Source organism: Phascolarctos cinereus, unplaced genomic scaffold (assembly GCF_003287225.1).
Source record: "Phascolarctos cinereus isolate Bilbo 61053 unplaced genomic scaffold, phaCin_HiC Scaffold_3;HRSCAF=262, whole genome shotgun sequence".
Classification (NCBI taxonomy): Eukaryota; Metazoa; Chordata; class Mammalia; order Diprotodontia; family Phascolarctidae; genus Phascolarctos; species Phascolarctos cinereus.
Window position 1 is genome coordinate 111,715,837 of NW_027555736.1, and position 243,793 is coordinate 111,959,629.

Below are 243,793 nucleotides of genomic sequence, written 5' to 3' on the forward strand. Positions count from 1 at the left end.
ATTATAATTATACAACACTCATTTTAGTTTCATTCTTTTCATTTACATAGTTGTAGCCATGGTGTATATTATTTTTCCAGTTTTGCTTTCTTCACTGCAAAATTTACATGCCATAATAATCTGCTTTCTTCCTATTTGTAGTTTCTTATAGTGCAATAATAATATTCCATCACAAGGACTTTAACATGGGCTCTGTGACAGACTGAATCTACCATTCAAGGACTAACCTAATAAAATATACAGAGGTCTATCACCCTTAGGATGCTATTATATAACTAATTATTTGGCCATGATAACCATGAAATAAATTAAAACATAAAATAGCCCTCCATTGTGTGGACCCTCTCCTATTCCTACAATGAGTGGTAAAATGACAAAAAGATACGTACATATGAACTTTAATATTTATTTGGATGAGTCTTCCTAGTAGATTGTCCCTGAAAAGGAGAAGAGATGACATTTTGATAGGATGGCAGAATCAGGTGAAAGTTTTTAAGGAAATCTTTCCCAGGGGAAATTTAAGAATGTGTGTAGGTGGCAGGGAAAGAGACAATGCTAGAGAGAAGCAGTCCAGGCTAGGGAAACCTGCCCAGCAGAGATATGGATGCTCTACACAGCAGTAAGAGTGTAGAGATACCATGAGAAAACCCAGTGGGGCCCTATAATGTCAGCGTTTTGAGCTCTTTTATGTTTCCCATGAGTTCTCCCACTTTTCGCACTGATGATGTATATATATCCATGGAAGATATACCCCAGGTTACTATTTGCTAAACATTGTTTTAAGAGCTGGGGCTACAAAGAAAAAGCCAGAACAGTCTTTGATGTCAGGGAATTTACATTCCAACGGGGGTGATAACTTGGACTTATGTAAATAAATAGGCAAATACAAGATACACACAGAGTAGATACAAATTAACTTTAAAGGGGAAGGCATATGAAGCGTGGGTGGGGAGGAACCTGGGAAAAGCCAGCTGTAGAAGGGTGTGTTTGGGTGAGCCTTGAAGAAAGTTATGCATTTTAAGAAGGGGAACTGGGGGTGGGGGGATGGGGGAGAGGAGTCAAAGCCCCTGCAAAGGTGTAGACACACAAGATGGAGAAGTACTGTGGGGAAAAATAAAAAGGCTTATTACTTCATGGTGCATTGGAAAGAGTGCTAGAGCCGTGTGACCCAGGGCAAGTCACTTAACCCAGTTTGCCTCAGTTTCCTCACCTGTAAAATAAGCTGGAGAAGAAAGTAGCAAACCACTCCAGTATCTTTGCTAAGAAAACTCCAAATGGGGTTATGGAGAGTTGTTCACAACTGAAATGACTGAATAACAACAAAAATGTGTCACTGTGCTAGGTGCTGGATGTAAAAATGCAAGATATTTTTTAAAAAAATAATGCCAGATTGGGAGTCAAACAACCTGGGTTCAAATCTTGGTTTCATTACTTATCTCACGTGTGACCTTGTGTAAGTGATTTGACCTGTTTGGGCTTTAATATCCTTGAAGGTCTCATCCATCTAAATTCATGATCTTTTGATGCTATCATTAGAGGGTGATTTCTGAGTATACTTAAGACAAATGATTTTCAAAATTTGCGTATGATATTCTAATGATAAGTGGTAGCTGTGGTCCCCTGTGCAATCAGTCCTCATGAAGAGGCCACAGAAAACACAAGTCAGGTGTATGAAGTTGGTTCAAAGTAGGGCCCTCTTCAGTCACCAGATGCAGATGGGGGGTTGGAAAGGATGCTGATCCAGTGTCACAGGACATGCCGACCATGCCATTTTGCTACCTTCTTGACCTTGGCCACGACATTTAACTTTTGGGAGCCTAATCCTCCTTACTTGTGAATCGAGGGGCTAGAACAAGAAGATCCGTCAGGCTCCTTCTGGCTCCAAATCGATGCTCCTCCAGTGTGTCACATGCAATCCATGTTCATTTACACACTCTAGCCACTAGATGGTTCCCATGAAGGCAAATCACTCCTTCAGGGGTCCCCAGTCATTTTCTTAGCCAGATATTTTTATGTCTCTAGACCTAGACATCACTGGAGTGGGGAGCAAGAGATGGTAACAGTATCATCTAAACTAGGAAGAGCACGCCATCTAGGGTCCAAACTCAGGAAATGCTCTTCAAGTAGAGCAGAGCCCCAATTAGTTGATTAGGATTTATCTGTAGATCCAGATTGTCTTCCCTGGTGGATCTCCATGACAGTTAATAGTCAGTCCTATACCATCTTCTCTGCTGTAATCCCTTCTCCATGAATTTCTGAGATTCCAAAATGGGATGGGGCAGGGGAGAAAGGAGGTATTCTAGTGCTGTCCTGGAATGGACAAGGGGGCCTATCTCACTACTATTACTATTGCTGCTGCTGCTACCACCACTACTACAACAACTACTACTACTGCCACTACCACCACCACCACCAAGACTACTAACATTACTACTCTCACTACTGCAACCAGCACTACTATTACTACTACTACCATCACCACCACCATTACTACTATTACTTTTATTCATTATTACTACCACTACTACTACCACTAATATTATAACCACAGCTTCTACTACTATTACTGCTGTTATTGCTACTACCACCACCATTACTACCATTATGACTACTCACTATGATGATGATGGCTACCAAAACTATAGCCACCACTACTACCACCATCATCACCACCACTATTACTACCACTACTACTGTTACTACTACTCACTAATATTACCCCTACTACTACAACCACCATCACATTTATAAACTTACAGCTTAAAAAACAGGAAGCAATAACTTCCAATGTTTATTAGTATTATTTTTGTCTATTAAATAACATACAGGCAGAGAGTCAGATGAATGTTTTGCATTATGGATTCTTTGAATATACACAGTCCTCAGGCCAGTACCACAGCCCCTTCTCATGCCTATCCACAAGCAATATGGGATTGGAGATTGTTTGAGAACTCTGTCTGTTCTCTTTTATAATTTAGACCATTAGGCAAATCTCTTATGATCTGTGTCTCCATTTTACTAATTATTAGTGGAGATGATATTTTCTACTTGATAATAAGCTCAGTTTTAATTCTCTGTGGCCATGATAATTACTATGCTGTTATTTCCACCCAAAAAAGGACCTTACAAAAATAAGAGATGCATTTTGGATTTATATAATTGTATTCATCAAGAATGTTTACAAATATTTCTATCTTGGACAGTTCCTTGGCTCTGCATTTAACATGCTCAGATGGCTTCTTGGCATAAGGCACTGAGTTAATATAATCTAGTCTTAACTATTAACAGCATATCCTATTCTATGCTGTCTACCAGCTACTAACTACATTCATTTTTTAAAAAATATGCCATAATTTAAAGAGTGACCATATGTTTAAATTTCATAGTGAGAACAAACGACTGGAAATAATGTGATAACTAAGGCTACTGTGAACTTGGACAGTACTTTCCTTCAGAAGACCCTAGAATGCTAATTATACATGGAAGAGAATCCCATCAGCATTTAATGAAATAAGGAATTTGTGCATTTCTCCGGCATCTGACCATTTATGACATATAGTTCAATACATGCTGACTGCAGACATTCACAATTGTTTTTAGTCCTCCTGAAGACTGGTAATGTTACCCAAAGCCATAAGAATAAGTAGAGTTGAGGGCAGGTGACTAATGGCTGAAGCCCTCTTACTCATACACTGGGGATAGAATATTCCCTAAAAAAGGAAACATTCTAGAATGGAAAGTGAAATTCTGCCAGCAGGACTAATTGAAACAAGTTATCAATGTAGCTGGTTTGCAAAGACAACTTTAACGTACAACATCATCGTCACTCAGCAGTATAAAGAGGAAAACTGAGCCAATAAATCAATGCCTACCCATTCATCTCTTGGAAGACAGGATTCCAAAGATGGATAACTTACACTACTTTGGTGATGAGGTAAAAGGCAGTGTTTAAAAACACACATGTACACTGAATATAGTGGAAAGAACAATGACCATAGTAAAAGGACCTAGAACAAATCCTGCCTCTGAGCCTTATTGTATTCCCTATGTGACTTTAGGCAAGTCATTTGACTTCACTGGTCCTCAGTTTCTTCATCTATAAAAGGAAGGGATTGACCTCAGGGCCTTGGAGCTCCCTTCTGTCTTTAGATCTAGGTTCCTAGGATACTAAAAATAGTAGGGCTCAGCAGAGCAATCAAGAGAGAGCCCTTTCTGGGGCAGCTAGGTAGAACAGTGGATAGAGTACCAGCCCTGGAGTCAGGAGGACCTGAGTTCAAATCCGGCCTCAAACACATAATACTTCCTAGCTATGTGACTCTGTGCAAGTCACTTAACCCCAATTTGCCTCACAAGAGAGAGAGAGAGAGAGAGAGAGAGAGAGAGAGAGAGAGAGAGAGAGCGCACCCTTCCTTTCCTTTCCATTTCCTGTCCCAGTCTACCCATGGCCCAGATCCCATTTGGCACAGAGGACTTATTGGAATAGGTACTTGGGAGTTCTTCCCCTCAAATTTCCTGCCAATAATCCCTTCCCACTTCCCATTCCCAGTTGGACTCTTGAGTCCCATCTTCGCCCCTACAGGAAGGAACCTAGTGCCCCCTACTCCACTCCAACTCTCAAAGTTCCAACCTTTCCACTAAATATTAGTCAATAGAAATTTTGTAATTTATAAAGAAGAAATAATAATGATAGAGGAAGGATTGTTGAATGGAAGATGTATATAATATATATAATATATATACACACACACAAAAATACATATATATACACATGGATACATGTATACACACACAGATACATAGTATACACACATATTTACATGCTACTGTACACACACGTCACTGTTGTAAAGTGACATTAATTTTGTGGGATGTATTTGTCTTCTAAGTGCTTTTGATTATCTTACTATGATGAGAATATTTTATGACCCTATAATATTCATTTAGAAATTTCAAGTTATATAGCTCTTGCTGCACAATATAGTGGATAAGGTAGCTAGACCTTAATTCTAGTTTCACCACTTAACTATATGTATGGCCTCAGGTAAGTCACTTTAATTCTTCAAAGAAGAAATCTTGGCTTCTTCATCTTTTAAATGAGGGTACTGACCTAGATCATTGGTGTCAAATTCAAATAGAAATACAGCCACTAATCCATACATAAGGATCCCGGCAGGCTGCATATTGACATAGTTTTAAAATATATTATCCGTGTTTTATTGTTTTAAATTTTACTTTGTTAAATATTTCTCAATTACATTTTAATTTGGTTTTCACTACACTTGGAAGCACCATGGGCTGCCACCCACGGGCTTAGTGTTTGACACCTCTGTTTTAAGGTCTTTTCTAGCTATAGACTTGTGATCTGAGTTCTCAATCTATTTCTTTCTTTTTTCAAAAATCAAATGAGATAACATAGATAAAACATTTTGAAAGCCTTAAAGCCTTAAAGTGCCATGTAAATACTAGCTATTATTATTGTTGTTGTTTTTGGTCCATAAAGAAAAACAAATGGCATAGAATTAGAATTAGAAGGTACCTTAGAAATCATCTGGTCCAATCCACCAAACCTCCAATGTTACAGAAGAAGAAAGGGAACTCCAGAGAGGGTGACTGACTCTAGATCAAAGAGGTCAGTGATCATATTTGACCCCAAGCCTCCTCACTCCATGTTCAGCACCCTTCCACTACAATGTGATGTGACTCTTTAGCAATGCAATACAATAATCATTTATTAAACACCTGAAGAGGCAAAAAATAGTCCCTGCCCTCAAGGAGCTTAGAATCTAATGGGGGGAGAAAACATGCAAACATATACACACATATGTATGTATGTATGTATGCATGCATGTATGTATGTATACAGACACAGGATAAATAGGAAATAATTAACAGAGGGGAGGCATTAGAATTAAGAAGGGTTGGGGAAGGCTTCCTGTAGGAGGTGGGATTTTAGTTGAGACTTAAAGGAAGCCAGGGAAGTCAGTAGTCTAAGTGGAAGAGTGTTACAGGAATGAGGGACAGTCAGAGAAAAGGATGAAAACCAAGAGTGGAATAAATATAACCTGTTAAAACAAATACTAATACTAATAAATTATGTATCATAAATCAAAATAAATCTTTGTAAGATCACAGGATTGTAGATTTGGGATTAGAAGGTATCTAGATTAGAGATCATCCAGTCTGATCCCTTCATCTTATAAGGGAACTGAGGACAAGAGAGGTGACCAAGGTTAAACAGAGGGCAAATGGCAAAACAGGGATTTGAGCTCAGGTACTCTGACTCCAAATATAGTATTCATTCATTCATTCATTCATTCATTCATTCATTCATTCATTCAATAAATAGTAGGCACTTTGGCAGACAATGAGGATACAAAGACAAATTTTTTTTAAATGCCTTCAAGAATATTACATTCTATTAGGAAGAAGAAAAATGTAAACAGATAATTAAATACAAAGTAAACACAAAATAATTTCTAAGGAAGGTGGCAAGGGCGCTGGAAACTGGAGAGGATCAGACCTCCCATGCAATGTCTCAATTGAGTTGAATCTTGAAGGAAGCTTTGGCTTCTAAGAGTGATAGGTGAGAAGGGAGTGTGTTCTAGGCATGGGGGCCAGCCAGTGCAAGGCACAAAGATGGCTCATGGCACATCACATATGAGGAATAGGAAGTAGGTAGGTTTGGCTGACTAGAACATGGGGAGAGAAAGTTTAGTGGAGTGACGCATTAATGTAAGTAAGAATAAATAAAGGAAGAAGATTATTTTGTTGTTCAGTTGTGTTTGACTCTTCATGATGTCATTTGGGGTTTTCTTGGCAAAGACACTAGAGTGGTTTACCATTTTCTTCTGTAGATCATTTTCCAGATGATGAAACTAAGGCAAACCCAGTTAAGTGACTTGCCCAGAGTTACACAGCTTAGTAAGTGTCTGAGGCCAGATTTGAACTTAGGAAGATGAGTCTTCCTGACTCCAGGCCTGGTGCTCTATCCACTATGCCACCTAGCTTACCAATAGATTTTTATTTGCGTTTGTGGTATACAAATGCCAAATTCTATTTCTACTCACTCTAGTCATACAGCACCATTTTTCAAGAGTGGCACAATTTCTAATTAATAAGTATACTTTAACAATGCTACCAAAACTATATATTTACTTACCTTTGGTATTTATTTTTTCTCATATATCAGTTGAAAAGCAATGAATGAGGCATCTCTATTCACAAAGATGTTGGAAACCTCCAAAGCAATTCCAACCATTTACTGGCTAGAATTTGTAAAGGCCACCAAGGATGTAGGTGTTTAGGAAAGACTTGTTTTTTGATCCAGACCTATGATTTCAACAGTATGGAGAACTCCCAGTATATAAACTCTCCACCAATACAGACATGCAATTCTTTTGTAATTTATCAACTAGATGAGGTACCTTCAATACTGAGTGCTTAAGTGACTTGGCCAAAGTTACAAAGTTAGTATGTGTCAGAGATAGAGATCAAGTTTCTCTGAATCCAAAGGTCACTATCAACTATGTCAACCTGTTTCAGGAGGGATATAGGTACTAAAGATATGCATTGATAAAATGATAACACTTGGCATTGGGTTGCACTAACAATAACACAATAAGAAGATGAAGGAGGAGGAAGAAAGGAGATGGAGGAGAAGGAGAAGAAGAAGCATTTGTATAGTGCTCTAAGGTTTGCAAAGCACTTTATACACGTTATGACATTCAATCCTCAACAACAACCCTGTGAATTAGGAGCTATTATTATCCCCATTTTATAACAGGTTGAAAGATGTTAAATGACTTGTCTAGGGTTACACAGGTAGCCAGTATCTGAGTCATGATTTGAACACAGGTCTTCCTTACTCCAAGGCCAATATTCTAGCAGCAATAAGCGAATAAAATGGAAATGATAAGAGATCCAGAGATAGAGGTCACATCCTGGGTCCAAGCTTCTCCCCCCCCAGTTTAGATAAGATTATTTGGTGGAGACCAACCCTTCTGAAGAGAAATGATGGACGGGGCAGCCATCACACAAGATTCACTTGATGTTACTAGAATCTCCTTTTCTTTGAAGGAAGAATTGGAGCCAGAGCTTAGTCAGACCTTAATCACAGAGTAATTTTACAAGAGCAGTAGCCTGCACTCTGTTCATCTCTGTTCATTCTTCTACCTCTCAACTTGAAGTGAAAACAAATGGGTAGGTTCAGGTTGAGTTGTGTGCATAAGTGGCATTAGCCAGTGGGCAGCTAAGTGATTCAGTGGAAAGAGAGCTGGGCTTGGAGTTAAGAAGACCTGATTTCAAATATGGTCTCAGATAATTAATAGCTATGTGACCCTGAGAAAGTCACTTAACCTCTTTCTGCCTCAGTTTCCTCAACTATAAAATGTGGATGATAATAATAGCACCTACTTTGCAGGGTTATTGTAAGGATCAAATGAGATAATTATTTATAAAGCACTTAGCACAATGCTAGTATTCACTTAATTAATGCTTTTTTCCTTTCTTTTCTTCTTAGCCAGCTTTATTACAACACTAGACAAAGAAATTACTTAAGGAAAACTAAAGGGACTGGCAGTCTGGCCTGATCTCAGAGGAATATGGAATAAGTAGAAACCAACACCTTCCCCAGGGTTCAAATATGGCCTCTGATGGTACCTGTGGGCCTCATTTTCCTCGTCTATAAAATGAGGTTGGACCAGAAGGGTCTCTGAGGTGTCTTCCAACTCAATATCTGTGAATCCTACAAGTTCTCCTGCCCTGCCCTGCAAAGTCTTCCAGCAGTGATCACAATGGACCCATTTTTACAAAAATCTATTTGTGAAGGAGTTATTGCCATCACAAAAAATAATTTACAGAATGTCTGTTGTGGGCTACTGAGAGTCAGGTTGTGTTCAAACTGTGTAAAAATAAAAGGCCAGTGGAGAGTGACACAAAGCTCTAGAGGCCTTGGAGGGAAATGGAAACATGATGAGAGATTTGGTTCTGGTCTAGCTCTGCTACTAATGACTTAGTGCGGCTGTTTTTAATGTTTAGAGCCCTAGCTGTGAACCGTGAATCTGTGAACTTGGCTTGGACTACATGACCTCTGAGGTCTCTGCTGGCGCTAACATTCTGTGTCAGTTGGTCAATCCCAGGAAATGTAACAGCCACAACAGGAGTAGTATTTTAAAAGGCATGAGCTGCTTTTGTTGTTTCAAAAAACTCAAATAATTTTGAGGCCTCTTCCATCCCTTCATAGACCTCCCTTGATCTCCACTGTTAACTTTCTCTTCTTACTATTTGAAAGTTAGATGTATGGTCAAGATGTGTTTATCAGCGTGCAAAAATAGCAAAGCAGTATGTCAACAGGAGTGGGTTACAGGATTTCAGAGAGTCTTGTGCTCATCTGAAGAGTTAAACCTCCTGGAGAAGGTTCTGACCATCAAGACTCACTGAATGACAATTACCAGTGAGACCAGATTTGGACTTTATGAGAGAACTAACAGTAATTTGGGGGTAGAATTGGACTAATCGGCCTGCAAGTTAGGTAGATTTGCTGGTTCTGTAACTTCTTAAGTATGTGAGTTTCCTAACATGTAAAATGGAAGGGGGACAGGGGTGGTCAATGCAATGATATGGCCTAAATGACCCTTAAGGTCCCTTCCAGTTATAAATCCAATGAAATCAATGACTTTGGGGGCAAATCCATTATATATGTTTCAATTGGCCTTTGGGGAACATCTCATTGAATGCGATCAAAATCTCTATTCATGGTTCAGGTAGTTCATGAGGAAACCTTGGAGCTTGCATCTGGTCCTGTGTGATTCTTGTAGGTTAGTCTTATAATTTGAGATGATGAAGAATGCCCTTGTTCACAGTAGAGCTAGAAGAGCTAATGGCTCCAAGGATGACAAAAGAGGGCTACTGACCCCTTTGCTGCTCTCCTTCTTTTCTGCCTGCCAATAGCATTAGAATTCTTTGAAGTGTTTCCCATAGGGAGAAGAGGAAAGGCAGTTTGCCTATAATTCAGATTGCTGGTCTCAATGGAGCCCAAGCACATGAAAGCTAAAGCACAGGTAAGCCTGAACCTGGGATTGGGCTACCTCTTTGTCAACTATTTCTTGATATTAAGGCAAGAAGTACCTATCTTGAGGCATATATATATCTTTTACATTTAGTATACCACTTTTGTGTGTAGAAATAAACTACCTCTCCCACAGCTAAGGCCCTAGAGTAAGGAAGACCCGAGTTAAAAAATCTTGCCTCAAATACTAACTGTGGCTCTGGGCAGGTCATTTAACCTCTCTCAGCCTCAATTTCCTCACCTGTAAAATGAGGATAATAATAACACCCACCTCACAGGATTGTTGTAAAGATCAACTATATTAAATACATGTAAAGTGCTTTGTAAGCCTTAAAATGAAATATAAAGCTAGTGGTTGTCATCATTTTTCATTATCATCATCATATCTGATTTGTATTGTACATTGAATATTTTTCTACCCCACTCTTTTGGGGGGAAACCATGAATGTGAGCCATAATCTGAGCTATAAGTAACTTGTATCTGCTATACCAGGGTGAGAAGTTTAATGAGTTGAAGAATGTGAGAAAAGAGACTCCCCCAGGACAGACTCTGCCTGGGTCTAGAGAAGAGGAAACCCTTAACAGAGGGGTAGAGGGCACAGTACCCCAGATCTTCAGGCCCAGATTGTAGCTGTAATTGTTAGATTAGAATGTAAGTTCTCTACTGGCAAAGGATGTTTTTGCTTTTTTCTGTTTCTCTAGCCCTTTGCCTATAGTGTCTGTTAAATGGGAGTGGGGAGTGTTGGACTTATGGCCTCTGAGGTCCCTGCTGGTTCTAAATCTACAATGCTATAACTTAGATGGCCTTGAAAGTCCTTGTCTGCCTGAAGGTACTCTGCTCCTAAGAAAAGCACTTTCATTTTAGAGAAGATAAGGATGAAATTCTTGTGGCCAACGAGAATGAGAAATCACTAAACTGCCTCTTTCTAAACTTCTCATATAAAAGAATCATCATTATTATTATTATCATCCAAAATCATTTGCTGAGTGTCCACACAGGTGGTATACTGCTACAGGGCTATGCTGTTATCAAATAGCAGGGAGATGCAGATCTGGTCCTTGAGAAGAGAACATCTAAGTGTGAGAAATAAGACTTACCAGGCATCCATATATAGATCCTTACATAGAATGATGCTCAGGGCATTGGTGTGGTCTCAAAGGCCCCATTACAGTAGTGGAGGAAAAAGAAATTGTTGAGCAAAGACACGTATTGTTAGAAGGCTAGCAGTACATGGGGATGATCCCCCTCTGGATCAAGGAAAGGTTTCTGAAGCATGAGATTTGTTTAATCTTAATGAACAAGCGCCTCCAGACTAACTCATTAGGATGACTGAAAAGTTGGAGGAAGGAAAAAAGCAGGAAACCTATAACATTGATCTTAAACCCTACTTCAGCTTCAAGTATGAGTTTGCCAGGTGGATTTTCCAGTTAAAGCTCTTTCCTAATTGTTAGCAAGTCCTTAAGGCAGTATAGTAAGTAGTGGAAAGGGTACTAGGTCTGAGAGGAAGTTAGGATAATGTAGCATTAAGGTGGTTTAGTAAGTAGTGATATGTATGCTAGGTTTGAGAGGAATTTAACATAATACACTGGACTGAAGAGCCAGGAAGTTCTGGGTTTGAATCTTGTCTCAGACACTTACTAGATAAGTGATCCCGGGCAAGTCATTTAATACCCACAAGCCCCCATTTCCTTGTCTGTAAAACAGTGATAATACTAATACCTACCTCACTAGACTTTTAGGAGGATCATATGAAATGATGTACATTATGTAAGGTGCTTTGCAACCTTCCAGTTCTATGTAAATGTGCCCCAGTTCAATGAATGACTTTCCTACTTACTATGTGTGTGACCTTAAATAGGTCACTTCCCCTCTATTGGCCTCAGTTTCTCCACCTATAGAATAAGGGTGTTATATTAGATGATTTCTAAGGCCTCTTCTCTAAATTTTATGAGCCTAAAAGGTCTAAGTTGAATATCTGTAATACCCAGTGGGATCCAGCAGAGGTCTCTATGCCCTAATAATTAGGCTTGTAGGTCAGTATTAATGAGGTCTAGGGAACTTTTTTTTTTTTAAAGAGAGATATTCAGAATTCTATGAAGATTACAAAGAAAGTACACACATCAGTCATAATTAATTTTTTAGTTCCCTGATTACATGATGCTTTTGGATGTGGCTTTTGGATTGGCAGGCATCAATAAGATGGTTGGTTCCTATTATGAAACAGATTACATTAAAACAGACATCAAAAACCAAAGTCAGCAGTAGTCATGACAAACCTGGGTATGTGAATCTTCAAGTTTCTGAATAGTTCCTTTTTTATTTTCCAACAGGTGAGACCAAATTTGTGAGTGATGTAACCAGGAGCTCTAAGAAAGGGTTTAACTTGATATCCCAGAATAAATCAGACTTCTCTGGCTAGTGTCCCAGGGAAGTTTGTAAATTTTGATTTGCCCTGGCTGGATGGTCAGATACATCTCGAAGAGAGCGGACAATACTGTGAGAGGTCTAGAAATCACAACAGGTTCCTCATCTGTAAAATCAGAAGACTGAACTGGATGCTTGCTAAGGTCCCTTCCAGCCTGAAATCTATGTGAGAAAACTGGGCCCATGAAGAGATAGTTGGGGGAAGAGGCGCAAATTGCTCTCTTTAAATAGGTGTGGAGGTAGGAATAGACATTTTGTGTATGGGGTGGGAGGTGGCTGAAGAAGTGGAGCATTGGAGCTGTCCAACAATTAAATGGGCTTGCTTGTGAAAGGGTTTCTGAACTGGCATGGGCTAGACCAAGGGTGGGGAACCTGAGGCCTTGAGGCCATATGTGCCCCTCTAGGTCCTCAAATGTGGTCCAATCAGTTGAAGGGCTGCACTTAAGGACCTAGAGGGACACATGTGGCCTTGAGGCCACAGGTTCCCCACCCCTCGAGATGAAGAGTAACATCCTTTCCAACTCTGATTGTATGACCCAGTGACCCAAGTCTTCAGCTGAATATACAAACTCTTCTGCCAGACCCAAAGCCTAACCGGGGACTTTGTCCCAAGAGGCCCTAATTGACCTTGGGGGCTATGGCTCTGCCCTTGACATTGTACAACTAATACAAATCCTATGAGATTAGTCATTTTAATTGTTTTCCCCCAATTCTGGAGCAGGAGCTGTGCTTACCCAATCAGCAGTTCAGGCTGTGAGCAAAAAACAGATGTTGTGGGAAATGGCAACATTCCCTCTGTAGCTGGGTTCATAGTAACAAGGAAATTTTCTTTACTTTGACTGATTATATAGGATTTCTTGGCCATTTAAACCAATATCACGAGACTGAGTGTAAAGTAAATGTTGTACTGAACAAATTCAAATGTTATTGGAATTAGAAGCTTTAATTCATTAAAAAATAAACATAGCTTACTTTCTCTTAACTCTGTGCCATGGGGCAATGCTTTTATCGGAATGATCTCTAATCTTTACTTCCCATAATTCAGCAGGACACAGGGATCATTTGGGATTCTCATAGTTACTACCATCAGAGAGGCAATGTGATACAGAGGAAAGAATTCTGCTCTGAGCATCAGGTGACCTTGGTTCAAATACTGTTTCTGATATTCTTAGCTATGTGACCATGGGCAACTTTGAGTTCTGGCACAGAAAATTTAGGTGACTTGCCAGAGTTACACAGCTAATAAGTATCTAAGGTGGAAACTGAACCCTGGTCTTCCTAACTCCAGGTCCAACACTTTATTCACTACTCCATACTGTCCCTGATTCATCATCATGACATGGAAAAGACCCTAGTTTTTCAAAGGCTATGCCAACAGAACTCAAGCTCTGGCAGGTCACAGCAAGCTGGAAAGGCTTTGAATATTGGCCCGGTGATGTCTGTTGTCCAAGAACTAGCCTAGGTAAGTTTGGACAGGCTCCCTGCCAGACTGACTGCAAGATGAGAGATTTTTTTTTTTTTGGCTTCATCAGCTCTTCACAACCACTTAATGGAGGGGTTGTGATCTGCAACTGGGGAGAACCTAATCACACCAATGAAACTACAGATCCTTGAAGCATAAGTTGCTCTTATTATTACCAGTGGCATAGCAGAAAAATATATAGAATTAAATCCCAAATTAATATTATTAGTACTGTAAAATCATCAGGTCAAGTTATGTGTAATGTGCTGAGTTTGTTAAGGCCAAATAACATATATATTACTTGGTTCTTGCTTTTCTGGGTTCTACCCTTCCTTGGATATCAGAGTTTTTTCTGCTTATGTAAAAGGAAAGTGTTTAGATTAAGTAGGAAAATTTGCTCCTGGAAATCCAAATGGCAAGTCCTACTTGGTGATACAAAGAGTTGGAACTGGAAGCATAGTTTTTCCAGTGGGGAGTTCAGGTCATAGACATTTCAAATTTTACCCATCCAACAAGAAAGCTCCTCCTAGAAAAGGCTACTGTATTCCTAGCTATTAATTCCCCACTTCTGCAAGGGAAAATTTGCTTCCTGACCCTAAGGTCCTTTTCTGATTATCAAGCCCCTAAGCAATCTTGCCGTAGGACTGGATTAAATGGCCCATCGTTCTGTCTGGGAAACTCTACAGGCTGATTCTACCTTGTGCAAACTGATGTTTTTGTCTAAATGTAGCGATGTAATGGAACCCTGAGGGGAAAGGAAGAAATGTTTCCTTTATTAGTTTGAATGCATTAGTCAAGCTCTTGGCTTTCACTTCCTGCAGTAGCTCACTCAAATTGTTTCCTTGACTTTTTTTCGATGAAATCAGGATGTTTCCTAACATAGCCAGTCTTGCCTTTATGTCAGGGTTTGAATTCTGGGTTAAGATGTTTATGGAAACTGAAATGTCTGCAGGAGCATTCGAGTAGAACGTAAGCTCCATATGGGCAGGAATTATTTTCACTTTTTTGTCTTTGCATATACAACAGCCAGAAGCAGAGTGATATGGCAAACAGAGAGCCTGCCTCTATGTGGATCAGGACCACATAGGTTCCAGTGTCATCTATGACACATACTGGCTTTGTGACCATGGGCAAGGTTGCTTCTTAGTGCCACAGGTAGCAGTCAAAGATGATACGGAACAGTTGTCAATCTGTATTGGTAGAGGGAGTTTTCTTCCTGGGAGTTCCCTACACAGATGAAATAATAGGTCCAGACTTCCTTCCACAAAGAAAAAAAATTTCCCAGTACCTGACACAATACTTATTAAATTGAATGTAGAGGTTAAGTGCTCATCATTACGATGAAAAACATTGAGTTCGCTAGACAGAGAGAAGAGCCAGGGCAGCAGGCTGGCTTGTCAGCAGGCACCAGCACCTCTTCTGAGCCACCAATTAATTTCACCACCAAGACATATTAACTAATAGTTTCATTGATTTGGAACAAGGAGGGATATTAGAGGTTGTCTAATCTAACTCACTAGAAGAAACTAAAGCCCCCAAATCACACCAATAGTACATTGCAGAGTCTAAATTCAATCCCAGGTCCTCTGATTCCCAATTGAGGACTCTTTCTACCTCACAATTCACACCTTCCACCTCTTGAGACCTTTCTAGAGTAGCAGCAAAGGAACCTAATCTCAGATTTCTCAAAAGATTTTGTTAAGGAATCTCATTGCTTATTTCTTCTTCATTCAGTTTTTCACACTTGAGAGGAATTAAAAATGTTTTAGAACTTCAGTACTGGTATAAAAACACTTTTGAAATCTGGTTTATTAATATTGTGGTATAGAACTAATATTATTACAAGTGAAATATAAATATTTCAAATTTTTTTTATTTGCAATAATACCTTTATTTTCAGGATTGGTCAACTATTCTTTGTGGGGAAGAAAAAGGCAATCTGCACAGCATGTGTTGGATGGAGGTTATATGTAAGTAATTCTTTCATTACTTAGCTGTGGGATCAGCCTGAAACTGTGATTTATCTAGTGACTTGCAGGTGTGTAGTCACTATTGTCAATGGAGTAGACATAGTCTCCTAAAGCAGAAATCTCTAAGAATTCCCTGCATGCAACTGGTTGCTCAGAGAGTAACTATCTCTTTTATGGACTTTTTCAATAATAACATTTCTAAGAGAGAATGGGATAGGTTTTCAGAAGGTTTAGAAGCAGGGCTATGCCAAGTGTTATATTTCCAGTGTTAGCATTTACAACTTACAACTGGTAAACTCTACAAATCGAGCCTTGATCTATTGTTTTGTTGATTATCTAGGCCAGTAGCTTCGAGCTCAAATAGAAAAGGTCAATAAACTGAACTAAGGATCCTTACTGGCCAAATATTGATTTAGATTTAAAACATATTATTATCTATGTCTTACTGGCCACAAGAAGCCTGCCACCTCTGCATGCTTGACACCTCTGGTCTAGGCTTAGGAAAATGTTGGAGAAAATATTAACCATACAAAATAAAATTTTAAATGTGTCTTGGATATATTTGGAGAGCTGGTTGTTAAACATTTGCCAGTATAAGAAGATAATCTGTACAATGTTCTTCCTATTTTGTTTTGTTGAAAACATGAAGGGTGTTATGCATTTTTTTTTAAAAAAAGAATTCACAAAGTTGTCTTACTGTATGTAGATAAGTAACTTTATCTCTCCGGGTCTCAGTTTCTTCCTCCGTAAAATGAGGTTAGACTAACTGACATGTAACATTTCTTTTAGCTCTAAATCCCTTGATCATTTGAGAGCAAAATTAGTTAATATTTTAGTTGTAAGTATGTCTTTTGGGGGTCTGAGCAGGGTATGGGCTTTACAAAAGGAAATATAACATACTCCTTTCTGTATACTATATTTCCAGAGTAACATTTTCCAAATGTGGCCTTTGAATTGGAGCATACAGATAGCTGAACAGAAACTCAACATCCAATGAGGTGATTAGTCATTGTCCTCACTGCCTTGCCAAGGCTAATTTCATTCTGGATGAAACAAAAAATGGGTTAAGGTTTGTATTTGGTTGTTTCAGGGATTTCTCTGCTCTCTTTCTCTGGATCTAGGGGATTTAGCTTTTCCCTCACTCCCAATACTTAGCCCTCTGGATCTGTGGAAGACAGGATATGTTCTCTACCTAGACACTAGGTTTTGGAAAACATAATGGAGAAATGGGGCCAAGGTCAGCTGGTTCATCAGTAAGCATTTATTAAGCTCTTAATTAGTTTCAGGCACGTTGTTAAGTGCTGGGGATATAGAGAAGGGTGAAAATACTCCCTGCTTTCAAGTAGCTCACATTCTAAAGGAGAGACTTAACATGAAAATAACTAGGTAGATATAAGATACATACAGAGTCATCTTAGATTAGAAGGCATCAGCAGCTGGGAAAAACAAGAAAGGCCTCCTACAGGTGGGATTAGAGCTAAATCTTGAAGGATGTCAGGGAAATGAAGTCAAAAGTGAGGAGGGAAAGCACTCTAGACATGGGGATCAGCCAGGGCAAAGGCATAGAGATGGGAGATGTCATGTCCAATATGAGGAAGACCAAGTAGGGTTGGATTGTAGAGAAAATTGAATAAGAAGACTAGAACATTAGAAGACTAAGGGGAAAAAATGAAGGCTAGCCAGGTAGGAAGGGGCCAAGTTGTAAAGTACTTTAAATGCCAGATGGCTTTCTACTTGATCTTGGAGGTAATAGGAAGCCATAGGAGTTTATTGAGTAGATGCTGCCATCATCAGACACGTACTTAACAAAAATAATTTTGGCACCTAAGTGAGTAGATCGGAATAGGGAGAGACTTGAGGCAGAGAGATCAATTGGAAAACTACTGCAAAAATCTAGGAGAAAGGTGATTAGGACTTGAACTAGACTGGTGACTCTGACTAGAGAGAATGAGTTGAATGGGAGGTAGGCTGTGAAGGTAGAAAGGACAAGTATTCACTTCTGTGCCTTCTGTAGAGTAACCTGGACTATTCCTGTGGGGGCGATGGGAGCAAGGCTTATCTTTGGAATTTTCAGGCCTGGGGACGACCTGGAAACCAGTCTCTTCTGGCTGAGGCAGTGCTGTTGGGGGTGTATGCCTTGGAGTGCCTCAGGGCCAGACTGATCTCATCCTGACTACTGAATTGGTCTTGGGAAAACAGTCAATTAAATGCTGTTTGACAGGTTTGTTCTTTGACATATTAAAGCTGCCAAAATTCTTTAAAGTTACAGTTAGGGCCAACATTTATTTACCCTGAGCCTTTATTTTTTTTTTCCAAACCAAATTCTTGAGGTGTATGGCCAACACATCCCCTAATGGGGGATGTGAAGTGGGAATCAAAAATTCCTTAACTTGAATTCACTGCTCATAATCAGCTCTTATCAACTTATTGGAATGAAAGCTCCCTGAGGGCAGGGATAGTTTCATTTTTGTCTTTGTATCTCCAGTACCTACCATAGTCTCTTGTACACATAATATATATGTATAATTATTTGCTGGATTGAATCAACCCTTTGGAAGCTCTGCTCCAAATGGAATAACTATGTTGGTCCATGAAAAGTGGGAATTATTTTTTGCTTTGTAAGGACTATGGTCAGAGAGGATAATATTATCTTTTAATCCCTTCCAGTGACTAGCATTTGCAGCTGGAGTTTCCTAATCTCTGCACCACAACATTCCAGACAGCTGTCTGACTTTCTTTTTCTAAAGACCTTTTGAGAATAGAGACTTTTCTAGGGCTGTGCTGGAGCCAGTTCCAATGGGCCAGCCAGAGTAGATTGTTACATATTCAGTGTGAGGATTTACACTTCAGAAATCAGCAAAGTCTACAAACCCAAGTGTGATTAATTGTTTTGTGGATTAACTAGACTTTGTGAGAAAGTGATGGAGAAAATTTCAATAATGCATTTCTCCTTCACCTGGTTGTTAAACATTTATCAGCACACCATTGCTTTTAGCCCTCCAGACCCTCTGCCTCCACTCCCCACCACACACACACACACACACACACACACACACACACACACACACACACACACACACTTTTTTGTAGTTGTTAAAATTGAATCAGTTACTTAAACAAATTATTTGATCTCTATTGGACTTAATTTTTCATCAATATAATTTCTAAGATTTATATAGAACTTCAAGGTTTCTAAAGCACTTGACATATATTATTATCTTATTTGATCTTCACAACAATCCTATAAGGGTAGGTGCTATTATTAGCCCTATTATACAAATGGAAAAACAAATGGAAAAACTGAGCCAAAATAAGTTAAGTGATTTGACCAGGGCCAACTCAACATAGCTAGTAAGTTTCTGAGGCAGGATTCAAACTCAGGTTTTCTTGACTCCAAGTGCTGGCACTCAATCCATTACTTTTCTCACCTACATGTATAAAATGGAGTGAAAGAGAGGTGGACTAAATGATTTCTAATTGCTTTTCCAGATTTAAAATTCTATTATTCTAGATAGCTGTTGAAAAAATCTCATCATACAAAACTCAAACCACTCTGATAATTTGAATTTTATAAGGTTCCATTCATCTATAAACTTGCACTTTTATAGTGGGTCTGTTGTAAAAGTGGTAGGTGAATTCTTACCTTGTTTCTCTCTACCTGGTAGTTTATTACTTCTATCAGTATGCTTTGCAAGCATCAAATCAAAACACTAAGCTTTTTTGTTTGTTAGTTTTGAGAGCACTGTGCTAAGTGGTGGGGGGGGGCGTGGAAGAAGAAGGCTTACAAGTCTGGTAGCCTGATAACCCACATATAATATCATTATAATAAACAAAATTACATAAATGTATTCAAGTGGTGCAAAGTTTAAAGGGAACTTCATCCCTCACAAGACTGTGTAAAGCACAGCAGATGATGATGCCCCCCCAACACAGATTCCTGTTGCATAGAATTTGCAGTATGTCTGATAAGAAGTTGGGCACAGTCTCATCAGAGATGGAATATGTGAGATTCAAATGAAAGCCAGAGGAGAGAGGAGGAAAAGGGAAGTAAGGCTTACCTGGGCTGCATCTAACTCTTTATAGTACTATCAAGAACTGTCCCTATTCATGCTGGCGTTAGATTTCAGCATTGTTTATCTCCTGCTGCTACTAATAAGGGTTCCTCCAGATCGGGCAGGTACTAGACTTTTGGATAATGATATGACAGGCCTATGTAAACATCGAGTCGTTACCCCCTTCTATTCAGGACCTGGCGGGCCTCAACAATCTGGTGACAAAGAACAACGCTGTGCCAGGCATCAATATGTTAGCATTTATCCACTAGGCAAATCATCAGATCCTGTTTCATTGTTCATATTGCTGAGCTAAGAAGTGATGTTTAGGGGTAGGGATACACAGAGCCTCTCAGGGAGAGATAGAGTAGTTTGGGGAATGGCATGTTAAGAGTGTTGGCAGCTTGATTTTAATTCCTTGTGATGTATCTTGCATTTTACTTTATGTAAATATTTTTTGTATTACTATGATGTCTCAGGATTAATCTTGGTTGGTTAGATGGGAGGGTAGAAGAGCACTATAGATAAATGGGGGTGGGTGACCAGTGGTTTAATAGGTGGAAAACTTAAACAAGTTGTAAGAACCTGAATGTAACATTTGAAAACTGCAAAAATGCCATGTGAGATTCATTGGAAAAGGTCATTTCTGACCGGACAATCAGACAATGCTTCCTGGAGGAGGTGGCATTTGAATTTGGCTTTAAATGATGGGTTGGAATTTGATAGGCAAAGAGGAATATGAGCAATGTGAGCTAAAGCTCAGAGGGAGAAAAAAAAGCTGAACTTGTCTGGGGGTCAATAACAATAGACCACATTTATATATTGATTTAAGATTTGCTTAATGCTTTGTATACACTATCTCATTTGACCCTCACAACAAGCTTTTGATCTCCACTTTAGAGATGGAGAAACTGAGACTCAAGGAGGTTAGTGACTTATTGAAGGTTCCATGGCTAGTGTCTGAGGGAGGATTCAGGCAGAGAATATCTAGTTTGTGTAGAGGGGATTAATGTGAGTGAGAAGCTGGAAAGGTGAAGATGCTACCAGATCCTGGTGAATCTTAAACACTAGGCAAAGCCTTTTGAATTTTATCTGGCAGTGAGGAAACATGGAAGATTTTTGAGCAGCAAGGTGACATGACCAAATCTAAATATTAAGAAGGTTAACATGAGGGCAGAATAAAGAATGGATTGGAGATGGGCAGTATAAGCAGGAAGATTCTACTGTCCAACCACATGGTAATAAAGAGCCTATTCTAGGATGTTTGCAGTGAGAACAGACAGGTTGAGAAGGATCAAGAGGTGTTATGGAACTGGAATCCAAAACAGTTGGCAACTGCTTGGACATGAGAGGTGATAGATGGGTCAAAGGTAACCTCAACCTTTCAATATTGGGATAGCGAGCGAATGGTGATACTACTAAGGACAGAAAGATGAGACAGGAGAGCAGGTTTCAGGGAAAATACAATAAGCTTGCCTTTGAATATGTTCAATTAGAGGTGCTAATAGAACACCTAGGTGAAGATGTCTTGTAGGCAGTTGAGGATATGGGTTTGGAACTCAGAATAATAGAATTCAAGACTGGAGATGAGATTTTGAAGTCATCTGAATAGAGACGGTAGTTGAGGGTGTGAGAGTGAATACATTTGTCAAGATAGGATATAGATGAACTGATGCTGATTGAAGTGAGCAGAAGCAGGAGAATATCTACAACCAATGCCATTGATACATCATTACAATACACAGCAACAGCAACACTGTGCAATGATCAACTATGATAGGCTTAGCTCTTCTCAGCAACACAATGATCCAACATAATTCCAGAAGATTCATAATAGAAAATGCTACCCACATCCAGAGGAAGAACTATGGAGTCTGAATGCAGATCAAAGCACACTATTTTCACTTTTTTTTTGTTTTGGGTTTTTTTCCCCATGGTTTTTCTTTTTGTTCTCTTTCTTCTTTCACAATATGACTAATGTGAAATGTGTTTAACATGATTGCACATGTATAACCTCTATCAGATTGCCTGCTGTCTTGGGGAGGCAGGAGGGGAGGGGGGAGAAAAATTTGGAACTCAGAATCTTGTAAAAACGAATGTTGAAAATGATCTTTACATGTAATTGGAAAGAAATACTATTTACAGGAAAAAAAAAAAGACTAACCTAAAAAAAAGTATAGAGAAAGGAGAACTGAGGGCAGAGATTCTTAATGAGCACCCATCTAAAGGGGTAAAGAAATGGATGAAGAGCCAATGGATAGACATAAGAAAGACTAGAGATGACTAGAGAGTTAGAAGGATCAGGAAAGTATTGTATTTCTAAAGCCAAAGGGCAAAAAGAGTATTTGTTTATTTTTATTTATTTTTTTGGCTAGGCAATGGGGTTAAGTGACTTTCCCAGGGTCACACAGGTAGTAAGTGTTATGTGTCTGAGGTCAGATTTGAACTCAGGTCCTCCTGAATCCAGGGCTGGTGCTCTATCCACTGTGCCATCTAGCTGCCCTTTATTATTATTATTATTATTTCTTTTTTAGGCAATTAGGGTTAAGTGACTTGCCCAAGGTCACACAGCTAATAAGTGTCAAGCATTTGGTCTGAGGCTGGATTTGAACTCAGGTCTTTCTGACTTCAGGGCTGGTGCTCTATCTCCTGTACCACCTAGCTGTCCCCTGACAAAAAGAGTATTTAGTAGAATGGGTAGATCAGGGAAGACAAGATAGTAAATTTGTGTAGTGATACAAGGTTTTCTTGTCTCATAATAACCTTGTAGGTAATGCATATATTAATTTTCCCATTTCGTTGATGAAAAAACCATGTCTTAGAGAGGTTCAGTGACTTGCTTATGGTTACACAGCTCATTAATGGCAGAGCCATGAACCCATTAGATTCCCTAATAAATTTGATTGCCTCAAAAAGAGCTGCTACCTGATACCACTAATTATGTCTGTATCCCAAAGAGATGGAAAAAACAAAAAAGGAAAAGGGCCTATATGTATGAAAATAGTTATAGCTGTTCTTTTAGTGTTGGCAAAGAACTGGAAACTCAAAAAACTTTAAAAACAAATGTTAAAAATTGTTTTTACATGTAATTGGGAGAAAAATAAAATATTAAATTATACCAAAAAAAGAACTGCTTTAAGTACTTTTGTACATATAGATTCTTTTCTTCTTTTTTTTATTTCTTTGGGATATAAGCCTAGTAGCAGCAGAACTGGGTTACAAGATATACATAATTTAGTAATTTTATGGGCATAGTTCTGGATTACTTTGCAGAATGGCTAGAACATTTCAAAATCTGACCAACAGTACACAGTGCTACCTGTTTTCCCATAGTCCCTCCAATAGTTGTCATTTTCCTATTTTGTCATCTTTGCTAGTCTGATAATGTGAATAGAACCTTGAAATTGCTTTATTTTGCATTTTTTATTAGTGATTTTGAGCATTTTTTTTTCATATGGCTGTTGACAGTTTGGATTTCTTCCATTAAAAAGTGTCTATTCATGTCCTCTGACCATTAATCTCTTGGGAATGGCTTAGTCTTATAAATTTGAATCAGTTTCTTGTGTATCTTGGAGATGTGGTCTTTATCAAAGAAACTGGCTGCAAATTTTTTTTTCTGCGACCTGTTTCCCTTCTAAAAGTTTTACACCAAATTTGTTTGTGCAAAAACTTTTAAATTTTATATAGCATCCATTTCATCTTGTGTGATCCTCTCTATGGCTTGTTTAATCATGAACTCTAGCCCTAGTCAAAGATCTGGAAGGGAATTTTTTACTTGCCCTTATAATTTGCTTATGATGTAAACTTCGAAGTCATGTATATACATTCTAAACTTATCTTGTCATATTATATGATGGTCTATACCTAGTTCCTGGCAGACTTCCTTCCATTTTTTCCAGGAGTTTTTATCAAATATTGAGTCCTTCCCTTGTTAACTGAGATCTTCTGTTTATTGAACGTTATGCTACAGTTTTTGCTTCTGTATATTGTGTACCTTAACTGTCCCGCTGGTTGGCTATTTTTTTAAGCTACTACCAAATTATTTTTAATGATTACTGCTTAATATTCAGGTTGAGATTTGGTACTGATAGATCCCCTTTATTTGCCACTTTTTTCTTCCATTATTACCATTGAAATTCTTGACCTTTTGTTCCTCCATATGACTCTCATTATTTTTTCCTTGATCTATACAATATTCTTTTGGGAGTTTGGCACAGCACTGAATAAGCAAACTAATGTAGTTAGTATTGTCTTTTTTATTCTATTGACTTAACCTACCAATGTACAACTATTATTTCTCTCATTATTTAGGTCCATCTTTATTTCTACAAAGTTGGATTCATATATTCCCTGAATGAGTCTTGTCGGATATAGTCCTGAATACTGTATAGCTTCTGTAGTTACTTTGGATGGAATCAAAACTCAGTCACTGAACCAAACTGCCAAAGAGGAATGGAGAAAATATACTGCATCACCTTGTTACAAAAAAAAAAATTCAATGTACTGACTTGAATGGGATTCTGTTGATAATACCATTACTAATAATATATGGGGAGTATTTATTGGGAAAAGAGATACAGCTGAATTTTTTGATCATTGTATTACTAAGGCATATGCTATGTAAATTTTTTTAAATCATGTAAAAATGAAATAAAAAATAAAACTTATAGCTCAACCTGTGGAAAATTAAAGCATTATATTTGCCCCCCCCCAAACATTTTAGCAGTAAAGAGGAAAAATAAGATGAAATGGAAGTTGGGTGGAATAGAAAGGTCAAGGAAAAGTACAAAGTCGAAAGGAAGGCTTAAAAAAATATTGGAGACATCCAAAGACTTTTTTTGGTTAGGCAGTTGGGGTTAAGTGACTTGCCCAGGGTCACACAGCTAGTAAGTGTGTCAAGTGTTTAGTCTGAGACTGGATTTGAACTCAGGTACTCCTGACTTCAGGGCTGGTGCTCTATCCATCGTGCCACCTAGCTGCCCCTTAAATGTATTTTTTTTTTTAGGCAATTGGGGTTAAGTGACTTGCCCAGGGTCACACAGCTAGTAAGTGTCAAGTGTTTGGTCCGAGGCCACATTTGAACTCAGGTCCTCCCAACTTTAGGGCCAGTGCTCTCTCCACTGCACCACCTAGCTGCCCCTTGAGGAGAAGCCAGTGTTAAGAAAGACACTGAATATGCCTGAGAGAGATGAGAGAGATGGGTGGGGCAGGGTGGGGGTGGGGTGGAGAATGGTGACTTCTGGAGAAGAAAGAATAGGATCAAGAGACCAAGAATTAACCTTAGTGAGGAGTAGAGATAATGTCTTCTTCTAGGATGAGATGGAAGGAGAGAGCTGATGAAACATTTTGAAGAATGAGAGATGGGGGGGAAGGGAGTTTCTGTCAGAAAACCTCAATGTCATGAGTGAATTGAGGCTGTTATCTTCCGTGGCTGGATGCGATTTCAGCCACTGTGGGAGGAAAAGACAGTGTAGAAGGATTATGGGGCAGTAGTGAGCACCGTCAATATGGAGTGTACAAAAATGAGTTTGCTTTTGTGATTTTGTTCAGCAGCCCAGGAACAGAACCGAAGAGATCAGACGTTGTGAAGGTCGTCCCCAGGAATGAGAATCTGCAGGCTGAGCATGAAAGAGATTTGCAAATAGTAGCTAATGATACATTTAAATCTCAAACTACGGCCTCAAAACTGGGTCTGGAGGCAAAGGAAGTCAGAGTGGGAAAGACAGACTAAGAGAATAAGCATAAGCAAAGAGACTAGAGGTCACTACAAGAATGAAGAGGAGTAGGCTTCATATGAGTGAGAGTAAGTAGCTGGAAGGATAGGAGGTCGTGGTAAGAGAGCGGTCTTTAGAAGCTCTAGAGCACGAAGATCATGGAATTCTGAAAGAGCAAGTCAAAGGGAGAGAGTAACAGTGAGGGGTTAAGGTGGGTAGATGAAGTTGTCAACGTTGAGGAACTTGGAAGAATAGAATAATCAGGTTGTTGGAGGTCTCACTGGTGTGAATAATAAAGTCCCTAAGGATGGTGGCTGGGAATAGTATGGAGAAGACTGTGAGCCAGGTGTTAGTCATAGAGAATGTGGGGAAGTGATTCAGAGGCTCATAAATGGCAACCACAAAGATGAAGAAAAGGGTGGCACAGATTCCATGTATTTCATGTACTACCACTCAAAAGAGCCAAGATTTTTTGTTTGTTTGTTTGTTTTTGAGGCATGGTGGTTGAAGAATTGTCTAGAAATGGCAGGGGATACGCCAATCCTCCTTATAGGGCTTCGAACATTGATGACTTCATATTTGCTGTAGTTAACTTTTCAATAAAATGGTTTAAATTGAAAATGAAATTGGAAAATTCAGTTTTGATCTGGATCACAGATAAAGTCATGTAGTTAGCACATAAATAAACCAAATTATAGTATTCTGGAGCTGCAAGAAACCTTAAAACACCTCATTCCTAGTCTTTCATTTTACAGATGAGGATACTGAGGCTAGATCAAGTAACTAGCTCAAAACTACACAACAGTATTCAAAGAATTGCATGATAGGAAGATGGATTACTGATCAGGCAACAACTAGAGAAGACTTGTGGCACCTCCCTCTCTTAAGGAAGTCCTGTTTAGAGACAAGGAACAGACTTCCATAACTCATCAAGATGAGTGGAATATGCCGACTTCCACAGATAGTCATTACTGCCTATCTTACAAAAACGCAAACCAGCAAGAAGATGCTTGCCCCCATGTGTATATGGTATCATGCTAGATGCTACTTGAAATAAACTAAAAGAACATCACTCTCCTTGCTATTAAAAAACAAGGAAAGCACTAACAGTGGAATAGAAATTGAAAGATGCATTTGCATTATGCAAAAAACTAAAGCATTTACCCTCTATTGATAATGCACTAGTGTGGTTGCGGGTTGGATAGAATCAGAAATGTTTTTTCCACTTATTCAAGAAGACTCTTGGGAAGCGCGTGGGATTTTAGAAGCTGTTTCTATTCCAGGAAGTAAGGGATTTGGTGAGGGCAGTCCAGACCTGGAGTGTGGCATGAGAGAAAGCTCAGAAGAGCAAAGTAGATGAATGATCACTCAATATGCCAAGTATTTGCAGAAGTGGGTGGACTAGGGGGAACAAGTATTTATTAAACACCTACTGTGTTCCAGGCAGTGTGCTAAACCCTTTAAAAAAATCATCTTACTTGATCCTCACAACAATCCTGAGATCTATTATAAGGGATGCTATTATTTCCCCATTTTACAGATGAGGAAATTGAGGCATACAGAGGTTAAGTGACTTGCTCTGGACCACCCAGCTATTAAATGTCTGAGGTCACATTTGACCTAGGCTTTTTGTGACTCCATCCAGGTCCAACACTCTATGTTTTGTGCCATCTAGCTGCTGGATTAGAAAACAGGAAATAAGGGAAATGAGCTAAGCTTAGGAGATCTAGAAAAGGACCTGGAACTTTAGAGTATAGTTCCTGATATTCAGGTTGAAAGGAAGCCACTGGAACATCTCAGAAATTGTGTTGAAAGGGACAGCTAGGTGGCGCAGTACATAGAGCACTGGCCCTGGAGTTAGGAGGACCTGAGTTCAAATGCAGCCTTAGACACTTACTAGCTGTGTGACCCTGGGCAAGTCACTTAACCCCAATTGCCTTGCCAAAAAAAAAAATGGGTTGACGTGATCAAAATAACAGAGACAGAATAAGGCTTTGCCTATGTTGGTCAGGACTGACAAAAAGAATGAAGTACTTAGTAAATGTTTAAGTGATACTACAAAGAGTGGGGCCCAGGAGCTTGGGGTTCCAATTCAAGCTCTACCATTAAATAGATGTCTGAATATGGTGCTTCTGTGGCTTTTTCCTCCTTTGAAAAAAAAAAAAAAGGTCTGGACTGGACCTATCTTGTAAGGTCTTTCCCAGCTCTAAGATTCTCTGCCTCTCTAGATTCATCAGCAAATGACTGAGGCCTGGACTAAGGAATGAGAGTCAGACAGTGTAATTCACTGGAGTGGGGAAAAGTGTTGGATTTGGAATAAGGATCGACCAGCTTGAATCCTACCTCTGAAAGGTACTTACTTTGTGACTGTGGTTCTGAGGTCGGTCCTTTTAAATCTTGTTCCTCCACTTCTCCACCTCAGGTGACCTTTGAGCTAATCACTTAACCTGAGTCTCAGGTTTCACAGGCTTGTGATCAGATAAGCTCATGTAGGTGAAAGTGGTCTCAAAATGGTAAAGTACAACACACATATAAGGATTCCTAATCAAAGGATGTCTTTTGAATTCTTTGCCACCACCATATTCGAGGGCATCTGATTGAGTTTGTGTGCTTCTCTCTCTCTCTCCACACACATACACACACGTGTGGATTATGTATATGTGTATACCTATACCACATATGTATATATCATGTTTTATACACATATGTCCATGCATGTATGTATGTATTTTGTCCTAAATAAAATGATCTCAGCATCAGAAAGACCTGGATTCCAGTTCTGCCTCAGACACACATGGCTGTGTGACTCTGGACAAGTCATTGGGTATCTAAGTGCCCCAGGCAGCCCTCTAAAACTAATCTGCATTGCTGATAAAGTTCCTCACTGTGAGGTCCTATGAGATCTGTTCTCAGACCAGGGACCTCCTCTGTGTAGGGGGTATCCAGTGAGAAAATTCCCTCTACCATGCTTGGGGGCACCAAGAGTTAAGTAGTGCTCCCAGGGTCACCTGGCCAGTGTTCATCATTGATGCCGGGGAATTTCTCTTCCTTAAGTTTAATTTGATCATTGTACCCAAACCAGCAAAATGTATACAGTGGGTGCTTAATACATGTTATGCTCCTTTTCATAACACTGGAAAAGATTTTAATTTGTTAAAAGAAAAACTTTTTTTTTTCAAATCTCTTAAAAATCCTCCTTAGGTGTCTCCAGGTGGCAGGATGGTAACCTTGTGTTCTTGAAGGCTGTCCTAGAAAGGCCAGGTTCTGGCAGGTCCTACTATGCTAAAAAAGCTTCAAGTAGGAGTCAAATAACAAACTGTAGGCTGAGGACTGGTCTAGCTAATTTAGGACGTTCATCACCAGAGTTCCTGTCAGATGATGATTTGTTAAAGTCTTGGCTGGGGTTGTAGTCTGCTTCGGTGAAGGGACCATCCCATGCTGATGAAATCAGTTCTTTGACATTTTCAAGCAAAACTGAGAAGTTGGTCCTTAATATGTTACATGTAAAGGAGGAAAAGCAAATTCCAATCATTTGGATATTTGGGAAGCAAGGATGATCACAATTATACCAGCTTCAAATGAATATTTGTGCTACTCTCTATGTCTATATACCTGGCACATAGTAGGAGCTTAATAAATGCTGATTGATTGATCATTATCTCTGGACCTTAAAGAAGTCTAAAGAATAATGAGTAAAGATAGTTTTATTTTCTTAGACAGCTTATTCCATTAAATGATCTTGTCCACAGAATTAAATGTTAAAATCTTTATTTCAAACACCCTGAAATTATTTTTGATGTATATCATGTATGCAGTAATTTTCAATAATCAGTCTCAATTGATATGGGGGGGGGGGAAATTACATTAATCTTTCCTTAATCCGGAGCTTAGCACAGTGTTACCAGTGCTCAGCACTGTGCAAGGTACATAGCAGGTGGTCAATAAATGCTACTTGACTAAGACAGTGGTACTTAACCTTTGACTGTCACAGACTTTTTGTACTTGGTGGGTTACTACTATCAACCCCTTCTGAGAATAATGTTTTTTAAGTGCATAAAATAAGTGCATAAAAAATTATTTTGAAATGCAGTTTTCAAAATATTTTAAGAGACAGGTTCACAAACCCTAAGTTAACCATCCCTGGTAAGATATTTCTCTCTTTCTTTCTTTTTAAAAATTATGCAAGATAGCTAACATTTGTGAACATCAGAAGTTCAGGTATGTTACTAACTGAATCTGATAAAAGCAAGTCTTATTACTTGGGGCAAGCACTATATGCTTGGGGGAGGAGGTTGGGGGTGGGGTACAAGACAGCTTCAGTTTGGGTAACGGGAGGGTAAGGGGTAGGGGGTGAGGAGTAGGGAAGACAACATCCCAAAGGCTACAATTTAAACACTAAGTGGCAAAGACAGAACAGGTAGGTGCCAGGCTGAGAAGTTCACCTTGCCTGTGTCCACTGGGCTAATTATTCATGCTACCCAGGTGCTAATTTCAGTTGTGAAACAGTCAAAGCACCATCATTATTCTCTAAATTTTGGCACCCTAGGGCAAAGCTCTAGTCACCGTATGCTAGTTATGGGTACGGTAGTGTCAGTTCATGAAGAGCTCGTGAAATGTAGTGGAGAGACCTTTATAGTCAGAGGACCTGGGGTCATGTACTGGCCCTGTTCCTTGCTACCTGGGTGCCCTTGAACAAATCATTCATCTCTCTGGGTTTAATTTCCTTATCTATAAAAAAGGAAGTTGGACCAGATCAGGTACGTGAACTTTATTTTATTTTTTGCTTCTTGGTGAGGCAATCGGGGTTAAGTGACTTGCCCAAGGTCACACTGCTAGTAAATGTAAGTCTCAAGTGTCTGAGGCTGGATTTGAACTCAGGTCCTCCTGACTCCAAGGCCGGAGCTCTATCTACTGCACCACCTAGCTGCCTCCAAGGAACATGAACTTTAAAAAAAAAATTGGTAATGATATAAAAATACTGGTTTCCCTTTGTAATCTTTTGTATTTTATGTATTTAAAAACATTATTCTAAGGGGGCCTTAGGCTTTACCAGACTGCCAAAGAGGTCCATGATCCAAAAAAGATTAAGAACTCTATGCTAAACCACAACTTTGTACGAAAGTACAACTTGTTTGGGTTTGTCTATTTAATAACATAATGTAAACCTAAGAAAGGTAACCTTTATAGCCAATGTGGAAGCAAAAAGAAGTCTCCCATAATTGTTAATGAGATTTTGAGCTGAAAGGGACTTTAGAGATTAGGCAGTCTAATACCCTCATTTTATAGGGAAGGACCTGAAACCAGAGAGGATAAATAATAATAATAGTAAATATTTATATAGTGCTTATTATGTGCCAGGCACTGCCTTTACAATCATTATCTCATTTGATCCTCACAACAACTTTGTGTGCTATTATTATCCCCATTTTACAGATGAGGAAACAGGTTAAACAAAGGTTAAGCAATTTACTCAGGATCACACAGTTAATTCTGGGCCCAGCACTCTATCCACTGTGCTCCCGGGTTGTCTTGAACTGCTCAAGATAACACAGGAGGTAACCAGTAGCACACCCAGCTCCTCTATTCATTACATCTTCTTAACACACAGTAAGAATCTGTTGAATATCATCATATCTGTCACAAGACTTCCATTCTCTTCATTAGAAACAGAATTTTCTATCCAGAAGGTGCTTCAGAGACCACATAACATCACACTCTCACTTAATACATTAAGATACAGAGGCTTGTCCAAGTTCCCAGAGCCAAGGGGAAGCTAGGTGGCACAGTGGACAGACCACCAGGTCTGAAGTCAAGAAGACTCATCTCATCTTCCCGAGTTCAAATCTGGCCTCAGACACCTAGCTGCTTCATGAGATTGGGCAAGTTACTTAACCCTGTTTGCCTCAGTTTCCTCATCTGTAAAACAAGCTGGAGAAGGAAATGGCAAACTACTCCAGTATCTTTACCAAGAAAACCCTAAAGGAGGTCACGAAGAGTTGGACCCGACTGAAGTGACCCAGCAACACCACAGAGCCAGAAAGCAGCTGACCTGGATTAGAACCCCTTGTCTTCTGGCTCCCGCCCCGATGACCTTTTCTAAGTTTAAAAATTACTTCCATTTACAACTCCTAAGTGCCGCTGTGAGTGCTCTAGGTTTTGGAGTCCTCTATTTGCTGCTGGTTCAAAAGGAAGGCATCTTCCTTTTTCTTCATCTTCCTTCCCTTTTTTTTGTCAGCTCTTCCTGTTAACTGGCCCCTTTAGAAATTACATCATACCTAGATTTAAAGTTTAAGCAACCTTAAAGTTCACATCAAAAGTTTAGACTGACATTCTGTCTGAAAATATTAACAGCTCATAGTTTCCACCTTGACATCATCTCTCATACAGATCCTCTTGTCTTGCTTCATTCACATGGCCACGGCCTCAATTCATGTCCTCATCACCCCTCACCTGGACCATTTCAAGAGTCTTCTAAGTAATCTCAAATCTCTCTCCACTCTAAATCATCCTTTACATAGATGCCAAAGTGATTTTCTGAAAGGTTTCCCTCCCGCCGCCCCATCCCTGCTCAATCAACTTGTAGTTTCTCATTACCTTCAGGATGGAATATGAAGTCCTTTATTTAGCATTCAAGGCTCCTCACAGACTGATTCCTTTCTACTCTTCCAGTCTCCTCACACCTTACTTTCCTCTATACATCCTACAGCTTAGTAATACTAGCCTGCTTGCAGTTTCTCACATGTAACATTCTATCCTGGGGGGCCTTTGAAACAGCTATCCGCAATGCCTGGAATATTCTCCTTGCTTGGCTCTATCTTGACATCTTTGGCTTCCTTGAGGACTCAGCTTCCTTCTACAGAAGACCTTCCTGATCCCTCCAGCCACTGGAGTCTTTGCCTCTAAGGCTACTTTCCTTCTCCTCTGTATGTACCTATTTATTAACATACTGATTTCCTTATTAGTATGTAAACTTCTTTTGAGGGAAGGCTCTGTTTTTCTTTTTGATCTTTGTTCTTCTAACCCTGACACTTAACACAGTGCCTAACATATAGTAAGAACTTAATAAATGTCCATCGATAGAAAATTGAATAACTGGCTGGACAATAAAAAAAAATGGGAAGAAATGTGGCACAAGGATCCATCATACTTTTACTTGAGTTCAGTTTTCAATTTTAATTGGGTATTGAGAGACCAAACTTGATAAACTCATTTATTTAGCAGGCAGGAGCAATCCCACGTAGTTAAGTTTGAGACCTGGCTAATTCTAAGTAGGCTGTAGATATTGGTGTACCCACCTACAATATAAGACTGGCAGAGGAAATGTTGAAGCTAGAGATTTTTAGACATTCTATGAACTCTAGGCTTCTCCAAGAGGACTAGCTATAAAAACAAAATGGTAGAGTTAGATTGGATGGGTTATATCTACTCTTATAATCACTTTAACTCTTCTTTATCTCTTGATCCTTCAAAGTAGACATACTCCAAAGTTCTTCCCCCCTTACCCTAATAAGAATATACACTCCTTGAATGCAAACTATCTTATTTTTTATCATTGTATTCCTAGCACCTAAAAATAATTGCTTGCCATAGGGTAGGCACTTGATAAATGCTTGATTTTTTCCCTCCCTTCATCTACTGTTTCTCAACTATCTCACTCAGTTCACTCATATAGTTAACTATCCCCTCTCGGCAGATAACTCTCACCTCTACGTATCTACTCTTGAGCTCTTTGTTAATTCCCAGACCCTGATCTCTCAGAGCCCACAGGGTATCTGCACCCAGATTTCCACTGGCACCTCAAAGCCCATGTGCAAATCTGAGCTTATCATCTTTCCCCTTAAACCCAGCTCTTTCTTCCTTGCAGGACTTCATTATTTGTCAGAGGCAGCATCTTCTAATCCAGTCTCACGTTCAGAATCGAGGTGTTTTCTTTTTTTTCTCCTTGAACACAATCTATTACTAAAACCTGATGGAGTCCTCCTCTGAAATGTTATTCACACCCACCACCTCTCTACTTTCACTGCCATCATCCCAGTACAGCTCCTTACTACCACCTACTGGGCCTGTTAACAATAACTGAATAGGTCTTTCCACTCAAATCCATCCTCTTTATACTTCTGCCACCCCATCTACCAAAAGCATAAATCTGATCACTTCATTTCCCTGTTCAAAAATCTTGAGTGGCTCTTTATTGACTAGGAAGTACATTTCAAATACCTCTGCTTGACATGCAAAACCCATTACAGTCTAGCCCCACCCTACAATTCCAGCTTTAACTAATATTATTCTTTAATTTGTACTCTATGTTCTGATTAAATTGTACTACTCTGTTTTCCAAACTCATCCTGTGCCTACTACCTCTGAGCTTTTGCTAATGCTGTTCCCCGTGCCTGGACAGTTTACTCATTCCATCCTCACCATCTGTTGCACATTTGCCTATTCTTTAAAGCCCAACTCAAAAATCACTTCTTCCAAAACCTCTCCAGAGCCATTCCTTCCCTAGTTGTTCTGGACTCTTTCTTCCTGTTTGGATCTCACAGAGTACTTCATCTGGGCCTAATACATTTACCATGCATTATTCTGTATTATCTATAAGTTCCATGACAACAGGGGATGTGTCTTGGCTAAACTCTTTATCTTATACAGTGCCTACCCTGGCACTCTGCACACAGAAGGTGCTAATGTGTTTGGTTACTTGATAATAGGTTCGTAGATCTAGAATAGAAGTGACATGTTTCAGAGGGCCTCAAGCATCTTCACTTTCTTTTTAATTTTACAAACAATTTATATTCTATGCCTAGAGTTGATACAATATTAAATTAGTAAGAACTAATAAAATAATCTCAGATACTGAGAAAGATTTTATGATATTCTTTTCATTATTGTAACATAAAAAGTTTTTTTTTTTTTTTGGTGAGGCAATCAGGGTTAAGTGACTTGCAGGGTCACACAGCTAGTGAGTATCATGTGTCTCAGGCCACATTTGAACTCAGGTCCTCTTAACTCCATGGGCTGGTGCTCCACCCACTGAGCCATGTAGCTGCCCCTAAAAACAGTTTCTTTTAAGAAAGAAGGTGTCAAGCAGTTTGGGTAAATCTTGAAGAAGGACTTGTGAGAGGCAACCAGCTCTTAGGGCTGATCCAGATCACTGCAAAGGAAGAAAATACTGGCCAATGGGTAGGGCAGGAGGGTAGAAGAACCAAGGGAAAACAGCATTTAAAGAAAAATAGGCAATAAAATTTGGGAATACAAATGAAAAGAAAAGTAAACAACTGTTTCTTTTGTTAGCTGGTAAGCATTTATGATCTTCACTTACATTGGAAAGTAGCACTGACATATTTGTAATCAGAAGACCTGGGGATAAATCCTGGTTTTCGCACTTAGTACCTGTACACCTCGGGCAAATATCACGTAACTAAGGGTCTAGGTCTTAGCTGCCTCATCTGTCAAATAAGGGGATGAACTAAGTGACCTCCAGAATCCCATGGAACTAAACCTGTGGTCTTGTGAGTCTATATAAATGTACTTGGATATTTGTTCACTACAATCTCACCATTTAGTCGCTTGGACAGCAGAAATTTTCAAAGTCCTGTGTTGTTGTAGTTGATACTATACTTAATCTTTGGGACTGACCTAAACCCCAACAATCCTGAAGGCTTTCATTTGGTTACTCTCAGGGTGGAAATAGGACCAGGAGAGACAGGCTTAAGTAGATGTGTTTATCAATTTAAAAACTGGAAGGATGAAGGTGAAGGAATATAGGAAGTTCATGAATTTCCAAAATTCTACAAATACATAAGTCTTCTAAAAAAAAATTCATCTAAAAAATCCTCCACAAAAATAAGCATACTTTTGGTATCTGAAATAAACAAAATGATATCGACATTACTCTGTATTCATTATTTACCATGATAGCATGTAACAGTTGAATCATTTCAGTCCAAATCTTCCCAGGTAAAAAGTCAATATACCAACAGAAAAAATTATTACATTATTTATACTCTAACTCATTAATTTCCATAATTATGTTATTGCTGTGGTAGCAGTAACTATGACAATATCTAATTCACCACAATGCCACAGGGCACATAATGGGATAATATTAATTGAAAAATGTAATTTCTAAAACTAAACTGGCAAAATGAATTTTATTCTAAAAATGTATTCATTTTAAAGCAAAAGATGTGTCATATATTTTTATTAACTCATAAAAAATGCAAAGGGTATACAAATTTTGCTCCTTTTCTGAAAACAGTGAAAAAACAAAATGGTTTTGTATAACAAATATTTGAAAGATACATCACATTTGACTTGTAAACAGAGCCTTAAAGTTTAAGCAATCACACTTATAAAAAAAAAGTTGAAATAGTTGGTAACAAGTTATTGGCTTTTTCAACAACAGGCCAGAGTAATAAGACTCTTCTTTGGACCAAATATTCTCTTAATGGATGTTTAATATTACTTTAGCCTTCTGTAAATATAAAAGATTGGTTCAGTTACACTCTGAATATGAAATTCATTTCTCTCCAGACTTGTACAGTACTGCCAATCCTAAATTTCATAAGGTCTTATTTCATTGGTCTGATTTAGCTTCCTTTCTAAGAATATGAAATGGATAGTGTATGGTATTGAATATATCTTAGAATAAGTTAAGCATTTAAACACACAGAATGGCAATAACTTTGCACTATCTTCCACCAACTAAATTCAAAAAGTTCAACCTAATCTTAATACATTCAAAAAATGTATCAAGATTAAGAGATACAGTTATGGTGAAAATCCAAACAAATCTTCAAAACCACATACTCCAAAACACTTAAATATATACAAACTGTGCCATAAGAATCATGCTTGTATACCACAGGTGACCAAAACAAATTGAAATTCAAAAGTTTACAAAGTGAAAATAAGCAGTGGTTTTGCAAAGTCTAGTTTTTAGCATTTTTCCTGCTCTCCAGGAAGGACTCAGTCAAGTATACTGTTGCACAACATATATACACATACAATATTCATAGAACATAACCACAAATTAAATATTATCAAAATGCTTTTAAATAAAATGCAACACCAGTAAGTGCACAGAACACAATGCAGAATACTGTCGATTACAGTGACCAGAAAGAATAAGGTGAATCACCTCATCAGAACCAAAAATAAGAAATGCAATGTTTTTCTTAGCGATTGTTAAGCAAAATTAACCCATTTCCTACCTGGATAACCAAACTGTAAACATCTACCACTGCTCCGTGAGCACATCTTTTGACTGTCTATATCTTCCACGTGTAGAATTTAAAACTTAAACAACTACCAATTTGGGAGTGCTTTTTTTGGGGGGGGGGGTAGAAAAAGCAGGCAGGAAAAAATGATGATTGCTTCCTAAAAGTAGTTTACAGAAAGTGCACTTTAAAATAGGAATTTTTTTTCCATCCACTTCTAGGATGTATTTTGCTACAAATCAGGAACCCAAAAAGGGAATTTTATATGTCAACACTTTATTCTCTGAGAATGTTTTCTAAAGCAAAATAGGAGACCACTTTAGAACAGAAAAAGACTAATCCACTCCAAATAACATAATAGTCTCATCTAATAGTCTCCAAGTCATTTTCCTAAACCCACATTCCGGCTTTTGGAATTATTAAGGAGTTGTTAAATTCAAAGTAGGGTCTTTAAGGACAGGTCCTCCTGCTCTATGATTCCATTATTCCCCAGGACACATAAATATGGTCCTTAATACTGTAAGTCTACCTTAGTCTATGAATCTCACCCTCTTCACTCCCATTCTCAAGTTCAGGATCCCAATCTGTCCACTGGCCCAGTGCTTCCCCAAGGTAGTATGTAAACAAAACTGGGACCGGCTAGATTATCTGCAGGCTTCTGTATTCTCAATGAGTAATACTTTAGGTTTAAGAGAAGTAATACTAGATAGTACCACCATAACACCATCCTTCCAGATTGCATATTATTATTTTTCACGTCTTTTTGTTTGTTTGTTTTAAACTACCCAGCCTCTAGGAACTTAGAAAGTCAAATGAAATAGTGGTTTAAAGCCAGGAACCCTGCAGGCTTGGCCAAAATGGAGGAAAAGAAAATTAGAGACATTTCATTTTACTATTTTATTATCTGAAATAATTAAAGCTTATCAAAAGAAAACTCAGTCTCCCATCTTGTTACTGGAGATTATTTGGAGATGCGGTTAGACTTTTGTGCAAGTTGGGATTCTGGCTATGCCTATTTCGACTGCGGACTGATGAAAACATGGTGTTGCAACCTGGTACTTTACACTTGTGAAGTTGACGGAGGTGCACAGTTTTGTAGTGGGCCCTGAAGGTTCCTTTATTACTGTAAATCTTTTGGCAGAGGTGACAAGTTATTGGCAAACCAGAGGGAAGGTTTGAAAAGCTGTGATTGGCCTTTTCCATGAGGGCACAAATGGGGTAGCCATCTTCACTGGGGATCAGGCTCGGTCCTTCACAGCTTTCATCACTGTCTTCCAGAGCTACATTGCCCTCTTCACTCCCTCCATCGGAGTCCCAGGAAGAAGGGGTGCTGCTCTCAGACTTCATGCTGGAGGTAGTGCTTAAATCGAGGACAGTGGCCTCACTCGTAGGACCACAGCCGTAGCTCTCTAAACAGGATTCTCGGATTTTGGTGATTGGGTAGACGACACTCCCAGTCCGGTTGGTTCCTTTGAAGATGACAGAAGTGTGGGGGGCGTGCTGTTTGAAAGCTGCATCCTGATAAACCTCCTTAGCCATATCTTTCAAAAGGTAAGTAGCACCCAAAGGGTTATCATTGCTTTCCAGGGTATCTTTGGTGATAACTTTCTGATGAAGACTTAGGTTTGAACTATGTCTAAAATAGCAAAAAGAAGATTAGCAATCAACAAACTGTGGGTTTTAAAACCTTAAATCATCAATATCATTATGAAGTCATAGTTTAGGGGAAAACCCATAGGCTGTGGGTGAAGAAGTTCTCAGGGAAGAAGAACACCAGCCCTTGGCAGACTGGATTAGATTGCACTGACAGGCATGTGGTAAATGCCTAGGCTTGTTAACTGACCTACTATTCTTTTTTTGGGACTCTGGGTTCCTCATCTAACATGAGTAGACTATAAGATCCCCTTCCAGCTTTAAGATTCCACGTGATAGGGACAGCTAGGTGGCGCAGTGGATAGAGCTCTGGCCTTGGAGTCAGGAGGACCTGAGTTCAAATCCAGCCTCAGACACTTGATATTTACTAGCTGCGTGACCCTGGGTGAGTCAATTAACCCTGACTGCCTCACCAAAAAGCAAAAAAAAAAAAAAGATTCTATGTGATAGAAGCCTATGAGGTACTTTGAAGCTTATCACACTACAGGTCTTACTGCATCAGATTTCACCAGAAATAAAATCAATGCTACAGAATTCTAAAAAGTTCAATCTCTCTATTGTACTTATCTATAAATGTTGTTTCTTTCTATGACCACACCAGAAAATAAAAATTACTCACTCATTCTACAAGTACTTCAATTACAATTGTGCTAAATTTTTCCACCAAATTTCTAAGCTGAAAGAACCAGCATATTGCGTTACAAAAATGGACAGTGGTCTTACATGCAGATGAGACTACATATAAGTTGCTCAGCAAGATATCAAGAAAACAACCACCACCTAAAAGGGAATTTAAATATAGATACTCAAGGTAGGACCATTTGGCTTCTGAACATCTTGTACGTATTAATGCTATGCCTACATTGGCTTTTCCCAGCAACCCAAAGATGTTTCCTTCCCCCCCACCCCCTTGACTTCTAAATATCTTGTACATACTGATGCTATACCTATGCTGACCTTTCCCCAGTGACCCCAAAGCGTTCCCTTAGCCGCCGTGTTTCTTTGCTCCAGGGGGCCGTTGTAGCTGAAGTAGAAAGCGAAATAGGTAGAAAACCAGCGGTAGGCTGGAAGGGAAATTCCTTCGCCCTTTTAGGATCCTCAAGCTAGAGCTGGAAAGTCACCTCTAGGCGATGCCCCTCATGTTATAGACAAGGAACTCAGGATCAGAGACATAAAGTGACTTTGCCCAAGGCCACCCAGGTCCCTTGACTCCAGAGCTTGTGGCCCAAGCACAGGTACTACCGAGACTACAGAAATAAAAGTAGGAAGGACGCCAAGCTTTAAAGGTGGGAAAACTTCTGATAATCTAATGTTACAACTTCATTTTATATATGAAGGAACTACTGTATGGTACAGGAGAGAGAACACTGGAGGGAGAGTGAGGAAGACCTGGGTTCAAATCCTATCCCATATACTACCTGTGTTGACCTTGGGCAAACACTTTAATTATTTTAACAGTCTCAGATTCATTATAAGTATAATAGGGTTAAAAATAAGAGAGACTTCAACAGGGTTGTGAGGCTCAACAGAGACCAGGTACATGGAAAATCTAAATGGGCTCCACTGATGTGCATCATTACTCTTTTTGTCGTTAAATTGTTTTTCCTGGGCTAAGGGTGACAGGTGAGTGGGGTGTCACTGCATTCCCTCTTCCAATCCCTGTGGATTTCATTTTCCCACAGAAATAATGCTACATATGGTCATTAGGTTACTAAGCTAGTCACTGAAGTATATTTAACCCAGAGTGTGGCTGATTGTAACTATGTAGTAGTGGAAGAAACACTGGACCTGGAGAAGTCAGGAAGAGCTGGGTTCTAATTCTATTCCAGATACTTCCTAGCCAGGCCAGTGTGGGACCACTTCTCCTTTTTCAATGCTGGTTTCTTCATGTGTAAAAAGGGGCATAAGTGCAGCTGGAGCAGTCACCTCCCAAGAGTTGGGAGGCTTAGATGAGACAACATATACAAAGGAAGCCTGGCACAAACCTTACAGCATTGTAAAAAGGCCATCGTTGTTATCATCAAGAGTAGTTACAAGTTTTGTGGGACTAACCTTAGGATCTATCCACCATTAAAAAAAAGCATTTCTATGAAATAATGTATTCCAAGTTCATGCAATCAATGATTTAGAGTCAGATGGACTTTGTCCAGCTGCCTCATTTTATAGATGAGACTTGACTTGCCCAACCCGAGTAAGTGACAATGCTGGGATATTAACCCAGGTCTTCTGACTCCAGATCAGTGCTCTACCCACTGTGACACACTTCACAATGATTAACAACAGTTAGCACTGATATGGTGCTCTAAGGTTAGTTAGTAAAGTGCTTTACAAATTTTAACTCATTTGAGCCTCTCAACGACACTGGGAGGGAGGTGCTGTTTATTATCTCCATTTTACAGAGGAGGAAACTGAGGCTGAGAAAGATAAAGAACCTCTCTCAGCCTCAGGTTCCTCCTCTGTAATTTGCCCTGGGTCGCATCTGTGTGATTGGCCCAGGTTCACATAGCTGGGAGGTGTCTGAGGCAGGATTCAAACTGAGATCTTCCCGACTCCAAGTCTAGTGTCCCATACACTGTGCAACCTAACCGCCGCAAGGTTATAACTATATAATGAGGCAACATTCAGAATATATCCTGCCTGCAAATGGGGGCCTGCTTATTTTTACAATAAGGCCAAAGCCTTATTATACACATCAAACACATGAAATTTTTAAAAAATTAATGCTTTTTGAATGAAGTGACTAATTAATTTAGCAGATATTATACAGAATAATAAAAATGATATGTAATGTGGATTTTAATCTCATCAACACTATCTCTTACTGCTCTTTGCGGCTCTCATGGCACCAAATGTTACATATGAATAGACACTGAAAAGATCTTTTTTAAATGATGAACCCTCCCCATTTTCTCTCTACCTTCTCTGTGTATTTCCTTTGCTCTAGGACCACCGCACTGATTCATGAGAACATATTTGCTCCTACTATCTACAAATAGAGTGGCTGTGTTGGCAAGGAGGGGTTATCCCTCAACCCTTGGGTTGGGTTTGTCATAGAAGGAAGGCCTGTTTTGATGTGGACCGGCCTAGAGGGTCTCTAAGGTCCATTTCCAATCTTAGATTCTGTCATAAATTTTTTCAGCTATAGAAACTCATTGATACAGTGTACTAGGGTATGGTAGGGGCAGTCATGCTTATGAAATCACAAATGCTTGAATAAAGCATGTGTTTTATTAGTAATAATGCATTCTTATGTGCTCCATTCAAGAGTTTCTTTATGAAATGTCTTCAGGACTTTAACATTTTTCCTTCTTAACTGCTCCCTCTAGAAAGCTTTCTGAAATTCAATTTGAACTCAAGTTAAAAGAGATATCAGGAAATAAATAATTCTCACTTTACAGATAAGGAAACTGACATGTTTGTGTATTGTTGAACAGATACTCAAGGCCTGCCAGATTCTGGCCCCAACCTTACCTTTCATTGCTTCACATACCCTGTTGCTTCAAGTCAAACTAGCCCCAATACCCCATTTTCTCACCATTTCTCCCCCATGCTAATTTTTCTATCTGGAATGTCCTTCTTTACAAAATTACTACCCATTCTTTGAGCCACTGATCAAATATCTCATTCCTTCATTCATCCTTCCCTAATCCTCCCAGCCAGATGTGATCTGTTTTTTCTTTCAACACCCATAACCCTCAGCATTTGCACTTCTCTTGTGGCACTTACTATACCAGGTCTTGCTTTAGGGTTATCTATACACACCTCTATCTCTGACTAGACTATAATCTACTTGAGGGCAGGGACCAGTGTCAAAGACAAACAGAACAAAGTTCAATTTTGTATTTCCTATAGTATTTAGAGATACTCAGTAAATGTTTGTTTAATTAATGGATAGGTTATATCAAGGCATACTGATCAGATGGAAGAAATGTATTTATCACTTTTCACACATTTCATAAAACTTCTGATCTTCTCTGAGTTCTGTCAGAGACAGTGTTTCAGAGTCACTGTGATAGGAATGGGACCTGAACACTTGTCAAGTAACTCAACTATATTGAAGACAAAAGGAACACGACTATAACTCAGGACATGACTCTGTTGGATTGGGTGGATTTGGTCTTTATATATGCTGCTTAGTAAAAAGGCTAGTTACATTCAAACTCAGAATCACAGGATGGCAGAATGAGATGAGACCTTAAGAGATGATATTTTACTACATACAACAGTATATTATACTACAGCCCCTGATTTTATATATAAGGAAGTTGATATGTTTGTGTATCAGAAACAAAACCAAAAAAAAACCAAAACCCCAAACCCAGTCATCTATAGGTTTTCCTTCTTTCAATTTATCTAACCATAAGCCATAAATTAAAAGAAAAATCAACCCTCAAAATTTACTTGATAGAATCCTCATATTTTAGTCTTTATCAATTAAAATTATTTTTGCTTTAAAAATATCTGATCAGTTAGAGGAAAATAAAAGTTTCTATAAATGAAAAATCCTTTCCTTCAAGGCTCAGCTCAAACGGCACTCATGGCACCAGCTCTTCCTTGATTCTCTTCCCCGGCTGCAAAATAATCTCTCCCTTTTAAGTTTCACAAGACACCTTTCATAGTGTATTTTCACATTGTATTCTGTACATTGTTTTTTGATTCACATGTGATACTAGAGGGTAAGTTTCTTATGGGAAAGGTCTGGGAACTCTTCTCTTCTGTTGCACATTGTATCCCCTCCCCACTCCACCTCACTGCAATGGCGGACCCTTTGCGTAAAGCAAATGTTTATGAAATGTTTGCTGAAGTGATTCAGTAATTATATTTTATAAAGGCTATTCAAATAATCCATAGGAAATAAACTCCCTATACAAAACCATGTATACCTTTTGATCCAGCAATACCACTACTAGGTCTGTATCCCAAAAGAGAGAAAAAAAACAAAAAGGAAAAGCACCTATATGTACAAAAATATTTATAGCAGCTCTTTTCTGGTAGCAAAGAATTGGAAATGGAGGGGATGCCCATCAACTGGGGAACGGCTGAACAAGCTGTGCTATGTGATTATAACGGAATACTATTGTACTATAAGAAATGATGAGCAGGATGCTCTCAGAAAAACCTGCAAAGACTTGCATGGGCTGATGCAAAGCAAAATGTACTGGGTACAAAGTAACAGCAATACTGTAAGATGATCAGCTGTGAATGACTTAGCTATTCTCAACAATACAACAACCTAAGACAACTCTGAGGGACTTAACGATGAAAAATGCTCTCCACCTTCAGAGAAAGAACTGATGGTGTCTGAATACAAATTTATTTTTCTTGAGGTTTTTTTACCCCCCTTGGTCTATGTTTTCTTTCACAACATCACAATTATGGAAACGTTTTGCATGACTACACGTGTATAACCTATATTGAATTGTTTGCCTTCTCAATGAGGAGTATGGGTGAGGAGAGAGGAAGGGAGAGAATTTGGAACTCAAAGTTTTAAAAACGAATGTTAATAATTATTTTTACATGTAACTGGGGGAAAATAAAATACTAAATAAATTTTTAAAAATAAAAAAAAAGAAAAGAAGTTCCCCAGCCCCTTTCCTCAAGTAGTTAAATTTCAAGTGAGTTGCTATCATGACTGCAATAAATCAAACCTTTTACCAATTTCTTACCTGTCTCGGCTTCTTCGGGAAGGGAAGGTTGCACTGCAGCCCTCAATTGTACAGATATGCATTTCTTTGGCATGCACGTTTTTGAAATGAATTTTCACGCTGTAAGTGTTTTTAAAGGTCTTCTTGCAGATATCACAATGAAAGCGAGTTTCTTCCTTTTGTCTTCCTAGCGCGTGCTGACTGACCTGATCTCGCTCTCTGGGATCCTCCAAACAAGGAAGAGCCATGCCCCTGTTAGACAACACATTTACAAATCCCCCAGTCAGTAAGTGGTGCTGCAATTCCACACAGTCGGAACTGGGAAGCTGGTGTCTGGACTGTTCTTTTGCATACATCGGCATAGGCTCAATCACTGGTTTTAAGACACTGGTGTGTTGCTTGGGATCGCTGAACGCAGCTTCCCTGGGCACAATGGCTACCACTGGGTTTTGTTCAGTCTCTTTCTCCAAGCTGTTCAAATCCTGCTCGGATACTTTGTTCAAGGGTTTGGTCTCAATCACTGACTCTGCTTTGGGTGGCCTTCCTCCCTCAGAAAGAGATTTCCATAAGCTGGCTGAGTGTGGGTGCCGCTCTGCTTGGTCAATGACCTCTTTTTCCACCCTGAGCTCACAAGTCTCTAGCTCTCCATCACTGACAACCTGCAAGGGCATCTCTTCATCTGAACTGAGGGCATCACTGTTTTCATTGGCAATTTCCACTGCTTCCTTCTCTATTTTGATAGGCATGCTTGATTTCCGAGATTTTTTCTTAGGAAGAGCATCAAACGGCAGTTCATTGGAAGCCAGCTGTTCAGGTACGGAGGAGGACACCAGAGGCAGAGAGGGGAGCGTTCCCGGGGTGTTAGCTAGCTCAGCTGGTGTGACTGGATTGCGGTAGAAAGGAAGAACTGGCTGAACTGTCTTTAAGTTGGGAAAAAGCACACCATTTTGCCCAATACTGGGAAAGGCTGACTGTACTTTGGAGTCGGTGCATGGCCCGATGTAACTGGGGATGGGTCTGCTGTCTGGTGATGTCACAGGAAAGCCTGTTCTTTTGCCCTCTTCAGGGATGGTCATGTTCAAACTGTTCCTCAGATCTTTATCTCGGTTGTTCCTGTTCATGGGCATATGAAGCCGTGGGTTTGGATTTGCGCTGTGCCGGTTCCGGCTCCGTAGGGAGCTAAATACCATATTGCATCCTTCAATTGTGCATTTGTGCTTTATCTTCAGGTGGACAGCATTATAGTGGATTTTCAAGGTCCCTTTATCATAGAAGGTCTTTTCACATGCAGTGCAGAAAACCCGGCCTTTCTTTGGCCCAATACCATTTCTTTCAGTAGTTTTCCCTTTGGGCTCCGGGCTCAACCGGGTCATTTCCAGCTTGGCTACTGCGTGGTGTGAACCAGAATCACTGAAATGGGCATCATCTTCACTTTTGGGTAGGACATCCGGACAGTTTATACACTGTTCACTTTCGACTTGAAATGAAGCAGAAGTAGGAGTTAAGAAGCCATTTTCAGAAAAGGGTATCTGGACATCATGTTTAGCGTCATTATTTCTATCTTGACCTTGCTCAATCACATGTCTCTCTGATGGTGAACCTATCAGTGGGGGAGGCACTGGGCTGAAGAACTGAAAAGGCAGCATGAAAGCCATGTTATTGATGAGGTTTTCAAAATGATGAAGGTTGCCAGGGTTTACCTTGTCCACTGGAACAGAAAGGCTAGGACTTCTCTGGTTGCAACCTTCTATAAAAGCCCTAATATCCAAATTAGTTGTTGTAGATGGTACGATAATGGACTGTCCTTCTTTCTCCTGAATTGCCATGAGCTCTACAATGGACTTGGTCTCTCCAAAGCGAAGAAACTGTTGCAGAGTGGCTAATTCTTCTTCACTGGTCATGATACTCCAGTGATCCAAAACTTTTCCTGATGCATCCTGAATACAAGATGAAGTTGAAAAAAAAAATAATCAATTGACTGTTCTTTTTATGAAGAAATTATTCCCTTGTTTCACCATAGCTATTTAATGGTAATGCCCAAGTCTAAACCAAAATAACTCAAGTATCCTTGTTTCCCTCTTTGTTCCAACCCAGTGATAAACTACTCAGCTGTCATGACCCAAAGCATAATTACTCATTAGAAACTCTTGTATAATTTCATCACCAAAATTAAAATATGTACACTCTGAACAATAGCAGCACCTAAGACTGAGAAGAAAAGATAGAGCAATCAGCCTAGATATATAACTCGAGTATTATTTCACTGAAAGCTTAATAATCTTCCAAGCAACTAACATCAGAAAACAAATGAACCTGTATTGATCTGCTGCCAGTGTTCACAAAGCACAGCTGTAATTACACTAGAGTGTTGGAGTTCTTTCAAACTCTAGCTATGCCTAACTTTTCCCAATAACTATAATAAATATTTTATCACAGAACATGTATTTGATGGCCTACTGAGATTTTTCACAGTGCACGTAAGAGTTTCTAAGATGATAAGGAATGTAACATCATAAATTTTTCATATGATAGAGGTTCAAGGTAATTGATTCCATATTTTTAATCTGAACACTAAAAAGCAAGATTATCAAGATCATTAAATATTGATCTATGTCATAATGTAAGATCATAATACTACTTTATGTAAAAAGGTCATTTCCATCCAGTTGCAGAACCTAGTCGGTGTGGGCACATTTTTTTTTTTAATGTCCATACAGGTTAGTTTGGGGAGATTTGTTAGACTTGCAAATGTAGGCCACACCCAGATAAAATTCTATCTAAATATTTAAGATCACTATCAAAATTAAGGTAAATTTGCTAGTACCCTGAAACCAAGCACAAGTAGCATTCCATGAGATGCATTTCCCCCAACATTTCTTAGTTTAGGTTATTAATTCTACAGTACCTGGAGCACATATCCACGAATATAATCCTGAAGAGTCCAGTCCAAGGCATGAAGAATCTGGATTACCTCCTCTTGTTTCAGCACACTGAAAAGCCGATCTAAAAGAATTTTAAGGCGAATGGGAATAGCTTGGGTACCATAGAGCATGAGGCTGCTGATATCAAAAACCACATTGGACTGGACTATCTCCACGTGGCTAGTTGGGTACACATTTGGGATCCTCAATTTGCTCAGTGCTGAAAACCAGACATAAAAAAGAAGTATTTGAAAGGGGTAATCTCAGTTCAGAGGCAAAGTCACTTAAACTAAAGTCTATCCTCAATTATCTACGCCAACCAAGACAAAGAAAAATTGCTAACAGTTTTACAATTTTGATTAACCCAATACCTTCCTGTTCATTCCCAAAAAAACCTTATTCTTTTTTCAAACAGGAACTACTGTATAAGAAGTTAAATGGAAAGGTCTCAGATTCTTCTCTCCCTTCTTTTACTCATTCAGCTACTGAAGTTCATGAGCAGTCAAACTGCCACATACAGGAAGGGAGAGGAATAAACAAGGGACGGAAATAAATCCCCCAAACTAGATAACTATAGCTACTGAATAACAGAGTTGCCTATACATCGTAAGCCAAGTTATACAAATAGTTGTTATTTTTTATAAAAAAAAATTTCTTTACCATGTGCCACCCATCCATGTCTGCACTGTTCACACTGCCGGTGGTGTATTTTTCCTGGTTTGAAACCTTGACAACTACAGTTCAGAGTGCATCCAATAGCCTGCAAAGTAACAAGCACAATGGTATACAGCAGATAAATGACATTTGGAACAAGAACAGCAAGATGTTTTGTTTTCTTTTTTTTTTTTTAAAGCCCATGCAGAAAGAATATGATCAGTTTCAGCATGGGAAGATAAATAGTTAATTTTGTGCCTGTAGCCCTTAATGTGTTGAATGAATATTCTCTGCACCCAAAGAAGCAGCTCATACATATGGCTGAAATAGAAATAGATTTCTCTATTAGAAATAAATAGGCTAGGTTCACATGCAACTCAGAGCCCAAAGAGTAAACTCTTCGGAATAAGTATTACAGATGGGCCATTCAGAGCAAAATGGATAAAGGTAGAATTGTGTTGCTTTTAAGTGCTAATGCATTTGGGCAGAGAGGTAAGGGTTAGATAATTCCCCATCTTCTAGTTGGAGAAAGAGAAGAAGCTGTTTGGCAGGCAGCTGTATGTGGTTTATGGTGAAGTATCACTGTGACGTTTGCAATGCAAATTCAAATGGAGACTCATGACCTCATTTTAATCACGAAAGGGGTATCACTTTTGGGGGAGTAAGCATCATCATTTGCCTCAATCTACCTGTTCAGTTTCACCCCCCCCCCCAATCCCTGCCTCTAAACCCCATAACTCTCCTTACAGGGCACTCCTGAGAACTATTTTCCTGCAGCCTCTGTTGTCCCAAGCAAGTATAGTTGTGAATACTTCTCATTGTGGAGCTGAGGGGTAATGAAAAAGATCAAGGGAGTAAAGATTTTTGTGTAAGGGCAGACAAAAAAAATTAGTTTCTTTTAGTCTAGAAAGGCAAAGGTAGGAGGAGGGGGGTCAGGAAATATGATCAAAGCCTATAAAATCGTGAAGGGTATTGATAGGGTAAAGCCCAGACTTGTTCACCACATCCCAGAATATTAGAGGTAGGGAATATCTACCCCTTGAAGCTTTAAGAGAGGTAGTTTTAGAACAAACAAAAGGAAATACTACTTAAACAGCGGGTAGTAAACATATGGAACTCATTACTCAAAGAGGTGGCAAAGGCTGAATACAAATTGCTTCAAGAAGGAGAGATCTTTTAAGGGAACCCAGGGAAGTTTGGGGGTACAGCCCTTATCTCTTAAGTTAACTTCCAGAAGGGCAGGCCTACTATCTTTACCCACCACTCAAGAAGAAACAGAATTTTGGGCAGGATAGACCCCAGATATGACTCAGTGTGATTCTGTACCATTCTCCAAGTGGGGAATTAGGAACTTACAAATTCAGTTCATAAGTCTTATTGAGTGCACAGCAAATTACTAAGAGCAATAACACTGTTGTCTTATAGGTAATGATATAAGTCCTACTGTTCCCCCTCTACAGATGAGGAAACTGAGGCTTAGAAAGGTTAAATGATTTGCCCAAGGCCATATAGGTAGTGTTGGAGCTGAGATGGTCTTTTGCCATGCAGCGGGCTGGGAGCTCTATAAGAATATAAGAATGTTTAAGCTAGAGACTTTTGGGGATCATATTGTCCAACCCCTTTATTTTATAAAGAGACACAAAGTGATTTGACCAAGGTCGCACACAGTCAGAGCTAACAGCTGAGCTGGGAGTAGTACCCAGCCCAAACAGTTCCCCAGTTGGTGCTCTTTCCAATCCACAATCCACAGTTCTTTTTCCGTACACAAATATGTAAATGATAGGCATGAGTCCAAAGTAGGTAGAGTTCTCACTGACAAAGTTTTGGAAATATTTAAGTTTAGCTGAATTTCTCAGACCTTTCCTTCATCTCCAATCCTCCAGTGAGGGATAAAGGTCTAAAGAATGAAATGAATTATTAAACAGCAAAAGCCCTGACATGAGACCCGCCTGTCAGATATGAAACATGATCAGGAGTGGTAAAAGCAGTACATGGTCTGTTTGGACCCAAGAACAAGGCATCAGTTTGGGAGAACTGCATTCTGTTTGGGTCAAGGATAGGATGAAGGCACTGGAATACAAAAACACTGAGTTCACTCGTGGTACTGGTTAACAAAATGACTACTTTACTTAGTTGGGGCTTTAGTTCTTCCCTCCAGAAACATGGGGATAAGGCTTATTTCAAAAGTATTTTGAGATCCTCTGAACATGAAGGAAGAAAGGAATCTGTTATCAGGAATTGGGAAACCTGCCCTTAGAGTATGTATAGGGGTGCCTCAGCAGTGATAATTAGTGACTCTTTCACTTTTGAATTTCACATCTCTACAGCTTGCTCATTTCCAGGATTTATTCTGAATGAGGATGACACATTAGCATGCCTGGAGATACAAAGAAGGCAGGAACCAGGCAGACATCGGTTTTCATCTGATAGACTGGAACAAGAAGTAACAGGGTATACAGCTGACTGGAGTATTTCTGCATAATCCCTCAAAGTAGTCATCCTCAAACGATAAAACTGGTGGAAAAAAAAAAAAGCTTTTAGCTCCCCGTAAAAGAGCAGAGCCCATGAGCATGTGGGGTAGTATTAATTAACCACTTTTGCTCCTGCAACAAATCTATTTTAACTTTGTTATGGAAATGTGAAGAGTAGAAAGTCATACACATTTAAATCAAAGGTAAAATATATATATAGTGTATAACGATCACCTCTATCTAACAAGACGTCAAAACAGAAATATAGTTCAATTAGTTGACATCCTTATATATCTGACGGATATTGCAACAGTTCAGACTTCCATGAAAAGCTTTCAGTGTAAGCTGCCGGAGAATCAGAAATCTTGCCCTCTGGCTGTTCTCAACACACCTAGTGTCCAGTGGTCATTTATAAACAGCAGGAGTATTTCACAACTTGCTTCAGCTCCAGGACTCTGGGATTTCATCAGAATGGGTATCCCTCTCAGCAACACAGATTGTGACCCCTATACATTTTAGTAGACTGTCCTCACAAGTTAGGACACTTACAAGCCAACTGGGTTACAAAAGCCTTTCTGAACCTAGCTAAACTGGTTCTCAAATGAGAAGGATGTGTTCTGGATTTATACTGTCTTTTTCAGTTCTTGAGATCCTGCCAGACCCTATGCTCTATTAGTACATCACTATGAAGACTAGGTCATTCTTAGCTTATATTTAATAAATTAATCTGTTGGAGACTTCTTTTTTCTACATTTCTCTCGAAAGGACTACAAAAATAAGGGATTCAACATTTCCTTTTCCTCTTACATCCATATTAGAGTTGATTAATTCATATTTCAGTTCTTTGCAACTTGGGAAAATTATTAGTAATATTAATACTAATGGTAATAATAATCCCTCATATCTATATCACAATTTATAAGATACTTTCTGGTACATTTCTCACATAAAAGGCAGGAGACAGAAAGCTGTACTTTGAAGCCAGGAAAATCTGGATTCAAATCCTATTAATATCATGCTTTGTGACACACTAGGGAAGTCACACAGCGTCTCAAGACTCAGTTTCTTCATTTCTAAAATGAGAAGTCTATGACCTCCTAAGGTCCTTACCAGCTTTAAATTTATGCTTTTATGATGTTCATCTGCAAGATAAGCAAAGATTTTATAGGTGAGACCTTGTCTCAGAAATGTTCAGGCCAAGGTCAATGGGCTGACAGGGGGAGGAGCCAGGAGCATAACTTGGGTCTTTTGATTAGACAGAAACCGAGACAGACAGAGGGGGCAGATAGACACATTCATAAGAGAAGGTATGACTAGGTTCTTCAGTCTACCTCATCCTTTATACACAAACTTTTCTTTTCTTTTCTTTGGTGAGGCAATCGGGGTTAAGTGACCTGCCCAGAGTCACACAGCTAGTAAGTGTTATGTCTCTGAGGCTGGATTTGAACTCAGGTCCTCTTGACTCCAGGGCTGGTGCTCTGTCCACTGCACCACCTAGCTGCCCCTATACACAAACTTCTTGAGAGTAGGGATTGTTTCATTCTTTGTGTGTGAATCTCAGCACCTATTACAGTACCTGGCACCTACCTGATAGTCACTTAATAAATGCTTACTGATCAATTAACTCATAGGGATCTTCAACGGCAGCTTCCCACACACAGAGAGAGTTCTATGCCAGAACAATATGACGCCTATTGACAAACCCCAGCTTTTTATTCATGCTAGCCTAGGAGATTCATATATGTTGTCACTGAGTCGTTTTCAGTCCTGTCCGACTCCTCATGATCCCATCTTGGGTTTTCTTGGCAAAGACTCTGGAGTGGTTTGCCATTCTCTTCTCTAGCTCATTTTACAGATGAGGAAACTGAGGCAAACAGGGTTAAGTGACTTGCTCAGGGTCACACAGCTAGTAAGTGTCTGAGGCCAGATTTAAACTCAGGAAGAGGAGTCTTACTGACTCCAGGCCCCACATTTTACCCACTGTGCTACTTAGCTGCCCCAAGATTCATATATATTCACATACACATGAATATACACACACACACACACACACACACACACACACACACACACACACACACATATTAGTGATTAATTCCACTTTTGTTTATGAATGGGATTTTCTGTCTTGAAAATCATGTAACCTGGTCACTTCATTTTAAGAGCTTTCAATTTTCATTCAGGATTTCTAAGAAATTTATCAACAACTCTAATCTCCAAAACTGTGTCTTTAAGCTACAGTCAGATCAGTTCTTACTTAAACCCATTTTAACAAGAGGTAATGATGCTAATTAAGCATCTAGGGAAATAATCTCATTTGAATCATTTATTAAAAAAAAAAAGAATGCTAATTATAGTGGCTAAGAAAGCTTCTAATTTCAGAATGATTTTTTTTTCAACAGGCAAGAGTCACAGAATCCTACCAGGTTGAAGAACAATAGCATTATATTCTAAAGCAAAACTAAAACATTGAAAGTCAAATAAAATTTCAAAATTCTAATTAAAGGACTAGAGGTGCACATGAAAATTAAAATGGAAAACTCTTTTTAAAGTTAAATCCTTTCACTCAGCGTCTTAGTATTTTTTCCATTCTCTAAAAACATAAAGCAGATGTTTCAAGCGTTCTGGACCCATCAAGTTATTATTATTATTGTTATTATTGCTTTTTAATCATTATTCTTCTTAAACTGACAATTTCCACAATCAGTATCAGTCATTCTGATATGCTTTAAACCAGTATTAAAAATTCTGTCATCCACAATGACGCAGTCTTTGTTCATGACAGAACTGGAAGCATCTTTTGGCCACTCAAAGACCAAGTAAGGATATGGACCAGACTTTGCCTGACAGGCATGTCTGGACTGTTAGTGAGGAGGCAGAGGCTGTATCCACTGTTAGAAGGACATGCACCTTGTTATTTTTCAAGCTACACAAATGAGCTTGCACTGACTGCATGTACACTTGCAGCTAGTCAGTTGGGATGTGCTTCCTTGGAGAAGGGGCCTTCGAGATAGCACTTCTACTTAGCTGTGGGACAGGATTTAGATTGTGTTCAAGAAGCAAAACTACACTTGTTTAAAGCAACTGCAATCCCTAGCACATGTAACTAGGATCACATTACAAAGAAAGAAATTCAAGAAAGTCATGGATGACTCAAGGTAGAGGGAGACTTGAGTCCTGTCTACTTCTTAAGGGCTAGATGCTGGACTCAAGATCCTTACCCTAGGGTTCTATCACTGATCTGTCACACAGCCTTACACCAGTTAATTAACAGTTCCTATGCCTCAGATTTCTCATCTATAAAATGGGAATAATACCTGCCACCTACCTATCTCAAAGACCTGGTTAGAAGAATTAATGAGGTACTACGCATACAGAGCTTCAGAGAATAATTACCTGCATGTGGTTGCTATTATTCTTGGTTTGATAAATAAACCAGGATTTCAGGGGCTTTTTCCTAGCACTGTCAGCTCAACTCCTTTCACCATCAATAGAACTACCAGAAAAAACCCCCCATTAACAAAACATTCATTCACTTATTAAACAAATATTTATGTAGTAACCATGGGCAAATTCCGTATTTCACCCTGGAGGGGCCTAAGAAAGACATAAGAAACTATCCCTCCAGCAGCTTACAATTAAGTGAGGTGATTATACACACACACACACACACACACACACACACACACACACACACACACACATACACGTGTAACTAAACTTACAAGGCAGACTATGTCAAGAGACCGAAGAGGGAAATGTTAGGGCAATTTAAAGGGAGATAGAAAAATCACCTGGTTAGAGAAGAGAGACAGGGGGAAAGGGGACCATGAAAGCTTCATGAAGGAAGTGAGGTTTGAGCTGGGCCTTGAAAGATGGACAAGTAGGCTCCTGACACAAATTCTAGTCCCTTAGTGAACAATACCTGAATGAAATAACAAAATGGAGCACTTTGTCGTCGTTACTGTGGTTAGCACATGAACCTGGAAGTCTGCGGGATCACAGCAGCTCAGATTTAGAGCAAACAGGGATCCAAATGGCTTTCTCCAAAATTATCTCTTTATTGCCAAATCTGATGTTTTGTTGCTGGTTTTTTTTGCCCCAGTCTTCATCCTACTTGACCTCTCTCTGCAGTGTCTCACATTGCTGACTGCCCGTTCCTCCCGGATCATCTCTCTTCTCAAGGTTTTTGTGATGCTGTTTTCCCCTCCTACCTGTTCTGACCACACCTTCTCAGTCTCTGTTTCTGGATCATTATCCATGATCATGCCCCCCAACTGCAGGAATAGCTGAGGAGTGTGGCAGTAAATGTTTAACAACCTGCTCTCACTTCTGCTCCCCTAAATGTACACAGGACATGCTTTTACGTTCAAACTGCATTAAATGTTTAACAACCAGCTCTCACTCTGCTCCCCTAAATGTACACAGGACATGCTTTTAAGTTTAGTCTGCATTATTAACATTTCTCCATCACCTTCTGAAGTCTAAATGATCCACAAGACAATAAACCAAGTCCTGATTTGCAGCATTTGTCAATTTCTGAGGTATAAATACTCAATGAAAATTTAATAATCAGCTCTTGTGAGCCACTTCAAGCTGGCTCCAGCACACACCTGAAGTAGTCCAAGTCTCTTTCCTGTGCCTCCTTTTCCCTCTCTACTCTGGTGACCTCATCAACTTCCACGGCTTTTATCATCATCTCTATGTAGATGGTTCTCAGCGTTATACATTCAGCCCAAATCTTCCTCCTGAACTCCAGGACTGTGTCGTTAACTGCTTTATTGAACCTTCTGAACTGACATTGAGTAGACATCCCAAATTCAATGTGTCCAAAACAGGACTCATCTTCTCCCACCCCTTGCACATTCACCCCTTCTGAATATCCCTATTTCTTTTGAGGGCCTCTTCATCTTTTTTAGACCCTCAGTTTTACAATCTCAGCATTATTCTCAACTCCTCATATCTACTTCCACCATATCTCTCGAATCCATTGTTTCAGGTCCTAACTGCCTCATGGCTATAATTCCTTCAATGGCCTCCTAACTGATCTCTCTGGCCTCAACTCTCTCCTCCAATCTATCCCCCAGCACCAAAGCAAAAAGGTCAGTGCTACTCCCCTCCTCAATAAACTCCCGTGGCTCCCAATTGCCCCTAGAATCAAATATCGACTTCCCTGCTAAGCTTTAGAAGTTCACCTTTAAAGCAGGGACATTTTCATTTTTTATCTAAACGTTCTCAGCACCTAGCACTAGGCTGACAGGTAATAAGTGAACGTTGACTGATGGATCTAGTCCAACCCTTTCAATTTTACCAATTTGGAGACAGAAGCCCAGAGAGGTTAGGTCACTTGCACAAGGTATTCAAAGACATATTTCAAAACACTAGTAGACTGCATTACATAAGAGTTGACTATCACAGTTTGAATTTTCCATATTTTTCTTTTTTAAATATTCATTCTTTCAATCATTTTCAAGCACCTAATATATAGAGGGAAGCATAAAACACGGCCCCTCCCTGATAAGGTACTTACAACTTTACCCTAGAGATAAGCAGTACATACATAACATGAAAGAATAAGGCAATAACAGAACATACCCTAAATGTCCAACAATGAATTGTAATAGCATTGTAGCTAGAGTTCATGGAAGGATTCATGGAAAATATACTGCAGAGATTAAGACCTTTTTTCTGGACATGGACAATGGGAGAATTTGTTTTGCTTGACTCCACATGTTTTAACAGGGGTTTTGATTTTCTTGCTTTCTCAATTGTGGGTGGGGGAGAAAGAGAAGGCAGATCTAAAAATAAGATAAAATGTAATTAAATAAAAAGAAAAAATGGGGGGGCAACACAGGGAAAGGCACAGAAGTGAGAATTAGGACGACATGGATGAAGGGAATGGTAAGAAGACTGCCCTGACTGGAATAGACAGATTCACCCTGTAATGTCTTATGAGCTCAGCTTGGTTAGGCACTGTGGGGCCTTATAAATGCCTGAATGAAAAGTTTAGATTTAAACCTATTAGTAATGGGAAAACTTGAAGATTGCTTTTTTCTTTTTTTTTTTTTTAAATCAGGGAAGTGGCTTCATATAATCCACTTTTAAGAAGTGCAAGTGAGGCAAAGCCGGGAGACAAGGAGACTAATTAGAAGGTAACAATCAAGATGTGAAGTGATGATGGCCTACAATAGGGTGGTAGCACCGGGTATGAAGAAGGATGGCTTCATAAAAGACTCGTGTTAAAAGAAAACACTGGGAAGTGACAGAAAAAATGGCAAAGAAGAATGAAGAGAAAAGCGGGAGAGGCGGCCAACAAGAAGCTGAAGACTCCGTCCTGAATTACTGGGCAGGATGGTGGTACCACTAAGAAAGGGCCGTTATTGTGGGGGATGGTCATTTGACGGAGCTGTGGTTGAAGTGTTTGCGTGAATCTCGGAGAAGTGAAGTTATGGCTCTGTGGCTCTCTAGTGCAAAGACAGGTGACTAGTCAATTCCTTTTTCTTTCGATCTCTCTATAAATACAACTATAAACTCCCCCCCCAACACACATCACATTCGTGTGTTCTTTGTATTTTCAAAACTAATAACTTAAATGACAAAAAAAAGAAAAGAAATATAAAGAAAACCAGTTTTAAATAGAATATTTAAAACAAAGCAAAACAAAAGACATTTCCTATTCCTTTTCAAGACATACCCTATTCCTTTTCAAGACATACTATGTAGGGTTAAAAACATTTTCACCAAAGTCTTCCATTTGATACTAAAATTAGGAATGTACAGTAGCAATCTTCAGATAACCCTTAGAAAAGTCAATGGGCAGAAACTAACTTCACTTTTGGATTGGTATTTTGAATTTTACTCAGCTTGGAAGACAGAATTAAGGCTCAACTCTGCACTTTGAGAGGTCTTCAATTGTATGCCATTGTCCATGAAGCAGGCACTTAGTAGAGCTATAAACAGCTGCACTGGGATCTGAACTTTGCTGAGGAAGGTCCAAAACAACCTACTGTCAATTAAAAAGAAAACCAAAACCAAAACCATGAGCTGTGCCGTGCCGTGTTAATTCTCTATAAGCTCAGTTTCAGTTTAATTCCCAGGATGCCACTGAAGTACAAGGCATAATTAAAGGAGGAATGCCATTCCAAACAAACTGTCTGTGCACCTAAGGAAGCCGGTATGTATATCACGAGATGTCAAAAGCACCAGAGTAAGAATTTATCCTTCAATGAAAAATGGAAGGGACAAGGCAGGGCCTCCAGTTCTCCGGAATTAGACGCTTATCTCTGAAAGCATAGGGGAAATGTTTCTGATATATGGGGGGGGGAGGCTTTGGCTGTTGGTATGAAGCAGGAAAATCACTCAGATGCTTATTTTCTTACACAGCAGGACAGCAAAAACTATCCACATGGGATAAAGAATTAGAGTGGCTATAACCATTCCCTCTAAAAAAAAAAAAAGCAAAAAAACCCCAACACCTATTGTTAGGTCTAGTTGAGCCAAAACATACGTGTGACAACTGTTTTCCACATGGTGTTGTTTTGACAAGGTTTCTCTGTCTGCTGTGGACACAGTTTTCTTTCTTCATTTCTGTTGTGCCCCACATTGACTGAATAAGACTATTACTACCCTACGGCAATGTTTACAATAATTAGCCCATGTGTGGACCCAAGGGTGTTGCAACTTGTTTGGCTATAACTGTGAAGAGTTTTGGGAGGTCAGAAACTGGACACTAAAAGCATGTACTCTTCCTTTTTGTCTTTTTGTTGTGTGTTTTTTTAAAACTTTCTTGTTTTGGCTAAAATGGGATTGTACATTGGGTGGGGAAGTACCACCACATTCCAATCTAAGAATCTCCAGAATTAGGAAAACAGAAATTAGGAAAGCTTCAAAGATTAAGAGAATAATCAGAAATACTGCCTTTAAATCAATCTTCAATTGTAAAAACTTTAAAAGTACTAGTTCCATACTGCTATTCATAGTGGCCTGCCGGTTCGTTCTTTTAAACTCCAAAATAATCTCTCAAAAAACCAACATATCTGCCATGGAGAATTTGTAAAATTCTTCAACTTAAAAAAAAGGGAAAAAAAATAATCTTCTCCCTAAAGAGTGACCTGGGTACTGAAAAAAGGGGAATTCTGGACCTGAAACAGACATGAAAATTTAGGGTGACATCTCTAAAGAAGGCAGCTTGTTATAAAAGCCATCTTTCTAAATGAAAATGTTCACTGGGGGGTGGGGGGGAGGGTAAGATAAAACAACAACAACAACAAAAATCACCACCGCCATTCTTCTGGCAAGTCATTTACCCTACAGGGCCCCTCAGGGCAACTTCTGTTAATGAGCACTGTCAAAATAATTACTAAGGCCACAGACAACTGCTACTTTTGTTTTTTTAAATGTCAGCAAATACTCTACACTGTAGTTCAATTTTACTGTCAAACTGTATGTCGTGGGTTCCTTATATCCTGTATATTTAATTCCACACATTTCTAAATTACAGGTATGTTTTGAGGCTCAGTTATATACTCCATTGGATCATAGGGTTATGACTTCTTGCACCTCTAAGAAATCAGGAAGACATCCTTCCTTTCACTGGACATTTTACAACTGCTTGGCTACTCAGCTCAGACCGACCTTAATAACAAGCTGCCAATCCGCACCATACTGAAACATATGCAAGACTGGAATGTGTCTACTACTGCAAAGAGAGAGAAACGTTTTGGGGAGCTTATCTGCAAGTCATTATGTTGTAGAACTTCTCCAAATTTACAAGGGAAGCCATTTCTAAAGTAGATTACAACCCAAACTAACAGATCACGGTTTGCTATCTACTGAGCACCAATTAGTCATTTCAAGCCACCAGCTTTCTGTTCAAGGTTTAAAAAGCAGCCCTGAATTCTTATCAGTTTAAATATACTAAATGCTTCCAGATGATATTACAAATTATTTAAAGGATGATGCCTCATCCCAATTACATGACAATTACATGTATGAACTACACATGTGCTACTGGACATTTTCTTGCCTACAAGTTCAGTGCTTTATATCATTTAACTTTCTGGATGAAGCAATAATATCCATTTATTCAACAGCAGCGTAGATGAATTATTCACTTTTATTGGTGAAATCACACTTAATAACAGTCTTTATTTTAATATTAGATAAAAAAGGTAATGATCATAATCTTTATGATTTTTTAAAAATTAGTTTTGTGACTTTTTTCATAGAGAATCTAATTTTTAAAAACCAAAATCGTTCACAGTAAAAACTAATTGTAGTTCTTCTTAAACTTTAAAATTTGTACTTTTGAAACCATTTGATGCTTTGTAACATTTAAGTGATGTGCATTCCTAGGATTGGCAAAAGTTATTTAACATTTAAAATATGTTTTTTCGCCACATGCGTCGTAATGCTTAGATATTCTTTGGGTTAATTCCCCCAAATTCTCAGATTTTTATAATCCCAGGTGGCACTTTGAGATCCCTTTCACCTTAAACATCAGAGTCTATGGCTTCTTCTTCTATGCTTGTTAATGTACCCTTGAACTTAAAACTCTTCCAAAAAGTCGTGCAATGATAATGCAGAAATCTAATGATAAGTTAAAAGTCAAACCCAACATTTGTTATGGGGGGGAAGGTTTGCACAGTATACTGGAAAAATGACCATCTCTTATGCTATATATTCCAGAGCACTGCTAATTTTTAACTGTTTAAATACACAAAAATCCATTTAAAAAAATCCATGCTACCTCCTGTGTCAACCAAATGGCAGTAATTCTCACATAAACACACACAGAGAGGTACACACAATTTTCTCAAAATGTCCCTCCTGCAACCCACCTCCGACAGGGTTTCCCAGAAAATCAGTGGGCCCCTCCTCCTTATGATTCCTGAGTACTAATAGGAAAGCTGGTTCTGACCATGAATTGGAGAGAGATATTCTAGGAGCCTAGCCTTATTGAAGTGTTCTCATCCTCAGAGGACTCTAGTGAATCTAACTATAAAATCTGGAGGAAACATAAAAAAAAAAAATACAAAGTGTGATTCCCACCTTCCCCCCCCCCGCCCCCAGTAGAATTTTATTCATACAATTAAAGGCTGTTAGCTGGCATCCTATTTAACCGTCAAACTTAGACCAGTGGCAGCTCCAGAGCCACAAAGAGAGGCACTAAATGAGAAGAACATGTTACTACACAGCATTTGAGAAAGTTTGGCTCCAAGCTATGCACTGATTAATATCAGATCTCCTCCTTTACTTGCCTCTTGACAATCTTGTCACATCTGGCTGACAAATCCTTACAAGCTTATCCAAACCAAGGCAGCCCGGATCATGCTCCAGGACTAGCTGGAAGGAAGTGGCAACACCAGCCATGCATGGGATGTGCCATCATGAGACTAATGAAGCTGACTCCGTTTGCAGACTGCAAGAACACTAAGAAACCCAGCCTGCCTCCAGGTTTTGCAACATAGAACAGAGTCAGCTCACCCAAAGATAAGACAAACAATCAGCTCCCCAGGTTTGAGAAGCCAAGCAATTATATGAATTTAAAAAGGGAAAGGGGGGGGGGGATTTATTACAGACTTGAGCAGCTCTCACAACCCAATGAATACAGTATAACATGTAATGCCACCGTCTGGCCAATTTATTAAGCTACTTTGCTTTAAATCCCAGATCTGTGGATTTTTTTTTTTAAGTGACAAGTGACCATTTTATTGGGCTTTCATTTAGAAAGATTAAAAACTCAATGTAACTCTCAGTTTTAACTAACCCCAAGGAGATTTTTTTCAGAAATACAATCCAGACTTTTACAAATTGTTCTGAAACCTGACAGTCCAGATGGAAAGTAATTTTACATTTTCCCAGAAACTCTTTTACATCAGTCACAGCTCTCCTTCCTAACCTCTGTGTTACAGAAAATATTTGGGAAATGGTAGGAGTTTGGGGGTAGGGGAAAAGACAGTAATTGCCACTCTGCTTTCTGTATAATTCTGCCTAGCAAAATGATAATGGATTTAAGTTTACATTTGAGGCCATGTTTAGTTTTCCACAAGACAACCAAATCTAGCCAGAAAAAATAGCCTGTCTTAAATGTCAGCTATTTAGCTGCTTAATTACTTCAAAGAAAAACACTCCAAGGAACCAAACAATGCCAAGTAGATGCCTACCTCATTTGGAAAAAGTATTACTGGCTTTAGTTTTTGAGAGGCAGAGAGAGTCAGCAATGAAATGTGTCTAAAATGCAGACATGAGGCTTCGACTCCTGAACACTTAGACATGTATTCCCAAAGAACTCCAGAGAGAAGCTGTGTGGCTTTCTGGTCTCCCAGTGCATTTATACATCACAATAACTCTAATGTATTTGCTTAAAGCACTTGGCCTTAGAATACATTTAGGTCACAAATCAAAGATTTTTTATTGTGATTAATGTATATCCCAGACTTGTACAATTAGACATCATCAGGTTTTCAGAGCCTGACCACTTCAGTCTGAACACAATTACCCAACTGGTGTTTATACCTAGGTGCAGTAAGCTAAAATTTTAGCTTTTCCCCCTTTGAGAGGGTTTGGGAGCACACAGCCTAGCAGCCCAGGTATGGCAGCTCTTTTGAAAATTAACTCATTAAATGCCTCAACATGCAGCATTAGAACCCATTAAAGCCCGAACCAACAACACTCCCTCAAAGGGCCGCCTCCACAAACCCCATCATTCCAGCTACAACACACACCCCACAGTCCCCAAAATGAGAAAAAAAGTTGTCTACTACAATCAGGCATTCCAGTGTCTAAAATGAGAACTTTTCTTACCTCAGCCATGGTGTTGGTGCTTATGTTTCCTGAGCTTTAAAAGAATTTCCCATTCCTCGGTGAGCTCTCACAAGAAATACTGGAAACACTCTTGTCTGTACAAGTACAAGAAGGCAGGACCATCACCCACCCCTTTCCTCTCGTCTGAATCCGAGCACCTCAAGGTCTGATGTACACTCAGCCCGCAGACGGGAATGAAATAAGATCCTCCCCCTCGGTGTTCTCCAGTACGAAGTTGTGTCTGCCTCTCTCACCTTTGTAGCAAGCTCTCATCTCTGTGCCCGGTGTGGTGTGTTCCAGCATGCCCTAGGAGTCCCAGAGCAGTCCCTCTCACAGCTGGCTTGAAGAGGGCATGACACTCATCATTCACAGAAATTTGATCAAAAGAAGTCATAGAGGCTCGAGGCACTTCTAATGTGGTCTAAGAAGATTCTCCCCCTGCTCAGGCAGCCTGAGTAATGCATTAAATCAATGCAGCTGACCTGAGGCCCATTACACTTTCCCGGAGAACACAGACCTATCTGCAAATAAGCTGAAGGTTTTAAGTCCCCCCCCCTTTTTTCTTATAGCACAAATGCATTCCTTTTTATCTCCAATTTAAAACAGCAAACACTGTGAAGGTTTCTCTTGCACACTTAAGTGGAACAATTTTACTTTAGTCAGGGGATGCACATGCAATCGTGACTATCTACAAAGAGGGTGCATTCTAATGACACACATTCTTATCTGCAACTTCATTGACAGAGGTAGAAATAATATGGGGGAGGGATGGGGTAAATTTTCTGGATGGGAGGAGGGAAAACATATGGAAATATTGTTAAATAATAGCTAAAATAAGGTGGTTAGATGTCTGCATAACATAATACGGGCCCCCTCAAGCAGGGGGAGGTTACGGGATAGGTTATGAGAGAAAAAAGTCCAATGTGTGCTCAAAAAAGGAGGGGGAAGGGAGAGGCAGGGGTCGAGTCCAGAGGGGGATGGTGGGGGTGGGCTGTGCCAGGGCAGGCTAGCTCAAGGTCTTGGAAGAAGTCAGAAACATTGTAACTCGGATTGTAGCCTAAACCCAACCATACCTAGCTTGTTGATCCCACTGGAGCTGGACTCCACAGGGAGAGGGCAGAAAGACTCAGGGTTGGGGAGGGGGGGCTGACAAGTGGGAGAGACTGCTCCTTCATCTCTTATGATCCATCTACAGTCATCCTCAAAGGATTTAGTTCTGGAAGGTACCTTAGAGAGCTAGTCCAATGCCTTTCTTTTACTGATGAGTATGCTGAGGATCAGTGAGACCACACAGATAGTAAGCAGGATAAATTGGGTTTATTTTTTTTCAGAGATGAACCTGAAGTATGACTTTGGACCTTCCCTTTCCAAAAGCATGTCTCCCCACCTGTTTCCCAATGCCTAACATTCCTTTAATGAGAGGCAAAGCCTTTTATACCATGATGAGAGATAAGGGACTTAAAAGGCAAATGCCTGGTTGATGGGACACACTATAACTGCAGTTCAAATGAGCCAACAAGTGCAAACGGCATCAGATCATTTCTAGTTCTGACTGAAAGAAGAGGCTTGGGGGGTCAGGAGGGCAACTAGGTGGCCAAAGGTGGGGAAAAGGGGAAAGGGAGAAATGAGTCGCCACCGGGGAGGGAGGAGTTCACAGAAAGGGTAGGCCAGGGTCTCCTGAGAAGACCTTTGCCAACTTCACTGTTTTATGGAGGGCTGGATTGTCAAGATTCCACTGTGATCATCATTTTCATCTTCATTACTATTACTGCACGTTCTCCTAGTGTTTTAACCTAATACAAGTCACACACAAAAGTTTGGCTTTGTTCAGTGGTGCCGCTGTTCAGCTTGAAGAGAAAACTGCACCGGAGTAGTACTGATGTAGGTTGATTCAACTTATATGCTTTTATGAAAAAAAAATTTTTAATATGTCTAACTTTAATATGGCCAATAAAAGAACTCGGTTGCCAGAAGAACCCCACGTGCCACCTTCCATTTGTAGAGATGTGTTCAGTTACTTTAAATATTCCCACGATACCAATGTCCACATTACAAAGTTTCTAAGCCCCAGACAACAGCCCATTTAAAACAAATAACATTCAATTTGACATGATTTCAGCCTAAGGAAACTGGACAGGCGCTTTGAGCATGCTAGACACTGAACTGGATTTGTACATTTGTTTTAGTTAAATGTCTGACTTCCCACAAATCAAAGCCGCATCTAAATCAGTTTTTTGTTAACTTTTCAGCAACGAGGAAGGTTTTGAAAGATTTTGGTAAAGCAGGACATTGGGAACTTCCTGTGGATTAAAGCAAATAGGAGTAGCATGGAAAAAGGAAGATGACTTAGCAATTGTCTTTCCCAGCAGCCTTCCTCTCTTCTCATATTGCCTGCCCAGGATTTTAGACCTGGAGGAGGACACAGAGATAATCTTTTTTGAAGGTGAGAGCCTATGTGAGTTGTCCAGGGCCACTCAGCCAGGCCTTAAGGGACCAGAGGTGGGGCTCAAACCCAAGTCTCTCCCTCAGCTCTTTCCATCATTCTACATAAGAGCATCTCTCCCCTTACACACATGATTCCACATAAGAGAGAAGAACGAAAGGAGTGGCCAGTACTCACCATGCATGTGCAGAGCCCCTTAGAGTGACTTTAAACAGAAAGACTACGTTTACAATGCAATTGTGTGTCTCATAGAAATAAGTCTAATTCTTTGTACATCTGGGACCTATTTTGCACCTATAAAAGAGATTTCTTCTAAAAAGGAGGAAAGATGGGCTCAAGATTAGGGGTCAAGAGGGATCACGATCAGTGGAACTATATGGCATCCCCCCCCCCATTCAGCTTCAAGTCCAAAATATTCCGCTTGTGATAAAAAGAGAAACTGGCTTCTCTTCCCATTGTATTACCTGAAAGATGCTTTAGGAAAATAGATGATTTTACTCACTCACCATCCAGAAAGTTCCCATTCTCCTGGTACGCTGGCCACAGTTTTTCTGGCTTAACAGTGATGTACTTTGTTCACCATCAGGAAGCCGTGGTTTCTGATGCCTCACAGTTAGTTTGGGGAGGAATATGGCATTGGATTGTCAAAACATTTTTGGTTGGGGTCAAACACAAGTTTTATTGCCTGCTGAAACCTTGGGTAACAGCATGTTATATGAGCACACTCTAACTGGACAAAGTCAGGAAGTGCCAATGTTAAGAATTCCTACAGTAACAGGAACTCAACCAAACTTGAACATTCCAAATGGGAATCCAAAATGTAAAACCACTGATCAATTTATGCTGTGTTGAGAGCTTAACTCTTGCATTTTCTCAGCAGGGTAATTTTAAGTTTCTACTTGCATTATTATAGATTTTCAATTTCTTTTTTTAAAAAAAGAGGGGATGGATGGAGGGAAAGGATAGACTGAAAAGAAAATAAAAAAGCCAATGACAAATAAACCCACCAAAGACCACTGCAATGAAGACTTTAGAATCAGACAATATTAAGGCTAGAAGGGACCTTAGAGATCATTTAGTCCAATTTCTTATTTTATAGATGAGGATATAGTGACCTGGAGAAGGAAAATGGCTTGCCTCAAGTCAAACAGCTGGTTAGTAACAGAACTAAGACTCAAATTAAGAATTAACTATCCCATGAGCCAATGTTTTTAAGAAAACAGTATTTTCTATGGAGCACATCTCTCTCCCTCCCTGAAGTAGTACAGAGAAGAGTATAAAGCAAGAATTTACAACCTTTTCTGATCCTGTATGTCATGGATTTCAGTAAACCTTCTCTTACCCACTATTCAATATGAAAAAAATTCTCATGTTTACCATGCACATGCCCCAAATAAATAATCAGTTAAACAATCAAGTATTGATTAGGACTTACTATTTGTCAGACACAGTTCTAAGCACTAAGGACACAAATAGCAGTAACAAGACTTGCCCTTAAGGAACATCTGTTTTCATAGGAAGACAACATACATAAATCAGAACATGCGAGATATGTATACAGAGATTAATTTCAATAGCATGATACATTTATTTGCCAAGTATTCCCATATTCCTTGATAACCTTCTTGTATCCCCTGGAGGTTCATATAGTCCAGGTTGGGAACTTCTGTTTTAAAGAAATGAAATCCTCAAAATCTACACATTGCCATAACCATTAGGTACTCACCTTTTTTAAAAAAATTATACAACTTGGTAAAAATTGTCCTAGGTTCATGTTCCAGAACAGTCTCTACCATGACTCATAAGTTGTAAAATGGTAATAGGTTGCAAGACAGCAGTTTCCAAAGGAAAAGTGTTTTGTTTTGTTTTTTTAATAGATTAGCCCACCCCCCATTCAGGAGTATAAATGTTCTTTCCAATAGAGAAAAAAACAAAAACAAAAACACATAGGCTTTTGGAAGAGAAATCACCAAGCTGTAGATTATGGCATTAAGGACAATTTCTGGGCATGTATGGTTTTTGACTAATAATCACCAAAAAGGGACAAGGATCTGACCACCAATAACAGACAGGGTTTCAGACTGCACTGGAGTCAGAAGGGAAGGTTTTCTGCTTTAGTCAGAAGAGGCCCCAGCACCTGAACACTTTGATAGTATTGTGGAAAGCAAGTCAACTATTTGTTGATAGGTGGCAGAAAGCATTGTACCAGTAATGGGTCCACTGATATTGGGTAAAAACCAAAAAATCAAGTCCTTTATGAGATAAAAGAATGTGAAGAACGACTTGTCTCTCCTTTATTGATCTCATGATCAATACAGGGAGTCTATTATGCACATTCCTCTGAAGACAGTGTGTCAGGAAACACCAAGAGAGAGGATGAACCCTTCTACCTTCACCCTACTGCCAAAAGACATCCATCTGGGGGCAGCAGGTCTGGGCACATCTGGGACATGAGATGGTGTTGGGACCTGACTAAGAGTGGCAAGTAGGAGCCAAGGCTTCCCCCTACACAACAAACACCTTGGGTACAGATCATACTGCCACAGAGGCCAAATGTTGCAATTTCTATAGAGATGAACTCAGAAACAGCCTTCTGTTGAGAGAGAAGGATGATGAAGTCTAGCCAAGTGAGGTTGGCTTCAAGTTCTGCTGCCAAAATACTGTCTTGCCTGTGGTTCCCTTCACATGGGTCCATTCCACTTTCCCCTCTTCTTGTCTGGATTTCACTTTTTCTACCTTTACCTTGTATGTTAGAGAAAATTAAATTTCCAAGGCCAATGATGTTTCATTTGGTGTTTCCAGCTTTCAGAGACAGGGGATCAAAGTGTCCAGTAGGCATGTGTAATTCTACCTAGAGTGAATGCATGGTGACTGAATTTTTTTTTTGTGAATGAGATTTCCCAATTTTAAGTAAAAGAAAAGAATAAGGGAAATGAGAGATAAGTATGAGGAACCTAATCTTCAAAACAAAACAACAAAAAAAGCAAAACAAGGCAAAATATAAACTCCAGTTTGATTCTAAATCATCTTCTCTCATGTATTTGTCTTCAGCAGAGATGCAAGTTGGGAGTTTTTGTCCCACATGAAAGAAAACAGGCATAAACAATGAAATGTAACCCCTACAAACTTAGGAAGAACACTTAGAAGTGAGTGGCTTTTAAGGTGTATTTGTTTGAAGGAAGTAAGGCACATTTTGATTTGGGAGAAAAAAAAAAGATTGCCTAAGTGGTTATCACCATTCACATCTGCTTAGCGTGTGAAACTGACCTTCCTTTTTGCCAGTCACTTCATGTCAATTTTTTATCAGTTGCCAGCTCCAGTTGGCTTTGCCACTATCTTGCTATGTAACCTTGGAAAAGTCACTGGACCTCTCTTGGCCTCAGCTTCCTCATTATAACCAGACTGTATTAGAACAATGTCTCAAGGCCCCTTCTACCTTCAACATATGGCAATCCACTGAATCATACTAGAAAGCTGGCATTTCTCTTCTAACCTCACAATGTGAGCAAAGGAACAAAAAAAAATTACATGGTTAGGCTCATTTCTGGGAACTTTTAGTTCTACAATAGTTCAGTTAATTTCTTTTTTTTTTCTTTTTTTTGGTAAGGCAGTCGGGGTTAAGTGACTTGCCCAGGGTCTGAGGCTGAATTTGAACTCAGGTCCTCCTGACTCCAAGGCTGGAGCTCTATCCACTGTGCCACCTAGCTGCCCCTCAGTTAATTTCTTGAGTTACATATTTGTATTTGCTATTTGAAATATGGATAGAGGAGGAATGGAGTGAAAATCAGTTGTATAGAAACCAGGGGCAAAAAATAAAAGCAGAAACTCCAGTATTACTCTATGTAAGAAGTTCAAGTGTTGACTAACTTTCCCCCCTCTTCCCATCTCCTTGACCTGCTGCCTTGAAATCGGAGAACCCCTTCCCCAGTCTCCTAAGGTGACATTGATTTGTGGTCTGTGCACTAAGGAAATATCCTATGAAGGAAAACCTATTTCTTCTTAACAGGAACCTAATCAAAGATAACAATAGATGGAAACAGTTAATGCTGGAGGTGCTGCTGGAAGAGGGACACACTAGTACATTGTTGGTGGAGCTGTGGATCAGTACAATCATTTTGAAAAGCAATTTGGAATTCCACAAAGTGACTAAAATGTCAATATCCTTTGAACCAGAGATTCCATTACTAGGTATATACCTCAAGAGGTCACTGATAAAGAAAGCAAGCCCCTATACCAAAAATATTTCTTGAGGCACTTTTTGTATTAACAAAGAACTGGAAACAAAGTAGATGTCCCCTGGATGAGTGGTGGATAAACAAAGCATGGTACGTGAAGGTAATGGAATATTTAACCTTGCTATAAGAAGTGACAAACATGATGAGTAGAGAAAAGCATGGACAGACTTACATTATCTGATACAAAATGAAGTAAACTAAGCCATGAAAACAATATACACACAGTGACTACAACAATGTAAATAGAAAGAACAACCAAAAAACCAATCAAAAGTGAATGTTGTGAAATTACAAACAGCAACAAAAGCTAGCAAAGCCACAAAGAGGAGATATGAGAAGACCCCTGCTCCCCCCTTCAGAGAGGCGAGAGTTCCACAGTGTGCAATTAGTGCATATATGTTTGGACTTCCTCAATGTGTTAATTGGCTTGGACTGGGATTTTTTCTTAAAAATTTTTTGGGATCATGTGAGATGATTCTAGGAGGTGAGGAGAATAGTGGGAGAAATTTTGGCCATATAAAAACAAAAGACATAAATTTTTTAAAAAACCATTTAAACAGGATGCCTGATTTTTTTCCCCCCACAAACTGAAGAAAATAAATAATAATTTGTGGTAAGCCATTGTCCTGTTTAAGAATTTTTGTCCCTAGTGAAATGGAAAACTAGCTTTTGGCTCTAGAAGCATGCTGCGCTTCATGTCAAAATTAAAATCCAAGAAGGTAGTGCTGGTTCTGGCTAGGAGGGACTCTGAACGCAAAGCCATTATTGTCGAGAACACAGACAATGCAGAGGCAGTTAAGTGGCACAGTGGATAGGGCACTGGCCCTCGAGTCAGGAGGACCTGAGTTCAAATCGGAACTCAGACACTTATTTGATGTGTGGCCCTAGGCAAGTCACTTAACTCTAACTGCCTTACAAAAAGAAAGGAAAGAAAAAAGAACACAGATGATGGGACCTCTGACAGGTTCTACAGCCATGTCCTGGTGGCTGGTATCAAGTGCTCCCACAAAGTGACCCTAGCAATGGGCAACAAGATTGTCAAGAAATGAAAAATCAAGTCCTTCATGAAACTTTATAACCACAACTACTTCACGTCTACCAGATATTCTGGTGATATTCCACTGGACAAAACTTGTCAACAAGGATGCGTCCCATAACCCTATACTAAAATAAAATGTGGGAATAAAATGATCCTGGGAAGTCAACATCAAATTTAGGGAGAGGTACAAGGAAGGCTTAAAAACAAGTGGTTTTTCCAGAACCTACAGTTTTAGAACTACTCTGCTGTTTGACAAATAATTTTTTTTAAAATGGAAAACTGACCTTAAACTTCTACCATCCCATCTTCAAAGGCAGATATGTAACCTGTGTTTAGAGCATCTCTTCTATCCAATGATTTTCTCTAAGTGCTTTTTAGGCAATCTTGATGGTTTCTATGAAGGAGAATAGCTTAGCACAAGGGTGAAATGAGACCTCCAAAGGACCTCTAGTTCATCTGCTGGTCTTTGCTTGGGCCTACATCTCTCAGACAGAGGGGATGATGAGCATTTCCTTTTTGAAAGATCTCTAGCTAAGGAGTTTTCACAATTTTCATGATAACCCATAAGACTTACTACAGCCAAGTTTTCTAAATTTGGCCTTTCAGTGCAGTCTAAATCTGCCTGTGCTTTCCCTATTCTTAAAGTTTTCTTCTCCAGAGTTGACAATCCCATTTCCTCTAATTTTTAGTCATTGTTCCTATTTTCCGGGTCTTTCTGTCAATTTTGCTGCTTCCCCATGAACAACTGTTAAGTTTCTTCATTCCCCCTTTCAAACACAAGACCTCCAAATATAACGGAATATTACCATGCCATTAAAATGATGAATATATGGAATATGTTCATGGGAAGACAAGTGAATTGATGCAAAGTAGAAACAAGAAAACAAAATATACACTGACTTCATCAATATAAAAGGAAAGTACAAAAACAACAAAAAAGGGACCAAACACCATGTATTATAATGACCAAGCCTGGCCCCTAAGGAGAGATGAGAAAATGAACCTCCCTCCCCTTTTTGCTGAAGTAAGGGACTCTGGGTACAGAATGCTACATATTGTCAAACTCTGTCAATATGTTGGATTTGCAGAACTGCTTCTCTGCTTTCTTTCTTTAAAAAAGAAAGATAGAGTGTTACAAGAAATGGCTTTTTGGGTAAGGTGAGGGAGGACAGACATATTTGGAAATGCAGGAGATGCAAAGACAAAAAAAAATACCAAGAATATTTTTTTTGGAAAAGCAATCAAAATAAATAGGGCCACCATCGAGGCAAGGCACGTGAAAAAGAATGTGTTCTATACGGTGGAAGACTTTTTAAAAAAGCTTCGCATACCACAGCCCATTTGAGAGACTAGATTACTAGATTACATGAAATATAATCAAACACTGCTGTTGTACTGGTAGTTTTTGGTCCACTCTTATCTCAAGCTCTTCTCCCTTATGCTTTTTTATCCTTCACTGTTTCCAAATGGGCTTTGTCTTACTCGATACAACTCACAATTCTAGCCAATAAATAAAGGCCATTAAGCAATAGGTCTAAAATAAATTCAAGTGCTACATTTCCTTTCTGTTCCAATGAGGTGGGGAAGAAGGCTTCTGATATACTGCCACTGGAATTTGGTTTGGGGGCAAGTTGAGTATTGACACTCATATTATCAGGTGTGACTATCAGGAAATATGACTAATCTCTAAAAAAAATTGTACCATCCAAATGAGAAATGTTCCATTTAAAGTAGTTACTCTGGAAGAACACCTACCTAATCCAGAAATACATTCATTGATCAGCATGTGCATGCAACCTTCTTATTAGCTGACTTCTATACCTGTGATACAGTTTTCTAAATATCCTCAGTGGTAGCCAATCTTCAGCTTTTTGAGAGTAGACCTGATTTTTTTTTAACTGCTCAAGATCATTCAGAGCTTTGGCTGGTGAATAAGGCAAGTGATTAAGCTGGGTAATACTATTTGGCTAAAAATGTAGGTGTGGTAATAAAACAATGAGACTTGGTTTCCTGTGTGGCTCATGTATTAGCTCTGAAGGCAATTCCAAAGAGGAATTCCGAGCATTGGCAGCATAGTTGAAATCAAGGTCTCACCTCCTAAGGTGACTTCTTTGAAGGGGATGCTTCTCATTTGGAAGTAAAAGTTTCCATATGTTTGCTAAATTGATTTTTAAATCCCTTTTCTTTCTATCATGTATATTTTCTTAGGCTAATTCAACATTCAGCAAACATATTAGGAAATGAACAGCTAGTTAAGAAAGTAATGTCTGAGAATGAGATTTGGATTTTTTGAATATAGTTTACAGTACAAGAATGATCTGATTTCTGGATTGGAAGCATTAAGTATAGTAGTGATAGGGGGTCTTCAATTATGCAGATATCTATACAAGTATGCACTGTGTCTTAAGCACAGTAACTAATAAGTTCCTGATTTGCCTTGATAATTTTATCCTCTGAAAAGTAGTGGAAGCAGCGACAAATTCTATTCTAGATCTGGCTGTCCACAACAAGAAGGAACGAGTTGCTGCAGTGGGAATGATGGGAAGCTTTCAGGGAAGTTCCATCGAAAAGAGGCAAGTCTGGCACACCCTCTAGATTTTGAAAGATCAGATTTCAAAGTATCCAAAGAAAGGATAGGTGGGATCACATTGGCCTGAAATTCTACAGGGGAACCAGGGCTGGAGGAATAGGAAGTTCTCAGTAATGAAATTCTGAAAGGCATAAAGAAAACCAATTTGATAAAGATGAAAAGAGGAAGCTGTCTAAAGACACCAGAGTGGATATACAGGGAACTCCCCCACCAAAGTAAAAGATGTACTGAAACTGGAAGTTGGGCAAATAACAAGGCAAATAACGAAGGATGAATATTAAAGCATGCCATGATTTTCTAAGATTCATGGCAGGATTTCTAAAGCTTAGAACTGGCTGTGCCTGCCAAGGGAACTAAGGAAGCAAGGGGCTTCCTTCTTACCTACATGGGGAAGAGGAAAGAGGAAGGTCAAAGAAACGACCCACTGCTGGGGATGAGTGGCATGACAACAACTGATAATGAGGAAAATACAGAGCTGCTCAGCTTAATTTTACCTATCTTCTCTGTCAAGGAAATTGGTTTTTTTTGAAATGGAAATGTCAGAAAAAATGGCTACAGGGAAGGTGATAACTAAAATAACTCAACAGATAGTAAGAGAACATGTCACTGTACTAGATATGTTATTCCTAGCCTAGATCACCAGACACAGATGATCCAGACTGAGATCTAGAAAGGAACTGGCAGATGTAAAACATGGAGAGTGGAAGACTTCATTTCAGTCTAGGCTGTACTCTGGACTTTGGCATTTTTTTTTTTTACCCACAGGTGTATCCTCTCTTCCCCCAAAGAGTTTCATCTTCCTTTTTATGTGTTGTAAGATTCTTGAGGGCAGGGATCATCTTTCTCCCTGCTTGTATTTGTATTCCCAGCCCACTGCACAGTATGGCATTAAGTATTTGTTGTTGCTGTTAAGTTGTTTCAGTTGTGTCTGGCTCTTCGTGCGTGACCCCTTGTGGGGTTTTCTTGGCAAAGATACTAGAGTGGTTTGGCTTTTCCTTCTCCAACTCATTTTACAGATGAGGAAACTGAGACAACCAAGGTTAAGTGACTTGCTCAGGGTCACACAGCTTGTCTCTATGTCTGAGGCCAGATTTGAACTCAGGAAAATGAGTCTTCCAGACTCCAGATCCAGTGTTCCATCCACTGTGCCATCTAGCTTCCCCTGAAGATTCACAAAGGCTTGCTGACTTGACTTGAAGAGCTACTCCAGGATTTGGGAAGAGCAAATGCTATCCTGATTTTCAAAAAAAGGAAGAGGGCAGCTAGGTGGAGCAGTGGATAGAGCACTGGCCCTGGAGTCAGGAGGACCTGAGTTCAAATCCAGCCTCAGACACTTGACACATACTAGCTGTGTGACCCTGGGCAAGCCACTTAACCCCCACTGCCTAGCCCCCCTCCCCCCCCAAAAAAGGAAGGAAATGAAGTCTACAAACTGAAAGGCCAGTGAGCTTGAATTCAATTCTTGGAAAAATTCTAGAATGTATCATTAAGTGATGGAGAAAAAAAATAGTAATCAAAATGCCTTAGAATGGTTTCCTCAATAACAGTTTATGCTGGAATGACCACTAAAACCTTTTTTTTGACAAGATTACTAGACTGGTAGACCAAGAGGATGATATAATGAATGAATACATAAATGAATGAAAAAACATTTATTAAGCTCTTGCTATATGCTATGCTATTAAGCACTGGACATACAAAGAGAAAAAACAAGGAGCTCACTCTAGTTAGGAGAGACAACCCATAAAAGAAAATTTAGCTCAGGGCAGATGCGAAGGTTCAGAAATTCTTAAGAGTTCATTGGAGGGGGGCAGGTGACAAGGCCCAGGGCTTCTTAGGTTGCCGGCAGGTCAGATGATAATGCCAAGGGGTCTGCAGGGTATACGAGGCAGGGAAAATTACAAAGCCTGGTGGTCTTCCACATCTCACCAGGAAGAGTAGAGTTAGTGATTCCCATCTCATTCAAGCCATATGAGTGGTTAAGTAGCCCACATGGGTTCTGGCTAGGGGGAGGAAATGAAGGAGAAAACTTAAGGGGAAAAGGGGGTGTCCCTTTGGCCTGGTGGTGGCAGGTCTTTCAACTGCATGGTGAAAATGAATATAACGAATGTTGTCACTCAGAGTTTAGCTGGCCCTGACGGAGAGATGACATAATAACTGCCTCTCCTTGACTGGAGCTACTTCTGTGATTGCTGATCACCTGTATTCCTTTTTTATTGGTATCCTTTTAAAAATTTACCTAGATTTTCCTGAACATTTGCCAGTCTCATCCTATTCTTGTGTAAATGATGGAGAGGTGAGAGCAGATTTAGGAGGATTAGAATCTGGTTGAACTGGCCAGACCCAAAAAGCAGTCATCAATGACTTGCCATCAACTTCTAGGAGGTCTATGATGAAGTGGCCACAGGCATCTATCTGTGCTCAGTTTTGTGCTACTTAACTTTTGTATGGATGTTGACATGTATAGCATAACTTCTTATAAAATTTGAAGGTGCCAGAAAGCTGAGATATTTTGGATGAATCTAATAAGAAGAAATTTAACATAAATCAATGTAAAGTCTTAACACTTGGGTTTAAAAAAAATCAACTTCATAAATACAAGCTGGGGGAAGGGGGTGGCTAGATAGCAATCTATCTGAAAATTATCTCGGGCTTTTAGCAAACTGCAAGCATAACATGAGTCAACAGTGTGACACGGCGGCCAAAAATAAAATGCTGATGCGATGTTTGGCTGCATTAAGAGAAAAACACAGTCAAGTCCTGATTAGCATAAACAATGAACCCCCTGAAATGTTCACATTTTTCAAACCCACACTGCATATTTCCATTGGGCCAGAACCAACTACCATATCTTACATAATTATAACTTTGAAAATTTGTATAAATCTGAATACATGCAACCACTTTATGGGATTCATTATTTACAAGAATCAGTACCTAGCTATAGTGACAAAGACAAGGATGATGGTAATCATGCTACATTTTGCCCTGGTCAGCCAATATCCGGAATATTACCTTCGGTTCTTGTTGCCATGTTGTAGGAAGAAAATTGATGAGCTAGAGTGTGTCCAGAAGAGGATAACCAGGATTGGGAAGAGCCTCAAGATAATACCATATCGGATTTGATGGAAATGAAGATGTTTAACCAAGATGAAAGAAGACTTGGGGGAGGGAGAGGCAACATGGTGAGTGTTTTCAAATATCTTAAGACCATCATGCAGAAGTAGGATTTGATTTGTTTTGCTTCTCCCCAGAGTCTAGAACTAGGAATAGAAGTAGCAGGAAGGAAAATTTAAACTTGATGTAAAACAAACCATAAACTTGCTAACCATTGGGAGCTATCCCAATGTGGAATGAGCTGCCTTGGGAGATAATGGATCCCCCTCACTATAGGGCTTCAAGCAACGGGTAGATAACTTGGATATTGGGCAGACAGGATTCTTGTTCAGGTCTCTGCTGGGCCATATGGCCTTGAGTGTCCCTTTCAATCTGAGATTCTGTGAAATGTTTATTAAGCCCCTTACTAGGTACAAAGTACTGAACTAGGGAAAATTCAAAGAAAAATAAGACCTGATCCCTGTGCTGAATGAACATATGAGAACTTGGAAGGAAGAGTTGTAATGAGTAAGATTTGGTGAATATACAAAACAAAATTTTATGGTTCTATATTTCATTTGTTCTTTTTTTAAACAACTATAACAATTTCACTATATGTGCTTGCAACACAGGCTTTGTTTTTCTTGCTTTATCAGCATGGGTAGGAAGTAGGAAGGGAAGAAGGCTGATCTTTCTTTGAATATAAAACATATATTTTTTTTAAATTTAGAAAAGCAAAGCAAAAAACAAACCAACAAACAAAAAACCAAATCTCAAAACTAGAGCAATATGGTATAGTGAATATAGGGTTGGGCTTGGTGCCAGGAAGACTTGTGTTCAAATTCTGCCTCTGACACTAACTATGTAGTGTTAGACAAGTCACTTAATATCCAAGAGCCAGAGGCAACTCCCTAGAGCTGCCCAAGTTGTCTAAATCACAGATAGGTTTCGATCTTAGGTTGTGATCTGCATTGGGAAAGGAAGCTCCCATTCTTAGGAAAAGAATACTTCCCACATTCCAGGAAATCAAAGATCCTTCCTTTCAAATTTAATGCCATTTGCAAATTTAATGGCCATTTAGCTCTTCAAGTCTCAATTAAAAATGCAGAGCTTCTGACTTCATAAACAACATGAGTGACATACAGTGTGACTAAAGAACACAGTCACTAGACAGTAATAGGGCTACAATCGAGAATTTGGAATATGACTGATATGTTGATTCATTAACTTATATTTCTTTCAAAAGTAGAGCAGAAAAGAGTTTAGAGAAAATAAATATAGGACTAAGTTAAAAGGTAGACTCATGGTTTGTGGAGTTTTAGACTGTGAGAGGGGGAGGAAACCAAATCCAGTCCTTCATTTTATAGAATAATGAGGTTATCCTTTTCAAAAAGGAAAGAAAATAAAGATGATTAACTACAATTCTAAACCTTTGAAAACACTTCTTAAGGGCTCTTACCCCAAGGGAAGACGGGACTATAAAAATCAGATGTCAGTTTGAGTTACTAATTATTTTGCTGTCTACAAAGCCATGTGGCCCTGAACAAGTTTTAACTTCTCTGAACCTCAGTTTCCTTATTTGTAAGATGAAGTGGTTGGACTAGAATGTTATTCTGAGCTTGAAATCCATGATCCTAATCTATAAAAAGAGGAGTTGGATAAGTTTTCAAACTATTTGCTGTAGGAGAACCCCTGAAGAAAAACCTTTTAAAAAGGCTGAGGGTTTCTTTTTTTAAGATGCTTTCTAATAATGGTATCAAATACTACAAAGGTTTACTTTACATATTCACATTATCACATACATCATATTCAACACATACTCATAATTGACATAAAATGATTCCCCAACTAGTCTCACAAAATAAGCACTTTCTTTATAACTGGGAACATCATTGGATGTGCCAGCTGTATTTTTTAAGGTACTTCACTTTTCTAAGTCAGCATTTTGAGGCAATATTTTATTTTATCATATTTTGGCTTTTAAAAATTGGGGTTTTTTTTGTTTTAAATTCTCTGTAATTTGTTAATAAATGCCTTTGGTAAGTTTCATGGTACCATAAGGCTTAAGAAAAATTAGTCACTAACACATACACACATTAGGATCACCAGAAACGAACTCTAATTCCCCACTGCTTTCATCATATTTGTGTTTCTTTTGGGATTTGGTATTTAATTGGTAAATTATCAGTGTTTTTTTTTTTAATACTTTTGCCTCCTTGTATCCTCCAATTATTTGGGTATTGAGTATAAAAACAATGAAAATCTATTTATATGCACATTTATATACAGATGGAGAGAGGGGGAGAGAGATGCTCCATAGATATAGGTATGGATGAATAAATATTGATTATCTTATATAATAAAATGCTAAAACAATGACATATGACTGGTTATTCATTAGATAGTGCTAGATACAATCAATTATTAATTCAAGACCAAAGAGAAGTAACTTTTTGATTAATTTCTACTAGTCACAAATGGTTCTCCACCTTGATTGAATGTAGTTGTCCATGAGGTAGCATAGAGCACAGAGCAAATGGGTTTCCTGTGTGTGCTTGTCTTCCATTGCAACATTTTTCTTTCTTTGTATCCCCCTCATTTAGCACAGTGCCTAAATCAATAATTGTTGACTGACTGACAGATCCCCTTGGACTGTTTCACAGTAGAATACAGGTTGAGAAACCAAGAAGACAATAATCCCTGTCATCTATCATCTATGATTTAGTTGCACCATTTTAGTTCTCTAAAATGGTACAACCAGAAATATTATCATCCTTTAAGGTTTGACTATGGAATGTTTACAATCAACAGATTAAGTTTTGTTTCCCCCACATCTGATTTGTTGACTTTCAGACATAGGGTCAATTAAATTAGTGACCAGCCAATGGAAGCAGCATATTTAGTTTTCAGTTAGTTTTATTGGCTGGTCACCTGAGTAACAGAAGGGGAAAAAATTAAGTACTAGATGGGTCTGAAAATAGGCCACCTCAAAAGAGAAGCTTCAACCTTAAAGGAGATTCTCTTTGAAAGGATATTCATGCACAAGTGTAAGTATGTGCAAAAAATAATATTCTAAGCCATATTCAGATTTTATACAAAACAGAGTTGGGATTCTCCTATCTATATTTAGATTGATGCACTATAAAACCTTCCCAATAGAATACCTTTTATCAGCCACATACTTGCATTAGCTACATGCCATATAAAAATACATTTTTGAATTCCAGATTTTAAAACCTACAATCTCTTAAGGGCAAGTGTTGGCAAGTCTACCAACCAATATATCCTGATGAAGTTTAAGTCACTGGTAATGACTTCACCTTTAAGAAAAAGAAAATTTTTTTTGGCAAAGAAAACCAAACAAACCTCATATAGTTGTACTTTTATATTTGAAGAAAAATAAATGAGACTTGACTTGTAGTTTTTTAAAAAATATCCCTTCGTAGAAATGTTATAATTGAAGATTACTAAAAAAAGGTAACTGCTAACTGTCCTAACTGCTTTTAGGAATCTCCTTTGTCAAACTGTGGCTTCCAACAACATATGTCTCCTGTACCAGATCAGTTGTGATAGTGATGCTTCCCAGAGGTGTGGCTTTTAATCCTCAAATTACAATGCAAGTTGAAACAGGCAAGTTTTGTCTATCACTAGGAGTTTAGTAATTAACCAAAGATCCCCAACTAATGGTTTATCAAAATCCTAGTAAGCAAGTTAGCAAAATGTATAGTAAGTCAGACCAGTATGCTCCCTAGGACAGATGTAATGGACCCCTTGTGTTACATCCGAAAGGGGGCTAAGTAAGCAGCATGCCATTATCTGCCTAGGAGGTACACACTGTAACAGAAATCCAAGGCACACCTTTCAAAAGCAGCAAGCGACAGTCCAACAGATACTCTTTCCTCTTGCCAGCCAATCCCCCTTGTAGTTAGTGGCTTCTCTCCCTCACTTTCCTCCCCTCACACAGAAAGAGTCACAAGCTCTATAGTCATCTTCACAGCCCCGGGCATCACTGTGCAGGAATCCTTGCCTGATCTTTAATAAAAGCTAGTGGTTTTCTCAGGGGTTGGAAGGTAGAACATAACAGCCCATGAGTAACCTGGAAGTAATGCCTAGTGCTCAGGAAAATTGCCAGTGGTGACAGTTTTCCTTTGTTTGTTTCGTGGGAGTGTAAGAAGCAGAGTTATTAGCTGGGGTGACTCTTACCAAGTAGTAGGGAAGGCTGACATACTGAAAGAAAGGTGTATTCTATTTACCAGACAAGCTTGCCAAATCTTAAATGCTCCAATGTGTAGGTGTGCTTAGCTAAGACTCTTGTGAACAACCTGACCAGGGAAAGAAAAAGAAGGACAACTTGATTACTGGCCAAGATTTGTTTTAATAAGTTTATTTTGGGGGAAAAAAGAATTTTTTTTGGTTTTGTTTTAAAGGCCACCATGCCCTCAAATCATGATGGAATGGTTCCCACACATGCTAATTCTTGTATTTCTCCAGAACTGGTTTCCTGCTTGAACCTCCCCTCTCTCACTTTCTGTCTTGACAGGACATCAGTAATGGATTACAGGCTTCCCACTTGGTCAGGCACAGATTTCAGACACATCTGCTTTCAGAGCTTTCATTACAAAAACACCTGCAAACCTTTAGCTCTGGTGAGCTTTACAGCACATTCTGAGCTTTGAAAATTTTTTTGTCTGGTAGAGAAGAAAGAGAAGGCCATCTGCCCTTGGAGTATCATCGTCCACCTTCTCAGTTTGGAGTCTGTGATGGACACCAGTCCACAGGATGTTCTGCTGTTCCTCCTACGCAGTGACCACATGGGTGTGTTAATATCTTACCTATTCAACTAGAAATTGGCAAATCAATTTTCCAGAGCTGATTGAAGCTGCAGGAGAGAGATCCAAGGTAGGAGCTGTGGTCATCTTTTGCTTGATTTTTTCCTCGATTACATTTCAGTCTTGAAAAGGATTATTGGGGTTTGGTTTTGTTTGCTTGTTTGTTTTTTTTAGCTTTTTGGTCTTTTTAAAAAGATTTTTTTAAGGACTTTGACGAAGTCTGCCTCTATTTTAATCTTGGTACAGTCACCTATTAGCTGTGCCATGCACCAAACTTTTGTAAGCCTGTTTCCTCAGAAGGAAAAAATTGGAGATAATATGTATCCTACTTATTGGTACTTTACGAGGTTTTTGTGAGAATCAAAGGAGAGCAATCATTAAATCAACAAGCATTTACTAAGTGTACACCATGTGCCAGGAGCTATGCTAAATCCTGGGGAGACAATGACAAATGAAACCATCCCTGCCATCAAAGAGCTCACTTTCTATAGAGGGAGACAATGTATACCCATCTAACCCTATAACCTATGTATATATGCACTGTAAAGAACCTGGCAATATGTAAAGTTCTATCTAAGTGTAAGCTGCTGCTGTTATCACTGGCTATACAAAGACTCCAACAATAAAATATTGGAAAGTTTGTTATGATAAGATCATAAAACACTTTGTTGACGTGTTGAAGTTCCTACATGTGCTCAAGACATGCAAGTAGTGTTGCGTTAGGCAAAATCCCCAGAGATTCAACTCAATTAAACAAATAATTATTAAATGCTTACTATATTTCATGTACTATGCTTGTAGACTCTCTTGCTACAAATGTTTAAAATTATACACTACCTGTCCTCAAGAAGCCTACAATCGACTGTGTATATATTAATTTAACAAACATACAATTAAGTTTAATATGAAATGTTATTAATTACGATACAAAAGACTGTGATGGGCAGAAGAAATCAGAATGAAGTACTTTAAGAAAATGTGAGAAGGGAGAGAATGCTTTCAGCAGGTCTATGTGGAGAAGCAAACAAGGAAGCACTTCAAGTATCAACAGCATCAGTTGAACCTTGAAAGATACTGACAGAGATAAAGATGAGGAACAGGGACATTACTGGCATGGGGGGTGGGGTGGGGAAGAGGAGATGACAGGTAGAGTTTAAGAAATAATTTCCTATCTAATTTGGCTGGATTCAAGATTTTCCATTTCTATTTTCCATTCTTTCCATGAATCCAAAGAAATTAGAATCTCATTTAAAGAGCTCTGAGTAATTAAAAAAGTAAGTTGGACATATTTGGTACTGCCAGAAAAAGTTGTGACTGATGTGTATTTTCAGGATGGTACAGAAAGAGTATTGAGCTGGGGCAGCAAGAGGCCTGGGTTCAAGACGCCAATCTTGTATGAAACAAGCTCTATGACTTTGGGCAACTTATTTAATCTCTCTGGCCCTTCCCTGCCTCATTTATAACAGGAGGGAGTGCTCTTCTTGGTACAGAAGAAATGGGACACCACAGTGCAGAATTTTACATTCGCTGTCAGTTAAGGCCCCTGCGTCAATTGACTTTGCTTCACTGTTTTTGTTTTTAACAAGGGACAGTTCTTTTGGCAGACACCTGGAAGTGACTATAGTGCATTAAAAAAAAAGACACTAATTAAACTTCAAATATAAACAAATAAAGTTGAAGCACAAAGGGTACATAAAGGCAGAGAAAGCCTTGCTGAGATTTTATATGAGGCTCTCCTGCTTATAAAAGTGATGTTAAAAATAAAATGGCACATTATGATTTTATATGTCTCTTCCCTGGAAAACTTAATTCCTAAGTCTGATCCCAGAAGTTCATCTAAATCTTTATCTTAAACATCTCTAGCAATTTATTTCCCAAGTATTCTACAATCATTTAAAATGTGGAATTTCTTACACATTTTTGAATGTATTTTTGAAAAAATCAGAATTAGTATCCCTCACCTCATTTTATGTATCAAGAAATTAAAGGCATCATTTATTTATTTTTTCTCGAAACTATCAAACTGGAATTAGAATCGATTCATTCCACATTTACCTTCACTTGTCTATGATGTAGCGGAATGCCTTGATGCCTTTTTTCTAATGCTATTTTTCACCTAGATTTTAATATTACTAACATTTATAACATCTGCCTTAGATCAGAGAATGTTAGATCTGCAAGGGAGCTTATGAATTTATCTGACCCAAGCCACTCAGGACCTTTATAGAACACGTTAAGGTTTACAAAGAGATTTACACATATTATCTCATTTGATCCTCTAACAATGCTTTTAGTCTGAAGCATAAGGATTATGAGTCCTACCTTGTAGAGGAGGAAACTGAGCCTCTGAGGTATTAAGTGACCTAAGTGTCAGAGGTGGAATTCAAACCCAAATCTCATCTGAATAAGTATAGCACTCTTCCTGCTACACCATACTCCTTCCCAATTTACTGTAAGTCACATTGCTATCGTTAGGGACACCAATTAATGTGGGGAAATAAAGGTAGGTTACTAATAAGTGACAGTGCTATTTAGTGCCACTTTCAACAGCAAGAGCTGTAAATGTATCTATAAGACAAAAAGAGCCACCTCAACCCTCATCCAATCCAATAAACATTTATTAAAGTGCCTACTATGAGCCAGGCACTGGGGATACAACTGATAGAAAGACAGTCCTTGCTCTCAAGGAGCTTACAACCCAATGGAAGGAGACAACACACAAAAGGAGGTAGGAAAGTGGGAGGTGGTAGTTAAGATGCACCAGGGCATCTTTTTCCATGGAGTTGAAACCAGGCAGGGCAGCAGATGTAAAATGGAGCCAGTTAAGGGGCAGCTAGGTGGCACAGTGGATAGAACATCAGCTAAGCTGAGGACCTAAGTTGAAATCTGGCCTCTGACACTTACTACCTGTGTGAGTGTGGGCAAAGCACTTAATCCTGATTGCCTGAGAGAGAGAGAGAGAGAGAGAGAGAGAGAGAGAGAGAGAGAGAGAGAGAGAGAGAGAGAGAGAGAGAGAGAGGCCAGCTACTATAAAGGAAGTCATTGAGAGAAGTTGGGTACTTTAGCCTTCCAATCAGGGGGCACAGGAGGCTGGAGGTGGTGTCAATCAAAGCTTGAATTAAGCAGCATGGTGATAAGATTTGAAGTGATGAGCCTGTTCTGGCATCTCGTTCCCTGGAGTTGAAACCAGGCAGAGCAGCAGATACAGAGTGGAGATGACACAAAGTTTTTAAAAGTTGTTTTACATTTAGGGTTTTCTTTCCTTTCAAGTTTTAAGATTGGAGATTAAGTACCTTTAGTACAAGGAAAAGAAGACCAGATGACTATGCCAATTCGCTGCTTCTATGGGGCAGGAGGAGCATCCAGGGTGCTCAGGGTCATTATGCCACGCCCCAGCAAAGTAGGAGGGAGAAAGAGATAAGGCGATAGAAGAATGGGAGGTAGCCAGAGGTGAAGTTATTACACGTAGAGGAGTAAGTTTACTCTTATAAAAAACTGTTTCTTTAATTTATCCTTTTGCTATGACCAGACCAAAGCATCTTTTACTTAGAGGAATTTCTGTCGGTTGGACAATGTCAAAGCAGAAACAAACACACTAAAAGCCTTGGTGATGGAGAAGAATTATGCAAGGAAAGATTTTTATGATGCTCTCAATTTTGAAGGTGGGAGATATAGTATAAGTTTCTGCCTAATGATTAAGTGATGATTTGTAACATCCTTGTACGGTTTTCTACAATAGTTTTGGAAGCTACACAGAAAAGAAATACACTGGACTTGGTTTTGAATATTGACCTCCCCCTGCCCCATACACACACTACTTTGTCCCACTCCTTTAGAACCATATATTCTAATAGCTGGAAGGCCATCTTGTCTACCTAAAAGCTGAACAGTAACCCTACTACTACTACTACTACTACTACTACTACTACTACTACTACAACCACAACCACCACCCCCTCTTTACAATAACCAACAAGAGGGATTATCAGCCTTCCTCAGAAGCCCTCCAATGAAGAGAACTTACAGTAACTTGTGGAAGTCCATCCCGTTTTTGTATATCTCTAATTATTAGGAAGTTTTGTTTTCTTACATCAAGCTGAAACTTTCCGCTGTTAGACTGCTTCTACCTAACAATTCTGCCCTCTGGGTAGGTCAAATCTTTCTTCCACATGACTGCCCTTTAACATCCCATTTCCCTTAACTGATGCTGAAACAGTACATCCTCAAGGCAGTTTGCTATTATGGCTGTCCCTTTCTGGGGATTCTCCTGATTTTTATCAATATATTTTCTTAATATGTTTAGTCAAAGGTGAATTCTGTATTCCAGAAGTGGTGTGACTGGTGAACGGCACTGTCTCCCTTATTCTGGATATTATACTTTTCTTAATTTGGATTCAGATTACATTATGGCCACCATACCTTATTCTAGACCTCTATGGTGCCTGAAGGGTTGCTTCCTAGATCTCTTTCCAGATGAACTGCTATCTGACTGTACCTCCCCCTGTTTTGTACTACTGAAGTTGGCTTTTGAAATCCAAGGTTAAGAATTTATATTTATTCCTCTCAAGTTTCATTTAACCAAGATTAAGCCTAAAGTTGAAATATTTTTAAAGCCTATCATCTAACATATTAACTACCCTTTCCAGCTTTGTCTCATTTGAAAAACTGATAAGTAATACTGTCTGTCTTCATTTACGTCATTGATGAAAACATAAAAAAGAAAAAAGAAAAAAACCCCCAAACCCACAGAGTCAAGCACAGACCTCTAGCATTAAAAATCCCCCCATGACCCCTTCATGACTAGTTTTGGGACTTGGCATCCAATTCCCCTATCGTGTAAGGCCCATATTTCTCTAGTCCTAATTACTTAACTTTTCTGGGCTCCTGTTTCCTTATCTTAAAAGTTTCACATAAAGAACAATTAAAATTTAATTCTGTGTAATTATGATAAAATACGGTCCCTGAGAGATGAGAAAAATTACCCTCCCTTTCCTCCTCACTGAGGTGAGTATGAAACATTGCATATACTGTTTGTCAGATGCGTTGAAATGTTGTTTAGTTTTGCTAAGCTGTCTCTTTTCCCCTTCTTTCTTGGAATGGCTTGCTGAGGAGAGGGGAAGGGAGAGGTACATTTGCAAATGAAGGTGACATAAAAACAGAAGATGTTAATAAAAATTTTTAAATATTTCACAGAATTTCTGAGTTGGAAGGGACTTGAGACCTTCTAATCCAGCCCATACCTGAACACGCATCCCCTTTGCACCACATCTGACAAATTCAGCCTTTACTTAAAGACTTCCAGTGAGGAAGAAGCCACCTGCCAGAACTGCTGATTTCTTTGCAGTATAGTATAGGAAAAACATTATTAAATTTGGAATCAGAAGATATCGTTTCAAGTTCCAATTCCACCACTTTCTAGCTATGCAATAACCAAGCAAGTCATTTAATCCTTCTAAATCTTAGCTTCCTTATCTATAAAATGGGGATAATATTTCACTAGCTTACCCGTGGGGCTGATGTAAAGATTAAATCAAATAACATATTAAATACTTTGTAACTGGCAAGTGTTACAATAATATATACACTATTCTTATTATACTTAGACCTTCTGGGACTGTTAGGCCACAGGACTTTTTGACTGTCAACAATCTCTTATTTCAGAAGGAAGCAATATCAAGGGTAAACACCAATGAACAGCTTGACCAAGTCTTACCACTTTCTACCAGCGTCTATTAAGATAGAGGATCACTGGGCAGCTAGGTGGCGCAGTGGATAGAGCACCGGCCTTGAAGTCAGGAGGACCTGAGTTCAAATCCGACCTCAGACCAAACACTTGATATTTACTAGCTGTGTGACCCTGGGCAAGTCACTTAACCCCAGTTGCCTAAAAAGAAAAAAAAAGAAAAAAAAGATAGAGGATCACTATGACCCTGCTACCTCATCAATGCTCACCTCCTTTGGGACCAATAATCCCTTAGTACACAAAAAGGTTGTTCTGACAAATCATGCTCCTGCTGCTCAATGTGGTTAATGTTACCTGAAGCACCAAAACTGTTCTCTTGATGCTTACTTAACTGAAACAGAGGAAGTTCCCTTGAAGCCATGTTCACAAACCAGCCAGAAGACATTTTTCCTGGTACGTGTGTAAACCTTGTTCAACACTCCTAGCTTAAGAAAAAAAAATTTTCCCCCTCTAATTTTATATCAGAGTGTATAGACAGCATTTTTAAAAATTCATTAAACATTATCACAAAAGCAGAAAATGCATTTGTAGATAACTTATTCTTGCTATTTGATGACCTCCTAATGCACAGGTTTCACCATACCCTTTTCACTTTCTCAAAAGCCTTCATTGGCTTCCTATTGTCTCTGGGATATAATAATATGACCTCCTTCACTTGTCACATAAAAGTTCCCACAGTCTTCTAACTTTATTTAAGTCTTCTAACTTTATTTAAGACCATTCCCCTTCACTTTCCATGTCCTTCCCTAAAGGGGTGACTAGCTTTTTCACAATCTCATTCTGTAGGTCATTCTTTGTAGGGAGGCCCCTGTGCTTAAAAGGTACTCCTTCCTCACTCCCTGCATCAAGGCCCAACGGGGGATACCCTTCTCTCCATGATACTTTTCCTGATACCTTTATCTAAAAGGAATCACTCTTCCCTCAAACTTCCTCAAGGGCTTTCCTTGGTTCCTATCCCATTCTATCATAACCTATTCATGTGTATGTTGTATTGCATAGCAGGTCACAAGCTCAAGGAAGACAAGAACAACACTCCCTTTCATCTTTATATGCCCAGTGCCTTGAACCCAGCAGGGATTTTGGTGTTTGTGAATCATTACTTTACGATGGAGAGTACAGGGTGCACAGATCTTTCTATATTAGAACAAAAAATATTTTCGAGAAATATACGTGTAAAATTTACATCCTGTGATATTACAGGGAAAAAAAACCAAACTCATCCACCTTGAGTCTTTGAGGAGTGAGTTATTTTAGGTAACTGCGTTTTCCCAATAGCTTAAGGTTTACTCCTTCAAGAACCAGAGTGTAGGAGGCAGCATAGCTAAGTGGAAAGAACACTAAATTTAGAGTCAGATGGCCTGGGTTCAAATCCCATGTCTGTCACTACCTGTGTGATCTTGAGCAAGTCATTCAAGGTCTTTATGTCTCAGTTTCTTCATCTGTAAAAATGAGGGAGTTGCTTGTTGGCTTGGGCTAGCTGGCTTCTGAGAATCTTTCCAACTCTAAATTTATGATCCGAGATCCATCAGTCAGGGTCTTCATTGTGAAGATCATTGTGTGGAAATGGTGATTTCCTTAGGTTTTGCTGAAGCCAGCAGGGCTGTTTGCTACTACACAAAATGGGCCCAATCTACAGCTAGATCCTGATTAGTGTAAAATTAGGAATCCCATGAAGTGGTTACATGAATTTGAATTTGTGCTATTCAAAGCAATAATTTTATAAAATGTGCAATTTATTTTAGCCCTCTGGAAATATGCAGTGTGAATTCAAATAATGGGACCGTTTATTATTTACACTAATCAAGACCTAGCTGCTTTTTGTTCCTCTGTTTGTAAGTGATTTTCCCAAGGTCACACAAGTAGTAAGCATTAGAGCCCAGATACAAATCTAGGTACTATAACTCCCAAGACACAGACCATTATGCTATACAATGTTGCTGTGGGCTTGGAAAACATAAACAAGCTTGTTAGGACTGTGTATAATGTAAGTCAATCAGCCTTCAGTCATTCTGAAGGGCTATCCTATGAGTAATGTACATGAACATGCATGAATTTGCTCTATTATGTTGGCTCAGATGTTTTGTTTGTCTATTTCCTGCCCGTCAGTCAGTCAATAAACATTTATTAAGAGATTTGCCCCAGCATAGTGCTAAGCCCTGGGATTTAAAGAGGCAAAAGACAGTCCCTGCCCTCGAGGAGCTCACAATCTAATGGCAGAGACAAAAAAGCAACAAATATGTACAAACAAGCTATATACAGGATGAAAAGGAAATAATTAAAAGAGGAAAAGCAGTAGGATTAAGAGGTGTTGGGAAAGGCTTCCTGTAGAACGTAGGATTTTATTTGGGACCTAAAAGAAGCCAGGGAAGTCGGTAGGCAAAGTTGAGGAGGGAGACCATTCCATGCAAGGGGGATACCAAGAGGAAATGGAAGTCTTGTTTGTGGAACAGCCAGGAGGCCCAGTGGCACTCAGTCAGGAGTAAGTAAGGTTAGAAAGATAGGAGGGGTCCGTGTTGTGAACAACAAACAGAATTTTGTATTTGGTTCTGGGGGCAATAAGAAGCCAACAGAGATTACTGCGTGGGGAGAGGAAGAAGGCTGGGAGTGTCATACAGTTGGACCTGTGCTTTAGGAAAATCACTTTGGTGGCTGAATAGAGGATAGACTGGAATGGGGAGAGTCTTGAGGCAAGCAGCCAGGCATGAGGTGATGAGGGCCTGAACCAGAGTGGTGGCAGCACCAGAAAAGAGGAGTGCAGTCAAGAGATGTTGCAAAGGTGAACAGGCCTTCACAACATCCTAGTTCCCTACCGTTTTCTACCTAAATGAGATTGTCACAAGGTTCCATTCTAGTTCAAAGATATGCACAGACCAGAGACAGAAGAGACTTTTACTCTGAAGAGTTTATCTGACCAACTCCCTCATTTTATAGGTAAGACTAGACACAGAAATGAAGTAGCCTGCCTGAAGGTCTCACACATAGAGGGGGATTGACAGCAGAGAAATGAGTCCAAGCATAAAAATAAAATGTCCACACATGGGTTGCTTTATAAATATGACTATGAAGTTGCATCCCTACCCCTTCGAAGGATAAAGGGGTGGAGTTTAGCCATCACAGGCAATCAACAAACCTGGAAGAGGCAATAAGGTAGGAGTGGTTGGGTGAAACAATGGTTGGCGCTCAAGCCACAGTGTAGAAGAGTAAACAGGACACTTTTGCCAAAGGCCAAGGGCAGTTGGAGTTCACCAAGTTAACACGTATGGAAGCAGAGCCAGGAGAGATTTGGAAAAGGGGGAACCAAAGGGAGGCCTTGGGGAAGATAAGGGAAGTGGTGAAGGGGTTCAGATGGTGTGAGGATAAAACAGAGGGCAAATCATAAGGTGTTGATGAATGACCATTGGCCCTAAAGGATACTGTGCATTTATGATAGTAGTGTTAGCCACAAATCCTTCTCCCTCAACTGTGACTGAACCACCATGAGCCTGGACACATAGGGAATTGCCACGTTGGAGTCAGAAGACTTAAGTTTGAATCCCAGCTCTACCACTTATTTCACTTAATCACTCTGGGCCTCAGTTTCCCTATCTAAAAAAGAAAGGAAATGACTTAGAAAACCTGTTTCTTTCCATTTCTACATCAATGATACTAAGAAACAATGGGTCTTCATCAGAAACATGATTAAGGGAATTAATGGGTTTTATGATTCTTTCTGTAGGAAAAAAATGCTTTAATTGATTCTATTTTTATATCACCTTTCTGTGGTTCTTACTGAAATGTCCTCTTCTTTAGAAGAAAAGGAGGAAAGAGTATCTTTGTCCTGTTCGAATCCTATTTGCATCCTAATACTTTAGAACTCATTAGTCAAAATGCTCCTGGAAAAGCAGCATGGCTTTGTGATGAGACCAGAACACTTTATCAGGTCTGGCGAGAGAGAGATTCTGGTCCTTAATTTAGTGTATCCACTTACTGTATTACTTAGGATAAGCAACAACCTCATAGCCCATGTCCTTGGGCTTTTTGCTTCCAAATATTTTAGCCCATTTTTTCCTCCCAGGGATACTAGTAAGGTTAAATATTACTCTCCATCTCTGGGTCTCAGATTCCTCATTATTAAAATGGTGAGGCTGGACCAATTCTTGACGTGGGGTTGGGGAAACAAGCACTTAGTAAATGCCTACTATACAACAGGCACTGTGGCATAACAAATATGATCTGGGGCGATCCTCACAACAAACCTTTGAGGTAGGTACTATTGTGATCCCCAATTTAGAGGTGAAGAAACTGAGGCAACGAGAAGTTCTGAAGCTGGATTCGAACTCAGGTCTTCCCAACTCCAGGTCCAGCGCTCTTATCCCTAGTGCCATTGAGATGCCTCGAGAGGCCTTTGAAGCCCTTTCCTTTGACTCTATAGTGCTCAAAACACCTTGTAGTCTTTGGTGGTGAAAAAGTGGGCTCATATATGTACCAACACTACTCTAATAGGGAAACAGAAGGTCCCCCTATGTCAGCAGAAGGCATTATTTACTAGCCATTTCTTTCTCACACCTGCCAAAATATCCTCACAGTTCTGAAATATGAGGTTTAAGTCCTGTGACACTCTATAGTCCTTGATGGGGAGCCTGCAGCCTCAAGGCCATGGCCCTTTGAATGAATCCAAACTAGGACCTAGAGGGCCACATGTGGCCTCCAGGCTACAGGTTCCCCACCCCTATTCTATACTCCCTTAAGCCTTTAAAAGTAAACATATTATTTTAGCTTAACCTTGCTGAATGAATGAATGAATGAATGAATGAATGAATGAATGAATACATGAGATCAGAAAAAGGTGCCTGTCAGGCAGGGGTAAGACAGTCAAGGCACTGACTGCCTTCCCACTCCTCCCAGGGGTCTCTTTGTCTCTCATCATTTTCCCCTGGAGGGAAAGAGGAGTGGTTCTGTGGTTGGCTACTTACTGGACATCCATAATATACTAGAAGAAGATGGTGGGTGCTAGTTAAATAAAGAGAGGAAACATGGCATAATGCAGGGGAAAGACTGTATTCAGCTTTGCTGGTCATTTAGGATCTTAGGGCAAATCACCTCACATCTTTGGGACTGACTTCTTCATCTGCGAAATGAAGGTGCTGAAGAATTCTAAGGAACTTTCCAGTTCCAATATTCTGTGGTCCTTGGAAAACAGCTTGACCTTTGCCCCTCCACTTATCTGCTAGGCATCTAACTTCTTCTCCGAGTTCCCCTTTGCTTTTGGAGAGGAAAAAAAAAAGAAGAAGAAGAAACTAGGCTATACTAGTTCAATGGCAGGTAATATTCACTTCATTTTAATAATAAAGATCTATTCTTATACATAGCAGATTTGAAGAGTAACGACCCTGTGGTCTTCATTTCATTTCAGACACATTTGTGTTTTGGTCAAAATCTATTAATCTACTACTTCCTACCCTTTCCTACCTCTCACCACCACTGCAAGGCCAGCCAACTGTTTGGCATTTGTGGCTGTTCTACCTCTGAACTGTGGGAGGAGGCCTCTGGGGCCTGTTACCATCCACTTGGGGTTTGGCCACTTTCTCTCCCACTCTTTTCCTTTCCCAATCTTAAAAAGCTGTCTTTCAAAACGTTCTAGGGGTATTTTCTAAATCATTCATATAAAGGTTGTAAAGGCCCCTAATTTTCCCAGAAGATGAGTGCTACTTAAATTTTTAAAAGCAATCCTAGCAATCTATCTTAAAAAAAAAATGCTTGTGTAAAGTATCATCTCTAGGGCTTCCTCTTTTGCTGAAAATTCTTCCCTGTGGGTAGATCGGGGGGAAAAAAAATCGCACTAACTAATAAGGAGACTTCAGTAGTACGTACCTTCATCCATGGGAAAATAAGTGGCATTACTGTTTTGTAATGCTTTGACTAGACATGACTTACATAGGCTTTTGCTCTTCACCGAAAACCAAACAGTGGAACGTTCCACTTCTCCAAGTTAAAGACCTTAAGTCAGCTAACTGTCTTCTACCCCCCTCCCCACCCCACAGTCAGTCAAAGTGTCTCACAACTGTCTCTCTTCATCTCCAGCTCCATAGTCTCTCCCCAAATCCAGGCTTTCATGACCTCATGCTTGGATTACTGTAATGACTTCCTGCCTGGTTTGGTCAAGTCACTACACCTTCATGACTTTCAGTTTCTTCCTCTGTAAAATGAAGGCATTGGGCTATCTGGCCTTCAACTGTCTAGCCTCCTTTTCTTTTACTACCCAATGGTCAGCCTTAATTCTAGCCACACTGTTCTCCTTTCTCTCTTACAAACACGCGAGGCTCACATCTATCCCACTGTCTTCACTCGTGTCCTCCTACACTGGAGTGCCTCGCCATCTCTCTCGTTCAGATCCAAATTCCACTCATCCTCTAATGTCCATCGACCTCCAAGTCAGAAGTCTTGAATAGCTCATTACTGCCTCAGGGATAAAACAGAAACTCCTAAGGTAGGCACTGAAAGTCTTCCACAAGCTGGCTCCCTCCTAATTATCTTTCCAGTATTGTTCCATATTGTTCCCCTTCTCATACTCCTCCATACCAGGCGGCATATTTCTCATTTTTGTGTCTGTGCACAAATTGTACTCCATGTCTGTAATACACTCCCCTTCCTCACTTTTACCTCATAGCTTCCTCCCAAGTACAGCTCAAGTGACATCTCCTATACAACACATTTCCTAATCCCCAAAGTTACTAATACTCTTTCCCTCTTGAAATTACTTTGTACTTCATTTATGTATATATGATACTTTTTGTTTTATACAGCTGTGTGACCACAGGCAACTCACTTCGACCTCTCTCAGCCTCAGTTTCTTCATCTGTAAAATGAGGAGAATAACACCTACATCACAGGATTGTTTCAAGGAAAGGTCAAACAAGATTACAGCATATGTAAAGAGCTTTGCAAACGTGAGAGGACTATAAAGGGCATCCTCAAAGTCTTAGCACAATTTTCCAGGAACATCCTTTATAATGTGCTGTATGGTACACAACATATGTAAAGTTTGCAAAAAGCACTTCAAATATACTATCTCATTTGAGCTTTCCTTACAACAGCTCCATGAGGTAGAGGTTATTGCTATTTAAGCTATTTAATCTTAAAACTGGGCTTAGAGTTTTGAGACACCCTATATAAATGCTAATTATTATTATTATTAAAAAAACTCTTTGAGGTCAATAACTATGTCTCCCATACTTTTTGACACATTTCCCTGATCCTCTCAGGTGCTAATTCTCTGCCTCTTAATTTTTCTTGTACTATATTTATTTGTGGGTGTGTTGATTCTGGCATCCCATCTACTAGAACATAAAATCCTCAAGAGTAAGAACAGATTAGGGGTGCGAGGGTGGGAAAGGGGGTGTTGGTATCCCTAGCACCTAGCATAGAGGTAGTAGGCAATTAATTAATGTTTGCTGAATATTTTCCTTACTTCTGATAGCACCTACAACTATGTTTCATGTGACTGACTGTGGGCAGAAAGCAGATGAATTCTAGCTAGAGAAGTGGCACGTTCTCTTGTTTGGTTTTCATTGAAAAGCAAAAATCTAAATAAATCATGTCTAGTTATGGCATTACAAAACAATAAAGGCACTGATTTTCCCCATGGATAATGGTAGACATTTTGGTTGCTGAAAGTGGCACATAAAGAATATTTGTGTGGGGAACATTGATAAAATCAGTTTGAGAAAAAAAGAGGACATCAGATACAAATGTTTAAGAAGACCATCTACTTCTTCATGAAAGTGGGAGGTCCATAGGTGTTACACACTGCACATATTTTAAGACTCTTCAATGTACTCATCATTTGTAGTTATTTTTTCCCCTTTTTAAAAAAATACTACTTATTATATGGGATGTCTGGGGGGAGGGAGAGATACTAGGTATAATTAAGATGACATAATAAACAAGACATCAATAAAAAACTTTTTTTTAAGTGTTTGAAGAGACACTTGAGAGATAACACTCTGTCAAAGACAAAAATGCTTGACTAAAAGTGGAGATGGTTGAAAGGCCCTGCTGTCCATCAGCTCATTTGTGAATGACTGTTTTCAGAGTTTTGAAAGTTATAACTGAGAAAATAAAACTAAGTAGTTGTGGGACAATTATTTACAAGTTGAAAGTTATACCTGAAAGAAAGGGGAATTTCTGAGTTTCACAACATAGAGATAAGTCACCAAACACAAGGAGACCCTGATTTGAGACAATGGATAGACACAGAACATAGTAGTTAACTAGCATATATTAAGCACCTATTATGTGCCAGGCACTGTGCTAAGTGCTGTGAAGGAGAAGGTGTCAAATGATGAAGATAAAACACAGAAGCTGACAGGAGCCGAGTTCATCTTACAGGCAGGCTTTATAGATGAAGTGGGGAACTGTTTGATTGGAACAAAGGACTGTTGTTGCTGGAAGCTGACTGGAGGAAAACAGCCTCCTCTGCTATATGATGACCTCTCTGGGCTTATTGTTCTTTCATGCTGGCTACAGCCTGAGAGGGAAAAATCTCACAGGGCTATCTATTTTGACCTTGATCACTCCTCTATGGCTTGGGAAGGGTAAACCCCCTCCTAGCCCATAGAGAGCACAGCTGATTAGCTTAGTAGAGAGGTAGGTTTTCCTAGTAGTAGAGCTATGAGCACCAGAAGAAACAAATGAGATCAAATGAGATAATAACTGTAAAGCACTTGGCACAGTGCCTGGTATGTAATAAGTGCTATAGAAATATTACCTAGTTGTTAAAATTTTTATTATTATCATTATTAGAAGGAGAGCAGCTACCAGTGATTTTGTCCAGAAGGTTACACACATGCTACATACTGTTCCCTAAAGAAATTAAAGACATCAAAGCCCGTAAGTCCAGAATCCAGAACTGCCTGGGTTTCCATACTTAAGTGTCTCCCTAATAGGTTTCCATCCCACTGCCCTCCATCCTACCCCCCTTCCCCAGTTCCTACTCTATAGTAGAGGACTGGTGGGAGATTGTTTTCCAGGCTCATGGAACTGTGATATTTTGATTAGTCTTAATTTTGCCTTCAGTTCAGTAAATGTTATGATTATTCTTGCTTTTGCCTTTTTTGGGGTAAATGTTTCATGTTTAAGAGTCACTGATGTCATGGTGTCACTTACATTGTTGTACCATACTGTACAAATGGGACGCAGACCACTGGGGGCTCAGAAGTTGTGGTGGTGAGCAACAGGTAAGTACCAGGGTTATTTGTGGGACCCTGAGAGTCTGAGATATATCAGTGTGGTTGTGGCTATGGCTACCTTCTTCTCCCACTTTGAGAGCGACTCTCTTTAGACCTGCTAGTATGAGGAAAGGATGGAAGTGAAATAGCACAGAGAGAGAGAGAGATGAGAGGGGGAGGTAAAGGTGCCATGTATGTATAAACATACATACATATATACATACATGCACACACAACAGGTTCTCAATAAATGCTTGTTGATATACTCAGGGCTATGACTTTCCATAACCAACGAGAAAGTAACCTAGAATTAATAAGAAAATATTCAGGCCTCCAGTGTTAACAACAAAAATAGTTAAACAGATCCAAAGATGCAGAGGATTCCAGGAAATACATTTTAACAATTTAACAACCAGGAACATTCTCCCTTTGGCAGGCATTATGTTATACAATTAAAGTCCCACCAGTCCCAAAAGCTGAGAAACATGGGAGAAGGCAACAGAAAAAAATTGAGTGAAGAAAAATAAATCAGAGAAAAATAAAGCTCCAGTGAGCAGAGGGGACAGACAAACGCTGGACTAGAGAATCTTAAAAGAAATGCAGGGCAAGCTTTGGTGTCAAAAGGTCCCCATCCAGTCTTGGGCATCTTTGAGCTAGGCTATCCTTAACATTAGGCAGCTACTTAGTGATGAGGGCTACTTCTGAGTGGCCCCTTTGCCCAGAAACCTTCCTGACCAGCTTGTAAATGTCAGTATAGAATATGATATTCTAGCCACCTTGGAATTAAAGAACTGCATCTTTAGGAGCTATTAAAATTAAAATACTCCTGAATGGGAAATACTTAGTATAATCCACTTAGCAATTTCGTTGTACCACACAATGGTGTCAAATTTAAATGCTGCATAGATGACGCCTCCCCCTCCCCATGCCCACATACATGGGCAAATGACCATTATTAAGTCCCAGACATCTGTTCATGTAAAATAGAGGTTTTTAACTTGGGGTCTGTTAAATTTAAAAAAAAAAAGTTTATAATTGTGTTTCAATATGATTAATTTCCTTTACAATCCTGTCTATTTTGTTTTATGCATTAAAAAACATTATTCTGAAAAGAGGTCCATGGGCTTCACCAGACTGCCCAAGCAGTTTATGACACAAAAAAAGATTAAGAAGCCCTGATGTGAAATCTATGTAGTCAAGATCCTCTAAAATCTGGCCCTAACCTTTCTTTCTAGTCTTACTAATACTGTGGTTCTAGCTACAGTGGGCTACTCAACGTTCAAAATATTCTCTTGGCCTTGGTTCCTTCCTCAGGCAACTCTGCCCATCCTATAAGAACCAGGTTAAGGACTGCCCCTTTCCATGAAACCTTCTGGCATCAGCCTCCTCTGAACTCCAATTACCCTTCTCTGTACTTCTCAAGGGACACTTATCACATCCTGCCATCTACCTGCCTTACCTCCCCTATTAGATTAGAAGCTCCTGAGATTAGGGACCACTTGCTGCTCACTTTCATATCCTGTCCAAAGTCCAGTACAGTTCCTGGTGCAGAGTAGGCAAGGTAAAAAGGCCAGCTTCGTCTCATTTTTTGTGGGATACTCAATACATGCACAGAATGTTGGCACTCACAGGCCATCCTGTCCAACTGCCTCATTTTACAAATAAGGAAACTGAGGCAAAAGGTGAAATTAATTTTTAGGCCATAAGCTGGGTTAATGCCAGATCCAGGGCTAGGACCCAGAGCTCCTGTTTCCCAGTGCAATGCTCTTTCCACTACACATTTATGTACAGAGGTTGGCGGGTGAAAAAAAAAAAGCCCTGCAAACAGATTCTGTGAAATTTACCATCACTTAAAGCTAATTAGCAGCTGCAGCACACCACTCCACCCTTAACAGTTACATATGCTGCTGGTTTTACTTACCAATTAAACCAGATTACATCACAGTGAGACTAGCCAGTCATAATTAGGCAGACCAGCCCTTGCACAGTGAATGTGAGTAAACATAAGGTAGCAGAGGGGTTTTTATCATGAACTCACTGGATTATATCAGGATTAAATAAGCACAAATCTGAAGGAGCAGACATCTCTCAGAGTGTGATACTATGTAATAGTGTCTCACTAGTTATATGTACACAGCCTTTAAAATTACAAACTGGCCTGGTATCAGCTACTACCTGTCTCTTGGGGCAGCTAGTGGCCCAGTGCATAGAGCGTTGGGCTGGAGTTGGGAAGACTCATCTTCCTGAGCTCAAGTCTGGCCTCAGGTACTTAGTAGCTATGTCACCCTGGGCAAGTCACTTCACCCTATTTGCCTCGGTTCCTCATCTGTAAAATAAGCTGGAGAAGGAAATGGCAAATCACACCAGTATCTTTGCTAAGGAAACCTCAAATGGGATAACAAAGAGTCAGGCAAAACTGAACAACTTGTCTCTAAAAGCTCAGTTAACCGTGAAGCTCCATGTAAAGAAGAGACTTAGCCTTACTAAGTTAACAGATATATTAGGGAAGAAGAGATTCATGGTAAAATAGCCATTCTTCCTTCAAGTCACAAGGCAATAATACCAAGAAATAGCCAAATGAACCAAGTGCTCATCTGTCAGTCTGCACTCTTTCTGTGGTTAAATCAACACACTTAATTTCTTTTTCTTAGATTTTTACACAGCATCCGATTTTCTGAGGAATTATTAAATGAGCTCTCTCATTACTTGATCAACACTTGGAAAATGACAATAATTTTGGTTTTCTACAGGTATGGTTTCGGCCTGGCTAACTTGAGTAGATCCAGAGTTTTAGAGCTAGAAGGTACAATACAGATCGTCTAGGGCACCCCTCCATACCCTCTACAATCCACCTACACTAGTGTAGCTGTTGCTCCTTACACACTTGCTGTCCCCAAGCCTGGAGTCCACTCCCTCTGTACCTTCCCCTGTGTTTTCCTGACTTCATTCAAAGCTCAGATCAAATGCCACCTTTTTCAGGCTCTCCCAACTCCCTGTCCTCAGCCACTAGTACCTTCCCCTCCAAAATGACTTTCCATCTATTCTGTATAGATCAGTACCTAGTTATATATATTTCCTCGTCCTCATTCGAACGCGAGCTCCTCAAAGGCACAGACGGTTGTTTTGTTTGTTTGTTTGTTTTACCATTCTTTGTATCCCTGGTGCTTAGCACAATTCCTGACACTTAGTAAATGCTTAATGAATGCTAGTTGATTGTTTGGTTCTATAAAAAATGTAGAAAGTTTATCAAACTAATTTGAAAAATATATAAAACCAAGATATTTTATTGATCATCTATGACAAATCAGTAGTAATAAGAGTAGTAGAGTATTTGGAAGACCAAGATATGATATGGAACAGTTAAAAGTTCACCTAAACTAAAGCAAATGCAGTTTTACTCCATGTCATGCTCTCCTCTCAAGTAAAATGTTTATCATGTTCAATTCAAACACTATGGGTTAATTTCAAAGCCTATTAAAGTGCCCTACAGTAGGATGTCAAATTATCTTACTGTGCCAAACATGATTACACTGAATATATAATATTGTCCTGAAATCTTTTTTTTAAAGTTATATTGATGTTTTTTGCTTTCTAAAACCCCAGATATTTCACAGTATTCCTTATATCATTTTACCTTTCCTGGTGACAAAGAAAAACAGTTAAGCAAAACTGACCACTCAAATTATCTTGTTTTACAATGTATCTGACATCATGCACCCACAGTCCCCCACCTCTCTAGTATGTGGATAGATGTATTTTTTTTTCCACCTCTTCTCCGGATAATTAGTTGGAAATCTTTAAGTCATAAAATCTATTTCAGTAAAATGCATACAAACTTTAGGCACTGACATATCTATTTTCCAGTGAAAAACTGCCATCTCAGTTTAGACTTCATGGAGGAATTGGCATCTAAGTTGAACTTTGAAGAAATTCAGAAGCAGAAATGGGGAGAAAGTGAATTCCAAACACTGTGAATACATGGGTGATAGAATGTCAAATTTGGCTAGAACATGAAGTGAGTGATAGGGAATCATATATAACAAGGCTAGGAAGGCATTTGGAGCCAGATTGTGTGGGTGGCCTTAAATGCCAGGAGGAGAAGTCTGTATTTTAAACTAAGCAACAGAGAGTCACCGAAATTCTGAACAGGCAAGTGACATGGTAATACGTGTAAAATGGAAAATTATTTTGATAGCTGTGGTAAGGCAAAACACTGGAATCAGAAGGAAACAATTCAGAGGTTATTTTTAATAGTCCAGAAGAGGGGTGAAGAGAAGCTGCATAAGTAAATGTAGTTGTGTGAAAAGAGCATGGGTGTGCAGGGTCCAGGGGATTTGGTTCAGAATAGAATCAGCAGGACTTAGCAACAAATTGGATTGGGTGATGAGGAAGAGATAAGAATGAAGGGGTAAACTCTGAAGTTTCAAACCTGAATTGACTCATAGGCTGGTGGTATCATCAACAGAAATAAGAGTTGGGAGGAAGGTCAGGTTTAAGGGGAAAGATTAAAAGCTCAGCTTGGGACATTATTGAGTTTAAGTTGAAGAGGGAAGGTCTTTTGAAGACACAAGACTGGAACTCTGTTAAGGATTTTGGACTGAATATATGGAAACACACAGGGTCTGAAAAGAGGTGATAATGAAACCTGGTGGATTAGACGAGGTCTCCAAAGTAGAAAGTCTAAGGAGAAAAGAGAAGACCCAGGACAGAACTTTGTTGAATGCCCATGTTAAGGAATGTGAGGAAAATGATGACTGAGCAAAAGAGACCAAAAGGGATAATCAGGAAGGTAGGAGGAAATGGGAAAGTAGTCATGTTAGAGAAGCCAAGGGTGTTGAGAATATCCAGGAACAGAAATAGTCAGCGGTGTCAAAATCAGCAGAAAATTCAAGCAAGATGGTATATGAGCAAAGAACAGCAGATTTAGCAATTAGATATCACTAGCAACCTTTGACAGTATAGCTTCTGGAACTAGTGGAATCAAAAGGCAGATGCAAGGACTGAGAAAGAGGAGGCAGCGAATGCAGATCCATAGCCCTTCTGCATCACAACATCATCGTTTTGATATATCGCAGATTGGCATATGAAATTAAATGGGATTTTGGGGGGAGTTTTGTGGAACCCACAGACAACACAGAAAAAGTTTAGACAATCAGAAATCTATAAAATATATGTATAGCCTTATATAATATCAACATATTTTATTTTTTTAATACCATAATAATTCAGACTTTTTCTCTGGTCCAAAGGGAGGTCGAAAAAAATTTTGTGTGGATTTCCCCAGATTGTGGGGGATAGACAGAAGAAATAACTGTACTCTTTCCAAGTGTTTAGCAATCAGTGGGGAGGAGTGATGACGAGATGCCACTGTGGAGCACAGATTTTTTTTTAAGGATAGTGGAAAGCTGAGCATGTTTGTAAGTAGCAGGGAGGGAGTCAGTAGTAAGGGGGAGAGTGAAGATGTATATGAGCAAGAAGAAATGACTGCTATAGAAAGCTCATAAGGGACACATGAAAGAAGGGATTAAGAGAGATTAAGAGAGAAAGAAAAGGGGTTAGATTCACAGAGAAGGAAGCTCACCTCATCCTCTGAAGATAAACTTCCTAACCAACCTCTCCATCTCCAGTCACCTCCCTCAGGAATCTTTTACTCTCTCCATTGCCAGATTCATCTCCCTTAAGCAAGGATCAGAACATTTCATTCATCAGCTTGAAAACCTTTAATCCCCTTCCTACTAAAGTCCAAACTTCTTAGTCTGGCATTCAAGGCTATCCGTAGTCCATTATCACCTTACCTTCTGAACCTTAATTTCAGGAATATTAGACTATTAACTCTATGGTACACACTCTTTTGCTAATGTTCTTCCCTATACCTAGAATGGTTCTCTACTCACGCACACCTGCCCCACTGCATTTCTGCAGATTTTCTAAGAATGTCATCTACAGCTTTATTCAAACCTTAGACAGATGGCTAAGGGTAAAGAAGGTTCTGTCTTATGGTGATTGCATGAAATTTCTTTTTCACAGGCCCAACATCAATAGATCACAGATTTAGAGCTGGAAAGGACTTAATTACTCATCCAGTTCAACCCCCTCATTTTACCACTGAAGAGACAAACACCCAGCAAGCTTATATGGTGCCATAGTGTAAGTGGTAGTCTAAGATGCAAAGCTTAAATTTGAACCCAGGCCCTTTTAATCTAAATTGAGTGCTATTTCCATGGCATGATACCTCCCAGGATCCTTATACTAGAATGCATCTTTTATTTTAATAAATAATTAATTTGTGATTTCACTGCTATGGATACACCCTCCACTGATGCTCATTGAAACCTATGTGGGTTTCGCTAATTCAATGCCATATCAAACTACCAAAGACTTATTTTATAGTGTTAGAAAAAAATAACAAAATTCATTTGGACGAACAAAAGGTCAGGGTATCAAGGCAATCAAAGAAAACAAAAAAGGGAAGGCAGTGCACCAGTACCAGATTTAAACTCTACTCCAAAATGGTAATCATCAAAACTATCTGATACTTGATAAAAAAAGAGTGGCTGATTAATATAATAGATTAGGTATGCAATATACAGAAGTAAATGACTACAATATTCTGGTGTTTGATAAACCCAGAGACCCAAGCTATTGGAGTAAGTGCTCACTTTTTGGCAAAAACTGCTGGGAAAACTGGAAAAGCAGTCTGGCAGAAATTAGGCAGACCCCAACATCTCAAACCATACACCAAGGTAAGCTCAAAAGGGGCACATCATTTAGCAATAAAGGGTAGTAGCATAAGCAAATTAGGGGAACATGGAAAAAATTATCTGTTAAATCTATGAATAAAGGAAGAGCTGAAAACCAAACCAAACCTATGAATAAGGGAAGAGTTCATAACCAAAGAAGAGACAGAAAGGATCATGGGAGTCAAGGATCAGTTTTATTACATTAAATTTAAAAGGTTTTGCATAAACAAAACCAATGCAGCCAAAATTAAAAGAAAAGCAGAACTTGGGGGGGGGGGATTTTATAGCAGGTTTTTCTGATAAAGGACTCGTTTCTCAAATATATAGGGAACTGAGCCCAATTTATAAAAATAAGAGCCATTCTTCAATTGATAAGTGGTCAAAGGATATGAACAAGCACTTTTCAGAAGAAGAAATCAAAGCTATCGAAAGTCATATGAAAACTAATAAATAAAAAAATGCAAATTAAAACAAATCTGAAATACCATCTCATACCCATCAGATATGCTAACATGCCAGAAAAGGAAAATAACAAATGTTGGAGGAGATGTGGAAAAACTGGGACACTTATACATTGTTGATGAAGTAATGAGCTGGTCCAGCCATTCTGGATTACAATTTGGAATAATGCCCAAAGGGCCATAAAACCGTGTATACCCTTTGGCTTACCAATGCCACTATCTATTAGCTCTGTTACTCCAAAGAGATCAAAGAAAAACAAAAAGGACTAATGTGTATCAAAATATGTATAGCAGCTCTTTTTGCGGTGGCAAATTGAGGAGATGCCCATTATTAGGGAAATATGTGAACAAGTTGTGGTGTATGATTGTGATGAAGAAATGACAAGGGTGATGGTTTCAGAAAAATCTGGGAAGATTTATATGAATTGATGCAAAGTGAAGTGAACAAAACTAAGAGAATATTGTACATTATAACATCAATATTTTAATGATGATCAACTGTGAAAGAGTTACTCTGACACAACAATTCCAAAGGACTAATGAAAAATGCTATGCACCTCCAGAGAGAAAACTAATGGACTCTTAAGTGCAGACTGAAGCATATTTTTTCTTTATTTTTCTTTCTCCCCTCCCCCAACAACATGTCTAATGTGGAAATGTTTTGTATGACTTCATATGTATAATGGGTATGATATTTCTGGTCTTTTCAGTGGGCGGGGGAGGGTGTGGAAGGAGAAAGAAAATTTGGAACCAAAAATAAAAAAATAAAAATGTAATAACAATAATAAAAAATAAACATAGATGGTATCATCAATTGCTATGGATTGGGGGGGAAATGGCCTCCCTGGTTAAACCTCTGGTTAAAAGCCTCTGAAAATTTAGCTAGGCTGATGCTTGATAATAGATACATGGTCCATTCCTAGACCCATACTCAAATTCACTCTAGCTTGATAGAATGTGACCTCAAGGGCAGTGGCTGTCATATTTTATATCTGTATCCTTGGATCCTAGCACAGTGCTTTGAACATAATAGGTAATTAATGAACAGTGAATGAATGAATGGCAGTTGGGCCTACTACAGCTTGCTCCCCATCGACATAGTCTTTGAGAATGCAGAGCTACCTCTATGCCATAATAAGGTAGCAAAGAAGGATGTCTTCTTCTATATAGCTTCTATATATTTTTTCTACCTCAAATAGCAAATAATATAACAGCTTACAGTCACTGGAATGTCTTTTCTTCATTAGTAGAGGTATTAGGTATTGTACAGAGCAAATATCAGAGGCTCTGTATTACCCCGTCTCCTGGCATCTATCCAATGAGACAGCCTTGTATGCAAAATCAACTTGGGATCTTTTTTAGTTTTTCAGTAAGAAAATCCCCTTGGATTGACGGCAGTGGAGTGGGGGGAGAGGTCTAAGATGAAATCATCATACATCGAATTCTATTGTATATGTAGTGAGAATCCTGAAAATTCTAGCCACAGTGACATGTTTCCTTCCTCTACCTTCCATTATTTCCCACCACACTTCAATTTTCCTTTTGAACAGGGAGTTGTGGAGATGACACTGGATTCAAGCTCTAAGTACCATGAAAGTGGGCAGATGCACTGAGAATGGGAACCTCCATTTTGCTGGCTGTGGGAGGTGTGGCTACAGAGACAATCCAGTCTCCTTTTCAGTCAGTTCCTAATCTTCCCGTCATAGGATCACAGATTTAGAGCAGGAACGCACTGAGAGGCCATCTAGTCCCAAGTTGCTCTTTTTGCAACAGAAGAAACAGGCCCAAGGTTCTACAGCTGGTGAGCTTATTGACTTACTACTCACTCACGAGAGCTAGGATTCAAATTCAGAATGTCCGATCCCAAACCTAGCACATTTTCTACTGTGTTGCTATTCAGTTGTACTTAGTCATGTCCAACTCTTCATGACTTCATTTGGGTTGGGGTTTTTTTGTTTTGTTTGCTTGCTTGTTTTGTTTTGTTGGCAGAGGTATCAGAGGGGTTTGCCACTTCCTTCTCTAGTTCCTTTTTACAGATGAGGAAACTGAGGCAAATCTGAGGCCAGATCTGAACTCAGATAGATGAGTCTTCCTTCCCAGCCCTCTAGCCACTGTGCCACCTAACCGCCTATCTTCCACTGTATTGTACTCTCTTTTCTAAGACTTTGTAAAGTCAACTCACTCCCTGTCACATTTTCTGGAACTATCCCATCTAGACTCTTACCTACTACATTCATATCCAAGCAGAAACGCCTTGAGGTTGGGAGCAGCATTAAGACATAAAGGTCAGGATCTTATTATCATTATCCCAAGAACATCCATCGAATGACCCTATCGGCAGTCACAGGAATAAGAGAGCCATCAATGACGACCAAGAATTTCAGAGTTGGAACAGACCTCATCAATCAGCTGGTCCAATCTATGCTTTTAAAGAAAATTCCCACTTGAGCACACGAGGTAAGTGGTTGTCCGATCTTGCTTTAAGGTGTCCGTGAAAGGGAAGCCACTATCTCAAGAGGTGGCTCTTTTGGCTGCTACATCACGCTATTTACTAAGAGCGAGCCTGCGGGCTACAAACAGCAATAGATCTTCTTAGAGACCGTGGCCAAACCATGCCTCCTCCGTTCTGTACTTGGAAAGCTGCTTTTCTCTACACTGCTCCTTATTAAATCTCATCTGATTCGATTGAGCCCAGTTTTCTAACATATCAAAATCTTTTTAGATCCTGACACTGCCGTACGTTATGTCAGCCATCACTCCTAGATATCTGTCATCCACAGATCTGCTAAAGATGCCATCTGTGCCTCATTGATTGAAAAAAAAAATGGACCAACACAGGGCCAGCCGAGCACAGGTCCCTGGGCTAGGCACTAGATGGATACCTCTAAGAAATCTGCTCAGAGTCCAGTCACTCAACCAGTTTGGAACGGGTGCAACTGTACTATCACTTAGCCCACATCTCTTCAGTTTTTTCATAATAATAGCACGTTACACTTCATTAAATGCTTTGCTAAAACTTAGGTATACTTGTATCTTTATCGCCCATCCATCTACGCATTTAGCTACCCTGGCAAAAAGAAAACCAAATTAGGTTGATTAGATGTTCACTAACAATCTCCCTAATAAGCTGTTTTTAGAATTTTTTTCCAGGAGTCAAAATCAAGATCACTGGCCTGGAGTTTGCATGTTCCATTCTTTTCCCTTTTTTTTCAAAATCAAGACATTTGCCCTTCCTCCACTACTTCTGCTCTCCACAATTTTTCAAATATCACTGACAATGGGTCAGCATTTATATCTGCCAGATGCACCACCTCCCCCCACCCCGACCCAGTATCTAACGATACAGTTCACTTGGACCAGAACTGCTTAGTGGTACAAGTGTATAGAAAGCTAGACTTGGAGTCAGGAAGATCCGGGTTTAAACCCCACCTCTGACATTTACTAGCTGTGTGACCCTGGGTAAGTCTCTTAATCTCTGCCTCAGTTCCCTCATATGTCAAATGGGGATAATAATGCTACCTACTCCTCAAGGCTGTTGTGAGATGGGATGTGTAAAGCACTCTGCAAACCCTAATTAGTTGTTGCTGCTGTTCAGTCATGTCTGACTCTTCATGACCCCATCTGGGGTTTTCCTGGAGGAGATATTGGAGCGCTCTCCTTCTCCAGCTCATTTCACAGATGAGGAAACTGAGGCAAACTGTTAAATGACTTGCCCAGGGTCACGAGGCTACTAAGTGTCTGGGGCCAAATTTGAACTTAGGAAGATGAGTCTTCTTCATTCCAGACCTGGCATTTTACCCACTGTGCCCATTTGCAGACCTTGAAGGACTATATAAATGTCGGTTGTCGTTGCTATTAACATTGTCATCAGCAGCCTGCAGCCACAGATCCCCTTACCTCTAATTGCTTGATTCTCCATAACTCACCCTTACCAACCGATAGCGACAGATAAAATATAGGCTGAGAAGTACGGTAAATGACTGTTCCAAATCTTCTCTATAATACTCCAGCTCTCTAGCTCATCTCCTGACAAATCTCCTTTCTCAAAAGACCAACCTTGTCTCCTGTTTTACTGATGAAAAGTCTTTTTGGCATGAGTTCTCTTATCTTCCTGTCGCTCTATCTCAAAATACTCATCTCTACACTGTCCTATCTCAAAATGTTGGCACCTTTACCCAATCTTAAGATACCCAGCCTACATGGTTCTGCTTTTTGTTTGCCATACCAGCACTCTGAACTCAGTACATGTGAAACTGAACTTGTCAATCAATGAACAGGCATTTGTTATATTTCTACTCTGTGCCACTGGAGATAGGACGTATGGCTAAACCTGAACCCCCAAACCTGCTCTTTTCCTTAACTTTCCTATTGCTGCAAATACTCATTTTCACTAGTTCAACCTCTTTATTTTACAGATGAGGCACAAAGGGGTAAAATGACTTGTCTAATGTCATAAGGTGCCAAGTGGCAGAGCTAGAATTGGAACCCATAGCCTTGGACTCTAAATCCAGCCCTCTTTTAATTCACCACGCTGCACCAAAGCCCATCTGCAATCAGCTGCCAAGTCCAAATCAACCACACATTAATTACACTTATCTTTTCATTCCCACTGAGGTTACCTTTAGTCCCTGCCCCTATATCTATGTTCAACAATAAAAATTTAAGTTTCTTTAATGCAGAAGTTTTGCTTTATGTTTCTTTGCAATGTGTTTGCCCCCAGCTACTATCCATCAGCACACATACCAACAAATAATTAAGACGTATGGACAAACATCATGCAGGCACCAAGTATACTGTGAAGCTAAAACTCAATTAAAAAATGGCACATATCTCAGCAAGTCCAGAAACACATTCTTCTTCCCCTGACCTTGACACAAAATGTCTCTCTTGCACCCTCCTTATATTCCCTAACCCCCAAATCCATTTCAGCAGTAGGCGGGGGCATATCGTTAAACGATGTTTCACATTTCATCCACTATGAAATAACTATTTAAAATAAAAACACCTTCCTCCCCCCTTATTTCCCTTGGCTAATGGAAAATAAATTATTTCAAAACTGCTCATTTTTCTTCATTTTTTTAAAATTAGGCTGCTGCCAAACATGTTTCATAGAATTCATCAAATTTCTATTAAGCATCTACTGCTATAAAGAGCCAGGCAATGAGAATGATAAAAAGCGTAGATAGTACTAAGGGCTTACAGTCTAACAAACTAAAATCCAGTTTAGTTTTAGGTAGGATTCATCGATGTTGCTGCCACTCTGAACAAGGTAACAAGCTGGCTTCCAAGAATATAAAGAAGGTGGTTCAATAAATATTTAGTGTTTATGAAGATAACAGATCCACTAGCTAAAGAAGGAAGTGATTTGTTGCTGGTGATAGCTAGAGAGTAAATTCATTTCTACTTGGCAATATGCTATTTGCCTTGCCTTCAGGAAACTTATAATCTTCTGGTCAATCTATTTGGTCACTTAAAATTACTGTCTACAGAGGGGTATGCTCCAGAGCAACCTAATAGAAAAGTTCTTCAAAAGTGACCTCATCCTAGGAAGATTCCCCCAAGGATGCAAAAAGGACCCATTAATCTCTGCTTAATAAGCACAAAGGAAAAATTTAGTAAACAAAAAGCCAAGTCAGCAGATCTTAGGGAGACACTGGAAATAAGATTTTTCTATTTACTCTGTAGTCAGAAAATAACTAATTTAAAGGAAAAAAAATTGCTCTTCCTGGTCTCCGTACCAAGAATCTGGTGTTTAACTTTTTGACTGGCAAACGTATACCTCGGCTTTCAAAAAAAAAAAAAGTGGGGGAGTGGCGAGAAGACGAAAGGGGGTGGGGGGTTGGGAAATCCACCTGGATGCTATCAGTCTTGTCCAAGTAAACAGTACTGACATTAGTGCTAGCCTGCTGACTGGTACAGGTTAGGAGGGGTCAGAGAAGTGAAATGGTGACCCGACTTGCCCCAAGGTAAGATGCTCTGGAATCTGTCACAGAGGACAGAGCTAAAAGTTCATTCCTCTTTAAACGAGCTTTGTTTTTTCAGCGTTCCACAGCATTTTGGGGACAAACTTTAGAAATGTCTAGGATGTAAATTATGGCAGGGATCAAATATACACTTAAAAAAAAAGCTACGTAAAATTGCCCAGTAAGAAACTAACAGAAGCATAAAAAAGGCTCCTTGTTAGCACTGTTCCAGTTTGAGAGTTCTAAGAAAAGAGAGACTTAGAAGGAGAAAAATGAACACTTGAAACACCAAGGTTTTGACCTACTTGACATCACAGAAAACAAAACAAAAAAAGAGCTGAAATCTCTCTCCATAACAAAGTGACAGTAAGGAGAAATTTCAAATATTCTGCAGTTTATTTCTCTGTGGAAGAAAGACCTGAAGTAAATAAAAATAATGAACAGTAAATAAAACTGTCAAGGCAGGGGTCACTGCTGTGCTCAATCATTAGTGTAATAAGGAGAATCATCCATTTGTTGAACCTATAGGTCTTAGCACTTACTCTCGGCAACTCTCTGCTCTCCCCCCTCCAATTTCTCACAGCACTGTGTTTTTACTTTCCCATCATTATCTCGTTCTGTTTTGTACTACATTTATTTGCCTACATGCCTTAGCTTTCTTAATAGACTGGAAGATCCATGAACAGAGGGGGTCATTCATCTCTGGATCCTATCCAGCATGTGGTGTAATGCATTACCCAGTAGCTACATGAATAAATAAATGCGTGGCCCTCTGCGAACCACTAAACAGGATGCAAAAACAAGACAAGACATAGTCCCTTCCTTCTAGGAGCTTAAAATTGACTTACGGAGGCAAGACATAGTCATGCTTCCAATTAAAATGGAGGAAAAATTCTCCTTGTAAGCCTGCTTTCATGATTACATACTAGGCCAGATCCTCCTCTCATTTTATTCCCAGCCAGTCAACTGATATGTGACTGTGGGCAAGTCACTTTATCACTCCTGAGTCTGCATTTTCCTCTTCTATGAAACAGAGATGGTAAAAACACACCTACCTTCCAGGGGTAGTATGTATGTTTTATATGAATGCTTGTAAAGTGCTTGGAGATCCATGGATGAAAGGCTCTACAGAGGTACAGAGCATGATTATTATAGTATGAACCTGATCATTCCCATGAAAACCCTGACCACCCTTTAACATCTCTCAGAGAAGATTTAATAGCAAGACTATGGTGTATTCACCACACAGGCGAATTCCATTACTTGTACAAAACAGACTACAGCACATTGACTAGCATCCTAGAGACTATTATCATAAATAATTAAGGCTAAACTCTACTGACAGCTTAATGAACTAAGTATATTTTGTGATGCAGGAGATTTTTATTGTGGTTTCCCCCAACTTGCTAATGTCACAAAATTTAATAATTCTAGGAGGACCCTCTTGTTGGCTTGAATTAGCAAAGGTTCCACTTTTCGTATTAGGTGAACAATGTCTTTTATATTACACTTTGGAGAAATATTTCTATCTCCACTTAAGAAAAATAAACCCAATTAAAGGTTTCTTCTGCTCTCAGTACACACAGATAACGCTCATTAATGTTAATGAGAGGTTAGGCAATGTGTGCTTTGCTAAGAGAATGGGTCTCTAACTTTATAATTAATCTTGTATAAACCTTTCAGCTTGAAAATATTGAAAAACCTTTACAAATTGAAGTCATACTAATCGCCTATCTAGAATGTATGCATTTGTGCATAAACAGGCATATACAATGAGTATTACATGCACAGATATATGTAAAGACATTCCTCGTTTGCTCTCAGAGTGCTTTGTATTCTACATTCTTACATATCATATTCCAATTTCTATATTTATCTGTGTAAAATGAGTGTAATTTACTGTGTAAATAGACTATAAGCTCCTTGAGGGCAGGAGCCATGTCTTAGTTATCTGTGTATTTACCTTTAAAGTCTGTCACAGTATTTTATACCTAGGAGGACCGCATAGGATCATAGCTCTAGAGCTGAGACCTTGTAGGCCACTTAGTCTAATCCTCTCATTTTACAGATGAGTCTATACAGATACAAAATTAATGCTGTACAAGAAATGATAGGTTAATTTAAAAATGTTAAACCTCTGTTTTGTTTGGAACACACCCCCTCCAACAGTACGTTTACTTATGGAACAGCCTCATCATAAAGACCACTAAGACTTTTTTAGAGAATGTATCATCTTTCAGATATGTACATCCAAACTCTTTAAAAAAACCGATTCAATAAAAATAACAAAATGTAAATGTAAGAGACAAAGTAAAGATGTTGAAAAAACATCCAAATATAGGCTGTTGATACTTAACGCTCAGAACTCGTCATTTTGTGAAATCACTTTGAAAGTACTACTCCGCAACATGATTTTAAACTGATATCCAACTGACCAGAATTACAATTTTTTCGGTGCTTTCTCACTAATTCATTAATTTCAATTCTGCTGTTTCTTGGAATCCATCAATGAGGCAACTGATAACATCAGTATGCTCATGTCCGCATATAATGAAAAAGAAAAGAGATCATGCTTCCTGTCATTGAGGTTACTCTAACATTTTAGGCACTATTTGAAATTAATCATGGCTCCCACTTATATGGTACTTAAAGCAATAGAGGTGGTTGTGGTACAGTGGTAAGCATATGGGTTTTAGAGTCAGTAGAACTGGGTTTCTATTTGGTGTCTGACATTTACAGGCTGTGTGAGCCTGGGCAAGTCACTTTGCTTCTTTGGACCTCAGTCTCTTCATCTGTAAAATGCAGATAGCAACAACTGTATTACCTACCTCACAGGCTTGTGGTAAAGAAAATTCCCAGGCTCACTCTCTCATCTGGTCTGTCCCATCTTCAACCCAGCTGCCTTACCCCACCGAGGATGACTCCAGTTTGAGGCCAACATGATGACTGATTGGGAGTTCTTGACCAGAACTGGCCTATCATCACAAGTTGCAACTGCTCATCACTTCCCTCCCAGCTCATTCTCAGGTGTGCTCCATCTCCACACTGACTGCCTCAATCTCCACCTCTTCTTTATGTTCTGTTTACCCCATTATAAGATAAATCTAGATATTTTCTTGGGTCTGTCTAGAGCTAAGCATAGTGCCCAATCCAGCTGTTTTTCTGTTCTGTCATTGTCGTCTTGTCCGACCCATTTGGGGTTTTCTTGGAAAAGATGCTGGAGTGATTTGCCATTTCCTTCAGCTCATTTTACAGATGAAGAAGCAGAGGCAAACGGGGTTAAGTGACTTGCCCAGGGTCACACAGTTAGTAAGTGTCTGAGGCCAGATTTCAACTCAAGCAGATGAGTCTTCCTGACTCCAGATCTGGTATTCTATCCACCGGCCACCTCACTTCCCAGCCCACAGCTTCCTAGCTTAATAAATGCTCCTTCCCTCTATCTATCTGGTTTTGTAAAACTTAAAGCACTACATGACTGTGAGTTCATAATAGCAATAAAAAAGCCTTTATACACATTACAAGTACATAATAAATTTGTATTGACTATCTGATTACATAGCTAGTAAGTCACAGAGCTGAGACTCAAACCAAGCTTTTCTCACTCCTAGGTCCATAACTATATCTCCATGGTGTCAGCTGCCTCTGTTAAAAAAAAATGCTTTGGGACACAAAACTAACATTTTTTGAAGTCAAGGTTATCATCTATAACCCCTTAGCTTTTCTTTCTGTAAGCAGTCTGGGCCAGGGGTGGGGAACCTGCAGCCTCGAAGGCACCTTAAGTGTGGCCCTTTGACTGAATCCAAACTTCACAGAAATCATATTTGTTCTTCCCAAATTCTGGGAAAAAACCTAAATATTAGAACCTTTCAAAACCATTACTTACTCTAACTTCTGACCAGCAGAATCAGTACAAACTTGCTCAAGTATAAACCAGTTTACGGAATTGTCTCCTGGGTGTGTTATACTTATCACAAAAGTCCATGTGACTCTGGGGGAAATTTTGTGAACAGATCCAATGCAAAATGTTGACATTTCACAGTCAGTTTTGAGCATTCACATTTATTGGTGACTATAAAGTCATGTGATTGATTTATTAACACATACACAAATGTATACAACCAAATGAATGTGAGTATATGGCCTTCCCCAAGGCGACTACTCTGAAGAAAACACTGGTTTAAAAGCATAAATTCTGGTAAGCTTTTTTGTTTGTTTTTAGACCAAATGCTTTAAGGTCACACATATATTTCACTATTTAAAAAATAAAACATTAAAGCATTTTAAACAGCATGGTCTATATGGGGAAAACATTGACCTGGTAGTCAAAACACTTTGTTTGATCTTATGAATGAGGCCCGTTTCTCAATCTATGAAATAAGAGTGCTAATCAGTCAATCAAATAAACATTTATTAAGCACCGACTACAGATCAGACAACTAGGTGTTATGGGCAGGTAAGTGGCCTAGCAGACAGAGCGCCAGGCCTGGAGTCTGAATTCAGGAAGACTGATCTCCCTGAGTTCAAAGACGGCTTCAGACACTTACTAGCTGTGTCTCCCTGAGGAAGTCACTTAATCCTGTTTGCTTCAGTTTCCTCATTTATAAAATATACTAGAGAAGGAAATGGCAAAGCACTCTGGTATCTTTGCCAAGAAAACCCTAGCTGGGGTCACAGAGTCAGACATGACTGAAAACAACTGAACTACGACAAGGGTGTCTTGCACTATGCTACGTGCAGGGAACTCAAAAAAAAGTCAGAAAGCCGTCCCTCCTTTCAAGGAGCTCACAGTCTAATGTGGGAGACATCATGCCAACAATTTTGTACAAACAAGATGCAAATAGGATAAACTGTAAATAATCACAGCAGAGGGGAGACATTAGAATTAAGAAGGATTAGGAAAGGCTTCCTGTGGAAGGTGGAATTATCACTGACTTGAAGGAAGCTGGGGAAGCCAAGAGGTGGACATGAGGAAGGCAAGGATTCTAGGCCTGAGGCACAGCCAATGAAAACTTCTATAGCTGGGAAGATGGAGGGTCTTGTCAAGGAGGCCATTGTTGCTACATTGTAGAGTACATGGGAGGGGAATGAAATGCTTGAAGCCTGGAAAAGGCAGTGGGGTGGCAGGTTAAGAAGGGCTGTGAATGCCAAACAGGATTTTATATTTGATCCCAGAGGTAATAGTGAACCACTGGAGCTCACTGAAAAAGGGAGTGACATGATCAGACCCGCACTTTTACAAAGATTAGGTTGACAGCTGAGTGAAGGATGGCCTGGAGTGGTGAAGGGACTTGAGACAGACAGACTGACCAGCGGGCTATAAGTAGTAGTCCAAGCATGAGATGATGAAGGCCTGCACCAGGATGGTGGTAGTGTCAGAATTGAGAAGGGGACCTAGATGAGAGATGTTACAAAGGTAAAACTGGCAGGATTTGTTGGATAAGGGAATTATTCTTCTCAATGTCAAAGAAACTGACATAAGCAGGTATCAGACAGACTATCCCACATACCTCGTTTTTTGGGTTTTTTTTTTTTTAGGAAAAAAAGATATATTCCTAAAACATTGGGCATAAATCTGATTTTTGTAAGTCAAATTCTATTTCAACTGCACTGGGGAAAGCTTGCTCTTTAAAAGCATGAACCTGCTGTGAAGTTAATTCTTTTACAAAGCTAAAGAGCCCTTTTTAATACAAAATTTCTGACAAAATTTTTATTTTGTAGATTTATATTTTCCTACACTATTTTCATAAAGTGGGGCATACTTATATATGAAAGCATTCCAAGCTCTTTGCAAGGTAAGCATCACATAAATCTAAGCTGGTATTTCTGTTTTCCTTTTTCTTATAAATGAGGGAATAGATAAATTCCCATCTATCTAGGAAGGGATGAATTAGATAACCTCCCTCAAGGTCCTTTCCAGACCCATGATTCAATTGTGTCATTGTTTGGATGTACTCATGGCTCCCCATTACCTGGAGGATCAAATAAAGACTCCTCTGGTTGACATTTAAATCTCATCAGAGCTTGGCCCCCCTTCCTACCTTTTCCAGTCTTCATAAGCATTACTTCCTTCCTCAAACTATGCTCTAGCCATACTGGCCTCATAGCTGTTCCACACACGATACTTCATCTCCCCCTCCATGCCCTTTTACTTAGCTGATTCCCATACTTGGAATGCAACAATGCTTCCCTACCTCTGCCTTTTGGAATACCTGGTTTCCTTCAACATTGCTCAAACGCCACCTTCTGAAAATAAAGCCAGTGTCCCCGGGCAAGTCATTTAACCCTGTTTGCCACAGTTTCCCCATCTGTAAAATGAGCTGGAGAAGGAAATGGCAAACCACTCCAGTATCTTTGCCAAGAAAACCCTAAATGGGGTCACAGAGAGTCGGATACAACTGAAACAACTCAACAACAAAAGGAAGCCTTTCCTGATCCTCCAGCGGCTAACACACTCTGACCTGGCTAGCACCCCACCAACCTGGGTTTGAGCTGCTTCCTCAAGGCCTTGCCTGCGAAGCTGCAGAGGATGCAGAGGCAGGAAGATGGGCACACAGAAAGGGAAAGAGCAAGAACCAAGGAGCAATAGTGAAACTGAGAAACTGACTAGTGGACAGGAAGTCCTGGAGCCTCAGGTATATGGGGAAGAGCCAATACCCCAAAATATCCCTTAATGCTCAGTACCTGTATCCCAGAAACTTCTAGAAGCGGGTAAGAGTATTCTCTCCTTGGCTGAGCTGAGAATGCATCTCATTACCAAGGCACAGAGCCCTTTGACACTTGTGTGTCCTGTTGCCTAAATTGATCTGTATAGCTTTTCCAAACACTATTTTACTGCTCATCTTGATAAATATATCTGCTTACTGTAAATGACTATCTTTTGTACAAAAGCATTTGTGGGAGGGAGGCTAAATTGGCTAAGTAAGCATAAACTGGCACCCTTGTGGACCAGGGAAAACGCCTCTTCTTCCTGAACCCCAAAAGAACATCATAAGCCTAGACTGCAAATATCTGATGTGGAATAGAGCTATATGTAATTCTAGCCCCATATCCTTCTTGAAGACAGGAAAGTAGAGTAACTGTCTGGTCATTCCTACTCTCCAACAAGGTAGAAATTGCAGTTTCCCTTAGAGGTGTCGAATGAGGTAGATTCCCTTTGAGATATAGAATGCCATATCCATTTACAAAGTCATACTCTGTGCTGATTCTTCCCCACATGCCTATGGCTCCACGGCCTCCATCTTACATTCAAAGTTTATGTCTTCTCTCTCTGTTTCTATCTCCTTCTCTCTCTGTGTTTCTCTTGGCTAATCAGGAGTTACATCTTCCTACACATACACAGCAGCACAAGGATGTCCTTGAGGGGTTGGTTACTACCTAGGTTGGGTGACTAATATAACATAATAATATAATATTACACATACATACATATACATTTATATACATATATATTTATCTCCCCCCATTAGGATGTAAACACATGGAAGCTAAGGACTGTTTTATTTTTGGTTTTACCTCCCCTGCACCTGGCATATAGTAATTGCTTAATAAATGCCTGTTAATTGATTGAATTAGCAAATAATTGAATTCCAATTATCCTGTCGCCTCAAACAATTGGCTTCACTTCTTAAACCTTTAAGATTTTCTATTCCTAAGAGAGAAATATAAATTTTTCTCAAGAGGCAAGGAAAGTCTCAGATTCTTAAAATCTAGCCAAAGGCTCAGATTCTTAGCCACTGCTCAAATTCTTAAAATCTAGCCACTGCTCAGATTCTTATAATCTAGCCAATGTTCAGACTAATGTTCACTGATGTTCACTAATGTTCAGACTCCTTAAGAGTCTGGCCGATATGACGATGTTCTGATAAACCCTGTCTTTGGCTGAAAAAAATAAGCAAAAATAAAGAGGTGAGGAAAGATTATGTTTAAAAAGTATCTTCAAACTCACAGATAAAAAGTATTCCCAGAATCCAAGAAGCCTAGAATTTGAAGGGACCTCAGAGGTCTCCTAGTCAAACCTATCTCCTGCTGCAGGAGTTCTCTTTTAGAATACATGGCAGGTGACCACAAAGCTTCTATTTGAGTACCTAAAGCAATGGGGCACTCATTACTTTGCCAAGCTTCCCATTTCATTGTTGCAAAGCTCTGAACTACTAGAAAGTGTGTCTTTATACCGAGAAGAAATCTGACTGCCTGAAACTTGCTTCCACTGTACCTAAATCTGTCTTCTGGGGTCACACAGAATAAGCCACGTAATTATAGAATCTCTGAGTGGAAAGAGATTTCAGAGGTCATCTAACACAAAACCCAAATCCCAAATTGAAGAATCCCTCATACAACATATCTGACAGTGGCATTCAGATTTTGTTTTAATGTGATGAGTTTTCTATTACTTCCTGAGGCATCCCATTCTATTCTTGGATATATTTATTGTTGGGGAAAGAATCTTCTCATCTTAACTAAGTGGCTCACTGGATAGAGCACTAACTCTGCAGTCAGGAAGACCTGAAGTCAAACTGAGCCTCAGACACTTACTAGCTGTGGGACCTTGGACAAGTTCACTTAACTTCTCTCAGCCTCTGATTCCTCAACTGCAAAAACAAAACAAAACAAAAAAACAGTACTTCAAGGGTTGTTGTAAAGATAAAATGAGATTAGATTTACTATTAGCAAATAGTAGGTGCTTAATAAATGTTTATTCCCTCCTTCCATATAAAAATCTTTTAGTGATTAAGAAACAATAAATTCTTCTCCAGGCTAAGTATCACCAGTTCTTTCCTATGAGAATCCACATAGAACACTTTGCAAATCTTAAAACATATACAATTGAGCTATTATTATTATTCAATAATCAGCCAATGATATGGTTCCAATAACCAAAATCATTCTGGACAATTTCATCTAGACATGATGATAGTAGTAATAAGAGCTCACAATTACATAGTACCTTAAGGTTTTCAAAGCATTTTACACACGTTATCTTATTTAATCCTCATGACAACCCCATGAGACAGGATTATAGATTTAGAGCTGGAAGGGACCTCAGATGCCATCTAATTCAACTTCCCTCATTTTACCCCTGAGGTCCAAGGAGTTAAGTGACTTGTCCAAGGTTACCTAGTTTGTGTCAGGGGTGTGATCTGAATCCAAGTCTTTCTGATCATGGCCACCACTATTCATTACACCACACTAGCTCTCCACATTCCAATCTGTCAGTGCCTCTTTTAAAATATCCAGAACTAAACACTATACTCCCAATGTGGTCTTAAGTAGCACTGGGTACAATGAGAGAATAGTCTAACATCTGGGCATGTGTTTCTGTTAACATAACCTAAATTTTTACTTTTTTTTAAGCAACCACCTCACCACCTATTATGAACACTCTAAAAATTATCACAGTCCAAAGTTTTTATGAAAGCGTTAAGGTGGATCTCTTTTAGCTATTTCAAATGTCACCATTTCCACATATCCAGTCTACTGATTATTAACAGCTAATTTATTACCAGCTAACCAAATCCCTGAACATCATGAGAAGACTATAAGTATCTACCAGGCTGTTATTTATTCTAGCAGTTACCAAAAGCAATGGTGGGAGGTGCGCAAAACATGCCGCCAATGTGAAGAAAGAAATAATGGGTGACAAAGCCAGGATTTTCCTCCTTAACAGCAGTCCATCTCTTCCCTACATGGCAGAAAACAAAGACAGTGAAAGTGAACAGATGAATGTGGAAGGTAATCTGAATAGGAAAAATGGTTGCTGGATTCACAAGAGGTAGATAAGAAACACCTGTCAAATTCAAAATTTCCAAACTTTTCTTCCAAACATAATTGCCTTTAATAATTTTCTCGACCCCTCCTCCTACTGCAACGGCACATCATTGCTTAACACCTTGTTTAAGCTTTTTAGATTTGAGCTCTATTTACTCATAGCTTCTTTTTTTAAAAAAATCTTTTTCAAAGTGAATTTATAAATGCTTTAAAAGTGTAGAATGTAGGCCTGAAAATAGAATCATCTCTCACTCTTCCCTCTCTCTCAGCTCCAACATTCAATCAATTGCCAAGTTTTGATTGATTCTATCTCTGCAGTATCTCTTACATCTATTCCATTCATTCTGCTCTCATTGCCAGTCCTCTCTTTCAGGCCCTCCTTACCTCCCACCTAGAATACTATAATAGCTTTCTATCTTATCATCCCACCTTCAGTCTCTGTCTACTCCAATCTGTCCTCTACATTCTAGCCAGAAGTCATTTTCTTTTCTTTCTTTTCTTTTTTAACATTTTTATTTAAAGTTTTGAGTTCCTAATTCTATCCCTCCTCCTCCCTTCCAGAGACAGTAAGCAATCAGATACAGGTTATACGTGTGTAATTACATAAAACATTTCCATATTAGTAATTTTGTACAAGAAGACTTGAATAAAAGAAAAACAAGTGAAAAAATAACATGCTTCAGTCTGTATTCAATCATTATCAGTTCTTTCTCTGGAGGCTGACAGTCTACTTCATCATTCGTCCTTTGGGATTGTCTTAAGATCACTGCGTTGCTGAGAATAGTTAAGTCATTCACAATTCTTTATCGAACAATATTGCTGGGATATACACCTAGCAGTGGTATTGTGGATCAAAGAGAATGCACAGTTTTATAGCCCGTTGGGCATAGTTCCAAATTGTTCTCCAAACTGGTTGAATCAGTTCACAACTCCACCAACGATGCGTTGGTCTCCCAGTTTTCCCACATCCCCTCCAACACCCAACATTTTTTTCCTTTTTTGTCATATTAGCTAATCTGACAGGTATAAGGTGGTATCTCAGAGTAGTTTTAATTTGCATTTCTCTAATCAATAGTGATTTAGAGCATTTTTTCCTATAACTTTGATATGATTTTTTTAATATAATTTTGATTTCTTTTAAAATTGCCTGTTCATATCTTATGATGATTTATCAATTGAAAAATGACTTGCATTTTTATAAATTTGACTCAGTTCTCTATATATTTGAGAAATGAGGCCTTTAGCATAAATACTTGTAAAAATTTCCCCTCAGTTTTCTGCTTTCCTTGTAATTTTGGTTGCACTGGTTTTGTTTGTGCAAAAATTTTAATTTCATGTAATCAAAATTAATTATTTTACATTTTTAATGCTCTCTATATCTTGCTTGGCCCTAAATTCATCCCTTATCCATAAATCTGACAGATAAGCTATTAAATGTTCTCTTAATTTGTTTATGGTATTACCCTTTACATGTAAATCACGTACCCATTTAGACCTTATCTTGGTATATGGTGTGTGATGTTGGTCTATACCTAGTTTCTGTCATACTGTTTTCCAATTTTCCCAGTAGTTTTTGTCAAATAATGAGTTTTTGTTCCAAAAGCTTAGATCTCTGGGTTTATCATATAAGATATTACCATGGTCATTTACTATAATGTAATTTGTATCCAATCTATTCCACTGATCCACCACTCTATTTCTCAGCTACCACCAGATTGTTTCAACAATTACCATTTTGTAATACAGTTTGAGATCTGGTATGGCTAGACTACCTTCTTTGACATTTTTGGTTTGTTTTTTCCATTGATTCCCTTGATATCCTTGAGCTTTTGTTCTTCCAAATGAATTTTATTATTTTTTTCTAGCTCCATAAAAATAACTTGACAGCTTGGTTGGTATGGCACTGAATAAACAGATTAATTAAGGTAGCACTGTCATTTTTATTATATTGGCTCAGCCTACCCATGAGCAATTAATATTTTTCCAATTGTTTAGATCTGACTTTGAGTGAAAAGTGTTTTACAGTTGTGTTCATATAGTTCCTGGGTTTGTCTTGGCAGATAGACTTCCAAGTATCAGAGTTATTTTAAATGGAATTTCTCTTGCTGCTAAACTTTGTTGGTAATAAATAGGAATGCTAATGATTTATAGGGGTTTATTTTCTATCCTGCAACTTTGCTGAAATTGTTAAAAATGTCAAGTAATTTTTTATTTGATTCTCTAGGATTTTCTAAGTATTCCATCATATCATCTGCAAAGAGTGATAGTTTTGTTTCCTCAATGCCTATTCTAATTCCTTTAATTTCTTTTTCTTCTCTTATTACTACAGCTAACATTTCTAGTTCAATATTAAATAATAGAGATAATAAAGGGCATACTTACTTTACCCTTGGTTTTCTTGTGAAGGTATCCAGCTTATCCCCATTACAGATAATGCTTGCTGATGGTTTTAGATAATATTACTTATAATTTTAAGGTATGCCCCATTTATTACAATGCTCCCCAGTGTTTTTTAGTAGGAATGGGCTTTTTCTTTTCTTTTTTTTTTAATATAAATTTATTTATTTTTAGTTTTCAACATTTACTTCCACAAGATTTTCAATTCCAAATATTCACCTCATCTTGCCCCTCCCCCCACCCCAAGATGGCATACATTCTGAATACCCCTTCCCCTAGTCTGATCTCCCTTCTATCTCTTCCCCCTTCTCTTATCCCCTTCCCCTTCTATTTTCCTGTAGGGCAGGATATATTTCTGTACCTCATTTCCTGTATTTCTTATTTCCCAGCTGCATGTGGAAACTTTTTTTAAAAAAATATGTGTTTTTAAAACCTTGGGTTCCAAATTTTCTCCCTTCCTCCCACCCCACCCACCCTCATTGAAAAGGCAAGCAACTCAATACAAGCCATACATGTGCAGTTATGCAAAACACTTCCATAGTAGACGTGCTGTGAAAAACTAACTCTATTTCCCTTAATCCTATCCTGCCCCCCATTTATTGCATTCTTTCTTTTGACCCTGACCTCCTCAGATGGCAAAGGCTTTTTCTAGAACTATTGAGATAATTATATGATTTCTGTTGGTTTTGTTATTGACACAGTCAGTTATGATGATAGTTTTCCTAATATTAAACCATCCTTGCATTCCTGGTATAAATCTCAGATGGTCATAGTTTATGATACCTGTAATATACTGCTGTAATCTCTTTGCTAGTATTGTATTTAAAATTTTTGCATCAACATTCATTAGGGAAATTTGTTTATAATTTTCTTACTCTGTTTTGGCTCTTCCTGGTTTGGGTATCAGCATCATATTTGTGTCATAAAAGGAATTTGGGAGGACTCCATGTTCACCTATTTTTACAAATATTTATATAGTATTTGGATTAATTGTTCTTTAAATGTTTGGTAGAATCCATCTGATCCTAAGAAAAAATACCAAGAAAGTTCACTGATGGGTTGTTCAATTTCTTTTTCTAAGACTGGGTTAAGTATTTTATTTCTTCTTCTGTTAATCTGGATAATTTGTATTTATCCATTTCATCTAGATTGTCAACTTTACTGGCATATAATTGGGCAAAATAGCTAACAATTGTCTTAATTTCCTCTTCATTGGTGGTAAATTTACCCTTTTCATTTTTTATACTAGTAATCTGTTTTTCTTCTTTCCTTTTTTTAAAAATCACACTAACCAATGGTTCATCTATTTTATTTTAACCAGCTTCTAGTTTTATTTATTATAGTTCAATGGTTTTCTTACTTTCAGTTTTACTAATCTCTCCTTTGATCTTCAGGATTTCCAATTTGGTGTTTAATTGGGGATTTTTAATTTGTTTTCTTTTTAGTTTTTTTTTTGGTTGCATGCCCAATTCATTGATCTGCTTTTCCTCTATTTTATTGACATAAGCAATCTTCCCCCAAGTATATCTTTGGCAGCATTCCATAAATTTTGGCATGCTGTCTCATTGTTGCTATTTTCTTTAATGAAATTATTGCTTTGTTTCTATGATTTGCTCTTTGACCCACTTATTTTTAAGGGATTATTTAATTTCCAATTAATTTTTAATTGATTTTTCCGTTGTCCATTATTAAATGTAATTTTTATTGCATTATGATGTGAAAAGGATTCATTTACTCTTTCTGCTTTTCTGCATTTGGCTGTGAGGTTTTCATGTCCTAATACATGGTTAATTTTTGCATAGATGCTGAGAAAAAGGTATATTCCTTTCTATTTCCATTCAATTTTCTCCAGAGATCTATCATATCTAACTTTTCCAGAATTTTATTCACCTCCTTAACTTGTTTCTTGTTCATTTTTTGGTTAGATTTACCTAGTTCTGAGAGGGGGAAGTTGAAGTCCCCTACTAGTATAGCTTTATTATTTCCTCCTGTAACTCACTCAATTTCTCCTTCAAAAATTTAGATTCTATACCACTTGGTACATATATGTTTAGGTTTGATATGACTTCATTGTCTATGGTACCTTTCAGCAAGATATAGTTTCCTTCTTTATCTCTTAATTAGATCTATTTTTGCTTTTGCTTTGTCTGAGATCACGATTGCTACCCCTGCTTTCTTTGCTTCAGCTGAAGCATAATAGATTCTGCTCCAGCCCCTTACCTTTACCCTGGGAGTATCTCTCTGCTTCAAATGTGTTTCTTGTAAACAACATATTGTAGTATTTTGGTTTTTAATTCATTCTGCTATCTGCCTCCCTTTCATGGGTGAGTTCATCCTATTCACATTTATAATTATGATAACCATGCATTTTTCCCTCCATGCTGTTTTTCACTTGTTTATCCCCCTCTCTTACCCACCTTCTCCCTCCTCATAAGTGTTACTTTTGATCACTGCTTTCCCCAGTATATCCTCTTTTTTTTTTTTATCACTCCCCCCTTCTATTATGCTTGTCCTTTTTAACTTTCTTATAGGGTAAGATTAATTTCTATATCCAACTGAGTATGTATGTTATTCTCTCTTTAAGCCAATTTTGATGAGAGCAAGATTTAAGCTTTGTGCTCCCCCCCATCTTTCCTCCATTAGAATAGCTCTTTTATGCGTCTTTTATGTGGGATAATTTACTCCCATTCAATCTCCCATCTCCTTCTTCCAGTGCAATTTTCTTTTTGACCCCTTTGTTTTTTGGCACCATCCCATCAAAGTCACCTTATATCCACACCCTCTTGGGAGTAGCTAGGTGGCACAGTGGATGGAGCATCAGCCCTGAAGTCAGGAGGACCCAAGTTCAAATCCAGCCTCAGACCAAACACTTGTCACTTAACAGCTGTGTGACCCTGGGCAAGTCACTTAACCCCAACTGCCTAAAAAGAAAAAGGAAAAACAAAAAAGCCTTGGTATATCCACACCCTCTGTCTACATATATTCCTTCTAATTGATCTTATAGTAATAAAATTGTTATGTTACAATTATTATCTTGCCATATAGGAATATAAAACAAGTTTAACCTTATTGAATTTCTTATGTTTTCTCTCTTGTTTCTTTTTTAAACTTTTCTTGTTTCCCTTGAATCTTGTATTTGGAGGTCAAATTTTTTATTCAGCTCTGGTCTTTTATTTAGAAGTGCTTGAAAGGCCTCTATTTCATTAAATATCCGTTCCCCTCCCCCCCGCCCCTGAAATATTATATTCAATTTTGTTGGGTAGGTGATTCTCGGTTATAATTCTAACTCCTTTGCCTTCTGGTATAGCACATTCTAAGTCCTCTGGTTCTTTCACGTGGAAATTGCAAAATACCATGTAATCTTAACTGTAGCTCCACAATATTTGAATTGGTTTTTTGTTTGTTTGTTGTTGTTGTTTTGGCTGCTTGCACTACTTTCGCCTTGATCTGTGAGCTCTGGAATTTGGCTATGCTGTTCCTGGGAGTTTTCATTTTGGGATCTCTTTCAGGTGGTGATTGGTGGACTCTTTCAATTTCTATTTTGCCCTCTGGTTCTAACAGTTTTCTTTAATAATTTCTTGAAAGATGTTGTCCAGGCTTTTTTTTTTTAAAATTACAGCTTTCAGGCACTCCAATAATTCTTATGTTATCTCTCCTGGATCTGGGTCAGCTCGTTTTCCAATGAGAAATTTCTCATTTTTTTCTATTTTTTTACTTTTTTGATTTTGTTTTATCACATCTTGAAGTTTCATATTCATTAGTTTCCACTTGTTCAATTCTAATTTTTAAGGAATTATTTTCTTCAGTGAGCTTTTGTACTGCCTTTTCCATTTGGCCAATTCTATTTTTTAGGGACTTACTTTCCTCAGCAAATTTTTATATATCTTTTCTCATGCTGTTGACTCTTTTTTCATGATTCTCTTGCATTACTCTCATTTCTTTTCCCAATTTTTCTTTTCTTTCTCTAATTTGCTTTTAAAAATTCTTTTGAAGCTCTTCTAGGAATTCTTTTTGGGCCTGAGACCAAATCACATTTTTCTTTGAGGCTTCCCATGTAGCCATTTTGACACTATTGTCCTCTTCTACGTTTATGCCTTGATCTTCCCTCTCACCACAGCAACTTTCTATAGTCAAGCTCTTTTTTCCCCTCTGTGTGTGTTTTTGTTTGTTCGTTTGGGTTTTTTGCTCATTTTTTCTGCCTTTTTGGATGAGTTGGCGTTTTTATGTGAGAATTGGGCTCTGGTCCTGTACTGTCCCAAGTTTTTTGTGCTGGGGCTCTGGGTCTTGCTGCCGGCTTTCACTGGGCTTCAGGGCTTAGCTGCTTGCTTTCTCTGGAGAGTAGATTTCCCTTCTGGCTTATACTGGGGAGCAGGGATGGGGAAGGCTTCCTGTTGGCCTCCCCTCAGTGTGGGGTTTAGCAGCTGGCCTGCTCTAGGGATGGGGCCCTGCGGCTGGGCTGGCATGGTAACAGTCTTTCTGGTGGCTGGCCCTGAAGAGGTCCCCTGGGTGTGGGGTTTAGCTTCTGGTCTGCCCCCAGGGTGAGGCCCTGCTGCTGGGTTGCTACAGAAACAGAGTCTCCTGGTAGGCCCCAAGGGCCAATTCACTGTTAGTTAGCCCTGAGATAGGGCTTCACTACTGGTCAGCAATGGGGTCTGGGCCTCACTGGTGGCTCGTGCTGGGGGTGGGCCCTTGCCGTGCTGCACAGAAGGCTTACTTGCCTGCGGGCTGCTGGTGGATTGCCCCAGGCTTCGAGCCTTGCTGCAGGTCCCCTGTTGTGAGGCTTGCTGCTGCTGCTCTTGGACGTTGCTCCTCTCCTACCCCTGTGAGATAGACCTTTCTTCCTGGGCTGGTCAGCTGCTTCCCTGCTCCTAGACCAATTGTGAGGTGGTTTTCTAGTTGTTTGGAGGAAAATCTGGGAGGGCTTCAGAAGGTTCCTTCCTCACTTCACCATCTTGACACCGGAAGTCTCCAAAAGTCATTTTCTTAACATACGCCTCTGACTACATCCTTTTCCTGATCAATTTGCTTACTCGTGACCACCTCCAGGATGCGATCCAGACCTCCGAGTCCAGCATCTAATGTCCTCTGTCTTTTCCCTCCTGTCTTTCCTAACTTCTCTCAGTACTCCCCTTTACTCAATCTGCTCTACATTACAGCTGAACTATTTGCTGTTCCTTGAACTCGTCCTGCCCTTTCCTGCCTCTACTCAGGATGCCCCCCAAGCATGAAATGCATTCCATCTCCACCCTCCAGGTGTCCCTGCTGATAACTTTCACATCCTGCTGGGCCAGGCTTATGTGTGTTCACGGCCCCTTCCTAGATCCCTGCTGCCTTAAGCAGCTTACAGTATATCTTGGGCCTCTCCTACAGACTTATCACATCCAAATTTCTATTTAATAAAATAATAACTTGTCTGTCCCATGCCGAAATTCTAAAATAGGTTAGCGACTAAACTGGGTGTGGACCAGACAAGGCTGGACAAGTCACGTCACATTTTTTTACCAACTCATCTCCACCTATTTATTAGTAACTCCCTCATTGCACTGTGAGGCCTTGACAAAATTCTTATCATATTGTGAGAGCTTTGGGTTCCTTTCTCTCCCCTACCTCACTTGACCTCACCTGACATCCTGCAGACTTAACATTACTTCCTGTGGACTACACATTCAGTTGGGATGTGTGCCTGACACTCCGCCTGGGCTTACAGCTGCTGAATGACAGCTCCCATCAGCAGGTTCCTAATGAAGGAAAGCAATCCAAAGCGTAAAATGGGACTAATTTACAATTCCCTTTCATTTTTTAAAGCAGGTCTCTACACACCCAACAATCCTGGAGTAATATTAAATCAGAATCACATTTTTTTTTACTCTATGAAACTCTTTTAAAAATTGCTTTTTTGTATTCTTTCTCCAGCTAAATTCTTTCCCACCTATCAACTCTGTAGTTTGAAATTCCAAAGAAATAAAAATCTAGACTAGTAATTTGAAAAAGAAAAAGAGAGAATACAAAATAAGGATGTCACAGCAAGTCTATTTAGAGGCTAACACTGCATACTCTGGCTCTTGGGATGTCAGAGTTGGAAAAAGCCTTAATGATTATCTGATCCAACTCCCTCATTTCACCAGAAGCTGACTTGCCCAAGGTTACCCAGCTAGTCAGAGGTGAACTGAAACCCAGCTAGCCTGTAAAGTTCTTTTTTCCACAAACATCAGGCTCTACCACTACTTTTCTTATTTTTATTTTTTGTTATCCCAAACCCAACATATAACCATTTTCATCCACAAAGAACAGAAAGGATTGTACATGAAACCACAAATGTCCACTGAATACGGCTTTAATTTTTCCAAGTGAATATAGTAAGTTCAACAGGTTAGTGTTAAAGTTGTCCGTTTGTTTTCCTCTGAACATCCCTCTGTTCTTGGGACTTAAAAAAAAGTTTCCAATGATGCTTCTTTATTAATATTTTTCAGCTTAATCTCATTAGCTCCCTAACTCTCCCCTCTAAAGCCTGCCCCTTGTAACAAATAAGCAAAATCGAGCCAAAGAAATCCATATACTGGACAGAATGAAAATGTATGTCTCATTCTGTGCCTCTAGTCCATGGCCTGTTAGGAAGCAAGCACCATGCTTCATCATTGCTCCTGGAGGATCTCTCATTGCTCACTGCATTAATCGTAGTCCTTAAGTCTCTCAAAATCGTTTTCCTTTACAACATTTTTGTTACCATATAAATTATCCCTATAGTTCTAGTCACCGCATTCTGAATCAGCTCAAAGAAGTCTTCCTAGGGTTTTTTCAATCAGCCACTCGTGTCATTTCTTCCAGTTCAATAATATTCCATTACAGGTGTGTACCATAATTTGTTTCAACATTTCCCAACTGATGGGCACCTCCCTAGTTTCCAGTTATTTGCTACAACAAAAAGTGCTATAAATATTTTTGTATATGTGAGTGTTTTTCCTACTTATTTTATCTCTTTGGCATATAGGTCTAGCAGGAATATTACCTGGTCAAAGTTCTGTGCCTTTTGGGGCATAATGCCAAATTTCTTTCCAGAATGACCGGATAAATTCACACCTCTACATAGCTTCTTCAATTACTGTATTTTCCTTTCTGTCATCTTTGCCAGTCAGATTAGTGTAAAGTAGACAGAGTCATTTTAATTGGTATTTTCTTTTTTTTTTCATTTTCTTATTATAAATGACTTGAGCTATTTTTTCCACGTGGTTCTTGATAACTTGGATTTGTTCCCTATTATTTTTGACCACTTTTCTACTGAGGAATGGCTTTATTCTTAAACATTTGAATCTGTTCTCTTTAGAAGAGAAACTTATTGTAAAGCTTTATTTCCACTGTTAACTGGTTCCCTTCTATTTTAACCATACTGATTTTGTTTATGTTTTTTGTTGTTGTTTAGTCATTTTCAGTCACATCCAACTCTTTGTGACCCCATTTGGGGTTTTCTTGGTAGAGATGCTATAGTGGTTTGCCATTTCTTTCTCCAGTTCATTTTACAGATGATGAAGTGTAGGCAAACAGGGTTAAGTGACTTGTCTAGGGTCACATAGCTAAGCTAGTAAGTGTTTGAGGCCACATTTAAATTCAGGAAGAAGAATCTTCCTGGCCTGACATTCTATCCACTGGACCACCTAGCTACCCTTGTTTGTGCTTATGATGTAATATTTTATCTCTAGGTCTTGTATCTATTTAGAGATTATTGTGGTATGTGCTGTGTACGTCAAGTCTAATTGGTTTAAACCTAATTTCTGCCAGACTGCTTATCAGTTTCCCAGAACTAAGGTTTGTTTTGTTTTTCTTCACTTAGTGAATCCCTATCTCAGTAGGTAGGGTCTTAAGAGTTTAATCAATACTATATCATTATGTTCATTTGCATCTATGTTTTGTGTATCTAATCTGTTTCACTGATTTTGTGTATCTAATTTGTTTCACTGATCACATTTTCTCTCTCTATTTTTTAACCAGCACCAAATCATTTTGATGATTAATGCTTTGCAGTATAGTTTGAGATCTGGTACTGCTGGGTCTCCCCCCCCCCTTTTTTTTCATTATTTTCCTTTAGTTTCTTGACTGTTAGTTAATCTATAATACAGTTATTGTTTTTACTTCTATAAAGGAACCCTTTGGTAGTTTGACATGACACTGAAAAGTAAATTAACTTAAGTATTATGGTTATTTTATTAAATTGGCACAGGCGAATCAAAACTATCTTTCCAATTATTTAGATCTGATTTTATTTCTGAAAAGAATGTTTTATAGTTCTTATGTCTTATTAAGTAGACTCCCAAATATTTTATCTGCAGTTATTTTTAATAAAATTTCTCTATTTCATCCTAGAGAATTTTGTTGGGAATGTAAAAGAAAAGTTGATGATTTAAGTATTTGTTTTATATCTTGTTAATTTGCTGAAGTTATCAAATGGTTTAATTAATATTAGTCAAATTACTAGCATTCTCCAAGTAGTCCTAATTCATGTCACTGGCAAAACCCAGAAATTTTGTTTCTTCCTTCCTTCTTGTTCCCTCATTTTTTTCTTACCTACCATTATATATTGCATTTCTAGAACTAAAATTGATAATAAAGTTGAGGATAAACATACTCACTTTATTCCTGATCTGACTAGGAAGGCCTCTGGCATTTCTCCCTTAAATATAATGCTGATACTTTGTTTTAAATAGATAGTTACCATATTAAGGAAAGATTCATTTATTCCTATTCTTTTTAGTGAGCTTTTTTAAACTAAAATGTTGTTTTGCTAAAAGCTTTTTATCTATCTATTGATTAATCATGTAATTTTATTGTTTTTATTAATATTCTCCATTATTTTCATAGTTTTTCTAATATCAAACCAATCTTAAATTCTTGGCATAAATGCATCCTCACCATAGTGTATCATCTTCTCAATATTTTAATCAGTACTTTTAAATGAATATTCATTAGGGATAGTAGTCCTTAGTTTTCTTTCTCTACTGTGTCTCTCTAATGTAAGCATCCAATATCACATTTGTATCATTGAAGTAGGATCTCTTCTTTTCCAATTTTTTTTTTACAAACAATTTATGTAATGTTAGAATTATTCTTTGAATGATTGATATAAATCATTTGTAATTCTATCTAGTCTTGGGTTATTTTTTTTGAAAGTCTCCTAATGGCTTGATCAATTTCTTTTTTCTAAGATAGAGAACTTTAAAAGCCCAGTTTCTTATTGTATTAATCAAGGTATTTTATATTTTTGTAAAGACCCAAATATTTCATTTAAATTATGACAAGTTTTAGCATACAATTTTGTAAAACAATGTCTAATTACTTTGATTTCTTCATTTGCTGTGAATTCTTTTTTATTTATAACTGTCAATAATTTTCCTTTTTCTTTTTTTTTTAAAAATCAGGTTAATGGTTTGTCTATTTTATTCATTTTTTAAACTGTCTTCCAATTTTATCAATTTGATATTTTGAGGGGCTTTCAATTGCTGATCTCATTTATGTTTTAGATTTTTTTCTTTTGGTATTTAGTTGGATTTTTAATATTATATTTTTCTAGGTTTTTAAAAAAACAGATCAATTAATCATCTAGAGCAACTAATCTAGATGAAAGATCAATTAATTGACCTGTCCTTTCTCTCTTTTGTTGATCAAAGTGTTTAATGAAATTTTCCTCTAAGGACTGCTTTGGTGATATGTTGTCTCATTATCATTTTCTTTGATGAAATTATCTATTATTTTTCTGATTTGTTCTTTGATCTCACCAATTATTTAGGACTAAATTATTTAGTCTCCATTTAAATTGGAATCCCTTCTTTAAAGACTCCTTACTTATTATTTTTTATTCTCTTACCAATACAAGATGCATTTATTTTTTTCTTAATTTGTTTATAGGGATTTTTAAAAAATGTACTAGCACACTGTCAATTTTTGTAAAATTTTTAAAAAGCCAGTAAGAAATATGTATATTTCTTTCTCCTCCCACTAAATAATTACTAGAGAATTATGATATCAAAATCTAAATTTTCTGCATTGTTATCCAGGTCCATAACTTATTGTTTATTTTGCTGCTGTTATTGTTGTAAGACTGAGGTCAACAACTATTGTAACTTTGCTGTCTGTTTCTCCTTGTAATTTAACTTCAGGTTATTTAGTTACCATGCAATGTGGTGCACACATATTGAGTGCTTATTATTTCATCTTCTATGGTACCTTTCAGCATAATGTAGTTTCCCTGTTTATCTTTAACTGTGCTTATTTTTTTTTTACCATCACCTTATCTGAGGTCATGATTGTTATCTCTGATTTACTGAATAATAATAAATTCTGCTCCAGCCATTTATTTTAACTCAGTGTGAATCTTTCAGTCCCAAGTGTGTTTCTTATAAACAATATATTGCCTTCAATAGACTTCCTCCATTTTCTAACCCATTTTGTTATGCTCTTCCATTTTACTGGTGAGTAAATTCCATCTACATTAATGGGTACAGTTGTTAAATGTTTATTTTCCTCCATCACATCCTCTCATATATTTTCGTCTTTTTGCCCATACCCCATTATGTTCTTTATAAAGAAGGTGATAAAAGAAAAGGAATGTGATCAACATCAGTAATCTATAATTGAAGCAATCTTGGTTATATACCCTTGCCCCTCCTCACTCCAGTGGTCACCAGACATTGATCCCTGCTTCATATACTTTTTTCCTTTTAACTTTTTATTATTCAATCTCTGTTTCTGAAGTTTATTTTGCTTGTGACTATTTCCTTTCTAACTCCTCCCTCCTTTTTAAACATTCCTCTCACCTTTCTCCTCCGTCCCTGTCTGTTTCTCTGTTGAATTTAATATGTTTCTAAGCAAAACTCTTTGTTTTTTTAAACAGTCTTTTGTATGGTTTAAACTACCTTGTATTTACCTACTTTGTATGTGTTTATATTTATTAATATATTTATAGTACATATATTTTTTAATATGTACATGTCATCCTCCCCATTAGAATGCAAGCTTATTTTTAAGTAGAGATAGTTTCATTCTTTGTATTTGCATCCCAGGACCAGAAAACGAGAAGTACTTAATAAATACTTGCTGATTAATTTATATAAGAGTGAGATTTGTGTGATACCTAACCCTCTCTCCTGCTCTCCCCTCTATATTTATATAATCTTCTTTTCATGTATCCCAATTAGGAGAAATAAGTTCCACTCCCTTCATTTCTTCCCCAATGTATTACTTTTTACATCCCTTTTAGACCACAAAAACATGACAAAACCAAAATAACCCTCTATTTTAATTCCTTCCGTGATCCTTGGGTTTTGAAAGGACACTTATCTTTTCTCCCCTGTGAGAAGGTAAGCATTTTATCATTTAGCTCCTTCAAGGTGCTCAAATATATTTACCTTTCTGGGTTTCTTGGGATTCTTATGTTGGACTTTCATAGTGTCTACTCAATTCTGGTCTTTTCATCAGGAATAATGAAAATTTTCTATTCCTTTAAAAGTTCATGATGTGGTCTTCACAGACATCTGGAGGTCTCAGTTCAGTTTGCTATGGACTTCTGGCCCTCTTGGAGTGTTTTGGTCAGAGTACTGCTGTCTCTTTGAGCCACGGTCATGGCCAAAGCAGTCAAAACACTGCCATTTTTTGATCTCCCCTGGGGATTTCTCATCCAAACATTCCAAGCTACTTGTCTCCCAGTACAAAGTGCTTCAGGATTCAGAGACCCCTGGAGAGTCACAGATTGGAATGTTGTGGACTTTTGTCTACATCTCAAACACGCTTGAAGCCCTGCTGAAATAGTTGACTGCTCTCATCCTGTGGTAAAAATGGTCAGAGTACTACTACAGGCTTCTTAGCCATCTGGAGCTTCCCAACCCCGTTTTGCACTTCCTACTCCTTCCCACCTCAACACTCAATACAAAATGCTGCAGGTGCAAGGGGCTTCAAGTGCCCCTGAAACATCTCTGGCAGGCTTCTAACTTATTTCCTTGCATTCATATAAACTTCCCTGGAGGAGGGGTCCCTTTAACATTTGGGTCCTCTTCTTGTAAAATCTTAGGTTAGCTGAAAATGGATAATTTAGTTTCACTTGGATTTCTTGATCATTATTTAGTCCAGTGCTAGTTTTTTTTAAATCTCTGCTAGTGTATTTGAGCTCATCTGATACCTTTCACACCATCTTAACTAGAAGTCTCGTCACTACTTATCAAGAACAGATTTTCATAGAAGCGCATAAATTTGATATGCCTACTTCCCCTTCTAAGATTAAACTTACCAAATGCTTCTAAAAGACAGACACTCTGGATATTTCACAATAAAGGGTCTCCCGGTCATGCTTAGGTATCTCTATGTAAATTTCCCAGTCCCATTTCTGTGCCATAATGGGCTCTCTATTACTTACTCTATGTAAGCATTTGTCGAGAATCATGATCAGGGGAGGGTAGGGACAGTGGGATTCTCCTTTTAAAGTCATCTCAAAGGATCAAAGGCCCAAATCTAGAAGGGACCTTAAGAGATTATTAAATCCAACTTCTTCATTTTACAAATCAGGAAACAGAGGTACATTAAGGTCAAGAAACTTGCCCAAGGTTACAGTTCCGAGTGGCAGAATCAGGATTGAAACCCAGGAACTATGGTTTCCCATCTCCCAAATATCTTCAACATAGGCACGCTCTTTCCTCAGACTCCAAGTTTCCTAAATCTAATCCTTTTTCCCTACACTCCTCACTTAAAGTATAAGGAGACCATAGCTTGCAATTAAGTTGCACTTGGCAGTTACTGAAAAGAGGAATACAATAGTACTAAAAATCAGTAATTTGGCAAAAGAGGGCAGGTGGGGGGGGAATGGTACTTTGATTAGTCAAAAAAACTAAACAAACAAACAGTAATCTACTTGAGAGTATTTCAAGGACACCACATTCACAAAAGAAGAAAACAAGACCATTTCCTAGGCAGAATTCACTAACATACTAAGTGTGTATAATACCAATGGTATGAATATATCAAAGCACCCTGTTGTTGGTAGCTGGAAGAGTCACCTGAACATTTCACCTAAAAGTTTCTGAACCCCTCAAGGTGTACAACTTCAGAATATTTCATGGCAATGAATCCAAGAGACTTGGCATTAGGCAGCAAACAAGATATGCAGGATGGAAGCACTCTAAATTAGCACCACTCCATAGCCCTATTCTCCTACTTCCTCCTAGGCAAAAGCTATTGAAGATAAATGAGGGAGTGGATCCCTTACAGCTTTGATTGTGTGTGTGTGTGTGTGTGTGTGTGTGTGTGTGTGTGTGTGTGAGAGAGAGAGAGAGAGAGAGAGACAGAGAGAGAGAGAGAGAGACAGAGAGAGACAGAGAGAGAGAGACAGACAGACAAAAGCTCACTTAGATGATCACATGATAAAGGTGAACAAATAGCCAGCTCCTAGAATTTGCTAGGAATGGGAATAGCAGTGGGTTGTCATTCTCACACAGAGTGGAAAATAATGAGATTGCACTCAATAAAATTTGCTCAGCTCGTTGGAAAGGTTACTCATCCAGAGAAACAATAATCTGAGATACATGCAATCGCAGGTCACTGTAACACCAAAAATAATAAATGAAAAATTAAACAGCAAATGAAAGAAACTTTGTTTATAGACACTCAGATCTAAGAACAAAGTAGAGCTACCTGTCAATTTGATTGAGCTTTTGAAAACTAAAAGTAAAGTTTCCACTAAAGTACAAGGATAGATTTCCACATCACAAACTATCACATTTTCCTCCTTAGCAAAATGGATTTGACATTGAGCCTCATCGTTTTTTTAGAGAGTAGGACCATATACCAAAATGAAGTAACAAGGGCAAAATTTGAACTCAGAGCCGTCAAAGATTTCATTCTGGATCACAGCCCATTAAGTCATACAAACAACATATTCTCAGTTTGTTCTAGGATAATCTTTGTTAACAGCAAGTCTGGGTTCTGAAAAGCCTCACAATATCAGAGAACTGGGAAAGGACATTAAAGAATCCAACTCTAGCCACTCATAAAGATGAGAGAACAGAGATCTAAAGACCTCAAAAATTACTTGACCAAGGTTACACAGTAATAGGACCAGGACCTAAATCAATGTCTTTTGACTACTAGTCAACAACTCTCTTTGTTCCTAGTCTATGATGCTCCCATAAGAAGTGACAGTGACATTTTCCTACCCATCCCCTACCCCAACTTTGTGTCTGCATATATCTCTATGAATCTGCCCTTCAATGAAGTAAAGGACAAGAGACTCAGAAAACTCCACATGCCTAGGCTTCTAGACACTTTAGACATCCATCTACAGGAGAGAGGAATAGCAGATGGTACAATAAATTGAGCCCTCTTTGTACCATTTTCCTTCTAATTCCTCCTTTCAGAAAAAGTAATGACAGGGAGAGAGTGAATGACTTTCATCGGCAGCACACTACAGGTTCCAAAGAGATACAAAAATGAATGAAATGCTTTCCAAATGTCTTCGAACAGTTTGGAACTAGGGATTATGCAAATGGGAAGTAGGATTATAATAACTATACTGCAGCGATTAAAGGTACAATGAATATAAATAATAATAGGTGATATTTATATTGTACTTTAAGTAACCTTATGAGGCGAATACTACAGGCATTTTTACTCCCATTTTATAGATCAGGAAACTAATGCCCAAAAGTTGAGAGCAGCAGAAAATAAGAACAGAAATGTTCTTATGAGATCAAATTGTAAAAGTACTTTGAATGTTAGTCTATGGTGACTGGACTATCCATAATGCTCTAAGAGTAGTGCCAAGAAAACTCATAACAAGTTGAGACTGGTAAAGAATATCTAAGGACAATAACAACAGCAATAACAAAGTGTTTTTTAAAACTACACTGAAGGCTAGAGGAAGATAAAAAAGGAGACAAGAATACTGCTTGGATTAGATGAGACAAAGAGAATAGATGACGGAAAGAGAGCTAGTCAGCTTATTTTAAATGTTTAATTGCCAAGAATGACCATTGAACAGAATGACAAATGGGACTTTAAGTCCCAAATAAATAGGGACATAATAAGACAGAACCTTGTTATCCTTAAGGAGACCAAGTTGTCAAGACCAGATGAGCTATGTCCCAGGATACTGAAAAAATGAAAGGACATGACTGGCAGGATACCATCAATGATCGTGAATGATCATGAAGAAGGGGGAAGATATTGAAGGATGAAGGACGAGTAAATCTTCCACTTATTAAAAGAGGGGAGTGGGTAAAATCTTCAAACTTTATGTCAATAAGCTTGATTTGGAGTCCTGATAAAATTCTAGAATGTTATTAAAGAGACAACCAATGAACATCTAGAAAAGGAAACAATGTCCACAAAGAGCCATCATGGCTTCACCAAGAATAAATCAGACCAGAGCAATGTACTTTTCTTTTGTCATACTGGGTATGTGATACCAAGTAGGTAGATCAATAGACTATTATAAATATAATTTACCAAGATTTTAGCAAAGTATTTGACCAAGTCTTTCTTGCAAAAGAGAGAGAGATATGGGGACTAGCAGGTAATTTAGGAACTGATTAAATTGCTGGACCCCAAAAGTAAGGAAAATACTACCTTAATGGTTTGATGTGAACTTTCAAGTCCTTGTCCCTGTGTTAACATTTTTATCAATAGCTTGGAGAAGAACAGATTCCATGCTTAAAAACTTTTCAGATAACACAAAGCTAGAAGGCATAGCTAAAATACAGGATGATAGAGTATGGATCCAAAAAGATCCTGACAGGTTAGAATGCTGGGTAAAATCTAACAAAATAATATTTAACAGAATAAATTTAAAGTCTTATGTTTGGGCTCTAAAAAAAATTAACTACAAATATAAGATTGAAGAGGTATGGCTAAGTAACAATTTATCTGAAAAAGATATGAGGCATTAAGTGGACCATTAATTCATTATGAGATAGCAGCCTAATATGGCACCCCCCAAAATGCTAACACAATCTTGGGCTGCATTAAGAAAGTCACAGATTTATATTGAGAGGGGTGATAGTCCCATAATAAACTACACTCAGACTACAACTAGAGTACTATGTTCAGTTCTGGGGATCATATTTTAGGAAGGGTCCTAAAATAATGTCATGTGAGGATTAGCTAAAAGAACCAAGGATGTATAATCTTTGGAAGAGAAAACTTCAGGAACACAAGAATTGTTTTGAAGTATTTAAAGGGCTAACATATGGAAGCGGAATTCCACTTCAAATGCTTGGCCCCAGGGGGAACACCTAGGAACAATGGCTGAAAGGGATAGAGTAGTGGTTTTCAGTCTGACATTAAGAAAACTTTCACACATTTAGAACTATCCAAAGTGGAGAGGGCTTTGTCTGGAAGTAATGGGCTCCTCAAGAGAAGGCTTTGAGCAAGGATGTTTTATTATGAGTACTCTTATTCAGGTATGACGTGGACTGAATGGTTTCTGAAGTCCCTTCCAGATCAGATTCTGAGGTCCTGATTCTGTAATGTTGAGTCTTTAGATTTAGCAAAGGGAAAGGAAACACCAAAAGGAGTATTTTAAGAGGGTTAATTTGGCAGGATAGTTTAGAGATGTTGGGGAGAAACTGGACACAGGAATACTAGTTAGGAGGTTACTATAGAACAGGAATGAGGTGAAAGGCCTAAAATAGATTAGTTAACAGGAGTAGAAAAACACATAGATGCAAAAGGCTTTAGATGAAGGAAAGATTGACAATGCCAAAGATTTTAGACTAAGGGAAGACTGAACTTGGGGAGAGCTTGAATATAGGGATTTAAAGAGAAGAACAAGTCAAAGATGACTCTTAAATTTCCAGCTGAGGTGAGATAATGCTGGTACTTTTGTCAAAAATGGGATGTCAGAAGATGAAACTGACTTGAAGAGAAAGATGATGAATTTGATTTTAGATATGTTTAGTTTATGGTGATGGCAGAATATCCAGGGAAGAGATGTTGGCACAATATAACTAGAGCTGTGAAAAGAGGTGAGGACTAGTAGGAATGCATCTAAATCATTCCAGGAACAGTCATGTCTCTACTTTTCTTAAAGATAATCAAGGAAGGAGATTCCATAATATCCCTAGGTATTCCATTCAAACGCCTCTCTATCCCTAGAAATAGTCATTATTCTAAATCTCAAGAAAAAACATGTTCAGAACTTTGGGCACCCAATAATTAGAGATACAATCCCATTTTAATAAATACTATTATACTGTCCAAGCCAAGACTTTATAACAATACTATTTTCATATCCTCGTGAGGGGCCGTATTAACATCAGCTTTGCTAATGTTATTATTAAGAAATTTTTTCAAATGAAAAATTCCATGTAATATATAGTCATTGGTCCTCATCCAAGTAGGGGTAAATTTCTATAATAAAGATATTGTCTTTTATTTGGGCTTTCCAATGCAACCACATTTTAATGAAATAAAACTTAATTGTATGCTTTTCAAATGTTAATTTGAAATGTTTCTGTGACTATACTGGGGTGAGAGTGATGGTAATCAGCATTTCACTTGAGGTCTAGAGATCTGAAAGTTCCAAGGTAGATGACGGAGTAGAAAATGCTCAACAAAAAAAGTCAGAGAGAAGGCTGAGAAGTGAAATGGACCACACCCTGAGCTAAGGTCTGTGAATAGTGAGGGTGATTATTAGTCAGGAAGACAGTGGAGTGAAAATGAAACAGATGAAGAACCAGGGTCTCTCAGCAGTATAAAAGAGAACTGGGTAATTAACAAAGCAAGGGAATGGTGGGAAAAGGGAGGGGTGTAACACATTTATTCATTCATCAAATCTATTGAGAATCTACTTTATGCAAAGTAATATGCTAGGTGCAATGAGAGATAAACACGGCTATTTCAATCATTAGCTATGCCCACAAAGGGTATGTTATAGCTAAAAAGACAAAATGCATGCATACATGTGCACACACACATGTGAACACACACGGGTAAATAACAATACAGAGAGTATATGATTAAGTACTAAATAAGAACTGTTCCCAAAAGGTGGTTCCTAACCTTTTAATTTTACAGATCTTTACATGAGGACTGTTGTGCTATCAAGAAAATATATGCTGGCAGAAAGCTACTACTGCATTTATACCCCTAGCACCTAGCAGTGCCTGACACATAGTAGGCATGTAATAAGTACTAGTGAATTCAGTTCTCCAATGGATGTGGCATATGATCAATGTAGGACTTCTCTCCAGTGCTAGTTATCTTGGCTCATCCATGACAGCTGACCTGGTTTTCCTCTTCTTGTCTCTGCCCTCCCATAAGTTTACTTCAAGGGTTCCACCCAACATGCTGGAAGCCTTCCTCACTTTTTCCTGATATCAAGTGGGTACCAGTGGAGAAATCTGGCTGTCCAACTGTCATCCCGTTGCCACTGACACATGACTAGCCCATCTTATCTTCTTAGTATACATTTTGCTGATGATATCTTCATTCCTATTTTTCTAATTTGGTTCCTCATTTGGTTATATATTGCTTGGTCTCCTCAAAACACTTCCTCAAAGTTCCTCATTTGGCTGTGAGTTACAGTCTGCTCACATCTACTATGTGCCTTTTCCATAAATTCAGCACTGCTTTTAAAATTTTTAATGTAATACATATGTAAGATATATCATTCAGTTAACAGAAAGTATGTTTGCCTTTTTGTGGTTTTGCTTATTTTGGCACTTTTGCATCCCCAGACCCAAAAAAGGACAAAGCCTACAGGTTTGAAAACCATTGGTAAGAACAATAAGCTTGAAAGGAAATCAGAGGACTAAGAGGTCATTACTATCAGTTAGAATTGTACGAGAAGACTTCATAGGGATGAAGATATTGGGCTTGGTCAGATGAATGGATAGGAATTATAGCAGACAGGAAAGAGTAAAGGAAATGCATTGCTGACAGTAGGAATGATACAAGCAAAGGCAAACAGGAGGAAATAAAGTCTGGGGGATAGCAAGTAAACCAGACTTGTGGTGGTAAAGTATAGCTGCTATTCATGGTAAGAGAACAGTGAAATAAGTTTGGACAGGTAGAATAGGACAAGATTATAGAGTGTTCTGAATGCCAGGTCAAGGCACAAGGACTTTATCCTGTCATTAGGAGGCAAGCTGGTGAGGGAAGTGTCAGGCAGAGTGATGTTTATTCTCCCAAGTCTTTTTAGTTTCTCCTTCCCTCCCTCCCTTTCTCCCAATATTCCCAATAGCTATCACCTTACCTCCATAATTCTCTTCACATACTTACTTTGTATATGTGTATGTATACACACATACATACACACACACACACACACACACACACACACACACACACACATCTGCCCACTTACAACATCAGCTCCTTGAAGGTGGGGGACTATTCTTTTCCATTTTTTGTACCCCCAGGGCCAAATATAATACCTTTCATATGATAGGCAATTAATAAATACTTGTTAACTGGTCAGCTCCATAACTAGGACATTCCATAGGTAATTCATTTGGTTCTTCTTTCAGAATGATTGAGATTGTCACCATTCTGTGGCTTCCTGATGGTCTACTACTCTATAATGTATGGGTTATATTATTGGTTTCTTAAATTTTTCTTCTTTAATTTTTGATATTATAATGCATAACTCCCTGGTATTAGATGCAGTTACTTAATGAGCTTGGTTTGGGTAGAGCAACTGGCAAGCATGGACCTTGTGAATCATGGCACATGTGTTATCCAAGGACTAGCCTAGTTAAGGTTAAGGACGTTTATCACTAAGTTGGCTGCAGGGTGATGTATTTTTTTGGCCACGGAACTCTCCAAGACTGACCATCTACTACTGCATAGAAGGGAAGTAACCTGCACTGGTACAGGGAGTACCCAAACTGAAAAAAATCTCAGATCCTTATGTTACTGGGGTATCTAGCAGAGTGTTACACAAAAAAATTAATGCTAATTTACTACTTGTTGAAATTAAATTAGAAAAGAAAGGCAAGTGCAACACCCCTCATGATCGTTCTGCTTTCTATGTCAAAGTCCCAATCAGAAGGGTTCTACAGATTCATTCCTGGCCAATACGCTGAATCAATGACTTCAGAATCTACGATGTGATTTTAGACTAAAGTTCAGAAATAATAATGCTATCCCAATTTCACAAAAAAAAAATTAATAGCATTAGCAGAGTTGGATTTCGGTTGTCCTAAGAAATTCCCCAGTTTAAGACAGTCAAGTCACAGTGCCTTGTTTGACCTATTTCCTATGGAATGACTCAAGGCCACAGAAGAGTTCCATCCTTAGTGATCCTTTTCCACAGATACTGAAGTTCCTAAGTATGCAACAAGGGACCTGGAGAAACTGGCATCAGGCTATACTCGGATACATCTTGGAAATATTTAATTCACTAAGTCATGAAGATCATCTAAAGCCCTAGAAACAGTCACCCTGTAATTTCTGCATGCAGGTACTGTGCTCACAAAATACTCATGAAGGAAGACGGAGTTGATCAATCACAGATCTGCAAAATCCATTTGCATGCTAGAAAGTGAGAAGAAGCCTGAAGTTATGAATGTAACGACCTGTTCCAGGATAATGCTGGACTGCATGTAGGACTTAACTAAAATTGTTGTTGAATTCTCAGTTCTTTGGTATGCCTTCAGATAATCAAAGAAACTTTCAACCCAGCACTCTATGAAAACCATCAGTAGTAAAAGCTGTGGAGATAGCTAGAGTCCCACACTGGTTGATAGAGCTGCAGTGAATCAAGGCAGCCAACATGTCCTTCAAGAGACTTGTAGAGTATGATAGCAACATGGCCACAAACTCTATAGGCATATGAAGCAGGGAGACCTGAATCAACCATGGGTGCCACTTCTAGTTTCTAAGAGGATTTGATCAACATCACCTACAAGCCCTAATTAAGCCCTGGAACACAGCCAGTCTACATAAGTGCATTGAACACATGTTGGAAAGGTACAAAGGATGTATGATAGCAGGAATATCCCAAGATGCTGGTATGATTAGATCATATGGGGTATTCCATAAGTTGAGAGGGTGAAAAGAACACTTTAAAGATCCTTGAAACACAGCCTCAAACAACACAGCATGACTAGTCATGAAAATCAAGATGCTGCTGAGACAAGTGGTGATGTAACATGGAATTGCTCTTTTTTGAGCAAAGGTCCAAAAAGCCTGTTCATGTTCACCACAGGTCTAAGAGGCTGCCTTACTAGAAGTGACTAAGAGCATGGCTATACTGAAGCTACTCACTCATCAAAAGACATTTCACTTGTACTAAGGGTGGAAATAACCATTGCCCAGCGCTGGCATTTTTGGTCACATAAACACAATAATTCACTACCAAGAAGTGTCATCTTTGACAAATGAAAGGATAAGAAATTTTTTTGAAAATCCAAGTACCTGTAAACTATATCAACAGGTCTCCATTTTAATTGTCAAAACAACTGTGATGTCCTGTTATATTAGTCAAAATGGGATTCTACCTGTAAAACTCCTCTATCTGTTCTTAACTTACACACACTAAATTCTTCTAGTGGTACTAAATAAATACTAATAGTGACTTTGAATTAAAAGCTCAAAATATTTATTCTCCTTTATCAAATAATGTTTTTTAAACTATTATTACTTGACATTTGCCAGTAGTAAATCATCAAAAGCATTTTAGAGGAACTTAATTCAAATCAATTCAATAAGCATTCATTAACCTGTCATATCTTCCCCACTTGGATTAGCTGACTCTGGACCAGACTTCCAGAACTGACGCCTCTAGTCTTTTGGATTTGGCTGTCTTGCCTGGTGAGCAACAGTGTAAACTCATCCAGTCTGCTTTATCTAGCTTTCCTCAGACTAAACCACCCTTCATATCCCACCCAGCTACCTAGCCTATCCATCATCTTTCATCTTCACACTGTCTCTTCTCCCCATCTCTAAGCTGCTTTCCACTGGGTGCAATAATTAAATAAGTACTTCACTGCTTCTGAAAAGGACATGTCAGTTGAACTTGCCCTATGGATCAGCTCATAATCCTGTGATGTCCCAGACCAATACTCCTTTTCCTGACCACTACTCCACAACACAGCTAACATAATGCTTTTTAAGGACGGCAAAGCACTTTTTAGATACATTATCTCATTTGATTCTCATAACTAATCTAGGAAATAGGTGTTATTATTAGCTCAATATTACATATACAGAAAGGAGTTATATGCTTTGTCTAGGGTAACATAGCTAGTAAGCATAGTCACAGCATTCCAACTTGGTTCTTCCTGACTCTAAGTCCAGCTCTCTAGCATTGTCTTCCCTATTAGAATATAAGCTCCTTGAGAACGACTGTCTCAATTTTGTATTTGTATCTCCCGTGCTTAAACAGTGTCTACAAGTGCTTAACATGTTTCATTTATGTATTCATTCAATCCTTAAGACCCCACTCAGACAGGGACTGAGCTGGGCTCAGGAGATACAAAAGACAAAAATGTAACAGCCTGTGTCCTTAAGGACTATACATTCTCTCGAAGGCAATTTGGTACAGTGAAAAGAACATTAGGAAGGTAGGCAGCTCCCAGGGTTCCTTCCCATCCTAGCTCTACTCCAAATCTGCTACGTGATTTTGGAAAACTTAAGCCTCAAGCCTCATTTGAAAAATGAGGCACCATAGACTTGAAGCTGGAAGGCTGTTGGACTGATGAACTCTTAGGTCCCTGCAAGATCTAACATTCTATCAATCTCTAACTCTAAAAGCTTACCAAAATGTAAAGAGGAAGCAACAAGAATCTTCAGGTTCATTACCCACTGTATTGATCTCACAACTTTGTTCTTCCTTCCCTACTTCTGCCAACCCAATTATTTTCCCCCCATTTTAATTAAATACACAGGATCACACTTTTTTAAATGCCACTGTAGTTGGACAATGTTTAGAAGTTAAAGACCCAACAGCTTTAGAAATAAAATGGGATTATGCAGACTAAGAATGAGTAGAGTCTCATTAAGCATTTTCTACTTTGTCCTTGTTACCAGCTTTTCTGCCTGCCCCATCATCTTGTGGTCTCTGAGATCTGGATCCAATATGGGATCTAGGGTGGAGTGCTTTTGAAGGGCACTGAATTAATCACTCAAGAAGGGAATCATCTTAAAAATTATTAATAAGAGAAAAGCAAACTGAAACAAAACTGAGGTATCACCTTACACCCAGCAAATTGTCAAAGATGATGAAAGAGAATGGTCAACATTGGTGAGATTGAGGAAAGATGAGTATACTAATACACTGTGGATGGAACTTTTAACTTGTCCAACTATCTCGGAAAACAATACGGAATTATACTTTAAGAAGTGACTAAAGTGTCGATGATTTTTGACTCAGAGGTTCTATGGCTAGGGATATATCACAAGGAGGTCAATGACATGACATGAAAAAAGGGCCTATATAGCACTTGTTGTGGTAGCAAAGAATTAGACACCAAGCAGATGTCCTTTGATTGTGGAATGGATAAACAAGTTGAGATACCTGAATGGAATGGTGTTGTATAAAATAATTATGATGAATACAGAGAAGCACAGGAAGACTTAGATGAATTAAACAAAGTAATCAGAACCAGGAAAACAATATGCCCAATAACTATAGCAATGTAAATGTTAAGGAATAACAATGAAACAACTGAACCTACATGCTGTGAAAATATAATGACCAAGTTTGGCCCCAAAAAAGAGATGTAAGAAAGCACTTCCCCCTTCCCCCTTTTTTGCAGAGGTGTGTGTGCACGCGCACGGATGTGTGTATGTGTGTGGAGTGCATAAATACTGAACACTGCATATAGCATTAGGCTGTTGATGTATTTGTTAGTTTTACTGAATCCCCCCAACTTTTTAAATTCTTTACAATGGGAGAGGGGCTCTTAGAGGGGGGTTCAGGTTGGAAAATGTATGGAATATACAACAGAAGATATCAATGAAGTGTTGCTCTAAAAATCACAACTTGTATTTAAAGAAGTTCAGATATTAATAAATATCTGAATATTAGCAGATCATACTTCCCTTTTTAACTGCCTACAATACAGTACCACAGAGCAGACATATTTAAAGGATGGTGTAAGTGGAAAGAATAATTGAACAAGGGTTTGAATTCTTGTTCTGTTACTATGTGACCTTGGACAAGTCACTTAACCTAGATCTGGATCTCAGTTTCTTCATCTGCAAAATGAGAAGGGTGAACCTAATGACCTCTAAGAACATCCCCGGCTCTAATCCAATTTAATCATGGATTTATCAATGTTTGATTCCTAAGACAGAACAGGAATATTTGAGCTGCCTTAGACTGGGAACTGAAAAAAAACAAGTGTTTAAGGCTAGTTAGTTAGAAGGCTATATAGACTCAATGTAGGTTCATTTTATTATCTTAGAAAAGAAGAACTTGGAGGTTTGGGATTTGATGGTAAACAAACAGATGCGTGGTGAAAAAAAAACTGCAAATATGACTTCCTTCCAGACATAGTTGGGGGCATACAATAAGCAAAGAGTTAGATAATAGTGAAAGGCCAGAGAATCTTCTGGCTGTGCTGTGTGAATCGGAATACCAGGCAGTATTATTTCAAAGTATGTTAAAGAGCCAGGTGTCAGAGCTGGCTCCCATCACAGCTGCAGCATGTTAAGCAGGAAGAGAAGGGTAAAAGCATGACAACGTACCCCAACTACAAACAGACAGACGCTGAGCCAAGCTGAAAACCAGTCAGTCAAATCATTGGTTCTGGTGACTAGGATTCCATGGATCACAGCCTTCGGCTTGCACTGGGCTCCCCCCTCCAGCTCACTTTCCTGGAACTTGACTTCTGCCTCTATCTTGGACTTTGCTGCTGGATTTGCCCCTGATAGCTCTCACATCTCTGTGGTCTACACTCCTGGCCTGGATTCAGATGGTCTCGGTGTTTATCTCAAGTACCAGGCTCTGACCTGCTTATCTCCTATGCCGACAAGTAGGAATCTGCTCTACTCTTCTTTCCCCCAACCCCCATCCCCAGCTGCCTCATCAACCATAGGTCAGGTATCACCATTTCCACCTGGCCTTGGAGCTGGCAGCCCCTCTCGTTTCCAGGACCAGGGGCACTCCCTTTCATAGCTGTAGGATTGAAGATCAAAGAAAAGTTGTGTCCATTTTATAACAACCTGTGAAGTAGTCATAGGATAGGAACAAATAGTTTCCAAAAGGAGAACTGCAAAACTGTTAACAGCCATAGGAAAGAATGATCCAAATCACTAATAATAAAAGAAAAGCAAATCCAAAAAACCCTAAAGTTTTACCTTACCACCCAGCAAATTGGTCAAGATGTCAAAAGAAAGATGACAAAAGAAAGGATAGTCAGTAACTGGGGCGGGGGAGGCGGAAGAGACATGTACATGAATACTCTGCTGGCGGAGCTGTGAATTAGTAGAATCATTCTGGAAAGCGATTTGGAATTATTCCAATAAAGTGGCTAAACTGTCCATACCCTTACACCCAGAAATTCCACTGCTAGACATTTACCTCAAGGAAGTCACTGATGAAAAGAAAGGGTACATGTGCATCAAAATACCTATAGCAGCACTTTTTACGGTAGCAAGGAACTGGAAACAAAGCACATGTTCTCTGCTTGAAGAAAGGCTCAACAAACATGGGAATGTTTTGGAATATTACTGTGCTATAAGCAACAGCAGACATGATGAATCCAGCGAAGCATGGAAAGACTCGTGAACTGATGCAGAGTAAAACAAGGAGAGCCAAAAAATATACATACACAGTGACAGCAACAGAAATTTAAAGAACAACCATGAAACAATGAAAAAATCAACGACGCTAAATTACAAGGAACAAGTATGGCACCGAACAAGAGAAGATAATCTGGCCCCCAAATCCTCTGCAGAGGTAAGAGGTCCACAAGTAATAATAATAGTGATGACAATAACAACAATGATTTGCATGATGTTTTGAGATTTGCAAAGCACTTTACAAATGTTATTTCATCCTTGCAAAAAACCCTGTAAAGTGCTATTATTATCCCCATTCTACAGATGAGGAATCTAAGGCAAACAGAGGTCAAGTGACTTTCGCAGGGCCACATAGCCACTAAGTGTCCGAGACTGGATTTGAACTCAAGTCTTCCTTTTTCCAGGTCCAGCATTCTACCCACTGTGCCACCTAGCTGTAATAGGTTTGGAATACTACATTTTTAAATTGTATTAATCAGCTTTCCTGGATTTTTCTTTTCTCTTGGAGAGAGGAGAAGGAGGGATTCAGGGGAAAATCTAGATAATACAAAAACAAAAGATAGCAATAAAAAATCTATTAAAAACAAAAACAATTCTTTTAAACATTGCTCTAGCTACTTGTATGGTTCTGGGCAAGTCATTTAATTTCTCTGGGCCTCAGTTTTCTCATCTATAAAATGAAGAGGTAGGGCTAGACGACCTAAGGTCCCTTCCAGCTTTAAACTGACGATCCTATGAAATCCCACAGGCTATCGTGCCCAAGGCTCAACTGTGAACCAATTCTGTCTCTGTCATACACACTGGACACATACTATGAGGAGATAAAGGAACAGAAGAAGAGAGGAAGGGAAGGAAAGGGAAGAAAAAAGGGGAATTGGGAGGGAGGGAGAAAAAGAGAGAGGAGGAGAGGGAAAGAGTAATCAGGCATGGAAAACAGGTATCACCTTTTTAGACATTCCTCTGTCATCATTTTGCCCAAAAGGAAGAATTCTTCCCCACATCTACTATCCCAAGTCCTACATCCTCGGAAAGGATTCTCATATGCCTTTAGCCCAACTGACACTAGGGTGACTACACACAGACAGCACATATTTCTTTGCCATTAATCTAGGATTCCCAAAACCTGGAATTTTAGGGCTGGAAGAGATCTTAGAAATCATCCATCCAGCCCCCACATTTTACAGATGTGTAAACTGAGGCCCAGAGATGAAATGACTTCTCCCAAGGTTACTCAGCTAGTCAGTAGCTAGTTGCATTGAACCAATTCCAGATATTTGAAATCTCAGTCCAGGGCTTTCTCCAATACGGAAGGAAGGGGAAGGAAGGAAGGAAGGAAGGAAGGAAGGAAGGAAGGAAGGAAGGAAGGAAGGAAGGAAGGAAGGAAGGAAGGAAGGAAGGAAGGAAGGAAGGAAGGAAGGAAGGAAGGAAGGAAGGAAGGAAGGAAGGAAGGAAGGATGGATGTTTTTGCCTTAGTTTGGAAAGTGAAAAACATTTGTCTTCAAATCTAGAAACAAAATGGGAAGTGGAGAAGAGGGCCAGAATATGACTTCTTTTGTCAAGAGGTGTCAATGCTTTGTGATATCAAAACCTCTCAAAGGGGCCCCCACATCTGATTCTGAGAGCCCATTTAGTCTGTAAAAGAAAAGAATAATCTATCTTGATTCTTAAGGCAACTGTTGCTGCTGGTGAATTCAGGAGCTGGGCATCAAGATACTTAAAAGGGACTAATATTCCTTACCATTTGCCCTTCCTGTCAGTGTTTCCTGAGGACAGTGTGAGACTTGTAGAAACTAGCTTTTGGTCTGACTAAACATTTTCTCTGAGAACAGCAAGCTACGACGACAGCCTCATTCTTGGAATACAGTAAGGCCCAGGAGAGAAGAGAGCACCAAGGTGGCCCAACTACTTCACATTCTCACAGCTATATCCCACTTGAAGGACAGAAGACCTAAACCAAAGCATACTGAGCCTCTAATTTGATATCGACTTAGAGGAAGGAGTAACAACTCTCCAGAATTCCACCTCATTTAACACACAAAATTTTTCTTAGACATACTTTGTGTAATAAGGACAGCAGGAGAAGCTGTGTACACATTGTGATCTTATATTACAAACCCTTTACTGTGATTTTGAGTACCTGATCCGAGTTAACTTACACAGTAAGTTCATGCCTGTAAGATGCTTGTTGCAACTGAAAAGGAAGGGGAGGAAAGGAACTGGAAAGGAGGGAGAATAGGGAGAAAAATGCAGTTTTCCCTAGTGTTTACAATCCGCTCATTTTGAAAAGGGTTTGGGGGTGGGGAGATAAAAGAAACTAGAGTTATTTTATTCCCCAAAGTCATCATTACTCAAAGTATTTCTAAGGCTTTTCATTCAATCCTTATTTCACCCAAGTTATTACTACCTTAAAGCGGGGCAGATTTTTAAGGGTCACAGACCATTTTTATCCATCAGCCCTCCTTTGTCTTTGGCAGATGTAGACATGTCATTTGGAATGTAGTGCAAGGGGCCCTGATGAAATTGGAAAAGCATGTGGAGATAAAAATCACTCTCAGATGAATTCAGACACTTCCTGCCACTCTACAGATGCCACAGTGCTGCAAGCCACCCTCCCAGGGGAGATGATTCACCTGGAAGGAGGGCCAGGCCCTGCCAGATGTGTAGGAAGCTGCCTGGGACCCACACGCTAACACTGTCTTGATTGTATGTATGAAGCATATGCTTTCAGTCAAGGGTGAAAAATGCAGGCACCAGCACATGCCAGAAGTCTTTCAAGCATGGCCCACCAGTCAGCCTGAAGCTGAATGCACTGAACCATCGAGTCAGCAGATGTATGTCACCACCATGCAAGTTGAGGCTGGCTGAACTATGAAAGGGCTAAGTGACCTAATCCAGACATTCAGATCATACAAAGAAAACCATGCCAGTGTCATTTTGTTTGCTTCATGTCAACCTGATTCTACCATCACCTTAAATATCTGCGCTTAAGACAACAAAAAGTGGCACACTGCACTTTCCTGCACCCGGCTGAGCACTTCATTCACTTACAACCCATGTGCCACATACTGCTGACAAATACTTTTAGAATCAATTCTGAAACTCTACTTGCTTTAAAATTTTCTTAATGTAGACCATAACTCACAAATACACCTATTAAAAAGCTAGTTTTTAGAGTATATGTTATATTTATCAAGTTTCATATGTATATATGTACGCACACACATACGGCAGGTATGTGTGTATGTATATATTCAGCCCCTTCCAGGCTGTTTGCCCAGCGAGTATCCAGCAGCAGAAGTTGGCTAGTTAATGCCCCAAGGCATCTTTTCTCACCTCATTTTTGAATATTTAGTATAAGATTTGTCCAAATGGTCGAAGGATAGAAAAACAGGCTTTACAATTTCTCCATCTAGAATAACCCGAGATTAGATACAGCAACGAACAGAATTTTAGAGGTGGAAGGGGTTTTAAAAGACAATAACCTAATCCACTTTTCATCATTTCAGAGATGAGGGAAACTGATGCCATAGAGAGGTGACTTACCCAACCTTAAAGAGTAGGGAAGCTACAGCCAGAATCTGGATGTGTTTGTACATGTATATATGTGTGTATACACACACACACACACACACACACACACACACACACACACACACACACAAAACACCCCTCTTTAAAAAAAAAAGCAACCTGGTAGAAAAGTGTTCTGGAACGAGCACAGCGTACACACCACAGGAACAGAGCCACTTTCCAGCTCAGACATAAGCGATAAGATACAGCTCTTACTGGGCAAACACAATTAAGTAGATGTAAGCAGATGTAAAGCCTTCTCTTGAAAGAAGGTCTTTTCCACCTATCAACTGGAATCCAGTTCACATAGTGCTTTCTCAAGTGTTTCTCTCTGTAAATATCCCAGCATTTGGAAGAATACTGATATTGCACAATGACTCCATTGTGCTTGGATACGGCCTGCTTGATCTGTAGTCTGGAGCAAACACACACATACACACACCTGTTTCATCTATGCCAAAAGACCACAAAAGCCAAACTGACTTAAATCATCGTTTGAACTCATCAAATAAAGTAGGGCTCCTCTGCCTTACTGGCTTGACGAATCCTCCCTTATGATAATTTCTCCAAGGAAGAGTATCCAGTCGCTGAAAATGTAACGTTTATAATTTAAAACAACATAGAGAAAAAATGAATATGAACAAAGAGATGCAAGTTTTCTATGAATTTAACAGTACTCTAGGTTTTATGCCTTAAGGCTTTTTCTGTTACCCCTTTGGTCTGAAACACCCAAGTCAATAAAAAAAAAGTTTTCAAATCTTGACATTTCATGATTGGCAGCTGGAGATCAAGTCTGACCCCTTTATTTATAAAGGGGGGGAAAATGAGTTGACTTGCTCAGCAGGGATTACTCAGCTAGCTTGTAGTACAGAACAGACTAAACCGCAGGTATTGGGCTCTCCCCTACTTCACTCCAAGTCTGCTGCAAAACAAAACAAAACAAACAAAAAGAACCACAGAACCCTTTTGGAGCTTTACATATGAATATGGTAGACAACATGTAAATGAATAGGTGAATACAAGATTCATTTCGAGGGTATATGGATCCATCTCTCATCTCTGTGGCTTTGCATTGGTTGCCCTCACAGAAAAATTCCCATTTGGATAAACTGGTTTATTGGATAAAATCTTCACAAAAATTGCTAAAAAGCCTGGCCCAGTGTCTTGAATTGATGGAGACAGAGAAAGAGACACAGAGAGACAGAGACCGCGACCAAGACCGCAATTGAGGCAGAAAAATGTAAAGAATACTGGGTTCACAGACCAGATGTCAGCTTTCAGTTCTGACTTCAGTCTTTGCCAGGATGCGACCATGAGTAAGTCAACAAGGATAATGGGATCCTTGAGATTTACACAAATATAATTATAAAATCCTCTATAAAGAAATTAAGAATGACAAATAATTGAAGTATTACTCATTGTTCACAGCTGGGCCACATTAACATCATAAAATGATACTACCTAGATTAATTTACCAAATTACTGCTATATTAAACTAACTACTTACAAGAATTTCATAGAGGTACACAAAATCATAAAATTCACTTTGAAGGTAAGTCCAGAATTTCAAGGGAAACAATGAAAAAAGTAGGAATGAAGAAGAGCATTACTTCAAGAGCTCGTTATATTTTAAAGCTGTAACCATCAAGATTATTTGGTTCTGATGAAAAAAAATAAGAAATTAGATCACTGAAATAGACCAAGGAAAAAAGCAACAGAAATAACAGATTTCAATAGCCCAGTGTTTGATAAACCCAAAAATATCAACCATAAATTAATGAAATTGAAAAGCTTTTGTACTAACAAAATTAATTCAGCAAAGATAAGAAGTAAAACTATCAACTGAGGAAAATCTTTCGGATTAACTATCTCATAAGCATCTAACATCCAAGATGTATGGAGAATTTACGCAAATATATAAGACTAAGAGCTATTCCCCAGTAACTAAGTATTCAAAGGATATATGAACAGTCTTCAAAAGAATTGAAAAGTACTGCTCCAAATCTTTAATATGAGATATGCAAATCAAATCAACTTAGAAGTTTTATCTCAGACTCGGCAAAATGGCAAAGATGTTATAGTACAGAAACAGTTCATGTTGTAGAGACTGTGGAAAGACGAGAACATTAATTTATTGTTGGTTATGCTGTGAATTGGTTCAACTACTCTGGAAAGCAACTTGGAATTATACTTTTGAAAAAGTGACTAAAATTTCTATTTCCTTTGACCCAGAGATCCCACTACTAGGTGTATACCCCAAGAAAGCTAAAGACAGAAAGAAACATTCTACACGCACCAAAGTATTTATAGGAGCATTTTCTATGGTAGCAAAGAATTTGAAACTAAGTATATGCTCACTGACTAGGGAGCTAAGGAACAAATTGTAGTGCATAAATAAAATGGAACATCACTACCATATAAGAAATCATGAAATGAGAAATTCAGCAAAGCACAGAAGACTCAAATGAACTGCTGCAAAGTAAAGCAAGGAGAACTAAGAAAACAGTATAGACAACAACAACATTAATATAAATAATAACATCTGAAAGCTCTGAAATTTTAACGGCCAAATGTAACCCTACAGAAGAGATAGGGAAACATACCCCCTTTTCTTCACTGTAGAAGTGAAGGGTAGGGGGATTATGGTAATAGAATATTGCACAAACTGTCAGATGTGGTCAATATCTTGGTTAATTTAGCTGAATTGCTTCCACCCCCTCTTTTTTTTTTTAAACCTTTCTAACAAGGAATAGCTTATGGATGGAGTTGAGGGGCAGAGACAGTATATTCAGAAATTAATGTGATGTAAAAACAAAAGATATCATTAAAAATAAATTTAAAATAAAATAAAATGAATAATTGGTTCTAGGGCTATCTACCACATAGGCTCATGTTGAGGAAAATGTCATTCACCATAGAAACATGACTGGTTATTGTGATCATACACACTAAGAAAACATTTTTTGAAAAATTAATCCAACAGCACAAAGAAGACTGATAGTCCTAGCATCTTGGACTAGGAAGGGTGCTTAAAAACCAGGTCATCCAGCTCCCTCATTTTACAGGTGATGGAACCAAGGCCTGGAAAGGTTAAGGGACTTGGCCACAGTCACAGAGAATATGATTGCCAGAATTAAGCCAAGACTGGTCTCTGTTGGTTCTGTAGGCAAAAGCTCACCCCTCTGTATAATGTTGCCTCCTGTGAGCACCACTCCTCTCATCTTCTGTTCTCCTCCCCCACTAGGGAAAGTGCTAAACAGTCAAAGGTCAGGCAGCTCTAAGGTATGGGAAAAGGCAAAGGCTTGCCAAACCAAGTTAGTTACATTGGCTATAATGTTCCTAGTTTTCCTTTTGTGATCCTCTTTCAGGAGGTGATTGGTGGATTCTTTCTATTTCTATTTTACCCACTAGTTCTAGAATATCAGGGCAGTTTTCCTTGATAAGTTTTTAAAAGATGATGTCTAGGCTCTTTTTTTGATCATGGCTTTGAGGTAGTCAAATAATGTTTAAATTGTCTCTTCTGGGTCTGTTTTTCAAGTCAGTTATTTTTCCAATGAGATATTTCACATTGTCTTCTATTTTTTCATTCTTTTAGTTTTGTTTTGCAATGTCTTGATTTCTCATAAAGTCACTAGCTTCCAATTACTCCATTCTAACTTTTAAGGAAGTATTTTCTTCAGTGAGCTTTTGGACCTCCTTTTCCATTTGACCAATTCTGCTTTTTAAAGCATTCTTCTCCTTATTGGCTTTTTGGACCTCTTTTGCCATTTGGGTTAGGCTATTTTTTAAGGTGTTATTTTCTTCAGTATTTTTTGGGGTCTCCTTTAGCAAGCTGTTGGCTTGTTTTTCATTATTCTCTTGCATCTTTCTCATTTCTCTTTCTAATTTTTCCTCTACTTCTCTTATTTGCTTTTCAAAATCCTTTTCGAACTCTTCCAAGGCCTGAGACCAATTCATATTTTTCTTGGAGGCTTTGGATGTAGGAACTTTGATTTTGTTGTCTTCTTCTGGTTGTATGTTTTGATCTTCTTTGTCACCAAAGTGAGATTCTGTAAGTATTTTTCCGCTGTTCACTCATTTTTGCAGCCAATTACTTGACTTTTAAACTCTTTGTTAAGGTAGGGCTCTGCTTCCAGTGTGGAGGGTGTAGGTAGTACCTCAAGCTTCAGGGGTCTTGTGCAGCTATTTTCAGAGACACCGCTAAGGACCTGTAAATTTTTAGTTCTTCCAAGGTGGTATGATCAAAGGAGAGGATCCTCTCCTGGCCTGTGCTCTGGTCTGTGAGTGACCACAAGCACTCTTTTCTGCCTTGGAACTGTGAGGAGGATTTTCTCTTTACCACTGCCACAAGCTCCGCCATGCCAGTGCTCCTCCTCGCCCTAGGACCACTACCCAGGACAGAGACCCAGATCCAACAATGGGTAAAGCAAGAGACTCCTGCCTCAGTGACAGCAAAGAGATCCCTGCAATCCCCCTTCTGATCAGCCACTCAGTCCCCCCACTGTCTGTGAGCCAAGAGCTCTGGAAGCAGCGGCCTCCCCTGTGGCCAGACTGCACTCCTCTCTCACCCAGGTCTGACAGACCTTTCCTACTGACCTTCTAAGCTGTCTTTGGAGTCTGTGGGTTGAGAAGTGTGGAAACCGCCACAGCTGCCAGTGCTTCAGTCCTCCGAGGTCTACTCTGGGTTTGCTGGGGCCCAGTCTATACTGCACTCCTCTCTCAGCCTGGTACAACAGACCATTCCTAGCGACCTTCCAGGTTGTCTTGGCTGTAAATTTGTTTCACTCTGTCATTTTGTGGGTTCTGATTCTCTAGAATTTGTTTAGAGTCATTTTTACAGGTATTTGGAGGGGTTTGGGACCCAATTTGGTAACATTTACCTCATTTCAACCAGGTACACTGTGAAAAGACAATTATTAATTATATGGCTACACCATTATGAAAAGCTCCAAGACAGCCACGGTCACATCTCTTTAATTTGCCTTCCTTAGCGCTTAGCAAAATGCCAGTTGTACATGGGTGCCTAATAAATACTGGTTGGTATTATGATAGACACTTTTTTAAAGAGAAAAATTAACTGTTCTTCAGAGAGAGGGGTGTGTGTGTGTGTATGTGTGTGTGTGTATGTGTTTTAAAAACCTGCTTCTTGTTAATTGCTATGAAGTGAAAGGTGCCAGCATATCTCCCACTAAATCTTACCTCACTGTGCCGTGGGTCTCTTGTTGTTTTAAGTAAGGATGCTACTTAGTTCCAAAAAGAAAATTAAAGACTGCTCTTTAGACAAGTACAGTCATTTGGAGGAGAGAAAACGCATGGTTGCATTCAGAGATCAGATCTGAACATGACAAGACACCCCTCTAGCCCACATAGGAACAGGTCATATGATACAAATCTGGAATTTATACGAGAATATTTTGCCCTTATTATAGCACCTTTTATCAGGAGATCTTGACAACATTTTCAGGCGTTAATTAGTTCTTGCTACCTTTCCTGGAGGAGCCCATTTTACAGATAGGAGACTAGACACAGAGTATGTACCCTGGGAGTAGAATGCAAGAATGTGCTAATTGTCAGCCTTGACCCCTTACCCCCTTATCACACTTAGAATTAAATCTTGTACAGTTACAAGAATTATATATAGAATTGCATAGAATTAAAATTGCATGGATGAAACTTCAGTGTTAGCCACTGGGAATCTCTTCTAGCATCACTGGAAGAAAAACCTATCACAGGACAATAGGAAATGCTACATCTCACTTTTTAACCTTCCCCATGCCAGCCTTAGTTGTAGAGACTATCGATAGCTCTCTAATGCCTTCTTGGCATGATCTCACCTTGTTTGTAGGTGTCTCTACCCAAACTATCTAAAGTTTGGAATGATCAAAGCACATATCCAAAGCAATTGTAAAAAACTTGATAAGGCTTTTCACCAACATATAGCAATAGGCTTTTCATAATTTATCTTCTAAGCTCACATGGGAGTACAGTATGTTCCCGATTCTCCTGCTTCCACTCAAGGGCACAGACCTTTAGGCTTTGAGAACCTTGGCTCCGCTTGTCCCCCCATGCCTTCTGTTACAGCAAGCTGTTCCCAACACCATCTCAAATGTATCACTGGTTACACAAAAGACTAATGAAGAGAATATATACATGGTTTAGTACAAATTCATCACTGGGGGCTCATAGTTAAAAGATTTAGAGTTGGAAGAGACTCTAGGTGCTATTACATCCACCCCCCCACCCACCCCCCACCCCACCATTTTACTGATAAGGAAACTGCAGCACAAAGAGATGAAGTGACTTTCCAAGGGTCACAAAGCTAGTAAGACTATGAAAGGAGATTCGAACCAAGGCCTTTTTGATTCTAAGTGCAGCATTCTGCTGCCTCTCTACATGATGCTTTAACACCATTATTTTCATACTCGAAATAGATCAAAATTATTTATATTTAAATTATTGATTTATTTAAAATATAAATTGAGAAAACTGAGAAAATAATTTCTAATAAACAGAATTTACCTTAAAACAAAAACCTTGGGAAACTAAAAAAAAAAAGTCTGTAAAAACTTTTAACAGGATGAAACATTTTTTCCAATCCTTTCTGATGTTTCCCAGAACCACAGGGCATCTGATAGCAGAAAAAAACAATGCCTTAATGTTGAAGAATACCAAGCTTTGGAGGTAGTTTTTATTTTTATAAGGATCTCTGTGGAAAGCAAGATCTTCTTCTGGTCCAGAGCTTGCAGCCCTGAGAAAAAGAATGCCATCTTGGAAACCGGGTATGGCACAAAGAAAACTAGCCAGAAGTCACTTTGGGCTTCCAGCAACTGACCCATTAACAGCTTCTGCAAGTCTCACAATAGAGTGATGTAAGTTAGGGAGTAGCACGTCAAGTGGCAGCATACTGAAGCAATCAGCTTCAGAACGGAGACCTGCCCTGTTTTATTTCCCCAATAGAGTTTAAAATTCATGCATATTATGTTGGATAAAGGCTAGTAGGATAAATCCAGTAGAGTGTTCATTTAAATATATAGATAATTAAGGGGCAGCTAGGTGGAGCAGTGGATAGAGCTCTAGCCCTTGAGTCAGGAGGATCAGAGTTCAAATCCGGCCTCAGACACTTGATACTTACTAGCTGTGTGACCCTGGGCAAGTCACTTAACCCCTATTGCTTCACCAAAAAGCAAAATATAGATAGACAGATACATAGATACACTGATAGATACATAGATAGATACATAGATATAGGTAATTAGTATCAACACAATTTAACAACATAATTAGTATCACCACAATCATACTACTCTATGTAGTAATGAAAGTACATGCCTTAAAAAATTGGAGATAAAAAAAGTTACTGGATTTTACTGAATTGTTTGGAATTTTGTTTCCATTCTGAAAGGGAGTCTTTCAATTTCCTTATGGGAGCATAAATTAATTTCAGTTAATCAACAAATTTTTTTTAATACTCTACTTTACACTCAATCTTCTGAGAATGGAAGAAAGAACTAAAGAAAGAAAGGGAAAAAAAGAAAGAGTATAAAGAGGGGACCAGTGTGAGATAAGGTCTCTATCCTTAAGAGAATGTAGCTGGGTAAACAAGACTAAGGCACAAGGAGCAACAAGATGGAACATAAAAGGCAGCTAGGTGCAGTATGCATAGAGTGCTGCTGCACCTGTGGGATTCGGAGAGATGTAAATTCAAATCCAACCTCAGATACTTAACTATCTATGTAACTCTAGACAAGTCACTTAACCTTTTCTGGCTGCAGTTCTCCATCTGTAAAATGGGAAAAATAATAGTCCCTATCTTCCTTGATTGTCATGAGGATAAAATAAGGTAATTGTAAAGTGTTTTGCAAACTTTAAAGTGCTATATTAATGCTATTTTAATTAAACATTAAATTCTGTGACACAAACTAATGCTGCCTGATTTTTGGAAACATTTTGAGACAGGAAGATTAATAAAAACCTGAGGAGTCAGGCAAAACTTTTACTGAAGGACTGGCACTTGGACTTGAGGAATGGGCAAGATTTGGATAGATGCAAGAGAGAGAAGTACTCCCAAGCAACAGAAAAAATACAGCATAGAACCAAGGCACAGGACAATGAGATGGGCCTGGTGACAGCTGACAAAACACAATGGGAAATAGGGAGAAAAGGTAGGGGTGGGCCAGATTATTGTGGGTTTTGAATGTCAGGCAGACAAGTTTAGAACTGATGTAATAATGGAATAAGAGACTACTAAAGGTTTTTTTGTTTTGTTTTTGTTTTTTTTATTTGGCGAGGCAATTGGGGTTAAGTGAGTTGCCCAGGGTCACACAGCTAGTAAGGGTCAAGCATCTGGTCTGAGACCACATTTGAACTCAGGTCCTCCTAACTCCTGGGCCAGTGCTCTATCCATTGCATCACCTAGCTGCGCCTCCCCCCTTTTTTTTCCTTTTTTTTTTTGTTAAAGGTTTTTAAGGAGAGAAATTACAATTAAGGAAAGTTAGTGTGTTGGTTCCTAGCTATATTTTGGATAGCTGAGGTAATATGTAAGCTTAGTCTTCATGCCATAGAAAATTTAATACTTGACACTGAGACCAGATGATGTACATTAATTAGTAAAATGGGATATATCTTAAGGCACACTTTGTGCATATTCTGGTTCTGTTCTAGACATTTGCAACGCTCTACTTTTAGCCAATGATTTACTTATTTAGAAAAGGATATTACATGAGAAAGTCTGTCCACTTATTGGTGACTTGCAGGAGAAAAGTTTCAGTAGAGTGGTGGAGACTAAATTGTAGGACGTCGAGGAGGTAATGACTAGAGAAGAAATGCAGATAGCAGAAGTAGGCCATTTATTGAATAAGTTTGGCAATAAATTTAAAGTGAAAAAAAAAACAGGAAAACTGTTAGGGAGCTCCATGGGGCCAAGTTAAAGGTTTTTGTTTTTATGTTTTACTTTCCCTTTTCCTAATAAGACCTAAACATTCTTGAAAGCAAAAAAAGAAAGAGCTTGTGGAGAGGCAGAAGAACTAACTTTCACTGATTTTGGATGCAAATGGAATTACCAAGAGCAACTTTTCTTACTTTGAAAGTGAATTTTCTTACTTTGCCTTGATAGAGTATGAATTCTATGATCTAATTACCACCACCTACATAAGCTTATCACCTGGATGTACCTGAGCATTGTGGGATTCTCGTCACTTGAACATATGTGTTATTCCACTATTTTTATTTAAGATATCAAAGCTTAAAATAGCACAAAGACTTTTGGGACATCCTGTATAAACCAGGGTACAGACTGTGGCCTTGACAAAATTTACCACAACCAATGTGTGTGATAAGGATGTCAACCACTTGTGACAGTTTAATTCATATTCCTAAGGACCTCAGCTAAGCAAGGCACAAGACAAATACAGAATTCTGCTAATATCCTCAATAGAGCCAGCAATGAGCAAATACAAAAAAAATGTACTTCAAGTTATACTGCTTTGACTAACATAGGCCATCTTCTTTCACTGTCACAATCAGTCAACAAGCATTTATTAAGTGCCTATGATGTGCCCTTCACTGGGGATACAAAGACTCCTCCCACCTCCCAAAAAACAAAAACCAGTCCCTACTCTTAAGGGTCTCACAGTCTAATCGGGTCAAACTCGGGCATCATCAAGAAGATAGTTAAGAACAACGAAGAATGCAAAAGCTCTTTGAGAAGCTAAAATACATGTTACAAAGTCAATGCATGTTAAGCTTGTGTACGCTGAGACCGCCTCTAATAATAATAAGAGGTAGTATTTATATAGTGCCTACTGTGTGCAAAGCTGTATGCTTAGTGCATTACAAATAATCTGACCCTCACAATGACCTGGGGAGGTAGGTCCTATTATTATCATCTCCATTTTGCAGATGGGGAAACTGAGGCAGATGGAAGTTCAGTGACTTGCCCAGGGTCACACAGCTAGTAAGTGCCTGAGGCTGGATTTGAACTCAGGTCTTCCTGACTCCTGGCCCAGCACTCACTCTACTGTGACATGTGCCTCTCTAAAATAAAAATAAATAATGATAATAATAATAGCTAACATTTTTATAGCACCATGCTAAAAGCTTTACAGTTATAATCCCACTTAATTCTCACAACAGCCCTGGGAGGTAGTGTCACAAAGTCAATGAATACTAAAATTTCTACACTCTGTGAAGCTTCTCTAAGGCCTTCACTGAGAGCAGGGGTTCTTAACCTAGGGCATGAACTTGTATTAAAAAATTTTTTTGATAATTATATTTAATATAATTGATTTTCTTTGTAATGCTATATGTTTTATTTTATGCAATTAAAAGCACTATTCTGAAAAGAAGTTCATAAGCTTCACCAGACTGTTCAAGGTGGGTGGGGGTGTCTGTGTGTGTGTGTATGTTTCTACGGGTGTGCTGATAAATATTAAACAACCAGCTCTCCAGAAAAACAAATGTATGCATGACATTCTTTTAAGTTTAATCTGAATTATTAACATTTTTCTCCATTGCCTTCTTTAGTCCAGTCAATCAACAAAACAATTAGTCATGCCCTGATTTTCGGTTTGTCAATTTCTGGAGTATAAAAGCTTCCACTGAAAATTAAACAATCAGTTCTTGTAGCCTAGCACAGCCCTGGGTCCACAGCACAAAAAAGTTTAAGGACTCTTACCCTAAAAGTTATTATTCTTATTTTAACAGAATTAAAAACTAGCTTGGTTAATGCAAGTAGCAGGGGAAATTGGTAGTGTGATATGGGTAGGGACATCAAAAGCAGTGATAGGAAAGGAAAAAACAGAAAAACTCACAAAAAAGAAACATTATACATACATATGTATGCACACATGAACACACACACACACACACACACACGTGCACACACAACACAGAGCAATTGGTGGCTATTTAATGTAATTAAAAGCCCTGCATTTTTCTATAAACCCTGAAGGGCTATATTATAACTTGTACAATAAGTTATGTTCAAGTCCTTGCTAATGTCAGACTGTGCCAAGTGATAGGGATACAAAGTTGCAAAATTAGTCCCTCCCTTCCAGAAGATGGACTAACCAGGGAAAACAAGTAAGTACAAAACAAAATACAAACAGAAAAAAAGAAGTAATCTCAGAGGAAAGGCTAAATTAGCATTAAGTAGGACCTGGAAAGGCTTCTTGAAGATAGGGTGTTAGGGAGACTTGAAGAAAGCCAGGAGGCAAAGACCAGGGAGAGAATTCCAGGGGAATAGCGAGTGAAAATGTATGGAGTTGGGAGATAGGGAACAGCAAGGAGGCCTGTGTCACTAAGACACATAGTGCATAGAGGGAAGTAGAGTGAAAGAAGGCTTGACAGAAAGGCAGTTGTGGACTGGACAATAAAGGCTCTGAAAGCCAAACAGGTTTTATATTTACCTCCTGAAGTAATAGGGAGCCACTGGAGTTCACTGAATAGGAGGAACAGATGGTCCCACCTGTGCTGTAGGAAGATCACTTTGTTTCTTGGGGGAAGGACACATTGGAGCAGGGAGACCAACCAGAAGGCTTTGGCCATAGTGCAGGCATGAGATGATAAGGGCCTACACCACGGGGACAGCAGTGTCCAAGGAGAGAAGGGGCCATATTTGAGATATGTTGTAAAGTTAAAATCAACAGGACTGGTTCCCACTCCTCTCTGACATTTAAGAAATGCTAGTTGCCCCCCAAAACCCTCCAAATACCACAAAAATGGCTCTAAACAAATTCTAAAGCAGCAGAACCCACAAAATGACAGAGTGAAACAAATTTCCAGCCCAAGACAACCTGAATGGTTGATTGGAAAGGTATATTGCACCAGACAGGGAGAGGAACACAGTTCGGGGTGGGCACGCAGGTCTCAGTAAACCTGGAGCAGGCCTCAGAAGACTGAATCACAGGCAGCTATGGTGGTTTCCTGACTTCTCACCCCATGAATGCCAAAAACAACTTAGAAGGTCAGTGGGAAAAGTCTGCGTCTGAAGTGGTGAGAGAGAAGCACAGGGTCTCAGCTCCATTCCCCAAGCTTGGCCCCGGGGAGGAGGCTGCCTCTGAGCTTCTGGCCCACAGACTAAGGGGGAAATCGAGTGGCTGATCAGAGGGCGATTGCAGGGACATCTCTGCTGATGCAGGATTCTTTTGCTTTGCTCGTGCTTGGATCTGAGTCACAGTTCTGGGTGGTGGTCCTAGGGCATGAAGGAGCACTGGCATGGCAGAGCTCCTTGTGTTGGTGCAGAGCAAATCCTCCTCACAGTTCCAAGACAGAAAACAGTGCTTGTGGTCACTCACAGACCACAGCACAGGTCAGGAAAGGAGTAAACACCTCACCCTTGATCATAGCACCTTGGAAGAACTGAAAATTTTCAGGTCTCTAGAAGTATTTCTGAAAACAGCTGCACAAAACCCCTGAAGCCTGAGGCAGTACATTCTCCACACTGGAAGCAGAACTCTTATCTTAACAAAGACTTTGTAACTCAAGTAATTGGTTGGGATCATGAGCAAGCAGTGCAAAAAGAATCAGACCATAGAATCTTTCTTTGGTAACAAAGAAGATCAAAACATACAACCAGAATAAGACAACACAGTCAAAGCTCCTACATACAAAACCCCCAAGAAAAATATGAATTGGTTTCAGGCCTTGGAAGAGCTCAAAAAGGATTTTGAGAAGCAAGTAAGAGAAGTAGAGGAAAAACTGAGAGTGATGCAAGAAAATCATGAAAAACAAGTCAACAGCTTGCTAAAGGAGACCCCAAAAAATAACACCTTAAAAATAGCCTAACCCAAATGGCAAAAGAGGTCCAAAAAGTCAATGAGGAGAAGAATGCTTTAAAAAGCAAAATTGGCCAAATGGAAGTCCAAAAGCATACTGAAGAAAATACTTCCTTAAAAAATTAGAATGGAGCACCTGGAAGCTAGTGACTTCATGAGAAATCAAGACATTGCAAAACAAAACCAAAAGAATGAAAAAATAGAAGACAATGTAAAATATCTCACTGGAAAAACAACTGACTTGGAAAACAGACCCAGAAGAAATAATTTAAAAATTACTGTATTATCTGAAAGCCATGATCAAAAAAAGAGCCTAGACATCATCTTTCAAGAAAATATCAAGGAATACTGCCCTGATATTCTAAAACCAGAGGGCAAAATAGAAATTGAAAGAATCCACCAATCACCTCCAGAAAGAGATCCCCAAAGGAAAACTCCTAGGAATATTGTAGCCAAATTCCAGACTTCCCAGGTCAAGGAGAAAATATTGCAAGCAGCCAGAAAGAAACAATTCAAGTATTGTGGAAACACAATCAGGATAACACAAGATTTAGCAGCTTATACATTAAGGGACTGGAGGGCTTGGAATATAATATCCGAGAGGGCAAAGGGGACAGGATTACAATCGAGAATCACCTACCCAGAAAAACTGAACATAATCCTTCAGGGGAAAAAATGGAAATTCAGTGAAACAGAGGACTTTCAAGCATTCTTGATGAAAAGACCCAAAGCTGAACAGAAAATTTGATTTTCAGATACACGACTCAAGAGAAACATGAAGAGGTAAACAGGAAAGACAAATCATAAGAGAGTTATTAAGGTTGAACTGTTCACATTCCTACATGGAAAGATGATATTTGTAACTCATGAGTCCTTTGTCAGTATTAGAGTAGCTGAAGGGAAGACAATTACATGTGTGTAGATAGATAGATAGACAGACAGATAGACAGATAAATAGAGGGCACAGGGTAAGTTGAAAGATAAAGGGGTGATATCTGGAGAATAAGGAAAAGGCAGAATGGGGTAAATTATCTCACCAAAAAAAACAGACAAGAAAAGGCTTTTACAGTGGAGAGGGAATGGGGAGAAAGTGAGAGGGAATGAGTGAATCTTATTCTCATCAGATTTGGCTTAAGGAGAGAATAACATACACACTCAATTGGGTATGGAAATCTATCTTACCTTACACAAAATAAGGGGAGGAAGGGGACAAGAGAGCAGGAGGATGATAGAGGGGAGGGCAGATTGGGGAAGGGGGTAATCAGAAGCAAACACTTCTGAGGAGGGACAGGGTCAAGAGAGAATAGAATAAATGACGGGCAGGATACGATGAAGGGAAATATACTTAGTTTTTCACAACATGACTACTATGGAAGTGTTTTGGATGATTCCACATGTACTAACTGTATTGAATTGCTTGCCTTCTCAATGAGGGTGGGTGGGGAGGGAGGAAGGGAGAAAATTTGGAACCCAAGATTTTAAAAAACATTAAAAAAAATTTTTTTCACATAAAACTGGGAAATAAGATATACAGGAAATGGGGTATATAAATCTATCCCGCCCTACAGGAAAACTGAAGGGGAAGGGTGTAAGGGAAGGGGGGGAGAGACAGAAGGGAGGGCAGATTAGGGGTATTCAGAATGCATACCATCTTAGGGTGGGCGGAGGGATGAGATGGGAAGAAAATTTAGAAATCAAAATATTGTGGAAGTGAATGTTGAAAACTAAAAATGAATGAATGAATTAAAACCAAAAAGAATCAACAGGACTTGGCAACAGATTGGATTTAGCAGCTAAATGAGGGAAGTCAAGGATAGTGTCTAGGTTGTAAAAGTGGGTAATGAGGAAATGATGGTGTCCTTGAGAGTAATAGAAAAGGCTAGGGTGAGGGGAGGGCTTAGGAGAAAAATAATGAGTTCAGTTTTAGGACATGTTGAATTGAAGATGTCTACAAGTCATCCAGTTTAAGAAATATAATAAGCAGCTGTAGATGCAAGCCCAGAGAGAGGTTAGGGCTAGATATCAACATCTGAGAATTATCTACATAATGAGGTCTCTGAGTTATCAAGATTAAGTTATGTTCAGGGAAGTTCAAGAAGGCAAGAAAGTATGTTTAAACATTTTATAAATTCTCCATTAAAAAAAGTTTTGAAGTCTAAATGAAGCAACTCTCAGCTATCTGGAAAACTCAACTATCCAGAATGATACACATTTTCAGGATGTTCCCAGAGAGGGCAATATGTTGTGGTTTATAATCTGAACACATTATCTGTCACTATGTAAAAGTAAACATCTGTGACTGTAAGTGTTGACAGCTGGCTATTATTCACAATGTTGCACAATGAGTATCAAAAATTAGGATAAGATTTATGATAATCCATGACAAGCACTTTTAAAATGAATGCAAATTTAAACGTTCTTTCATATTTCAAATGTAAAGCCACTCCCAATTAAACATGTGACATAGAAAAATGGCAATCCTACTTCTGTTATAATGAACTATTTCACATGAAAAGTGATAAAATATTCAGTTGACAATTTAGCAGACTAGTGAGGATCATCTTCACCATCTTCTCAGAGGTCTCCTGGAAAGGACCACCACCTTCCCCTAGACAATTAGATAGGCACTTCTCTCAAGGTAAGTTCTCAATCAGATGAGTTCTCTTCCATACCTATGGTCAATATTCATTATTCAAAAACAGCTTCTGTCTTTCCTAAAAATTAAACTTGGCGTTCCTAAGAGGACTAGATATTATGCCAATATAAATGTTGAACACCACTTCCCCCCACTTAGTCATGGTTGTTGGAAATCTACATGCATCAGCCCAAGTTCTCATTCTTATAACAGGAAAAACCTGCTGAGCTATCTGTGTAACTACGTTCTGCATAGGCTTCTCAGCAAAATCTGTCCAAGTGTGTAGAAAGGAATGACACTGACTGTAAGCACTTTTATGTGTTCACATTTGCAGATTCAAATTTAAAATATTCTCCCCCAAGAATGAACGAACAAAAATCCCAACGGAAGTGTTATGTCATCAATGTGGGTATTCCCCCCAACGAAGCAGATAACAGCATATCCAAACCTATCCATCCTCTGTGACTCTATGTCCTACCATCAGTTCAGCCTTCCTTAAGTTCTGCTGCCGTCCTGAGGATCCTGATGGAGTGTGTAGGCTCTACTAGCTTCTCCTCCCCCACCCCCTGCCAAAGATAGATCCTGGATTAGAGGAAGTTGACAGTAGGTGGCAGTGCCTTAGTCTGTGATCCAGATTAATAGTTTAACCCCTACATGTACAGACATACCTCACAGATATTATGGGTTCAGTTTCACACCACCACAATAAAGCAAATATCCCAACAAAGCGAGTCAGAATGGTTTTGGTTTACCAGTGCATATCAAAGTTATGTTTATACTATACTGTAGTCTCTTAAGAGTGCAATAGGGGGCAGAGCCAAGATGGTGGAGTAAAAGCAGTGACTTGCTTGAGCTTTCCCCCAACCCCCTCCAAATACCTGTAAAAATGGCTCTAGACAAATTCTAGAGCAGCAGAACCCACAAAAACACCGAGTGAAACAAATTTCCAGCCCAAGACAACCTGGATGATTGATTGGAAAGGTCTACTGTGCCTGACTGGGAGAGGAACACAGTTCAGTGTGGGCAAAGACCAGGCCTCAACAAACCTTAAGCAGGCCTCAGGAGACTGAATCACAGGCAGCTGTGGTGGTTTCTAGACTTCTCAACCCACAAATGCCAAAGACAAATTTGAAGGTCAGTAGGAAAAGTCTGTCGGACGTGGGTGAGAGAGAAGCTCGGTCCCAGTCCCAGCACTGCCTCGGGGTGTTGAGCTCTCTGCCCACAGACTGAGGAGGAATCTAGTGGCTGATCAGAGAGAGATTGCAGGGATTTCTTTGCTGGTGCTGAGGCAGGAATCTCCTGTTTTCTTGTGCTTGGATCTGGGTCACAGTTCTGGGTAGTGGTCCTGGTGTGAGGAGAAGCATTGATGTGATAGAGCTTGTGGCAGCAGTAGAGAAGGAATCCTTCTCACAGTTCCAAGGCAGAAAAGAGTGCTTGTGGTCATTCATAGACCAGAGCACAGGTCAGGAAAGGAGTAAACATCTTACCTTTGATCATAGCACCTTGGAAGAGCTGAAAATTTACAGGTCCCCAGAAGTATCTCTGAAAACAGTTGCACAAAACCCCTGAAGCTTGAGGCAGTACATTCTCTACACTATAAGCAGATCCTGACCTTAACAAAGAGTTTAAAAGTTAAGTAACTGGCTGGGAACATGAGCAAACTGCACAAAAAAGTCAGACCACAGAATCTTTCTTTGGTGCCAAAGAAGATCAAAACATACAATCAGAAGAAGACAAAAGTCAAAGCTCCTCCATCCAAAGCCTCCAAGAAAAATATGAATCAGTCCCAGGCCATGGAAGAGCTCAAAAAGGACTTTGAGAAGCGGGGCAGCTAGGTGGTGCAGTGGATAGAGCACAGGCCCTGAAGTCAGGATGGACCTGAGTTCAAATCCAGCCTCAGACCAAACACTTGACACTTACTAGCTGTGTGACCCTGGGCAAGTCATTTAACCTCAATTGCCTAAAAACAAACCAAAAGAGAGAGAGAGAGAGAAGCAAGTAAGAGAAGTAGAGGAAAAACTGGGAAGAGAAATGAGAATGATGCAAGAAAATTATGAAAAATGAGTCAACAACTTGAGACCCAAAAAAATACTGAAGAAAATAACACTTTAAAAAACAGACTAACTCAAATGGCAAAAGAGGTCCAAAAAGCCAATGAGGAGAAAGATGCCTTAAAAAGCAGAACTGACCAAATGGAAAAGGAAGTCCAAAAGCTTACTGAAGAAAATACTTAAAATTAAAATTCCTTAAAAATTAGAATGGAGCAAATGGAAGCTAGTGACTTTATGAGGAATCAACATATTGTAAAATTAAACCAAAAGAATGAAAAAATAGAAGACAATGTGAAATATCTCATTGGAAAAATGACTGACCTGGAAGATAGATCCAGGAGAGATCACTTAAAAATTGCTGGACTATCGGAAAGCCATGATCAAAAAAAGAGCCTAGACATCATCGTTCAAGAAATTATCAAGGAAAACTGCCCTGATATTTTAGAACCAGAGGGCAAAATTGAAATTGAAAGAATCCACCAATCGCCTCCTAAAAGAGATCCCCAAAGGAAAACACCTAGGAATATTATAACAAAATTCCAGACTTCCCAGGTCAAGGAGAAAATATTGCAAAGCAGCCAGAAAGAAACAATTCAAAGTATTGTGGAAACACGATCAGGATAACACAAGATTTAGCAGCTTCTACGTTAAGGGACCGTAGGGCTTGGAATATAATATTCCAGAGGGCAAAGGAGAAAGGATTACAACCAAGAATCACCTACCCAGCAAAACTGAGTATAATCCTTCAGGGGGAAAAATGGACATTCAGTGAAACAGAGGACTTTCAAGCATTCTTGATGAAAAGACCAAAGCTGAATAGAAAATTCAACTTTCAAATACAAGACTCAAGAGGAGCATAAAGAGGTAAACAGGAAATAGAAATCATAAGGAACTTATTAAAGTTGAAATGTTTACATTCATGTATGGAAAGATGATATTTGTAACTCATGAGACCTTTGTCAGTATTAGGGCAGTTGGAGGGAAAAAAAATTATATGTATGTATAGATAGATAGATAGATGGCACAAGGTGAGTGGAAGATGAAGCGGTGATATCTGGAGAATAAAATTAAGGGGTGAGAGAGGATTATACTGGGAGGAGAAAGGAAGAGGTAGAAGGGGGTAATTTATCTCACATAAAACAGACTAGAAAAGGCTTTTTTATAGTGGAGGGGAAGTGGCGGAAGGCGAGGGGGAATGAATGAACCTTATTCTCATCAGATTTGGCTTAAGGAGGGAATAACACACTCAATTGGATATACTCTATCTTACCTTACAGGAAAATGAGGGGGAAGGGGATAAGAGAGCAGGGGGATGATAGAGGGGAGTACAGATTGGGGGAGGGGGTAATCAGAAGCAAACGCTTCTGAAGAGGGACAGGGTCAAAAGAGAGAATAGGATAAACGGGGGGGGGTGGTTAGGATGAAGGGAAATATACTTAGCTTTTCACAACATAAGTACTATGGAAGTGTTTTGCATGACTAAGCATGCATAACCTGTATGGAGTTGCTTGCCTTCTCAATGGGGGTGGGTGGGGAGGAAGGAAGGGAGAAAATTTGGAATCCAAAGTTTTAAAAACAAATGTTAAAATGTGTTTTCACATGCAACTGGGAAATAAGATATACAGGCAATAGGGTATAGAAATCTATCCTGCCCCATAGGGAAATAAAAGAGGAAGGGGATAAGAGAAGGGGGGTGATAGAAGAGAGGGCAGATTAGGGGAAGGGATATTCAGAATGCACTCTGTCTTGGGGTGGGGGTAGGAGCAAGATGGGGAGAAAAATTGGAACTCAAAATCTTATGGAGGTGAACGTTAAGAACTAAAATTAAATTAGAAAAAATAAAAAGAATGCAATAGTATTACATCTACAAAAACCCCAACATATATACTTTAATTAGAAAAAAAACCACTTTATTGCTAAAAAAAAATGTTAATCATCATCTAAGCCTCAGTGAATCATAATCTTTTCACTGGTCTTGCTTCAATGTTAATGGCTGTTGACTGATCAGGGTGATGGTTGCTGATAGCTAGGATGGCTACAGCAGTTTCTTAAAATAAGACAAAGTTTGCTACATCAACTGACGCTTCCTTTCATTTGAACACACAGAGGCCATTGTAGGGCTATATTGATTGTCTTAATTTCAATAGAGGGGCAGCTAGGTGGAACAGTGGATACAGACTCATCTTCCTCATTTAAAATCTGGCCTCAGACATTTACTAGCTGGGTGACCCTGGGCAAGTCACTTAACCCTGTTTGCTTCAGTTCATCATCTGTAAAAATGAGCTGGAGAAGGAAATGGCAAACCACTACCACATCTTTGCCAAGAAAACCCCAAATGGGGTCACAAAGAGTTGGACATGACTGAAAAACAACTAAAAAAATATTCAATATTGTTATGTGTCAGGGAATAGGGAGGCCAGAAGAGAGGGAGAGAACTAGGGAATGGCTCATCAGTGGAGCAGTCAAAACAAACACAACATTTGTCAATTAAGTTCGCTGTTTTACATAGGTGCGGTTCATGGTACCCCCAAACAATTACAATAGTAACATCAAAGATCACTGATCACAGGTCACTATAACAGATATAATAATAATGCAAAAGTTTGAAATATTGCAAGAAATTACCAAAATGTGACACAGAGACAAGACATGAGCACATACAGTTGGGGAAAAAAAATGGCTCTGATACTTGCTGAAAGCAGGGTTGCCACAAATCATCAATTTGTAAAAAATGCAATATCTTCAAAACACAATAAGGTGAAGTGCAACAAAACAAGGTATGACTGTAATTAGCTATGTTTTTACACTCCATGATCTACTCTCCAACTTGGTAAAAAGCAAAAACACAGCAGATGATTAGCATTCTTAAGTGATGTGTGTGTATGTATACACATGCATATATGTATGTGTGTGTATATATATATATATGTGTATGTGTATATGTGTGTGTGTGTGTGTGTGTGTGTGTGTGTGTGTGTGTGTGTGTGTAGAGAGAGAGAGCAAGCAAGCGAGAGACAGAGAGACAGAGAGAGAGAAGAGAGAGGAAGGCATTCCTGCAACAAAGGGAAACCTTCAAATACTGGGCACTCACAGATAAGGAAAAGTAGAAGGAAAGTTATAGGTGATTAACTTTCTCTCTTTTTTTCTTCACCTCCTAAGGGGTAAGGGGTATGAATTAGATCAGAAACAGAGGGCTAAACAAGACAGGCTAGTTAAGCCTAGACCTGGCAGTGCTTAATCTTTTTGTGTGTTTTGGACTACTTGTGGCAGTCTAGCGAAACCTATGGGTCCCTTCTGAGAATCACGTTATTAAATGTATAAAATAAAAATACACAGAAAACCTATATGCACAAAAATATTTAGAGCTCTTTTAGTGGTAGCAAAGAATTTGAAATTGAGGGGATGCCCATCAATTGAGGAATGGCTAAACAAGCTGTTGTAAATGGTTGTGATGGAATACTATTTTGCTATAAGAAATGATAAGCAGGATGCTCTCGGAAAAACCTGGGAAGAGTTACATGAACTGATGCAAAATGAAATGAACAGAAGTAGGAAAACATTGTATACAGTAACAGCAATGTATGATGATCAACTATGAATGACTTTACTATTCTCAGCAATACAATGATCCAAGACAATTCTGAAGAACTTATTATGAAAAATACCATCCATCTCCAGAGAAAGAACTGGTAGACTCTGAATGCAGATCAAAGCATACTTTTTCTTTATTTTCTTTATTTCTCTTGGGGGTTTTTTTTGGTCTGTGTTTTCTTTCACAGTATGGAAACATGTTTTGCATGACGGCACATGTATAACCTATTATCAAATTACTTATCTTCTCAATGAGGGTGTGAGGGGAGGGAAGGAGGGAGAGAAATTGGAACTCAAAATTAAAAAAAAAAACCAAATGTAAAATTTTTTTTAATATGTAATTGGGGAAAAATAAAATATTAAATTTTTTAAATGCCCATTTTCTGATTTCGGTTATGGGCTGCTTAGATTATCTGATTAAAAGTAACTCATACCATGGCTGAAGGAGGCTTAAGTCTCTAGGCAAGTGCTTGCAACATAAAATCAGAGATTAGTAATCCAAATAAATTTCTAGTTGATGAGATGTGGGAGGGAAATGGTATGAAAGGCCCCTGATACCACTAGTACTCTTGAAGCAGACAAACACAACCGGGCTTATAAAACACTTCATCATCAAGAATGATCATTTCACAATAGCCAACTACCAACTACATAGCTTCCTCTTCCTTCCTCCCCTCGGAGGCTCCATAAGAGCAACCTGAGTACCCGGGAAGTATGTCTCCCCTTACCAGGGCTTTGCATTCCAATTTCCAAGGTCTCCTTGTTTTCTTTCCTCCAATTCTCAACTGAAATTATCTCAAACAATTACTTTGAGAGTACCTTTCATAATGCTTTCCCTGATTTCATTTTTGGTGTTTGGCCCAGGCTCAGGGATTCCTTCTTGTGGCTTTAAAGACATTTTTGTACCTAATGTCGTTTTGTACTACTCCTGGTCTACTTACTGGGCCAGAGAGGACAATACACAAAATCAGCATGAAAGACAAGGCAGCCTCTAACTTATTTCCTCACTTCAACTTGGGCTGAGGTAAGAAAAAAGAAAGAAATAGCCTATCAAAGAAAAACAGATACTTGGATTTGCAAATGAAGAGGTCCACCTATGTAACTATGAAAGCAGCCAAACTTAAAAATTACACCAGTGTTACTGCAGATCACAGTCTTTTAGCCATGTGTGGTTCTTTGATGGGTAATCTGTGGTTCTCCATGACTAATTTCTTTATGGGGCAGCTAGGTGACACAATGGATAGAGTTCTGGGCCTGGAGTTAGGAAGACAAGAGTTCAAATCCTGCCCTAAACACTTACTAGCTGTGTGATCCTGGGTAAGTCACTTTACCTCTGTTTGTCTCAATTTCCTCAACTGTAAAATGAAGATAATAATTGCACCTACCTTCCACAGTTGTTGAAATAATATTTGTAAAACACTTGGCATAGTGCCTGGGACATAGTACGTGCCACATGAATATTAGCTATTATTATTATTATTAGAATTTTATACTAGACTACTGGACAACTAGGTGGCACAGTAGAGTGACAGGGCTGAAGTCAGGAGAACCCGAGTTCAAATGTGGCCTCAGATATTTATCAGCTATGTGACCCTGGCAAGTCACTTAACCCTGTTGGCCTCAGTTTCCTCATTTGTAAAATATTCAGAAGAAGTAAAAGGCAAACCACTCCAATATCTTTGCCAAGAAAACCCCAAATGGGGCCATGAAGAGTTGGACACAACTGAAAAATGACTGAACATACGATACTAGACTATTGGAGTTTAGAACAGACATATGACTTTTTTAGGTCAATGGTAACAATGAAAACTATGCATATCACTGTATTAAACTATAAAGCAGATTTAGAGAACTATCTTTTTTGGAAATAAGCTGCTACATAAAATTTGGTAGCTTTCTCCTTATTCCTTAATTTATATCTTTTCTTAATCTGAGGACCACAGAGAGAGAAACTTTTAACTTCTTCATTGACTCACCTCATTCAGTATTAACATCCCTTGGGCTCCCTAACTCTGAGAATTCACATGGAATTTAAGTCTTCATAGCTTCCTTCAGAGGAAGCCTTTAAAAAATATTTTTTTTTCCACTAGAACGTTCTAAATGACACTAGAAGCCATGGAAATTTACAAGGGATCATCAAACTGTATGAACTGTATGAACACTGTAGGACTGAAAGCTCTGGAGAATTCTGAAGAAACAATGAATTAATAAATGTAAAGTCCATTAGGCACCAAGAAATACCTATTTTCACCCCTCAATTAACATAAATACAAGCTTATCTATGATAGGGAAGAGAGTAGGAGGGAAACGGAGATGAAGATATTCCAAAAACTGAATTTAAATAACTTCTTTTAACTTCCTCCATATCAAACTTTTTACTAGACTACTCTGTGTTTTACCTCTTCCTCCCACTCTCTGAAAAAAGCAAACAGAAAAAGAAGACTGAGGGCCCTTATGGGATCACACATGAGATAACGATACCTTATATTTTTATAGTGCTTTACAGTTTATAAAGTATTTTTCATGACATTGGTCGATTTTACATAAGGTAGATGGCAAAGATTCTCATAGGCAGGGAAAGTCAGAAAGGTAAAATTACTTGCTGAAGGCCGTTGGGCTAGCCACTGGCAGAACCAGACCTAGAACTCAGGTCTTTGCTTTCCTGGGCTTTCCAATGCCCCACCCAGACTCTGAATAAATCAAGAGTGGCTAGAACACGGAGAACCCAAGATTAGCTTCAGGAGAAAGAAAACTGCCAGCAGGTTTAAGCTTAACAAGACTCAGTAGTGTAGTATCTATCATTGGAATATCTCCTTGAATCTGGAATGTCTTAATCTGTTGTTGCCATTCCAAGCAAGGTACACATATGGAACTCGGATCCCCCAAGTCCCCAGTATCATTGTATGGGCCAATTGTTTTAAGAACCTGAAGTTCTTTCAAGCAATCCCAAGGATCCCTTTGGAAGCCCCTCTTCTAGCATACACAGTTTGAGAAAAAAGATGAAATACAGCCATGGGGCACAATTAGAACTAAGGTCACACAGCAAATCAGTAGTGAAATTACTAACTCCTTAAGGGAATCCATCCAACAACCATTTTTCATACCCATCAGGGCCATTTTTCCAAACTCATCTCCCAGGCCCAGGAAATCCTACCACTCATTTTAAACAAATAAAGAAAATAGTCTCCCTGTGTTAGATTTTCAATTTGAAAGCATATCATATTGTAATTTTAATTAGAAGGAAGGAAATAAGAATTTACTAAGCACCTACTCCGTGCCAGGCACTGTGCTAAGCACTTTACAAATATTATCTCATTTAGTTCCTCACAACAGCCCTGTGGGGTAGGTGCTATTATTATCCCCATTTTGCAGTTGAGAAAAACTGAGGCATGAGAGGTGAAGTGACTTGCCCAAGGTCACAAAGCTAGTAAGCATCTGAGGCTGGATTTGAACTCAACAGTCTTCCTGCCTCCAGACCCAGAACTCTATCCATTTGTGCCACCTAGCTCCCAATTGGCCCATTTAGTACAGAATTAATTAAAACTGTTTTGCCCTTTAACTCCTATTATAAGCCAAGTACTATGTCAATGTTTAATGGCTACATTTAGAATAAGAAGTGATGTAGAACAGAAAAGTTATCTGGACTCAAACAGGTATATTCTCACCAACATCAGTTTTTTGTTTGTTTGTTTTGCCAAGTCAGAGGATTTGATATATTAGGGTTTGTATCTGGACTCAAGAGGCAGTTGGGTGGTGCAGTGGGCCTGGAGTTAGGAAGATTCTCTCTTCCTGAGTTCAAAGCTGGCCTCAGAAACTTACTAGCTGTGCAACCCTGGGCAAGGTCGCTTAACCCTGTTTGCCTCAGTTTCCTCATCTGTAAAATGAGTTGCAGAAGGAAATCACAAACCACTCCAATATCTTTGCCAAGAAAACCTCAAGTGGAGTGAGACACAAATGAACAATCGCAGACAATGGTAAACAAAACAAAACAACATTTAAGACACTTAATAAGTACATTTGCTGAAGGTTTCGATATGGGTTTCAAAAGGGATCTTCGGGGTTGCTTGAAAGAGCTTTGGGTTCTTAGAATAAAGGTATAGAGCACTGGCCCAGACAATGAGAATATGGGGGACTTAGTCTGTGTGTGCATGAACACTTTTTAAAGAATGTTAGGAAAATGTGTGTTTAATATGTAGTAAAATTAAAGTAAAACTTTGTGGCATTGAAATGAAAACAAGTGGAATGGAAGAGTCCAAAAAGGATATTCATGAGTTGATTAGCGTTAGTTTTATTAGAACATGAAACCAAATGAAGCCAATGCATATGCCAATATCACAACTGAGGCACAAGGCATTTTTTATAATCTAAAGATGGCGGGGCATAACTAAAGCTCTCAAAAGGAGATCAAGTAGTATACCAAAATAATGAATTCCGTAATTATCTTTCTCCTAGCACAATGATTTTTTTAACTCAATTCCACAGAAGCCTATGATTCTCTAAGCTTCTCTAAGGCCTACAACTCATGGTGACAGTAGACATATCTGTGCCCTATTCCAACACTGTTTTGGTGTCAGAGATTCCAGAATGTAACAAAACACCAAAGGGAAGTTTCATCAATTTAGGAAATCTGAAAAACACTCTTAACACATTCTTTCTTAGAGTCAAGGGCCTTCTCCTCTCAGTCCTTCCCTTGGTTTAGATCCAAAACTGCTCCTAAAGGTTAAAAACAAAAACAAACTAGTGTCTTTGCCCCAAATCTTACCTGCACATAGTAGGTCAGCAGGCAGAACATTCTATTAGGAGCTCCCTGGCTTATGCATTCATGAATGCTAAAAATCTCCCTGAGACAAACTGAAATGTGGCCTTTACGTAGCCTCACGAAAATAATTTCTCCAATCTTATTTTCTAGATCCAGGAAAATATCTGCTCCTCCACTTTAAACAGAATAAGAAATACACTCCCTTGCATTTTCCTTTTAAATCATCCTACAATTTTAATTGGCATACATAATACCACAAATTAAAACAAGGCTCATGGCCTACTCAAACACTAATTCATTTGCTTTGCTTCTAATCATCCCTAAAGTGGATAAACTGACCTACGGTAAAATGACCATATTTCAAATTGTCCACTGCAGGATAAAAAAAAAGGGGACTGGGACAGACAAAGGAGGAGGAATTTGGGCAATCATTCAATAAGTTAAATATAACCACGTAATTCTAAGATAAAACATAAACTCCTCAGTTAGGCTTTTAAAGTCCTATACAACTTGGCCCTCACCTATCTCTTCAGCCTCCCTGGACCTCCCCCACCCCCTCCTAAATTCTTTGAGCCAATGAAACAGGACTTCTCTATGACCCTCACACATGACATTCTATCTTCTGTCTCTGTGCTTTTTCAGCGGTCATTCCACATACCTGGAATGTCTTACCTCCTTTCTACCTAATAGAAGCCATCTCTTCCTTTAAGGCACAGCTCAATCACAATCTTCTGCGTTTAGCCTTTCTTAATTCCCCCTCTCCCTCACCCCACTACCAGTGCCCTCCATCATAAACTACCTTGTATTTAACTAGTTTGTATACATTTTTATTTATTTATTTATTAGTTTTACACAGTCTTAATGTACCTTTAAACTATTAAAGGTAGGACAGCTTATATTTAATCTAGGGAGATTTTTATACATACATGTCTCCCCCCTTAGAACATAACCTCTTTATGAATAGGGATTATTTCATTTTGTACTTGTATCCTCAGCTCAATGTATCCCTAGATCAGTGCCTAGCACATAGTAGGTGCTAATACTCGATGATTAAAATCAAGGGTTCTTCCTCTCCCTCTCTTCCTTCTCTCTCTCTCTCTCTCTTCCTTCTCTCTCTCTCTCTCTCTCTTCCTTCTCTCTCTCTCTCTCTCTCTTCCTTCTCTCTCTCTCTCTCTCTCTCTCTCTCTCTCTCTCTCTCTCTCTCTCTCTCTCTCTCTCTCTCTCTCTCTCTCTCTCTCTCTCTCTCTCCCTCCCTCCCTCCCTCCCTCCCTCTAACATTCTGAAGTCTCCTGCAGCTACAATATCTTCCAAGTTAAAGGCCAGACCTGTCAGGACACGTAACAGCCATAGAATAGACTTCAGGCAAGATTTCCCATAGACAATTTAGCCAAATTCATAATTTATATATAAAATTTAAGATTAAGTTATTGCCAAGCAGGGCTAATTAATTTCTGTACAAACTGATGAACAGGAAGCATGTTGTTCACATTATTTCATCAACAATTAATTCAATAAGCTGAGATTCATTAGTTTCCTGGCATTCATCTAAATGGTGTTTGAAAGGTGTTTATAGAGGGAGCCTCGTCTATTTTAAGCCTTCTAGTGAACATGTTAGGCTCAGTTACCTCTCTGGCAGGTGACTTCATTCTCCTCAGGAGAGGATTCGTTAAGGTCTGTTTTGCATGCCCCAGGAATCATGTCTGGGTGGTTGGTGCTTCCTTCTTCCCCAGGATATTCTGGAACTGCATGGCCTCTTTGGCAAGAAGAGAGAAGTGTTCACTCCTTCTCTTTGGTCAGAAGCTCCCTAATAAGCAAAGATTTTTCAGGCGCAAGCACTATAGCCTGGATGAGGAAAAATAAACCACTTAGACAGAGCTCCATCTCAGTACTGCTCCCTGCCAACCTCCTGCTGGCCAGTCATTTTTGACACCAGAACTAAGGGAAAGGCAGAGACAGTAAGTGAAAGCTCAGGGTCTCATTCATCCTGACACCCAAAGGGCAAGTGTTTAAAATCACTTAACCTGATCACCTTCCGTCTATAACTTTACCATCTGTTTAAAAAAAGGGGGAGGGGGAAGCTGTGCATTGTGCTTTTATGCTAAACAATTTAGCACTGGATGACTCCAAAACATTCTGCATCCTTAACCTGCACATCTGTATTTAGGGGTAAATGGATGATCAGCATCTAGGACAAAGGTTAATTGCTGCCCCTTTGGAGACTTGGGAAGGAAAGGGTGATAAAGATGAAGAATGAACTACAGAGATGAAAGGCAATTTCTGACCGAGGGAAAGTCTTCTTCATTGCTCTTATAACAGCAAAAGACAAGGGATCTATCTGTCTGCGTTTGTGTGTCCATCATCACCATTACGAAAATGAAACACCCAAATCCATAGATTGCATTATTTACTGCATTCCGATGGAAGCCAGGCAAACTCAAAAGTGGGCATCAGACCATAAGGCAGGAGCTAAATAAAAGGCACCCAAACTCATTCTGCATATGGGATCAAAGTCAGAAAGAAGCCTCTGCTCCCAAGGGTTTCCTGATGGAGTAAGACATGCAATCTGAGTCACGTTAATCAACAAATGTATTTTCCTTCAGAAATAAACCTCCTTTGTGTAAACTCGTCTGCCCTTTGTTAAAGATGACACTAACAGTATTTGATATTGGAAAAACTGGAAAACCAACACCTCTCTGGGTAAAGAAAAACCTACCTACTGTGCACATACATATATACCAGAGGTACAGAACCACCACACATACTTTCCTATATCACATATTCATAGATTTAGAGGTAGATGGGCCTTAGAGATAATTTAGTATGAAATCTCTCATTTTAGCAATACGGAAAACTAAGGCATCATGACAATGAGACTTTAAAATGATGTCTGGGCATTGTCAAGCATGGCATTTTCCTTCACCCTTGCTATGGTGAAAATACCAGAATACATAAAGGTATCTGTTTAGGTACATGGCTCTCTCAAACCAATTTCAGGTACATACGGGGGGAAGAAGCATTGCATTGAAGGCTAACATATCAGTTCATCTGGCTTGGATCCACATTCATAAATGAGAGCATGCCAAGGAAGAAGAACCTCACCAGTGAGGATATTTTGGCATTACTTCTTGGCAGTCGCTCTGATTTTTACATACTTTATCACTTTATGAATTTCCTTTTTTGTACGTGTATAGTAAACTGCTTGCAGCTCGACTTCAGTCTTGGCTCATCAAGGCAAGTTATATCCCTTGGCTGCCATCCGCTTTCAGAAGTTCTGACTTGCTCCGTACTATGGAGAAAAATATCCACCATTTATCTTCTAGTATCCTTTCTTTTCTCTACTTGAGTGTTGTTCCAAGTTTCCCTTGGGCATTGCCAGAAACACTGGTTTGTACTAAGCCCTCAACATTTGCAGCAGCTTTGTGGAAAAAAAATTTTTTTTTAATAGTTTTTTTAGCTCCGTGGGTGAGGACAGTAAGGAAAGCTGTTTCGAGACAGAAATATTTCACTTAAGAAATTCCTCAGGTTGGCTCAGAAAGAATTATATGCTGAGCACAGTTGTAGTCAGGAAGAAGCCAGGAAAAGTGAAAACAGCTGTCAATTTCCTCTCAATGGTAAGAGTAGATGGGAAGATCTGTGGTCTTTAACCTACATACACCCTAATCCCCTAGGATGGAAAGACAGTGTCTTCCTCTGCATTTTATAATCCACATGCTCTCTGAAGTCTGATATCAGGGAAAGAAAGACTTCTTATGAGGTCCATCCATCTAATATTTCCCACTGCTGTGCCTTAGAATTATTCTGGAAACTTTTAATTCCCATTAATCATGTTCCCACAGAGAAACCATCAAAAATAATTATCACTATCATTTAGGGGTGGTGGTTATTGTTGTTTTTTAATTGAGAAAGAGAGGGTTAGGGAGTTAATATGGTTATTGGCTTCTGGTATATTACAGATCTTCAAAATTCAAATTAAGTAAATATTTGAGTACCTATGTTGTGAAAGGCACTGTAAGACTCTCTTCTTGACCTCAAAGAAGTTATAATCTAATAGTGGTGGAAAAATACAAGGAATTATGATCCAAGGCAGAACATATTAAGTGATATACACAATATGAAAACAAAAGGCTATGGGGAATTCAGATAAGGAATCGTTTATACCTGGTCAGTCTGGATCAGGGAAGGCTTCATGGAGGAAGTGCTCTGTTGTTTCCACACCTAGTTTATCTTCCCTCTTTCAGCATAAGCTTCTTATAGACAGGTCTCTGTTTTATTCACGTCTTTGTCACCCACAGTGTATCACATACATGAGTGTTCTATAAATGTTTGCTGACTTAAATTAATGTAATGAAATAAATAAATGAAATGTCAGGAAAACTTTCTTAAGCCTTCAGATTCATGGGCCTTTGTAGCACATACTCCCTCTGCATACCCTTATATGCAAAGCATTTAAAAGGAATGTTTTTGTAGAATATTAAATGATATAGCATTCTTCCTATTATTATCTAGCACTCAGCACAAGAGACACTTAATAAATTCTTATTAACCAATAACTAACAATTATCCTGTACTCCATCCTCTGTTCACTTCTATTATCTCTCAGGTACATGAATAAAACAGAATGGCACACTTCGAGCAACTCGTCCACAAACATTTTCCTCAAGACTCTCTCACATCCTGCTTCTATTTAAACAGGAATGTCTCAAGGTCCCATCCATCAAGGGAACAAGTCTTTTCTGAGCATATTTACTGGGCCAACCACCTGGAAGGCACTTGGAGTGGGGGAAGGGGGGAGAGAACTATTTAAAAAATAAGCCCTTCCCTCGAGAAGCTTAAAATCTAGGTGTGAAGACAGCAATGAGGAGATGATTTTATTATTAATAATAATAACAGCAATTATATAATGCCTACTATGTTCTAGGCACTGTGCTAAGTACTTTATAAATATCTCATTTAATAATAATAATAATGATAGCTAACATTTATATAGCACTTACTATGTTCCAGGTACTATGCTAAGTACTTCATAAATGTCTTATTTAATAATAGTAATAACAAACATTTATATAACACTTACAATGTGCCAGGCATCGTGCTAAATGCTTTACAATTCTCATCTCATTTGATCCTATGAGGATCAAACAATCATGTAGAGTTGAGGACAGTGAACCAAACAGAGGTTAAATAAGTTGAAGGGTCATACTTTTCTTAAGTATGAAAAGAGATCTTGGTAGGCTGAAGTCATAGGAGGCTCCATTGAGGAGGTAGACCCTGAGAGGTGCTTGGAAGGATGGGCAGGATTTTAGGTAACTGAAGTAAAGGAAAGAGGGCATTCCAGACAAAATGAGTGAAAGCATCATGTTGAGATCACTCTCATGCATGCATATGCATGCAAGGAGCCAGGGAGAACAGCGGGGGTGCAGGGGCAAGGAGAGAGGTACTGGGATGGGAAGTAGTGAGCTAAGTTTGGAAAAGCAGGGTGGGACCAAATAACGGAGGCCACTTAAGATCCTACAGAAGAACTTTAACTTGACCCAAAATAGGGAGCCACTGTGTATACTTGAGTAAGAGAGTAACATAGTGAAAGCAGTCGTTTTATAAAGATTAGTATTCCACGGGATGGAATGAAAATGAAAGACAGCAGGCAAGGGCACTGTTTAAAGAAGCTGTTACTGTAGGCTAGGAAGGGATGAGATGACAAGGGCCTAGACAATGGTGGTAGCAGCAGGGATCAGGAAGAAAGGCCCATCTGAGACCAATTTCAGGAAGAAGCAACAAGATTTTAGTGATGATCTAAGTCAAAAGTGGCTTCCAAGTCTCTCGTCTGTCAGGCTAGAAGAACAATAGTACTGCTGATAGAAATAGGACAGTCAGGAAGGGGAACAAAAATGAGGCTGAAAGAAATTCCTCAAATTAATTTCTTTAAAATTGAGAACTTAAAAAGCCCTTAGTGATCATTTAGTTCAATCCTCTCCTCTGAAAGAAGAGAAAACAGAGATTTTTTTTACTTACCCAAGGTCTCACAGATTAAAAAAAGAAATAGTTCAGATAAGACTTTGATCCAAGCTTTGATTCTAAATCCAGTGTTCTTTCCACTCTACTACTGATGACAAGTTCCAAACCAAGTGTCCCACAGTAAAAAGGAATGGTACTGAAACATCAAGGTTTCAGGTTCTATCCCCATTTGGGGCCACCAAATGGTTGAGGGACTTTCTACATTGTTAGTACATGAAAATATTGCAAATATGACCGTAGCTCTTGTTTCTTCAACATGTGGCACTTAAAGTAATCATTTATTCAACAAATATGAATTGTTCTCATTAAAACAACTTGTTCATCTATGCTGTTATACTTAAAGAAAAAAGAAATTATAGTTTTAAAATTATATTTAAAAAAGAAATTATATTAAATTCTAAGAAAGAATAAATATTTTTGAAACTTCCAACAAGGTTCTTATAATGGTGCTGAATGTAATTTTTATTAGTGAAACAAGCAAACAAAAAAGCCAGAATAAGGAGAAAATCACTGACAGGGAAAAAAAGACAAGAGGATTCCTAACTTTTCCAAGCGTTCAACTATATTAGCAGGAAACCATACCAAGGATCCTAAAGGACTAGTGTAAAAAGCCTGGGAGGTGCTTGGCAATGAAAAAGAAATGGAGAAGCTGATCCTATTCAATAGTGTGGCTTCCAAGTTTCTTGTCTATTTTAATATAGCCATAGTCAACAGATTAGTATTTTATTAAAGAATATTAAATAGTCAATCCCACTAAGCAAACCAGCCTGGCAAAACTGTATTAATGTTTGAGTGCAGAGTATCTTCAGGGGTCACAAAATCTAAGTGGACACAGGATCTTAACTTCGGAAGAAAAACAGAGGCTCTCCCCAAGGACGTAAGGCAACAAATGAAGCTGGTGTTGTGGATAGAGCACTGGATTTGGAACTCTGCCTTGCACACTCAGTAGCCGCGTGGCTGTGAGCAAGACAGTTAACCCCTCTCTGCCTCAGTTTCCTCAACCAAAAAACCTCTTCACAAGGTTGTTGTAAGGATCAAATGAGATCATATGGGTATCCCAAAAGTATTAGTGCAGTCTTAAGTTTAAAACCACACAAAGATTTTTGGGACATGTTGTATCTGTACAATGCTCTGTAAACCTTAAAGCACCACATAAAAGTTAGCTATTATTATTTTAAGGAAATAAGATTCTATAGTATTATGTACAAGAAATGACACCTGGTAGCATAAATTTCTTGCACTATGGAGACATAAGGGGCAATTAGCCGTCACTGGATAGTGTTGGACTTGAAGTCAGGAAGATTCATCTTCCCAAGTTCAAATCTGGTCTCAGACAATAGCTAGGTGACTCTGGGCAAGTCACTTAACCCTGTTTGCCTCAGTTTCCTCATGTGTAAAATGAACTGGAAAAGGAAATGGCAAACCACTCCAGTATCTCTGCCAAGAAAACACCAAATGGGATCACGAAGAGGTGGACACAACTGAAAGAAGTGAACCAATCCTGACTGAATAAAATTCTACAATATTGTCACAGGCCAGAAACGATACTTGGTAGCATAAACTCCTTGACTATGGAGATATAAAGAATCTCTTTACCAAGAGTTAATAAGACTTTAATGAAGAATCAAACAAACAGCATGTTATGATTTCCAGTACTCTGTCCCTTCTCTTAATTATAGATGCATAGGATGAAGGGATCTCAGAGATCAAGCAGGCCACTCCTTATACACCTCCTTGATGATAAGGCCACACAATATATTAATAATTAATAAAAGCTAACATTTCTATAGCACTATGTGCCAGACACTATGCTAAGTAAGCACTTTACAATTATTTTCTCAATAACCATGGGAGCCAGGTATATCCATTTTACAAATGAGGAAACTGCGACAAACACAGGTTAAGTGACTTGCACAGGATTACATGTCTGAAGCTGGATCTGAACTGAGGTCTTCCTGACTCCAGGCCTGGCACTCTATCCATTGCCACCTAGCTGCCTGAGGTAGAGGTAATGACAACCAATAAGAGAGGAAATGACAAACATTTATTAAGTACCTACTGTGTGCCAGGCACTGTACTAAGTGCTAGGGATATAAAAGGGCAAAAGACAGTCCCTGACCTCAAAGAGCTTACAATCTAACAGGACAGATAACATGCAAACAAGCTTTACACAAAATAAACAGGAAATAATTAACAGAGGAAGGTATTAGAACAGCTTCCTGTAAAAGATGGGATTGTAGTCATGAATTAAAGGAAGGCTGAGATGACAAATGTAAAGAGGCAGAGGAGGTTGCAATAGGAAATGCCAGAAACAACATGACCAAACAGTAATTTGATTTCTTGAGTGGCATGTGATACAGCTGACTCTTCTAGAAAATTATTAGAAACACATAGAAGAATAAAAAATGCAATTACTATTTTCCCCCTCCCTAAGTGGCTCTTAAGCAGATTCTACCTGAGGAAATATATGCCTAAAAACCTTCAGCAAAGAATGACACCACTATACTTTAGCACTGACTTCAGAAGTGGGGGAAAAAGTGACCAGAAACAAGCCATAGGAAAATAAATTAATTCACACACTCCCTTATACTGCCAAGGGAAAAAGGAAAGCCTGGAGAAAGGAACACTTTTTTGCGCACAACCTGATACTCTAATCAATCTTCATCAATGTTAGCATTCCCTCAGATGACGCAACCCAGACTTGGTCCTCATTCAGTGCATCTTTTGTCCACATGCTCCATTGGTCTATATATTCTCTACGAGGGTCCACTCACTGTGCTAAGTAAGGGCTTTCCTTGGGTTCTCTTGCCGTCACCTAGACACCAATGGGAAACAGTGCCAGACAAGTGTGAATAAATTGCTACACAGTACCAACCAACACAAAAGAAGTGGTGTAAAGCAGACGTATCAAATGTGATCGGCAACGCTCCTGCATACTGCTAGAACCAGACTAAAACGTAACTGGGAAGTATTTAACAAAAGAAATAAAAATATAGTAGAACATAGATCATGTGACTATGTGATTTTCTAAGTCAATATGGGGCCCTCAAGGAGCCTTATGTACAGTTTAATGGCCCCCATTTCTATTTTAATTTAATACTACTATTTGAAAGATGTGTAACCAAAAGAGGTGAGCAAGTCATATGGTGAAAGGAAAGGATAACTAACGACTAGCCTGTCTGCACACAGCAGTTGCTTAATATTTGTTGAAAGAATGAATGAATTAGTGAATGAATAGTGTAAAATAAAGGGGTTAAATTAGATGGCTTCTAAGATCTTTTTCTTCTCTGATTCTATAGAGATGAAAAAAATTAAATTCTCCTATATGTAGGAAATAAAAAAACAATCAAATTAAAATAATACTTTCCACCATGCTAACATAAAATGATGTAAAAAGCAAATTAAAATCTAAAAATATAATCTATAGGTGAACCAAAAGAGAAAGAACAAAAAAATAAAAATAAATATACTGAAATATTAGAAATGTAAATGCTAAAGAATACAACAGCATGATATCAGACAAAAAAATTATATGCACTGCATACACTCAGGATATGGTCATTTTTAAGTTAATCTAGGCTATAATATGTGATTAGGAAGTGAACAGGTTAAGAAGTTTGTAATGTTTTAGGTTTATGTTTAAAAAAAAAGGTAAAAAAAGGACATGTCCTTTGAGAAAATGTTAATAGACCCTCAGACTATGAAGTCCAGAGAAGGCAAAGAGCAATTTGGAAATCTTCTGGTATCAATCATACTCTTACACATAGGGCAGTGATCAGTTGTTCATGGTCTTCATTATGAACAGAATTTAGAGAAATGGGCATAAACATCAGCCTCAAACATTTGGGTCGGATAAAAGAAAGAATTGAGAGTAAGGGTTTAAAAGCGATCAGACTGCTGAGTGATAACTGAGGGAGGCCAAAGAAATGTCTTCTTTGGGGGCGTCTGCAAATTTCCATCCATCTGGAATGGTTTCCATTTGTTCCTCCCTAAAGGTTAGAGAGGCAGGATGGTGCCAGATGATGTCTCAAGGCCCCTTTCCAGCCTTGTGAGTGTATGTGCCCCTCTTTTCCTTAGGTCCTGTTAAAAGTTCACTTTCAGTGCCCCAATGAATAGACATCACAACAAATAACATTACTTATCAGGAAATTGGCCAATATAGTATTAACATTAGTACACGGTGAAATATTCTAACATCATGAGATACTTTAAAAAAGGTACAGGAGGAAAACCAATAAACTCTAATTGTGTACTATGCTATAGCAGCATCCTAAACACACTTCTGCAATCGCAAAAACTTCTAGGACACTTTAGTGATGCCTTAATTACTTGTTTCCTAGCTCACAGGGCTTTAAAGGCTAAAGAAAAAAAATAGGTGCTTGATGAATTGTCAAAATGTGTGTGTATGCACACGTGTGTATGTGTGCCCACACATGCACACACACACACACAAAGGCCCATTTACTCTGAGGTACTCATTTCCAAACAGACCTATTTACAACTGGACAAAAGAGCACCCTGCCAAGCTGAACTATCTTCTCCTGACAGCTCTACTACATCTCTGTTAAGGTAAGAATTAATTCCATTCAACCATTAAGTGCTTGCTACATGCAAAGCACTGCCTTAGGTGTACCGGAGATAAAAGGAAGAAAATATAACACAGTGCCCATCCTCATGAAACTTATAATCTATCTGGGGAAACTAAGATAGGGAGACAGACTATCAGAATATCGGGGCGGGGGAAGTCTAATGTTTTTGTTCTCTATCAAGGTGGGAGTAGGAATGGAGTTTAAAACATGTAGTGCTTTTACCAACTAGCCTTGAGAGATGATCTCCTCATCCCCCAAGGTTCTAAGTGAGGTAGTGAGAATGTCTGAAGGTCCACAGAGGAGAGAAGTAGGATAGGGCTGCTTACTTCCAAAAATTTGTTTTGCCAGTTTCTTTTTGGAGGTCAAAGGCAGGGCTGTTTCTAAAAGGAAATAAGGGAGGAAAGATTTCTAATACAACCTAAGTTAACTGATTTGGTAGCTACCTATGGTTGCTAATTTGAATCTTGGTTTAAGGTAAGGACGTATGGTTTTCCCTTACCTAGTCATTCTCCAATGCCCAGAGACTCCTCCATCTAATACCTTTTCTATAACATGTCACCCCAAAATAAGCTGATGATTATGAGTCAGTCCTTACCCCCTAAAGGTGAAATTATATTTTGCTTACACAGTCTATAAAGACAAGAGTCTATCTATAATGCATGTGAAAATGACCTTTAACCATTTTCAATGAAATAAAAAATGATAATAATAATAACAACAATAATAGCTAGCATTTATATTGTACCTACTATGTGCCAGTCACTGTGCTAACTGCTTTACAAATATCTGATCCTCACAACAACTTTGTGAGGTAGGTGCTATTATTATCCCTTTTTATAGTTGAGGAAACTGAGGCAGAGGCTGAGTGATTTGCCCAAGGTCACACAACTAGTATTTAAGGCTGCATTTGAATTCAGGTCTTCCTGATTCCAAGGTCAGTGTTCTATCCACTAAACCTCCTAGCTGTCAAGGAAATGTTGGTGCTTGAAGTGGCAGGTTTCCACCAACTAGAAAATTAGCTTATATGTAGCCTCTCACTCATCAAAGATGCCTGGTAAATGGCTTTACTACTACATGATCTTACATGAACTCATTCACCCCAGCTGTCCTCCTCTCTAATGCCTCATCATCACACGGAGATGGATCTGGGCTCTCTCTCAAATGCTCCACCCACCAGAAGACTTCACAAGCTCTGGCAAGACCTAGCTGAAAAGGAAGGGCTTCAAAATTCATGCCCAGTGACAGACAGAGTGTCTGTTACCTTAGAACCAACCTAGCTCATCTCAGAGAAGCTCTTCCACTGAAGATTGACTGTAAGGTGACAACTTTTTCATCCCTAGAAGCAACCAGATGGTAGAGTGGATAGAACATTGGTCCCAGAGCCTCAGACACTTACTAGCTACATGACCCTGGGCAAATTGTTTAAACCCTCTGTATGCTTTATTTCCTGACTCAAGGGAATACTAAGAGCACCTACCTCACAGGGTTACTGTGAGGATCAAATGAGACAATATTCATTAAAAAAAAAAAAGCACATAGCACAGTGCCTAGCACACAGTAGGTGCTATAGCAATGCTTATTCACTTCCCTTTCACAGTACAGAGGGGGCATGATCTGAAGCCCTGGAAAGAGTAGCCACAATTACAAGATTAAGTCTTCTTGAAGCGTTGCAACAGACACCAATATACCTGTACTCACACATGTATACATGCATGTGTACACACAGTTTTCCACTTAAATTCATCTGAATGAAGACCCAATGCCTGAGCAGCTCTACTTGGCATGCTCTGTAGCATACTGATGTCAAGAGGCCAATCAATAAAACCCATATTGGAGATGCAACCAAACACAGTTATTTAGGTTACATTTCATTGTGAAGGAAAGGAGTTTAAAATAAGCTGAGAGTCTTCAGTCAAAGGCTGGGATCATTGATTTCTAGAATCACTCTACAACCAGAAACTTTACTTTCTTCCATGTACAATTGTCCATAATTGAAATGAATGAAGAAACAAATGTAGGAATAATAATGTAGAAATAAAATTATGTAAAAGAGGTGAACTCCATGGTAAAAGATAAACACATGGATAGGAGCAGGGAAGCTAAAGTATAGCACATAGATGAAAAATAACAGTATTTTTTGTCATTTGTTCGAGTCATTTCAATCATGTCATACTCTTCATAAGCCAATTTGGGGTTTTCTTGGCAAAAATATTGGAGTGGTTTGCCATTTCCTTCTCCAGTTCGTTTTACATATGAGAAAACTGAGGCAAAAAGCTTATGTGACTTGCCCTGGGTCATACAACTAGTAAAGTGTCTGAGATCAAATTTGAATTCAGGTCTTCCTGACTCCAGGCCTGGGTTTTATTATTTTATTTATCCAGGTGCCAACCTAGCTGCTGTAATAATATAATAGCTCATACTCATTTCTCACCTTTCAGGTTGGCAGTGTTTTATACATATTATTTTGTACTATTAGAAAGCTGAAAATAATACTGCTAAAAAAGAGAAACTACCCAAGCAGCCATAACACTTGTGTTTAAATCCTGCCTCAGACACTAGCTATGTGTTCCTGAATGACCTTTAAATTTGTCTGTGCCTCAGTTTCCTTATCTGTAAAAATGAAAGATGGACTCAATGGTCTTTAAGGTTCATTTCAGTCCCATAAACCCAGGACCTCTCTGAACTTTTAATTCACGTAGCTGATTGAAAACAAACAAAAGTACCATATGCCAGGTTTATTTCTTTCACATCACCTTTTCCTTCCTTAAGTTTTCCCTAAAGTTGGACATCTTACAGTTACTTGGTTCCTTCTTTTGATTCAAATGCCAGAATTTCTTTGAATAACTCTGAATAAGCACCGAGGGAAACACTGCATTTTTCTGACACTGCTCCTTCTCTATAAATTTTCCAGGAAGCATCTAATATCAGGACATTAACCTGTGAATCACTGATTTAAACGACTTCCCTCATAGGTTCTTTTGGCTTAACCTACAACTACAGTGCAGATTTAATTAAACTCCACATTTAATTAAACTGTACTTGTGGGGCTCACACGAACATCTAGATGATCACTAGTAATGAGTGTTTGTCTCCGAAATTGTTCCCTCCTTCGGGTGTTTGTATTAACATGGGTAACACGCCGACTGCCAGAAGACCATAGCTTTTTTGTGTTGCATACCAGACTCTGCAAACCACACGGGTCTGCCTCCAACGCTGAGCGTTTACAAGTTGTATACAGAGGCCAACAATGATCCTCCCCAGACGCTAAATCATAATCTTCATGTTTTTCGTATTTCACATTCTAGCCACAATTTCAACATCCCATACCCCGTGACATTAGAGAATGATAAATCAACAGGCATGACAGCTCCCTTGTAGAGACTGGTACGGACCTAGGTCCTACCACAGCCAACACCCACAGCCCCTGCCAGATGTCTTTAAGAGAGGATGATATTAACCCCTTCAAACTGAGCTGGGATTTTCTTTCTCTTCTAAACTAACTCTAGAGGCAATTAAAAAAAAACAGTCTCTGGCAGCCTAGAAGGATATCTCCAAAGATGAAATTAACAATGAATTTATAAGTACCTTGATGTTACATCAAGAACATGTTAAATTTTACTGAACCACCTTGATATGAATATATTTTCTTTAACCAAGTTCGTTTCATTTAAAGGGCTTCTTCCTCAATGCTAGTGCATAAAATGATGGAAATAAAGGAAAATAAAAGCTCATTTTTAAATAGGAAAAACAGCTCATGCAAATCATTTACCTTATAAAGTACATTTTGTTTCCTGAATTGGTCTATGTGGATATATACATATGCATCTGCCATGTATCCTGTTTATCACAATCTATATAAACACAGGTTGTATGCACATTTAAGTATTATATATAGCTATCCTATATAAGAGACAACATGGCATACTGGATAGTGACCCCCACCTTGGAATAAGAACAGTGTGACACATACTAACAGTATGACCCTGGTCAGGTCACTTGTTTCTCTGGTGCCCCCAGGCAAGTCTCTAAAACTTCCTACACTGACTGGTACAGGTCTAGAAAAATAAACATACATATAAATCTGTTTTGTTTTGTTTTCAGTCAAGGGCCACAGGTCTATAAGCAGGTAGGAGAGCTAGTTAAAAGAGTTATATGAGTAAAAAATCAATTTGCTATTAATAGTTTACTTAGTCATAGGAAAAAAGTACAAAATATTCAACCAGACCATTTTAGAATTTTAAAATATCATTAAACTAATTCAATCACTAAAAAAAACAAGTTAAAAATCCTTCAGTTTCATAGTAAATCAGTCTACAAACATTAGGCATCTACTAGGGGCAGCTAGGTGGCAGACTGGAAAGAGTGCCCTGCCTCATCTTCCTGAGTTCAAATTTCACCTCAGACACTTACTAGCTGTGTGACCTTGGGTAAATCACCTAATCCTGTTTGCCTCAGTTTCTTCATCTGTAAAATAACCTGGAGGAGGAAATGACAAACCACTCTAGTATCCTTGCCAAGTAAACCCCAAATGGGGTTATGAAGCATTGGCATGACCGAAATGACTAAACAATGGGTCAGGTGCTGAGGATACAGACAAAAATACAGAAGCTCGCACTCTATTGGGAGAAACACCGTGTACCCATACAAGCATATACAAAATACAGACACAAAAATAGTTCCAGGTTAAAGGGGGAAGAAAGGGAGACATTTGCAGCTAAAAGGGGGGAAGACATACCAGGAAAGGGTTCATACAGATTCTTAGTTTAGTTCTGAAAGAAGCTAGGGATTCTTAGAAGTGAAGAGGGGAAACCATTCAGGAACAGGGAAGACCTATGTGAAGGCACAGAGATAGAAGACAGAATACCAAGCATAGGAAACAACATGAAGACCAAGATCGTGGGACCAAGAACGCATGAAATTAGGTATAATGAGCTTCACGTAGGTTAGAACTGAACTGTTAAGGGAATTTATTACAAGGAATTATGGAAGAAAGAGGTAAAGGGAAAAGGACAGGCACAAGGGAAAGGAAAGATGAGGGGGAAAGGACACAAAAGAAGAATGTGGGTGGGAGTGGAGAGAAAGGGACGGACATTTAAGCAACGTAGATAGGTTCAGCCTATTCTGAAGAGCCTTGGCAAGCCAGGGTAACAACTTTTGAAAAAGCCCCCTCATTTCTTCACTTGGATTGTGGTAGTGAGCTTTTTAGCTCTTTAGCTGTTAATTGCTGTTCACAACTTTGCAGCTATTGTGATCAAATCTCCAGAATAAAATAGTCACAGTATTCACCAGGAGAAAATTATTTTCCCTTCACTCCCAGCCCCCCTGAGATGCAGTCAGGCCAGAAGAATATCACCTTGTGTGAAAAGTTAATGTTAATGAAGCTGAGGGCTAAATGTAGCCTTCATACTTAAGCTTTCTCACTTCTGGTTTAATATATGCATATATCTGGCAAAGAATTGGAAATTGAGAGGATGCCCATCAATTGGGGAATGGCTGAGCATGTTGTGGTATATAAATGTAACGGAATACTATTGTGCTATAAGAAATGATGAACAGGCTGACTTCAGAAAAACCTGGAAAGACTTCTATGGTCTGATGCTGAGTGAAGTGAACAGAACCAAGAGGACTTTGTACACAATAGCAGCCACGTTATGCAATGACTAAGAATGTTAAACTGAGCCCTTCTCAGCATTACGAGGATCTAAGACATCTCCAGAGGCCTCGGAATGGAAAATGCTGTTCACATCCAAAGAAAGAACTATGGAAGTCGAATCACTATCACTTATTTTTACCTTCTGTTGAGTTTTGTTTCATCTTTCTGATGGTTCCTCCTATTGGTTTTAATTTTTACTTACCACTTCACTAATGTGAAAATATGTTTAATGGGTATGTAAATGTAAAGCCTATGTCAGATTGTGTGCCATCTTGGACAGGGTGGCAGGGAGGAAGGGGAAGAAAAATTTTCAACTCAAAAGCATATGAAAAAAAAACATTTAAAAAAATTAAAAAATTAAAATATGCACATATCGATATACATCTGTGTTTAATACATATGTGCATCTATACTGTATGTATGCATGCCATGTATATGCTGACATGTGTATGTCTATATAACTACATCAAAACGAAACATTCAAGTGTTTAAAGGGACATTTATTCACTCTCAAATCTGACATGAAAAATTACTTTAGTATTTGTTTCCATCGTTTTATGCTTTTTTTGGAACAGCTTAGTTAATATTAAAGACTTAGTTGTCCTTTTTTAAAATAAGTGTTAACAAAACATTTGAAACTCTATTAATTAGGTCTGTTATAATTGTTCCATTCGAGAACACACAGAAAAATTGAAATACCTAGAATTACTTCAGACAGAGAATATCACATGTTGTAATGGAAAAAGCATGGGGCTGGGAGTCGGGGATCCTGGGTTCGAGCTCCAGTTGTGTCATTGACTGCCCAGCTGTGGTTAAGTTGCCATGCCGGCCTCACTTTCCTTATCTGTAAAATAAGGGGTTTGAAACAGCTTTTATCTCTTTCAGTTCAGACTTTCTATGATTTCATTTTCAGTCGACTATTTCCAAATGAAAAGTCAAATTGTTTCTAAAATTAATATTTTCAAGGAAAAAAAGTGTTCAAAAGTGTTCCATGATTTACTAATTCTTTATTTTCTGCTAAAGGGTTAAGCAGCTATTATGTTTTAGAGTAAACTGTTTGCCTTAGAGCCATCTCCTCCTTGCTCCTGATGAATTACCTGACACTTCACATATCATGCACTACTTTTCATTAGGAAATAACATTTGGTTCTAGTCATGGCAGAAGACCTGGCTTTGGTGATTTAAGGCCAAAAGGAATGTGGCAGAAAATTAAAATACTTTTATATCTCCAAAAGAGACAGACTCTAAAATGCAAATGTTCATTTAAAACAAAGCAAGCTGGTTTTTTAAGCATAATGCAAGATTTATACTAAATCATTAAAGGTTCAGTTACTACTTTTTCCTCTCTTTTTAAAAAGAGCTTTAAAAATAAAGTCTAGCTACAGTTCTGTGCTCTATCAAAATCCCATTGTGGTCTGGCTGGACTGTGTTAAAGAATGCACTGTGGTTTGAGGCAACAGATTTAAGGAGAGAAATCTTGTGTTTTAAAGAATGAGAGAAAAAAATAAAGTTTTTGTCCTGTTAGCCAATTAATCCACAGCAAGACATAAATTATGTAAACTAGAATTAGTTAATATGTTATCATATTTATTTTATGATAAAAATGCTTGATTTCTTAAAAAATGAAAAAGTCTTTGCAAATGTCCCCCCTCCCCCCTCCCCTTCCCTTCTCTCCCCAACAAAGGCAATGTTAGTGTAGTGTGACAGGAAGAGATGGCCTGGAGTCTGGTGTCTCAGATCTGCCACAGTTCCAGCTTAGGCATGTCATTACTATCAAGGCCTCAATTTCCTCATCTGTAAAGTGTGCATGTTAGACCAGATGCTCTCTTAAGTCCCTTCCAACTCAGCCGTTACATAAAAAGATTTTCCTTCTTTTGGCAGTTGGAGATCAAAGGCCAACTATCACTTTTGTGGCAAGAACACACACAGACAAAGCTAGAAAAGCAATTGGAACTAGCCAAGTGCCATTCAGTTTTAGCTTCAGTTGAACTTTTTCCTCCTCAGAATTCCATTAAAACAATTTTTCCCCATCTTGAGGGACAGAATAGCTCAGTCTCTATGGAATCCCTTTACTTTGGTTTATAACAAAAGTTACCATTACGTAAAGAACAAATATTCAAGAAAATTCTAATAATGAAAAATATTAATGTTTAGCAACTTAAACATAAAAGCTAACTCAGGTCATTGTGTTAAGGTATGGGGAGGAGGTCCAGGAATCCTTTAGCCATCTCTTGTTGACTCATAGGATCATAGATCTATTACTAGACACCATCTCGTCAGACCCCTCCATTTTACAGGTAAGGAAACTGAAGTTGCCCTAGGTCAAACAGGTAGTAAGCATCAGAGGTGGATTTTGAACTCAAGTTTCCTGACTTCAAATTTGGTTCTCTAAGTACATCACACTGCCTCTATTTCTGTCCTGTTCACCCTTCCACTCAAGATTCCACCCCCATCACTCTACAATAACTAATCGATCAATAGTCTTTGCTCAATCCATTACTGACCACTATTACTCAAAACTCCATTTCTCCCTTACATCCCATCAAACTAGGCTATGCACTTATTCATCTCTGTCTTGGTTACTACTACTAATAATAAATAATTAATAAAAATAATGGCTAACATATACCCTTTAAGGTTCACAACATGCTTTGACCTCAATTATCTCATTTCCTGTTGCCTACGTGTGGCATGACTCATTATTCTCTACCTACTAAATTCTTACATGTCTTTCACAGCCTATCTCAAATGCTACCTCTGCCATCTAATATTCCTTGATCCCCTGCAGTTGGTACTGACCTGCCTTCCCTTATACTGCACACAACACTGCTTAAACTTCTTTAATCATGTATTATTCAGTATTGAGTTATTTATGTATCTCTCTCCCCTCTAAAACCCCTCTCCCACCCCCCACCCCCAACCACCAGACTGTTAAGTTTCATATAGGCTAAGAATATGTATTATCTAAACGTTGTAACTCCCAATATCTAACAGTACTGTGGCACATGGTGCCAATATTATTAAATATTTAGAAAATGGAATTGAATGCTATTAATATCCTGACTTTCTTACTTCTCTGAGTGCCTTTTATTTCTTTATTTCCCCCAAATATAGAATATCATGAGGTTCATTTCATGGCCCTCTGGACATAGTTTCTCCCTCAAACAACTTATCTCCTCTTAAGGCTCAAACTCTAAGTGTGACACTGATGACTCCTAAATATGTATCTCTAACTTTGATCCTACTTCTGACTTTCAATCTCATATCTCTAACAAATTTGATTGGCATCTTCCCCATTAACTCAAACCTAATATGCCATAACCTTAACTTAACCACCATTCTCCCCCAAACCCACTGGCTTCTGGACTTTCCTGTTTCTTCCAATGGCACCACTAATCTACCTGTCTCAAAACTGTGCAATTACTTCCTTTTCCCTCTCCCTCATCCCCAAAGGGAAAAAAAATTCAAGAAATAAACAAATCAGTAACCAAGTCCTGTCAATTCTTCCTTCAAAATGTCTCTCCCATCAGTCTCTTTCCCACTGAGAGCATCTAGTTCAAAATCCTTATCATTTTACCAGAAGATGAGTACAAAAGCTTCCCAACTGACTTTTCTGACTCCCATATCTTCATCCTCTAATCCGAGGAAGGTTCTTACCTTGAAGTCAACAGGAATAACTCCTATTAGAGCAAGAAGCAAGGAGATGGAGTCCTGGCACTCCCTCGGGCTCTATTATACGTTGCCCAACAAGTATTAGAGCCATATTGACCCATTCTAGACACTACACCTTCATCCAATTAAACTTCCTAAAACGTCATTTCACATATGCCACCCTTCTCAAAAATCTTTAAGTCATCCCCACTGTCCACCATCTCCAATGCCCACAGAGCCTCCCCTGCCCTTCAAAAGAATGCACTGCCTCCTCAGTCTGACTCAGGAGATCCCCCAAACAAGCAAGGCAAAGAAACCATACCAAGGAAGCCCCAAACCTGAGGCCTGAACCCTTTGAAGTCCAAGGTGGAGAACTCCACTACAGGAACAGAGTTTCCCCAGAGTCTACTGAAACTCCAAATGACCTGACCAAGAATCTGCCCCAAACCAGAATAACTGGCCACCCCAACACCTGTGCTCTGGCACTCATAAATGTGGCCCAACTATCCTCACCCTGCTTCAATGGTCAAATTCTTGGCACTTGGCCTAGTAAAGTCTACAAAAACTCTGCCTATCCTGGGCACTATTCATGTGAAAAACATCACTGACTAATACCAATTTTAGAGAAATATGAAAAAGTAAAAAGGCAAAGAAGGGCAGGGGGATGTAGTCACAAATTTAAGGCCTAAATGATCAAAGCTTATCCATTTCTTTTTTGTTGTTCCCAGTACTGATATATTTTGTTCAAATACAGCAGACATAGCTCAACAAAGACCCAGAAACTCCTCCCCACTTACAGTCCCTGAAGCAAAACTACCTAATGCTGTAATTGCCACTGGCATTACCTATTTCTTATGTAGTTCAAAAATATAACCTCTCCTATTTTACAATGCAAAAAAGGGGCTGGGTGCAATGAGTATGTTATATTTATTCTTTGCTATAGTCACTAAAAGGTGGCGCATCTTTAAAGTCTGATAAAATTTCAGAAACAAATATGAGATTTTCCAGGTAATAGCATACAAGTCTTTAAAAATTAAAATTTGAAAATGGCCTGTCCTATATATACCACTGATTGCCATCACTGCCCGAGTTGTCATCTCATAATGGCTGCAGCTGGAACAAAGGGGCTTAAGTCAGATTTGCATGGGGAGGGGGCAGGTATCCAACAGTATAATGTCAACCTTGGGCTAGATCAGGAGTGGGGAGCCTTCACTCTGTTAAGTTTGGACTCAGTCAAAGGGCTGAACTTGAGGACCTAGAGGGCCACATGTGGCCTTGAGGCCAAAGGTTCCCCACCCCCATGCTAGATAGGTCTGGATAGGTAGGAATTTCAGAAGGTTATTCTAAATAACTGGGTTTTTTTCCCCCACTGTACTTCTGTTTATATGCTATCAATTCATTCAAACAAAATCAAACCACCTATTTGGCGCTATATAGAGAAAAACAACCACTCAACGGAATTTTCCATATTTCTACCAGGAGCTTTAGTGTCAGATAAACATGATTTAAAAGCAGAGGGAGAGACTGAAGGCAATCTGTGACCAAGAAATCCTGGCTCCTTAAAAGTCTAAAAGTCATCTATGTGACTATACAGTTAATGTTTCTCCTTTAAACTATAAGCTGCCTGAGAGCAGGAGCTTACCCTATTGTTTCCCCTAAAACTCCACAGAGCACCTGGTGCAATGTACCTTACTAGCTGGACATTTTAAAAGTCTGACTCTATAAATTAATCATCATAAGTAGAAGGCACTTATTTTAAAGTCTATACCATCAGAACAAGGGTTCGCTAATTTGGATGGGGAAAAAAATTACATTTTCATTTCAATATAATTGGTTTCTTCTGTATTCCTATATTAAAAGCATTATTCTCAGAAGGGGCCCACAGTTTCACCAGAATGCCAGCAAGGTTCATGACAACAAAAATATTCTAGAGCTGAAAGCAGAACTATGTAGAATGTTAGAAATGGAAAAGACCTTAAGATCTCTAAGACTATGAGGCCACACAATAGTTATGTTCAAATATTTCATGGTTAGTCATGTGGGAAGGCAGCTAGACCCGTCTATTCAGACCCCTGCAGGCAGGACTAGGGGTTGTAACTGAAAGTCACAAGGAGGCAAATTAGGGTTTATAAGGAATTTTTTAAAAGCCACACAACTTTCTAATATTTAGACCTATTCCCAACATAAAACGGATTGCCTTATAAGGTAATGAGTTCCCAACCACCAGAATTCTTTAACCAAGTGAAATGATTACTTAAGGATGTTGGTAGAGGGGATAAATGTGTGTGTGTGAACAGAACAGACTCTCCAATGCATTATCTTAAGATTTTAGTCCATTCCCCTCCCTCTCTCTCTCTCTCTCTCTCTCTCTCTCTCTCTCTCTCTCTCTCTCTCTCTCTCACACACACACACACACACACACACACACACACACACACACACACACACCCTCTATTTTACAGATGAGGAAATCAAGACCCAGAGAGGGCACGTGACTTGCCTAAGATCACACAGCAAACTTAGTGGTAACAAAGCCAGTGCTGGAGTCAACGTCCTCTAATTTCCCACCCAAAACTATTTAAACCACCCCAAGCTGCTTCTCTGTATACTAATTTTAAAGCCCTGTAGGGATGCCTCATAAATTATTGGTACCACGTGCTTATCAGAACCTGAGTGGCAAGAAATAACCATATACCTGCAAAAAGTGAATGATTTACCTCTCTCCTGTCAAGTCTTTTTAAAAGGCTGAAGAACTGCTTTTTGAGACTCTCTCTTACTAACATGCTTAGCAAAGTCAACAACAGAAACCTGATGTTCATTTAAGAAATAAATTGTTATTCACACACCTATTTTTAATCATCACGTGCCATATTATCTTCCATTTACCTTTGCCTCTCCTTGGAAATTGAGGAGTTAGGGCTATTAAATATAATAACTGTAGCTTTCTGATATCCTACATGACACTTCTAAGCCCATGACATACCTGATAGAGGCCTCCATGAGTACTACTAGATAGCCTGAAAATGGCCTACCTCCAAGGTACAAGGATCTAAGGAAATGTGGTAAGCAGAAACACTTTGAAAAGTACAAAGGACCCATTCCATTATTGACAGTAAACAAGAAGAGATGAAAAACAGATCAAAACTCAGGGTTTAAAAACATTAATGTAATTTCTTAGAGGCTGAGAAAATGAAACAATCCTGGGCTTTCAGTCCCACCTCTCCCACAAATTAGTTCTATAAACTGAGCAAGTTACCTCAAGCTTACAGGGCCTCAGTTTCTCCATCTGTAATATGAAAGGACAAGATGTTTTCTGAGGTCCCTTCTGGAAGATCCTTGAAAATTATCCTATCCTAGCAGCAACAACAACAAAACCTAATTAAACCGTTAAAAAAAAATCTTCTTTAACCAAGAAACAACAAATGGAATCATACATCAAATTAAAATGCTGTCAAAACAGACAAACTTCCAGTTACATAGATGTTTCTGAATAACACCAATAAGATATAATATGTGCACATTATATACATATATATAAAACATATAACAATATATAACCAATAACACCAATTCACATGTCTTAAAGCCTAAGGTTCACAAGGTACTTTCTTCACAACAGCCCTGTAAGGCAGGAAGTATAAGTACTGTTTTCTCTTCTATATTTCAAACTCTCCCCATCTCATATATCAAGGGTTGGCGTGAGAAATTAAATGTGAATTTTTTGGAAGTTTTGTGGAAGCCCCAGGAAACACTCAAAGGCTAGCACATGACACAGAGCCCATGACCAAATATGTAACTCAAATTTTACAGTTGGGTACCGTAAACACCCCATAAAAGAAAAAGAAAAAATTCAGACTTCTTCTCTGATAGGGAGGGCCAAAAAAATCTTATGAGGATTTTCCAGACTGAAGGGTGATGTACCCCGAGCCCCTGAGAAGTGGCAGGGATAACTATATTATCATCCCTGTTTTACAGATAAAGAAACAGGAGTCTCAGGGGGAAGGAAAAGAGAAGACCTGAATTCGAGTCTTGCTGCCTGTGTGACTTTAGGCAAATCACTTCATCTATCTGGGACTCAGTTTCCTTCATCTATAAAAGGAAAGGGTGGACAAGATAACCTCTAACTACCCTTCCAGCTTGACATCTATAATTTTTCATAGGATCTTGCATCTTGCCCGAGATCACAGAGCTAGTTTAAGTGTGAAAGGAAGGATTCAAACAGAGTTTTTCCTAACTCCAATCCCTGCATTCTTTCAATTATTTTGTGTTCCTCAGTGTCTGATAAGAACTCTGTAAATGGGGCATTGAGGCTATTAAACATTGAAGCACTGGGACCTCTCACAAAGATCTAACAAACTGAACTGATAAAAACCTCAACTCCAGTCCTACTCAGAGGCTCACTGAGTCGGTATGATCCTGAGTTTTCAAAAGGTTATGCCAATGAGTTGTAGCAGACTCTACCAATCAATTAACATTTACTAAGCATCTGTTATGTGCCAGGGTTTTTGCTAAGCCATGGGGATGGGGAAAAAAAATAAGCGAAAAACATGATATCTGCCCTTAAAGGGCTCACATTTTAATAGAGGACACCATGCAACTACCTATACATACAAGGTAAATCCAGTGAAAATGGAAGACAGCCTTAAGGAGAAGATCTGGGAGTGAGGGGAGAGGGGAAATGCCTCCTGCAGAAGGCAGTATTTGAGCAAGTCTTGAAGGCAGCCAATCGCTGAGGAGAGAGAACATTCCATGCACAGGGAAAAAGTCAGTGCAAAGGCTCATGAAGTTAGGAGATGGAGGCAAATTTCACCAGACTGTGAATTCTAGAGGCGGGTAAAGTGTAAGAAGAAAGGAAACATAGGAAGAGGCCAGGTAATTAAGGGTTTTAAATGCCCAACAGAAAGTTTTCATATTTTGTTCCAGAGGGAACAGGGAGTCCCTACAATTTTTTGAGGGAGGGGGAAGAGTGAAATTGTCAAACATGCCCTTAACGAAAATTACTTTGACAGCTGAGTAGAGAATGGATTTGAGTCCGGAGAGACTGGAGGCAGGGAGACTAATTAGGCTCTCAAGAAACAGTCCAGCTGTAAGGTCCTACACCTGGTTGGTGACTGTAAGTAGAGCAGGATTTTCATTCTCTCTCTCATTCTCTCTCTCATTCTCTCTCTCATTCTCTCTCTCATTCTCTCTCTCATTCTCTCTCTCTCTCTCTCTCTCTCTCTCTCTCTCTCTCTCTCTCTCTCTCTCTCTCTCTCTCTCTCTCTCTCTCTCTCTCTCTCTCTCTCTCTCTCTCTCTCTCTCTCTCTCTCTCTCTCCCTCCCTCCCTCCCTCCCTCCCTCCCTCCCTCCCTTGACAGTCGGAGCAAGCAGCAGATTATCTATGTGGAGTGACTGCAAGAGTCCAGGATGACATCAAGGTTGAGAAGCTGGGTGACTACAGGCTTAGTAGTGCCCTTGACAATAACAGGGAATTTTGGAAGAGGGGTTTGGTGAAAGACAATGAGTTCTGTTCTGGACATGACAGCTTTGAGAAACCTGTGCACCATCCAGTTTGAGGTGTCCTAAAATCCTTTTGTGACAGGGGACTGGAATTCAAGAGAAAGGTTAAGGCTGGATCTGTACATGTAGGGAATCTTCTTCATAGAGATAACTGAACCCATGGAAGCTGATGAGATCTTGAAGTGAGATGGGTGCAGGGGTGGGGAACCTGCAGCCTCGAGGCCACATCTGGCCCTCTAGGTCCTCAAGTCCTGAATCCTTCAGTCAAACGGCTACACTCGAGGCTGAAGGTTCTCCACCCCTGGAGGGGGTAAAAGGGAAAGAGCTTTTAAATCCCTTTGCAACCTGCCCTTCCTACCTTTCCAGTCTTCTTACACTTTACTCCCCCTCCACACAACCTCACAACCCAACCACACTCGTCTCCTTTCTATTCCTCACACACAACACCCCATCTCCTCACTCTGTGCCTTCTTACCGGCTGTTCCTCACGTCTGGAATGCTCTCCCTTCCTCGTCTCTTACCTTCTGGAGTCCTTCAAGTCTCAGCTAAAATCCTACTTTCTGCCCCTGCCCATCCCCCTCAATGCCAGTACTAAGATTACTACCAATTTGCCCTGTATGTATGTATATGTGTGTGTGTATATATACACACACACACATACATATACATACATATATGTGTGTATATATGTATATACACACACATATATACACACATATACACACACATACATACACACTTAATTGTTTATAAGACTATCTCTTCCACCCCCCACCCCCACCCTATTAGAATGGGAGTTCCTAGAAAGCAGGGACTATTTTGCCTTTCTCCAATCCCCAGGTGCTTAGGCTCAGTGCCTGTAACATAATAAGAGTTTAATAAATGCTTGTCGATGACTTGACACTCACTTTTAATGGATGTGACCTAGTTTAAGATCCAGCAAAGGAGACCAGGAGCTTAGAAAAATCAAGAGATCAGTGTCATGAAAACCTATGTAGAAAAGAGGGTAAGTGACCGCATTAAAGGCTGCAGCAAGAATGAGGATGAGGATTAAGAGAAAAGGCCATCAGATTTGGCAATCAGATCATCAGTGACTTTGGAAAGAGCAGTTTCATTAAATGAGGTCACAAGTAAGATTACAGACAGTTTAGAATCAAGTGAGAGGAGAAAATATAAAGACAGTGAGTGTAGACGGCTTTCTCAAGGAGCTTAGCCAGGAAAGAGAAGAGAGATATAGGAAACTAGCTAGCAGAAACATTAGGATCAAGCAAAAGTTGTTTTTTTCATTTGGTTGGTTTTTTAAAGGCTGTAAAGGTTTTAAATGCAAGTCCAGTGGAGAATTATGTGTTTATCTAATGAGGACCAGCCTGGTTAAGTCTGAAGAGGCTCTTTATTAGGTTGAAGAGTGACAAATTTCTCAGCTATCTCAAAATAAGAACATGTCCTTCCCAGATCTAAATCAATGATTTATGATCTACTAAGTTATAAATGTATATGCATCAGACAAGGGGATTACTGACATTGATTTTATATAGATCCTGAGAGAACTAAGGTATTTAATTTAAAAAATCATCTTTAATGTCCTGATGTGGTTGTTATTGGGTAGGGGGATGGCAGTGAGAAAGAGGAGGGAAGGGTACAGACCATTGTTTCTTTAGATTATGCCAGGTTCTAAGTTCTGGCAGGTCTCACCAAAATAGAACAGCTTTGTAGTAGCCTAGTGGGGTTCAACACCAAGTGATTGAAAGGGTCATGAATTATTTAGCCATAGCAATTTATGAAGATCATCTAAGACACAGAAGGGTCACAATCTATATTGGTGGAATGAATAACCAATGGGCATAATCATGGGTGCTTAAAATATTAAAATAATTTTAAAATATAAACAGAAAACACTGTCATTGATTTTTTTTCTTTTTTGTCCAGACCTATGACATCCTCTATGTGGGGATTTCTCTGGCATAGAAAACTCTCACCACTGATGTAGCAACTCATCTGAAACTTATAATCTGAGTTTCTTGGGTCACTGAAATGTTTCTTGGCTTGCTCACAGCTACCTACCACAGTGACAATGGTGGAACTTGAACTTAGGTTTCTGACTCTGAGGTTGGTCTTCTATCCATTACACCAGGGTACTTCTCAAAAATCATTTAATCACAGATGACAATTTAATCAAAATGCTAAGGATTTCCCCCAAAAAAAATTTTAATGAACATAACAGTGTTGCAAAGTAGAAAAAGCACAGGGCCAGGATCAGGGAGACCTAAAGTTCTGGCTCTGCCAAATACTGGCCTTGTGGATCCTGGGCAAACCACTCTCTCTGGATTTGCCTCCTTTTCTTGTATGCAATGCATAGACATTCATTCCAAAGTGGCACCTCCTTTACATGGGCACCAAGAGTCAGAAGGCAGAGTAGGAGTGGGGGAAGGCACTATGCTCACTCATATGGCTCCCAGGAGTGGGGCTGAAATAGCTCCTCAGCTGGCAATCTCTATAGACAGCGTTGCAAGCGCAAGCTGCTCCAGCCTCCATCAATGGTTTATACATGAAGTACAAATGGACTTACTGAGGTTCCCCTCTTCCCAACTGCCATTTTAGTGACTTGATCCAGGTTCTGTCCCATCTCATTTAGTCTAATGATGAAAATGCAAAGGTTATCATAATTTATTCCTATTTTCTCATGTCCTCAATTGCATTTTACCTACAAGGACTGCACGTTTGCATCATGGTTTAACATACATTTGCTGAATGGAATAGAAAATAAAAGACACAAACATTAAAACCTCTAAGTAGCATTCAAGTTGCTCTGATAAAGTTCTAAAATCTCCACTCCCCAGTGGTTGCAGCTGCTCCCATTAAGATTCAAGTTTTCACCTTCCACCAAGGGAATAGATGCACTCAGAGTGTTTTGCTGAGGAGGGTTTTCAAGCAACCCTCCTCAAGATATCAAAATCATAAATAAAGGTAATGGAGAAGTCTTATTACAAGTAGGGTGTAAACCTCATTCCAGGCTCCTAGAGAGACAGCAGTCACTCCTGATTCATCATCCAAATGAACGCTGAAGTCCAATGATCTCACTATTCTCTCTGATGTCTATCATTACTCTATCCTGGCCCTTTGGAATGGGACCCCAGGAACTCATGCTGAAAGCTCACTTCTCCATATTATATCTAGTTTGTTTCCCCCTGTTGCTTCCTATGGAACCTTTCTGATATGAGAATAGTCTTCCAATTTTGTTTTTAAATATCCAATTACTAGATATTACATGACCCTTGTATGCCTCATTTTAAGTTATTCTCCTGATGACACATGAAACATACTTCCCCTTCCTTTAATTTAGAGCCTTCACGATGGGGAAAAAAATGGGGTCAAATGCATATAAAAAAGGAAACCACCTCAACCCCAAGTTGGCTCAAACACGGGCCATATGTAAAATGAGGGGGTCAAGACAACAATTATCTCTTAAATTCCATCCATTTCTTACACTCTATTTCTATCCGATGGAGAAATATGGTTTAATTGAGTGATCTGGCTTCTCCTTTAAAGTTCTGACAACCTAGGAGTAGGCTGAAGTTTGAAGATGGTCCTCTCTTCAGTCTCTTTGATCACCAGAAGCCAAAGGAGCTCAGGGGTCTGGCTCTTCTTACTTCTCCGGAAGAATACCTGTAAGGGCCACCACATTTTCCATACTATCTTCACAGGGCTTCAGGACAAAGGGCAGTGGAAAGCAGTTGTTGGGAGATAGGAAAGTGAAAAGAAACGTTTCTTAATTTCAAAACCATAATGAGGACCATCCTTGCAGAGATCAGACAGGAAGCCATTTCTCCCTTTAAAAAATAGAGCCCAACTCAAGATGTGGGACATAGTCTAAATGCTACTTTACAACACTTCTTCTGCCTAACATTGTTTCCCTTATGAACAGATATTTTAAAGAAAATGGGTCCAAGAAGAAGGGGATCCCCAAAGCCTTTACCCCAATTTTTGACCCTGAATTTCTCATGACCTGGATATGGTAGATCAAGGTAGGTTGGTAAGACTAGGTAGTGAGGCAGCTCGTCTAATCCCAGAACAAAAGTCTTCTTTCTTCAGATTTAGATACTGTCCTCTTTTGCACACATCCCCTACAACAATTGCCTAATTCTACATGAGAAAGTCTCCAGCCCTCACTTACAACAGGAAACTAACTCTTGCATAGATTTCCATGGAATGTTTGCAAGTTAATTGTACAGGTCTTAGTGAAGCTGTGTGGAAATACTCTAGTTGGCGGGCAGCTGCACATATCAAGGTAGCTAACAAGCAAAGAGAAAATAGGAAAGCAATAGAATTAGCTGGTGCCACATAATTAGTTTCCTTGGTGGGGCAGGAAGCTGGGTAAAGGGAGGTGCCCTCAGTCCCCTTTGCCTTGCCTTCCTTCCCCTAGAGACCAAAGAAGCAGCAGCTCCTCCCACGAAGATCATGCCAAAGAGAGATTCATTTTGGTTAATAAGCCCTGCTTTTTAAATGCAAATATCCTCTGGGAAAATTAAGCTATTAGTCATTCATACCTTACTGTAAATGACTTCAATTAGATAATCAGATTGCCTGAAAGCTAACTGAGATCTTCAGGAATGGAAACGTTGATTGAAGGAACAGAGTGGAAGGAGGGAAGCGCTTAGCATATTGCATAAATATGAAGCAGGGTGTACACTGAAATACTGTTCACACTATATAAAGGATAATAACACAAATATTTATACTGATTATAGCCGTTATTGGTTAACATTTATGCTAGGCACAGTTGTTGAATGAATGAAACATGATTCAGTGTAATTCGAACTTCGTAATTGGGGGGTCTGGCTTCAATTAAAACAACACATTCCACAGATAATCAGCTCAGTTTTTTGATGACTAACCCTATCTAGTTGGAGCAACACATGCAGATACTCTCATAGGTTAAGTCTTAGAAAACATTCCAGGAGAAAATGCAACTGTACTTGTTGGAAAAAAAAAAAAGATAGGGCCTTGGCATCTATTTTGCAAAGAACCCATCACAGACTGTCTTTGCACACCAGAAAGGCTATATATTTTTAAAAAATAAAATAAAATCAAGGCTGAAAAAGATACCTCTTGGCAAGAAAGTGGTCATCCTCTTATATAACCCCCTTGGAATTCTACAAGACAGGAAGTAAAAGAGTTGGAAAAATAGGGCAGGCCTATGCAGACTTGAGAGAAATAAGAAAATCTGGAAACACTCTCATAAGATTCTAACAGTTCCACACACCATTGTTATGTTTCATAAATTCATGGGATGTTCATCAGATGTTGGATGACCTTCTGTCCTTCCCCAAAGTAGGCTTTTATTTGGGAAGCAGTGCAGCATTCCCTATACTACTGTCTATCTACCTCTTGGAAATCAGAGAATCACTGACTTTGAGTGGGAGGGACCTTCAAAGTTGTGTAGTCCAATAAAAAGTTCCATTTCTATGGCATCCCTGATAGATCATCTAACCTCAAGTGCCACCATTTCAGTCCTCAAGTCACCTCTAGATTTCTCCAGAAGAGTGGAACAGTACTAGTGAGGGAGGCAGATTATAATTCAACTTAAGGAAGAACTTTAGTAGTAATGTTACTCTTCTTCCTCTGCAGTTGATATGGTCAAATGTTTGAATGGTACTATCGTGACTTTCCCTTCCTCAGGTGTATCATTCCTCCTTTTCCTTTTTACTTCTGTGTAAGGCAGTTTCCTCGTCATACTAATTACCTGTTTGAAATGCGGTACCCTGGATTAAACACAAACCTTCAGATATGGCAGTAAAATAGTAAAATGGAATGATTTAAATTAAGCCTAAGACTACATTACTGGAGACTTCTGGGGCATGTGAGTAACAAGATTGCGGACTAGACATCTTCACTGATCTCCACAACCTCTCAAACCTCTCCAAAACAGAAATTATGTGCCAAAGATAAAACAACTTCAGCTGTTTCCAGTTTAGGACAATCAGAACCCAAAAGGAGGTTATAAATACACCAAAACTAAAGGAACTGATGCTCACTGACCCTGAATTCACTCAATAACCATCCACCACCTTCCACACTACTAACAGGGAGGCTTCCCAAGGACACAGCACACACTTTTCATCAAAACCCACTTCTATATTCTAGTCATCCCTCCCCTCAAGCTGAGGGAAAGAACACAGCATTTAGCTGGGGACAGTCCTAAACCACCCAAAGTTGGAACAGAGACCTAGGCTGGTGAACCCTTAATTGCTCAATGTAGAAGAGGCTGAGACATTTTGAGATCCAGCCCCCATAAAGATCAGAATCAGAGGAGTCAGTGATAAGGAAAATAAGGGAGAAGGGAGACTAAAAATACCAAAGATTTCAGGATTCCCATCAACTCATTTAGATCTTTCCATGTTTCTATGTTTTTAATCACACTCGTCATTTCTTATGGTACCATTACATTTCTGTACCACAATTTGTGTAGCTGCTCCCCAATTGATGAGCACCTACTTTGTTTCTAATTCTTGTTGTTGTTCAGATGTTTTTCAGTCACATCTGACTCTATGACCCCATTTGGGTTGGGTTTTTATTGTCTGTTTGTTGTTTTTTTTGGGGGGGCGTTGGCAAAGATGCTGGAGTGCCACTTCCTTCTCCAGCTCATTTTACAGACAAGAAAGCTGAGGCAGACAAGGTTAAGTGATCTGCCCAGGGTCACACAGCTAGTAAGTGTCTGAGGCCAAATTTGAACTCAGGAAAATAAGTCTTTCTGACTCCCGGCCCAGTATTCTATCCACTGCAACATCTAGCTGCCCCTTCTAATTCTTACCTGTCACAAAAAGTGCTGTTAAAAATCAACAGAAAAAACAGTACCAAGAGATGGAAATATGGCCTGCAGATCTAGTAAAAGAGTACAGAATTACTGAATAAATACTTGCAAAATAAAAGGAAAAGAAATCTGGCCTCAGACACTTGACACTTACTAGCAGTGTGACCCTGGGCAAGTCACATAATCAGACTGCCTCACCAAAACAAACAAAAAAATAATAATAAAGGGAAATGATCCAACATTTGTCAAAACAGAGGACCTTGGAGAATTTGAGAAACCGTGACATAACATTCCTGAATGGTTTAAAAAAGAAATGAGAATTAAGAGAGTCTATTTATGTCCTGCACAGTAAAAAATAATATGCAGACTAGAAAAGCTTGAATTTGCAATGACAAGCCTCATCCAAGAAATAAAAGAAAGAACAATAGATTGGGAATACAAACAGAAGTAAAAAACAACCTAAAAGAAGAGACGTAAAAACCACAAATATTAAAAGAAAATATACCTACTATGCAATCAAAACATGTGGATCTTCAAGACGGGATGCACAGAGATAAGCATAGAGATAACCTAAGGATCATAGGTCTCCCAGAAGAACATGGCAGGACAAAAAAACCTTCACAGCATAACGAAGGAAATAATGGAAGAGAACTATCCAGAACTCCTAAACACAGAAAACCAAATATCAATTGAAAATATTCACAGATGACCACCAGAAAAAACAGCTCATAGAGTGTGGTTAAATGTAACCGTTCAGTTCAATAACAAAAAGTTCGGCAAGCCATCAGGAGAAAGAGCTTCAAATACAAAGGAAAGTACTTTCGAATAACATAAAACTATTCCACACCCACTAGAAAAGGAAGGAAGGAATGGAATAATGGGTCCTGAAGAACAATGGAGTTTAGGATGCAGCCCAAGGCAACCTATTTGGTAAATACGAGCTTAACCAGGTAGGACAAAAGATGAACATTCTTCAGAGTTTGAAACCTTTTCAGAAAGGAAATTAAAACTGAAGAGATTTGACTCTCAAACATCCAGAAACAACAGAAATGAGGGAGGAATGAATAAATTCAACAGGCAAGGGCTGCAACAGCAACAGAGCGAGACTAGTAAGAGACGCTTTTCTAAATGTAGACGTATACGTATGTTTGTAGGCACACTAATACATTGTTGGTGGAGCTTCACACACAAATGGTACAATCATTCTGGGAAGCAATTTAGAATTATGCAAATTAAGTGACTGAAATGTGCATGCTTTTTAAACCAGAGACTCCCTTACTGGGTTTTTTATAATCCAAGGAAACCAATAATTTAAAAAAAAAAAAGACCCCATATATTCCAAAATATTTATAACAGCACGTTTTGTGACAGCTAAGAATTAGAAGGGCAACTAGATGGTACAGTGGATAGAGTGCCTGGCCTGGCGTCAGAAAGACTCATCTTCCTATGTTCAAATCCAGCCTCAGACACTTACTGGCTCTGTAATTCTGGGTAAATCACTTAATCCTGTCTGCCACAGTTTTCTCTTCTGTCAAATGAGCTGGAGAAGGAAATGGCAAACCATTCCAGTATCTTTGCCAAGAAAACTCCAAATGAAGTCACAAAGAGTCAGACGTGACTGAAAAACAACTGGACAACAAGAATTAGAAACTAAGTGGATGCCCATCAATTGGGAAATGGCTACACAAATTGTGGTACAGAAATGTAATGTTGCTTTAAGAAATGATGAATGTGATGAATACATAGATGCATGGAAAGATCTAAATGAATTGATGGAGAGTGAAATAAGCAACAGCTAAGAAAACAAAGTACATAGTAACTATAACAATAGAAATAGAAACTATACCTACACAGTGAAAATTCAAAAGTATAGGTAAAATTATAGAGATCAAATAGGACTCAAATGAAGAGACGTGAGAAAGTGGGAGGTCCACAGGTGTTACACACTGCACATGTTTTTGAACTTTTTCAATGTTAAAAAAAAAGTAAAGCACTTGTTAACTTAAAAAAAAACTTCATTACTTTTTTTTTTAAGCAGCCACAACACATCATTGGCTTATATTTAGCTCATGGTTAGTAAAATCCTCAGATAGTTTTCCCCATGAAACTAGCTCTTCCTTATTCTGTACTTTTACAATTTTTTTTAAAACTTAAAGAATGAGTGAAATAGTTCTGCCTTTGTCCTGTCATTTATCAGCAGGACCTGTCCCAAATTGATGTACTAAACGACAACTCAATGAGCTGCCTGCCCTTCCTACAGCATGCCATAATCTTGACAATATTCACTCTTCATTTGATTTCTCCTCCGTGGACTGCTGACCTGATCTCTCTTGAAATAACCATGGAGTGCACCAAGAAGGCCCTATAAATTTCTGAGGCTTAACATAATCAGGGCTAACAGAATTATCTAGAGGCCCCAAGGATCAATTGTATACCCCTCTTCCATCTGGATCTACTATATTCACCCCTATAACAGTGGTGAATACCTACAGAGAGCAAATGACTCCCCCTGTTTTATGTTTCCCTTAATATTAATAACCAAAGGATCATTAAACAAAATTATTTCTGTGGTTACTCCTTTCAAAGAGTCTCATGATTTGAATAAATGCATGAGAGACACCTTGACAGAGTAATGGAGGAGAGTCAAATTAAACAATAGACAAAGCATCATCTTATATACTCTCCACCTCCCATTAATACAGATCAGATCATATTCACCTTCGTGTTTTATAGTTTGAAGTTCACTTTGTTTGTTATTGTTATATAGATACCTAAGGCCATAGGTAATGCCCCTGACCAGCTTCCCTGTTATCTTTACCTGAGAATTACTAAGCACCCACCTGCATTATGTTGCTTCTTGCTTTGCCTTACAAGTACAAAGCAGAGTCAAAGGCAGCCATGTGTGTGGTCTATCAGGTATAATTCAGCCATTTTTATGTTCGAACCAGCCCTAATACCTGGCTCAGGAATAAAATCAGGTCCAAAGAAAGATTTCCTCTCCTTGGTGGCAGAACCCAGAGTGGGTGCTACTCAGGAAAAACTGGAAAAGGAAAAACTAGAAAAGAATGACTGATGAAAATACTGCCTTGCATACGTTTGGCACTAGAAAGTAAATATCATTTTGGTTTAAGGATATTAAAATCTCTATCACAAGCAACAGAAGTCTCATGATCAGTTTCTGGTTCCATGACAATGGCATTTGGTCAACTATACAACTTTTCAGACACGCCTTTTCTAAGTAAGCAAGTGTTAGATAACACTCACCTGAATGCCAGTCATGATTCATGGGTCCAAAAAAAAAAAAAACGGGGGGGTAAAAGAAATGTTGGCGAATTCAAGTAAGGAAAGGAAAAATTCATAGGTGCCAATTCTGTTTATCTACTAGGTTTTCCTTGATCTGTATAACTGATACATTGATACTAGAACAAGCACCAAAAAGAACTGATTTTTTTTTAATTGGTGGAGGGATAGAAGGGGGGAACAGCTGAACTATCTCACCCAGTCTCTTGCTCCATTGCTCTGATCTCCTTGTGCCTTTAGTAGTGAGGGACAATGGCTAGAGCACAAACTTTCTTAAAAGTTTGACATGTCCTTCCAATACTGGTTACATGAAAAAGTCAGGGGAGAAGGGGAAGAAACAGGTACCCCAGATACCCTCAGTCTTCATTGCAGTTTGCCAGATGTACCCTCTTCCTTTGCACTCCCTGGCTGGGATTATGCGAGTATTCTTTGTGTAGAATGGCACTATCCAGGGACAGATGGACGGAATGGATGACTTCTCAAAGTCTCTTCCAATCCCATCATTTTATTTGACCCTTCTGGTCGAATGAAGAGAAGCCACTTGCTTATACTATCATTCAGGCAGAGGGAACACAAAGAATAAGTTGTTACAGAATTCCACTTTCCATTCCCTTCTGCCAAGAATATCAGTACCATAATGGCTTAGGTGCAATTATACTCTCTCTACATATAAATCCCCAAGTCTTCCCTCCAAAATGAAATAACTGCATTTTTTGAAAAGTATAATATTTCAAGACTACTAAAGATTAAGACTGAAAAACTCACAAACAGAAAATAGCTTCATACTTAGGAAGAATCACTCATTTCCTCTCCTACCTCCTCACCTCTGCCTCTCCTGCAATCCCTGGATTTCTTTAAGGCTCCTACAGTGAAGCCGTTTCCAGATCCTTTGTTTCTTAGTGCTTTTTCCTTCCTCAAATGATCACAGGTTTACTTATCTTTTTTACATGTTGTTATCTCCACATTAGAAAGTTAGGATTGTTTAATACTGTCTCTTTATCCTCAATGCTTGGTCAACTCAGTCAGTGCACTGTGATATGGCTCACTTGCAAATAGCATCCTTGGTCTATCAGAGAGAAAATCCTCCTGATCCCATAGGTAAACAGGTTTGTCTGTTTTGAGGCCTAACCAAATACCAACTGAGTCTCACCGTCTCTTTGGGAAAGTTTTGTTTGTATCATTAAAGAGAGGAATAGGGAACTGGACCTGTGATTCATTGGTTTACTTCTGGAATCCTACCTTCTAAAAGATGCCTCTTTGGACCCTCCTTAATCCTACTGCCTTCCCTCTGGGATTATCGCTAATTTATCATGTGTAATATCTTGTTTATAATGTTTTTTTTTAACATGTTTTCTCCATTAGTGCCTGGGCTCCTTGATAGCCAAGACTATTTGTTGAACTTTCTTTCTATCATCAGGACTAGCACAGTGCCTTGGACATTGTAGGCATTTAACAAATGCTTGATGACTTGATTATACAGAACTCCCAAGTGCAAAAATGCCCACTTAGCAATGGAAGTCAGTACCTTTTTTATAAGTGGCTTAGAGGGTTTCTTAGAACACTAGGGGGGTAAATAACTTGTCCAGGTTCTCTCAGTCAGTAGAATGTCAGAGATGGGACCTGAGTCTAGGGCTCTCTGACTTCAAGGCCAGCTCTCTAACTACTATACCACTCTAGCTCATGCATCTTTGAATCATTATTAAAAAAAAAAAAAACAAAAGCAAAAAAAAGTTTAAGTTCCTACTATATGCATTACATATGCTTTTAAAAGCAGAATTATTTTTAAAATTTATTTTTATAAATATAAACATATTTTCAAATTTCAAATAAAATGTTGGCATTTTGGCTTTTTTCTTTTTCATTGTTGGTAGCTTATGGAAAGAAGAAGGAATGGCCTGGGGACTTGCTGTGTTAAATTTTGGAAAAGGGAGGCAATCTTTTCTTCTCTTAATAATATAACTTCCTTTGTAATTCTCGTGGTAAAAACCTTCTTTTACTTTCTTGCTTCCAGTAGGTAAGGAATGGAACAGAACCACTACCCTAAATTATGATTTGAAATAAACATCTTAAAAGGAGGAAATTTACCCTTAGAGATACTAGCAAAAGTAGTCTCCAGTAATTTTTCAATGAAGACCAAACCAGCTACTTTCAATATGGTCACTTGTATACATCATCTTCTCCATACAAAACAACAAACATTAAGCACCTACTGTGTGCAGATACAAATTTTAGAGAAGACCCAGTCCCTACCCTCAAGGAGCTTTCTTTCAGTCTAATGGGGGAATAAGAAACAGCCACAGATAATCATGTTATAGGATATGGAATTACCAAAAAAAAGTGCTGGGCTTAGGGGAAAAGCCCTACCAAATACAGAAGACATGCTGGAAGAGAGGGCATTTTAGATGGAATTTAAAGAATGGATAAGAGTATTCCACCTACTAAACTGTAGGTTTCTTGAGGACAGGGGCTGTTACTTATTTTAGCATCCCCCACTAAAGTTAGTCAGCAGGTAGTTGGCACAGTGGATAGAGTATGGGGCCTGAAGTCAGGAAGACTCATCTTTAGGCATTCAAATCTGGCCTCAAACACTCACTGGCTCTATGACCCTGGGCAAGTCATTTAAGCCTGTTTGCTCCAGTTCCCTCATCTGTAAAACGAGCTGGAGAAGCAAGTATCTGCTAAGAAGCAACTACTCCAGTATCTTTGACAAGAAAACCTCTAATGGGGACAGAGAGTTGGACACAACTGAAAAGACCGAACAACCACCAAAGTTAATGCCTTTCATTAATAGGAGTTCTCATTAAATATCAGTAGAAAGGAAAGAAATTGCTTTGGTAAACTGATTTTTAATTTGTAAAAGGCAAGGGAGGGAACACAGGGATGGGCAAACTTACCTTGGTATACTAGTTTTAATTTTTTTTCTTAAAGGTGCCTCACTGGGAGAGGCAAAAGATAAATTGTACAAACTAGGCGAACATATTTGCCTGGAGCCTGCCGTGGTTCTGATGGTAGATTTCCTATGTTTAAGCTGTTTATTTCAAATCATAGTTTAGGGAAGTGGTTCTGTTCCTTCCATTCCTCACCTCCCAGAAAAGAGAAATTAAAATTGTAGGGGTTTAAAAATTCCACAGCATTATCAGCATCTGATTCAAGAATAAAACAAACCTCCCTGTATATGTGTGTACTTGCTTGTTAGGGGTGGTGGGTTGTAAATTCTGACTTTCCGCTGTGTGCAGGGGATGTGGAAAGTCAGAAAGGGTAGAAGCTTGTTAACCTGGGTTGGGATCTTTTATAAACTGAGAATTAACTCCTTCCCCACTCTCACTGAGAAAAAGTTTATAACTGAAGCTAGTCTCCAGCAACTTCTCAGTGAAGACCAAGAAACAACAATAATAACAAAACACAAACTTTTAATAGAAGTTTGAAAGTTTAAAAGTTTACAAAGGCAAGTGCTTTTCTTCCCCTTCTTTAAGGCATCCCTTGTCTGGGCCACAAAAACCCTAAACTGGCAAACAGGATGACAATGGGAACCAGGACTTTTCTCTGGTCTCTTCTTCTGAAATGCAAAGAGGTTTTGATGAAATATAGCTTCAGGGCAGCCCATAAACAGCCTGGTATTTTAGCAGTTGGATCCCCATCCAGAGAATTAAGAGCTTCTCTTCCAAAGACCCTCGGTTCACAGCAAGTGGACATACATGTTGCGGGGAGGGAGGGGGAGGAAAGGGAAGAGACATACCCTTTCCTCACAGAATTCAGGGCAGTGTCTTATAGTACAGCACACATACAACGACTCAGAACACAGCAACTCCTTTACTTAAATTATGTGTGGATCTAGGGATATACACTATGCACGAGAAGGTAATTAATTGCAAGCATGGTCTTGTTACTTTAGCTCAGTATAACCTAACACAATAATTATGACAAAGGATATTAGAGTGTTGGGGGGGGGGGGAAGGAAGCCTTAGATATCATTCAGTCCAAACTCATAGAAGAGTAGACCGAGGTCTAAGGAAGTAAAAAGACTCATTTAAGGCAACACAACTAGAGAGTAACAGAGCCATAACTAGAAGGCCCTTGGAGTCCTGGCTCATGACCTAAGACACTTTTTCCAAAACTACATCCTAAAATTCTGTTGCTTTTATCCCAAAATATATTACAGCTGATTTCATAAACTCTTGGTACCTATATCACAGCATCTTTAGCAGGTAAGGATTGATCATTGGTATTCGAGAAAGTAACTTTAAGATAGTTTGAAATTCATTAGTATTTCTTTAAATGCCTGTAAAAAAAAAGTCTATTGTTATGTATATGTGTGTGTGACACACACACATTTTTTAAATGACTATTTCCTCTGAATTTCAATAGTTAGAAATTAGATCCTATTCATAAGTGTTATTAAAAGTTTTATATTAATATGTTGCCTTGATACTATTTAACTACAAATTATAAACCCCCATTCCATGGTGCTTATGTCTTTGGGTTTTACTATATCTTAAATAAAAACTTTAACTTTAAATAAAAAATTTAACAAATTTTAAAATACATATTTTGTTTTCGAAACTTGTTCAAGACCCCCTGATGTTTATCTGTTCTGATCAAAACATCCTATTTTGGAGATTCTTGCCAGCGAAATAAGTGCTGACCACAATCCAGAACAGAATCTTCATTCCTGATTCTAATAATTATCAATGCAATTGATTCAATATAATAATGCCATTCTCAAGGAATTCTTAAAATTTTAGTCTGAATTTTGACACTGTCTACAAGCTTAGTTTTTACCAAATGTACTTATAAGCCAGTTTTCCCACATGCTTAAGTTGTGTGTGTGGTTTGTCCTTTATTTCTTGAAGAGGACCATGACATCAGGAAGATAATGACATAACTTGCAACTGAATTGGATCTGAAGGAGGCAGGGCTGTGCAAAGTCACCAGCCTCACCTTCTCCTCCAGAGCCATCTGGGTGCAGTGGCCAGATATGGATCAGGACGACTGGAGATGGCCCAGAATGCAGTGGGAGAGCTTAGCCTTTTTAAATTCGGAAAGACATGCTTAAGACCTGAGGAACAAATGAGGTCTGTGAATCCTTCCTTAACAGAGAAGAAATGTGGCTATTATGATTACAGTTTTTCCTGATAGCATTGTTATTCATCTGAATTAGCCTAGGGTCTTTGGAAAACTGGTTTCTTTACAAAACTGAATTAAAATTTTCTTTAAATATGTGTGTGTGTGTGTGTGTGTGTGTGTGTGTGTGTGTGTGTATACCCACTTACACTTAAAAAAGGCAACTGAATGTAAGGGGTAGAGGGACATCCTTGGAGTCAGGCAAACTTTGTTTGAAGTCCTACCTCAGACATCTGTGTGACCCTGGACAAGTCACTTGAACTTATAATACCATATAAAGTTGTAAACAAAGTATCTTGAATAAGTAGACAAGAGTTCCTTGGTATAATGGAAAAAGCACTGGATTTGGAAGCAGAGAAACTAGATTTAAATACTAGCTCTGCCACTTACCTGGGTGACCTTAGATAAAAAAAATCACTTATACTCTGGGCTTCGGTTTTTCTCATATGTAAAATGATGAGGCTGGAGATGACTTCCAGCTCTAACTCATTTTTTGAGTTCCCAACACCCACGACATCAGAAGTCAAGACCTCCCTAAAAAATGTGACAACACACATACGTGTATAAAGGTAAATATATAGGTTTTCAATCTCATCTATACATGAGATATTAAATACATGTATTATGGTCACACATACATATGTGTGTGGACACACAGATAGACACAGACCCACATATATATATATGTGTGTGTATATATCTATATCTATATTAGATATAGATATATACACATATATACACATACATATTTACATATAGATAATCTTTCAAAAGCTGAATATCAAAGTCCCAAAACCTGTCCCAGAATGCTGGAATAGGTATAGGGCAGGGTCTCCTCTAAGTGGTGTAAGCCTGCCAAATCTTTTGGGGGGGGATGGGGAGGGGTTTCCATTCTCATGAGCATGAGAAGGTAAAAGCAATATTGAATTATGGATCAGGAACGGAAGGTGAGAGAAAAGGACCTGCAGTAGGAAAGGAGAAGTACAAAAAAGGGAATTAATATATATAATAGCAAATAACAAAAAATAGCACTAGGAAGACTGATTCATTCCAGGATGAGAGAAACAGTTGCCTACTACAGAAAAAAAGAAAGCCCACTTACCCCTTCACCTGCTTATTTGTACATTTTCCAAACACTTATTAAATACTTGATTCTGCGCAATTACTGTGCTAAATATTAGGTATAATACAGAGAGAAAATGTTCATGGTCCTTGCAAATTTCAAAAATCTCTGAAGAAAGTATTTTGCATGGGCAAATGACCTCCTAGGATTCCTATACATTTTCACAGTAGCACACACACTAGATAGCCAGGTGAAACTATTCCATCTCATAACGCCTGTTTTTGTTCAAACTTTTAACAAGCTAACCATGTCCTTAACCTGGAAATCTACACATAAATTCTGTGAAAATTCTAAGGCATTTTCTAAAGCACGGTATTTTCTACTCTCTGAAATTCTTATACACATTACTACCTTATTACCACATATCATAATGCTTAATTATATACTATCTTGGATTGTTTGCTGTTGTTTCATGCCCCATGAGTCTTGTCTCCCCAACAAGACAAACTCCTCAGAGGGCAGAGACCTCCAGGATATCCCACAGCATCTGGTCTAGTTGGGGCACATATCCATGACTACCTGTTGATTGGTTGCTCTAGCACTGGGCAGTGAACATTTTAATAAACCCCGAGGAGCCAATCACCTTTTTAACGCTCAGGGCTTCACAGTACAACCATTTTAAAAATCATTCTTCTCCTTTCACAGTACATGTGCCAAATACTAAGGAACAAAACAAGACGTGTAATCACAGGCCTTCCCTGGGCACCTGAGGTCATCAGTAAATGAGTCCCTCCCTCCTCAGAACTATCTTGGCCAGCCAGCTGTTTAAAGGGACTAATGAGGGCACTGGCTTATGCCACTATTAGATTTTTTCTTGTGAGATTCGTCAATTCAATCCAACAAATATTTATTCAATACCCACTATGTGCAAGGCAAAAGGCCGCTAACAACAAGTAGAAAGACTGGCCTTGGAGTTAGGAAGACCTGGGTTCAAGTACTACCCCTAACAGATCCTAGCTGTGCAACCACTAGAAAGTCACTTAACCTTAGTGCCCCTAGACAGCCTTTAAACCTATTAGCCACAAAAATTACTAAAGAGTAGCCGATTTGTATTCGTGGAAGAGGTTTCCCTATCAATCATTCCAGGGGAATAACAGTACCAGCTCTCACTCACCTACCCAAATATTCAAGGTATTGTGCACTAGGGGTAAAAAAGACCAAAATGAAATAGTACCTGCCTCCAAGGAGCTTACATTCCCCCAAGGGAATATGACATGGGCCTAAATAAGAATAAGACAAGGTAGGGAATAATGGGTGAGGAAGGGTCAAAGGATCATGAGATCATGGATTTAGAGCTGAAGTGACCAAAGTCCGAAAAGGCCATGGAGATCATTTTACAGATGGGGAAATTAAATAATTAAGAAAATGAAGTAATTACACCTTTAAAGTTAAGTAAATGTCTGGGCAGTATTCTTTCCAGAAGAAAATATCAGACAAAATATTCTGGGGATATCTGAGGAAGGAGGGCATCTTGGGAAGGGTTGGCACAGGAGGCAGCACCTGAGGTATATCCAGAAAGTAGGAATCTCAAAGGCTGATAGAAGGAAGAAGTGTACTTTGTGCACAGAGAACAATATTTGTGAATGCCTGGATACCTACAGAAGCCATGGATCATGATTAGATCACTGCAGTGTTTCTTAAATCGAGATCCTGGGATAAAATGTAGGAGGGTAATTATTTTTTCAGAATCCTTCAATATCCCAGCCATCAGAGGGCTGCTGTGGAGCATGAGAAGAAAGCAAATTCACCAGCACCACAAAGCATTTACACTGTGTTCCCTGAGTGGTAGGCATCATACTCAACACCATGAACATTATTTAAAACACATTAGCCAAAGCACCTACTGTCAAACTTTAAGGGGGAGAAGGGAGAGGAAAGTCAAGTCTGATGAATGGGCAATCAACATGAATATAAATACACAGATATGTACAGTATACCCACTTTTATTCCTTAAATAAGCCCCAGTCAGTCTGAATATTTAAAGCCTATGAGCATATGTATACAGTCACTATTAACCAGGTGATTCTTCTCGGCAGTGGTGACTACTACAACGCTTGTACTGCATATGTTAGGATTTTTCTCTCTAGTTATAATTTGAGGTGTTATCTGCCCTTCCCCTTCTATTTCTCCATTCCCATTTCTTCTCTACAATTTTTTAAATGTCAGACATTTACAAGTGGTCATTGCGAGCTACTGATACAGACCGAGTCGTGTTACCGTTGCAGTACCCACAACTACTGCAAAAACAATATCAACTTGAGGTTAAAAATCTGGAATTATAATTTCATCTCCTCCACGATGCCTCCTCTAATTTACCGGGAGCTCCTTGTACAGTTTTATTCTACTTGCCCAGTGCACTTACTAAGCAGTTTGCACTGCTGGTTAGTAAAAGTTCGTGAGTCTGGTTGTCTTACGTAGATAGATAGCTTTGGAAAAGGGAAAACCCTCGGCAGAAACGTACTCTCTGGAACCAGGACACCCCCCTGAGGCCAAATTAATTTAACCGCCTCCGCCTCAGACCTTTTGTTCTAAGTAAGACGCGTCCTACACCCCATTCCCTCACCCCACTCCCCCATGCTTGCAAAGGCAGAAAACTCAAAAGTCAGGGTGAAATTCACCTGAGCCTGCCCTTTAAGCCAGCTATCCATAGGGACTGGAAGCAACAGTACAGAGATGCTCTCTCTCAGTCACTTACTATTTCAAAGCACTGAAAGAATGCACTCAGAAGCGTAAAACCTCTGCCCTTTCTGGGGATTCTTTTCCCCAGCAGGGAGAAAAGTAGTTATTGTCGCCTAGGGCTAAGGTCAAAACCGAAATGTCCTGTTCAGGTTATCAGAGCCTAAGGGGAGTTTAAGACGCTCAATGGCTGCAAAGTCCCCAGCAGCGCGCTCGCCAAGAGTTCCGTCCCCGTTTTGGTCACAGGCTGGAAAACAGTTGGCCACGGCAGGCCACGCATCCACTACCACCAACACGAGTGGTGCATCCGACCCTCCAGCCGCAGATGCCGAGAACTGAGGCGCAACGACTACTCAATTCCCTCTTCCCTTTCTCCGGGGTGGTCCCCAGCCTGAGCCAGATAACCCGGAGATAAGCCCCCGGAGGTATCCTGGCAAGTGGCCGAGGCTGCCAAACGAACTGTAGTGCCTTCCCCACCTCCCGCTTCCCCAAAGCTGGGGATGAACGGGACAGACCCGGCGCGCGTCAGCAGCACCAACACTTACCCACTCCATCCCACTAGCCTGGGGGGTTGGGGGGAGGCGGTGTCACTCCGCCCGAGTTTTGGACTCCGCAGCCGCTGCCTAGAGCTATCCTCCTTTTGGGACTCCTCCCTGGGAGCCTGAGGCTGAGGTGGAAGAAATTTAAATGGGACCGCGCCCGGGTGCGCACGGGGAAGGGTGGGACTGGCCGCCTGTCACCCCCCCTGCGGCATGTCCCCGGCTGCGCTGCATCCGGACGGGAGGGGCCCGCCTCCACCCTCCAGACCAGGCCGAGCAGAACTCGTTGCGCACCTGGGACTCATTTGTAGGCTGCCGCAGGGGCCGCAGGGGCCGCCGCCCGCCCCGGGCCCTCCACCTGTCCCCCGGGCCAAGTTACAACAAGCTCAGAGGAAATCAGTGCGCTTAGGGAGATGCCTCTTGCACAGCTGGGGCAAGACCCGGGCCGTGACCTTGGCGTTTGCAGGCAAATGCCACGGGGCAGGAAGCTGGAGTCTAGGACTGGACCCCAACGAGGTCGCCTGAGATTGTACCTCGCGTCCCTCTTCCCCAACCCTAGATAATTGGGGTTCCTGAGAAAGAAAAGAGACATCATGTGTGCGTTCTTTCTCTTTAGAAGGCAGGCGAATTTTTTTTTTTAAGTTTATTGGTAGCAAGTGGCCAGTTATTTGCTAGCTAGTGCCTCTGGGTTTCTTGCACCTCCATCTGCGTCCGCCCACATCTCCCTTCTCAGCCCCAAACGAGCGGCAGCCCCTGCTCCTGTGTATATTCCAGCCACTGGGAACCAAAGACTCTCCTCCAAGGGTCTCTCACCTCTTTCAGTCGAGAGAGCCTCTGGCTCCGAGGGAAAAGTTGACCTCTAGGTTCTGGGAGAGGAAGAGGGACTGCAGCCCCTTTAGGGCAGGAGACGGCGCATCCAGGCACCGTCTCGTCAAATGAGCCTGTTGGCCTAGCTTACGAAGTGTTAATGTGGCCCTAGGTTCTCATTCATTTAAAGACGCCAGTTCTGGGACCAGTGTCCAGCTACTTCTTAAAGACTTGCGTAGCCTCGAGAACTCTTGGAAGGTGCTGAAATTACACCCCGCAGCCCTTACATGTCGAAGGAGAAAGAACCCCTCGCGCTGAAGAAAAACAAAGAATTAAAAAACTCCAAGTAACCATAGTGTACGCCGTCCCCTGAAGAACTCAGGGCTCTGGAACAAATGAATACCTTAAAATAATCTGATATTATATCTTCTTTAAATACATTAGGCTTTAGGTGACTTTATAAGTCTCTGCTCCAGATGCAGAACGCTAAGCAATTAAGCAATATTTACCAATAGGAATTTCCTATCACTTAAAAACTGGCCGGAGGAGTTGTGGACCAAGGGGCAACATAGAAGCTAAAACCTCGGGTATTAATTGCCAGGAAGTGCCCTGCCCGGAGAGTCATTATCATTGTCACAAACAAGGAAAATATTTTCATATCAGAAGAGTGAAAAGTGTAGTAACTACCTTTTCAGGGATTGAGAAGGTAAGCATGGAGCTGCCTGTTGCCATGGATACGGTGTTCTGTTTACAGGACTGTTCTCTTCCTAGCAGTTAAAGGGTCTAGGAACCGATAGGAAACTATTTTCCCACAACATTCCACTAGGTTTATAAGGGGTAAGTAAGTTAATTGGATGTTTCAGTGCTTGAAAAAGTTAGGGGAAAAAAGCCCTGAAGCATTGCAGGTGACTTATGATCATGGTTAAAACAAAAAATCAAAGCAAAAAATATGTTCTTTTTGCTGTCTACTGCAGGAAAAGCATTGTGTACCCTGTGAGGAAGTGGGGGAAGAAAAAGAAGTATAAAACCTAGTACTGGTCCTCAAGAAGTTTACAATCCAGTAAGGAAGACAAGACATAAATACGCAAAAAGTTAAACAATAAACAAAATTTAAACTGACAAACTATATGTGACATTCAATCGGTTGTAAATACACAATGCTGGAAACTTTTTTCCCTACTTAAATTGGTGAGACTTAATTGGGTTTGTAGTAATAATTCATTACATTTGAATAGTACTTTACAGGCAAGAGAACGCTTTCATGTACTCATTTCATTCACTTTCATATTCAGTCTGCATACCAACCCTTCAAATCTAGAGATGAAGAAATTGTTTCACATGAGGTTACAAAGCTAGTAAAAGGCAGAAACAGGGCCAGAACCCAGGTATCTGACAGCTTAAAAGAGTATTCTTGCTAATATACAAAGCTGCCTTTCAGTCTTCCAATACAAGTCATAGGCATTTCCTTGACTTAAAAATAGGTGGAGTAATTTGCACAGAATTAGGTGTAGTCTAGTTTATCCACTGTTTGTGGAGTGGGGCTGGTGGTCTATCTGATTCCAGATATCTCCCACTCATCTGAGATTCCCACCATAGGTCCTTAAGGCTACAATGAAAAAAAAAATGCACTTCTTCATTAGTTCCCATTATTACAAGTGGGTTTGTCAGATTTACTAGTTGATACCCTAGGGCCTGAGAAATGAAATATAAAACAGAAAAACGTCAATGGAAGAGAGCAAGGCAAGGACAAATCCTGATTTCAAGGGACTAACATAGGATCCTAAGTAGCAGTGAGGGGAAACCTAAAGTGATGAAGTTTCTTGGAGGAAGGAGGATGAAGGACAACTACTTCATGAATTTTCCTGAGGATGATCTATGTCTCTGGTATTTTCTTGCTTTTAAAAATTGAATCAATAAACCAACAAATTTTTAATGAGAATCTACTTTGTTCAATGAAGGGTATTTTGTTCATTTTAAGGTATTCCCTCCCACAATGTGCTTACAATTTAGTTGGAAACAGAAGACATACACACAAGATAAAGCTATAAGGTAGCCACAAATACTTAGGTCCAAAAACATAGTAGCTAGTAATTGCTAAAGGACTTCAAAGGAAAAAGAAATCACTCAACTGACACTGAGACTCAAAACACTAAAGACTCAACTGTTTAATTAGTGGTGTGACTTCAGGTAAATCATTTAAATTTTCTCAGCTTCAGTTTTCTCATATGTCAAATGTAAGCTCTTTAAGGTTAAGAGTCTGATTCAGTTTTGTGTGTATCCCTATTGCTTAGCACAGCATCTGGCACATGGACTGATTGATATAGGATGAGGAAACTAAACTAGAATATTTTCTTTTTTCCCCCCCAAAAGGACATATATTTATGGTTTTACAAATAACAAATGACACCACTGTACTCTGACTAGAAAACATGTGTATATATATATACACACACACACACACACACACACACACACACACACACACATACATGTAAAATTTATCAATTGTCAGAGTTGCATAAATATAACTCCTACCCCTAGAAAGGTACAACTATTCACAACCAGCTTTAGGAAGAAAAGATGCCCAGGTGGAAGTTTCTCCATCCAGGTACATTTCAGAGAATATCACACATGTATTGCAAATGAATTAAACTATGAGAAACAGACCAATATGACAGAAGGAACACCTGGATTCAGAGTCAGGAAACCAGGGTTGGAATCCTACACCTCTGTCACTTATTAGATGTGTGACTTCGGGCAAGTCACTTGACCTTTCAGAGCCTCAGTTTTCTCATCTGTAAAATGGGTATAATGATGCTTCTGTTACCCACTCTGAAGGATTGTTGGTAAGGAAAGTGACTTGTTATTCTTATCCCCCCAAAAAAACTTAATAGTATTTTGTTTTTTTCCCAATTACATGTAAAGATAGTTTTCAACATTCACTTTTATAAGATTTTGAGTTCCAATTTTTTCTCCCTTCCTCCACAAGACAGCATGCAATCTGATATAGGTTATACATGTACAATCATATCAATCATATATCCACATTAGTCATGTTGTGAAAGAAGAAACAGAGCAAAAGGGGAAAACCACTAGAAAGAAAAAACAGCAAAACAACAAAAAAGTGAAAATAGTATGCTTTGATCTACATTCAGACTCCATAGTTCTTTCTCTGAATGTGGATGGCATTTTCCATCATGAGTCTTTTGGAATTGTCTTAGATCATTGCATTGCTGAGAAGAACTAAGTCTAATAAAGTTGGTCATCAAACGATGTTGCTGTCACTGTGTACAATATTCTCCTGGTTCTGCTCACTTCACTGAGCATCAGCTCATGGAAGTCTTTCCAGGTTTTTCTGAAATCTGCCTGATCACCATTTCTTATAGCACAACAGTATTTCATCACATTCATATACCACAACTTGTTCAGCCATTCCTCAGTTGAAGCGCATCCCCTCAATTTCCAGTTCTTTGCCACCACAAAAAGAACTGCTATAAATATTTTTGTTCCTTTCCTTTTCATTTGTCCTTTTCCCTTTTTAATGATCTCTTTGGTATACAGACAAAGTGGTACTGCTGGAACTAGATTATTTTCAAGGCAACTTCCAATTATAAAATTCTATGGATGAGTGTTCCAGATAGCAAGTTTATATGTGTACTCCACACTTAATTTCCCCTTCAATAAAAACTTATTAAGAAGCCACAGGAAAGAAGGTAGAGTAGGTCAGAAAATTCCAAGCTCTCCAGATTTCCTTCACAAACAAGAAAAAATAGCACCTCAGGGTGAACATACAGGGGCAAAAATAAACAAGAGTTGAGGCAGAGCAGTTGTACTCCTGGGACAACTGGAGAAGGCCTGAGGAAAGACCCCAGGAACAGAGGTGCAGGCCTGAGTGAAATGCAAACACCTCCAGGCTATCTCCTATGAAATAAGAAAGGACAAGCCCTGAGGGCAGCTGGATTGCGAGGTAGCCTCAGCCTCAGTCGCAGGAATTTTTACATCTCAGACAGTGAGGTGGGGGAGGGGTGTCAGACATCTGAACAGGGGAAGACTGAAGGACCCTCTGCTGCTGAGGGCCACCAGGCCTGGCTGTGCTGCTGAGACCAGCACACACCTGCTGAGTGCAGAAGCAGTGGGGCTGACGCTGTTGGCTGTGGGCACTTCTAGGAGAGTTGAGTTCTTGGTTTTGGTTCCAGGCCAAAGGGGAGAACTGAAGGTTACAGCAACTGAGGGTCCCCAGGGAGCAAAGGCATTTCTAGCATAGTGTGGCTGGGGGCCCTGGCTGTGGCTTGGAGGGAGAAAGGAATGCTGAGGTTGGGCCCAAGACAAAGCTCAGAAAATAACAGTAAGAAGGACCTGAGGCCAGAGGCACCATCCCCCATACCCCAGGACTAGAGGTGATCATAATAACAAGCTGCTAAAAATAAAATAAATAAATAAAAATGAGCAAGCAAAGAAGAAAGAGCCCAACCATAGGCAGCTACTATGGGGATAGAGAAGACCTGGGTTCGTTTTCAGGGGAGGGTAGTGAAGCAAAAAAAGAGTTAACATCAAATGGTAACCTGCCCAAAAAGAATTTATAGAACTTAAAAAAGACTTTAAGAATCAAATGAGAGATTGAGGAAAAATTAGGGAAAAAAATGAGAACAATCTAAGAAAACCAAGAAAATTATGAAAAGAAAGTCAAACAACTGGAAAAAGAGATCCAGAATCTTAAAAAAGAAAACAACTTCTTGAAAACTAGAATTGGGCAAGGGAGAACAAATGGCATTATAAGATAGCAAAAAATAATAAAACAAAATAAAAACAATGAAAAAATAGACAAGAATGTAAAATATCTCATACGAAAAACAACTGATAAAAAAAAACTGATCTGGAGAACAGATCAAGAAGAGAAAACAAAGGGGCAGCTAGGCAACGCAGTAGATAGAGCACTGGCCCTGAAGTCAGGAGGACCTGAGTTCAAATCCGGCCTCAGACCAAACACTTGATACTTACTAGCTGTGTGACCCTGGACAAGTCACTTAACCCCAATTGCCTAAAAAAAAAAAAAAAACCAAGAATTATCAGACTTACTGAAAGCTATGATAAAAAAAAATCTTGATACAATATTACAAGAAATAATTAAAGAAAATTGCCCTGAAGTTTTAGAACAAGAGGGGAAAGTACAAATAGAAAAAAAAATCCACCAATCACCACCTGAAAAAGATCCCTGGATGGAAACCTACAGGAATATCATAGCCAAATTTCAAAAACCTCAGGTTAGGGAGAAAATATTAAGAGCAACAAGAAAAAAATAATTCAAATACTGCCAAAATTAGAGCTGTGCAGACCCTAGTAGCTGTTCAAGAGCCACAATTAGAATTATGCAAGATCTAGCAGCTGCTATACTAAAAGACCATAGGTCTTGGAACACTGTGTATTGAAGAGCAAAAGAACTGGGAGTTGTAGCCACAAATAACAGCCAGCAAAGTTAAATATAATCCTGAATGGGGAAAAATAGATATTCAATGAATTGACAGACTTTCAGGTTTTTGTTGCAAAAGGAACAGAACTTGATAGAAAGTTTGACATAGGATCCAGATGAAATATAATGTAAACATCAAAGACTCATCACAAAGGGTCCAATAAGGACAAACTGTTTGCTTTTTATACACAGAAATGTAAACCATATTCTTAAGACTGTCATTAGTAATTGTGTATTTCTAAAGGAAGATTGGGGATGAGCTGAGAATGATGTGGTGATTCTACAAAGCAAAATTGTGTAGGAAAAGGTACAAAGAGCAATTATCTCATACAAACGAGGTGCAAGAGGAAGAACTGCTACAGAGGAATCAGGTTGGGGTGGAGGGCTGATTGTGCTAGAACCCTATTCATCAGATCTGGGTTAAAGAGGGAACAACATATATATCTAGAAGGGTATACAAGTCTTCTAAATTTATAAAGAAATAAGAGGGTGAGGGAACTGGATAAGTGGGAGAGGTTAAAAATATATACAAATTAAGATTTAGGAGGGGAGGAGAAGAAGAAGGAGGGACTCTTGGAGGAGTGGGTAGAACAAGGAAATGGAGAGTTAGGGGAGAAGATAAGGGAGAAATTCTTTAAAAGGCTGTGGATTAGGAAAGTGGTAGTTAGAAATAAATTAGAGGAGGGATAGGGTAAAAAAAAAGAGGCTAAGGACAATAGTGAGGAAAAATAGGATGAAAGAAAATGCATAAATAGTCATTATAACTTTGAATGTGAATGGGATGAATTCACCCATAAAGCAAAAATGGATTAAAAATTAGAATCTGACAATATGCCGCTTACAAGAAACACATTTGAGAATTATACACAGAGAGTTAAAACAAAGGGCTAGAGTAGAATGTTTTATGCCTCAGCCAGTGTGAAAAAAGCAGGGTTAGTAATCATGATATCAAAGTCAAAGCTAAAATAGATTTAATTAAAAGAGATAAACAGGGAAACTTCATTATGATAAAAAGTACCATAGATAATGAAACAATATCAATGCTAAACTTTTATGTACCAAATACCATAGCATCTAAATTTTTAAAAGAAAAGTTAAATAAATTACAGGTGGAAATAGATAGTAGTATTATAATAGTAGGGGACTTTAATCTTCCCTTCTCAGAACTAGACAAATCTAACCAAAAAATAAATAAGAAAGAAGTTAAGGAAGTGAATAGAATTTTATTTAAGTTAGATATGATAGATATCTGGAGAGAACTGAATGGAAATAGAAAGGAATACACCTTTTTCTCAGCAGCATATGGTGCTTTTATAAAGATTGACCATATATTAAAATTTAAAAAATGTACAGCTAGAAGCAGAAAAGCAGAATTATTAAATGCTTCCTTTACAGAACACAATGCAATAAAAATTATATTTAATAAGGGGCCATGGAAACATAGAAAAAAACTAATTGAAGACTAAACAACCTAATCTTAAAGAATGTATGGGTTAAAGAACATGTAATAGAAGCATTCAGCAATTTTGTTAAAGAAAATGACACAGTAACAGCCACACTGAGCAATGACTAACTTTCATAGACTTGGCTTTTCTCAGCAATGCAAGGATCTAAGACAACTCCAAAAGACTCATGATGGAAAATGTTATCCACATCCACAGAAAGAATTATGGAATCTGAATGCAGATCAAAGCATATTATTTGATTTCTTGTTTTCTTTTGTTGTTCTGTTTTGTTTCTTCTTTCTCATGGTTCCTCCTGTTGGTTCTAATACTTCTTCACAACATGACTAATGTGAAAATATGTTTAATATAAATGTATATGTACAGTCTATATCAGATTGCACACTATCTGGGGAGGAGAGAGGGAAGGGAAGGGGAGAAAATTAAAAACTCAAAAGCTTATGGAAGTGAATGTTGAAAACTAAAAATAAATACACATTTTTAAAATGCTCTAAATCATTACTGATCAGAGAAAAGCAAATTAAAAAAACCTTGAGATATCATTTTATACCTATCAGATTGGCTAAAATGATAGAAAGGGAAAATGAGAAATGTTGGAGGGGATGTGGAAAAATTGGGACCTTAATTCATTGTTGGTGGATCTGTGAGCTGATATAACCATTTTGGATAGCAATCTGGAATTATGCCCAAAGAGTTATTATACTGCCTATACCATTTGACCCAGCAATACCACTATTAGGTCTGTTTCCCAAGATGATTAGGGAAAATGGAAAAGAACCTCCATGTTCTAAAATTTTTATAGCAACTCTCTTTGTGGTGGCAAAGAATTGGAAATTGTGGTGATGCCCATCAATTCTGGAATAGCTAAACAAATTGTGGTGTATGTTCATGATGGAATATTACTCTGCTTTAAGAAATGATGTGATTTTAGAAAAGCATGGAGAGACCTTCACAAAATAATGAAGAGCAAAATAGTAACAGCAGTGTTGTTTTAAGAACAGCTTTGGTCAACCAAGTCATTCTGACTGTTATAAATACCCAAATTAACTGCAAAGATCTTATGAAGGAAGATGCTGTTTGAATCCAGAAAGAAACTGACGTATATGTATATATACATATATATATATACACACATATATATACATATATACATATATATGTGTGTATATATATGTAAGTATATATATGTATATATGTACATATATATGTATGTGTATGTGTATATCAGACCGGCACAACTTGGCTGTAGGTAGGGGCTAAAATTAAAATAGGCTAAACTTCTTTAGGCTGCAGATAGGTTAGAGTAGAGACAGACTGACAATGTTTGGTTGCCTTGGATCACATGACAAATAGGAGAGTGGGCAGTGGCAACCCTACATTTTTTGTGGGCTGCCTGAAATCCTTTGGCAGGTGGCCCAAGGGCCATATGTTGTGCAGGCCTGGTGTATATGTATATGTGTATGTGTATGTATGTGTATGTGTAAACACACACATATCCAGATTTGCAGCTAATGGTAGCCATCTCAAAGTTTAGGGGGAGGGGGAGGGAAAAAAGAAGAAAGTCACATGATAACTTTGTTGTATATTTGAAAGGAATAGCAAGTTGTACACAATGGATCTATAATTTCAGGTGCAATTCTCTGTTTTTCTACCACACTTTGTTATGGAAATGCTTATTTTATTTCTTAAGTTCAGAATAAAATAAATTTGCAACTTGGTTTTTGTTGTTATTGTTTCAACAGCATTGGATATACAGAAACAAAAGTGAGACTGTTCCTACCCTCAAGGAACTTAGGTTCTACTGGGATTTTGCCTTTACAAGTATCCATGGTTCTTCTGCTAAATGTCACTGCCAGACTAAACTGTTTATAACAACCAGAAGATAACTATTGCTTTATCATTTAAAGCGCTCATGAATATTGTTGTGCTATAGATGTATAAGATACGAGACGGGATTTTGTGACTAAGCTTGTCAGTGCTTGCATTGTGAGCCCCCTTTCCCAGTCATCCCCTGACCCCCACCCCTCGCTGTTATCCCAGCTGACTAGTTGTAGTTAAGTAGCTACCTCTTAAGAAGCTGGCAGTTAAACTGAAAAAGAAATGAAAAATGCCATTCATCTTTTTTTTTCCCCCAAAAAAAGCTAAAGGGCAGCAACTATAGTAGTTGGCAACTTCCATTCATGGTCTGGCTACCTATGCCTAGAGAACATGGTTATAGGGTCTTTGATGGGCTTACTTGAACATTCCATACTTCCCAGGGTTGTTGTGAGGAATAAATGGGATAATATGTGTAAAATGCTTAGCAGATGCACGGCACATAGTAGGCATTATAAAAATGCTATCTATTATTATTATTGGACCATTATTAGGAAGCTTCCCCAGTTCTGCTCCCTCAGAGTCCCAGCAGCATTTCTGCTCCAGGAACCAAGCTCTCTTTCTTTTCAAATGTCTCACAGACTTAATGGAAGCAAGGCTCCTACTACTACAGCGTCCTTCCACTGTAAGAAGCCATTGCTGATGGAGGAAGAGGAGGAGGGAAGAGAGGAATTCCCTCCATGAATTATTGTCCTATTCTAGAGTCACTCTGAGGAGCTGATGTTTTCCATTCTGACTCTACCAAGACTGGATCCCTCCTTTTTATAACCTGAGTCTCTCCCATTCACTCATGTAAATGAATGGGCTGAGAGAAGGCCCAAGATAAGCCAGAACTAGGAGTAAATCCATTATGTTTTGGCAGTTGACCAGTTTGTATGCAATTGTGGACACTCAGGGACTGACAGATAATAACCAACAACAACTACTACCATTTATATAGCTATGTGGTAGGCATTATGATAAGTGCTTTACAATCATTACCTCACTTGATCCTTGCAACAATCCTTGGAGATAGGTGCAATTATTATTCTCATTTTATAGGTAAGAAAACTGAGGCAAGCAGAGGTTAAGTGACTTGCCCAGGCTCACACAGTTAGGAAATGACTAAGGCCATATTTGAACTCAGGTCTCCCTGACTCGAGGCCAATCCTGCCTTCTCCTCTGAACCCCTTCTCCTCAACTACATAAAGGTTAGATAAGAAAGCAAGCTCTCATTAATTGAGCTTATAGTCTATTAGGGATACACACATGCACACACACATGCACATTCATGCGCATGATCTACATATATACATGTTTTCCATATACATGTATGTATATATGCACGTGTACATTATGTGTATAATATATATATATGTATGCATGTATTTATATATTATATATACAATCATAAGATAAAGAATACACGTTAAATACAGAAAGATTCAAAGATTCCCAGTTCTCTAAAGACCCTGTGCTAACTGATGAATAACTTAATCCCACCAGGAAAAATTAGAATCATAATAGCCACATTACTTATCTGTTAAAGGCTCACTGCTAGCTGAGATCCTTTGGGGTAAAAGGTCGTTGTCAACTGGTAGAGGGGCATAGATCAAAGTTTCATGGAAGAGAAAAAATTTGGGTGGAGTTTTAAAGGATGACAGGTAGTGAGGAAAGGGCAAAGGCATTTTGGGCCTAGAGAATTTATGAACAAAGATATCTGGAAATTATCTACTTAGTTAGGTATGATAGTTGACGCCACAAAAGTAGAGGAGTTCAAATAGGGAGGGAGAGAAGAGCTAAAAAGTACCTTAGCATACACCCACATTTAAAGTCAGGAGCACATAAAACCAGCAAAGCAGGTAGGGAAGGGACAACCAGAGGAATAAGACCAGTAGAGGAGCAGTAGTCAAGGAAGGAAATTAGCCAGCAGTGTCAAGTACTGCAAGGAGGTCAAGGAACCCATAGACCGAGAAGAGACCTTTGGTTCTGGAAACTTTAAAGTCACCCTGACCCTATAGAAAACAGTTTCATTAAAGGCTGGGGGTTGGGGGCAGGGAAGGAAGCCAAGTTTCAAGTGTTTGAGGAATGAGTGGGTGGTGAGACAATGAAAGCAGCTAGTATGACCACTCATCTGAGAAGTTTAGCCAGGAAAAGAAGGGATAAAATTGCATGAAGGAGGGGTGTTTGGGTTTTCCTTTGATGTAGTCATAGGATATAATCACAGATTTGAGGTGTGTTATCAAAGAATGAACTGTTATTTCTTTACTAAGTATGACCTCACTCTTTGTCTCTCTCTGTTAGAAAGGCTAAATATTATTAGATAAACAGTCATTGGCCACATTCTGGGGTGACCCTTGAAAGACACAGTCTACTCAGTTTGAGTCAGCAAAGGCAGGAGCAAACAATTTTGTGTGGGGGAACCTAATTCTTCACCTCTTAGAATCGGGGTAAAAAGAGAAAGGGATTCTCTGCCCCTTCCTTCCCATCCCTCATCATTGAGCAGTGGAGTTTCTTGCCCAGAAGACACCCCATCTAGCAGTTCTAGGTGGTTCCTCAAATAACCACACGTACAGAGAGCTAGTCATTTAAGGTTAGAAACAGTTTCAAGTAGCTTGATCAAAGACTAGTAGGAAAAAAAAGCTACTATGGACTCACAAGAGAGCTAGCCCAAAGTTTAGCAGAAAGGCCTGAATGAGGGCAGAAAGGATTTGGGGGTCAATTAGTACCAGAAGAATGAGTAGCCTTGTCTACATTAGTCACTACACATGACAACATCTAATCTTGGCTTTTTCACTGGTGGAGACACACCTGTGCATAAATTTGCTCATTTTTAAAATGGAGGGGGATGGCAGAGCCTGAGCTCTCCCCAAAACCCCTTTTAATACCTTTAAATAATGCCATAAAACAATTCCTGTAGCAGCAGAACCCACAAAAGGATGGAGTGAGATAATTTTCCAGCCAAAGACAACTTACAAGGTCAGTAGGAAAGGTCTGTCACCCCTGGGTGAGAGTGGAGTACAGTCCAGCACAGACCCAGCCCCAGCAAACCAGAAGCAAGCCTTGGGAGCCACTGAATCAGCAGTGGCAGTAGCTGCTTCTGGAGTTCTCAGCCCACAGACAATAAGGGGGTCGAACAACTGGTCAGAAGGAAATTACAGGGGTCTTTTTGCTAGCACTGAGGCAGGACTCTGTTGCTTTGCCTATCCTCACAGTCCTGGGTGGCAGTCCCAGGGTGAGGAAGAGCCCTAAGCACACCAGAGCTTCTAGCCACAGTGGAACAGAGACCCTTGTCACAGTTCTGGGGCAGAAAAGAATGCTTGTGGTTACTCACAGACCAAAGTACAGGCCAGGAGAGTAGTAAACCATCTCTTCTTAGATCATACTACCTTGGAAGAACTGAAAACTTACAGGTCCCCTAGAATTATCGCTGCACAAAACCCCTGAAGCTCAGGACAGCACACCCTCCACCCTGGAGGCAGAGCCCTACTTTAACAAAGAGTTAAAAGTCAAGTAATGGGCTGGGAAAATGAATAAACAACAGAAAAAATTCTGACCATAGAAAATTACTATGACAAGGAAGATCAAAACACACACTCAAAAGATAACAAAGTCAAAGCTCCCACATCCAAAGCCTCTAAGACAAATATGAATTGGTCACAATATGAATTGGCTATGGAAGAGCTCTAAAAGGATTTTGAAAATCAAGTAAGAGAGGCAGAGGAAAAATGGGGAAGAGAAATGAGAGTAATGCAATAAAATTATGAAAACAAGTCAATAGCTTGGTAAAGGAGACACAGAAAGTACTGCAGAAAATAACACCTTAAAAAATAGCATAACCCAAATGGCAAAAGAGTTCCAAAAAGCCAATGAGGAGAAGAATGCCTTCAAAAGCAGAATTGGCCAAATGGAAAAAGAGGCACAAAATTTCAAGGAAGGATAAAAACTCCTTAAAAAGTAGAATTGGACAAATGGCAAATGAGGTGCAAAAGCTCACTAAAGAAAATAATTCCTTAAAAATTAGAATTGAGCAAATGGAAGCTAATGACTTTATGAGAAATCAAGAATCAACAAAACAAAACCAAAAGAATGAAAAAAATAGAAGATAATGTGAAATATTTCATTTGAAAAATAACTGACATGGAAAATAGAACTAGAAGAGATAACTTAAAATTATTGGGCTACTTGAAAGCCATGATCAAAAAAAGAGCAGAAACATCATCTTTCAAGAAACTATGAAGGAAAAATGTCCTGATATTCTAAAATCATCGGTTAAATAAAAATTGAAAGAATCTACCAATCTCCTCCTGAAAGAGATCCTCAAGTGAAAACTCCCAGGAATATTATAGCCAGATTTCAGAGCTCCCGGGTCAATACTGCAAGCAGCCAGAAAGAAACACTTCAAATATTGGAGCCACAGGCAGAATAGCACAAGATTTAGAAGCTTCTACATTAAAGGATCAGAGGGCTTGGAATATGATATTCTGGAGTGCAAAGAGGCTAGGATTACAATCAAGAATCACATACCCAACAAAACTGAGTACAATCCTCCAGGGAAAAAAATAGATATTCAATGAAATAGAAGACTTTCAAGCATTCTTGATAAAAGACCAGAGCTAAACAGAAAATTTGACTTTCAAATGAAAGACTCAAGAGAAGCATGAAGAGTTGGGTGGTAATGCAATATGTACACAGAGAAGTAAACACAAACATATTTACAAGTAAAGTATAAAGTAATTTCTAGATAGGGAGAACATTTACAGCTGGAGGGTATATTGGAATTAGGAAGGCTTCATGTAAGAAGTGCACTTGAGATGAGCCTTTAAGAAAATTAAGGAAAGAGAAGGAAAATGGAGAGACAATCCAAGCATTTCCCTGATTCTCCAAACTTAGTAGAATGGAGTTATGAAAACATCTGAGCTAGAAGGATCCTTTCAACATAATAGGCTTCAGTCCCTAACCAAAGCAGGAATCCCCAGTGTAACATATTTGACAAAAGATAAACAAGTTTGAAATATGAAATGAACTATAGGAAGTATTCCAGCACATTAAATGGACATACAAGATTCATGGAAAAACATGGACAAGAATCACGCAGGACAAGATGTGGATTGATTGTAATGTCTAGAGATGGAAATGACCTTAAAGATTACCTAATCAAGAAACCTTACTTTATAGATGAGGAAATTAAGTACCAGATTGGGTAATGGAGGCGACTCTAATAACAGCACACTGTCTGCTCAGGTTTGATGTTAGGATGAAATAAAATGCTTACAAGTTATTGAATAGTTAACAAAAAGAGGTTTACTTTTTTTACCTCCTAACACAGCAAGGATGTGCAACAAGGATAAAGTAGCACTTAGCTTCTCTGGACTCAGTCCCCCAATCTTCTTATAAAAAAAGGTGTCTGGTCATCAGTGCAGGATGTGGTGGGGGACATGCTGACTCAGGTGGTCGTCAGAAGTCCAACAAGTCATGGGGTTCCAACTTCAGGTGGTCCAGAATTGGATGCCCTTAGGCAACCAGGTAATTGCATCAGGGAATAAATATATGGCTAATCAGATCCCAGAGGCAGTTTTCTCTCCTTTTAGAGGAAGTGAATTTAAGTCATAGGAGGGAAGAAGGAGAGAAGGACCTAACTGATGTTATTAGGGAATGCTGGTAGATATCAGTCTTATCACAAAGGGAAAGAGATTTGGTCCTAAGCTACACATAGTAAGCAGAATTCTAGGACCCATGATTCAGGCTTTCTGACTCTAGATTCAGTATTCTTTCTATTCTCTCATACTCTCTGTGGTTTGTAATAGTGAAGAGAGTATCCACATATGAGTTCACAGATCCATTGGAGTACTGGATGAATTAGATTCATTATGCTGCTGGATTCCCAGAAGTATTAGACCCCAAGTGGCGCAATGAAAGCTGAGTTCTATCAAGGTGTAAAAGGCATGGGCTAAAGTAGTCAGCAAAATAAAGTGATGACACAGCCAGGCTGACATGTGCATCAGTAAGATGATCAGAAAATAGAAGTCTCCTTTTATAGGACTTTATAACTTACAAAGAACTGTCACATTCATGTGAAATTCATGATCTCATTTGAGCATCATAACCACCCTCAGACATAGGTAGCCTATTTATTATCATTCCCAGTTTATGGAAAAGAGAGGTTGTATTTTGCCCAAATGTCACTTGGTTATTAAGTGTTTGGACTCAGATTCAGACTGAGATTCTCTGCCTCCTCTGACTAAATAAACCTATTCACATTTTGAGCCTTATGAATTCATATGCTTATAGGAGTTAGAAGTTATGCTTCCGATAATATAGTCTTCAAATTACCTGGGTGGGTTCAATGAGCATTCAAGTGTAAGCTACCTACCTCAGTAGGAAATACTTTATCTCCCTCCACATGAAGAAAATTCTAGATCTGTCTAGCTGTTACATTGGTTAGTTTTCCAAAGAGATTATTTAGAGGTTTTAAAAGAGCCAGTTTTGAAAAGACCTCAATGATAACCAAATTGATGGATGGTTTTTAATTACCTAGAGACAGAGAATATACAATCAGTTCTATTGTTTCATAATCAGTTGAATTGTAGCTACAGGAGATGGAAAGAGGTTCAGAACAAATGGAAGAGGCAGCAGAGTGGGCAGGAGCAGTCACCAATTAAACATAAGCTACCTCATCCTCTTTTTTCATGTCCCTGCCTCTGTGATTGGAGAGAAAGCGTCACAGGGCTAACAAAAAAACAACCTTTTCCTGTTTGTAAGACAGTTCTAAAAGACTCCAGAGTTAATGTGAAGAAAAAGAAGCGAATGTTACTGATGACTACATTACTGATGATTACATTGACGAATAGGAATATTGTGATTTCGTTGGTGTACATAATCCCAGGTGAGGAAACTCCTACCAGTGCAGGTAGTACCTGGGGGTGTAGAGAGGTTAAATGTCCTGTCCCAGGTCACAAAGCAAATGTATGTCAGAGGTGAGGCTTTAATTTAGATTTTCCTTGAGGCCTTGTTCTCTGTCCACTATAACATGTACCTTGTATGATAAAGAAAAGACAAGTTTTAGTTTGGAATATGAACTGAGATGAACCAGGTTTCTTCCTACTGAAAGAAAACATCTTAATTAGAAATAATATTTCAGTTTAGAGTTAACTGTTGAGGGGAAAGGAAGAGAGGTGCTTTTCTACTCCTAATAGTGAATAGACAAACCTATTTTCAAATAACGTAACATTGGCAGGATGCTCAAGAAGACAACCAGTCCTAAAACCTCCTCTCCTCTACAAAATTAGGTAAGAAAAACCTGACTGCAAGAATAGGCAGGGCTGTATGACTTCTGAAAGACTGGGGGGAGAGAGAGTAGAATCTAGTTTCTTCTTTTGGCTCACAAAGGATTATTGGAAATTGGTTATTGGATCCGAGGGTCTTTGGAAAGATCAGAAAGATCACAAAACCCAGGTGAAATTGTATCATAGACACACAGCAGTTGAAATTATACTTTACTTCAATCAGCTAGGTAAATGCCCAACTTAGAATAACTTATAAATATTATTGTGTGTTATTGAGAAGCATATTAGTAATTTAAGTGTTCCTGTTTGAGCTATAGGCAATTTGTCTTCATTTGCTTGTAGCTTGTATGATTATTGTGGGTGATCTGGAGCAAGCTACTTTACTTCTCTGGACCTCATTTTCCTCATCTGTAGATGAGAAGGCTGGTATTTATTATTTTAAAGGCCTCTTCCAGTGTATATCCTATGATCTTTTATCAAAATTGACCCAAGGACAATGAAAAGACAACGAAAAAAGATCCAAGGACAAAAGAAAAAAAGCACTTGGTGAATATACACTGATAGTAGCATGTTTACTGGTGATAAATTAGATCAAGAAAAAAAAATCATATGATGCATCATCAAGAATGCTATGTATGATCAGAAAAGGGGGGAGGGGACAGACCATGTAAAAAGAATGAGAGATAATGGACATTTGTACTCTGTTTGTAACCTTGATATAAAAAGAATTAAAGGAAGGCTTCCAGTATTTGAGGCAATATTGGACTTGGAGTCAGGACTCGGGTTCAGATCTTACCTCTGACACTTAGATGACACATGACCATCAGCAAATTATTTATTTGCTTAATGCTTTGGTTTTCTCATCTATAAGATAGGGATTAAAAATACCTGTAGTACCTACTTCCCAAGGCTGTTATGAGGCTCAAGCGAGATAATGTGTGTGTAATAGGGGCCCAGCCAATGGAGTCCCTTCCTCAGAGTACTGTGAGCTTCATATGGGAGAGGCTAGTGAGCCTGCCTTCATAAAGACATGGTGATATGTAAAGGAAGAGCCCTACTCTCCCATTTGGAGCACATACAGTATTCTACAGCTGGTTCTAGTATTCTAGCCATGTGGTGTAGAGATGGATCATCCAGTAGCCGCTGAGCACAAATGGGGGTATATTCTAAAAGCACTAGCTGTCCAAAGCAAGTCTCCTCTTCTTTCTCATTCTTGCTGCCTGTTCAAGTGAGAAAGATATACTGTGGATATTTGGATAGGGAGAGGCCCCAGACCTCCCTCACCTATGAGTGAAGACATTGGAGGTAGCTGTGACTTTTATGACCTTCAAAAGTAGGTGCCAGGGGGAGTCCATGCCAAGATTTGCCTGAAGTCCTGTGGTAAGGAGCAAAATTCCTATTTAGCCCATGAAGGCAACCAAGAAGGAATAACAGTGATTCATCTAGTGGCAATGCTGAACATAGATGAGAATTCTCTGGACTTTGCCACCATGCTTCAGCTATATCCTCCTCCCTACCCTCTGCCACCCAAGGCCTCTTCTCCCATTGTGGGTTCTTCCCAGAAGTTCCATTTTGGGCAAAGGTCGAGACTAGCCATCCCTCATTCTCTGCATTTTACCACCATTCCCCAAAAGGGGAACCTCCTCCCCCCACTGTTCTGTTCCCCTTTTATATGTTGCCTTCCCCCTATAGAATGTAAGCTCCTTAAGAAATGGCAGCAAATGTCTAATTTTTTTTGGCTCACATTTGTATCTCCAATACTTATAACAATTCCTGGCACACAGTAAACACTTAATAAATGCTTATTGACTGACTTTGGTGGGGTGGATGCACTCTAGATATGACTTTAAATTTTAGGCCACTCTTTCCAGGGACTGAGGTGGTATAGGGGAAAGATTGTTCCCAGGTATTGGGGAAAATGTTTGTACTTCTGTCCTTGCTATATCTTCTCAGTAAATATCTCTTTGAGGCAGCTAGGTGATACAGTGGTTAGAGGACCAGGCCTGGAGTCAGGAAGACTTACCTCCCTGAGTTCAACTCTGACCTCAGACACTCACTAGCTGTGTGACCCTGGGCAAGTCACTTAAGCCTGTTTGCCTTGCCAAGAAAACCCCAAACAAGGTCACAAAGAGTCTAAAATGACACAACAAACAACATTTTACTAGCATGGATGTCTGAAGTATGCCATGATATTCACAAACGTTTTCATTTTCTTTTCTCCACATAAGCCCTCTCTGACATCCCATTATAGCATGGAGACCACCCTGGGTTCTTAAAAGTTCTGCCAAAGGAGTACAAGCGCGAATAGATGCTATCAGGCCTAGCATAAGCCAAGAAAAAGACTGTGAGTCTGTTGTCCAGGGACCAGTCTCACTCAGTTTAAAGAGGCTCATCCTTAGAAGATTGATATTAGGTTATTTCTTGTTTGGCTAGAATAATTTATGAAGATCATCAATAAACCAATCAACAAGAATTTATTGAGTGCCTGCTGTGGGCCAGATGCTAGGAAATCAAAGGCCAAACAGTCTTGGCCTTCATGAAGCTTACATTCTCTTTGTAGGAAAAGAACATGTATACATATAATTGTATATAGAACATATATGTGTGTGTGTATATATATATATATATATATATATATATATATATATATGTATGTATATATATATATATATATAATTATATAATATATATATATATATATATTATATATATATGTATGTATATGTGTGTGTGTGTGTGTGTGTGTGTGTATGTATACAAGGAATTTCTAGGGGATTGCCCTAGAAGCAGGGGGAAGGGAGTTTTCAGGAAAGGCTTCATGTAAAAGGTAATGCTTGATCACAGGGCCATAGACTCAAAGCTGGAAGGGGCCACAGAGGCCAAACTCTTTTACAGAGAAGGAAACAGGTTCAGAGAAGTTAAGTGATTTGCCCAAGGTCACACTGCTAGTAAGTGACCAAAGGGAGATTTGGACTCATGTCTCCCTGACCTCAAGTCCAACATTCTATTCGCCGTACCGAGCTGCCTCTTGACTTGCATATTGAGGTAAACAAGGGATTCTAAGGTAGAAGTGAGGAAGGAGGGCATTCTAGGTATCGAATGTATCAAAAGCACTGGCACAGCATCAGATGGTAAAATGGTATATTTAAGGACTAGAAGGCCAGTTTGACTGTACCATAGAGAGGAATGAATAATAAGGCTAGAAAGGTAGACTGAGGCCAGCTCGTAAAAGGCTTTAAACTCCCATCTACTAAGATGCAGAGGGATGGTGACTTGCATTAGTGAAGAAAAATCCACACCAGTGGAGATAAAACAGTTTTTGATGTGTTCTTAACTTGGTTTATTAGCTCATCCATAAAAAAGATGTAGTGAGAACTCCTAGGTTCTAGTCGCTGATTAGCTATATGATCTGAGCAAGTGATTTCCCATGTAGAAGAGTAAAAACTGGATTTGTAGTCAGAGAACCCTTTCAGTTCTAAATCTACAATTGTATTATGTGAATCTGGGCCTCGGTTTTCTCATGTGGAAAATGAAAAGGTTAGAAAAGATAGTCTTAGAAGGTCCTTCTCTGCTCTAAAATTCTATGATTCTAAGATGCAGAAGAAATGTCAGCAATCATAGAATGAGAGAGTCTCAAAGCTGGAAGAGATTTCAGAAGTCATCTAGTCCATTGTGTCTATTCTCCCTTATATCACGTGTCTGGTAAGTGACCATCTATCCCCTGCCATCTACGGTGCTTATCAGTGATTTTGCATTTCTAATCCTGCAAAAGGCAGCTAGGTGTTGAAGTGGAATGAGTGCTGGGCCTAGAGTCAGGAAGATGAGTACTCCTGAGTTTAAATCTGGCTTCAGACACTTCCTAGTTAGGTGACCTTGGGCAAGTCACTTAACTCTGCCTCAATTTCCTCATCTGTAAGCTGAGAAGGAAATGGCAAACCATTCCAGTATCTTTGCCAAGAAAACAAAAAGTTGGACATGAGTGAACAACATCTTGTGAAATATCTTTTTAGCTTCCATTTGGTCTTGATTTTTTTGGGGGGGGGGCTAGGCCATGGGGTTAAATGACTTGCCCAAGGTCTCACAGCTAGTAAGTGTTATGTGTCTGAGGCTGGATTTGAACTCAGGTCCTCCTGAATCCAGGGCTGGTGCTCTATCCACTGCGCCACCTAGCTGCCCCTAGTCTCTACCTTTAATCTGTTTTCAGAAGAACAATACAAATTAACTTCTGTCTTCCAGCTCCCTCACATCTATCAGTAATCTCCCATTTAGAACAGTCCAAAACATTGTGAACAAATCTACTATTTGATGTCTTCTCTATACATTGCCTTGGCAGTGGTAGCTTCAAAAGAGTTCCAAAAAATTATTGAAGCACATCTTGGCTTTCCTGGGCTTTGCTGGTAATCCTTAATCAGGCTCAAGGAGGTTTTTCTGGGTACTTCTCTGCTTAATCCATCAAAACACTTTCTGATGTTTCTCTGCAGCTGAAGGGAAACCTAGCAGTTCTCCAGCCTTTTGTTTTTATTTATTAATCTAAGCCCTGTTTTAAACGAGGGGAGGAAAAAATGATGGTACTCTCAAATATTGTACCATCTGGGAAAGTCTGAAAATATGCTTCCACTGTTTTTAAGGAAATCCTTTACTTAAAAGAAAAATGAAATGAATTGGGTTAAATCAACTGACTTCTGCCATCTTGCTTAGGATTCTGTTAACCAGGGACTGCACTTCAGTGGGAATCAGAAATCTCCCCTTGTCTGTTTTTTTCCCCACTCATACCTTCCTGGCTATATATCCTGGCATCATTGCTACAGTGTCCTGCCTTTTCCCCTTCTTTTTTGTTCAGATCTATGATTTTATTGGTAAAGCAAATTTCCTTTACTAACATAGATTGGCACTGAAAGATTAATGCACTTGCCTAGGGGTCACACAGTTAATGTATATCAGATGTGGGATTTGAACCAAGTTTTTTGACTCATTAGCAGGTTCTTTATCTATTATACCACGTTACTTTATATTGTTTAAAAAAACCCCAATAACATCCTGAATTCTATTCCCTACACGCCTTTTCTAGATGTTCTTCAGAAGGACCCTATCTTACTCTGGATATTAAGAGGTCCGTTCCCTGTAGTATCCAAGACAGTAAAAGCTGCCTCCTCCCCTCTCCCACCATCCCACTGGGTCAGTGGATCCCAACCCAAGTGGGATGTGAAGGAAGAGAAAAGAGAGTCCAATGGCCTAGCTAAACTCAATCAAACCACAGATCTAGAGGCAGTAAAAACCCTCTCACCTTCCCTCAGGTTTTTTAAGCCTCAGCCAAGAACCAATTGTCAGGATTCTTTTGTACACAGGTGTGGGTTGTGGTTCCATACTGGACATTAAGCAGCTGTGTGCCTTTGACCAAATCATTGATGCTCTCAGTTGCTAATGGCCTCCTCTCTCCCCAGCAAAAAAAAATTTTATATATGCTTTGTAAATACATTTTATATACATGCTATCTCCTTTAGTCCTCTTTGAGGATAGGGACTTTTTAATTTTTGTCTGCATTCCTAGCACCTAGCAAAGTAACAGGTGCTTAATAAATGCTTGTTGGTTGATTGATTTCTCCTCTGTAAAATGAAGTGGTTTTTCACCCTCTTGGGACAAAATTGGGACCATCTAAAATATGGTATTCCCAAAGATGAAGAAGTAGGTGAGATCTTTTCCAAAAGTTTGGCTGTCAGCCATGGCTAATCATCCTTACCATGCTCTCCTAGATTCTATGAAAAACGAGGTATCTGATTTGCTCTGCTTATGATACCTTTGGAAATTAGCTCTCATCAAGAACCATCACTGTTCTGGTTGGCTACACTAAAGATCATAGAATTCAGAGCAGGAAGGCATCTTGGAGACCATCTAGTGGAAGGGTCCTTAACCTTTTTATGATTCATGGACCATTCTGACAGTCTGGTGAAGTCTAGAGGCCCGTTCTTAAAATAATCATTTTTAAATAGATGAAGGAAATGCTAAATAACAGTGAGAGGTTTGTAAAAATAAAGATGTAATTTTTCCCTACAAATTTATAGACCCTCTGAAATCTATCCATTGATCCTTTGGGGATATATGTACCTCAGGTTAAGACCCCCCACCCCAATTTAATTCAACCCCCTCATTTTACATATGAGGAAACTGAGGCTGAGAGAGATGAAGTGATTTACTCAAGATTCACAGTGACAGAGTGGGATATAAACCCTGATCCTCAGAGTTCAAATCTTGTGTTTTTTTCCTCTTTATCATTTTATCCCTAGTTT

At 39.0% G+C, this 243,793-nt stretch overlaps 1 protein-coding gene across 2 annotated transcripts; it reads right to left on the bottom strand.

The window, feature by feature from the left end:
- Positions 1-35,872: 35,872 nt before the first annotated feature.
- BNC1 (basonuclin zinc finger protein 1) lies at positions 35,873-222,173 on the bottom strand. 2 transcript variants are annotated; one of them, XM_020966198.2, is made up of 5 exons: positions 222,127-222,173; positions 47,785-47,884; positions 47,109-47,344; positions 44,225-46,140; positions 35,873-38,541 (listed from the first exon to the last, which is right to left on the bottom strand). In XM_020966198.2, exons 1-5 carry the CDS (start codon positions 222,169-222,171, stop codon positions 37,857-37,859), a joined length of 2,982 nt encoding a protein of 993 aa, XP_020821857.1. In that variant the 5' UTR covers positions 222,172-222,173; the 3' UTR covers positions 35,873-37,856. The 2 variants fall into 2 exon arrangements, with proteins under 2 accessions (XP_020821857.1, XP_020821872.1); XM_020966213.2 differs by lacking the exon at positions 222,127-222,173 and adding an exon at positions 62,055-62,181.
- Between the last annotated feature and the right edge of the window lie 21,620 nt (positions 222,174-243,793).

What these genes read in the sequence shown, in the direction of transcription:
- BNC1 (XM_020966198.2), bottom strand. Translation starts at nt 222,171, where the DNA reads ATGGCAACAGGCAGCTCCATGCTTACCTTCTCAATCCCTGAAAAG. An exon ending in CCTTCTCAATCCCTGAAAAG is followed by an intron (nt 47,885 to 222,126) that starts GTAGTTACTACA and finishes GTTACTTTGCAG; the next exon opens with GCTATTGGATGCACTCTGAA. An exon ending in ACATGGATGGGTGGCACATG is followed by an intron (nt 47,345 to 47,784) that starts GTAAAGAAATTT and finishes TCTGGTTTTCAG; the next exon opens with CACTGAGCAAATTGAGGATC.